Source organism: Pristis pectinata, chromosome 39 (assembly GCF_009764475.1).
Source record: "Pristis pectinata isolate sPriPec2 chromosome 39, sPriPec2.1.pri, whole genome shotgun sequence".
Classification (NCBI taxonomy): Eukaryota; Metazoa; Chordata; class Chondrichthyes; order Rhinopristiformes; family Pristidae; genus Pristis; species Pristis pectinata.
The window spans coordinates 2,596,126-2,853,999 of record NC_067442.1 but is presented as its reverse complement, the minus strand read 5'-3'; the positions used below and the strand labels follow the sequence as shown (position 1 = coordinate 2,853,999).

General features: G+C 47.9%; 6 protein-coding genes and 2 long non-coding RNA genes across 14 annotated transcripts; 4 read left to right on the top strand and 4 right to left on the bottom strand.

Annotated features, from left to right (window-relative positions):
• Positions 1–54,200: 54,200 nt before the first annotated feature.
• On the top strand, positions 54,201–72,491 carry LOC127587279 (uncharacterized). Its single transcript, XR_007958764.1, has 4 exons — positions 54,201–54,285; positions 66,803–66,984; positions 68,862–68,931; positions 72,356–72,491. It is a non-coding gene; the product is annotated as an uncharacterized LOC127587279 (long non-coding RNA).
• A 1,979-nt stretch (positions 72,492–74,470) lies between these two features.
• Positions 74,471–81,837, top strand: LOC127587163 (uncharacterized). Its single transcript, XM_052045357.1, has 5 exons — positions 74,471–74,663; positions 74,756–75,049; positions 77,551–77,665; positions 79,334–79,454; positions 81,088–81,837. The coding sequence occupies exons 1-5, from the start codon at positions 74,471–74,473 to the stop codon at positions 81,202–81,204; spliced, it is 840 nt and encodes a 279-aa protein (XP_051901317.1). The 3' UTR covers positions 81,205–81,837.
• A 1,395-nt stretch (positions 81,838–83,232) lies between these two features.
• LOC127587241 (myelin-associated glycoprotein-like) lies at positions 83,233–116,889 on the bottom strand. The gene is made up of 10 exons (XM_052045508.1): positions 116,758–116,889; positions 113,313–113,392; positions 110,539–110,907; positions 108,301–108,594; positions 106,128–106,421; positions 99,977–100,073; positions 95,779–95,860; positions 93,895–94,688; positions 84,985–85,076; positions 83,233–83,400 (listed from the first exon to the last, which is right to left on the bottom strand). Exons 2-8 carry the CDS (start codon positions 113,350–113,352, stop codon positions 94,509–94,511), a joined length of 1,356 nt encoding a protein of 451 aa, XP_051901468.1. The 5' UTR covers positions 113,353–113,392; positions 116,758–116,889; the 3' UTR covers positions 83,233–83,400; positions 84,985–85,076; positions 93,895–94,508.
• On the top strand, positions 107,484–154,531 carry LOC127587261 (uncharacterized). 7 transcript variants are annotated; one of them, XM_052045550.1, is made up of 9 exons: positions 107,484–107,625; positions 112,361–112,508; positions 128,012–128,159; positions 132,059–132,265; positions 140,441–140,522; positions 143,025–143,387; positions 151,263–151,383; positions 152,728–152,848; positions 153,888–154,531. In XM_052045550.1, the coding sequence occupies exons 5-9, from the start codon at positions 140,483–140,485 to the stop codon at positions 154,002–154,004; spliced, it is 762 nt and encodes a 253-aa protein (XP_051901510.1). In that variant the 5' UTR covers positions 107,484–107,625; positions 112,361–112,508; positions 128,012–128,159; positions 132,059–132,265; positions 140,441–140,482; the 3' UTR covers positions 154,005–154,531. The 7 variants fall into 7 exon arrangements, with proteins under 7 accessions (XP_051901510.1, XP_051901508.1, XP_051901515.1 ...); XM_052045549.1 differs by lacking the exon at positions 107,484–107,625 and adding an exon at positions 108,324–108,359; XM_052045548.1 differs by lacking the exon at positions 112,361–112,508.
• Positions 154,532–159,246: 4,715 nt separating this feature from the next.
• On the top strand, positions 159,247–175,518 carry LOC127587162 (myelin-associated glycoprotein-like). The gene is made up of 8 exons (XM_052045356.1): positions 159,247–159,374; positions 160,284–160,363; positions 162,741–163,109; positions 165,057–165,350; positions 167,215–167,508; positions 172,729–172,851; positions 173,716–173,786; positions 175,169–175,518. Exons 2-8 carry the CDS (start codon positions 160,324–160,326, stop codon positions 175,223–175,225), a joined length of 1,248 nt encoding a protein of 415 aa, XP_051901316.1. The 5' UTR covers positions 159,247–159,374; positions 160,284–160,323; the 3' UTR covers positions 175,226–175,518.
• A 14,313-nt stretch (positions 175,519–189,831) lies between these two features.
• Positions 189,832–201,586, bottom strand: LOC127587161 (myeloid cell surface antigen CD33-like). The gene is made up of 6 exons (XM_052045355.1): positions 201,557–201,586; positions 201,332–201,500; positions 197,509–197,802; positions 193,287–193,409; positions 192,164–192,234; positions 189,832–191,362 (listed from the first exon to the last, which is right to left on the bottom strand). Exons 1-6 carry the CDS (start codon positions 201,584–201,586, stop codon positions 191,306–191,308), a joined length of 744 nt encoding a protein of 247 aa, XP_051901315.1. The 3' UTR covers positions 189,832–191,305.
• Positions 201,587–201,617: 31 nt separating this feature from the next.
• Positions 201,618–205,363, bottom strand: LOC127587281 (uncharacterized). Its single transcript, XR_007958766.1, has 3 exons — positions 205,311–205,363; positions 202,582–202,759; positions 201,618–201,694 (listed from the first exon to the last, which is right to left on the bottom strand). It is a non-coding gene; the product is annotated as an uncharacterized LOC127587281 (long non-coding RNA).
• Positions 205,364–226,284: 20,921 nt separating this feature from the next.
• On the bottom strand, positions 226,285–239,132 carry LOC127587256 (myeloid cell surface antigen CD33-like). Its single transcript, XM_052045542.1, has 5 exons — positions 239,019–239,132; positions 235,088–235,169; positions 230,742–231,104; positions 228,619–228,912; positions 226,285–226,875 (listed from the first exon to the last, which is right to left on the bottom strand). Exons 2-5 carry the CDS (start codon positions 235,125–235,127, stop codon positions 226,760–226,762), a joined length of 813 nt encoding a protein of 270 aa, XP_051901502.1. The 5' UTR covers positions 235,128–235,169; positions 239,019–239,132; the 3' UTR covers positions 226,285–226,759.
• Between the last annotated feature and the right edge of the window lie 18,742 nt (positions 239,133–257,874).

Below are 257,874 nucleotides of genomic sequence, written 5' to 3'. Positions count from 1 at the left end.
AGGGGACTCTGGCAGGGATGACGGTAGAGCAGCAATGGCAGGAGTTTCAGAGAGTAATCTGGAACATGCAGGATCAGTTCATCCCAAAGAAGCAGCTTTCTAACGGGAGGATGAGACAACCGTGGCTGACAAGGGAAGTCAAAGACAGCATAAAGGCCAAAGAGAGGGCATAAAATAGTGCAAAAATTAATGGGAAACTCGAGCATTGGGAAGCTTTTAAAAACCAAACAGAAGGCAACTCAAAAGGGAGAAAGGATGAATTGAAAGTAAACTAGCCAATAAAGTAAAAGACGAGACCAAAAGTTTTTTCAGATATATTAAGAGTAAAAGAGAGGCAAGAGTGCACATCAGACAGCTGGAAAATGATGCTGGAGAGGCAGTAATGGGGAACAAAGACATGGCAGATGAACTGAATAAGTATTTGTGTCAGTCTTCACTGTGGAAGACACCAGCAACATGCCAGAAATTCGAGAGGGTCAGGGGGGCAGAAGTGTAGTCGCTAGTACTGAGGAGAGAGTGCTCGGGAAGCTGAAAGGTCCTGAAGGTGGATTTGTCACCTGGACCGGATGGACTAGACACACCCAGGGTTCTGAAAGAGGTGGCTGAAGAGATTGTGGAGGCATTTAGTAGTGAACCCTTCAAGATCACTGGAGTCAGGAATGGTTCCGAAGAACCGGAAAATCACAAATGTCACTCCGCTCTTTAAGAAGGAAAGGAGGCAAAAGACAGGATATTATAGGCCAGTTAGCCTGACCTCAGTGGTTGGTAAGATGTCAGAGTCCAATATTAAGGATGAGGTTTCAGGGTACTTGGAAGCACGTGATAAAATAGGCTGAAGTCAGCATGGTCTCCTTAAGGGGAGATCTTGCCTGACAAACCTGTTGGAATTCTTTGAGGAAGTAACAGGCAAGGATAGGCAAAGGGGAGTCCAGTGGATGGTTTTACTTGGATTTTCAGAAGGCCTTTTCACAAGGGTGCCACAAATGAGTCTGCTAAAGAAGATAGGAGCCCCTGGTATTACAGGAAAGGTACCAGCACGGATAGAAAGATGGGCCGGACTGGCAGAAGGCAAAGAGTGGGAATAAAGGGGGCCTTTTCTGGTTGGCTGCCGGTGACGGGTGGTGTTCCGCGGGTCGGTGTTCTATGTTCTATCCCTGCCTGATCAATTTGAGAGGTAACAGAATGTATTGATGAGGGCAGTGTGGTTGTAATAGTCCACGTGGACTTCAGTAAGGCCTTCGATCAGGTCTAATTGGAGACTGGTCCAAGAGGTTGGAGCCCATAGTGATCCAGGACAAGTTGGATCCAAAATGGTGTGGTATTGGAGACAGAGGGGTGACTGTGGAGGGTTAATTCTGTGCCTTGGGACCAGTAACGTACCAGCAGAGATCAGTTACTGGTTGTACATACGTTAGTGATTTAGACATGAATATAGGAAGTACTGTTGGTAAATTTACAGATGACATGAAAATTGGTAGTGTTGTCGAAAGTGAGCAGAATAGTTGTAGGCTACAGTATTGACCAGCTGGTAAAATAAGCAGAGCAATGGAATTTAATCCCGATAAGTGTAAGGAAAGCTTTTTAAGAGTCAAACATACACAATGAATGGTAGGGCCTTAAGGGCTATTGAGGAACTGAGGAACTTGGTGCACAAGTGTTCCTGAAGGTAGCAGCACGTGGTGAAGTAGCGATATGGGATGCTTGCCTTCATTAATCAGGGCATTACATATAAGAGCAAGGAGTTAATGATATAACTTGATGCAATGTTGATCTGAGGAAGGATATTTCCACCCAGGGGGTGGCTGGAATCTGGAACATGCCGTCTGAGTGGGTGCTGGAGGGAGGTACTCTCATAACATTTAAATAGTAAGTATCCTACCATTTGAATTGCCAGCACATAGGAGACTACGAACCAAATGCTGGTAAATAGGATTAGTACAGATAAGCACTTGATGGTCCGCAGGAACATAATGGGCCAAAGGGTTCGTTTCTGTGCTGTATCTGCCTATGACGATGATTATTTTAACAAACAGCGGCCTGTTCAATCTTCCCTGACTTGAACCCTCCCTGATCATCCCTGTAAACATAGAAAGTAGAACAGCACAGCACAATACAGGCCATTTGGCCCACAATGTTGTGCTGATCTTTAAACCTCACCTAAGACTATCTAACCCCTTCCTCCCACATATCCCTCTATTTTAAATTCCTCCATATGCTTGTCTAGTAAACGAATTTGACCAATGTACCTGCCTCCACCACCACCCCAGGCAGCGCATTCCATGCCCCAACCACTCTCTGGGTAAAAAACCTCCCTCTGATATCTCCCTTGAACTTCCCACCCATTACTTTAAAGCCATGCCCTCTTGTATTGAGCATTGGTGCCCTGGCAAAGAGGCGCTGGCTGTCCACTCTATCTATTCCTCTTAATATTTTGTGCACCTCTATCATGTCTCCTCTCGTCCTCCTTCTCTCCAAAGAGTAAAGCCCCAGCTCCCTTAGTCTCTCCTCATAATGCGTCCTCTCTAAACCAGCAGCCATTCTGGTAAATCTCCTCTGCACCCTTTCCAATGCTTCTACATCCTTCCTATAATGAGGCGACCAGAACTGGACACAGTACTCCAAGTGCGGTCTAACCAGAGTTTTATAGAGCTTTATAAACATCTTTTCTCTTGTGGGACTGGGATTTCTATTTGAATGGATGTGTCTGGTGATAGTTATCTAAAAGGGATCCATTTCCCTGTGTGTTAGATTTCACAGATATTCCCTCGATATCCCCTACTGAAATGGTTGCAGGAAAGTCTGTGAACGTATGCTGCACCTTCAACACTGTGTGTAGAGGAACGGGACCCAGCATAACCTGGGTCACCACAGCCAATGTAACACTGTCAGGCTCAAGCAACGTAACTCAGCAGGGAGACACTTGGTCATATACTTCTGTTCTGACCCTGATCCCAGAGCTCAAACATCACAGGGAAAATCTCACCTGCAGAGTCACATACCCATCCGTTACTCTGGAGAAGACCATCACACTGACCGTGCACTGTAAGTATGGAGATGATTCATTGTATGTCAGCAGCAAGACTCCATTAACAGTGGTGATAGGCTGACAAGATCATCTGTCTTTTACCGGTGAGCGTTGGCCAGGATGCTGGGGAGAAACAGCCTTTGAATACAGTCCTATCGTCTTGTATTTCAGCCTAAAGAGGACAGCACAGCCTCAGCTTAACGTCACATCTCCAAATTAACCAGCAATACAGATCATCCAGATGCTGCTCATCCCCCAAAGCAGCCCTGTATCAGTACTGTCCTTCCTACAGTGTAGCACTCCCTCCTCACCTCCCCTCCCACAGTGCGGCGCTCCCTCCTCACCGCCCCTCCCGCAGCGCGGCGCTCCCTCCTCACCGCCCCTCCCGCAGCGCGGCGCTCCCTCCTCACCGCCCCTCCCGCAGCGCGGCGCTCCCTCCTCACCGCCCCTCCCGCAGCGCGGCGCTCCCTCCTCACCGCCCCTCCCGCAGCGCGGTGCTCCCTCCTCACCACCCCTCCCGCAGCATGGCGCTCCCTCCTCACTGCCCCTCCCGCAGTGTGGCGCTCCCTCCTCATTGACCACCCCCCCACAGCGAGGCGATCCTACCACACCCCCCCCCCCACACTGCCGTGCTCCTCCTCACCGCCCCTCCCACAGCGCGGTGCTCCCTCCTCTATGCCCTCCGGCAGCGTGGCGCTCCATCCTCACCGCTCCTCCCGCAGCTCCGTGCTCCCTCCTCTCTGCCCCTCCCCAATACTGCCCCTGACAGTGCAGCGCTCCCCTAGTACCGGAGAGGAGTTATTTTTACATCAGCGTGGTTGTATTTATGTACTGCGGGATCCCACAGTCATGCTCTGATAATAAGTTAGTGTAAGTGGTGTCCTTTCAAGGATAACTATTGGCTCTAGGGCACTCAGGGTGGCGATTGGGTGAGAGGGAGATCTCCCCACAAGCTTCCTCAAAATTGTGTCCCAAGGGATCGTTTCTGACCATTCTGACTGGACTTGACAGCTCTGGGTTGTTTGCCTGTGTCGTCCCAGGGTGCTCCTTGCACTGACGGAGCCCTCGTGTCACCCAGTGATCCAAGAGCTGGGCCTTTCTCAAGGTTGAGTCTAAGCATTAAGGAGCAGAGGACACTGTCACCAATAACTGTCTCTTCAACCCCACTTTCTCCCACAGTGCTGGAGTGGAAACATCTCATCCTGTTCGCTGCAACGGGAGCCACATTCTTCAACGCATTGTTGGCGGTGACTTGCATGATTCTCAAGATCCGACGGAGAACCGATCGGTGGGTGTCTGAACGATATTCCCATCCCCGGGGCCACATCCAGCCCCTGGGACAAATTCCTCACATTCATTCCTCGGTTTCCGTCCCTCTGCCAGTGGTAGCCAGGCCTGAAGCTGACTGGGCCTCATGATCTGGAATTACCTCCAGAATCCTCCGTTCCCTCTAAAAATGCTGCTTAGGGCATACTGGGTAGTGTGGAGGACCAGAGGGATCTGGGGGTCCATATCCACAGATCCCTGAAAGTTGCCTCACAGGTGGAGAGGGTAGTTAAGAAAGCTTATGGGGTTTTAGCTTTCATAAGTCATGGGATCGAGTTTAAGACCTGCGAGGTAATGATGCAGCTCTATAAAACTCTGGTTAGACCACACTTACAGTACAGTGTCCAGTTCTGGTCGCCTCATTATAGGAAGGATGTGGAGGTGTTGGAAAGGGTGCAGAGGAGATTTACCAGGATGCTGCCTGGTTTAGAGAGGATGCATTATGAGGAGACTCTGAGGGAGCTAGCACTTTACTCTTTGGAGAGAGGGAGGATGAGGGGAGACATGATAGAGGTGTACAAAATATTAAGAGGAATAGATAGAGTGGACAGGCAGCGCCTCTTTCCCAGGGCACCAATGCTCAATACAAGAGGGCATGGCTTTAAAGTAATAGGTGGGAAGTTCAAGGGAGATATCAGAGGGAGGTGTTTTACCCAGAAAGTGGTTGGTGCATGGAATGCGCTGCCTGGGGCGGTGGTGAAGGCAGGTACATCGGTCAAATTCAAGAGATTACTAGATAAGTACATGGAGGAATCTAAAATAGAGGGATATGTGGGAGGAAGGTGTGAGATAGTCTAAGGCGAGGTTTAAAGGTCAGTACAACATTGTGGGCTGAAGGGCCTGTATTGTGCTGTACTGTTCTATGATACCATTTGACCAAGTTCCTGTGGTTAAGTGACAGGACTGAAAGGCAGGTTTCTGGACCATGGATCCAGAAACACGGAGTATGGATCCTGCCACAGGAGCTGAGGAATTATCTGTACTTCCTTATGTTATCAGAGGGGGCCAGTTGGCTTTGGAGTCTTGGACCAATCCCATCATAGAAACATAGAAAACCTACAGCACAATACAGGCCCTTCGGCCCACAAAGCTGTGCCGAACATGTCCCTACCTTAGAAATTACTAGGCTTACCCATAGCCCTCTATTTTTCTCAGCTCCATGTACCTATCCAAAAGTCTCTTATCGTATCCGCCTCCACCACCGTTGCCGGCAGCCCATTCCACACACTCACCACTCTCTGAGTAAAAAACTTACCCCTGACGTCTCCTCTGTACCTAGTCCCCAGCACCTTAAGCCTGTGTCCTCTTGTGGCAACCATTTCAGCCCTGGGGAAAAGCCTCTGACTATCCACATGATCAATGCCTCTCATCATCGTATACACCTCTATAGGGTCCCCCCTCATCCTCAGTCGCTCCAAGTAGAAAAAGCCGAGTTCACTCAACCTGTTTTCATAAGTCATGCTCCCCAAACCAGGCAGCATCCTTGTAAATCTCCTCTGCACCCTTTCTATGGCTTCCACATCCTTCCTGTAGTGAGGTGACCAGAACTGAGCACAGTACTCCAAGTGGGGTCTGACCAGGGTCCTATATAGCTGCAACATTACCTCTTCACAACATCAATTACATTCTCCCACTTATTTCCCTGTAACCTGTTCGCTCTCACTTTCCAATCAACTCGCCCTGATCCTCCTACCGTTCGCCTACACTCCAGGGGCAATTTACAGCAACTGATTAACCAGCCAAACCACGTGCCTTTGGGAGGAAACCAGAGCACCTGGGGGTAAACTAGGTGGTGCAAACCCCACACAGCACTGAAACTCAAGATCGAAAATGGATTGCTGGAACTGTGAGGCAGCATTGAAATTAACAAAATAAATTTGGAATTGGGAAAAAAAATCAAATATAATAACTTAGTGGATTGCTTTAGAAACCCATCTGGCTCATGACAGCTCTTCATGGAAGAAAAATCTGCCTGGGCTGGGACTGTTTGCAAGTCCTGACCCAGAGTTTAGTTGTTGCTGCGTTTCCTCCTCAGTTCAGGGGCAATTAGAGGTGGGCAAAGACTTCTGGCACCACCAGTAACATCCAGATCCCTGATCAATAAATATTAAAAAAACCCTCGTTGGCTCAGGATCAAAGTTCGGTTTTATGTACACTCGTATGAAGCTCGGGGGACATTTCACTGCAAGAAAGGTGAGATAGAAATTCAAGTTCCAGTCGAAGCATCAACCTAGACAACAAAGAATGCATCGGGACACCGAGACTTTGAGGCACAGCTCAGGGCTTGCACTCTCTTATGCTTTATGAAAACAGGTTGAGTGAACTCGGTCTTTTCTCCTTGGAGCGATGGAGGATGAGGGGGGACCCGATAGAGGTGTATAAGATGATGAGAGGCATTGATCGTGTGGATAGTCAGAGGCTTTTCCCCAGGGCTGAAATGGTGGCTGCAAGAGGACACAGGTTTAAGGTGCTGGGGAGTGGGTACAGAGGAGATGTCAGGGGTAAGTTTTTTACTCAGAGAGTGGTGAGTGCGGGGAATGGGCTGCCGGCAACGGTGCTGGAGGCGGATACGATAGGGTCTTTTAAGAGACTTTTGGATAGGTACATGGAGCTTAGAAAAATAGAGGGCTATGGGTAAGCCTTGTAATTTCTAAGGTAGGGAGATGTTCGGCACAACTTTGTGGGCCGAAGGGCCTGTATGTGTTGTAGGTTTTCTATGTTTCCATGTTTCTCTCTTTCCTTGATGCCTAAAATCAGACACAGGAATTTCCCAAATGACAGCAAACATTTCTGTAACTGTGGGTAATAACTCTGCCTTCACCTCTGCTCTTAGATCACCGGGGGTCACCCCAAGACCTGCTCTTAGATCACCGGGGGTCACCCCAAGACCCGCTCTTAGATCACCGGGGGTCACCTCAAGACCTGCTGCAGAGGAGGAATCTGGAATGATGCCAATGAGAGAGAGACGGAAGCAGGTGAATGTGATAAAATGCACCACACACGGTCTGGAGACGGCCCAGGTACCAACCGCCTGAGTGAAGTCTGAGTCACTGGACAAACAAGCAGAACCCGCTAAGATTGAAGCAAGGTGGACAATGACGGCAGCCCTCTGCTCTGCTCGATACAGCTCCAGTGACCACACATTAAACCATCATAATCAACCTAATACAGTTTGGGATTAACTGCCCCTCCAAGCAGTGTGGCACCCCCTCAGCAATGCCCCTACCACACAGCAGCAGTCCCTCAGTACTGCCTTGGGAATATTATTGGTATTGGTTTATTATTGTCACTTGTACCGACGTACAGTGAAAAACTTGAATACCGATCGTACAGGTCAATTCATTACACAGTGCAGTTAGAACCATAGAACCATAGAACACTACAGCACAGAAAACAGGCCATTCAGCCCTTCTAGTCTGTATCAAAACTTTATTCCACTAGTCCCATTGACCTGCACCCAGTCCATAACCCTCCAGACCTCTCCCATCCATGTATCCATCCAATTTATTCTTAAGATTTAAGAGTGAGCCCGCATTTACTACATCAGATGGCAGCCCGTTCCACACTCCCACCACTCTCTGAGTGAAGAAGTTCCCCCTAAACCTTTCCCCTTTCACCCTAAAGCCATGTCCTCTCGTACTTATCTCTCCTAATCTGTGGAAAGAGCCTACTTGCATTAACTCTGTCTATACCCCTCATAATTTTGTAAACCTCTATCAAATCTCCCCTCATCCTTCTACGCTCCAAGGAATAAAGTTCTAACCTGTTCAGTCTTTCCCTGTAACTCAACTCCTGAAGACCTGGCAACATTCTAGTAAATCTCCTCTGCACTCTTTCAATATCACTGATATCCTTCCTATAGTTAGGTGACCAGATCTGCACTCAGTTACCTTGGGTTAGTACAGAGTGCATTGATGTAGTACGGGTAAAAACAATAACAGTACAGAGTAAAGTGAAACAGCTACAAAGAAAATGCAGTGCAGGTAGACAATAAGATGCAAGGTCACAACAAGGTAGATCGTGAGGTCTGAGTCCATTTCATCGTATAAGGGTCTTATCACGGTGGGGTAGAAGCTGTCCTTAAGCCTGGTGGTGTGTGCCCTCAGGCACCTGTATCTCCTACTTGATGGAAGAGAGAATGACCGGGTGGGTGGGGTCTTTGATTACGCTGGCCGCTTAAGACAAGACGGTAAAGACAAGAATCCAAGGAGGGGAGGCTGGTTTCTGTGGTTACCTTGGTTTTCGTGTTTAAGATACGGTGGGTGGGTCTTGAACCCAGAACACCCTCTCTAAGGGGCGGGAGTGATAATCAACGGCATTGATTGTGCGTGGAACACTCTGTTGGGACCCAAGCAAACCAAATCCAAATCCTGTTAACATCACTGCTCATTTCCATTCCCGTCACAGGAGAAAACACACGGCGATCCAGAAACCACACAGAACTATCTTGTGAATGCGTATCAAGATGATGATATTTACAAAAACTGCCAGATTGGAGAGAGCCCCATTTATGCAAATGTATAATCAGATCAGGAATGGAAAACACACGCTCTTGGAACAACACAGGAGAAGAGCGTTTGAAATTCCACTTCTGTGGCGGAAAGAGATTACTTGGACCCAGAGGGCGTCTGCTTCAGAAAGTCTATATTGTAGTATGATAGCGTGGGGAGTTCAGACTCCTAGAAGTGGAGTTCCTAAACTCTGCTGAGCAAAGGATTACACTCATTTTTATAGTTAAAATATACTTGACAAAAAACATTTACACAAATACAAAAGTTTCACAGCATGTTCTAGGCGATAACTTGAACCACCTATCAGTTTAAAAGTTACTCTGCCTGCAGCGTTAGGGTAGATTATGAAACAATGATTACAAAGAAAGACAATTTCCCATGTCCTTCTTTGAGAACAAGTAAGCAAGCTAGATAAGGTTGGTTAGTTGGCAGTAAACCAAGGACAGGAAGCTGTCAGCAGAAATGATTTGACCCTTTTAATAATGCCTTAAATTTTCTTCCACAACTTCCCAGAAACCACAGGAACTCCTCTCCCCTCCTTGGCAGAATGTGAGGCCATTTCGTGCAGCTTCCATTTTGAGATTCATGCTCTGGTTCATGAATGCTTACAGATTGGACGTTCCTCAGTCCAGACCTTGGCGAAAGGAGGGGGCCAGAGGGCAATTGGACTAGAGGAGATTGAGATAGAAGCACGGAACAATACAGCACAATACAGGCCCTTCGGTCCACAATGTTGTGCCGACCTTCAAACTACTCCTAAAACTATCTAACCCCTTCCTCCCACATATCCCTCTATCTTAAGTTCCTCCATATGCTGATCTAACAATCTCTTGAACTTGACCAACATATCAGCCTCCACCACCGCCCCAGGCAGCACATTCCACGCCCCAACCACTCTCTGGGTGAAAAACTTCCCTCTGATATCTCCCTTGAACTTCCCACCCATTACTTTAAAGCCATGCCCTCTTGTATTGAGCATTGGTGCCCTGGGAAAGAGGCGCTGGCTGTCCACTCTATCTATTCCTCTTAATATTTTGTACACCTCTATCATGTCACCTCTCATCCTCCTTCTCCCCAAAGAGTAAAGCCCTCGCTCCCTTAGTCTCTCCTCATAATCCATCCTCTCTAATCCAGGCAGCGTCCTGGTAAATCTCCTCTGCACCCTTTCCAACGCCTCCACATCCTTCCTATAATGAGGCGACCAGAACTGGACACGGTATAAGTGTGGCCTAACCAGATAAATCATTTGCTCTTTTAATGCCTGCTTATTTCCGTATAGTACTGGATGGCACTGGACCCGGCTGGTGCTTCACGTTCACCTCTTGCGGGATGCCCGTGTTTGCCCAAAGTCTGTGGCTGTGTGATTCCCAATGTCCTGCCGGCCTTGCTGCTCCAGCCATTGCATGAGGAACTGGCCACGAGTGGGAGGGAGGCCGCAAGCAGGCAAAGAGACAAGGTGGGCATGGATTACCCTGAGGGCCTTCTGATAGCTTGTGCAGACAAACGTCTTTTCACTATTTCCTCATCGGAACTTCAGAAACTGCTGAAATACATGTAAGTAAACGCAACAAAACGTAGGAAATACTAAATTAATTTAAGTCGGTAAAAGACAAGGGGAAAGGAGCTCTGGTGAACAAATGGTTACTCTGTCTCTCTACTGGTGAGCAGCTTGAGTCACCTGCTCGTGAAGTTCAACAACTCCTAATCAGCTAAGCTGAGCTTCAAGGCCACAAGAACAGGGTTGTTTGTGCACACAGTAGCCCTCAGCTTGACCAATGGCAACGTGAGCTGGTCAAGCATACCCAAATATGGGTGTGCCTGTGTAGTAGGTGGACACCCACCGGAGAACAATGTATTTAAGTTTGTTAGCACCCTGTATTCTTTGAGTCGGGCCACGTGCAGGGAAGAGCAGCACTGACTGTTTGCTCCTCCATGTACCCCCACTCCCACTAGTGTTAAACTAATAAAGCATTGATCGTAAGTTCTTTGGTTCTGCTGTTGTCTGATTTATTACAGAGCGCGGGTCGACTTTTACATGTCATTCTAGTCTGATAGATTCATTAAAGAAACTAAACCACTTTCCTTCACGTACCTTTTTAATGACAGCCGATGATCCCAAGCAAGTGAGTAGGGCCACTCAAGATGGGTATAGCAGAGGGGACAGATATGAAGTGCATCTGCCCCTCAGCTTGGCAGGTTATACGAGGGGATTGGAATGAGGTGGGGCTGAATGAGAAAGGGACTGGTATTGGTTTATTATTGTCACTTGTACCGAGGTCCAGTGAAAAACTTGTTTTGCATACCGATCGTACAGGTCAATTCATTACACAGTGCAGTTACATTGGGTTAGTACAGAGTGCATTGAGGTAGTACAGGTAAAAACAATAACAGTACAGAGTAAAGTGTCCCAGCTACAGAGAAAGTGCAGTGCAATAAGGCGCAAGGTCACAACAAGGTAGATCGTGAGGTCAGAGTCCATCTCATTGTATAAGGGAACCGTTCAATAGTCTTATCACAGTGGGGTAGAAGCTGTCCTTAAGTCTGGGGGTACGTGCCCTCAGGCTCCTGTATCTTCTACCCGATGGAAGAGGAGAGAAGAGAGAATGTCCTGGGTGGGTGGGGTCTTTGATTATGCCGGCTGCTTCGCCAAGGCAGCAAGAGGTAAAGACAAGGAGTCCAAGGAGGGGAGGCTGGTTTCCATGACGCGCTGGGCTGTGTCCACAGCTCTCTGCAGATAGTGCAGCATGGTGCAAGTGGTCGGGAGGGGCTTTGAATAGATGGGATTGTGGAACGTGTGAATGGATGGTGTATTGTGAAGGGTCATGGCTGTCACGTGACACCATTGACCACCTGGTCGAAAGTCGCATCACTGTCAATGAAGGTCTGGCTCCACCCACCCATTAGCACACACCCTTGACCATTGGCTCCTGTACACACCTTTGTACCTGGCCGTGAACCATTGGCTTGTTTGAATTACCTGGGCTGGACCACCCAGCCCTCCAGCACTATAAAGAGTGCCACATATGGGTGGTTCTGTCTCTTTTGATTGCTCCAGGAATCGTGAGACAACGCTGAATAGACCGTTGGTAAGAGTGTGCACTTCCACAACGGTCAGAAGTGTCCTAAGTAGATTCCTGGTAGCGTAGAGCTGATGCTTGCACTGAGTTGAGGGGTCAGGCATCGTATTGTTTTTTCCTTGATCATTTGTAACCAGTTTGTTGTGTGTGTGCCTCTCACCCTTGTTGCGATTTTGCCCACGTTCGTGATCACCTGTGTGCGTGTGTGTAAGTGTGCGTCCGTTCCTATTCATCCTGTCCTGCGTTTGTCTTTGTGAATAAATCATCTTTAACTCCTAAGGCTGTGTCCAGAGTCCTTGCCCTTTGAGACCTTGCGAACTTGTCTTACAACAGATGAGAATGGATTGAGTCCATAAGGATTGAATGTGTCCTGGGGCAGAGAAGCGAATCAAATATACTCCTATCTCAACTCCAATTTTTTCTATAGTTCTACAGAGCACAGACACGGAAGTCCAAATGACAAGTGCACTGTAGCTGGCTGGGGATACCCTACAGAACTGCCTGCTAGCCACCTGTGCACAGAACCATAGAACACTGCAGCACAGAAAACAGGCCATTCAGCCCTTCTAGTCTGTGCCAAAACTTTATTCTGCTACTCCCATTGACCTGCACCCAGTTCATAACCCTCCAGACCTCTCCCGTCCATGTATTGATCCAATTTATTCTTAAAACTTAACAGTGAGCCTGCATTTATCACGTCAGATGGCAGCCCGTTCTGCACTCCCACCACTCTCTGAGTGAAGAAGTTCCCCCTAAACTTTTCCCCCTTCACCCTAAAGCCATGTCCTCTCGTACTTATCTCTCCTAATCTAGGTGGAAAGAGCCTGCTCGCATTTACTCTGTCTATGCCCCTCATTATTTTGTAAACCTCTATCAAATCTCTGTTCATTCTTTTATGCTCCAAGGAATAAAATCCTAACCTGCCTCCACCACCGCCCCAGGCAGCGCATTCCACACCCCAACCACTCTCTGGGTAAAAAACCTTCCTCTGATATCTCCCTTGAACTTCCCACCCATTACTTTAAAGCCATGCCCTCTTGTGTTGAGCATTGGTGCCTTGGGTACATTGGTCAAATTCAAGAGATTGTTAGATAAGCATATGGAGGAATTTAAATAGAGGGATATGTGGGAGGAAGGAGTTAGATAGTCTTAGGTGAGGTTTAAAGGTTGGCACAACATTGTGGGCCGAAGGGCCTGTATTGTGCTGTACTGTTCTATGATTTAATAGAAACTGGATCACCATTCCTTCACCGTTACCAGACCTGAATCTCGGAATTCTGTCCCCGACGGTACCGTGAGTGTACCTTCCCACACGGCCTGCAGCGGTTCAAGGAGGCGGCTCACCCCCAGCTTCTCGAGGGGTGAATAGGAATGGGTGACAAGTGCAGGTCTTGCCAGTGATGCCCAGAAGCCAAAAGAAATAAAACCATCTGAACAAACTGTGAGACCCTCTGAATCACCACCTACCACGGAGGAACCTCCCTCCTTCCCTCTACCCTCGTAGTCTCATTCCTCAGATCCACAACTATCAGACCACCCTCCCTCTCCTCAGGCCCTCTCCTGCCCCTCAAATTCTCCAGTCAGACCATCCTCCCTCCCTAGAACCCCCCCTTCCTCCATCAGACCCTCCATATCCTCCCTCTATATCATCCTCCTCCTCAGAGCCTGGTTCTCCTCCCATTCAGGTCCTCCTCCATAGAACATAGAACAGTTCAGCACAACACAGGCCCTTCGGCCCACAATGTTGTGCTGACCTTTAAACCTCGCCTAAGACTATCTAACCCCTTCCTCCCATATATCCCTCTATTTAAATTCCTCCATATGCTTATCCAGTAATCTCTTGAATCTGACCAATGTACCTGCCTCCACCACCGTCCCAGGCAGCGCATTCCATGCACCAACCACTCTCTGGGTAAAAAACCTCCCTCTGATATCCCCCTTGAACTTCCCACCCATTACTTTAAAGCCATGCCCTCTTGTATTGAGCATTGGTGCCCTGGGAAAGAGGCGCTGGCTGTCCACTCTATCTATTCCTCTTAATATTTTGTACACCTCTATCATGTCTCCCCTCATCCTCCTCCTCTCCAAAGAGTAAAGCCCCAGCTCCCTTAGTCCCTCCTCATAATGCATCCTCTCTAAACCAGGCAGCATCCTGGTAAATCTCCTCTGCACCCTTTCCAACACCTCCACATCCTTCCTATAATGAGGCGACCAGAACTGGACACAGTACTCCCAAGTGTGGTCTAACCAGAGTACTCCCCCTCCTAATTCTCTCAGGCCCTGGTCCTCCCTCCACTACCTTCCCCTCAGACTATCCTCATCCTCCACCCGACTATTCTCCTCCTCCTCCCAGACTGTCTTTCGCTCCCCAAGAACGTCGTCCTCCTCAAATCGTGGTTCTCCCCCCCAGACCCTCCTCCTCCTCCTCCCCCCCACAGACCCTCCTCCTCCTCCTCCCCCCCACAGACCCTCCTCCTCCTCCTCCCCCCCACAGACCCTCCTCCTCCTCCTCCCCCCCACAGACCCTCCTCCTCCTCCTTCCCCTCCCCCCAGACCCCCCTCCTCCCCCCCACAGACCCTCCTCCTCCTCCTCCCCCCCACAGACCCTCCTCCTCCTCCTTCCCCTCCCCCCCGACCACCCCTCCTCCCCCCCACAGACCCTCCTCCTCCTCCTCCCCCCCACAGACCCTCCTCCTCCTCCTTCCCCTCCCCCCAGACCCCCCTCCTCCCCCCCACAGACTCTCCTCCTCCTCCTCCCCCCCATAGACCCTCCTCCTCCTCCTCCTCCTCCCCCCCACAGACCTCCTCCTCCTCCTCCCCCCAGACCCTCTTCCTTCCCCTTCCCCCAGAACCCCCTCCTCCCCCCCACAGACCCTCGTCCTCCTCCTCCTCCTCCCCACAGACCCTCGTCCTTCCCCTCCCCCCAGAACCCCCTCCTCCTCCTCCTCCTCCTCCCCACAGACTCTCCTCCTCCTCCTCCCCCCCATAGACCCTCCTCCTCCTCCTCCTCCTCCCCCCCCCACAGACCTCCTCCTCCTCCCCCCCCACAGACCCTCTTCCTTCCCCCCCAGAACCCCCTCATCCTTCCCCCCCAGAACCCCCTCCTCCTTCCCCCCCAGAACCCCCTCCTCCTTCCCCCCCAGAGACCCTCCTCCTCCTCCTCCTCCCCCCCCACAGACCCTCCTCCTCCTCCTCCTCCCCCCACAGACCATTATCCTCCAACCCCCTCAGACCACCCACCTCCTCCCCCGCCCTCCCCAGACCAGATGAGCTGAACCGTCCACACTGCCAACCACCCACGCACGCGCTCCCCTGCACTTGAAGCCAGTCGTCAAACAACCCGCCTGCGCACTGTCCCGTCAGCAGAGAGAATCGCCGGTTGCGGTTGGGTGGGCACTTCACTCGCACTGAGCTCCCGTTGGGCTGGAGATGTCCTGGCCCACTCTCCAGGGGACATCCCGGATCCTCTAGGACACCTCCTGGATCCTACTTCATTGTTGTCTTCTGAAGATCGGAAGATCCTAATTCATCTTCATCTTCAATGTTTCAACTTTCGTTTTCTTCGTTGCAGCATCGTTTCACTGTTCCAACTTTCTGTGGAAAGTTACAAAGGGACGTTTAAAGGGTAGGATGCCACAAATCTACAGAGGTAACCCAAGAAAGAGAGATTCTTTAATAGTAAGCAGTTGAACAGGGTTATTTCAGGAATGTGCGGAAAACGTACAACTGAAAATTCATTGTCAAACGCAAACAAATAATTGAAAAGTTGAAAAATCATCATTTTCAGTTGCTGGAAATCTAAAATCTGCAGATCAGCAAGCATCTGTTTTCAGCATTTTCATCGCCATTAAGCAGATTATTGCAAAACATCCTATCTGGATGCATCACGGCTTGGTACGGCAACTGTTCTACCCAGGACCGCAAGAAACTGCAGAGAGTTGTGGACACAGCCCAGCGCATCACGGACACCAGCCTCTCCTCCTTGGACTCTGTCTTTACCTCTCATTGTCTTGGTGAAGCAGCCAGCATAATCAACGACCCCACCCACCCGGGACATTCTCTCTTCTCTCCTCTTCCATCGGGTAGAAGATACAGGAGCCTGAGGGCACGTACCACCAGACTTAAGGACAGCTTCTACCCCACTGTGATAAGACTATTGATATGTCCATCTTATAGGATAAGATGGACTCTGACCTCACGATCTACCTTGTTGTGACCTTGCGCCTTATTGCACTGCACTTTCTCTGTAGCTGTGACACTTTACTCTGTACTGTTATTGTTTTTACCTGTACTACCTCAATGCACTCTGTACTAACCCAATGTAACTGCACTGTGTAATGAATTGACCTGTACGATCGGTTTGCAAGACAAGTTTTTCACTGTACCTCGGTACAAGTGACAATAATAAACGAATACCAATATCAAAGCTGTGACTGGGGTCCACACAGGAGTAACACAACCACACAAGTTCTTCAGACTGTCCGCCCGATGACTGTGTACAGTATGATGACTCCAGAGGAGAGTCACCATCTGAATGCCTGCCTGTCCTACGCCTCTCTGGGCTGACCCAAGAGACTGCAGATACAGGAACCTCGATCAAGAAACAAACTGCAGGAGGAACTTAGTAGTTCAGACAGCATATGTGGAGGCAAAGGGATGGTTAATGGTTTAGAGGGAAGATAGCGGGATGAGAGATGGGGCTGGTAGGTGGAACCAGGTGATGTGGGGGATGATTATCTGGATGGGGAGAAAATTCAAAATTCGGAGGTGCAAGGGGACTTGGGGGTCCTCGTGCAGGATACCCTAAAGGTTAACCACCAGGTCGGATCGGCGGTAAAGAAAGCAAATGCTATGTTGGCATTCATTTCGAGAGGAATAGCGTTTGAAAGTAAGGAAGTGTTGATGAGGCTCTACGGGGCACTAGTGACGCCTCATTTGGAGTACTGTGCGCAGCTTTAGGCCCCTTATCTTAGGAAGGATGTACTCATGTTGGGGAGGGTTCAGAGAAGATCTACGAAGATGATTCCCGGAATGAAAGGGCTGACGTACGATAAGCGATTGTCGGCTCTTGGACTGTACTCACTGGAGTACGGAAGAATGAGAGGGGACCTCAAAGAAACATTTCGAATGTTGAAAGGACTGGACAGAATAGATGTGGCCAAGCTGTTTCCCTTGGTGAATGAGTCCAGGACTAGAGGGCACAGTCTTAGAATTAGAGGGTACCCACTTAGAACAGAAATGAGGAGAAATTTCTATAGCCAGTGTGTCATGGATTTAAGGAATTCGTTGCCACATACAGCTGTGGAGGCCCGATCATTGAGAGTGTTTAAGGAGGAGATTGATAGGTATCTAATTAGTCAGGGTATCAAGGGATACGGGGAAAAGGCCGGGAACTGGGGCTAGATGGGAGAATAGTTCAGCTCATGGTGAGGTGGCGGAGCAGACTCGATGGGCCGAATGGCCTACTTCTGCTCCTTGTGATAAGCAGCGGGGGCCAGTTGCGGGGAGGGAAGGGGGGGGTGTACGGACGGAGGCTGGTCGACGATAGGTTTTTACCGTGACAGATAAAGGCAGGGAGCCAGTAGGGTGGTGGTGTGGGGGGGAAGAGTGGGGGAGTGAGGAGGGGAGGGGGAAGGGAGGGGGAAGGCAAGGGGCAGTGGGGTGGGTCGAGGTGAGGAGAAAGGAAGACACAAAGGGCTCGGATAATCCCCATTTCCGGCAGTGTGTGAGAGTGGGGAGAGAGTCCATCAATCCAGGCAACCTTCCAACCTGAATGAAGGAAGCCAAAATATCTGCCTGCATCTCCCACTTGTCTGCCCTCTGATGAACGTCCTCCAGAGCTCTCAGTCTTCTCCCTGATTGGCAGCAGCACCGCACCCCTCGTTCTCCTCCTGAAATCTGATTTCCGCACATTCGTCGGCCTTGGCCCCGTGGACATTCTTGTCTTTGCGGGGCAGCTTCTGCAGCGTAGCGTGCACAGGGTTGCTGGACTCCGTGAGTTCTCCCTGTTCAACATCCAGTCCTGCGGCATCTTCAGGTAGGTCCTGTGGAGCTGGGATCTCCATCTGACTCTCCTGGTCCTGCAGACAGTGACAGCACAGGATTAAAACGCTTCAGAGGCTAGTGCCCCTCTCATAACGGAACATAGTACAGCCCTTCAGCCCACAATGTTGTGCTGACCTTTAAACCTCGCCTATCTAACCCCTTCCTCCCACATGTCCCTCTATTTTAAATTCCTTCATATGCTTATCTAGCAATCTCTTGAATTTGACCAATGTACCTGCCTCCACCACCACCCCGGGCAGCGCATTCCATGCACCAACCACTCTCTGGGTAAGAAACCTTCCTCTGATATCTCCCTTGAACTTCCCACCCATTACCTTAAAGCCATGCCCTCTTGTATTGAGCATTGGTGCCCTGGGAAAGAGATGCTGGCTGTCCACTCTATCTATTCCTCTTAATATTTTTGTACACCTCTATCATGTCTCCTCTCATCCTCCTTCTCCCCAAAGAGTAAAGTCCCAGCTCCCTTAGTCTCTCCTCATAATGCATCCTCTCTAAACCAGACAGCATCCTGGCAAATCTCCTCTACACCCTTTCCAACACCTCCACATCCTTCCTATAATGAGGTGACCAGAACTGGACCCAGTACTCTAAGTGGGGTCTAACCAGAGTTTTGTAGAGCTGCATCATTACCTCACGGCTCTTAAACTTGATCCCACGATTTATGAAAGCTAACATCCCATAAGCTTTCTTAACTACCCAATCCAGCTGTGAGGCAACTTTCAGGGATCTGTGGATATGGACCCCCAGATCCCTCGGCTCCTCCACACTATCCAGAATCCTGCCATTAACTTTGTACTCTGCCTTGGAGCTTGTCCTTCCAAAGTGTACCGCTAATGAGGTGCTTCCACAGCCCTGCTCCTCCAACAGTGTGACACCCCCTCAGCACTGCCCCTCAGACAGTGTGGCACTCCCTCAGCACTGACAGTGCAGGGCTCCCTCAGCACGGCCCCTCAGACACAGCACTGGGAATGTCAGCTTGCCTCAATCCCAAGGATCTCTGACTTCCATGAGAGGGAAAGGGAGGGGGAGTGGAGGATTGGGTTTGGGTCGTGGGAGAGAGAAAGAGAGCAAAAGTTACGGAATGCACCAAAGATTGACGCATTGTGGGCTGTGAGGAGGATGCAAAGAGAATTCGGGTTGGGGGTGGGGGATAAGTACAGTGTATATAAATGGCCAGGCATTTTGCATATGGAGATATAATGTGTAAAAATGTGAGCTCATCCAGGGTGAAAAAGTAGAAGAACTGAATATTTTTTAAATGGTCAGGCACTGACCTTGGGACGGCATGGTAGCGTAGAGGTTAGCGCGATGCTATTACAGCGCCAGCGATCAGGGTTCGATTCCCGTCGCTGTCTGTAAGGAGTTTGTACGTTCTCCCCGTGTGTCTGCGTGGGTTTCCTCCGGGTGCTCTGGTTTCCTCCCACATTGCAAAGACGTACGGGTAGGTTAATTTGGGTTTAAAATGGGCGGTGCGGACTCGTTGGGCCAGAAGGGCCTGTTACCACGCTGTAAATAAAACTTTTTAAAAATGAGAGGTGTTGGTTTTCAGAGGGACCTGGTGCCCTTGGGCACCAATCACTGAAAGTTTACATTGCAGGTACCACAAGTAATTTGGAAGCAAAGCAGTGTGTTGGCCTTTATTACAAGAGGATTTGGGTAGAGATATCTTGCTCCAGATATACAGGGAGAGACTACACCTGGAATTTTGAGTACAGGTCTGGTCTCCTTACCCACATAAGGACACACTTGGGATAGAGGGAGCGCAGTAAAGGCTCACAGTGGCACCTCCAGTGCTGTCTGTGTGGAGTTTGCACGTTCTCACTGTGACTGTGTGGGTTTCCCCCAGGTGCTGTGATTGAAATAGCTGGTTTCAAAAGTTCAGCACAGAGCCCTTGGGCTCCTCCTGAGCTGGAAACTTTCATCAATTTTAGGTCTGTGATTGATTCCTTGAGAAGAGTTGCATGTGCTTGAAACTTAATAAAGTCGTCATCCCTGAACCAGTGTGTCACAGAGTCATACAGCACGGAAATAGACCCTTCAGCCCAACGCATCGATGCCAGCCATCAAACACCCATACACACGAATCCCCAAATCTCCATCAACTCACCTACAAACCAGGGGCAATTTACAGCAGAAAATTCATCTACCAAGCCACATGTCTTTGGGAGGGAGGGGAAACTAAAGCACCTTGGGGGAAAAACATGTGGTCACAAACTGCACACACAGACAGCACCAGGGGTCAGGATGGAACCAGGTCTCTGGCGCTGTGAGGCAGCAGCTTCACGAGCTGTGCCACCCACAGTGCTGCTGCTCTACAGTTCTGGCAGCCCGGGTTCGATCCTGACCTCTGGTACTGTCTGTGTGGAGTTTGCACGCTCTCCCTGAGACCACGTGGGTTTCCCCCGGGTGCTCTGGTTTGCTCCCACATCCCTGAGACATGCAGTGGGGACGTGGGAGGAGATTAGCTGCTGTAAATTTCCCCTGTTGTAGGTAGGTGTGTGAAAGTCAACTCGTGCTGTAATAAAGCAAACAACAGCAGAACCAAGGGGCGTACAAAAAGTTCGTTATTAGTTTAACGCTAGCGGGAGTGGGGGTACATGGAGGAGCAAACAGTCAGTGCTGCTCTTTCCTGCACGTGGCCCGACTCAGGGAATACAGGGTGCTAACGAACGTAAATACATTGTTCTCTGGTGGGTGTCCACCTACTGCACAGGCACACCCATATTTGGGTATGCTTGACCAGCTCACGCTACCACTGGTCAAGCCGAGGCTGCTGTGTGCAGCCAGACAGGTTAAGATATCTTGCACAGTCAGTCAAAAACAACCCTGTTTCTTCGTGGCCTTGAAGCTCAGCAACGCCTTGTCAGCCAAGCTCAGCAACTCCTGCCACGAGCAGGTGGCTCAAGCTGTTTACCAGTAGAGAGAGAGAGAGAGAGAGTAACCCTTTGTTCACCACAGCACCCTTCCCACGTAGATGCCACGGCCATAAAAGCTCACCAGCACCTCTACTTCCTCAGGAAGCTAAAGAAATTTGGTTTGTCCTCTTTGACTCTCACCAACTTTTACTGATGCACCATAGAAAGCATCCTAGCTGGATGCATCACGGCTTGGTACGGCAACTGCTCTGCCCAGAACCACAGGAAACTGCAGAGAGTTGTGGACACAGCCCAGTGCGTCACGGAAACCAGCCTCCTCTCCTTGGGCTCTGTCTTTACCTCTCACTGTCTTGGTGAAGCAGCCGGCATAATCAAAGACCCCACCCACCCGGGTCATTCTCTCTTCTCTCCTCTTCCATCGAGTAGAAGATACAGGAGCCTGAGGGTACGTACCACCAGACTTAAGGACAGCTTCTACCCCACTGTGATAAGACCACTGAACGGTTCCCTTATACAATGAGATGGACTCTGACCTCACGATCTACCTTGTTGTGACCTTGCACCTTATTGCACTGCACTTTCTCTGTAGCTGTGACACTTTACTCTGTACTGTTACTGTTTTTACCTGTACTACCTCAATGCACTCTGTACTAACCCAATGTAACTGCACTGTGTAATGAATTGACCTGTACGATCGGTGTGCAAGACAAGTTTTTCACTGTACCTCAGTACAAATGACAACAAAAACCAATTCCAATACCTTTGTCTTCTACAGGTGAGGGGTAGAATCTGGGGAGATTTGATGGGAAAACAGGGATTAACGTCAGATTAGTGTAAACGGGTGGTTGATACTTGGTGTGGACTCAGTGGGGTGAAGGACCTGTGTCCGTGCTGTACCTCTCCATGACTCTATGACTACCTGCAGCCTCATTGTTCGGCCCCATTTCACGTGTGGTCATGAATACAACTAAGTACAAGAGATCCTGTACCTGATGGGTCACAGAGTGTGGACTGTGGCTGTCTGTTGCGTCCTTGATCTCTGAGGTCCCCTTCCCAGTCGCTGCTTCTCTCCTGGAAGAGCTGAATATCGCACCAGGTTTATTGCACGGGCCTGACACACACCCTGCACATCTTTCATGCCTTTATTCGTCACATGTAAATCAAAACACACAGTGAAATGCATCTTTTACGGAGAGTGTTCTGGGGGACAGCCCGCAAGTGTCGCCACGCTTCCGGCGCCAACATAGCACGCCCGCAACTTCCTAACCCGTACGTCTTTGGAATGCAGGAGGAAACCGGAGCACCCGGAGGAGACCCACGCAGACACGGGGAGAACGTACAAACTCCTTACAGACAGTGGCCAGAATTGAACCCGGGTCGCTGGCGCTGTAAAGCGTTATGCTAACCGCTACACTACCGTGCCTCCAGTGTAGCGTCAATCCAATGCAGCCTTTCTGGCCGGGAATTATATAATGTCATGGCACAGAATAAGACTACTCAGCCCGTCATACCTCTCCCACCCATATTATCCCCTGTCTATTTATCTTGCCCTCTCTGGCCCAATTTCCATCTTGTCTGTTATCCAGCTTCCCCTTGCACTCAGCCAGTTTTTTTTACCTCAACCACCGGGATGGACTTTCCTGTTATGCTCCGGGTGAAGAAGCTTCTCCTCAATTTCCGATTGTATTTATCAATGATCGTCTTATATTAGCAGTCTCTGGTCCTCACCTCCCCATGGGGAATTGTCTTCTGCTCCGTCAAACCCCATCCTTGATCTTAAATGCCTCAATCAGGTGAAACCTGAGCTTTCTCCACTCTGATAAGTCCCAGAGAGAAAGATGTCCAAATATTCAGTTATTAACTAATTCCTCTGGGCATCCCAGTGTTTTCCTGCCAACATGTTTCTTATTGCCAAGGTGTAGTGGGATCTCAAGTGGACCTGATATAAATGAGTCAGTAAACGTTGGTGTTGTGAAACAGATTCGGAGTCTCAGAAGGCGAGGACTCTGAACACAGTCTGGAGAGGAATGATTTATTTACAAAAGACGAACGTGGGAAAACGGTAACAGGAATAAGACACATGCGCACAGTTTATAGCAAGTGTGGGAAAATCACCCCAGGGATAAAATACACACACACACACACACAGAGACAACACAAACTAGGTACATATAATCAAGGAAAAACAATACGATACCCGCCACCCCTTGATTCAGTGCAGTCACGGCTCTGTGCTACCAGGGACACTAACTAAAACGCTCCCAACCCTTAAACAATGCACACCTCACCAGTCATTTCTCCAGCGCTGTTTCATGGTGCTCGGCCTGGAGCGAAGCAGGGTGAATCCCTCGGAGCAGACAATGACGAAAAGCCGAGCACATGTGGCACTCTTTATAGTACTGGAGGGATGGGGTGGGGGGGGGGGGTGAGGGGGTGGCCCAGCCCAGGTAATTTATAAAGGCCAATGGACAGGTGTGCGCTGATGGGTGGGGCGGGGCCAAACCTTGATTGGCAGTGGTGTGTCTTCCGACCAGGTAGGGGCAGTGCTGTCGCATGACAGTCACAACCCTCCACAATACAGTAGTTAAGAAAGCTTATGGGATGTTAGCTTTCATAAGTCGAGGGATCGAGTGTAAGAGCCGCGAGGTAATGATGTAGCTCTACAAAACTCTTGTTAGACCACACTTGGAGTACTGTGTCCAGTTCTGGTCGCCTCATTATAGGAAGGATGTGGAGGCGTTGGAAAGGGTGCAGAGGAGATTTACCAGGATGCTGCCTGGTTTAGAGAGGATGCATTATGAGGAGAGACTAAGGGAGCTGGGGCTTTACTCTTTGGAGAGGAGGAGGATGAGAGGAGACATGATAGAGGTGTACAAAATATTAAGAGGAATAGATAGAGTGGACAGCCAGCACCTCTTTCCCAGGGCACCAATGCTCAATACAAGAGGACATGGCTTTAAAGTAATAGGTGGGAAGTTCAAGGGAGATATCAGAGGGAGGTTTTCTACCCAGAGAGTGGTTGGGGCGTGGAATGTGCTGCCTGGGGCGGTGCTGGAGGCAGGTACATTGGTCAAATTCAAGAGATTGCTAGATAAGCATATGGAGGAATTTAAAATAGAGGGATATGTGGGAGGAAGAGGTTAGATAGTCTTAGGCGAGGTTTAAAGGTCGGCACAACATTGTGGGCTGAAGGGCCTGTATTGTGCTGTATGTTATTGCCAAGGTGTAATGGGACCTCAAGTGGACGTGATATAAATGAGTCAGTGAACTTGGGTCAAAACACACTGGATCTCCCTGGATGCTGGACAATGAAAGACACACTTTACTTAGCAAGGAACACGGGGACCACTTACGGCAATAGGCATTGGTGAAAGCAATCACTGCCTTTGAGGAGCTGACTGGGGTAAGGATTTTACAAAAAGACTAATCTGCACTTACTTTTGTATGCATATGTAGGTGAAGAATCCAGCCAGTGTAACACTGAAGAGGATCCCAGCTACGAGAAACCACGTTTTACAATCAAAGGAGCTCCCGTCACTGGGGTCCCAATCACTTGCGTTCTTACCTATAAAACAACCAATACGGCTGTCAGAACCCACAAACCTCCCAAAACAAAACCTGTGCTTGTATTTTTAATAATAGAAGGCATCAAGGGCAGGGCTGGGAAATATTACCCATCCTTCATTTCGCTTGAGGTGACTTGTGAGGCCATATGACAGAGCAATTCAGAGTTAACAAGGTTGGTGTTGAAGTCACACATCAGCCAGACTAGGAAGGGACAAGAGACCTTCTTCGCCAATAGCATATCAGTAAATTATTTGGGTGTTTTGCACATTTGATGATTTTTTTTTAAATCGCCGCCGCTAATGGTATCATCCCAGAATTTATTCCATTAATTGAACTGAAAATACTGTGTGAGGTTTGAACTAATGTCGTGAGATCATTAACCCAAGCCTCTGGGTAGTTTAGCCCAATAACATCACCTCAATGCTTAAAAAAAAAACAAAGCAAATGCTGGAAAACCTCAGCAGATCATATTCTGCATGGAGGTCGGTGACCAGTGGTGCACCTCAGGGATCTGTTCTGGGACCCTTACTCTTCGTGATTTTTATAAATGACCTGGATGAGGAAGTGGAGATAAGATAAGATAAGATTTCTTTATTAGTCACATGTACATCGAAACACACAGTGAAATGCATCTTTTTGCGTAATGTTCTGAGGGCAGACCGCAAGTGTCGGCACACTTCCGGCGACAACATAGCATACCCACAGCTTCCTAACCTGTACGTCTTTGAAATGTGGGAGGTGTTGTGGATAGCACGGAGGGCTGTCAGAGGTTACAGAGGGACATAGATAGGATGCAAAACTGGGCTGAGAAGTGGCAGATGCAGTTCAACCCAGATAAGTATGAAGTGGTTTATTTTGGTACGTCAAATATGATGGCAGAATATGGTAAGACTCTTGGCAGTGTGGAGGATCAGAGGGATCTTGGGGTCAGAGTCCATAGGACACTCAAAGCAGCTGCACAGGTTAACTCTGTGGTTAAGAAGGCATACGGTGTAGTGTCCTTCATCAATCGTGGAATTGAATTTAGGAGCCGAGAGGTAATGTTGCAGCTATATAGGACCCTGGTCAGACCCCACTTGAAGTACTGTGCTCAGTTCTGGTCGCCTCACTACAGGAAGGATGTGGAAGCCATAGAAAGGGTGCAGAGGAGATTTACAAGGATGTTGCCTGGATTGGGGAGCATGACTTATGAAAACAGGTTGAGTGAACTCGGCCTTTTCTCCTTGGAGCGACGGAGGATGAGGGGGGACCTGATAGAGGTGTATAAGATGATGAGAGGCATTGATCGTGTGGATAGTCAGAGGCTTTTTCCCAGGGCTGAAATGGATGCCACAAGAGGACACAGGTTTAAGGTGCTGGGGAGTAGGTATAGAGGAGATGTCAGGGGTAAGTTTTTTACTCAGAGAGTGGTGAGTGTGTGGAATGGGCTGCCGGCAACAGTGGTGGAGGCGGATACGATAGGGTCTTTCAAGAGACTTTTGGATAGGTACATGGAGCTTAGAAAAATAGAGGGCTATGGGTAAGCCTAGTAATTTCTAAGGTAGGGACTTGTGGGCCGAAGGGCCTGTATGTGCTGTAGGTTTAAAAAAAGATCACGCAGCATCAGTGGAGAGAGAAACAGAGTCTATGTACTCCAAGTGGGATCTGACCAGGGTCCTATATACCTGCAACATTACCTCTCGGCTCCAAAATTCAATTCCACGAATGATTCGTCAGAATTGGAAAAGTGAGAAAACAAACTTTTTTTTTGAGGGGAGGAGAGGCATAGATAGGGTAGACAGTCAGAATCTTTTCCCCCAGGGTAGACATGTCAAATATTAGTGACATACATTTAAGGTGAGAGGGGGAAAGTTTAAAGGAAACATGTGGGGTAAATTCTTTTGCACAGAGAATGGAACGGGCTGCCAGGGGTAGTGGGGAAGCAGACACTATAGTGGTGTTTAAGAGACTGTTAGACGGACACATGAATATGCAGGGATGGAGGGATATGGATTATACACAGGCAGAAAAGATTCCATTTAATTTGGCATTGTGTTCGACACAGACATTGTGGGCTGAAGGACCTTTTCCTCCGCTGTATTATGTTCCCAAGTTCAATTTCTGTCTCCACAGATGCTGACTGACTGCTGAGTATCTCCAGCATTTCTAGTTTTACTTCATACTTAAAACTTCTACAGTTTTTGCATTTTGATAACCAAAGTGCTGCAGACTTTAAGACTTACTGGTTTTGTGTCACCTTTGCAAAGAACCTGTTGGTCTTCATATTCAGCATTAAAGATGCTAGGCTTCTACTCCAGAATTTATTTCAGACACTATAGTGTAGCGGTTAGCGTAACACTATTACAGCGCCAGCGACCTGGGTTCAATTCCGGCCGCTGTCTGTAAGGAGTTTGTACGTTCTCCCCGTGTCGGCGTGGGTTTCCTCCGGGTGCTCCGGTTTCCTCCCACATTCCAAAGACATACAGGTTAGGAAGTTGTGGGCGTGCTATGTTGGCGCCGGAAGCGTGGCGACACTTGTGGGCTGCCCCCCAGAACACTCTACACAATAGATGCATTTCACTGTGTGTTTCGATGTACGTGTGACTAATAAAGATATCTTATCCTATCCTAAATGGATTGAAAGTGCCATGTGGGATTTGAATTTGTGTCTCAGAACCATTAGCACAAGCCCACAGATTGTTAGCCCAGTAACGTCACTAGAGTGCTACGATGTTGTAACTTTTAAACCTGTTAGTTTGGTAACACCTTTTTTTAGATGGAGTTCCAGATCCTCACCACTCTCTAGAACCATTAAGAATGGCAAATCAGTGGCAAGCAGAGATTGATCCACAGATACGTGAGCAAAATGCATTTGGGAAGATACAACAAGGCAAAGGAGTGCCCAAGAGAGAATATTGAGTGCACAGCTAGTAGAGTTATCTTACAGTTCGAGTGACTCAGGGTCGATCCTGACTTCTGGTACTGTCTGTGTGGAGTTTGCATGTTCTCCTTCTGATCGCGTACGTTTCCCCAGGGAGATCCGGTTTCCTCTCTCAGCACAAATACATTGCAGGTCGGTAGGTTAACTGACCACTGTAAATTCACCCTGGTTTGTGGGTGAGTGGTTGAATCTGGGAGGAGTTGGTGGGAATGTGGGGCAACTCACATGGGATATGTGTAAAAGGATGCTTGACGGTTGGCGTGGGCGTAGGAGTCTGTTTTTAGTGCTTTGTGATTGTGACAATGATTCTGAACACAGGAACCTTCAAATGTTTCTACATAGATCCTTAAAGGAACAGGCTAGCTGGGTAAAGAGGTCAGCAAGGTTCACAGGATGCTTTCCTTTAGTACCTGAGGTAGAGCAGGGAGATGATGCTGGAACTGAGTACCTCACCAGTGAGTATCGCGCACGGTTCCGCTCCCACACTGCAGGAAGGGTGTGGTTGCACTGGAGAGGGGGCCAAGGAGATTTAGGACTATTAAACTGTAGCTATGAGGAAATGTTGGCAAGACTGAGACACAAGAGGTTGAAGATGCTGGAATCTGGAGCAAAACACAAACTGCTGGAGAAACTTAGCGGATCGGTCAGCATCTCACAAGATCACGAGACGAAGGGGGCAGAAGTAGGCTATTCAGCCCATCGAGTCTGCACCGCTACCTCACCATAAGCTGAACTATTCTCCCATCTAGCCCCACTTCCCGGCCTTTTCCCCATATCCCTTGATCTCCTGACTAATTAGATACCTATCAATCTCCTCCTTAAACACCCTCAATGATCGGGCCTCCACAGCTGTATGCGGCAACGAATTCCATAAATCCACGACCCTCTGGCTAAAGAAATTTCTCATTTCTGTTCTAAATGGGTACCATCTAATTCTAAGACTGTGCCCTCTAGTCCTGTACTCACCCACCAAGAGAAACAACTTGGCCACATCTACTATGTCTAGTCCTTTCAACATTCAAAATGTTTCTATGAGGTCCCCTCTCGTTCTTCTGTACTCCAGTGAGCACAGTCCAAGAGCCAACAATCACTCATCGTACATAAGCCCTTTCATTCCGGGAATCATCTTCGTAAATCTTCTCTGAACCCTCTCCAACATCAGCACATCCTTCCTAAGATACGGGGCCCAAAACTGCGCACAGTATTCCAGATGAGGCCTCACCAGTGCCCCGTAGAGCCTCATCAAAACATCCTTACTGGTTTTGTGGAAGGAAATGAACAGTCAACGTTTCAGGTCCAGACTGTGCACCAGCCCTAATACTGGATCTCAATCTGAAACGTCTACTGTCTCTTTGCCTGCCCAAATAATGCTTGACCTGATGAATTCCTTATTTTTTTTGCTCTTAGCAAGGCTGAGATTTTTTTTTGGAACATGGGCTGAGAGGAGGCAGAGACCCTAAATACGAGCAGCCAAAGTGATGCAAGTACACTGCACACACGAAGGGACGGGAATGATGTCATGTTTAAAATCAGGAGAGACTAATTCAGAATGACGAGGAGTGAAATGAGGGTGAGCAAACAATTGGGAAAAATTCTAATGAAGAAGCAGTGAAGTGAGAGCCCACCTGCCCTCTCAGTTACTGTAAAAGGTCGCATGGATCTTTTCAAAAAAAGAGTTCTCCCGGACAATCTGGGCAATATTTATCAGTAAATGAGGTCTGGTTACCAATATAGCATGACTTGTGGGATCTTACTGTGTACAGTGTACAGTCTGCACATGTACAATAAATGCAGAGACGCAGTAGTGCAGCGGTTAGCACAATGCTATTACAGCGCCAACGACCCAGGTTCAATTCCCGCCGATGTCTGTAAGGAGATTGTACGTTCTCCCTGTGTCTGCGTGGGTTTCCTCCGGGTGCTCCGGTTTCCTCCCACATTCCAAAGACGTACGGGTTAGGAAGTTGTGGGCGTGCTATGTTGGCGCTGGAAGCGTGGCGACACTTGCGGGCTGCCCCCAGAACACTCTGCGCAAAAGATGCATTTCACTGTGTGTTTCGATGTACATGTGACTAATAAAGATATCTTATCTAAGTTGTCTCCGTACTTACACTGCACAGTCAGTGTGAGAGACTGCTCTGATGAAACAGATGGGTATCTGACTCTGCAGGTGAGATTTTGCCCGTGATGCTTGAGCTCTGGGGTCAGGGTCAGAACAGAGGTATATGTCAGAGTGTCTCCCCACTGAGTTACGCTGCTCGAGACTGACGGTGGTACATCAGTGGGGGTGACCCAGGTTAAGTCGGGTGCCATTCCATTACACGTGGTGTTGAAGGTGCAGCGTACGTTCACAGGTTTTCCTGCAACCATTTCAGCAGGCGATATCGAGGGTTTATCTGTAAAATCTAACAGAGACATGGATCCTTTTAGATAAACATCACCAATGCATCAGTTCAGAGAGAAATCCCACACGAAAGAGCTGGTCATTGACTTCAGGAAAGGGGGCAGTGTACATGCACCTGTCCACATCAATGGTGCTGGGATCGAGAGGGTTGAGAGCTTCAAGTTCCTAGGAGTGAACATCACCGAAAGCCTGTCCTGGTCAAATCACGTAGATGCCACGGTCAAGAAAGCTCACCGGAGCCTCTACTTCCTCAGGAGGCTAAAGAAATACGGTTTGTCCCCTTTGACTCTCACCAACTTCTATCCCTTCACTAAGAGAAACATCCCTCCTATTTACTCTGTCGAATCCCCTCCTAATTTTATACACCTCAATTAATTCTGCCCTCAGACTCCCCTCTGACATGCCCAGCTTACTGTTCATCCCTCATTGCTACAATCTTCCAGTCTTGTCAATGTCCTTGTGACTCCCCTCTCAAACAGCGCCCAGAACCATACATAGTAGTCAAGTTGTAGCCTTAAGTGTTGTGCACAGTTTCAGACTAACCTCCCTGATGATTCTGTGCCTTGGTAATTAAAGGAAGGCATCCCGTGTGCTCATTGTATCTCAGTAAAAGTCTGTGGACAAATGCTCCAAGCTTCGTCCACACCTCTGAGTATCCTCCGGAGTACTCCCCTGCCTTGTTGCACCTTCCCAAGGGCATTACCTCACACTTGTCTGGGCAGAATTCCATTTGCCACCTCCCTGCCCATCTGACCAGCCCACCGATATCCCCCTGCAGTCTGAAGCTTTCCTCAGTGGACGTCGGCTTCTGTCAGTCATGAAAAGCACGATGATGCTGGAGGAACTCAGCAGGCCAAGGCAGCATCCGTGGAGAAAAGCAGGAGGTCAACGTTTCGGGTCAGGACCCTTCTTCAGGACTGAAGATAGGAAAAGGGGAAGCCCGATATATAGGGGGGAAAAACAGAGCAGTGATAGGTGGACAAAAGAGGGGAGGTGGGGTGGGCACAGGGTGGTGATAGGGAGGTGCAGGTAAGAGACAGTGATGGGCAGGTGCGGGGAAGGAGGGGAGAGCAGATCCACCGGGGGACGGGTCAAAAGGTAAGGAGAGAGAGAGGGCTAGGAAAGGGAAGAAGAAAAGCATGGTGGGGGGGGGGGGGGTTGTGGGGAAGGGGTGTGGGGATTACCTAAAGTGGGAGAATTCAATGTTCATGCCGTAAGGCTGCAAGGTTCCAAGACGGAAAATGAGGTGCTGTTCCTCCAGTTTGCGCTTGGAATTCTCCCGGCAGTGGGGGAGGCTGAGGACTGACGTATCAGTGATAGCGTGGGAGGGGGAGCTGAAGTGACCGGCAACGGGGAGACGCGAATCGCGGTTATGGACGGAACGCAGGTGTTCTGTGAAACGGTCACCTAGTCTGCGCTTGGTCTGTCAGTCACTCCCCTTTGCTTTGTCCACTGAGATAATTCTGGATCCAATCTGCCTCTATGGTTTGCGTTAACAGTGAACTAGTTCAGCTCATGTTATTTTTCCCCACTGACAGCTGAATGTCTATTGTTGAGTGATTATACAGAGCACTTGCCGGAAACATGGAGCTGTGTCACAGGGACGAAGCTGTAACGATTCTTGTTGTCGAATTCAACCCTGAAAAAATAAGGACCTTTGTCTTGCTGCGTGATGTTGTCTATAACCAGGGAACAGTCACTATCTTTCAGGTTTCCAGACAGCCAGGTCCGATGGTGAAACCTCGGTGACTCCTGACTGTGATCACTGGAGTGAAAGGCTATATGATTATTGTCCATTTTTTTACTGTTATACCAGATTCCAGTCCGTGTTTCATTGGCCAGATGTGATGGATAGGTGTAGCAGCACGGGATCCGGGCACACAGACCCCTCTGTGCCGTCACATTTCGTGGAGTGTCTGCTTTCCACTTTTCTGACACTGCAGCTGAGGAGAAACAAAAACAATGTTTGGCACTGGACGGCTTGTGGATCCACCAGAATCTATTGTGTAAGAATTGGACCTTGGACATTTGTGGGTGTTGTATACAGCACTAACGCACGAATGGAAGTCATGACTAAAAACAAGTGAGAAATCGGAATGACCTTAGTTAGAGAAAGCATTATTTCACTTTGCTCCCCTTTAAGAGTGTTAAAACCCAACCTGAACATTTCACCGACAGGCAGTTCTGTTGTGGGACAAGATTCTTTCGGGTCTCAAAGGCGGAGGACTCCGGACACAGTCTTTGGATTATAAAAAGAATTTATTTACAAAGACAAACGTGGGAACAGAATGAATGGAACGGATGCGCGCTTGCACTCGGGTAACCGCGAAACGTGAGGGGAGTTGCAAGGGGGGTGAAGTACACACACACACACACACACACACACACACACACACACACACACACACACACACACACACACACACACAGAGTAAGCTAGTTACAAATGGTCAGGGAAAAACAATACGATGCCTGAACCCCCCTGCCTCCGGGACAAGCAACGGCTCTACGCTACTGGGAATCTACTTGAAAACGCCCCTGAACCCCTGTGGAAGTGCACACTCTTACCAGTGGTCCCTTGACGTGGTTTCAACCCCGGCAGCAATCAAAAGAGGAAGAGCCACACACGTGGCATCCTTTCTTGTGCTGGAGAGCTGGGTGGAGCTAGCTCAGGTGATTCAACGAGTCCAATGGGTCGCGGCCAGGTATGAGAGGTGAGCACGGGGACCAGTGGTCAGGAGTGTGCTGCTAAATGGCTGGGTGGGGCTAGACCCTGATTGACAGTGGTGTCACTTTCGACTAGTACTCGATAGTGTCACATGACAGCCATGACCTTTCACATTACGTTCCCATGTCACTTGTACACAAACTCAGAGCAAGTTGGTCAATCTTGCACTAGTGTTATGTTTATATTATATTGCACATGACAGCAATCAACCTGAACTTGAGTCTGTGGGAGCGGGGTCAGGATTAGAGCGAGTCCCACCTCTGACCATGAAGTGGACCTGATGGTGGCATCCAAACCCCAGTACAAGCATCAGCTGCTGGACTGGCACATCAGGGCATCTGAACAACACCCAGTTCACGAGATGTCCGTAGGGGAATGCTGCCGGCTGGCACATTCCAGGCTGCAGGACTACGTGCTGAGGGACGCACTGAAGCTGGACGCAGCCAACGCAAAGGCTCAGTGGGGAAGGACTACAGTTTCGGGTTCTTCTGCCACTGGAGAGGGAGGGGCAGGAACAGGGAGAAAGCCCCTAAATATTGTAAATACGGGAACAGGGAGCCACACGTGTGGCATCAGTGCTGTTTTCTATATAAAAAGGTAACACTAATGAATGATCTGTACAAGAATGTAAAGGTTTGCACTGTTTTGTAATTGTATATAGTTTGTCTTTTATTATGCATAAAGTTTATTTTATTAGAAAAGGTTCACAGACCCCTCAGTCTTTACTGTCGGCACTGTTTTTACTGATCAATGTTTTATTGGAGAGCTTGGAGCATAGAATAATTTTCTTAAAAACTTATGAGCAAAACATTGGCTCAGTCATAGATCACAGGGAGTAGCAGAGAAAGGTTGTTGTTCAGACTGGAGAGGAGGGCACAGTGCAGTTCGCTAAAAACCTGTACCAGGACCTCAACTTTCCTCTGTCTAACTTGGATGTACAGGGCACAATCTCCAAATATGCAGGTGAAACAAAAACTGGCAGCTTAGGAAATGGTTAGGAGGATGATAGCACACTCCAAGGAGAGAAGGACAAGCTGGTGCGATGGGCAGAGATGCAACAGATAAAATTTAATGCTGAGGAACGGAACATGTTACATTTTGTTAGAAAGAGAAGAGACGATGTAAACTATGGTAGTCTTCTAAAAGGAGTCAAGTACAGAAGGATCTGGTGTTGGTATTGGTTTATCATTGTCACTTGTACTGAGGTATAGTGAAAAACTTGTCTTGCATACCGATCGTACAGGTCAATTCATTACACAGTGCAGTTACATTGAGCTAATACAGAGTGCATTGAGCTAGTACAAGTAAAAACAGTAACAGTACAGAGTAAAGTATCACAGCTACAGAAAAAGTGTAGTGCAATAAGGTACAAGGTCACAACAAGGATCTGGAGATATATATGCACAGTTTGTTGAAAATGGCATTGAGGAAGTGATTGGAAAGCATACGAGTCCCTTGGATTTATGAATAGAGGCAGACAGTAAAAGAACGAGAGGCGGATGGTACAAGAATAAAGAAGTCTTGATGAACACTGCTTTGGCCACTGCTGGTGTGCAGCGGCCATTTCAGGAAATTCAGGAAAGACATGATAGCTTTGGAGGGCATACAGAGGAGATTTATTGGATGAATCAAGGACATGGGGATAGAGAGAAAATTTGGGGTTGTCCCTGGAACAGCTGATGTTGTGAGGGGATCAGAGATCAAGACAGACTGAGCCCATTGGTGGAGGGCAACAGAAGTGAAGGTGATGGGCAGAAGAACCAAAACTGACAGGAGGAAAAATGCTTTTACGCAGCGATCGGTCAGGGTCGGGAATGCACTGTGTTTTGTAAAGTCAACTTCGGTGTGCGAAAGGGTAGCTGGATACAGACCTTAAAAAGAGTTTTCAGGATTGTTGGGAGACTCGCTGGATTGCTCTTCCATAGTACAGGTACAGTCTGGATGGGCCAAATGGCTTCCTTCCATGCTGTAACCACTCTCTGATCCAGTGAACACAAAATCCTGGTGAAGGAGGGTGCCAATTAATTGACACTGCTTCACTCATGTTTAAAGAAGGGAAATGGTATGTTTGTCATTATAGCAAGAGGATTTGCAGGGATGTTTTGCAGCAGTGTATCTTAGAACCATAGAACAGTACAGCACAATACAGGCCCTTCGGCCCACAATGTTGTGTTGACCTTTAAACCTCGCCTAAGACTATCTAACCCCTTCCTCCCACATATTCCTCTATCTTACATTCCTCCATATGCTTATCTAACAATCTCTTGAACTTGACCAACGTATCAGCCTCCACCACCACCCCCAGGCAGTGCATTCCATGCACCAACCACTCTCTGGGTGAAAAACCTCCCTCTGATGTCTCCCTTGAACTCCCCACCCATTACCTTAAAGCCATGCCCTCTTGTATTGAACATCGGTGCCCTGGGAAAGAGGCGCTGGCTGTCCACTTTATCTATTCCTCTTAATATTTTGTATACTATTAAGAGGAATTAAGATCTTGCTGAGATCATCTCTAGAGTACTGTGTGCAGTTTGGATTCCTAATCCGAGGATGTCCTTGCTGTCAAGGGAGCACGGTGGAGGTTCACCAGACCGATTTCTGTGATAGTGGGACTGATGTATGGTGAGTGATTGGGAGAATTGGGCTTGTACTGGAAGAACGAGAGGACCTCATTAAAATGCATCACATTTTAACAGTACTGGGCTGACTAGATGCAGGAAAGACGTTCCTGATGGCGGAGAAGTCCAGCCTGAGGAAAGGGGTAGTCCATTTAGTACCGAGATGAGGAGAAGTTTCTTATCCCAGAGAGCAGTGAACCTGTGGAATTCTCCACCACAGAAAGCAATTGAGAGCAAATCACTAGAGTCAGATACAGTAGTAACAGCTAAAGAGATCAAGGAATAATAGAAGAAAGCAGGAATAAGGTTCTGAGTGTGGATGATCAGCCATGATGACGATGAATGGTGTAGAAAGCTTGAAGAGACAAATGACCCACTCTGCTTCTAGTTTCTATTTCTTTACGCACTCCGACTTAATCACAAGGGTCACACCTCCCTTTCCCCAATTCTTGCTGTTGAATAATTAACAGAAGCCACACAAAGTGAGGTCATCATCACGTGTGGGATGTAAGAGCCTCATCAAAGGGAGCGATGCTTGGAAGTGCCTAGTTTACAACACCCGATGCACACGCAAGGTCTGCAGAATCATAGATGACCCGTCATCCCTCCCACGACCTATTTGTCCTACTGCTGTCTGGCAAGTGGTACCGGAGCATCTGGGCCAGAACTACTAGACTGTACAACAGTTCTTCCCCCCACGGGCTGTCAGGCTCCTGAATACCCTGGAGGCAGTTTCAGACAAATGCCGCATCAGAAGTCCTGGTTTGCACAACGGCGTATAAGAACTTTGGCTGCTGCTGAACATGTTTATACAATTAGTGTAACACACTGAGTTAGGTATCTTATAACCATAGAAAGCATCCTATCTGGATGTATCACGGCTTGGTACAGCAACTGCTCTGCCCAGGACTGCAAGAAGCTGCAGAGAGTTGTGGACACAGCCCAGCGCATCACGGACACCAGCCTCCCCTCCTTGGACTCTGTCTTTACCTCTCGTTGCCTTGGTGAAGCAGCCGGCATAATCAAAGATCCCACTCACCCGGGTCATTCTCTCTTCTTCCATCGGGTAGAAGATACAGGAGCCTGAGGGCACGTACCACCAGACTTAAGGACAGCTTCTACCCCACTGTGATAAGACTATTGAACGGTTCCTTTATACGATGAGACAGACTCTGACCTCATGATCTACCTTGTTGTGACCTTGCACCTTATTGCCCTGCACTTTCTCTGTAGCTGTGACACTTTACTCTGTACTGTTATTGTTTTTACCTGTACTACATCAATGCACTCTGTACTAACTCAATGTAACTGCACTGTGTAATGAATTGACCTGTACGATCGGTTTGCAAGACAAGTTTTTCACTGTACCTCGGTACAAGTGATGATAAAGCAATACCAATAGTTTCTTCATCCAACTCGGTTTTGCACTAATTGCACTAAATCTGTTTTCTGTATATACAGTTTTTTTGCACTGTTTGTACTTGCACAACTTTTGTCTGCGTTTATTGTATGTCCTCTGTTGTGAGAGTCTGGGGGGTAACGACATTTTGTTCCTCCATATGTTTTTATAGCACATGGGTCAATGACAATAAAGTAACTTGAACTTGATTTCCAGATGGACGGGACTTCTGCTGGGAAACACCACCCTAGATGAGTTTACCGTCCTGTGCATGAGGGAAAAAAAAATCGATGTAATGCTGTTGAATTTCCAGGCAGATGTTTTCGACATCCCAGACTCAAAATCGCCCCTTGATTTTGCTGGTGCGGGGTCTTTCACTGGTCTTCCTACCCACAGGTAATACACTAGAGGTACAATAAGGCATGATGATATATAGTAAATGGGAGGATACTGAGAAGTGTACAGGAACAGAGGGAGTGTATCATAGAAACATAGAAAACCGACAGCACAATTCAGGCCCTTCAGCCCACAAAGCTGTGCCGAACATGTCCCTACCTTAGAAATTATTAGGCTTACTCATAGCCCTCTATTTTTCTCAGCTCCATGTACCTATCCAACAGTTTCTTAAAAGACCCTATCGTATCTGCCTCCACCACCGTTGCCGGCAGCCCGTTCCACACACTCACCACTCTCTGAGTAAAAAACTTACCCCTGACATCTCCTCTGTACCTACTCCCCAGTACCTTAAACCTGCGTTCTCTTGTGGCCGCCATATCAGCCCTGGGGAAAAGCCTCTGACTATCCACACGATCAATGCCTCTCATCATCTTATACACCTCTATCAGGTCCCCCCTCATCCTCCGTCGCTCCAAGGAGAAAAGGCCGAGTTCCCTCAACCTGCTTTTATAAGGCACGCTCCGCATTCCAGGCAGCAGCCTTAGAGGTAGGAGGACAGGCAACAGGATACTTCCCTGAGGCATAGAATATACGAGTAAGGTGGTCATGCCAGAATTGTATACAGCACCAGCAAGGCCACAGCTTGGGTAATGCACACAGTTCTGCAGAAGACAATGGGAAGGGAGCACTGGTGAACAAAGGGTTACTCTTTCTCTCTACTGGTTACATAGCCACTGTAAACAGCATGAGCCTCCTACTAGTGTAGTCAGCTTGGTGTGATAAGGAGTTACTAAGCTTTGAAACTTCAAGGCCACAAGGAAACAATAAGGTTCAAGTTAAGATGCAAGGCTGCACATAGCAGCCTCAGTTTGACCAGTGGTAACGTAGGCTGGTCAAGCATACCCAAATATGGGTATGCCTGTGCAGTAGGTGTGTGGCCTAGGGTGTGGGTGGAGTTTCAAGAGAAACCCCACCCACTCTCCAGAGAACCATGTATTTAAGCTAAGTTAACACCCTGTATTTTTTTTGAGTCAGGTCACGTGCAGGTAAGAGCAGAATTGACTGTTTGCTCCTCCATGTACCCCCCCCCCCCCCACTCCCACTAACATTAAACAATAAAGAACTTTTGTACGCTCCTTGGTTCTGCTGTGGTCTCTTTTATTACAGCGCAGGTTGACTTTCACAGTTCCATTAAAGAAAGAATGTGGGTGGTCTGAAAAGGAGGCCGGGGACATTTGCGACTCAGAAATTGGAGCTCGAAGGAAAGGTTGGAAAGTCTGCAGTTATTTTTGAAACAGGAGGCTGAGAGGTGGCAGGGAGCCTCCCAACACTGAAGCAGTGCTTGGATGTGTACTTTTACCAAGTGTGAATTGCAGGGCTAGGGCCATTTTGGGAAGGCAGGTTCAGGCTGGGTCACTTATTTCTGATTATCATGGATACGATGGGCTGAATGGCCTTGTGTCATAATTTTCCATTATGGCCAAAGTCATCGCTTTGGAGATCCAATCGTGGAGGAATCACTTTAAGGTTCAATGATGATTTTCAAAGGGAATGTGGATAATTATTTCAGGATAAATTCCTGGGCTGTGGCAGCGTGGAGGCAAGTAGACAGATCCGTAAAGAGCTGGCAGAGACAGGATGGAGTGAATGGCCTCGTGCTCAAGTTCAAGTTCCTTTATTGTCATTCACCCACATGCTATAAAAACACTTAGAGGAACGAAATGTCATTTCCCCCAGACTCACAACAGAAGACACATGGAACAGAAGACATACAATAAACAGACAAAAAAATCATCCAAGTACAAATAATGCAAGAAAAAGTATATACAGGATACAAAATGAGTGCAGGGTTAGTGCAAAACCAAGTTGGATGAAGAAAATACAGAACTGTGTTGCACTAATTGTATAAACATGTTCAGCGGCAGCCAAAGTTCTTATACGCTGTTGTGCAAACCAGGACTTTTGACGCGGCATTTGTCTGAGACTGTCTCCAGGGTATTCAGGAGCCTGACAGACTGGGGGGGAAACAAACTGTTGTACAGTCTAGTAGTTCTGGCCCAGATGCTCCGGTACCGCTTGCCAGACGGCAGTGGGACAAATAGGTCGTGAGAGGGATTGAGAGGGGTCAATTTATAACAATGGTGCTATTGATGCACAGGGGTGTGTGGTCACCCTGGGCCTCTCTAAATTTCTGCATTGGTGTTTTATGCTCCAATAGTGAACTTCACAGCATATCACACATTGCTTTGACACTTGGGCAGAACCCTCACTTAGTTTCATTTCCTTTTGGTTATTTTGGTCCTGATCATACTGCCAAGATGGGAATGAGCAGAAGATACTGTGTTGTGGTGAAAGTAATTTGTTGCTGAACTTCACATCTCTTGGGAGGGGTGTATCGGCTGCAGAGGGTGATAGTAACAGGGTGGTGTTACAGAGAGGGAAGTGTGGAGGGGCTGTAGGGGGTTACAGTGATAGGAAGGGTTGTAGGGGCTGGAGGGGGTTACAGAGAAGGAGGGAGGAAGCCAGGATGAGAATTGTATCAATGAGGCATCATTGACCTGGGAGCTGGTACAGGTCAGCAAGAGGAGGAGACTATGGTGAAGGGGCCTTCATGTGTGTTAGTTCATTAGGTCTCTGCTAAAATCAGTGCCATCACATGGGAGGGTGAGAGGAGACATGATAGAGGTGTACAAAATATGAAGAGGAATAGATAGAGTGGACAGCCAGCGCCTCTTTCCCAGGGCACCAATGCTCAATACAAGAGGGCATGGCTTTAAAGTAATGGGTGGGAAGTTCAAGGGAGATATCAGAGGAAGGTTTTTTACCCAGAGAGTGGTTGGGGCGTGGAATGTGCTGCCTGGGGCGGTGCTGGAGGCAGGTACATTGGTCAAATTCAAGAGATTACTAGATATGGAGGCGTGCAAAATAGAGGGATATGTGGGAGGAAGGGGGTTAGATAGTCTTAGGCGAGGTTCAAAGGTCAGCACAACACTGTGGGCTGAAGGGCCTGTTGTGCTGTGCTGTTCTATGATTCTATGATCACAGCTCACTGAGAATGATCTTGAATGCAGACTGTCAGATTTAGTAAATATGTCTAACCTGCTGCTGATGTTACTTGGAGAAGTGCCAGGAGGAAGTACGATTTCCTGATCATTGTCCGATCCCAGATATTCCCTACGTTTCCTTCCTTTCCGGGTCTGAAAGAGAAGAGTTAATGAGACCTCTCCTCCTGTCTGGCAGCTCTCGAGAGATTCAAACTGCTATTAGACAGTGGGGCTAATCTCCCACTTGACCGAGTGCCAGAAATCTCCTCTTAGACCCCACTGCTCACAAGTACAGTGGTCTCAGGTACAGTAAAACTCCGATAATCCAGCACAGTCAGGAGTTGGAAGGAACGGCCAATTTTCCGCATTATTCAATGTCTTTCTATTGATATCTTAACACTCTACCTTCTTATATGATGTTACATAGCACGAGCAAAACTGGTTCCAGAGTACAGATTGAAAATTCCGAGTGGAAAAGAGTGTGAGAACTGAGGTTCCAGTTCGTTAAAGGGTTTGACCCCAGGGAGTGCAAAGGAGCACAGAAACCAGGGCCCCAGTAAGCTCACCAGCACCTCTACTTCCTCAGGAGGTTAAAGAAATTCAGTTTGTCCCCTTTGACTCTCACAACTTTTACCGATGCAGCATAGAAAGCATCCTATTTGGATATATCACTGCTTGGTTCCGCAACTGCTCTGCCCGGGACCACAAGAAACTGCAGAGAGTTGTGGACACAGCCCAGCCCATCATGGAAACCAGCCTCCCCTCCGTGGACTCTGTCTTTACCTCTCGTTGTCTCGGTGAAGCAGCCAGCATAATCAACGACCCCACCCACCCGGGTCATTCTCTCTTATCTCCTCTTCCATCAGGTAGAAGATACAGGACCCTGAGGGCACGTACCACTGGACTTAAGGACAGCTTCTTCTCCACTGTGATAAGACTATTGAATGGTTCCCTCATAGGATGAGGGGGACTCTGACCTCACGATCTACCTTGTTGTGACCTACTCTCTGTAGCTGTGACACTTTACTCTGTACTGTTATTGTTTTTACCTGTACTACCTCAATGCACTCTGTACTAACTCAATGTAACTGCACTGTGTAACAAATTGATCTGTAGGATCAGTATGCAAGTTTTTCACTGTACCTCAGTACAAGCGACAATAATAAACCAATTCCAATACCTTGGAGTTACTTCCTTTGAATACTGTGTCTGAATTGCTTACTGCATGTTGACTTTCAGTAATTTCAGTACAAGGACACCCATGTCCCTCTGAACACTTATCACTCTCTCAACATTGAAAATTAATATTTTTAGTATTTATCTGCCAGGGTTCAAGTCGGGCCGTTCAGGGGTATCATCAGGAAGCACTTCCTCACCCCAAGGGCAGGGCGGGAGCTGATCAGAAGTTCATCCCCAACAGAGGGCTGTTGGACATGGGGTACCTGGAGCTTCCAAGACTGAGATGGACAGAGTTTAGTTAGGTGTGAGGCATGCGGAACAACGACGGGTCGGTGGTTAAATCCCCAACCTTTAATTTCCCTGATGCTTGTTCTTCAGAATCTTTCACTCTCATCCTCAAACACCCACAAGCACTGCCATTCACTCCAACTTACAAACGCTGGCTTAAAGCTCACATTCTCAGCCACACAAACCTCAAAATAGTTTCTCCAACGTTCCTGGAAATGGACACACCAAGTGTCCTGTGCATTCAAAGATGGGTGCACAAGGGAAAGCATCACCCTCTCACTCATCTTTGCCCTCTTTCTCATGGCCCATCATATTACAGACAAGACATTGTAGAGAATGCAACCGTCTTTCTACTTACTGGAGAATTGCCTGGGTTTGCAGCTTGAATCCTGTTGTTTGAGCAGTTAGTTTGCTCCCCTTCAGAGTTCAGTGGTCAACTGGGAACTGTTTAGCCAAACAGGATCGCAGGTGACCAGCTTTCCCTGTAGTCCAGGTGTCCAGAAGAACACTGCTGATCAGAGTTTGAGGGGCTGAATGTCTTGGGGAGAGTCGTTTGGCTACTGAAGTGACCTTATTTAGAAACGTGAGTGCCTGGGTGTTGTACAATTGGAAAACCACAGTGTTAGTTGCAGACTATTTTTAACCAACCAGGACACAGAAACACACAACAATGCCTCCATCACCCCCTGAGTGGAAATTGTTCAACAAACCCTGTCCTTCTGGTTATTTCTTCCTCGGTTTTCCACTGTTGGCAAGGGCCTGGCATTTGTTATCCATCCTCAATTGCTAACCTGTCAGAGGGATAATACCGACTGAGGGAGAGCCACACTATTGGAGAGAATACCAAGGCATCACCACACTAAGAGGGGCTCGACCGATAAATGGTCAGAAGGAACAGTTGAGTTACATCAGGAAAGGGGAACTATGCCCAATGATTCCATTTCTCCTGCAGCATTGGAAAGCCTAAGGACCTGCCACTTGGTATTGGGATTGGTTTATTATTGTCACTTGTACCGAGGTACAGTGAAAAACTTGTCTTGCATACCGATCGTACAGGTCAATTCATTACACAGTGCAGTTACATTGGGTTAGTACAGAGTGCATTGAGGTAGTACAGGTAAAAACAGTAACAGTACAGAGTAAAGTGTCACAGCTACAGAGAAAGTGCAGTGCAATAAGCTGCAAGGTCACAACAAGGTAGATTGTGAGGTCAGAGTCCATCTCATTGTATAAGGGAACCATTCAATAGTCTTATCACAGTGGGGTAGAAGCTGTCCTTGAGCCTGGTGGTCGCTGCCCTCAGGCTCCTGTATCTTCTACCCGATGGGAGAGGAGAGAAGAGAGAATGACCCGGGTGGGTGGGGTCTTTGATTATGCCGGCTGCTACACCAAAACAATGAGAGGTAAAGACAGAGTCCATGGAGGGGAGGCTGGTGTCTGTGATGCGCTGGGCTGTGTCTACAACTCTCTGCAGTTTCTTGCGGTCCTGGGCAGAGCAGTTGCTGTACCAAGCCGTGATGCATCCAGATAGGATGCTTTCTATGGTGCATCGGTAAAAGTTGTGAGAGTCAAATGGGACAAACAAAATTTCTTTAGCCTCCTGAGGAAATAGAGGTGCTGGTGAGCTTTCTTGGCCGTGGCATCTACGTGATTTGACCAGGACAGGCTGCTGGTGATGTTCACTCCCAGGAACTTGAAGCTCTACTCCTGACAGCTCTCAGAACGAAACTGAGGGTTCAACAATTTCAGACCACAAACCTTTCCATTTGCATAATTTTCCAGTTCTAAAGAAAGCTCGTCAACCAAATGTTAACCCCATTTTCCTCTCTCTACAGTTGTTGGTTAAGCTGTTGAATACTCCTTGCATTTCGGATTTCCAGCAAACGTTTTGCGCCTCACATTCCAGCATGTTTCCCTGCCTTGTCAGTTCTCATATACCCCCTTCTACTGTGTCTTCTCCAGATTGATCAGCCTTCACCACCCTCTCAGCCAGCACCACCCCCACTTGTGTCACTGTCTTGCTCTCCACATACATTCGCTTTATCTCCCCACCTTCCCTTTCTTGCAACACAAAACAAGTTTGATTTCTAACTCTTCCCAGTTCTGATGAAAGCCAATTGATCTGAAGCAATAATCATCTCTACTGCTTCATGGATGCTGCCTGACCTGCTGAGCATTCCCGGTATTTTCTGTTCACTCATTTTCCCTCATACCTGTTAATCATAAGTAAGGCAGGAATTTCCCCTTGATCTCGGTGTATCAGCAAGGTATTAAACACCATCAGGCATGGTTAAAGCACGGAAGGAGGCCTTTTGACTTGCAGATTCTGTTCAAGAGCAGTCCAACTATCCCACTCCTGCCTCTCCCCACCGCTGTGCAAATTCTTTCCTTTCAGGTAGTCATCCAGCTCCCTTTACGATGCTACAATTGAATTTACCTCCTCTCATTCCCCAAAAGTACAGTCTGTATCCTATTCTCCACGCAAAACAAAATTCTTGTGTCGATTTTGGTTCTTTTGGCAACACATTCTCCATCCTCTAGTTGATCCTTCTATCAATGTTTACTCTGTCTACTTTATACATTAAATACCCTGATCCTAGCAACTCCTACGTTCCAAGGAGAACAGCCCCAGCTTCCCCAGTCTATCCACACAGGTAAAAAACCAAGGTACTTGGCATCCTTTAATGTAAATCTCCTCTGCACTCTCTCCAAAGTCCTTACATCTTTCCTCAAGCGTGACACCCAGAACTGGACACAACAGTCCAATTGAGGCCAAAAAATGCTTTATGACTTTTGGAAGCCAATGTATTCAGTTTTAGGAACATTTTTAACATGAAAGCCATGCTATTTTTACTGGGTCTGCAGCTGGAAACGTGTTTCTTTCCCCATCGTTTTTCCACTTGGAAAATTTATTGCGAGGTTTCTTAATCTTTAAGGTAGTACACCTGTGGTTTGTTCTCCCCCCCCCCCCCACACACACCTCCTCCAAACCCCTCCACCCACCTCCTACCCTCCCCTACCTGAAATAGTGTCCCTTCCTGAGATCCGTGTCTGCGCGCCCCCACTGCGCCAAAAGTTATCCGGAGCACTACTGGTGACACGCAAGGGCTGAGAGATTCCTCGCTCCCAGGGCCGGTGTCCGGGTGGCTGGGAGGTGTTGTAAGACAAGTTCTTTAAGTTCTCAAAGGGCAAGGACTCTGGACGCAGTCTTTGGAGTAAAAAAATGATTTATTCACAAAGACAAACACAGGGCAGAATGAACGGGAACGGATGCACACATACACACAGGTGATTATGAACGTGGGGGAAATCACAACAAGGGTGAGATGTGCATGCACGCAGACACACATACAACAAGCTGGTTACAAATGATCAAGGAAGAAACAGTACGATGCCTGACCCCTCGGCTCTATGCTCACGGGAATCTACTTAGGACACTCCCAAACCTTGTGGAAGTACACACTCTAACCAATGGTCTCTTCAACATTGTTTCAAATTTCCTGGAGCAATCAGCAAGCACATGCGGCTCTCTTTATAGTGCTGGAGGGCTGGGTGGAGCCAGCCCAGGTAATTCAAATAAGCCAATGGCTCAGGGCCAGGTACAAAGGTGTTTTACAAAGGCCAATGGTCAAGGGTGTGCACTAATGGGTGGGTGGAGCCAGACCTTGATTGACAGTGGTGTGGCTTTCGACCATGTGCTCAATGGTGTCACGTGACATCCATGACGCTGCACGATACAGAAGGTCCTCAGCTCAGTAAGCAGAAGTAACTCCACTAATCCAGTCATTTTAGAACCATAGAACAATACAACACAATACAGGCCCTTCGGCCCACCGTGTTGTGCTGACCTTCAAACCACTCCTTAGAAATTCTAACCCCTTCCTCCCACATATCCCTCTATCTTAAATTCCTCCACATGCTTATCTAACAGTCTCCTGAACTTGACCAACGTGTCAGCCTCCACCACCGTCCCAGGCAGCGCATTCCACGCTCCAACCACTCTCTGGGTGAAAAGCCTTCCTCTGACGGCTCCCTTGAACTTTCCACCCATTACTTTAAAGCCATGCCCTCTTGTATTGAGCACTGGTGCCCTGGGAAAGAGGCGCTGGCTGTCCACTCTATCTATTCCTCTTAATATTTTGTATACCTCTATCATGTCTCCCCTCATCCTCCTCCTCTCCAAAGAGTAAAGCCCCAGCTCCCTTAGTCTCTTCTCATAATCCATACTGTCTAATCCAGGTAGCATCCTGGTAAATCTCCTCTGCGCCCTTTCCAACGCTTCCACATCCTTCCTATATTGAGCTGACCAGAACTGGACATAGTACTCTAAGTGTGGTCTAACCAGAGTTTTGTAAAGCTGCATCATTACTTGGCGGCTCTTAAACTCGATCCCACGACTTATGAAAGCTAACATCCCATAAGCTTTCTTAACTACCCTATCCACCTGTGTGGCAACTTTCAGTGATCTGTGGATATGAACCCCCAGATCCCTCTGCTCCTCTACACTGCCCAGAATCCTGCCATTCATATTGGAGCTTATCTTCTGAAGCCAAACACATCTCCATATTAAACTGCATCTGCCACCTGTCAGCCCATGCTGCCACTAGATGCTGCCTAGACCTGTTGCTCCTCTTCGTGAAAGGCAGGGGTGTGCAACACTCGTCCTGTCACCAACGTTCCTCACCGCCTCATCACCACACCCCCCCCCCACCCATTTCACTGAGATCGGATTTCCACATATTCAATGGCCTTGCCCCGTCTTTGCTGAACTCTTCCCATAGGTTTGAGTGAAGAGTGCTTTCATGTGGTCTCTGTCCCATATCTAGTTTTGCCAGGACTTTAGGGGTGTCACAGGGAGTTGGGATCTCCACTTTGTTCTCCGTGTCGCATGAAGAAGTAGAAGCAGAAGACAATCCCAAACTGTCCGTGGGGACAATAGGCGATGTTTTAGAACATAGAACAGTACAGCACAATACAGGCCCTTTGGCCCACAATGTTGTGCCGACCTTTAAACCTCGCCTAAGACTATCTAACCCCTTCCTCCCACATATCCCTCTATTTTAAGTTCCTCCATATGCTTATCTAGTAATCTCTTGAATTTGACCAATGTACCTGCCTCCAGCACCGCCCCAGGCAGCGCATTCCATGCCCCAACCACTCTCTGAGTAAAAAACCTCCCTCTGACATCTCCCTTGAACTTCCCACCCTTTGCTTTAAAGCCATGCCCTCTTGTATTGAGCATTGGTGCCCTGGGAAAGAGGCGCTGGCTGTCCACTCTATTCCTCTTAATATTTTGTACACCTCTATCATGTCTCCTCTCATCCTCCTCCTCTCCAAAGAGTAAAGCCCGAGCTCCCTTAGTCTCTCCTCATAATGCATCCTCTCTAAACCAGGCAGCATCTTGGTAAATCTCCTCTGCGCCCTTTCCAACGCCTCCACATCCTTCCTATAATGAGGCGACCAGAACTGGACACAGTACTCCAAGTGTGGTCTAACCAGAGTTTTAATCCTCCTCTCTGACTCTTCACTTTCTCTGTGCCTCCTCTTCCCTCCCTCTTGCTCTGATATGCACCTTCTCTTAGTTTCTATTGGTTGTCTCCCACTGTTGTTCACCCCCTCACTCTTTCACAAATGTCTCTGTAACTCTCTTGATCCCTCTCTGTCTCCAATGCACTCTCTCTCTCTATTTTGTTCTTTCACAATCCTGCTGCTCACTCTCAGCTGTTTTTTCCTTCCTCCTCTATCTCTCTCTCTCCCTCTCTCCCATACTTTTCCCCTCTCCCTCTCTCTCCTGTCACTTGAGTCAGAAGGCTGTGGGTTCCTCAGGATGCGCTTGTCTGTCACTCTGCTGCTAATTTTAAGTATCACAGCTGGAGCCAATTTGCGCACAGCAAGCTCCCACAAGAACACATGATAATGTTTGCATCGTCTGTTTGTGAGTAAGGCTGGTTGAGGTATAAAGATTGGCCGGACCCCAGGCTCTTTCTTCAGAAGGGAGGCAGGTTAGTGTCTAATTCTACAGAAGCCACCTCCGATTGTGCAGGACTGTATTGTGGAGGTCGTGGCTGTCACGTGACAGCACTGTCCCCTACCTGTCGAAAGGTACGTCACTGTCAATCGAGGTTTGGCTCCACCTCCACACATTAGTGCACACCTAAGTATTGGACATTTGAGCACCTTTGTCCTTGGCCTGGAGCCATTGGTCTGTTTGAATTACCAGGGCTGGCTCTACCCAGCCCTCCAGTACTAGAAAGAGTGCCGCATGTGCTTGGCTCTCTCTCTTTTGAATGGTCCAGGAATCGTGAAACAACCATTGGTTAGAGTGTGCACCTCCACAAGGGTTAGGAGCGTCCTAAGGTGATTCCCGGGAGTCGGGGGGGGGGGGGGGTCAGGCATTGTATTGTTTCTTCCTTGATCATTTGTAACCAGTTTGTTTTGTGTGTGTGGGTGTGTGTGTGTTTGCATCTCACCCTTGTTGGGATTCCCCTCATGTTCTCGATCACCTGTGTGTGTGCGCGTAAGTGCGCATCCGTTCCCATTTATTCTGTCCCACATTTGTCTTCGTGAAAAAGTCATTTTTTCACTCCAAAGACTGTGTCCAGAGTCCTTGCCCTTTGAGACCTTAAAGGACTTGTCTTACAACAAACACTCACTCGTCACTGCCCCTTCAACAGTGCAGCACTCAATCAGCACTGCCCCATCCACAGTACGACGCTTCTACAACACTGCCTGTCCAACAGTGTGGCACTCCCTCAGCACTGCCCAGCCCAAAGCAGGCTGCTTCTTCAGCACTGCCTCTCCAACAGTGCAGCTCTACCTCAGTATTGCCCACACTTGTCACTGAGAATGACAGCCTCGGTTATAAGGCTCCAGCCTGTCAAATGGGGATTGAACCCCAGGAAACTCTGACTTAAAAGAGAAAGTTCTGATACTGGGCTCGGTTCTGGTCGCCTCACTACAGGAAGGATGTGGAAGCCATAGAGAGGTGCAGAGGAGATTTACAAGGATGTTGCCTGGATTGGGGAGCATGCTTTATGAAAACAGGTTGAGGGAACTCAGCCTTTTCTCCTTGGAGTGACGGAGGATGAGGGGGGACCTGATAGAGGTGTATAAGATGATGAGAAGCATTGATCATGTGGATGGTCAGAGGCTTTTCCCCAGGGCTGAAATGGTGGCCACAAGAGGACACAGGTTTAAGATGCTGGGGGGTAGGTACAGAGGAGATGTCAGGGGTAAGTTTTTTACTCAGAGAGTGGTGAGTGTGTGGAATGGGCTGCCGGCAACGGTGGTGGAGGTGGACATGATAGGGTCTTTTAAGAGACTTTTGGATGGGTACATAGAGCTGAGTAAAATAGAGGGCGATGGGTCTCTAAGGTAGGGACGTGTTCGGCACAGCTTTGTGGGCCGAAGGGCCTGAATTGTGCTGTAGGTTTTCTATGTTCTTTGTTCTATCATTCTGGTAAATCCACACTGCTCTCCCCTCCTAGGGCAGTTTCTGCTCCCTCAGGAGTCAGGCCCAGAACTGCTCACATTTTCAACACATCCCCAGCCTCAGAGATGTTTTGAGATGGGGGAGCGCTCTGGATGTTCTCTCCCCTTTAGCCAGCATCACTCCTGAAGCACCCGGCTCGAGTTTTATCTGGACTTTTGTCCTCAGCACATCAGAGGATGCCCTTGGACAAAGAGCTCACTTGCAAGTGGTGGCTTAAGAAGAGATGGAGACAAAACAAAGAGAGACTACCATTTCAACAGCCCCTTTCGCAATCATGTGCTTCCCAACCAGTGATATCCATTTGCCGTCTGGTCGTAGTTGTAATGGGGAGAACATGGCAGCCAAGTTATGCACAGCGAGTTCCCATCAATGGTCACCTTTCACCCACAGATACACCTTAAATGTGACCTCCACAGGGCCGGTTTCAGATTGTACACCAGGCCGTCACTTCCTCCCCTCCCTCGCCCCCTCTCAGGGTCAGTGAGCCAGCCGCCAGTTGCCTTTCTGCCACCTGCCACGCCTGGAAACGACCATGCGAGTGCATCCAGATTCCCAAGAAATTCCCCACTTATCTGGGAAGGGAAGAAACGCAGGCGAGAGATGTTCTAGCATCGAAAGTAAGGTATCACCGTAACCCTGAATCCTTCAGACATGCTTGTTCTCTCCGGTCCTGACTGTTCCACTCTCAGTAAACCTGAGGCCATCCAACACCCTGCTGCTTTGGATCTGAGCTGCCCCTGTTCCCGATTAACCATCATCCCGGTGGTCAATGGCCAGATCCCAGTCTGGAAACCCCTTATTATAAAATTCCAGGCTCCCTTCTCTTTAACAGAGAAAACATGGGCGGTAATGTGTCGGATTACCAGGCAGATATTTTTGACATCCCAGGTTCGAAATTGTATTTGATGTCACTGATAAGGTAAGAGATATTTATTAGTCACATGTACATCGAAACACACAGTGAAATGCATCTTTTTGCGTGACTGGGAATGTGCTGGGGGGCAGCCCGCAAGTGTCGCCACTCATCCTGCGCCAACATAGCCAGCCCACAACTTCCTAACCCGTACGTCTTTGGAATGTGGGAGGAAACCGGAGCACCCGGAGGAAACCCACGCAGACACATGGGGAAGACGTACAAACTTCTTACAGAGAGCGGCGGGAATTGAACCCGGGTCGCTGACACTGTACTTGTGTTACGCTGACCGCTACACTACCGAGCCGTGCCAATATTTTAATCGGAGGGCTCATCCGCAGGGCTTTTCACAGGTTCTTAAAGCCACAGATGGCAAGACGGCACCGGAGCGTGGCGACTTGTTACAAGCTGCTCTCTGCAGATCTACTCATTACTTTTACTATAATCGTTCTACTCTTTTAAATCTAAATTCTATGTCACTAAGTATTACTAATAATACTCTTTTAAGTCTTCTTACAGGGCTGGCGATCTTCTGACCTCCAGGAACGACTATGAAAGTGACCCGACTCCCGGACCCAGGCAGAAACAACCAGCGAGACCTAGGACGGGCCTGTCAATGTTGAAGCCTTTGCAGGGTGAAGAGCCGACCCCACGGAGTCCCCACCACCGAGACCCGACTCCCGAACCCCACTGTAGCTCCTGACGCTGAGACCCGAGGACCCGGAGTGAAGAACCGACTAACAGGAATGCCCGACATCCAGCCCCGTGTACCAACCTATCCAGAGGCCCAAGCAGCGAAGGCCCGAGTCCCCAAGGCCCAGTCCGAAGCGGGGCCCGAACAATGGAGGCCGGGTCCCGAGGCCCTGCCTGACTTGCAAGGATGCCCGATGCTGGGGTCCGACACCAGGGCCCCTCCGGATTGGAAGCATGACCCGATGGAGCACCCGGGGCTGAGTCCCAATGCTTGAGTCCCCCCCTCGATGCCCCCACTTACCTGCTGGCACAATCCGTTCCTCTTCAGGACCTTCAGACCTGTATGGGAACAACAACTTACCACCCAGGCCAGCTGAATCCATTCCAGGTCTGTTCACAGGCAAGTCACTTACCTTTCAGTCCAGGTGAATATGCTCCAGGTCTTCCAAGTCTGCCTAGAAGAAATCACTTACCTTCCAGTTCAGGTGAATCCGTTCAAGGCCCTCCAGGTCTGTCCTTAATCAATCACTTACCAGGTTGCTGTACTCCAGGACCAACGAGTCGTAGCCACTTACCTCGGAGGAATGTTAAGGGGCTGGGCTGCAGGTGAGTCTGAAACAGCATGGGGTACAGGAGCACCCCCCTCCCCACCATACTACTAGATAATGTAATGACCGGGCCATTGAGAACAAAGTTGATGAACTAAGGGCAAAACTGATCTCCCAGAGAGAACTGAGGGACTGCTGTGTGCTATGTCTCACCGAAACGTGACTTACACCTGCTTCACCTGACTGTGCCATTCAACCTGAGGGCTTCTCAATCCACTGAATGGACCGTAGGGGGTCCTCTGGCAAAGTTAGAGGCAGAGGGGTCTGTTTCTTAATCAATAACTTGTGGTGCTCAGATGTGACGGTGCTTGCAAGCTCCTGCTCACCCAGCCTGGAATACCTAATGGTGAAGTGTTGACCATACTACCTGCCACAGGAGTTCCCTTCAGCTATCCTGACGGCAGTTGACATCCCACCATAGATGGACATGAGCCCGCACTCACTGAACTATACTCTGGTCAACAACCTTGCGATAGGATACCCTGAGGCCCTCTTCATTATTGCAAGTGACTTCAACCAGCCAACCTCAAGAGTGTGTTACCAAAGTACTACCAGCACATCTCCTGTCCGACCAGCGGCCCTAACACCCTTGACCATTGCTACACAACCATCATAGATGCCTTCCGAGCCACCCCTCACCCTCACTTTGGGAAATTGGATCACCAGGCTGTGCGCCTTCTCCCTGCATACAAACAGAAACTGAAACGGGAGAATCCGGTACAGAGAGTCGTGCAGTGCTGGTCTGTGGAAATAGATGAGCTTCTGTGCGACTGCTTTGAGACAGTGGACTGGTCCATGTTCAAAGACTGAGCTGCCAGCCTCGATGAGTATGCCACCACCATCACAGACTTTATCAGCAAGTGTGTTGAGGACTGTGTACCAAAGAGGATCCCAAATCGGAAACCACGGATGAACCGGGAGATCCACTCCTTCCTGAAGTCGAGGACTGCAGCATTCCCATCAGGTGACCCTGACCTGACAAGAAAGTGAGATACGACCTCCGTAAAGCTACCAGGAATGCCAAGAGACAATACCCAGACCAGCCGTCAGTAATACACTTCAATATTTCTATTTACTCCCAAGGGTAATATTTAATTTGTTTTTCGAGAGGTGTGCTGGGCCATGTCCACTTACGTTCCACTGTGGGGTTATGGTCTTCTCTGCTGCTCTATGTTTGATTTCCGCCACATACTGGTAGACTCCGACGAGCTGGGGCGTCACCTGAGGCAACTCCCATCAAAGATGATCGACTGTCTCATAAGAAAGCAAGGAATAGGAGCAGGACTAGGTCACCTGGCCCCTCGAGCCTGCTCTACCATTCATCAACTCTGCGGCTGATCTATATATTATTTTCCCTGCACTTACCCCAAATCACTTGATTTCCTTAATATTCAATCATCTATTCTTCTTTGTTTTAAATGAATTCATCGACTGAGTCCTTCTGCCCTCCAGGGTAGAGAATCCCAAAGATCCACCGGCCTCTGCATGAAGAAATTTCTCAACATCTCAGTCCTAAATGGCCTATCCCCTATTCTGAGATTGTGATGCCTGGTTCTAGCTTCTTCAGCCAGGAGAAACATTCCAAGCCATCTATTTGACGGGGTTTTTGCTGTTTACTGAAGGGTGGGTGAAAATACTCTCTTTTGTTGATGGTTATTGTCTGACAACTTTATTGACACGCCAACAGATTGCAATCGGTGAGGATAGGCAGCAATACCTCCTGCACGATTATGCTCAACGCTGGTGCCCCACAAGGCTGCGTCCTCAGCCCTTTACTCCCTATACACTCATGACTGCGTGGCCAGATTCTGCTCTAATTCCATCTACAAGTTTGCAGATGATACCACCATTGTAGGCCTTATCTCAAACAGCGATGACTCAGGGTACAGGAAGGTGTTAGAGAGCTTAGTGACATGGTGTCATGACAACAACCTTTCCCTCAATGTCAGCAAAACAAAAGAGCTGGTCATTGACTTCAGGAAAGGGGGTGGTGTACATGCTCCCATCTACATCAATGGTGCTGAGGTCGAGAGGGTTGAGAGCTTCAGCTTCAAAGACCCCACCCACCCGGGTCATTCTCTCTTCTCTCCTCTTCCATCGGGTAGAAGATACAGGAGCCTGAGGGCACGTCCCACCAGGCTCAAGGACAGCTTCTACCCCACTGTGATAAGACTACTGAACGGTTCCCTTATATGATGAGATGGACTCTGACCTCACGATCTACCTTGTTGTGATCTTGCACCTTATTGCACTGCACTTTCTCTGTAGCTGTGACACTTTACTCTGTACTGTTACTGTTTTTACCTGTACTACCTCAATGGACTCTGTACTAACCCAATGTAACTGCACTGTGTAATGAATTGACCTGTACAATCGCTATGTAAGACAAGTTTTTCACTGTACTTTGGTACAAGTGACAATAATAAACCAATACCAATACCAACAAATGCAACTCGTCATCTATCAGCCCTTTCCTGAAGGTCCACAGAGAGGAGCACTGATTTTTCAGCTGAGGGAAATTGGTCAACAGTCATCAGTTAGAGGTTTCCTTGCCCATATCTAACAATACCATGATATTTCATGACGTCTGAAGCCAATATTGAGGACTCTGAGGGCTACTCCCTTTCACATGTACACCATGCGTCACTTCCTCAGGATTGGAGATCTTGGGGAAAGGTTTTCTCACAGAGGATGGTTAGTATCTAGAATGAACTGTCAGAAAAATGGTGGAGGCAGCTACAATTAAATAATTTGGAGAGGTAGTTGGATAGGAAAGGCGCAGAGGAATATTGGGCCTAATGTCGGCAAAAGGGATTAGCAATGATAGCCATCATGGCTGGCATGGACAATTAGGCTGAAAGAGCCCAGATGTGCTGTTAAATCGTATGATTATGACTCTATGAAAACAGTGAGAGGGAAGGTACCCAGGGATTGTGCTGGAGGAAACTGGTACATTGTCTGGAAGGAATGATCCTCTGAGGATGATTATAACAGGCTGCCGCTTCACAGAAGTGACACTTCCTTATCTTACTTCCCCTTTCTGTTAAAATCTGAGTACCGTTAAGAAACCTTTTCATTATCCACAGCTGCAGAGGAAGAGGACACTTGGCCCTGAAAATAGTCATCGACATCCACTCGACAGGCAAAAACAGCCCCAGGTAAGTCATACCATGATAGTAATTCATTCCCTCACTCAACTGTCTGACTGGTGATGTTGTGACACTATAACGGTTCTGATTGTTGTTACACTACATGGTACCTCGCTTGGTACTCAGGTTGTGTTTTCAGGAACAAGTGTGAGCGGAACAAGCAGTAAGAGGGTCTAAAACATTTTATGTAAGCACAGAGAAAAAAATGTCATCAGTGGTATGTTGGGAATCTGGTGCCAACCCCTGCTCTCCATACTGCCGAGCCAGGAAACTGTTTGAACGCTCAGCTCTCAGTGTGTGCGACCAGAACAATGAAAGGATTAATGTAGTTGTCTCCACATGTCTCAGATCACAATACTTTTTCAAAGTAGTGCCTAGGATCTTTTATCTGGCTGAGAGCGGAGGAGGCCTTTGGTGACTGCCGCAATGAAAGGGTTAGAGATCTCATCGCCATGCAGCTGTGCTGTTTAGGGCCCCATATCTTAGGAAGGATGTGCTGATGTTGGAGAGGATTCAGAGGAGATTTACGAGGATGATTCCCGGAATGAAAGGGCTTACATACGATAGGCGTTTGTCGGCTCTTGGACTGCACTCACTGGAGTGCAGAAGAATGAGAGGGGACCTCATAGAAACATTTCGAATGTTGCAAGGACTGGACAGAGTAGATGTGGCCAAGCTGTTTCCCTTGGTGGGTGAGTCCAGGACCAGAGGGCACAATCTTAGAATTAGGGGGTACCGGTTTAAAACAGAGATGAGGAGAAATTTCTTTAGCCAGAGGAGAGTGAATTTATGGAATTCTTTGCCATGTACAGCAGTGGAGGCCCGATCACTGGAGGCGTTTAAGGAGGAGATTGATAGGTATCTAATTAGTCAAGGTATCAAGGGATATGGGGATAAGGCCGGAAATTGGGGCTAGGAAGGAATAGTGTTTTGTTTTTTTCCCTTTAGCTCATGGTGCAGACTTTCCCCCCCCCCATTTCTCATTTCTTTTTTCTGTTTCTTTTTCCCTTTCTCTTCTTTGGAGCAGACTCGATGGTCCGAACGGCCTACTTCTGCTCCCTTGTCTTGTGAACTTGTGAGCTTGGACCAGTCTGGGAAGGATACGGCAGCAATGAAAGGGTCAGAGATCTCATTGCCACATGGCTCGGTTCACAGCCTGCGAAGGCGACTTGAAAGAGGTCGTGACGCCTGTTCCATGTGGCTCGGTCTGGAGCGAGCCATTTGGCAACGTGTAGGCATTATCTGTAGGACTGGTGCCAGGCAGGGAGCAGTGAGTGGTATGGCCTCTCAGCGACGAGATGTGTGGCTCAGGGTTCACGCTGGCTGACACTGGGAGTGTGGGCCATTACTGGGGACAGGTAGCATCTTATCCATGTGTTGACAGGTTGCCCTGATCCTACAGTCTCACTCATATTTCTGGATTTCCTTTCAACACAGGAAGAGGCCATTTGGTCCACTGAATCTATATCAGCTCTACAGCAATACCATTTCCTCACTAACTTCCCATCTAACCTAATCTTCCCCACATCCCCATCATCTGCCCCCAGATTCTACCCTTCCTCTGCTTACTGGGGCCAATTAATTCACAAACTTATATCTTTGAGACACTTTCTCTCTCTCTGATTCTCTCTCATCTTTCTAGTTGACTCTTTCTCACTCTATCGCGCTGACTCCCTTTTTCATTAACTCACTCTCGCTGACTTTCTCATTAACAGACCCTCTTTCTCATTAACTCTCCGACTCTCGCTGATTCTGCTCCTCCTTGACACTCTCTCTCTCGCTCGTAGACTCTACTCAATACCACCTTGTCTGAACTTCTACTTCAACCCCACTTTCCTGCATGAACCCCATATCCCTCGGTTTCCTTGATATCCAAATATCCAGCAATTCTGGTGTTGATTATACTCAATGACTTTGAGCCTCTTAGGTAGAGAGTTCCAAGGCTTCACCACCTTTTAGATGAAGAAATTTCTTGTCATCTCTATCCTGGATGACCAGCTGTAGTATGAAAGGCCAGGGGTCAGATAACAGTGACAACACTACTGACCCCCATGGTCAGATGATAGCATTGCCTATCAGGTCGGAAGCTACACCACTGTCAATCAGGGGTCTGGATCCGCCCCATTAGGTAAACACCTTTGTCTTGCTGGACCACTCGAACTGGTCTGTGTGAGCATCTTTGTTCCTGGGCACATCTACCACTGGCCTGTTTAAAACACCTTTGTCCTTGCTGGGCTACCCAGCCCCCCAGCAGCATAAAAGATGTTGAGGTAAGATGTGCACTACTTCAGGGCAGTTAGTTAAGGACTCCCGAGACCAAAGAGCCAATGTTTGTCCAGAATCAGTGTGTCCAAACATTGTACTGTTTATTCCTTGATCACTTGTACCCAGTTATTCTGTGTGTGTGTGCGTGCGTGCGTGCGTGCGTGCATGCGTGCGTGTGTGTGTGTGTGTGTGCGCACCTCACCCTCTGTCGGGATTTCCCTCCACATTCGTGATCTCCTGCTTGAGAGTGTGTGAGTGCATCTGTTCCCATTCATTCTGTCCTCGCGTTTGTCTTTGTTAATAAACCATTTTTAAATTACAAAGACCGTGTGTCCAGACCTTTATCTTTAAGATACCAAAAGAACCTTTCTCACAACACCAACCCCTGATTCTGAGACTGGTTCGAGCCATCCTAGCCAGGAGAAATGTCAACTCTCCGCTTACCCAGTCAAGTCCCTTGAGAGTTTCTTTTCTTTTACAATATTTTTATTGATTCCACTTGAAAATACAGTGAATCAGAAAAAAATATTCAACAAAATACATTGTGTTAGATCATACTTGATATCACGATGCCCCATATTGATAAACAAAAATGACAGTTAATTTATAACAATTAAACTGGAATAATTTTATTATTAAAAAAATCTAACCAAGACCGACGCTGTTTGGTAAAAAAAAGGACAGAGAAAAACCCTTAACACATAATAATATTAGCCAATATCTGTACTTTAGCCACCAAATCAAAAGTTTTGAAAATAGTTCAGAAAAGGTCCCCACAATGTTTGAAAGTCTAAGTTAGATTCAGAAATTGAACAGCGAATCTTCTCTAAATTTAGGTATGACATAACATCTCGTAACCATTGAACATGAGTAGGCAGAGTGACTTCCTCCCATTTAGGCAACACAGCCCTCCTGGCCGTAAGAGAAATAAAGGCCAATACGTGTAAAGCAGAAGTCTCCAAAGTTATATCTTCTCCAACAATCCCAAGTAATGCAGTCAAAGGATTAGGCTTAAAATTTATTTTAAAAAGCACAGAAAAAGTTTGGAATACCTCTATCCAGTACTTTTTAAGACTCGAACATGTCCAAAACATGTGGATTAAAGAAGCCTCTCCACTACTGCATTTATCACAATCAGGAGATATATCTAAATAGAAGCGAGATAGCTTGTCTTTGGATGAGTGAGCTCTATGGACCACGTTAAATTGAAGGAAGGAATGGCGCATGCATAAAGATGAAGTATTGACCAGTTTAAAAATTTCTTTCCAAGTTTCCTCAGAAATTGAAATATGCAAATCTTGTCCCCAAGCATTTTTAATTTTGTCTAAGGGAGCCTTACTCGTTCTTAATAACCTACCATAAATATTAGATATTCTCAAGTCCCCTGAGAATTTAAAATAAAAAAAATGCTGGAAACAACCGTCTAAAGTCTAAATTGTATGGGTCCTGTCTGATTAAACTCTCCCTATATTGCAAAACCCTGTTCCAATAGTAAAATTTGTTTTGATCTCTCTATTAAATTCTTCTTAGGTTGGGAGGGATAAATCTATGCACAATATTGATCTCACTGGGGTTCCATGTAACTGCAGTAAGACATCTTCACTTTTGTGTCAGTTCCTGTCCCAACAAATAGCCAACTTTTCCAATTGCTTGCTGCACCTACAGACTAATTTTCAGCCACTGGATACAAGCACCTATGCCCCTTTCAATATTGTTACGTACCTATTGTTGGTGGCATCCGTTAGTCTCGTGAGACCCATGGATCTGCGCATGGAGAGTCTTGCTTCAGTCGGTAGTGGTAGAGCAGCATCTGTTGTGACTGTAGAGGCCTACACGGGACTGACAGTCTCGGCTGCAGCGACTGCACTTGGCGGCACTGTCCTCCTGTGTTGCTTTGGTGCTGTTTTTACGCAGAGTGCGCTTGTCTTCAGCAGCTAGCCTCAGCTTCTCTTCTCGTTTCAGACCTCTGTGTAGTTCCAGCCTCCAGCAGCAATAGAAACACAATGAACCATGTTTATCTGTTAGAATCTTTAATAACTACTTGTAATAATGAGAAATAAACCCGTTAGATATTCGACATTGATCCCAAAATAAACTCAAAGTGTGTGTGTGTGGCAAGTTCCCAAACCACAAGTCTAGGAATAGTTCTCAAAGTTCAGTTCAGCAAGTCAAGTAGAACCATGAGCAAAGGCTTCTGAAAACCACAGCACATTGTAGAGAAAAGGAGTTTATGAAATCCACAAGTTCCACAATGGAACCAATACGACGCCTCAATCACTGAAGATCTCCGTTGCTTTGTTCTGAAGTACCTGCCACACCGAGGGCACTCGATATGCGGCTGCCCACAGATATACCTGCTTTCCAGTACAGGTTAATGACAAAGTGGACTCCACAGATGCTCCAATAATCCATACATGGATTGTATAGTGACAATCACAGCTATTGTTCTTCATCCATGGATACAGAGACTGACAGTCTCTCTCTCTCTATCCCTCTCTCCCTCTCTCTCTCTCTCCCTCTCTCTATCCCTTCCTCTCTCCCTCTCTCCCTCTCTCTCTCCCTCTCCCTCTCTCCCTCTCTCTCTCTCCCTTCATCTCTGTGCAACTGCCAATACGCTGCAGTAATAATCCTTTTATTTCACTCACAGTAGTCAGATAAAACCACACACACACACACCGACACACACACACACACACACACACACACACACACACACACACACACACACACACACACACACACACACACACACACACACTACTACTCTACTGTCCAGGTGCCTTAAAGGGACACTCACCAAGTAGCAACCTGGCTTGTAACAAATCAACGTTACCCAGTCTCTCCCCATTTCTATGATTCCTGTGTGTCAGTTTTGCGCATAAGATGGACAAGCAGGTCCCTTAGGAAACCAACATCTTTCAATCCCTCGCCATTTAAAAAGTACTATGTTTTTCTATTTCTCTCCCAAAGTTCAATCCTGGTTATATAAGGATCAGGAAGCTCTCCCTCCCGCAATATTATGACTCTCACTCTCACTCTCAAACACGCTCATTCATTTGCTGACACATAAACACTGACTCAAAGTCTCTCTTCTCTCCTCTTCCATTGGGTAGAAGATACAGGAGCCTGAGGTCACGTACCACCAGACTTAAGGACAGTTTCTACTTCACTGTGATAAGATAATGCTGAACGGTTCCTTTATAGGATGAGATTGACTCTGACCTCACGATCTACCTTGTTGTGACCTTGCACCTTATTGCACTGCACTTTCTCTGTTGCTGTGACACTTTACTCTGTACTGTTATTGTTTTTACCTGTACTACCTCAATGCACTCTGTACTAACCCAATGTAACTTCACTGTGTAATGAATTGACCTGTACGATCGGTATGCAAGGCAAGTTTTTCACTGTACCTCGGTACGTGACAATAATAAACCAATACCAATAGCAATAGATTGAAGGGTCACTGACACCTGGACATGTGTACAAATACACTCACTGACCCAGGAATGGGAAGTATTCCTGAACAGAGAACATTTATGGAGAATGAAACCATCCCTCTGCTACTTAGTGAAGAAGCTCCCTAGTTTGCAGCTTGAAACCTGTTGGACGGCAGTTAGTTTGTTCCCCTTCAAAGTGCAGTTGTCATTTGGGAGGTGTTGACTTAAACAGGATCACAAATGACCAGTAGTCAGGAGGGCATATGGGATTGGACCGGGTGTTTGGAGGAACACTGCTGATCTGTCTTTGAGGGGTTGTGAATCTTGATGTGGGTGAGGTGGATCCTGCTCTGATCTTCCTTTGTCCTTATTTGGAGGAGCAGTTGCACATTATTTTAAAAAAAAAGTTGTAAAAGCTTTTTTTAAAATTATAAACTATTTTCTTTTGTCCATAGTACAAAAACATTTGACAAATGGTACAAGAGTTACTGACTGGGAGAGTCAATCAGCCACTGTCAAGCAAACTCTTCCCCACATCTCATTGTGCTCTCAGTGCTGACTCTGAAAGTCACTGGCGATGTCTCACACACACTCACCTGGACAGTGATGCATGCTCACAATATACATACAAGCTTGCACACACACACATGCATATTAAGTGATACACGCACACTCTCACAGTAACAGATATCACTACAGAAAGGATTTGCCTCACTACAGGAGGACGTGGAAGCCATAGAGATGGTGCAGAGGAGATTTACAAGGATGCTGCCTGGATTGGGGAGCATGCCTTATGAGAACAGGTGGAGGGAACTCGGCCTTTTCTCCTTGGAGCGACGGAGGATGAGGGGGGACCTGATAGGGGTGTGTAAGATGATGAGAGGCATTGATCGTGTGGATAGTCAGAGGCTTTTCCCCAGGGCTGAAATGGTGGCCACAAGAGGACACAGGTTTAAGGTGCTGGGGAGCAGGTACAGAGGAGATGTCAGGGGTAAGTTTTTCACTCAGAGAGTGGTGAGTGTGTGGAACGGGCTGCCGGCAACGGTGGTGGAGGCGGATACAATAGGGTCTTTTAGGAGATTTTTGGATAGGTACATGGAGCTGAGAAAAATAGAGGGCTATGGGTAAACCTAGTAATTTCTAAGGTAGGGACATGTTCAGCACAGCTTTGTGGGCCGAAGGGCCTGTATTGTGCTGTAGGTTTTCTATGTTTCTATATGCATACTTGAACATACAGAATGACCTTAACAGTTATACTTGTACACGTTCACACCTTTATACACACTCCAATATACTCCTCACCCATCAAGATAGTAGATTAACTGCCTCAGTAGACAATAAGTGCTACCAGCACCATCCAGGCCAGAGAATGAATAAATAATTTTAAAGATTTTCAGCTGTAGTCTGTATCAGCAGCACCTTAGAGTTAGAGCCCAGGAGTGAACCAATCTCTTCCCACAACAGCCTGCAGCCCTGGTAATAATGAATGTGCTGACGATGGACTAGCTGGACAGAGCCTGCAGCTCAGACTGGGCCTGAACTCACTGCTCAAGCAACTTCTGCAGCCAAATCTCCCTACACCACCACTTCATACCCTTAAAATCCTGACTCGAACCACTTTTGCTGTTACTGCGCTAAATATAGAGATGACATGTAAGTTAACCCTCCCAGATCTATAAATTGTAAAGGCACAATGCAACTTTCCCTTCCGTTTTAGTTGAAGGAACAGTACTGTGGGAGGGACAGTGCTGAGGGACCGCCACACTGTCGGAGGGGCAGTACTGAGGGACCGCCACACTGTCGGAGGGGCAGTACTGAGGGACCGCCACACTGTGGAAGGGGCAGTGCTGAGGGACCGCCACACTGTGGAAGGGGCAGTGCTGAGGGAGTGCCGCACTGTGGAAGGGGCAGTGCTGAGGGACCGCCACACTGTGGAAGGGGCAGTGCTGAGGGACTGCCACACTGTGGAAGGGGCAGTGCTGAGGGACCGCCACACTGTCGGAGGGGCAGTACTGAGGGACCGCCACACTGTGGAAGGGGCAGTGCTGAGGGACCGCCACACTGTGGAAGGGGCAGTGCTGAGGGACCGCCACACTGTCGGAGGGGCAGTACTGAGGGACCGCCACACTGTGGAAGGGGCAGTGCTGAGGGAGTGCTGCACTGTCGGAGGGGCAGTGCTGAGGGAGTGCCGCACTGTCGGAGGGGCAGTGCTGAGGGAGTGCTGTAATGTTGCACTGTCAGAGGGGCAATACTGAGCATGTGATGTACTTTGGAGGGATGGATCTAAGGAAGTGCTGTCAGATGGTAAACCGTGCACAGCAAGCTCCCACAGACAAAAATGTAACAAGTGAGTCTGATCAAATGTTTTATGACAGATGTTATGGCAGCGACTCTTAGGCACATGGATGATACAACAATGGAGGGGTATGTGGGAGGGAATGGTGAGATTGATCTTAGACTAGGTTAAACGTCAGCACAACATTGTTGGCTGACTGTTGGAGGGCCTGTAATGTGCTGCAATGTTCTATGTTAGTTGAAAAGAAAGTATCGGTCCCAGAATGCTCAGAGAATTCCCTGCTGTTCTTTGAAGGACATTTCATGTTCGCCTGGGAAGGCAGATTGGAGCTTTGGTTTAATGTCTCATCCGAAAGATCACCCCTCCAACAACACAGTGCTCCCATTCCCTTACTACAGACTCCTGACTCCCTCTGTATAGCTCTGCCAACACTGCAGCACTCAGTCAGCACTGCCGTTGTAACACTCCCTCAGCACATTCTCTCAACAACATAGGACCCGCTGTGCTACATTCCCCACAGTGTGGCACTTGCTTGATGGTGCTGTTCTAACAGTGAGGCTCCACCTTTGGTGTTGGGATTGGTTTATTATTGTCACTTGTACCGAGGTACACTGAAAAACTTGTCTTGCAAACCGATCGTACAGGTCAATTCATTACACAGAGCAGTTACATTGAGTCAGTACAGAGTGCATTGAGGTAGTACAGGTAAAAACAATAACAGTACAAAGTGTCACAGCTACAGAGAAAGTGCAGTGCAATGAGGTGCAAGGTCACAACAACTAGATCGTGAGCTCACAGTCCATCTCATTGTATAAGGGAACCGTTCAATAGTCTTATCACAGTGGGGTAGAAGCTGTCCTTAAGTCTGGTGGTACGTGCCCTCAGGCTCCTGTATCTTCTACCCGATGGAAGAGGAGAGAAGAGAGAATGACCCGGGTGGGTGGGGTCTTTGACTATGCTGGCTGCTTCACCAAGACAACGAGAGGTAAAGGAGGGGAGGCTGGTGTCCGTGACGCACTGGGCTGTGTCCACAACTCTCTGCAGTTTCTTGCGGTCCTGGGCAGAGCAGTTGCCGTACCAAGCCGTGATGCATCCAGATAGGATGCTTTCCATGGTGCATCGATAATAATTGGTGAGAGTCAAAGGGGCCATGCAGAATTTCTAGAGCTTCCTGAGGAAGTAGAGGCGCTGGTGAGCTTTCTTGGCCGTGGCATCTACGTGATTTGACCAGAACAGGCTGTTGGTGATGTTCACTGCCAGGAACTTGAAGCTCTCAACCCTCTTGACCTCAGCACCATTGATGTAGACAGGTGCATGTACACCATCCCCTTCCCTGAAGTCAATGACCAGCTCTTTTGTTTTGTTGACCTTTGCGCTACATCTGGAGTGTCAGCCTGAATTAAGTGCAAGTACTGAAACACTGCGTCTTCAGCCAAACCGTTCCAGTGCAGTTACACTGGGATCCACACAACATTGTGGAAAATTACACAGATATGTCCTGTTCCTCAGAGCAGGACAGTTCAATCCAGCTAACCACCATCCAGTCAGTCTGCTCTCAATCATCAGCAGAATGACAGAAGTTGTCTCAACTGTGCTGTCAAGCAGCACTTACTCACCAATAACCTGCTCACCAGTGCCCAGCCTGGGTTTCACATTGATCACGTAGCTGCAGAGCTCACCATGGTGAATTCCAAAGACAAGATAAGTGCTTGTGGTTGTTGGTCAGTCATCCCAGTCTCAGGTTGGCACTGAGGCAGTTCCGAACGTCAGTGTCCCAGGTTGCCATTTACAAAATGCAGTTACTTGCTGTATTGTGGAGGGTCGTGGCTGTCACGTGACATGACTATCGCATGATAGCACTGCCTCCTAACTGGTCGGATGACAGTGCCGTCCCTCCCTGGTCGGAAGACACACCACTGCCGATCAAGGTTTGGCCCCGCCCCACCCATCAGCACACACCTGACCATTGGCCTTTGTAATCGATTAGTCCTTGTTGGCACCGGGCCACTGGCCTTTGTAAATTACCTGGGCTGGACCCCCACCCCCCCCCAGCCCTCCAGCACTATAAAGAGTGACACATGTGCTTGGCTCGGTCTCTTTGTCTGCTCCGAGGGATTACCCTGCTTCTCTCAAAGACCGAGCACTGTGAAATGGTGCTGGAGAGATCATTGGTGAGGTGTGCATTGTTTAAAGGGTTGGGAGCATCTTAGTTAGTGTCCCAGGTAGCACAGAGCCGTGCCTGCACTGAGTCAAGGGGTGGCAGGTATCGTATTATTTTTCCTTGGTTGTATGTATCTAGTTCGTTGCATGTGTGTATTTTACCCTGTTGTGATTTTCCCACACTCTTTATAAACTGTGCGCGTGTGTGTGTCTTATCCCATTACTATTTTCCCACGTTTGTCTTCTGTAAATAAATCATTTATTTCCAAGACTGTGTTCAGAGTCCTTGCCTTCTGAGACCCCGAATCTATTTCACAACACTTTCCCAGGCTAGTCCGACAACACCACCCAAGCCCATGTCTTCACCAAGAACCAGGATGTAGGTCCCCTCCAAGACACACCTCACCCCTTCTTGGAAATAGATTGTCATTCCTTCATCAATGTTGCATCTAAATCCTGGAACTCATTCCCCGACAGCACAGTGGACGCACCTTCAATACGTGGACTGGAGCCTTTCAAAAAGGCAGATCACCACCATCTTCTCAAGGGAAGATGCCCAACCCCTGGAAAATTGAGTCAGTACAATTCGGAATGACATAGACGGGGTTTATTCAATCAACTGAAACCACAATTCCAGAGGCTCATAATATGTTTTGTAGTTGAACAGAATTAACTCACAACTTAGTTGTACCAGAATTCTACCCACTGTTCCATATAAGTATAAGGAAAGTCACACTGAAGCCACTGGATTCTTTCCAAGCCTCATAGCCCCTTCAAACGCAGATTAGCAGTGTTCCTGCACAATCGATAGGGAAAGCTGGTTAACAGTTATCCTATTCATAGAAAACATAGAAACATAGAAAACCTACAGCACAATTCAGGCCCTTTGGCCCACAAAGCTGTGCCAAATATGTCCCTACCTTAGAAATTACTAAGCTTACCCATAGCCCTCTATTTTACTCAGCTCCATGTACCTATCTAACAGTCTCTTGAAAGACCCTATCGTATCCGCCTCCACCACCATTGCCGGCAGCCCGTTCCATGCACTCACCACTCTCTGAGTAAAAAACTTACCCCTGACATCTCCTCTGTACCTACTCCCCAGCACCTTAAAACTGTGTCTTCTTGTGGCCACCATTTCAGCCCTGGGGAAAAGCCTCTGACTATCCACACGATCAATGCCTCTCATCATCTTATACACCTCTATCAGGTCCCCCCTCATCCTCCGTCTCTCCAAGGAGAAAAGGCCGAGTTCCCTCAAACTGCTTTCATAAGGCATGCTCCCCGATCCAGGCAGCATCCTTGTAAATCTCCTCTGCACCCTCTCTATGGCTTCCACATCTTTCCTGTAGTGAGGCGACCAGAACTGAGCACAGTACTCCAAGTGGGGTCTGACCAGGGACCTATATAGCTGCAACAATACCTCACGGCTCCTAAATTCAATTCCCCGATTGCTGAAGGACAATACACCATATGCCTTCTTAACCACACAGTCAACCTGCGCAGCTGCTTTGAGTGTCCTATGGACTTGGACTCCCAAGATCCCTCTGATCCTCCACACTGCCAAGAGCTCTACCATTAATAATATATCCTGCCAACATATTTGACCTTCCAAAATGAATCACCACACTTATCTGGGTTGAACTGCATCTGCCACTTCTCAGCCCAACTCTGCATCCTATCTACGTCCCTCTGTAACCTCTGACAGCCCTCCAAACTATCCACAACACCCCCAACCTTCGTGTCATATTCAACTGAACATCTTCTGACTGTCAACCGCATCAGTAACTAGAACAAAGGTGGTTTTATTTTCTGCGAATGCCCCATTAGGGGTATGTGTGTGTGTTGTGTGTTGGAGAAAATGAGAGTGAGGTAGAGAGAGCGAGATGACAGCTCTTGTGCACTCACCTTTGAGTGTGTAGAAGAATCATTTACACAAGTTCGTGGGAGACTGAGGATATTTTGGGGTTGATGTGAATAAGAGTGTGTGCTTGAGTCAGTGTGTGATTAAACGAGAATGTTTAAGTTCGAGGCAGCACGGTGGTACAACGGATAAAGCTGCATCTCCAGTGGCCAAGGGTATGTCGGAAACTGTTAAAAACTGTTTTAAGTAGTTTTTTTAACATGTTTAGTGTTTAATACACCTCAAGTGGCAGCACAAGGACTGGCTGTCGTCAGCTTATTGGTTCGTCCATCAGGTGAATGTGTTTTTTCATTGGTTGGTTCGGCCACAGGGATCTAATAGATTTCCTGATTGGACTATTGTTAGTTGAGGATCATCTCTTATCTCAGGTACAAAAGGTGTCATTTTTTGTTAATCTCTCTCTTGTTCTCTCCCCCCACACCCCCCCCCCCCCCCACCCAGCTCATCTTTAGTTCCTTTTGTCTCGGCTCATCTCCCAGTAGTAAAGCTAGTGCCGTGTGCTCTGTGACTGTTTCTTTGTTTTAAACTTTTCCGACAAAACTTCGTGAAGCACCAAGTCATTTTCAACGCATTGCTGGACTCCTGAAAGAACCTGTGGATTGGAAAATAACCGGATCTGACAGGTACAATCCCAATCTCTGGCACAGTCTGTGTGGAGTTTGCACGTTCTCCCTGTAACAGCGCAGGTTTCCTCTCAGTTCTCCTGTTTCCTCCTACATTGCAAAGATGTGTGGGCTGGTCAGTTAATTTAGCTGCTATGAATTGCCCCTACTACGTCCTCGGAGACTGGTGGAATCTGAGGGGAGCCGACGGGAATGTGGGGAGAATAAAAAGGTGGGATTTGAGTAGGGTTAGATGGACGATGGTTAACGCAAACATACTTTGGTTAAAGACCCTCTCGGAGGTAGTGACCGCTACGTGATTCAATTCCATATGCAGTTTGAGGGTGAACACCACATGGCCAAAACCAGTGCCTTCAACTTAAATAAAGGCAGTTTTAACCACGTCAAGGTGGAGTTGTCTAAGGTGGATTGGGAAAATGAACTAAGAGGAGGGTGAGTAGATGAATGTAGAACAGTATAGCACGAGACAGGCCATTCGGTCCACGATGTTGTGCCGGTCTTGATGCCAATTTATACTAAGTGTCCTCCTCCTGTGGATCATCCACATCCCTCCACTCCCTTCATATTCATGTGTCTGTCTAAAAGCCTCTTAAACGCTACTAAACTGCCTGCTCCCGCTACTACCCCTGGTAACCCATTCCAGGCACCCACCACTCTGCGTAAAAACCGTGCCCCTCACATCGCCTTTAAACGTCCCCCCTCTAACCTTAAAAGCATGTCCTCTGGTGTTTGACATTTCTAGCTTGGGGAACAGATTCTGACTGTCTACCCTACCCTGTGCCTTTCATAATTTTAGAAACCTCTGTCAGATCTCCCCTCAGCCTCTGACACTCTAGGGAGAACAACCCAAGTTTGTCCAACCTTTCCTTAGAGCTCATACCCTCTTAATCCGGGCAGCATCCTGGTGAAGCTCTTCTGCACCCTCCCCACAGTCTCCACATCCTTCCTATAATGGGGCGACCAGAACTGCAAGCTATACTCCCAAGTGCTGTCCGACTAAAGTTTCATACAGCTGCAGCATGACTTCCTTACTCTTGTACTCAGCACCCCTACCAATGAAGGCAAGCACCTCATACACCTTCTTTAATACCTTATCCACTTGCCTAGATATTAAATGGCCGGTCATTACTGTTCAGCAGGCATTTATCCCAATGGAAAAGGGGGGATTCAATGAGAAAGAGGGGCCCACCGAGCGCGTAACCCAACCAGGGTGGCCCCGGTGACCGCGTGCTCCCTCTCCAAGGACACCTGCGCGCGAATGTAAGCACGGAAGACGGGCAGGCAGGCGGACCGGCTGGAACCCTCGGCCGCCCACCGCCACGTCCCATAGATGGCCAGCTTGGCCAGGCCCAGCAGAAGACCCACTAGGAGATCCTCCACGCCACCCACCCCGCGCCACACCGGGTGACCGTAGATCAGCAGCATCGGGCTGAAGTGCAGCCAGAACTTGAGCAGCAGCCCTTCAGATACGCAAAGAGGGGCTGCAGCCTCTCGCACTCTGCGTACACGTGGTACACTGTCTCCTCCTGGCTGCAGAAGTGACAGGGAGCCACCAAATCGTCTCCTTCTGTACTGTGACAACTGTAAGTCTATGATAAATTTTAAAATATTCTTATTTGTTAGTAGTTCTTAAGTATTTTGAACAAATATGAATGTGAAAGACAGTCCAGAAACAGGCCCCAATCCAGCTGTCAGATCTATCCTGCGAGCACAGGGGACCACTGAACACTGGGCAATGGCCTGTCCCAGGATACTGAACTGGGAAGTTCAGGCATGGACTGCTTGCAGTCTCGGGTTCAGGGGATATCGGCCCCACTGACCAACAACAGTTTGATTCTCTTCTTAGCTGAGATCTCATTAACTATTCTCTCTTTCAGACCCTGAGCGCTACTATCTGGGATCAGACAATGATCGGGACGTTGTACTTCCTCCTGGTACTTCTACAAGGTACATCAGCAGCAGCTTGGCTGACAGTCTGTGCACAGGATCATTCTCAGTGATGGGGATTGACTTCAGCAGAGACTCAGTGAACTAACTCACATTGAGGTCCCTTCACCATTGATTCTTGCTCCTCGCTGACCCGCACTGGCTCCTGCTTCAACAAGAAGTTATCAAATTTCAAATTCTATCTCTCTATCTCTGCACCCACTTCTAGTTTTCTAGTTTCAACACTCTTTGTCTCTCTCTCTAACCCCCTGCAGACCCTAGACCTCTCTCCCTGTAATGCTCTGCAACCTCTACACCCTTCCCGATCTGTAGCATCCTCCAGCCTTTATATCCCTCTTCCTATAACCCCTTCCAGCCCTCTGTAACCCCCTCCCTATCTCTGTAACTTCCTCTAGCCCTACATCCCTCCCTATCCCTGTAAACCACCCCCACCCCCCCACACATCCCTCCCTTTCTCTGTAAACCCTTGCAAATCCTACACTCCCTTCCTATATTAGGGCAGGCACGGTAGTGTAGCAGTTAGCGTAACGTTATTACAGTGCCAGCGACCCGGGTTCAATTCCGGCCGTGGTCTGTAAGGAGTTTGTACATCCTCCTCATGTGTCTGCGTGGGTTTCCTCTGGGTGCTCCGGTTTCCTCCCACATTCCAAAGACGTACGGGTTAGGAGGTTGTGGGCGTGCTATGCTGGTGCAGGAAGCGTGGCGACACTTGCGGGCTGCCCCCAGAACACCCTACGCAAAAGATGCATTTCACTGTGTGTTTGATAGAAACATAGAAACCCTACAGCACCAATTCAGGCCCTTCGGCCCACAAAGCTGTGCCGAACATGTCCCTACCTTAGAAATTACTAGTCGACGTACATGTGACTAATTAAAGGTATCTTATCTTATCTCTTAACCCCTTCCGTCCTCTACATCCCTTTTTCTCTAGCCTCCTCCGGCCCTTCCCCCAAACCCTGCACATCCAACTTCCATCACACCACCAATTGGCGAGCTGTGGATCTCCCTCCCTGAAGCTTTCCTCTTCTTTGAAGATGTCCCCTGATATCTGACCTCTTTGACCAAGATCTTTCCGGCCCCCTGCCAGATCATTCTCCTGATATGGCTCAAAGTCAGATGAGAGGCTGAAACTGAAGGAAACACAGAGATCTGAATTTCCATTAAAAGTCACCAGGATCACAGCACAGTGTATAGCATAGACATGTCGTTCAGCCCTCACCCTTCCTGTCATCCTCAACATGGAACCGTGGTAAGAGTCAAATCCCAAAAGGAAAAGAAAGTAAATAAAAGCTGTAACAAAATGTCAAAGCAGCCTATGATCTGCTGTGCAGTTATATTTCGGAACATCAGAGGACAATCTTTTGTGCACTTACTCTTTCGAGAGTAGACCCATAAGTCCTACTCTGCCTCAGCTGTCATCATTTATTGGAAATAATGATCCACATTCCTTTTGAAAATCATTATTATGAAGATCCAAAGAGTTTACTTAAACAATCAGAAAATAAAAATCACACAGGCCATGTACCACATCATAGAACATAGAAAACCTACAGCACAATTCAGGCCCTTCGGCCCACAAAGCTGTGCCGAACATGTCCCTACCTTAGAAATTACTAGGCTTACTCATAGCCCTCTATTTTTCTCAGCTCCATGTACCTATCCAAAAGCATCTTAAGAGACCCTATCGTATCCGCCTCCACCACCGTTGCCGGCAGCCCATTCCCCACACTCACCACTCTCTGAGTAAAAAACTTACCCCTGACATCCCCTCTGTACCTGCTCCCCAGCACCTTAAACCTGTGTCCTCTTGTGGCCACCATTTCAGCCCTGGGGAAAAGCCTCTGACTATCCACACGATCAATGCCTCTCATCATCTTATACACCTCTATCAGGTCCCCCCTCATCCTCCGTCTCTCCAAGGAGAAAAGGCCGAGTTCCCTCAACCTGCTTTCATAAGGCACGCTCCCCAATCCAGGCAACGTCCTTGTAAATCTCCTCTGAACCCTCTCTGTGGCTTCCACATCCTTCCTGTAGTGAGGCGACCAGAACTGAGCACAGTACTCCAAGTGGGGTCTGACCCACTCATGTTGGTGCCAGTCATAAGATCTCGCTTAGCCTAATCTCTTTTCCAGCATTCAGCCCTTAACCCTATAGGTCACTGCTCTTCAAGTACTCATCCAAGTATTCAATGTGGGGAGGGTTTCTGTCCTCATTGCTCTTTGGGCAGGGAGCTCTAGACCCCCCACTACCCTCTCTCTGAAACACTTTTTTCTCTTTATTCCTCTAATCCTTTTACCGTTCACTTAAAATCTACACCCCTTGGTTTTTGAACGTTTCTTGAGGGAATTAGGCCCTTCCTTAGCTTTGTACACTCCAATTAAGGCTAAACTCAGCTCCTCTCTTCCAAAGATAACATCCTTTGTTAATCAGATCTCTCTTCTGAGATTAGAATTATTCAGTCCTTGAGGGATATTGGGATGCAAAACGGTGCCAAGGTGAAAGATCATCCATGATCTCACTGAAAGGGGGACCAGGCACGAGGGGTCGAATGGCCTGCACATTCTATTTCGTATATTCCGTGAAGGAGGCCATTCAGACCCTTGCGCCCACAACAGCTCTATCAGAGGGAAATCTAATTACTCTCACTCCCTGACCCATTCCCCAAAGCTCTGCAATTTATTTTTACTGCAAATGCCTCAGTGAAGTAGTGTGAGGTTGAGGATCATTCACAAACTTTTCTATCTCCAAACTCAAGGGCAGCCACTTATTCCAGGAGTTTGGGGCCTTTAACAGCCACAGATTCCCGTGGGGCTCACTCATTGATCCTGGGTATGGGTCCCTGGAAGACAAACTGCCATCACCACATCGCATTCCACTCCTGCTTTACCCCCCAGCTCCACCCCCACCCCCCCAGATCCCATGTTGCCATGAAGAGCCCCAGAGCTGTGTGCATGTCATGCAGGAGCTACAGGTTGAGCTTTAACACTCTTAGAGGGAAGCAAACCATGATTGCAATGCCATTACAGCGCCAGCGACGCGGGTTCAATTCCCGCCGCTGTCTGTAAGGAGTTTGTACGTTCTCCCCGTGTCTGCGTGGGTTTCCTACGGGTGCTTCGGTTTCCTCCCACATTCCAAAGACGTACGGGTTAGGAAGTTGTGGGCGTGCTATGTGGCGACACTTGCGGGCTGCCCCCCAGAACACTCTACGCAAAAGATGTGTTTCGCTGTACGTGTGACTAATAAAGATACCTTATCTTAAAGCAAGGTCGGTTCAATTTCTGAACTTTATCTGTTGTCACTTCCAATCTGGCATCAGTGCTATATGCAACATCCAGTCAGCACACCAGCAATGCCCAAGGTCCAATTCAAACACAATCGAGCCTGATGGATCCACAGTGTCAAACATTGTTCCTTCTCTCCTCAGCTGTAGTGTCAGAAGAGTGGAGAGGTGACACTCCACGAGATGTGACAGCGCAGAAGGGTTTGTGCGCCCGGATCCCCTGCCACTACAGTTACCCCTCACATCTGGCCGATGAACCGCGAGCTGGAGTCTGGTTTAACACGGAGGCAGTGATACCGTGGGCACCCTTAGCCTTTCACTCCAAGGATTCCAAGCACACCTTGCCAAAGTTTCGCCACCGAACCTGGCTGTCTGGAGACCTGAAAGGCGGCGACTGTTCTCTGGTCATAAACAACATCACGCAGGAAGATGAAGGTCCTTATTTTTTCAGAATTGAATTCGACAATGGGGTTTCTCACAGCTACCATCCTGTAACACTGCTCCTTGTTTCTGGTAAGTGCTCTGTGTAATCACTAAAGTGACACTCCGGAGTCGGTGGGAAAGAGATTCACTATGTCCGTATCCTATCCACACAAATCATAGTTTAGAAACATAGAAACATAGAAAACCTACAGCACAATTCAGGCCCTTCAGCCCACAAAGCTGTGCTGAACATGTCCCTAACTTAGAAATTATGAGGCTTACCCATAGCCCTCTATTTTACTCAGCTCCATGTACCTATCCAACAGTCTCTTAAAAGACCCTATCGTATCCGCCTCCACCACCGTTGCCGGCAGCCCATTCCACACACTCACCACTCTCTGAGTAAAAAACTTACCCCTGACATCTCCTCTGTACCTACTCCCCAGCACCTTAAACCTGTGTCCTCTTGTGGCCACCATTTCAGCCCTGGGGAAAAGCCTCTGACTATCCACACGATCAATGCCTCTCATCATCTTATACACCTCTATCAGGTCACCTCTCATCCTCCGTCACTCTAAGGAGAAAAGGCTGAGTTCACTCATCCTGTTCTCATAAGGCATGCTCCCCAATCCAGGCAGCATCCTTGTAAATCTCCTCTGCACCCTTTCTATGGTTTCCACATCCTTCCTGTAGTGAGGTGACCAAAACTGAGCACAGTACTCCAAGTGGGGTCTGACCAGGGTCCTATATAGCTGCAGCATTACCTCTCGGCTCCTAAATTCAATTCCACGATTGATGAAGGACAATACATTATATGCCTTCTTAACCACCGAGTCAACCTGTGCAGCTGCTTTGAGTGTCCTATGGACTCAGACCCCAAGAGTGTAATAGTGCATCAGATTTTCAAAGCTTGGCTTTTGTTTCCAGGTCATCACAACCTCTGATACTCAAATCATCAGCCCGATACATCTCACCAATCACATTTAAACATCTTACATGCAATTAAAAGAGAGAGTCACAATTCTAAAGCACTTTTGACAAGATCAGGATATTATTTTGTGCTTCACAGCCCATGAAGAGTTGTCTCAGTTGTACTGTAGGAAAGCTTGGAGTGTGATGGAATTAGATAAGATATCTTTATGAGTCACATGTACATCGAAACACACAGTGAAATACATCTTTTGCGTAGAGTGGCAGTGTCGCCACGCTTCCGGCGCCAACATAGCACGCCCACAACTTCCTAACCCGTACGTCTCTGGAATGTGGGAGGAAACCGGAGCACCCGGAGGAAACCCACGCAGACACGGGGAGAACATACAAACTCCTTACAGACAGCGGCGGGAATTGATCCCGGGTTGCTGGTGCTGTAAAAGCATTACGCTAACTGCTACACTACCACGCCTGTCTGCACTTGCCTGGATGAATGCGATTCCATCAATTTTCAAGAAACACAACAACATCCAGCACAAAACAGTCCACTCTACTGGCACCCACCCACCACCCTAAACACTCCCCCTCTCCACCATTAGTGGCTGCAATGTGTACAGTCTACAAAGTTACATGCCCTAGCTACTTCAACAGCACCTTCCGAAGGTTGCAAAGAAAGGGGTGCAAGGGAACACCACAACCTGCAGTTTCCCCACCAAACTGCACATCATCTGGCTTGGATTATATTACAGTTACTTTATAGTCACTGGGTCTAAATCCTGGATCTCTCTTCCTAATTGTACTATAGGAGAACTTTTATAATGTGTAAAGCAGAGGTTCAGGAAGACTTGAACGCCGGCCTCAGTCGCTCCGGTTAGTCGGGTTCTCACTCCGGGTTCTCAGGTCTCAATGTCGGGAGCTCCAGCGGGGTCTGGGAGTCAGGTCTCGGCGACGGGGGCTCCATGGGGTCGGCTCTTCACCCTGCGAAAGCTTCCACGTGGACGGGCCCGTCCTAGGCCTCGCTGGTTGTTTCCATCTGGGTCCGTTTCACAGTCGTTCCTGGAGGTCGGAAGATCTCCCTGTTGTACCCTCACTGATCTTCGTAAACATCCTTTCTCTTGTGGGACTGGGATTTCCACTTGAACTGATGCATCTGGTGATATTTATTGAAAAGGATCCCTTTCTCTGTGTTAGATTTCACAGATCAACCCTCGATATTCCCTGCTGAAACGGTTGCAGGAAAGCCTATGAACATAAGCTGCACCTTCAACACCACGTGTAATGGAACGGCACCCAACCTAACCTGGGTCACCCCTACTGATGTACCACCGCCAGTCTCAAGCAGTGTAACTCACTGGGGAGACACTCTGACATACACTTCTGTTCTGACCTTGACCCCAGAGCTCAAACATCACGGGGAGAATATCACCTGCAGAGTCAGGTACCCATCTGTTTCATCGGAGCAGACTCTCACACTGACTGTGCAACGTAAGTATGGCCACTGTTTATGCTTACGTGTAGACAGTATAAACACTGTTTTTATACGAACTGCAATGCATATTTTGCACAGCAAGACCCCACAAGCTGCACTAAATCACCTGTGGTTTAAAGGTTGGCACAACACGGTGGGCCGAAGGGCCTATACTGTGCTGTATTTTTCTATGGTTCCAACATTAAAGAGCACAGCCTTTCAACACAGTGACTACAGCGACTAACTCAACCCAAGATGGCAACTCAACCTCAGATTAATGTCTCAGTTTAAAATAAGAATATTGTCAGTGCTGTGCACCCAGAGTGCTACCTTTCTTACAGGATGCTCCCTCAGTATATAGAAAAATATGGCAGGGACAGGTCCTTTGGCACGTGATATCTGTGCCAAATACGATGCCAAATTAAACTAGATCTCTTCGGCCTGCACATGGTCTCTATCCGTCCATTCCCTGTATATTCATGTGTCTATCTAAAAGTCTCTTAAATGCCACTATTGTAACTGCTACCACCACCCCTGGCAGCGCATTCCAGGCACCCGACACTGTGTAAAAAAACTTGTCCTGCACATCTCCCTTAAACTGTCCCCCTCTCGCCTTAAATGCATGTTCTCGAGTATTTGACCTTTCTACCCTGGGGAAAGGATTCTATTTATCCTATCTATGCCTCTCGTTAATTTTAAATACTTCTGTCAGGTCTCCCCTCACCCTCCGATGCTCTAGAGAAAACACCCAAGCTTGTCCAACCTCTCCTTATAGCTCATGCCCTCTAATCCAGGCAGCATCCTGGTGAACCTCTTCTGTACCTTTGCCAAAGCTTCCACATTCTTCCAGTAATGGGGCAACCAGAATTGCACACGATACTCCAAGTGCGGCCTAACCAAAGTTTTATACAGCTGCAACGTGACTTACTCTTATATTCAATGCCCCAACCAACAAAGGAAAGCACGCCATATACCTTCTTTACCATACTATCTACTTTCAGGGAGCTGTGGATTTGGACACCAAGATCCCTTTGTACATCAATGCTGTTAAGGGTCCTGCCATCAACTGTATACTTTCCCCTTACATTTGACCTTCCAAAATGCAACACCTCACACTTGCTCGGATTAAACTTCATCTGCCATTTCCCTGCCCATATCTGCAACTGATCTACATTCTGCTCTATCCTTTGACAAACCTCTTTAATGTCCACAACCCCATTGATCTTTTTGTCGCCTGCAAACTTACTAACCCACCCATCTACATTTTCACCCAACTCACAAACAACAGAGGTCCCAGCACTGACCCCTGTGGAACACCACTGGTCATGGACCTCCGGCCAAAATAACTTCCTACCACCACTGTCTCCTACAGGTAAGCCGATTCTGAATCTAAACTACCAAGTCACATTGGATTCCATGCATTTTAATCTTCTGGATCAGCCTACTATGAAGGACCTTGTTAAATGCCCTCCTGAATTCCATGAAAACAACATCCACTGCCCTGCCCTCATCAATCACCCTCGTCACTGCCTTAAAAAACTCAATTAAGTTTGTAAGACATAAGATATTTATTAGTCACATGTACATCGAAATCCACAGTGAAATGCACCTTTTGTGTAGAGTGTTCTGGGTGGCAGCCCGCAAGTGTTGCCACGCATCCGGCGCCAACATAGCGCGCCCACAACTTCCTAACCCGTACGTCTTTTGGAATGTGGGAGGAAACCGGACCACCTGGAGGAAACCCACGCAGACATGGGGAGAACGCACGAACCCCTTACAGACAGCGGCCGGAATTGAACCCCGGTTGCTGGCGCTGTAATAGCGTTTGCTAGCCGCTACACTACCGTGACCTGCTATGCACAAAGCCATGCTGACTGTCCCTAGTCAGGCATGCCTTTCCAAATGCATGTAAGCCCTATCCCTAAAATTCCTGTCCAGTAGCTTCCCGACCACTGATGAGAGGCTCACCGGCCTCTCAGTACCCTGGGATATAACCCATGAGGCCCCCAGCATTGGTCCACAGCAGTGCGGTGTTCCTTCAGCACTGCGGTGTTCTCTCAGTACTAGTCATCCAAAAGTGCAGAACTCCATTCACATTCTTGCTCTGACAGTGTCGTCCTTCCTCAGCGTTGCCCCAAAATTAGCTGAATTGGAGTTATTGATGCACCACTGTAGCTGTACTGTGCACTACAGGATGCCATGAAAAGCAATGCTCAGATTTAATTTTGCATTTGTGATGTGTTCAGAAAACTATTGGGTACTTAGGATAATTGTTGGCTCCTTGTGCATTGGGGTACATCTCCTCTCAATGTCCCATGGGATCTTTTACAATCAATCTGAGTGGGTTGGAGGGCACTGGCTTCTTTGCCTGTGTCCTCTCATGTTGGAAGGCCAGCCACAAGCGCACGATCCCGCTGCCCTGTGATCCAAGGGGTGGGTCTTTCTGAGAACAAGCCTGATTTATGGAGCAGAGAACATTGTCACCAATAATTGTCTCTTCAATCTCGCCTTCCTACAGCAGTGGATCAGTCGATACCAGTCATCCCATTGGCTGCTGCAGCAGGGGCCGTATTCCTGATCATCTCATCGGCCGTGATTTGCTTCATTCTCCAGACCCGACAGAGGACCGACAGGTGGGTGTCCCCATCCCCAAGACCACCTCTGGTCCCTGCAACTCTTCTCTCCTCCAGGTCTGGTCTCACCATCATCTCTCAGTTTGCACTGGTCAGCCATTGACCTTCAGATGCCTTGGGTCCCGAACTCTGGAATTCCTTCTCGAATTCTCTCTGTCTGTCTCCTTTAAAATGCTCTGCAAAGACCAAGCTTCTGGGACATTTTAGCAGAGTCATTACAGAAATGGACACAGCCAGATTTCAGGACCATGGATCTAAAGACATGAGCTTGAAGCCCCTCACAGCAGCTGAGGAATTAAATTCAAATCATTAAATAAAACAGGAGCTTACAAAATCTTGTTTCAGTTACAGTAACTCACGATCATTGTCAAAATTTATAGGATTCATTAATATCCGTTAGGGAAGAAAATTTTCAACCTTACCTGGTCTGGGACTGTATGGACTCTAGATCCACTGTGTATTCTGAGTTGCCTCCTCACTTCAGAGACAATAAATGCTGGCACTGCCAGCAACATTCACATCTGGTGAGCATGTAAATTTTAAAATATCTGCCTGTAACATCTCTTTATAGAAACATAGAAAACCTACAACACATACAGGCCCTTCGGCCCGCAAAGTTGTGTCGAACATGTTCCTACCTTAGAAATTACTAGGCTTACCCATAGCCCTCTATTTTTCTCAGCTCCATGTACCTATCCAAAAGTCTCTTGAAAGACCCTATCGTATCCACCTCCACCACTGTTGCCGGCAGCCCATTCCCCGCACTCACCACTCTCTGAGTAAAAAACTTACCCCTGACATCTCCTCTGTACCTACTCCCCAGCACCTTAAACCTGTGTCCTCTTGTGGCAACCATTTCAGCCCTGGGGAAAAGCCTCTGACTATCCACACGATCAATGCCTCTCATCATCTTATACACCTCTATCGGGTCCCCCCTCATCCTCCGTCGCTCCAAGGAGAAAAGGCCGAGTTCACAACCTGTTTTCATAAGGCACGCTCCCCAATCCTTGTAAATCTCCTCTGCACCCTCTCTATGGCTTCCACATCCTTCCAGTAGTGAGGTGACCAGAACTGAGCACAGTACTCCAAGTGGGGTCTGACCAGGGTCCTATATAGCTGCAACATTACCTCTCAGCTCCTAAAGAGTTACCTAAAGTTGCAAAATTTGATAAGAGTCCAGAAAGTTATAACGTGCCCAGACAAAAGATGGGGCATTATTCCCCAAGCTTGCATTGAGCCTCATCGTAACAATGCAGGAGACTAAAAATACAAAGTTCAGAGTGGGATGGTGAACTAAAGTGACAGGCAACTAGAAGTTCAGAGTGTTCTGCAAAGTAATCATCTAGTCTGTATTTGATTTCTCCAATGTAGAGAGGGCCACATTGTAAGCACTGAATGCATGTGGTTCAGAACCAAAGTGCTGTTTTATTTAAGCTCCTGGGGACATTTTACTGCATGAAATGTGTGGCATATGTTGAGGTTGTAGTTGAAACACGAGCCCAGACAACAAAGAATGATTTAGGACATTGAGACTGTGAAAGGAGGTCAGGGTTTGGACTCCCTCCTCTCTCTTTCCTTTATGCTGAAAATCAGACTGGGAATTTCCTCAACAATGACGGACGTTTCTGTAATTGTGTATGGTGATGTTGCCTTTATCTCTACTTTTAGACAACTAAGAGGTGCATTAAGACAGGTGTCAGAGGGAAAATCCGGAACGATGCCAATTAGAGAGCGACTCAAGCAGGAAGAATTTAATAAAATGTACTATGCACGGTCTCGAACAGCAAAGGTAACAACTGGCCCAAGTGATGTCTGTGCCACAATTATTCTTACTCAATGGACAAACAAGCACAAAGTGCTAAAGTTAAAGCAAGACAATCAACCATATGGAACCACTGCACTTTTCCCCTTAAAGGGTCACAATCAACCCCAATACAGAGAGTGAACTGCCCCTTTTTTTTGTATAAAATATTTATTAGTTAAAAGCACTACAAAAGACTACAAATATCAAATGTATACATCTAATACAGAAAGGATCATCTAATCAACTACATAACTTCAGAGATTATTGTAAAATGACACTGTAAAAGCACACATACGTCACTACGCCCGGTACTGTAACACCCAATATTTCATATCAAAATTGTACTGGTATCGTCCACGACACACGCGATCTCTTGAGGAGCCCACCGAGCGCGAAACTCGGCCAGGGTGCCCGCGGAGACTGCGTGCTCCCTCTCCAAAGACACCCGCGCGTGCACGTAAGCACGGAAGACGGGCAGGCAGGCAGACCGGCCAGTACCCTCGGCCGCCCGCTGCAGCGTCCCGTGGATGGCCCGTTTGGCCAATGAACTGCCCCTTCAGCAGTGTGGCGTTCCCTCAGCAATGCAACACCACACAGCTGCAGTGCTAAAGTACAGCTCTGGGAGTGTGTCCCTTGTGTTACGTGCCAGCAACAGTAGAAACACACTGAGTCATGTATAAGTCTTAAAACTATTTCACACCGAGTCATGTATAAGTGTTAAAACTATTTTTGTTAATAACTACTTGTAATAATAAGAAGTAAAAACATTAGCTATCAAACATAATCCCCAAAACTAAACTCGAAGTGCGTGTGTGGCAAATTCCCAAACCCCCAAGTCCAGGAATAGTTCTCAAAGTTCAGTTCAGCAAATCATCAGGTGAAACATGAGCAAAGGCTTTTGCAAAACCACCGTTGACTTAAGAGAGAATGTAGAGAGAAATTACAAGATCCACATGTTCCACGATGGAACCCATACGACACCTCAATCTCCGATGATCTCCACTGCTTTGTTCCGAAGTATCTGCCACCCCGAAAGGCATTCGAGACGTGGCCGCCCACAGAGACACCTGTTTCCCACTACATGTTAAAAACAAAGTGGACTCCACTTGTTTGCTCCAAAAATCCACACGTGGATTGTGGTGACAGACACAGCTATTGTGCTTCATCCGTCAATACAGAGACCGGCAATATCTCTCTCTCTCTCTCTTTCTCTCTCTCCCTTCTCCGACTCACTGACTCACTGAGCAAAACCGTCAGCACGTTGCTATAATCTTGCTGTCTGATGACACCACACACACACACGCACGCACGCACGCACGCACGCACGCACGCGCACACACACACACACACACTACTACTACTCTACTGTCCAGGTGCCTTAAAGGGAGCTTCACCAAATAGCAACCTGGTTCGTAACACCTTTTTTTTATATATCAATACATAGCAAGTGGGCCTTGAGCCCTAAACCTCCTTCCTGAGGGGGTGTTCCCCAGTCATCCCAGCTGTGACCCACGGTCTGAAGTCATGTAATCAAACCCAAACCTGCACAATGATGAACAGCATGTCAGGACTAGAACAAATCAAACTGTCACTCTGCTCATTTCCGTCCTTGTCACAGGAGAAAGCGCCAAAGGATCGAGCAACTACACTGAACCATCATGTGAATCAACGTCAAGGTGCTGCCATTTATGAAAACTGCCAGTTTGATAACAGTCCTATATATGCGAATGTTTAATCAGATCAGAAATGGAAACTGCATGCTCGGGGAATAGCACAAGAATTCCACTTTAAAATTCCACTTTAGCTTCTGAGGAATTCACCCCCAAAAACAGTTTCAAACTCACTGATAGAAAAAACGCCATTATGGAGTGATGAGCTCACTCAGTTTACTTCTGTGTGTCCTGCTTCAGTCCAGTCCCTCAATTGTGGACACAATCTCCTCTCCTCTCCATCATCACTGTTTGTAGGTATCGTTAGATTGTCCAGCAGGAGAGGCATCCACCTTCAGTCCCATGTGTGCGAGGGCTTCATTTTCAATTTGTGAGTCACATTCTGGTCTGTGAATTCTTACACTTTGGTCTTTTCTGAGTCCAGACGCCCGGGAGGAAGAAGGGTTAAAGGGTGATTGGACCAGGTGAGATGGAGATAATTTGCCCGCTGTATTATTGTTCTGCAATTCTCTATTTGTTTCTGTGTCATACTCTGTTTTTTGTTTTAATTAGTCAAATAGTGCTGGGCCCAGCCCGGGACCCATGCTCACCCCTCACGTAATGCCTGTGGCTGCACCAACCGTCTGTGGCTGTGAGGCTCCCAACTTCTAGCCGGCCTTGCTACTGTAGCCATTCCTTGAGGCAGAATGGATGAGTCTCACTGCACCACAGGTGGGAAATAAGGTCCTACCTATGGACCATCGTGATGGCCTTTTGATATTTTTAATTTCTTCAACATTATTAATAAAAATATCTACAGAAAATACAAAACTATATAGCTTTCTTTATATTCATGTCCTCCAGACCATACAGTTATACTGTTGTCAAGTCGATGCATTTGCAGTTTCATTAATTTAATACATTCTATGTACAAGGTACCAATGTCATAGAACCATAGAACCATAGAACAGTACAGCACGATATTGGCCCTTCGGCCCGCAATGTTGTGCCGTCCTTTAAACCTCACTTAAGACTATCTAACCCCTTCCTCCCACATATCCCTCTATTTTAAATTCCTCCATATGCTTATCTGGCAATCTCTTGAATTTGGCCGATGTACCTGCCTCCACCACGCCCCAGGCAGCGCATTCCATGCCCCAACCACTCTCTGGGTAAAAAACCTTCCTCTGGTATCTCCCTTGAACTTCCCACCCATTACTTTAAAGCCATGCCCTCTTGTATTGAGCATTGGTGCCCTGGGAAAGAGGCGCTGGCTGTCCACTCTATCTATTCCTCTTAATATTTTGTACACCTCTATCATGTCTCCCCTCATCCTCCTTCTCTCCAAAGAGTAAAACCCTAGCTCCCTTAGTCTCTCCTCATAATGCATCCTCTCTAAACCAGGCAGCATCCTGGTAAATCTCCTCTGCACCCTTTCCAACGCCTCCACATCCTTCCTATAATGAGGCGACCAGAACTGGACACAGTGCTCCAAGTGTGGTCTGACCAGAGCTTTGTAGAGCGGCATCATTTCCTTGCGGCTCTACGTGACTGGAACAATACACCTTCAAGTGTTTGGGGAGCTGTAACACCCTAACCCAGCCCCTCAGTGTCTTGTGGCAGCAGGACCCTAGACTGCAATCCTTCCTGACAAGCATCAAGCTTCAATGCATCTCTGAGCACATACTCCTGCATCCAGGCAGCACCATTCACTTATACACATCTCATTGCATTGAAAGACCAACAAGGGCAGGCATGGTAGCATAGCGGTTAGCATAACGCTATTACAGCGCCAGCGACCAGCCGCTGTCTGTAAGGAGTTTGTATGTTTTCCCTGTGCCTGCGGGGGTTTCCTCCCGGTGCTCCGGTTTCCTCCCACATTCCAAAGATGTGCGGGTTAGGAAGCTGTGGGCATGTTAGGTTGGCGCCAGAAGTGTGGCAACACCTGAGGGCTGCCCTCAGAACATTCTACTCAAGGATGCATTTCACTGTGTGTTTCGATATACGTGACTAATAAAGACACCTTAAAAGTTTCAGACAGACCAAAGTGCGTCTTTCACCGAGTTGATGACCTTCCAGCAGCACTCGATGTTTGGCTGGGAACTGCCTGTAGATCAGCTGTCCAGAGGGCAGCATGCATTGGGAGTGACGCTCTGACCACTCAGGAAGTATCTCACGGGGAGGTCTTGGTGCTTGTTGGTGAGTTCTGGTGATAAGGCATCCTGCAAAATGGTCTTGACGATCTTTGCAGGAAACTATCCCACAGGATCCATCACGTCCTCCTGCAGGGATCACAGGATGTTCGGTGGTAAAAAGTGTTACTTGCAGAAACTTTTCTACTAAGGACAGGTAGTACAGCAAAGTCTAATTGAATTGAATTGAATGTGACAAAGAGGCCAGGCCCATCCTTCGTAACAGTGGGGTCAAGTAAAACCTCAGCATGTAGGGACACCTCATGTTTGCATACCTTGGATTCGTTTTCTTGTCCAGTCATTAATTTGTCATCCATTTGTTTCTGGATGATTGGAATTAAAAGCAGGGAACAAAACTGTTTTGAACCTTCATTAAATAACTTTGGGATTACTGGGCACAGTTCTGATTTACAAATCTTTTGGTTAGACCACACTGTGTACAGTGCTGGCCTAGTTATCCCTTGGTTAGACAACACTGGGAGAGGTTCTGGTCTTTCTAATATACAAGGACAGAGAAACAACTGACAAAAGTGTCAGAAGTATTTCCTGGAATGAACCAGCACTGGTTATGCTCATTAAGAATCCTTCCTACCAGTTACACCTTTCTAAAATGCTGGTAGATTGTCAAATGTAACTTACAAAACCACGTTGACTCTGCTTACTTGTATTAATAAACAACCATGGGCTCTTCCTTAAAAAAGGCTGAAGCTGCCAGGACAGAGATCTTTAAAATTATCAAGCAGTTCAACAAAGGTGGAGCTAGAGAAGATGTCTCCACTTCTGGGAAGACGAGAACCAGCAGCCATCAACATGTGGCTGATAAATCCAATCAGGAATTCTGAGTGGAGAGAATATGCAATTCACTCCCTCGAGGAACTCCTTCTCCACCTTATCAGTTACATTCTCCTAAAATGTCATTAGATTTGTCAAATTTATGCTCAGTTCTGGTCACCTCACTACAGGAAGGATGTGGAAGCCATAGAGAGGGTGCAGGAGAGACTTACAAGGATGCTGCCTTATGAAAGCAGGTTGAGTGAACTCGGCCTTTTCTCCTTGGAGCGACGGAGGATGAGGGGGGACCTGATAGAGGTGTATAAGATGATGAGAGGCATTGATCGTGTGGATAGTCAGAGGCTTTTCCCCAGGGCTGAAATGGTGGCCACAAGAGGACACAGGTTTAAGGTGCTGGGGAGTAGGTACAGAGGAGATGTCAGGGGTAAGTTTTTTACTCAGAGAGTGGTGAGTGCGGGGAATGGGCTGCCGGCAACGGTGGTGGAGGCGGATACGATAGGGTCTTTTAAGAGACTGTTGGATAGGTACATGGAGCTTAGAAAAATAGAGGGCTATGGGTAAGCCTAGTAATTTCTAAAGTAGGGACATGTTCGGCATAGCTTTGTGTGCCGAAGGGCCTGAATTGCGCTGTAGGTTTTCTATGTTCTATGTTCTAAATATGATTTTCTCTTTCACAAAACCACAGTGACTCTGGTTACTCATGTTACACTGAGGTGAGCATCAGCTGCTGTGCATTATATCCTGCAGCTATTCGCCCGCATCTGCAGCACCTCCATGGAAATGTAGCCCCTGAACCATCCCAACATTGGACTGCAACCAATGCAGAACAAAACGTTGGATCTCAAAGGATAGGGGACCAGGAAACACTCCTCTGGTGCTCACCTGTTGGGGTAGGGCGGTAGTTCACTGTGTGTTCACTCTTTGCCTACGGCCAGTGCAGTGGTGGGCAGCTTCTTGGTGTTACTGATACCAAGCTGTAACAGAGGAGAGCAACATGACAGAAGTAAGTGTAGTTTCTATGCGGCAACTGACTATTCCAAGTTCAACATGCATCGAATTGTGATTCCTTTTGGTTTTAGTATCTAGCAACAGAAAGTGATTCTGAAATTTACAGGAATATAAAAGACTTCTGGGCAGTACAGCCTGTCCCACACAATTGTGTCACCCTGCGCACAATGCAGAAGGTCACTTGACCCATCACGTCTGCAGCGGTCAAAAACAAGCTACCCAGACTCATGCCACCTTCCAGCAGGGTCCATAACTCGCTCTTCAAGTACGCATCTAAGTATTATCTAAACAAGGAGGAAGAAAGTCTCAATCACCATTTCGAGTTCCAAATCCCTCCCGCCCACTGGGAGAAAAACCTCTGCTTTAATCTCCCCTTTAAGATTTTTATCAATGATCTCAAAGTTGATATTTGACCCTTCTGCGAAGAGGAATAGGTCTTTCCTATTCACCATCCCTTTTCTCTATTTATCTAGGTCGCCCATAATTTACACCACCATTTAATTCTCTCCTCAGCCCCTTCCATTCCAAAGAAAAAACCTGGAATGGAACAGGCTGAGGGGAGGATTAAATGGTGTTGTAAATTACTCTTTCCTCGAAGCTATAACTTTACAGTCCCAAAAAAAATCATCCAGTTTCTCTGCATCCTCTCTAGTGCAGCCACGTCTTCTTAAATTGCTGTGACGATAACTGTACATAGTACTCAAGCCTCACTGGTGTTGTATACAGTTCCAGCATAACCTTTCCGCTCTTATATTCGCTGCCTTGTCTGATAAAGACACTCACTTGTCTTGTCAGTCACTTTGTACACTTATCATGCTACCTTTAAGGATCTGAATGGACAACCACTTCCTCTACACCTCCCATTCACCGGGTATTCCCTATCCTTGTTGCACATCCCCAAATACATCAACGGACAATTCCCCAGACAGAATTTCATTTGCTGCCTTTCGACCCAAGTGACCAGCCCATCAATATCTACCTGTGGTCTAAAGCTTTCCCCATTGTAAACCACATGGCCAACTACTGTATCATCTGCATTTGTCCCTCACGTTTAAGCCTAAATCATTAATACATGTTACATAAACCAAGGCACCGCACTGAATACTGGAACCCCATAACCTTTTGCTTCCCTCTACTGGGAGTTTAGGATCCCATTTTCCACTCTTCCTTTGTTTTTACTTTTGCTTGACCACCCTGCCATGTGGGGCCTTGACACAAGCCTTGCTAAAAGCCATGTAGACTACATCAAACCCACTCCTCCCCATTTCCCCCTCCCCACAACCATCCCCTCATTGGCCCTCTTGGTGCCTTCCCAAAAATTTCAATCAAGCAGGTCAAACATGACCTTCCCTGAACAAGTACGTGGTGACTGTCACCGATTAACATGAACCTTTACAAATGAAGGATTATACTGTTGCTCTGAATCAATGCCAATGATTTATCCACCACTGAAGTTACACCAACTGGCCTGCACTTACCGGTTTTCCTTTCCTCCCTTTTTAAACAAGGATACAATGCAAGTGTAGAAAACAATGGGAAGGGAGCTCTGGTGAACAAAAGGTTACACTCTCTCTCTCTACTGGTAAACAGCTTGAACCATCTGCTCGTGAAGCTCAGCAATTTATCAGCCAAGCTGACTTCAAGGCCACAAGGAACAGGGTTGCTTGTGCACACAGCAGCCTCGGCTTGACCAATGGTAGCGTGAGCTGGTCAAGCATACCCAACTATGGGTGTGCCTGTGCAGTAGGTGGACACCCATCAGAAAACAATGTATTTAAGTTCCTTAGCACCCTGTATTCCTTGAGTCGGGTCACGTGCAGGGAAGAGCAGCACTGACTGTATGCTCCTCCATGTACCCCCACTCCCGCTAGCATCAAACTAATAAAGCATTAATCGTAAGTTCATTGGTTCTGCTGTTGTCTGATTTATTACAGGGCGCGGGTCGACTTTCACGCAAGCTGTCCTCCAATGCTTTGATACTGTTTTTGTAGCCGGAGCAGACTGTAGAACGGTCAGAACTTCCACCAGTTTCATCTTTGCCTCTTTTAATGGCTCGGGATAAACTTCATCTGGGCCTGGACGTTTATCTACTTCCACAAATGATAAAAGCCCTCCTGTCTTTCCAAACCAATTTTTCCATTGGTCTTTCTTAACAACTTGAGCAACATCCACTTTCTGTCAGGACAACTGTGAAGTCATTCCAAGCATCAGTTACCTTTTAGGTTCATGTAGTCCATACTTTCTTTCAGCGTCCTCTTGCTTTCAGGTAGTTATAAAACATCAAAGCATGTCCTTTGATTTTACTTGCCAGTGTCTTTTTCATGGCCTCTCTATGCTTTCCTAATTCCCATTTTAAATTTACACATTCTATATTCCCCAAATCTTTCTGCAGTGTCGAGCTGTGTGTCTGACAGATGCTTCCCTTTTTTTAAGATGTCTTTATTAGTCACATGTACATTGAAACACGCAGTGAAATACATTTCTTTTTGCGTAGAGTGTCCTGGGGGCAGCCTGCAAGTGTCACCACACTTCTGGCGCCAACACAGCACGCCCGCAACTTCCTAACCCGTACGTCTTTGGAATGTGGGAGGAAACCGGAGCACCCGGAGGAAACCCAGGCAGACACACGGGGAAAGTGTACAAACTCCTTACAGACAGCGGCCGGAATTGAACCCGGGTCGCTGGTGCTGTAATAGCGTTACGCTAACTGCTACACTACTGTGCCACACCAGATAAGATTCTTTTGTCTAATCTCACCATCTCTGTATCTTGTCATTGATTTTCTCACCCTTTTTCTCTATGGGACCATGTTTACACTTGAACCTCTCCCTCAACTGTCTCCCACTGATGTAGCCTTTATTGAATGTTTCTGCTCCATTTCTGGTGAATCACCTCAGATAATTTGTCTCGCTTCTGGATTCAGACCCCTTTTCCCCAGCCTGTCTCTACTCAAGAACTCCTTCCAACTCTCCATCCCTCAGACCCTCCCGTTTTCTTCCCCCAGAATCTCCCATGTCCAGAATCCTACCTTCAACTACACCCCACCGGGACCCTCCAACCCACACCCTCCCCTTTACCCCCACCCCTCAGTTCTCCTCCCTCCTAATTCCATTCCCCAACGGCCTCATCTCAAAATCGCCTCAGACGATGCCCCAATCCTCCTCTCCCCTTCCTTACTCAAGCCCTCCACATAAAGACCTCCTGCTTTTACACACTCACCCCTCAAACCTTCCCTCAAGAGTCCCCACCCCGGGACCATCCATACCCCGTCAAATCCTTCTATCCTTCTCAGTCAGACCTTCAGAGTCCCCTCACACCCGTCCTCCTCCACTCCAGTCCTCCACTCCTCAAACTCCCCTCTGAGGCATCCACCCCTGGGCCCAACCAACAAATCCTCCTACTTCCTCCCCAGACCTCCAGAATCCCCTTACACTCACCACCACCTCCACTCTGATCTTCCTTCCGTCAAGGGTCCCCACCCTTGCAGCCATCCATACCCCCTCTGATCCTACTACCCTCGGACAATCCCTCCTCGCACCTTCCCTCCCTCCCCGTCCCTACTCACACCCTTCCTCCCAGTCCCTCCTCACACCCTCCCCCTGCCTCCCTCCCCGGCCCTCCCTCCTTGTCCCTCCCCTCTCCGTCCCTCCCTCCCCACCCCTCCTCATCTCTCCTCCCTCCCCTCCCTCCCTCCCCATCCCTCCTCCCACTCTCCCTCCCTCCTCCCACCCTCCTCCGTCCCCCCTCTCCCTGTCCCTCCCTCCCGTCCCTCCTCACTCCCTCCCTCCCCCCCCCTGTCCCTCCCCCTCCCTCCCCGTCCCTCCCCCTCCCCCCCACCCTCACCCACCTCCCACCTACCCTCCCCTTCCCCCCCCTCACCCCCACCTCCCTCCCCTCCCTCCCCCGTCCCTCCCCGGGTTCAAATCCGGCCGCTGTCTGTAAGGAGTTTGTACGTTCTCCCCGTGTCTGCGTGGGTTTCCTCCGGGTGCTCCGGCTTCCTCCCACATTCCAAAGACGTACGGGTTAGGAAGTTGTGGGCATGCTATGTCGGCGCCGGAAGCGTGGCGACACTTGCGGGCTGCCCCCAGAACACTCTACGCAAAAGACACATTTCAATGTGTGTTTCGATGTACATGTGACTAATAAAGAGATATTATCTTAAAAGATCTTAAATATCTTTAAAATTTAAAAAAAACTGCAGATACTGGAAATCTGAAATAAAACTAATGCTCAACATGTTGGGCAGCATCTGAGGAGGGAGAATCCGAGTTAAGGTTCTTTTGGCGCCCAGGCGGTGTAATATAGGAGATATGGGAGAGACGGTGAGCTCCCACAAACAGGAGGCTCAGAAAAGCCCATCAGTTGGTTCAGTGATAAACCTTTTGCATAGTAAGGAATTAAGGGATATGTGATTTGTGCAGGAAGGTAATCTTACTTAATAGCCACACAGGCCTGAGGTGCTAAATGGCTTATTTCAGCTTCTAGTTCTCAAAAATGTCATACTGGGAGGATCCTGTGCCATTGAGGAGGTTGTAGCAAACTTTGGACAGACCTGCACAGCTCCCTGATATCTGCCTTGCCAATTCCCTGTGACTCACACTGTGTCCAATTTTTTCCATGATCCCCTCTACGTCCCCCTTCCCCTCCCACAGTAAAGCTTTTCCTCTGGTAATGTGTGCAGCTCCGGGGATAACACTCCTGTTACAGAGAGGTGATACCCCAATAGTTCGTTCTTCCTGTGCCTTCCATGTTGGATCTCTTGAACAGACAACTTCGGCCCAACTCGTCCATGCTGACCATGTGCCAACCTAAACTAATGAGGTAAACTGGGAGTAGTTCCCCTGATTTCAGATAAATGGGGGGCTGTGTGGTAGGGAAGGGTTAGATAGATCTTAGAGCAGGATAAAATGTCGGCACAACATTGTGGGCCGAAGAGCCTGTACTGTGCTGTAGTGTTCTGTGTTATCTGTGTTATCTATGTAATATTTCCTTTCATCCTTGCGGTTAATTACATGCAAATGCTAAAGGAAGAAATTGGCTGACTACTTTGTGGTTAATACAGGGGTTTCTGTGTATTATCTGCATCGTTAGAAGAGCTGGGTGATTTCCCCCACTGCTAGCATGTTCATGAGATCGTAAATACAGATGCGTTTTGCTGCACTGTGTTCCTGCTTTGTGTAGGAGCTCATCGTGGCTCTGGGCTAGATTGGGGTTAGAGTTTCCTGCATGAGAAATCAGACTGAAAGTAAGTCTTTGTAGCCTCTTCTTGAGTGAAGGTAGAAACGGACGTTGTTGATTTCCAGAGACTCTTGTGCACCCATCATTATTTTGTGAACAAATACGTTTTGTTTTTGAGCTGTAACTGATTCTGTGGAGCCCACCCCTCCATCCCTCCCTGAGAGACCCCATTCCTTCCTGGACGTCACTCAGCTGAAGGCTTCCTAACTCTGACCTTCCATCATATTGGCAGATATCACCCCCAATGATTGGACAGACCTGCACAGCTCCCTGATATCTGCCTTGCCAATTCCCCATGACTCCCACTGTGTCCAATTTTTTCCATGACCCCCTCTACGTCCCCCTTCCCCTCCCACAGTAAAGCTTTTCCTCTGGTAATGTGTGCAGCTCCTGGGATAACACTCCTGTTACAGAGAGGTGATACCCCAATAGTTAGTTCTTCCTGTGCCTTCCATGTTGGATCTCCTGAATGGACAGCCTTCATCTCATGCAAAGTTATTTTTGCTTAGAAGTTTGCTACAACCTCCTCAATGGCACAGGATCCTCCCAGTATGACATTCATGAGAACTAGAAGCTGAAATAAGCCATTTAGCACCTCAGGCCTGTGTGGCCATTAAGTAAAATTACCTTCCTGCACAAATCACATATCCCTTCATTCCTTACTATGCAAAAGGTTTATGGACCATAGATCTATTGATCTTCCAGTTGGTGAAACAGCAAAGCAGCCTTTCACCAAAGTGAAGCTGCGTGTGAGGTGGCCGGTCCATGCAGTGGATTGCAGCCACAGCCCAATGATCTGCCTGCCTATGAAGTGGTGGTGTAAACATACTAAAGCTTTTTGGAGGCTAACTTGTAGGTTTAGGGAGATTTAATTCTGTTTAAAACATCTATGAAAGTAAAACTTCTCTTTGCCTTGGAAAGTGATTGTGTTGGTCAGAAGAGAGCAAAGACATATCTGAAAGATATTCAGCAACATAGAAAACAAATAGAAACAACTTTTTTAATTTAAAATTTTATTCTTTAATTTTAAAAACTATTATTGTGAGATTTTGTATCCTGTAATTTAATACACTGGACTTGTGTATAGGTACCCATCTACCCTAGAGAGAGAGGTGGAACGACTTGTTAGGGAGAAGAAGGTAACATACGTGAGGTATAAGCAGCAAGGTTCAGACAGGGCCCATGAGGAATATAGGGTAGCGAGGAAGGAACTTAAGAAAGGGCTGAGGAGAGCTAGAAGGGGACATGAAAAGGCTTTGGCTAGTAGGGTTAAGGAAAATCCCAAGGTCTTTTTCAAGTACGTGAAGGGTAGGAGGATGGCTAGGGTGAAGGTAGGTCCGATTAAGGACAAAGGTGGGAGAATTTGCCTGGAGGCGGCGGAAGTGGGAGAAGTTCTCAATGAGTACTTCTCCGGTATTCACCAGGGAGAGGGGTCTTGATGATGCGGAAGGGAGTGCTGGTAGGGGTAATGTTCTCGAGGTTGTTGATATCAAGAGAGAGGATGTGTTGAAGTTGTTAAATAATATTAAGACGGATAAATCTCCGGGCCCTGACGGGATTTTCCCCAGGTTGCTTCGAGAGGCTAGGGAGGAGATTGCTGAACTGCTGGTAAGGATCTTTGAGTCCTCGTTGTCTACGGGGGTGGTGCCGGAGGATTGGAGGGTTGCGAATGTGGTCCCCTTGTTCAAAAAAGGTAATAGGGATAGGCCAGGGAATTATAGACCGGTGAGTCTCACGTCTGTGGTGGGTAAGCTGTTAGAAAGGATTCTAAGGGATAGGATTTATGAACACCTAGAGAATCATGGACTGATTAGGGACAGCCAGCATGGCTTTGTGAAGGGAAGATCTTGCCTCACAAGCCTGATAGAGTTCTTTGAAGAGGTGACCAGGAAGATTGATGAGGGCAGTGTGGTGGATGTGGTTTACATGGATTTTAGTAAGGCGTTTGATAAGGTTCCTCATGGTAGGCTTCTTCAGAAGGTCAGAGGCCGAGGGATCCAAGGAAGCTTGGCTGTGTGGATTAGGAATTGGCTTGCCTGTAGAAAGCAGAGGGTTGTGGTAGAAGGAGTGCCCTCAGATTGGAAGGCAGTGACTAGTGGTGTCCCGCAGGGATCGGTTCTGGGACCTCTACTTTTTGTGATATTTATAGATGACTTAGATGAGGGGGTGGAGGGCTGGGTTAGTAAGTTTGCAGACGACACTAAGATAGGCGGTGTTGTGGATAGTGTGGAGGGCTGTCGAAGCTTACAGAGGGATATTGATAGGATGCAGAGCTGGGCTGACAAGTGGCAGATGGAGTTCAATCCGGAGAAGTGTAGGTTGGTACACTTTGGAAGGACAAACTCCAGGGCAGAGTACAGGGTAAACGGCAAGGTACTTGGCAGTGTGGAGGAGCAGAGGGATCTGGGGGTTCATATTCACAGTTCGTTGAAAGTTGCCTCACAGGTGGAAAGAGCAGTTAAGAAGGCCAATGGGATGTTGGCTTTCATAAATCATGGGATTGAGTTTAAGAGCCGCGAGGTTATGATGCAGCTTTACAAAACTCTAGTTAGGCCACATTTAGAGTACTGTGTTCAGTTCTGGTCGCCTCATTATAGGAAGGATGTGGAGGCATTGGAGAGGGTGCAGAGGAGATTTACCAGGATGCTGCCTGGATTGGAGAGTATTGAATATGAGGAGAGGCTTAAGGTGCTAGGGCTTTATTCACTGGAAAGGAGGAGGATGAGAGGAGACATGATAGAGGTATATAAAATATTGAGAGGAATAGATAGAGTAGACAGTCAGCGCCTCCTTCCCAGGGCACCAATGCTCAAGACGAGAGGTCATGGCAAGGTTATGGGTGGGAGGTTCAGGGGAGATGTCAGAGGGAGGCTTTTCACCCAAAGAGTGGTTGGTGCATGGAATGCACTGCCTGGGGTGGTGGTGGAGGCAGATACATTGAACAGGTTCAAGAGCTTGTTGGATAGACATATGGAGGAACGTGAGATAGAGGGATATGCGGGAGGAAGGGGTTAGGTAGTGTGAGAGTGGTCTGATGGACGGCACGACACGGTGGGCCGAAGGGCCTGTTTTGTGCTGTATGGTTCTATGGTTCTATAGTACCCCCAATCAATTCCTCCCCATTCGTCTCTCCCTCTTCCCTTCCCTACTGGTCTCAGACTGCCCCAGAGAACTTTTTTCTTCATGGGGTCTGTTGTAAGAAAAGGTTCCTTGAGGACTCTGGACACAGTCTTTGGAGTTGAAAAATGATTTATTCACAAAGACAAATGAGGGGACAGAATGAACGGGAACGGATGCACACTTGCGTGCACGCGCGGGTGTGCGCGCACACACACACATACACAATTACACACACACACAGGTGATCGTGAACGTGAGGAAATCGCAACGAGGGTGAGATGCGCACACACACACCAAACTGGCTACAAATGGTCACGGAAAAGCAATAAAATGCCTGAACCCCCTGACTCAGTGCAAGCATCGGCTCTACGCTGCCGGGAATCTACTTAGGACGCTCCTTACCCCTGTGGAAGTACACACTCTTACCAATGGTCCCTTCAGCGTTGTTTGATTCCTGGAGCAATCAAGAGAGAGTGAACCACACATGTGACATTCTTTATAGTGCTGGGGGGGCTGGGTGGAGCCAGCCCAGGTATTTCAAACGATCCAATGATTCATGGCCAGGTACAAAGGTGTGTACAGGAGCCAATGGTCAAGGGTGTGTGCTAATGGCTGGGTGGAGCCAGACCTTGATTGACAGTGGTTTCGCTTTCGACCATGTGCTCAATGGTGTCCCGTGACAGCCATGACCTTCCACACTACAGGGTCTCACTCAGTGATCCAGGTATTGCCACAAAGCTATTGCAGAGTCCAGACACTGCCCATGTAAGCATTCTGCTGATGCGAGGGCCAAGAAATTCCTTACGCCTAGAGGCGCGGTAAGGGACTTGCGCACAAGCAGTCGGAAGACGCAACTTCACTGATGCAGCCACCTTCCAACTTGAAAATAGCTCAACGCTGCTGTCTGTTCAACTGTATCTGCTACTTGCCCATTTGCCAAGCAACCTATGTGTCTTATAACTTGTAGGTTTTGGTTCCTCTTCATTGACGACACACATGCAACACACATCTGCTCTCCAACGTCCTCACCCCCTTAGATTTTAGTGAAATCTAATCTCTGCGTATTCTGTGGCCTCGCCTGCATCTCTGATGAACACTTTCTGCATGTTGCAGTAAAGAGGATCCTTGGGTTTGGTGGGTGGTCTCCGTCCAAGATCCGCTCCTGCCTGAATTTTGGAGACATCACGTGGAGCTGGGGTCATAGCCCCTCCATCAACGTCCTGCAAAGGAAATGGAAACATGGGACAATCCCAAAGCATTCACCGGGGCTGAAAGGGTTACAAAGTTGAATAAACTGCTTGGTGTTAATGTGCAACAGACATCTGCTCTCCAATGTCCTCACCCCCTTGCATTTTAGTGAAATCTAATCTCTGTTAGTGGACACCACTCCTTCTCTGTCACTGTGTATGCCTCATCATTCTTCTATCGGTCTCTCTCTCTCTCTCTCTCTCTCTCTCTCTCTCTCTGTCTCTCTTTCTCTCTGTCTCTCCCTCTTTCTCTCTCTCTCTCTGTCTATCTCTCTTTCTCCCTGTCTATCTCTCTTTCTCCCTCTCTTCTCTCTGTCTTTCTCTCTCTGTCTGTCTCTGTCTCTCTCTCTCTCTATGATCCCTCACAACGTCTCTATCTTTCATTCACACTCTGCCTCCCCCCCACCCCCACCCCTCACACCCACCCCCTCCACTCTATTGTTGCTGAATCGAAGGTCTGTCTGTTCTACTATGCCAGAGATCAGCACACAGCCTCAGGATGGATGTCTTGCCAGTCCGGTGCTGTTATTGAAATGAGATCACTATTGTTTTATAGCAACCAGTTTGAACACCACAAGCTCCCGCATGCAGCACATAATGAGTTCTTTAGGACTGAGCAAAGATTGGCCCCAGGACATGCGAGAACTGCCCCGCTCATCCATGGGGTTGGTGAAACTCAGCAGAGGGCAGATGCAGAAATCTCATCTGATTTTACATCAGTACTGTACCCTGGACAATGTGGCACCCCCAGAGAACTGCCCCTCCAGTGATTCAGTTACTCCTCTTACCAACAACATTGTACTTCTTGTTTCCTGCCTCTCCTACACTACAAGGATCTCCCTCATTCAGAACTGGGAAGTCGGCTTGAGTTATTTGTCTTCTGTATCTTGAGCGGAGACTCGAGCCCACAATCCTGTGACTCAGATGTGAGGAAGGGAGACAGAGAACAGTTGCGCTAAGTCATGACGAACCCCACACTGGAAACTGGTGGTATCCCCACTGTGAAAGTGAAAAGTTTGTTGACCACTCTTAAGTCTCCCACTAAATATATGATTTTCTGTACCTGATCCATCGCCATACATTGACTGCAGCCGACTGTAGTGTCCTGAGTTGCAGAGGTCCTCTTCTCAGTCACCACTTCTCTCCTGGAATAGCAGAATATCACACCAAGTGTGTTGCACATCAGAGTGTCAGCACAGTCCAGCTATAGACTCTAATGTAATACCTTGACAATTTCCAGACTGTCTGTTTAAAAGTCTTCTGTCCACTAATAGAATCACAGAGCGCAGCACGAGATCATCCCGTTCTCCATGCCTTTCTCCTCTTGTCTTACGTTTATCCAGCTTCCCCAACACAGCCCTGTTTTTAATCCCGACCACTTTGTGGAATGAGTTCCACTGTCCTGCCGCCCTCTAGGTGGTGCAGTTTTTCCTGAAATTCTGATTGGATTTATCAGTAACTATTTTCAGATCAGATTTCTTTATTGGTCGCATGTACATCGAAACACACAGTGAAATGCATCTTTTGCGTAGAGTGTTCTGGGGGCAGCCCGCAAGTGTCGCCACGCTTCCGGCGCCGACATAGCACGCCCACAACTTCCTAACCCGCACGTCTTTGGAATGTGGGAGGAACCCGGAGCATCCGGAGGAAACCCACGCAGACACAGGGAGAACGTACAAACTCCTTACAGACAGCGGCTGGAATTGAACCCGGGTCGCTGGCACTGTAAGGCGTTACGCTAACTGCTACACTGCCGTGCCTGCCTTCTTGATGACTTTTTGTATTCTCCCCACAAGTGCAACATCATTTCAACGTCTGCACTATGGAACCTGTTTCATTATCTTAAACACATCACTCTGGTCATCACTCATGTTTCTAACATTTAAGTATGGGTAAGAGCTCAGTGTACTCGCAGAACAGATTATTTTAGATCAACTGTTGTATAACGGAAAAAGGGTCATTCGATGATCTTGTTTCGAGCCCTTTAGGGAGCAGAGATCAAGTTTTAAATTAAAGCTGAAAACATATTACTCCAAACTGAAGCTAGGCTCCTAAATCTGAACAAAGCAAACCATGGAGGCGTGAGGCACGAGTTGGCTAGAGTGGATTAAAATCTCCATTAATCCACTGACCGTGAACAAGCGATGATTGACATTTAAAGAATTAATGCATAGTATTCAAACCCAATTTAAAAAAATGTCCAATTATAGCTATCAATAAGTAATATTAGATCAAAGTGAAGACTGTGTAATGTTGCCAATCAAAAATGTTAGTCTGAGGGTGGGAAAAATTTCTGAATTCAGCCAAGGAGGATCAAGGCATTGATGAGGAAAGGGACAGTGGAATAAGAGAGTCAGCTAGAAGCAGAAACAAATATGTAGGAGCTTCAGTAGATACATCAAAATTACAATATTGTCTGGTTAAGGCTGAGACACAAGAAATTATACTTCCACATAGAAATGTCGGAGAAATTCAGCAGATATTTTTGTGTCCGTCTTCATAGAAGTCGGAAAACCTCTCAAAAAAAAAGTGGACGGCTGCAGGTCAAGAGGGAAGAAGGAACTTAAGAGGAATTATAAATGAAAAGAATTGATATTGGAGAAATTATTGGGTCCCACAAGTGATTGAACCCCCAGGACCTAATGACCTGCAGCTTAGAATTTTGAAGGGGACTGCTTTTGAGAAAATAGATGCATGGTTGTATTCTTCCAAAATTCAAGTAATTCTAGAATTCTGAAATCTTCTAATGCAGAAAATGGTAACAGGACAGTTAGAAAATGATGATAGGATTTAGTAGGTAAGAATCTACAAAAGGGAAATTAATCAGCTTACAACTAGTAAAATACATAAGGACAAAAAGGTTGATGTGGCATATTTGGACTTTCAGAAGCCTTTGATAAGATGCTGTACAAGGAATTATAAAGCCACATTAAGGTGCATGGTATTAGGATGAATGTGCTGCCACATATCAAGGATTGTCTAATGGACAGAAACATGAGAACAGGAATAAATGGGTCATTTTTGAGTTGGGAGGCAGTGACTATGAGATGCTGCAAGGATTGGGACCTGTGCTGTTCACAATCTAAATAAATAAGATTCCTTTATTAGTCACATATACATCGAAACACACAGTGAAATGCATCTTTGCATAGACTGTTCTGGGGGCAGCCCGCAAGTGTCGCCACGCTTCCGGTGCCAACATAGCACGCCCACAACTTCCTAACCCGTACGTCTTTGGAATGTGGGAGGAAACCGGAGCACCCGGAGGAAACCCACGCAGACACACCGGGAGAACGTACAACCTCCTTACAGACAGCGGCGGGAATTGAACCCGGGTCGCTGGCGCTGTAATAGCGTTACCCAATGATATTGAACAGATGCGATGCAGGAAGGACGTTCCTGATGGTGAGTAGTTCATCACCAAGATTCACGGTCCAAGGATATGGCGTAGGCTGTTTAGGACTGAAACGTGGAGAAATTTCATCACCCACAGAGCGCTGAGCCCATGACAGGAGGCAGTTGAACCCAACTCATTACACATACTCAAGAAGGAGTTAGATTTTGTAATGATGGCTGAAGAAATCAAGGGATCATGGGGAGAAAACGGGACCATGGTGCTGAACTGGGATGATCAGTCATTGTCATATTGAATGGTGTAGCAGACGTGAAGAGCTGCTGCTAATTTTGGTTTAATTATTCATTGAGGTGTAACTGCCAGGCTCTGTGGGACCACAAGGTAACCTGATGTGTTCCTGCAGCTATTGTGCATAATGATAGCTGTTGGATTACATCAAGTCGCCTTGTTTTCCTTCCGCTGGTCTACTTTTCCATTCCCACTCACCACCCTCCCAACCATCTTCTGGCACTTTCCCTTGCAAATGCAGGCAATGCGACACCAGTTCTTTCAGCTCTCCCTTCCCACCATCCCAGAATCCAAACAATATTTCCCGGTGAAGCAACGATTCACCTACACTTCTTCCAATCTTGCTGCTGCATTTGGTGCTCAGCATGTGGTCTCCTCTACATTTGGAGAAACCAAACGCAGATCGGGTGATCGCTTTGTGGAAAACCCGCGTTCGGCGTGCAGTTGCAACCCTGAGGTTCTCGTTGCCTGCCACTTTAATCCCCCATCCCACCCCCACTCTGACTCAATGGTCTGTGGCCTCCTGAACGGTCACAGTGATGCCCAACGTAAGCTCATCTTCCTTCTGGACTCAGTATTAGATTCAACACTTAAGGTAACTTGATACTGAGGTCTGTATCAGTCTGTTCTCTTTTTCCCTCTCGGAGTGGAGAACATTCCCAGCCTGACTTGTCAGGCATGTCCTCCTGCACTGCATTTTGCAACACTCACATTCTTTTGTTCATTTCCTTTTTTGTCTACGTTCTCGCTCTCTAACTGCTCCCATTCACTGATTGACAACATAACCTTGTTTACAGCTTATTGTTACCCCAGTTTCACCTGATCACAGACATCCCACTCCCAGCAGCTTCACAAGCTCATTTTGTCTCCTTGTCGGTTGTGATGAAGGATCTCTGACCTGAAACATCAGCTCTCTCTTCCAATGGACCTGCTGAGTATTTCCAGCATTTCCTTTCTTCATTTTAACTACCATGCAACGCCAGAGAACTCCAGGTGTCCCTACACTGAGCAATGAGGAGTGTATCCTAATCAGAAGGGACACCAGACTAACTTTATGAGGATAGGTTGAGCGAGCTAGGGCTTTTGTCTTTGGAGAGGAGGAGGATGAGAGGTGACTTGATAGAGGTGTACAAGATGATAAGAGGCATAGATCGAGTGGACTTTTTCCCAGGGCTTTTGTCTTTGGAGAGGAGAGGATGAGAGGTGACTTGATAGAGGTGTACAAGATGATAAGAGGCACAGATCGAGTGGACTTTTTCCCAGGGCAACAATGGTTAACACGAGGGGAATTTTAAGGTGATTGGAGGAAGGTATAAGGGGGATGTCAGGGGTAAGTTTTATATGCAGAGAGTGGTGGGTGTGTGGAACGCACTGCCGGCAGAGGTGGTGGGGGCAGATACATTAGGGACATTTAAGAGACTCTTAGATAGACACATGAATGATAGAGAAATGGAGGGCTATGTGGGAGGGAAGGGTTAGATAGATCTTAGAGCAGGATAAAATGTCGGCACAACATTGTGGGCCGAAGGGCCTGTACTGTGCTGTAGTGCCCTATGTTCTATGTTCTAACTTGGCGGAGGAGAAAAACGAAGTAGTGATTTAAAAAATTTGCACTTACTTTTGGATGCACTTGTAGATCAAGAACCCAGCCAGTACAGCATTGAAAATGATCCCTGACGTAAACAACCATGTCTTCCAATCACCGGAGCCTCCACCTGTAAAATCAATCAGGTGCCACAGATTCATAGCGGTGTCCCCAATGTCCACCCAGAAGTGATGTAAATGCTTGCTTGGACTTCTACTGGGATGGAATAACAGGAACTGAGATGATGATTGTTATCCATCCTCCGCTTCCCCTGAGCTAAGAAACTTGCAAGGCTATTTTACTGTAATCGGTAGAAAGGATTATAGAGAAGGCATGGAAAAACAGGTTCCTCCAGCGGCTGAAGCATCACAGGATCACGAGACAAAGGGGCAGAAGTAGGCCATCCGGCCCATCGACTCTGCTCCGCTACCTCACCATGAGCTAAACTATTCTCCCATCTAGCCCCAATTCCCGGCCATTTCCCCATATCTCTTGATACCCTGACTAATTAGATACCTATCAATCTCCTCCTTAAACACCCCCAATGATCGGGCTTCCACAGCTGTACGTGGCAACGAATCCCATAAATCCACGGCCTTCCAGCGGAAGAAGTTTCTCCGCATCTCTGTTCTAAGTGGGTACCCTCTAATTCTAAGTGTGCCCTCTTGTCCTGGACTCACCCACCAAGGGAAACAACTTTGCCACATCTACTCTGTCCAGTCCTTTCAACATTCGAAATGTTTCTATGAGGTCCCCTCTCGTTCTTCTGCACTCCAGTGAGTACAGTCCAAGAGCTGACAATTGCTCGTCATATGTAAGCCCTTTCATTCCGGGAATCATCCTCGTAAATCTCCTCTGGACCCTCTCCAACATCAGCACATCCTTCCTAAGATAAGGGCCCCAAAACTGCAAAAAGGGGCCCAAAACTGCAAACTTGTGAACTGAAAGGGTGGAGCAAGCAGAATCCCTCACCACGTTCAAACAGCACTCGGATGTGAAATCTGGGTCATCACCTTCTGGTGCTGAATGGTGCTTTTGGTTGGGCATTGCTTTCTCAACCAGCGTGAATATAATGGGTTGAATGGCCTCCCGTGTCACAAGTGTTCCGTGATTCTTTCATTCTCTGGTTATTGAATATTTGGGACTGGAGACACAATGGGCCCAGAAGTGACAAAGGACAATAAGAGGATATTAGTAAGCCAGGTATTTGTGCTCCCGCATCATCAAAGATTACCAGAGTAACAGATGATCCAGATATTATCATATTTGTGGGATCTTGCTGTGTGCAAATCGACCAACTCATTTCCAATGTCATTATAGAACCTCTTGCACTTTAGATACACAAGATAAGATAAGATCCTTATTTATTAGTCACATGTACATCGAAACACACAGTGAAATGCGTCTTTTTGCATTGCTGAGAGTGTGCTGGGGGGCAGCCCGCAAGTGTCGCCACGCTTCCGGCACCAACATAGCCAGCCCACAGCTCCTAAGCTTTGTTGATTGAAAAGTGCTTTGATTCCACAGAATGTGATACAAGTCTTCCTTTTAAAAATTATTAGATGACATTTAGAATCTCCCACTCTAATCTCTCAAACCCCCTTGACCTCGTCCACACCAATTTACAGATGCATGTGTCCAAGGCACCTTTGGTAGGAGGGCTTATGGAGATGAATTCTCCTCTTCACAGTGAGGACACCTTCCACTGTGTTGTATGGAACTACCTTTGTGCTGAATGGAATAGCTGGAACAGACCTGGCACCTCAAAACTAGGCATCCATGAGGTGGTGGGGATTAGCAGCACCACCAATGTAATCACCCCACACTGTAAATTTATCACCTCATTCTGCCATTATAATCAATCCTGGTTCAATGTGCAGATGGGCATGCCAGGAGGAGCATCAGGCATATCTAAAAATGAGGTGCTAACTTGGTGAAGCTGAAACACAGGATGACATTCATGTTACACAACAAAAGCTGTCTGCCATGGACAGAGCTATGTGACCCTGCAAGCAACAGATTGAATCAGAGCTCTGCCATATCCAGTTATGAATGATGTTCATAACCGTCATTCGGCCAAGAAAGCTCACCAGCGCCTCTACTTCCTCAGGTGGCTAAAGAAATTTGGTTTGTCCCCTTTGACTCTCACCAACTTTTACTGATGCACCATAGAAAGCATCCTAACTGGATGCATCACGGTTTGGTACGGCAACTGCTCTGCCTGGGACCGCAAGAAACTGCAGAGAGTTGTGGACACAGCCCAGCGCATCACGGACACCAGCCTCCCCTCCTTGGACTCTGTCTTTACCCCTCACTGTCTTGGTGAAGCAGCCGGCATAATCAAAGCCCCCACCCACCCGGGTCATTCTCTCTTCTCTCCTCTTCCATCGGGTAGAAGATACAGGAGCCTGAGGGCACGTACCACCAGGCTTAAGGACAGCTTCTACCCCACTGTGATAAGACTATTGAATGGTTCCAGTCATTGAATGTTACAATGAGATGGACTCTGACCTCACAATCTACCTTGTTGTGACCTTGCACCTTATTGCACTGCACTTTCTCTGACACTGTGACACTTTACTCTGTACTGTTATTGTTTTTACCTGTACTACATCAATGCACTCTGTACTAACCCAATGTAACTGCACTGTGTAATGTATTGACCTGTACGATCTGTATGCAAGACAAGTTTTTCACTGTACCTCAGTACAAGTGACAATAATAAACCAATCCCAATACCAAATACTGGGCATTTAAAGCCTCCACCTCCAATGATGATGAGACTCTGGGACTCGCAACAACCTGAGATTCCCACAGAAACCAGTCTTCCGCCAATTTGATCCACCCTACATTTTTTTCAAGAGGCAGCTGAGGGGCAAAGGGACGAGACCACCATGCAGTTCATTCAGGAGCACGGTCGGGTGAGCAATGGAATGTTCTGTACTTGCCACGATGAGTGAAACTCCACAATGCCATTCTGAATAAAGCAGCAAGCTTGATTATCATGCCATGCCCTATCCTAAACATTCACTTCTTCCACTATTGGTGTTCTGTAGCTGCACTACAACTACTCATCGACTCTCTCAAACCTGCAACCTCCTATCATCAAAAGGGACAAGGCCAGAAAGTAGAGGGCAATATTGTCCCCGGCAGGTCCCCTTCCATGTTGCAACCATCCCAACTTGAAAGCGTACCATTGTACCTTCACGTTACTGGGTCTAAATCCCAGAACTCCTTCCCCACGTCCCATAAACAAATAAATAGACCCTTTGTGTTTTCGGATGCTGGGATTCGATGTTCCCTTGGCCAGTTCTCCAAGAAAACCGAAAGCAGTTGCTCTGAAGAATAGGTCTCTCAATCCTGGAATCACTCTGAGAAACATGGCAACTCAGCGACCCAACAACCACTTGCATTAAAAAAGCATGTTTGATGTGGAAAACCCAAAAGTGATTCACGGGAATGTTATTGGGGCAAAATTTGATTCCACTTGGGACAAAGGGAGTAAGATGATGTTCAGTCCCTCAAGACTGTTCTGCCATCCACTGAGATTATGGCTAATTCATTAGTGGACTTTACATTCCCCGACTACTCATAACCATGATTGCCTTCAATTAATAGAAGTCTCTCTATCCCTGCTTTAAGATTAACAGCTGACTTGGTATCGACTGCCGATTAGAGGAGAGTTTTCCAAACTTCCCCTCCTCTTTCATAAACAAGTATTTCTCAGTTTCATTCTGTATTGTGGAGGGTCGTGGCTGTCACGTGACAGCACTACCCCTACCTGGTCAGAAGACACACCACTGCCAATCAAGGTTTGGCCCCGCCCCACCCATCGGTGCACACCTGACCAATGTAATTGATTAGTCCTTTGCTGGCAACCCTCCCAGCCCTATAAAGCACTATAAAGAGAGCCGCATGTGCTTGGCTCGGCCTCTTTCAACTGGTCCAAGGGATTCACCCTGCTTCATCCCAGGCTGAGGAACCATGGAATGGTACTGGAGAAATCGTTGGTAAGGCGTGGACTCTTAATAGGGTCAGGAGCGTTCTAGTTAGTATCCTCGGAAGCATAGAGCTGTACCTGCACTGATTCAAGGGGTGGTGGGTATCGTATTGTTTTTCCTTGATTGTCTGTACCTAGTTCGTGTGTGTGTGTGTGTGTGTGTGTGTGTGTGTGTGTGTGTGTGTGTGTGTGTGTGTGTGTGTGTGTATGTGTGTGTGTGTGTGTGTGTGTGTTGTTCCCGTTACCCTTTCTCCATGTTTGTCTTTTGTAAATAAATCACTTATCTCCAAGACTGTGTTCAGAGTCCTTGCCTCTGAGACCTCGGATCTGTTTCACAACACACTCCTGGATCTCAGATGCTTATTTTTGGATTCTGACCCTGTTTCCTGACTCTGCCCCTGATCCCAGATTGCCTGGAAATATTTCTCCCCTATCTGATCAACTCCCTCTTAAAAAAAAATCCTGAAAACTGACAAATCCACATCAATTCCCAGGGATGAACTCAGTTTGTGGAAACTCGCTTTTAGTTTCACTCTTGGAATCCAGCGATCATTGTGCTGCCCTCCCTCAGGACAGTCTCTCCTCTTCAGCTGTTATCTTCCAGATATGCTCACATTTTCAACCCCCATCCGCCCCCCATCCCCACTGGCTTCAGTGTTTTGAGGTGGGGCAGAGCTCCAGATGTTCACCCCTCTTTGTGAAGAAGTGTTTCTATAAGTCACCTTTGTACGTAAATCTTTGTGATTTTTATAAATGACTTGGATGAGGATGTGGAAGGGTGGGTTAGTAAGTTTGCTGATGATACAAAGGTTGGTGGTGTTGTGGATAGTGTAGAAGGTTGCTGTAGATTACAACAGGATATTGATAGGATGCAGAACTGGGCTGAGAAGTGGCAGATGGAGTTCAATCCCAATAAGTGTGAAGTGATACACTTCGGGAGATCGAATTGGAAGGCAGAATACAGGACTTAGCAGTGTGGAGGAACAGAGGGATCTTGGGATCCACGTCCATAGATCCCTCAAGGTTGCCACGCAGGTCGATAGGGTTGTTAAGAAGGCGTATGGAGTGTTGGCCTTCATTAGTCGGGGTATTGAGTTCAAGAGCCGTGAGGTGACGTTGCAGCTCTATAGAACTCTGGTAAGACCACACTTGGAGTATTGTGTTCAGTTCTGGTCACCTCGTTATAGAAAGGATGTGGAAGCTTTAGAGAGGGTGCAGAGGAGATTTACCAGGATGCTTCCTGGATTGGAGAACATGACTTATGAGGATAGGTTGAGCGAGCTAGGGCTTTTCTCTTTGGAGAGGAGGAGGATGAGAGGTGACTTGAAGAGGTGTACAAGATGATAAGAGGCATAGATCGAGCGGACAGTCAGAGACTTTTTCCCAGGGTGAAAATGGCAAACACGAGGGGACATAATTTTAAGGTGATTGGAGGAAGGTATAAGGGGGAGGTCAGGGGTAAGTTTTTTACACAGAGAGTGGTGGGTGCGTGGAATGCACTGCCGGCAGAGGTGGTGGGGGCTGTGACATTAGGGACATTTAAGAGGCTCTTAGATAGTCACATGAATGATAGAAAAATAGGGGGCTATGTGGGAGGGAAGGGTTAGATAGATCTTAGAGAAGGATAAAATGTCGGCACAACATCATGGGCCTGTATTGTGCTGTAGTGTTCCACGTTCTTTGTCACCCCCGAAGGGCCCAGCTCTATTTTTATCTGGGCTTTGCCCTCAGCACATCAGAGCAGGTGGCAAAAGCTTGGACAAGAAGCTCAGTTGTAAGTGGCGCCTGAATGGAGGTTTGGGATGGAAAAAAGAGAGACTTCCGTTTCAACAGCACCTTTCACCATTTCTCAGTTCTACCCAACCACTGATGTCTATTGTAGCCTGGTCAAAGAAGTAGTGAGGAAAGCATGGCAGCTAGTTTGTGGAAAGCAAGTTCCCACAAACAATAATGACCCAGGATATGTGTAAAGTCATCTTGGCTGAAGGATATACATTGGCCCTGGGACACTGGGACACCAGGACAAACTTCCCTACTCTCCCAGTTGCTGCCTTATAGATCTTTAACCCAGGAGAGGGAAGAGGGACCTTCTTCAGATGGTGGGGGACAGGCTGAGGGTGCGAATTCCCAAACTTGAGGCTTCACACAGCCGAACAGGGAGTTGTTCCCCAGAAACGTTCTCACCTCTCACCCACAGATACATCTTGAACGTGACCTCCCCGTGCCGGTTTCGGACTGTACAAGAGGCCGTCGTTTCATCCTCTCCCTCGCCTCCTCTCAGGGTCAGTGAGCCAGTCACCAGTTGCCCGTCTGCCACCTGCCACGCCTGGAAACGGCCGTGCGTCTGGTTCCCGCTGAGGTTGGCGAGGGGCAGGTGCCAGGTGAGTTCTGCAGGTGGGTTGGATCTGGCCGCGCAGACACAGGTGATGACCTCGGGCATCTGAGTGCATCCAGATTCGGGAGAAATCTCCGGCTTATCTGGGGCAGGAGGAACAAATACAAGAGATGTTGTAACACCAGTACACCATGAGGTAACTCCGTAACCCTTCATCGGTGCCTGACTCTCCCAACACTCCCCTGGCATCCTTTGCCCTCCTGAGTCTGCCACTGTGGATCAGAACCCACCCCAGTCATTTCTTCCAACTTACACATTTGATGTCAGAGTTTGCAGCCTTTTTTTTCAACTTGACGATGGTCTAATCTTATTCAGTCCTCTTGGGTTTTTGCGATCGATTATTCCTTGCCTCCTGACATTGCCACGTTCCCGCTGCTCCACTGTAGGTGGCCGTGCATTCAGCTGCTCGGACCTTGAACTCTGGAATTGCTTCCCTAAAACCTCTCTGTCTCACTCCCTTCCTTAAAAGCACTCCAATAAAGTTCGCCGATGAGCAACAAGAAGATACGTTAGGATGGGTGATCATAACCCTGAACATTTAGAGACAGGGAGAGAGAGGCGATGAATGAGTGCGGTGTTTTCCTGCCTGTGTCTTTCTCTGTTTTAATGAGTGTAAGTCACTTTATAAACTCCGGTGTATCCTGTGGGCAACATTTGTATTTGTACCAAATCAAAGAAACTTTCAGAACACAGAAGGCCAATTTCCCCCAATCCTATGACTATCACTGTAACACCTGATTATTTAATCACTGAAATTAAATTCCGCAGGTGCAGTGGTGAAAATTGGAGTCAGCAATTACATCCTGGCTTCAGGATTACAGGTAATTTAATTAATTTGTTGCCTAGCCCACTCTGAGGGATCACTTCTCAGTGCAAATGATTGTACAACCCTGCACTATATAGTCGTAGGATTGTTCAGCTACTGGAGTAGCAGTACTGAGGGTACTGTACTGTCAAAGAGGCAAATCTGAAGTGTCACACCATCAGAAGGGTAATGTTCCAAGAGCAAGATACTGCTGGAGCAGCAGTAAGTCCAGAAATGACGCACTGTGGGAGGGGCAGTGTTGAGGGAGAGCCGCACTGTGTGAGGCTGTAGTAGAATAAGTGGGGTCCTTTGACTATACAGGACCTGATGGGATGCTTGACGTTGTATTCGAATACGATGCTTGCAGTCAACAGTAAATCTTGGCTTGGAGCCAGCAGGTCTGCTGAAGACTGCAGAGACCAGACTTGGAAATAAAACGGTGCGAGGTCAGCCTTGGGCGCATTGATAAGGGGAACTGATCGGTATTGTTTTTTCTCTTATCTTGATCTATGTGATACATTGATTAAGTTCTTAAGTGTGTAACAACCGTAACTGAACGAGTCATGTGATATAGCTGTTGTTTTAACATATAACATAAGCTTGTAACCTTCTGTCTGCTGGAGACTGGGTGGCAGTGGAGATCGCTGCCCACTCTCCATGGTACCATGTAAAATAAAGCCTTGGAATGAAACAGAGTTATTGTCCCTTATTGTAGATTAAATTAGAGTGTCCACGACAGAGGGGGATTGAGAGGGAGCTCCACTTTGCGAGGGCACAGTGCTTAGGGAGTGCCTCTTTGCTTAGGGTAGGCTGTACCACAAAAGCGGTGATACTAAGCAAGTAAGACGCTGTGGAATGAGCAACAGTGAGAAGTGCCGTGTGGTTTGAGATGGCACAGGGTCAGAGGGGCATTACTGAGGCAGGTTTACATTGAAACTCCTGCCTTTCAGATGAGGTGGTAAATTGAGACACTGACCGCCCTCTCACTTGCAATGAACGGCCACGTGGGTCTCCTCAATGAAGATTTCTCCTGGATATTCAGGACAATATTTATCGACAAGGTGGTCTGGTCATGGTCACTGCACCACTTGTGGGATTTTGTTGTGTAAAATGTTGAGTATTGTTGTTCCTCTACAACGAATGATGTTCACACTTACATTGCACAGTCAATGTGAGGGTCCGCTCCGATGAAACAGATGGGTATCTGACTCTGCAGGTGAGATTCTCCCCGTGATGTTTGAGCTCTGGGGTCAGGGTCAGAACAGAAGTGTATATCAGAGTGTCTCCCCGCTGAGTTGTACTGTCTGAGACTGACGGTGGTACATCAGTGGGGGTGACCCAGGATAAGGTGGGCACCGTCCCATCACACGTGGTGTTGAAGGTGCAGTGTATGTTCACTGGCTTTCCTGCAACCATTTCAGCAGGGAATATCGAGGGTTTATCTGTGAAATCTAACACACAGAGAAATGGATCCTATTAGATAAATATCAGATGCATCAGTTCAGATAGAAATCTCAGTCCCACAAGAGAAAGCAGTTATGAGGATGATTCCTGAACAGGGAGGGTGCAACAGTCTACAAAGGTTGAACAGGCTGGGACTTGTTAGGAAAAGGAAGGACAAGTGGGAATCTACAGAGGGCTTCAATGTTATGAAGCATTGATCGGGTAAATGTAAAGAAGATGAATTAAGGCAGGCACAGCAGTGTAGCGGTCAGCGTGACGCTATTACAGCGCCAGTGACCCGGGTTCAGTTCCCGCCTGTCTGTCAGGAGTTTGTACGTTCTCCCCGTGTGTCCGAGTGGGTTTCCTCCAGATGCTCCAGTTTCCTCCCACATTCCAAAGATGTACATGTTAGGAAGTTGTGGACGTGCTATGTTGGCGCCGGAAGCGTGGCGACACTTGCGGGCTGTCCCCAGAACACTCTATGCAAAAGATGCATTTCACTGTGTGTTTCGATGTACCTGTGACCCATAAAGAATCCTGATCTTATCTTATCTTAATTCTAGGGAAGTCCCTAGCCCTGGTTTTTGAACCCTTTTGTTAAGGGAAACAGGTCCTTCCTACTTACCCAATATAGATCCCTTCTGGTTTTATTAAGCTCCATTAATCGTCCCCTCTGTTAGAGTTCTCTGTTCCAAGGAAAACAACCTCAGTTTGTGGGTCATGCCGGTAATTTTCCAAGCCAGACAACATCCTCCTTAATCTCCCCTATGGTGAAGTCATGTCTTTCCTGTAATGTGGTGAGCAGAACTGCAAATAATCCTGAAGCTGTAGCTTCTCCTGTGTTGTGCACAGTTCCAGCTTAACACCTCCCTGCTCTTATAGTCTGTGCCTTGGGGAACAAAGGAAAGCATCTCGCATGTATTCTTAACTACCTTATCGACTTGTTCTGCTACCGTTAAGGACTAGTGAGCAAACACTCCATAATCCTTCCGTTCCTCAACACCTCTCTGTATCCTCCCATTTGTTGAGTATTCCGCTGCCTTATTGCACTTTCCAAGGGCATTACCTCACACTTGTCTGGACTGAACTCCATTTGCCACCTCTCTGCCCAACTGTTCAGCCCATCGATATCCTCCTGCAGTCTAAATCTTTCCTTCCTGCTACCGCAGCGCCAGTTGATGCATCATCTGCAAACTTCACTGTCTCCGACATTTCAGTCCGATTCAGTATCACACAACTGTATGGGGCCACACTGAGCCCTGCGGAACCCCAGTGGGCACAGGCTTCTGTCAGTCATTCTCCTTTGCTTCTGCCCACTGACATAATTCTAGATCCAAATCAGAAAAAAAACGCAGATGCTGGAAACCTAATACAAAAATAGAAATAACAGGTCAGGCCGTAAGTGGGAAGAGAAAGAGATTCAATGCCCCTCTTCCATCAGGGAGAAGATACAGCATCCTGAGGGCACATACCACCAGACAAGGACATCATCTACCCCACTGTGACAGAACTATTGAACAGTTCCCTTATACAATGAGATGGACTCTGACCTCACAATCTACCTTGTTGTGACCTTGCACCTTATTGCACTGCACTTTCTCTGTAGCTGTGACACTTTACTCTGGACTGTTATTGTTTTTACCTGTACTACCTCAATGCACTCTATACTAACCCAATGTAACTGCACTGTGTAAGGAATTGACCTGCACAATTGGTGTGCAAGACAAGTTTTTCACTGCACCTTGGTACAAGTGACAATAATAAAACCAATACCAATACCAATGTTTCAGGTCAAAGACCCTTCATCAGAACTCAATTTATCAGATGAATTTTAGATTCAGTTCATCTCGTTCCCTTTCTCTGGTTTGTGTTAAAAGTGAAGCAGCAGAGTTAATGTCATTTCCCACCGACTGCTGAATGTCAATAGTTCAGTGATTATACAAAACACTTACCAGAAACATGAAGTTGTGTTACAGGGAAGAAACTGTAAGACTGCTGGTGGTTAAATTCAATTCTGAAAAAGTAAGGCCCTTCATCCTCCTGTGTGACGTCGTTCATAACCAGGGAACAGTCACCATCTTTCAGGTTTCCAGAGAGCCGAGTTCGGTGGCGAAACCTTGGCAAGGTGTGCTTGGAATCCTTGGAGTGAAAGGCTAAGGGTGCCCACGGTTTCACTTTCTCCGAGTTAAACCAGACCCCATCCCGTGATTCATTGGCCAGACTTGATGGATAACTGTAGTGGCACGGAATCCGGGCGCACAGACCCTTCTGCGCCGTCACATCTCGTGGAGTGTCACCTCTCCACTCTCCTGACACTACAGCTGAGGAGAGAAGGAACAATGTTTGTCACTGGATGGCTGTAGATCCACCAGACTCAAATTGTGTTAGAATTGGATCTTGAGCATTGTGGATGTGCTGACTGAGTGCTCCACACAGCTCTAATATCAGATCGGAAGTCAAAGAGAAAAATCCAGAAACTGGGATGACCTTGCTTTAAGACATCGTCAGCAGGATTTGCGTCCCTCAGAGTGTTAAAACCTGACCTGCACTTTTCACTGGGCAGCAGCTGCTGGACTCACAGATCAAAGGACTTACGACCAAAACTCACCCAGTTCACAGACCCATCGGTTTTACTCCGGGCTCCCAGCACCGATTTCACTGTTACGTGAGGGCTTGGAGCATAAAATAGATGGAAATAATTATGACTCAGTAACAGGACACAGAAGGTGACAGAGACAGGTTGTTCAGACTGGAGGGAAGTGCAGAGTGCAGTTCCCCGGGGATCGGTACCAGGATCACGCCTTTTCTCCATGTATATCCCTGAGCTGGACTTGGGTGCACACAACAGTCTCCAGATCTGCAGGTGAGATGACACTTGGAGGCGCATAAACAGTGAGCAGGATGGTAATAGACTTCAAGCAGCTATGGGCAGGCTGCTGGAACGGACGGAGGGATGGCAGACGTGAAGTTTTATGTTTTTATGGGAAGAATGTGAAGTGAAATAAATGAGAGGGGACAGAGCTATTCGAAAAGGGGTACAGCGGTGGGGAGATCTGGGGGAATGTGTGTACAATTTATTGAAAGCAGCACCCCTCGTTGAGGAAGTGGTTAAAGGCTGACAGGACCCCAGTAAAGTTAGAGGCAGAGAGTACAAGAGCAAGGAAGTCAAAGTGACCTCTATAAAACACTGTTTTGGCAGAAGTTGAGCATTGTGTATATTGGGATTGGTTTATTATTGTCACTTGTACCGAGGTCCAGTGAAAAACTTGTCTTGCAAACCGATCGTATAGGTCAATTCATTACACAGTGCAGTTACATTGGGTTAGTACAAAGTGCATTGAGGTAGTACAGGTAAAAACAATAACAGTACAGAGTAAAGTGTCACAGCTACAGAGAAAGTGCAGTGCAATAAGGTGCAAGGTCACAAGGTAGATCGTGAGGTCAGAGTCTATCTCATCGTATAATGGAACTGTTCAATATCTGGACGTTAGGAAAGATGTTTGAGAAGATGCAGAAAAGATTTACTGAAATGATTCAAGGAATGAGGGAGTTACATGGTGAGATGAAAAAGCTGGGGTTCTCTTTGGAACAGATGGTGTTGAAAGGGGATCAGATGGAGATGTTTAAAATCATGAAGGATACAGACAAATTCAAAAGTGAGAAACTTGTCCTATTAGAGGAGGGGTCAAGAACCAAGAGACATGGAAGGAGGGTGGTTGGCAAAGGAACCAAAACTGACAGGGCGAAAAATGTTTTTGTACACTGATTGGTCAGGGTCTGGAATTCGCTGCCAGGGGAGTTGGACGGCTGGAGAAACAAAGGACTGCAGATGCTGGAATCTGGATGAAAAACACGACGATGCTGGAGGAACTCAGCAGGCCAGGCAGCGTCCGTGGAGAAAAGCAGGCGGTCGACGTTTCGGGTCAGGACCCTTCTTCAGGACTGAAGATAGGAAAAAGGGAAGCCCGATATATAGGAGGGAAAAGCAGAGCAGTGATAGGTGGACAAAAGAGGGGAGGCGGGGCGGGCACAGGGTGGTGATAGGTAGATGCAGGTAAGAGACAGTGATGGGCAGATGTGGGGGAGGAGGGGAGAGCAGATCCACCGGGGGACGGGTCAAAGGTAAGGAGAGAAGGGAAAAGGGGCTAGGAAAGGGAGGAAGAGAAGAAACATGGTGGGGGGGGGGGGCAGTGGTTGTGGGGAAGGGGGGTGAGGTCACCTAAAGTGGGAGAATTCAATGTTCATGCTGTTAGGCTGTGAGGTTCCAAGACAGAAAATGAGGTGCTGTTCCTCCAGTCTGTGCTTGGAGTTCTCCCGGCAGTGGAGGAGGCCAAGGACTGACGTATCAGTGATAATGTGGGAGGGGGAGGTGAAGTGACCGGCAACGGGGAGATGCAGGTCGCGGTTACGGACGGAGCGCAGGTGTTCTGTGAAACGGTCACCTGGTCTGCGTTTGGTCTGTCAGTCACTCCCCTTTGCTTTGTCCACTGAGATCATTCTGGCCGGAGGAAGTTACAGTGACGGGGAGGGGACAAGGGCCATGAGAAATTTGCAAATCGCGCTGACCCGGGAGCCGGTGCAGGTCCGCTAGGAGCAGGGGTGATGGTCGCAGTGTGAGTTAGTTCACTGAATCTCTGCTGAAATTAGTACCCATCACCGATCACTGAGAACGATCTTGCACACCGACTGTCAGTCGTAGATGTGTCTGAGCTGCTGCTGACAATACCTTGGAGAAGTGCCAGGAGGAAGTATGATTTCCCGATCATCGTCTGATCCCAGATATTCCCTACGTTTCCTGCTGTGGGTCTGAAAGAGAGAAGAGTTAATGAGACCCCTCCTCCTGCCGGGCAGCTCTTGAGAGATTCAAGCCGCTGTTGGACAGTGGGGCCGATCTCCCACTGACGCTGAGACTGCAGCTGTCTGAGGTTGGACCCCACTGTCCCTTCAAGATTGTTCCCGGGTACACTATCCATCCAGGAGGCTGGATCCCAGCTCCGTGTCCTGGGACAACCCAGAGCCTCTGCAGTGTTCAGTGCCTGGCTGTGCTCACAAAGTGGTGTGACAACTGATGAGGCCAGTCACCGTCCCAGCTCCTTCTGACGTTTACAAATGTCCAAAATTCCTCAGGAACTAATAAATAAAAATATTTCATAATTTATCACAGAATTACTAAACCACAGAAGGAAGACATTCAGCCCGATTGAATCTGTGCCAGTTCTCTGTAGACACCATCAGTCCCATTCCCTGTACACCTGCAAGTTACTCCTGGGTCCTGGTGCCTGCCTCGTGTGATGAAACTGACAGTCTGGGTTCTTTAGAGACAACGGCCTGATTACTGGGTTGGGGGGAGTTACAGGGTCATAGAGAAATACAGCACAGAAACAGGCCCTTCAGCCCATCTCGCCCGCACTGACCATCAACCACCCATTTGCACCCTAATCGTCCACTGGTCCCATTTCCCCACATTATTTACAACTCCATCCAGATCCTACCACTTTCCTACACCAGGGGCATTTTCAGTGGTCAATTAACCTGGCAACCTGCATGTCTTCAGAATATGGAAAACCGGAGCATCCCCAAGGAAATCCCCAGGGTAACAGGGAGGACGTGCAAAACCTCCAGACAGCACCCCGAGGTCAGGATTGAGGCTGCATCTCTGGCTCCGGGAGAAAGTGGCCATACCAGCTGCCCGTCTGGGAAACAATGTTCCATATCAACAGGTTTTTTTTCCAAGACTAGTTCTTGTTTGAATCTAATATTGTTCTTCATCAATCAGGGAATTGAATTTAGGAGCTGAGAGGTAATGTTGCAGCTATATAGGACCCTGGTCAGACCCCACTTGGAGTACTGTGCTCAGTTCTGGTGGCCTCACTACAGGAAGGATGTGGAAGCCATAGAAAGGGTGCAGAAGAGATTTACGAGGATGTTGCCTGGATTGGGGAGCTTGTCTTATGAGAACAGGTTGAGTGAACTTGGAGAGACGGAGGATGAGGGGGGACCTGATAGAGGTGTATAAGATGATGAGAGGCATTGATCGTGTGGATAGTCAGAGGCCTTTTTCCCAGGGCTGAAATTGTTGCCACAAGAGGACACAGGTTTAAGGTGCTGGGGAGTAGGTACAGAGGTGATGTCAGGGGTAAGTTTTTTACTCAGAGAGTGGTGAGTGTGTGGAACGGGCTGCCGGCAACGGTGGTGGAGGCGGATACGATAGGGTCTTTTAAGAGACTGTTGGATGGGTACATGGAGCTGAGAAAAATAGAGGGCTATGGGTAAGCCTAGTAGTTTCTAAGGTAGGGACATGTTCGGCACAGCTTTATGGGCTGAAGGGCCTGAATTGTGCTGTAGATTTTCTATGTTTCTATGTTCTATTATCACGTTTTTTTTCCAAGACTAGTTCGTTTGAATCTAATAATGTTTATGGGAACTCGTTCGTATGTATGGCGTATAAGTCGGGCTTTTGTAACCCTGGAATGGCCTGCATCTTTTCTCTGACGATAAAGTCCAACAATTTGCCATCTGATTGCTGCACCCGGATATTAGCTTCCAGTAATTTGAGTACAAGGACACCCAGGTCGCTCAGAACACCACCACCTTTCAATCCCTTATCATTGAAAATGACTTTGTTTTTCTATTTTGCTGCCAAGGTTCAAGTGGGGCACAAGGGCTAACGTCAGGAAGCACTTCCTCACACGGAGGGTGGATGGGTAATGGGAAACTCACCCCCCCAAAAGAGAGCAGTTGGACTTGGAGTAAGTGGAGCTTCCAAGACTTGAGATCGAGCTGGGTGTGGAGGGTGTGGAGGGTGTGGAGGGTGTGGAGGAGTGACAGGTCATTTGCTGAAGCCCAACCTTTAATTTCTCGGACCCTCACTCTCAGATACTTTCATCTTAATCTTCACACACATTCAAACAAACACTGAACTCAAGCTCACCCTTCCACCGTCAGTCACACAAACACTCCCCAATGTTCATGGAGCACACTCCAAGCAGGTGCTCAAAGAAAACCATCCCTCTCTCCCTCCCACTCACTCACTTGCCCTCTGTCTCCGTCTCTCGCTCTCTCTCACACTCGCCCCCCCGTCTCTCCCACGCCCCCACTCGCCCCCCCCTCTCTCCCACTCGCCCCCCTCTCTCTCCCACACCCCCCTCTCTCTCCCTCTCTCGCCTCTCTCCCTCGCCCCCCTCTCACACAGCCCCCCCCACTCCTCTCACACAGCCCCCCCCACTCCTCTCACAGCCCCCCGCCTCTCTCACACAGCCCCCCCTCACTGCCCCCCCCCACACTGCCCCCCTCTCTCTCACTCCCCCCCTCTCTCAATCGCCCCCCCCCCACCCACTCGCGCCACTCTGTCACACTGGCCCCCCCTCTCCCTCTCTCACACTGGCCCCCCCCTCACACACTGGCCCCCCCCTCACACACCCCCCCCTCACACTTGCCCCCTCTCTCTCTCACGCTCATCCCCCTCACTCGCCCCCCCCACACTCGCCCCCCCTCCCTCTCTCACACTCGCCCCCCCCTCTCTCTCCCACACCCCCCTCTCTCTCCCTCTCTCGCCTCCATCTCTCGCCTCTCTCACTCGCCCCCCTCTCTCACTCGCCCCCCCCACTCGCCTATCACACAGCCCCCCGCCTCTCTCACACAGCCCCCCGCCTCTCTCACACAGCCCCCCCCCACACTGCCCCCCCCACACTGCCCCCCTCTCTCTCACTCCCCCCCCTCTCACTCGCCCCCCCCACTCGCCTCTCACACAGCCCCCCGCCTCTCTCACACAGCCCCCCCTCACACTGCCCCCCCCACAATGCCCCCCTCTCTCTCACTCCCCCCCTCTCTCAATCGCCCCCCCCCACCCACGCGCCGCTCTCTCACACTGGCCCCCCCTCTCCCTCTCTCACACTGGCCCCCCCTCTCCCACACTGGCCCCCCCCCCCCACACTCGCCCCCTCTCTCTCTCACGTTCATCCCCCCTCACTTGCCCCCCCCTCCCCTCTCTCACACTCGCCCCCCCCTCCCTCTCTCACACTCGCCCTCCCTCTTCCTCTTCACACTCACCCCCCCCTCACACTCGCCCCCCCCTCACTCGCTCTGTGTCTCTCTTCCTCTCCCACCACCCACACAAAGCCATAGTACAGATGAAGAACTTCAGCTGGGAGTGAAACGATCATTCGACTTACTGAAGGATCTCCCTGGTCTGCAGCTTGAATCGTGCTGAACAAGCAGTTCGTTTGCACTGTCGTTGTTGGGGAAGTGTTGAGTTGAACAGGGTCACAGGGTCTATGCGAGTGGACCGAGTACTTGGAGGAACACTGCTGATCTGAGAGACTGCAAGGCTAAGAAAACATCAAGTGGTTTCCAAGTTGATATTCTTTCTTATTTGGAAGGGTGAGTGTTCAATTGTTGGAATAGCTGTGAAAACCACAATCCATGCATTTACAGTTAGTTGCAAACTTATTTCTGACTGACCAGAGCACAGATAAATATAGCAATGCCCACCCTCATGTGGAAATTATGGTTTCAGTGGGTCCGTGTCACAAGTTATTGATTCAATACTTCAGATGTAGACATTGCTGGGCAGGGCTTGACATATATTGTCTACCCATAACTACCCTTGGGAAGGTGGGGATGAGCTGCCTCCTTGAACTGCTGAAGTTGTGTGGTGAAGAGGAGATGTCAGGGGTAAGTTTTTTACTCAGAGTGGTGAGTGTGTGGAACGGGCTGCCGGCAACTGTGGTGGAGGCGGATACGATAGGGTCTTTGAAGAGACTGTTGGATAGGTACATGGAGCTGAGAAAAATAGAGGGCTATGGGTAAGCCTAGTAATTTCTAAGGTAGGGACATGTTCGGTACAGCTTTGTGGGCCGAAGGGCCTGAATTGTGCTGTAGGTTTTCTATGTTCTATCATTCTGGTAAATCCACACTGCTCTCCCCTCCCAGGAGAGTCTCTGCTCCCTCAGGAGTCAGGCCCGGTAAGCCTAGTAACTTCTAAGGTAGGGACATGTTCGGCACAGCTTTGTGGGCCGAAGGGCCTGTATGTGCTGTGGGTTTTTGATGTTTCTAAGATGCTCCCACAGTGCTATCGGGGAGGGAGTTCCAGGATTTAGACCCAGCAGTGATGAAGGAGCACTAATATATTTTACGTCAGGATGCAGTGTGACCTGCAGAGGGAACCAGTGTGGGGTGGTGTTCCCTGTGTCTGCTGCCTTGTCCTTTGAGGCCACAGGTGCTGTCAGAGAGGATGAGGTGAGTGAAGTTAGTGAAATTTGTGGAGGGATGTTTCGGACACCTGCAGGGATCTCCTGGGCCTGGGATGAAACCACTGCACCTGTCCGTGGGTGTCAGAGGGAGAGCACGAGGAACAGTTCTCCCTAGCGAGCGGGTAAAGTTGAAGTCGGCCCCTACAGGAGCAAGGAATTGAAAGCTGTGTTGATGGGGAAGAAGGAGTTGGGAGGAGTCTGTAGTTCTGAAAGCACCAGTACTTCCGTCATGACTGGCAGAATGACAGTCACTGTGTTTTAACTCTGACATCTTGAATTTACCAAGTTACTCACAGAATCATAAAATGCCAGAAACTTTACAATAAACAAGGTCATTTAGTCCATCGTGTTTGTGCTGGTCAGAAAAGACCTCGGCGGGTAAACCCCACCATCCACCGAGTCACTGAGTGATACAGCCCATCACTTTTAAGAGGGGCTTGGATGGGCACATGAATGAGAGGAAAATAGAAGAATAGGAGCATTCTGTAGGCAGGAGGCAATAGATCTGTCAGTACAACATTGTGGGCCGAAGGGCCTGTTCTGTACTGTGCTGTTCTGTTCTACGTTCTATCACATCTATACCGGCCATCACGTCTATCTACACTAACCCCACTTGCCTGCATTAATTCCATATCCCTCTGTGCCCTGCTCATTCAATTATCTGTCCAAATGTCTCTCAAATGTTGTGGTTATTGTTCCGGCCACCACCACCTCCTCTGGCAGCTCTTTCCAGACACCGACTATTCTCTCTGCCAAAAATTTACCCTCCAGATCCCTTTTAAACCTCCTCCCTCTCACCTTAAAGCTATGTGCTCTAGTTTCAGTCACCCCACACCATGGGAAACATACTGGCAGTCTACCCTATCTATGCCTCTCATAATTTTATATATGTCACTTCTCAGCCTCCTTCTCTCCAGGGAAAATAGAACTAACTTATCCAATCTCTCCCAATAACCCACGCCCTCCAATCCAGGCAACATCCTGGTGAATCTTTCCTGCACCTCTCTGGCAGAATTATGTCCTTCATTTAGTGTGGTGACCAGAAATCCACATAATGCTTGTAATGTACAGTGATGCTCCTGCTGCAAAAAAAGCTAGTTTTCATGGCATTTGTACCTTGGGTACATATGCCTATGACAATAAACATGGACTCTTACTACTCTAAGTGTGGGCAAGCCAGCATTTTGTCCAACTATAACAAGACATCCCAAATCTTACACTCAATGCCTTGGCCAATGAAGACAAGCATGACATACACCCTCCTCAGCACCCTGTCTTGGTGTGTCCTCATGTTCAAGAATCGATGTACTTTGTAGCCAAGGTCTCTCTCTCTTCAACAACACTCCCCAGGGCCCTCCCATTCACTGTGTCGTAGTTAACCCCAACATTGGATGAGTAGCCCTGCAGGTCATAGTTTTGGAAGTTCTGTGTAAACGTGGTGAGAATTCCTGCCCGCACCAGGTTTTCAAGCAGCGAGTTTCAGACCTCCATCTCTCTCCACGTGAAAGTATCTTTACTCAACTCACCTCTAGTCCCTCAACTAATTGGTTTAATTCTGTGCCAACTGGACTTTATCTGCTTAGCTAAGGGAGTTAGCTCCATTTGATGTACTCTGTCTTAGAACCATAGAACAGTACAGCACAACACAGGCCCTTCGGCCCACAATGTTGTGCCGACCTTCAAACCACTCCTAAGACTATCTAACCCCTTCCTCCCACATGTCCCTCCATCTTAAGTTCCTCCCTATGCTTATCTAACAATCTCTTGAACTTGATCAATGTATCAGCCTCCATCACCACCCCAGGCAGCGCATTCCATGCCCCAACCACTCTCTGGGTGAAAAACCTCCCTCTGACATCTCCCTTGAACTTCCCACCCATTACCTTAAAGCCATGCCCTCTTGTATTGAGCATTGGTGCCCTGGGAAAGAGGCGCTGGCTGTCCACTCTATCTATTCCTCTTAGTATTTTGTACACCTCTATCATGTCTCCTCTCATCCTCCTCCTCTCCAGAGAGTAAAGCCCCAGCTCCTTTAGTCTTCACCCTCAAACTTCATGCGCCTCAACTAAATCTCCCCTCACCCCCACTGTTTCAAAGAAAACGACTCCAGCCTATCATAGAAAGTAGGAGCAAGAGTAAGCCTTTGGGTCTTTCGAGCTTGCTGCACCATTCAATGTGACCAAGGCTGTTAATCCAAATTCATATTCTGCCTGGACTATCTCCACATTTCCCTTGATCCCTCTTGTCTGACTCTTCCTTGAATATTTTTCATGATTTGGCTTTGATTTCTTCCTGTAGGGAATTCCATAAATTCACATCTCCTCATCTCAATTCTAAATGGCTTACCCCTTTATCCCTACGCTGTGACTCCTTGTCCCAAATCCCCTTGTCATTGGGAACGTCTTCCTGCATTTTGTCTATCTAGTCCTATTAGAATTTTCTCAGTTTCCATGAGGTTCTCTTATTCTAAACTCCAGTGAACATAAGCCTAATTGATGCAAAGTCTCTTCACAAATCAGTCCTGCCATCCCAGGAGTCAGTCTGATGAAGCCTCGCTCCACTCCTCCCATGGCAAGAACATCGTTCCTTGGATAAGGAGACCAAAACTGCATTGAATACTCAAGGCTGCGTACAATTAGAGCAAGCTATCCCTATTTCTGTACTCAAATCCTCTTGCTGCAAAGGTCAACGTATCAATTCCTGCCTTATTCCCTGCTACACCGTGTTTATTCACAGCAAATGGTACACGAGGACAACCAGTCACTCCTCATAGCTAAAGTCTTCCAGTCCTGCCAACCTCTTCCTTGATCTCCTCTGCTTCATCTCCAGCGCAATCACATCTTTGTGGTGACCAGAACTGGACACAGTACCCCACCTCTGGCCTAACTCGTACTGTATGCAGTTCTGGCGTAACTTCTATGTTCCTTTATTCTGTGCCTCAGCTAATAAAGGAGAACATCCTGTTAGCCTTTTTAACCATCTGATTAACTTACCCTGCACCCTTTAAAGATCTGTGGACAATCAAAAGCCCTCTGTTCCTCTACACCAATTTAGCATGCACTCCCTTGCCTTGATGCACCTTTCTAAATGCATTACCTTTCTGGATTATATCGTATTTGCCACTTTTCTGACCCGCTCAGTCAGAGTGGAGAAATGAGTCACAGCTCAGAACTCAGTTGCTTACCATCGAGCAGAGATTGTGCCAAATCCTAAATTAATCCCTGGCACTGGCAGAACAGAGAGGATTTGCGTCAGTCTCAGCCCGCACATGCAACAAATGTCTAATGTTTGCTGGAACCTTACTATGAACCATCATTTTTTTTAAAGCTTCTTGTATTCATGAACTGCTCCAACCCATGTAGGAAAAGTTCCCACAGTGCTGTTAGGGAGAGTTCCAGGATTTGGACCCAGTGATGAAGATATAATGGCAGATTATTTCCAAGGTCAGAAAAGTGTGCAGTTTGGAGATGATCCTTCAGGTGGCAGTGTCGCTCCACACCTGCTGTCATTGTCCACCTTGGTGGTTGAGAGTGTGGATTTGGGAGGAGCTGTTGGAGTAGCCCAGGTGAGTAACTGCGGTGCATTCTATGGATGGTGACGGTGGGCAGGTACTGAGTGATTAGGGCGAGATGGTAGACAGCCTCCCGAGAGTTGCTGGAGCTGTAGTTTACCCCAGCAAGTGGAAAGTATCCCTACTGTACAGCAGAGTCATCTTATGAGCTGTTAAGCACTTTGTAACATCCAGAGCTTGTGCTCAGTATTTTAGACTCAAGTCTTCCTTATATCTATGTGTAATTAGTGAGATTTATAGGGGCTGATAACCTGAAACATTGCTGGATGTTGTTAAGACGTTATCAATGATGATGAAAGAAACATCAGAGTTGTAGTGTGACTGGATTGGAAGCTTTGCCAGGGTTTGGAAAGCCAGGGACGGATAGAATATGGAACATAGAACATAGAAAACCTACAGCACAATTCAGGCCCTTCGGCCCACAAAGCTGTGCCGACCTTAGAAATTACTAGGCTTACCCATAGCCCTCTATTTTACTCAGCTCCATGTACCTATCCAACAGTCTCTTAAAAGACCCTGTTGTATCCGCCTCCACCACCGTTGCCGGCAGCCCGTTCCACACACTCACCACTCTCACCCCTGACATCTCCTCTGTACCTACTCCCCAGCACCTTAAACCTGTGTCCTCTTGTGGCAACCATTTCAGCCCTGGGGAAAAGCCTCTGACTATCCACACCATCAATGCCTCTCATCATCTTATACACCTCTATCAGGTCACCTCTCATCCTCCGTCGCTCCAAGGAGAAAAGGCCGAGTTCCCTCAACCTGTTTTCATAAGTCATGCTCCCCAATCCAGGCAGCATCCTTGTAAATCTCCTCTGCACCCTTTCTATGGCTTCCACATCCTTCCTGTAGTGAGGCGACCAGAACTGAGCACAGTGCTCCAAGTGGGGTCTGGCCAGGGTCCTATGTAGCTGCAATATAATCGGACACTGTGTGGTTTGTGCTGACAGATCACCAGCACAGTTTACCTTGTGTTCCCTGCTGAGCCTTAGTAGTCACACAGAGCACTGACCAGAAACATGGAGCTTGTTGCAGGGAAGTAACTGTAACTGTATTTGTTGAATTAAATTCTGAAATGATAATGACCGTCATCTTCCCTTGTGACGTCGTTTACTATCAGGGAACAATCGCCATCTTTCAGGTCTCCAGACAGCCGGGTCCGATGGTGAAATCTCGGGATCTCTCGTAGTGATCCCTGGAGTGAAGGACTACAACCGGCTGGCCCCATTTTTCATCTTGAAACCAGAGGGCTTTCCGCTGTTCATTTTCCAGACGTGATGGATAACTGTAGTGGCAGGGGATCCGGGCGCACAGACCTCTCTGCACTGTCACGTCTCGTGGAGTGTTACCTCTGCACTCTTCCGACACTACAGCTGAGGAGAGAAGGAACAATATTTGATACTGGATGACTTTTAGGTCTCCTGGACCCAGTTGTGTAGAAACTAGACCTTGGGCATTTTTGGAGCTGCATATTGCGATATTGGAAGTCACAGCGAAAACAAAATTGTGAAATTAGGCTGACACTCAGTTTTTGTATATCCGTATCATAGTTTATTGCCCTTTAATTGTCGAAGATTGCAGATGGACATTGATAGAGGGACTGGTTTAGAGAGTATGCATTATGAGGATAGACTAAGGGAGCTAGGGCTTTACTCTTTGGAGAGGAGGAGGATGAGAGGAGACATGATAGAGGTGTACAAAATATTAAGAGGAATAGATAGAGTGGACAGCCAGTGCCTCTTTCCCAGGGCACCAATGCTCAATACAAGAGGGCATGCCTTTTACGTAATGGGTGGGAAGTTCAAGGGAGATATCAGAGGGAGGTTTTTTACCCAGAGAGTGTTTGGGGCGTGGAATGCGCTGCCTGGGGTGGTGGTGGAGGTAGGTACATTGGTCAAATTCAAGAGATTACTAGATAAGCATATGGAGGGATTTAAAATAGAGGGATATGTAGGAGGAAGGGGTTAGATAGTCTTAGGCGAGGTTTAAATGTTGGCACAACATTGTGGGCCGAAGGGCCTGTACTGTACTGTATGCTCTATGTTCTATTAATCATGTTGGGACCCAACCTGCACATTTCACTGAGCAGCCAATCCCATGACTCAGGCCCTGACCCAGGGCTTTTAAAAAAAAGTTTCTCCATGGCACCCTGTGGAAATGAGGGAAGGGTTAAAACAAAACATCCTCTCCCAGAGGATGTGGTAATGATGATGGGGGACCTCGCCTTCCACCCCCCACCTGACAATGGAGTGGGTTCAATGAGATGGGAAAGAACTGCTTTTCCTGGAGAGTAGTGAATCTGTGGAATTCTCTGCCCGGGGAAGCAGTAGAGGCTACCTCATTAACTATATTTCGGATACAGTTAGACAGATTTTTGCACGGTAGGGGAACGGAGGCTGATGGGGCAAAGGCAGGTAGGTGGAGCTGAGTCCACGGCCAGATCAGCCATGGACAGCGGAGCAGGCTCGATGGGCCAGATGGCCTCAGCCTGCTCCTGTTTCTTATGTCATGTTCTTATTGATGATGGACGTTTGAGACAGAGCTCACGCTAGGACCTGGTCTGTCATTTGCCTCACTGTTCGAGAAGCTTCTGTGGGTTAATCTGGCTGCTCCATCTGACACCTCCAACACCCTGACACTAGGTGTTGTAGCAAGTGTCTGTGCTCAATATACAGCAGGACTATGTTAACCCTCCCAGATCTGTAAGTCATGAGGCGGCAACAAATTTTTACCTCTACATTGTTGCAGGGTCAGTACTGAAGGGAGCATTACTCTGTGGGTGGGGCAACACAGCATTGCACCGGAAGGGGCAGAGCTGAGGGTACGATGCGCTGTGGGAGACAGTTCTGCATGTGTGCTGCATTGTTGTATGGTCAATACTGAGGGACCACCGCACTAGTGGAGGGTCTGCACCCTCAGATGACAAACACTAAAGGAATGCTGCACTGTTGGAGATGGGAAATATGGAGGGAGTGCTACCAGCACTGTTGAAGAGCAAGTATTGACAGAATGGGGCAGGCACGGTAGTGTAGCAGTTAGCATAACGCCTCACAGCGCCAGCGACCTGGGTTCAAATCCGGCCACCGTCTGTAAGGAGCTTGTACGTTCTCCCCGTGTCTGCGTGGGTTTCCTCCGGGTGCTCCGGTTTCCTCCCACATTCCAAAGACATACGGGTTAGGAAGTTGTGGGCACGCTATGTTGGCGCCGGATGCATGGCGACACTTGCGGGCTGCCCCCAGAACACTCGACACAAAAGATGCATTTCACTGTGTGTTTCGATGTACTTGTGACTAATAAATATATCTTTATCATGGCGCTGTTGTGTGGGTAGTATTCAGCTGGAGAGAGACTTTCACTCGATGTCTGATTACTGCTGCAACGTTTATGGTTTGCAGGGGTTAACCATTTGCTTCCAGTGCAGCTCAAAGTGTTGTCCCTTCACGTGCCTTGTGATCCAGGTCACAGGGTCACATCAGCCCTTTGTGAAAGGGCAGACGTTGCATCTCTCGCAAGTGCAAGAGGGAAAATGAAGAGGGGAATGGTTAATGGAGATAGAACAGACGAGGAAGTTTCAGGGAACAGTCCGTTCGAAATGACAGGAGTGGAAGGGAAGTAAAAGTGTGTCTATTGGTGGAATCTCGTTGTAGATGACAGAAATTATTGAAATGGGTGCTGGGGAGGTGGAAGGTGAGGACAAAGATCCTTCTCTTGGAGACACACGAGACTACAGATGATAGAATCTGGAGTAAAAAAATAACAAACTGCTGGAGGAACTCAGTGGGTCAGGCGACCCTCAACATCAGCCGTCCATTTCCCACCGCAGATGCTGCCTGACCCGCTGAGTTCCTTCTCTTTGCTGGTTGATGGAAGCTCTGGTTAAAGGTAAAAGGAAGGCACTGGTGTTGAAAGTTTTGTCATTGGAGAAGATACCACGGAGAATCTGGGAGAATGGAGATTTGCAAGGATGTTGCCAACACTGGGGTTGTTTCGTTAGAACAGAGACAGCTGAGGGAGGTAATCTCGCGATACTGCTTCAGTCTGTTAAATAACCTTACAAGCGTCATTTGTTCTTTCAGTGTCCATGTGCAATAGAGAGATCAGAACTGTGTACAGTGTTCTAACTGGTCTGACCAATGGCTGGAAATCAGAGTCATGCACAGTTCACCAGTGTGGTCTAACCAAGTGATGTAGTCAGCAGAACCATGCACGGTATTCCCAGTGTAATCTAACCAAAGCATACAGAGACCAGAATTGTGCACATTTGTGGTTGCACCAAGATATGGAGACCCCCACAACAGTTCCCACCCCCCCCCCCCAAAGGGGCTGCAGAATCTAGAGCAACAAACAGTCTGCTGGAGGAACTCAGGGGGGTTGAGCAGCATCTGTGTGGGGTGGGGGGGGGGGGAAAGAGGACTTGTCCTGATGCAGGGTTTTGACCAGTGATGTCAACAATTCCTTTCCTCCCCACAGCTGCTGCTTGACTCAGAGTTCCTCCAGCAGACCATTCATTGTATTTTACCCCAAACGTGGTCCAACCGAGATTGCTGTCCAGGTTTGGGTTGTGCTCAGTCCGACTGGAAGGGGTTTAAGAGGGAAACAGCACTGAAACTCGTGTAATGAGCCCAAGGAGCAGTGGGAAGAGGGCAGGGGAGCTCTCTGGAACTGTGCTGGTCCTGGGGGATGCAATGAACAGGCAGCACACACCCTGGTTCCTGTGTTGCCCTGAGCTCTGTAAAGCATTGCATTGATGACCAGCATTGGACCACCCTGTGGGGTTTATGCATCACACAGGCCTTCCTGCACCTTCCTTTTCCTTATACTGTCAGCAGATCCTTCACACCCCTCCTTACATTTAATCAGATTCTCTGAAAGTACATCCACAGCTGTGGCCTCAGCCTGTCAGAATGAGATCCTGTCCTCACCACTCTGTCACAGCATCAAACGAAGAGCAAGATCACAGAGAACCCAAATGCAGAACACCAGTACGAGACTGGAGTCAGGATGCTCCCTCAGAACCAAACACAGGCAGCAACCAGGAGGAATCTTGCCTCAGGGCTCTGAGGTAACAGTCCCAACACAGAAACAGGATATCCTAGGAGAAAACAGCAAAACCATGACTGGTCTAGAGTTGCCAGCTCTAAGCAGCCAGGAAACACAGGATACCCTAAGATTAACCAATACTCTGGCAACTAGTGTGAGGGAAACCAGGGTTCTTATGCTTGTCTCCTGATGGGGCTCAGGTGTGTGTCATTGTCTGATTAGTAGTGCATGGAAACCATGTGCTGCACAACGAGGCACCATCAATGGAGCCGAATCGAGGGCCAGAACTCGGAACCAGGACAGTCTCTGGTCAAAAGGGTTTTGCCTGAAACCTGTAAATGGATCCATGATGTCTATCTGAAGTCAATGGCTCCTATTTACCATTGGAATTGGTTTAATATCATCACTTGTACCAAGGTACAGTGAAAAACTTGTCTTGCATACCGTTCATACAGATCAATTCATTACACAGTGTAGATACATTGAGTTAGTATAGAGTGCTTTGAGGTAGTACAGGTAAAAACAATAACAGAATACAGAGTAAAGTGTCACAGCCACAGGGAAGTGTATTGCAGGTAGGCAATGAGGTGCAAGGTCACAACAAGGTAGATCGTGAGGTCATAGTCCATCTCATCGTATAAGGGAACCATTCGATAGTCTTATCACCGTGGGATAGAAGCTGTCCTTGAGGCTGGTGGTACGTGCCCTCAGCTCCTGTATCGTCTGCCTGATGGGAGAGGAGAGAAGAGAGAATGATCTGGGGGTGGGGTGGGGTCTTTGATTATGTGGCTGCTTCGCCAAGGCAGCGAGGGGTAAAGACAAGAGTCCATGGAGGGGAGGCTGGTTTCCGTGATGTGCTGTGCACTATCATTGCACACTATTGTGCACTATCTTTCCGTTTACCCTTTTGAAATGTCCCATAACTTTAAAGACATTTAACAGGTCACTTCTCAGACTTCTCTTCTATGGAGAGCATTTACTGATTGTTCCCGACTCTGCTGATTGTTACAAGTTTCCCTTCAGTCCCGAAGATGATCACTGCTAGTGTGATACAGTGTGATCTCTCAGCGGGTCAAGAGTCCGTTCATCTCCTTCTCAAGGACTGCGCTGTCAATACTCGGCACACCAGCCTGGTGCACCACATCCCAGAGTCTTCCCATTCTCTCCATGAGGAATGGCTTTCTGCCTGGGGATTCCCAAGTACCTGGGATGTCCTGAAGAGTCCAGAACCTGCATTGTGAGCAAAGAGGCTCTCTGGACATGTGAGGTGGTCACCCCTCATTCCCTCTTGGGAATGTCAACCATCCAGGACATGGAGAGTTAATATCCTTAGCCCTGCTTCCAAAAGTGATGATTGGGAATACCATCGAGGTATTGAGTGCACAAACCTGTGGCAGCTCAGCAGCACGTCAGCCACTTTTGACCCAAAATAAAGAACTGATGGTGTAAGGTTTAGACCTGCAGAGAGGCAGATCAATTTAGTGATTTGAGTGAAGTCATTGCTGGGAACTAACGACTAATTGGAAAAGTTAATATAAAGTCGTCCTTGATTTTTTTTAGGGGAAGTAATGCAAAGTGGTGGAGGCAGTGAAAGAGTAACTGTGTTCAGTTCTGGGCACCACCATCAGGAAGGACCAAGTGCTCTCAGACGGAGTGCAGAGCAGATTAACATGCTACCATGCCTGAAGAGAGAAGTTTACGAGGGCAGGTGAGTGGATGGGAAGTTGGCTGCACTACCGTGGGTGCTCTCTACATTTGGTTCTTGAACGCGACCTGGAATCTGTGCACAAAAACCCCCCTGCACTGTCTAATCTTTCAGAGTGCTAACTCTACTCTTCAGGCACCATGGCTGGGGTGAGAAGTATCAGTGGTTCCCACATCCAACAGACGAGATATCCACCCCCTCTGTCACTGGCACACTGTGGTTATAGTGTGTACAATATCCAGGAGAAACAATGAACTCACGGACTGAGGGGACTCCTGCATACAGCGGCAGATAGTTGGCTTCGTATTCATTCATGCACCTTGGGACCCCTTTTAGTGAAGTGAGTGAGTCTTCTAAATAACTGTGCTGGCAAAACTCATCAATTGAGTTACATTCTGCATTCCTTACCTCCATGCATTGGTATTGGTATTGGTTTATTATTGTCACTTGTACCAAGGTCCAGTGAAAAACTTGTCTTACATACCGATGGTACAGGTCAATTCATTACACAGTGCAGTTACATTGGGTTAGTACAGAGCGCATTGAGGTAGTACTGGCAAAATGTGCCAGTGTGTGTTCCATTTTCTACCTTTACCCCTTATAACTTACAGGGCAGAACCTTTCATCACTCAAGAGTCAAAGTAATCTGCAAAGACCAAACAGCAGTTTGAATCTCTCAAGAGCTGCTGGGCAGGAGGAGAGGTCTCACTAGCTATTATTTCTTTTTGACTCTGAGAGTAGGAAACTGACAGAGTACCTGGGATCCGATGATGGTACTTCCTCCTCTCACTTCCCCAAGCTACGTCAGCAGTGTGCCCGCTTCTCGTTACTACCACCGGGGAGGAGGTACAGGAGCCTGAAGCCCCGCACTCAACGATTCAGGAACAGCTTCTTCCCCTCCGCCATCAGATTTCTGAATGGTCCGTGAACACTACCTCGTAATTCCTTTTTTTTTTGCACTATTTATTTATTGTATTTGTCTTTGCACTGTACTGCATCACAAAACAACAAATTTCACATCATATAAGACACCAACAATGTGCTTACAGCTGACAGTCTGTGCACAGGATCATTCTCAGGGAGCTGTGATGGGGACTGACGTCAGCAGAGACCCAGTGATCTAACCCACACCAAGGTCCCTTCACCGTCACCTCCTGCTGCTCAGCGATCCACAAATGGCTCTAACCCCCTTCGCTTCCTTTTTGCCCTTCTACACTAGCTCCTGGTCTCAGAACAGATCAAACCCATCCAATCTCCACACTCATCTCTGAAACTTCTCTGAGCCTCTGCACCCCTCCGTACTTCTGAAAGCTCATCACCCCTATATGCCTGCAGCCTGCAGGCCTTACATCCTTCCATACCTCTGCAACCTCCTCCAATCTCAACAACCCTCTGATATCTCGATGCTCCTCCAATTCCGCCTCGTGTATCCCCTGATTTCCGTCGGTCCAACGTTGCCAGACAACCCTTCACTGCCTGGGTCCTGAGCACTGGATTTTTCCCTCTGCTTCCATCTCATCAATTAAGATGTTTCTCATGGTGTAACCTGCTGCCACACTTGGTCTTCTACCTGATCATAGAGTCATACCGTGAGACCTTGACACTACACCATGGCAGAGCTTAGAATAGACAGGCCATTCAACCACACACTTCCTGCTCATTCTTTCATGAAGAGAAACCACAATAAGGGTCGATAAAACATAAAGTAAAACAAGAACTGTATAAAATGTCAGAAGGGCCTCGAACCCGATGTGTGCTTACACTTCAGAAGCTCAGGGAATCAGAAGCAATGCAGCACAGAGGGAGGCCATTCAGCCTCTGCCAGCTCTTTGACTCAGTCCACACCTTCACTTCTACCCTTCACCCAGCAGACTTATCCCAAACATGCATCCACTCTCGTCTGGAACTTAATTTTGAATCCTGATGAATGATTACATGGACAATGAGGATCCAAGTGAGTTTACAAACAGTGAGATGCCAAATTGTCCAAAGTGAATCAGTTCACTTAGACAGCTAAAGGGGGCGGTGTACATGCACCTGTCTACATCAATGGTGCTGAGGTCGACAGGGTTGAGAGCTTCAAGTTCCTGGGTGTGAACGTCACCAACAGCTTGTCCTGGTCAAATCACGTAGATGCTACTGTCAAGGAAGCTCACCAGCGCCTCTACTTCCTCAGGAGGCTAACGAAATTCAGTTTGTCCCTTTGACTCTCACCAACTTTTATTGATGCACCATAGAAAGCATCCTATCTGGATGTATCATGGCTTGGTACGGCAACTGCTCTGCCCGGGACCGCAAGAAACTGCAGAGAGTTGTGGGGACAGCCCAGCACATCACAGACACCAGCCTCCCCTCCTTGGACTCTGTCTTTACCCCTCGCTGCCTTGGTGAAGCAGCCGGCATAATCAAAGACCCCACCCACCCAGGACATTCTCTCTTCTCTCCTCTTCCATCAGGTAGAAGATACAGGAGCCTGAGGGCACGTACCACCAGACTTAAGGACAGCTTCTACCCCACTGTGATAAGACTATTGAATGGTTCCCTTATAGAATGAGATGGACTCTGACCTCATGATCTACCTTGTTGTGACCTTGCACCTTATTGCACTGCACTTTCTCTGTAGCTGTGACACTTTACTCTGCACTGTTATTGTTTTTACCTGTACTACATCAATGCACTCTGTACTAACCCAATGTAACTGCACTGTGTAATGAATTGACTTGTACGATCGGTACGCAAGACAGGTTTTTCACTGTACCTTGGTACAAGTGACAATAATAAACCAATACCAATACCAATACATGGAGGTAAGGAATGCAGAATGTAACTCAATTGATGAGTTTTGCCAGCACAGTTATTTAGAAGACTCACTCACTTCACTAAAAGGGGTCCCAAGGTGCATGAATGAATACGAAGCCAACTATCTGCCGCTGTATGCAAGAGTTCCCTCAGTCCGTGAGTTCATTGTTTCTCCTGGATATTGTACACACTATAACCACAGTGTGCCAGTGACAGAGGGGGTGGATATCTCGTCTGTTGGATGTGGTAACTATTGATACTTCTCACCCCAGCCACGGCACCTGAAGAGTAGAGTTAGCACTCTAATAGATTAGACAACAATTTACAACAATGCAGCACACATGCAGAACTGTCTGTCCCACAGTGTGTAGCTCCCTCATCTCTGCCCCTTCCAGCGCAATGCTGTGTTGCCCCACCCATAGAGTAGTGCTCCTCTCAGTATTGACCCTGCAACAATGTAGAGGTAAAAATTTGTTGCCGCCTCATGACTTACAGATCTGGGAGGGTTAACTCATAGTCCTGCTGTATATTGAGCACAGACACTTGCTACAACAGAGTCAGGGTGTTGGGAGTGTCAGATGGAGCAGCCAGGTTAACCCGCAGAAGCTTCTCGAGCAGTGAGACAAGTGACAGACCAGGTCCTAGCGTGAGCTCTGTCTCGCATGTCCATCATCAGCACCTTCAATAAGAACATAACATAAGAAACAAGAGCAGGTTGAGGCCATCTGTCACATCGAGCCTGCTCCGCCATTCAATAAGATCATGGCTGATCTGGCCGTGGACTCAGCTCCACCTACCTGCCTTTGCCCCATCAGCCTCCGTTCCCCTACCGTGCAAAAATCCGTCTAACTGTATCTGAAATATAGTTAATGAGGTAGCGTCCACTGCTTCCCTGGGCAGAGAATTCTCCAGGAAAAGCAGTTCCTTCCCATCTCCGTCCTAAACCTACTTCCTTGAATATTGAGGCAGTATCCCATTATCAGCTGAGCTGCAAACTTGTGGTAACGGACTGTGGTTTACTTCTGGGCTCTAACTATAAGATGCTAACTATAAGTGTTACAGATAACAGCTGAAAATATTTAAAATTATTTATTAATTTCCAGGTCTGGATGGTGCAGGCAATGCTGACGCCTTCTGTCCATCCCATTCCCACTGGAGAACCTTGGGCCGCTGATGTCAGGAAGAATTCGACAGGAAGAGCTGACTGATTCTCCCAATCTGTAACCTTTGGACGAAAAACACGACGATGCTGGAGGAACTCAGCAGGCCCGGCAGCATCCGTGGAGAAAAGCAGGCGGTCGACGTCTCGGGTCAGGACCCCTCTTCAGGACTGAAGATAGGAAAAGGGGAAGCCCGATATATAGGACGGAGAAGCAGAGCAGAGATAGGTGGACAACAGAGGGGAGGCGGGATGGGCACAGGGTGGTGATAGGGAGGTGCAGGTAAGAGATAGTGATGGGCAGGTGCGGGGGAGGAGGGGAGAGCGGATCCACCGGGGGACGGGCCAAAGGCAAAAAAGGGGGTAGAAAAAAAAGAGAGAGGCTAGGAGTGGGAAGAAAAGAAGAGGCGTGGTTGGGGGTGTGCGTGGGGGAGCTGTGGGGATTACTTAAAGTGGGAGAATTCAATGTTCATGCCGTTAGGCTGCAAGGTTCCAAGACGGAAAATGATAAGACAAGATAAGATAAGATATCTTTTTAGTCACATGTACATCGAAACACACAGTGAAATGCATCTTTTGCGTGGAGTGTCCCGTGGGCAACCCGCAAGTGTCCCCACACTTCCAGGCGCCAACACAGCACGCCCACAACTTCCTAACCCGTACGTCTTTGGAATGTGGGAGGAAACCGGAGCACCCGGAGGAAACCCACGCAGACACGGGGGAGAACGTACAAACTCCTTACAGACAGCGGTGGGAATTGATCCCGGGTCGCTGGCGCTGTAATAGCGTTACGCTAACCGCTACACTACCGTGCCTGCCTAAATGAGGTGCTGTTCCTCCAGTTTGCGCTTGGAATTCTCCTGTAACCCTTGGACCACTTACAAAGTATCTGTGCTCTGATCAGAAGGAAGTGGTCTGTGATTAAACAAAAAAAATCTACAGCTTTACAACAAATTGACTACTGCTGTTCCAAATAAGGGAAAAGGAACCTCAAGTCAGAAGCCACGCCGTCTGTTCTCCACATCGCACCAAGATTCACGCCCACAAACACAGACCAGTGGTTTCTCCTCCGTACACTCAGCCCCCTCCCAGATCGCATCCTGACCAGCAACAATCAGAAAGCTGGTCGTCTGCGATCCTCTTCAACTCACCAGTTCCTGAGTAACAACTGCACTCTGAAGGGGAGCAAACTTGCCGCTTGTTTGACAGTTTTCAAGTTACAACCCTCCCAGGATCCTCCTGTAAGTATAACATTATCCGCCAGTGTCTTGATCGCAGTATATGCACACGTGGGCGAGATTGTGTGCATCCGTATCTCTGAGTTACTTAGTGTCTAGGAGGCAGATGCTGGGATCTGGAGCAGCTCAAAAAACACCAGAGGAGCTCAGCGAGACGGGCAGCATGAGTGGACGGAAGTGGACAGTCGGCGTTTTGGGTCTGTCCAGATGAAGAGTCTCGACCCGAAATCTTGACTATCCATTTCCCTCCAGAGATGCTGCCTGTGTATGTGGGGGCGTGGATCAGCATTTGCACGAATTGGAAGGAGTGAAAGAGAGAATCAATCAGGATGAGAGTGAGAGCTGGCGAGGGAGGTGGGTTTCCCTCAACGACCCCTCTTTCCTCCATATTTAGTTTCCCTTGGTAGGACAACCGTCTCGTCTCAGGAATTAGCCTGGTGAATCTCATTTTACAATACCTTATTTTAGTTAAGGGAACCAAAACTGTGCAGAGTATTCCATGAGACGCCTCACCAACACCCTATACAACTTCAACAAAACCTCCCTATTTTTAAACTCCAATGCCTTTGCAATGAAGACCAAAATGCCGTTTGTCTTCTTAACGACTTGTTGACTGAAAATTTAAAATATTTTCAGCTGCCTGCTAGTTTTTTGTGACTCATGCACTTGAACACCTAAGCAAGCAACAACGAGTTGAATTTAGGAGCCGAGAGGTATTGTTGCAGCTATATAGGGCCCTGGTCAGACCCCACTTGGAGCACTGTGCTCAGTTCTGGTCACCTCACTACAGGAAGGGTGTGGAAGCCATAGAAAGCGTGCAGAAGAGATTTCCAAGAATGCTGCCTGGATTGGGGAGCATGCCTTATGAAAGCAGGTTGAGGAAACTCAGCCTTTTCTCCTTGGAGTGACGGAGGATGAGGGGGGACCTGATAGAGGTGTATACGATGATGAGAGCCATTGACTGGGTAGATATTCAGAGGCTTTTCCCCAGGGCTGAAATGGCTGTCACAAGAGGACACAGGTTTAAGGTGCTGGGGAGTAGGTACAGAGGAGATGTCAGGGGTAAGTTTTTTACTCAGAGAGTGGTGAGTGTGTGGAATGGGCTGCCGGCAACGGCGGTGGAGGCAGATACGATAGGGTCCCTTAAGAGGCTTTTGGATAGGTACATGGAGCTGAGAAAAATAAGAGGGCTATGGGTAAACCTAGTAATTTCTAAGGTAGGGACATGTTCGGCACAGCTTTGTGGGCCAAAGGGCCTGAATTGTGCTGTAGGTTTTCTATGTTTCTATGAGTATTGGTGGGAGCGGCAGCTCTTGGTTCTGACAGTCTGAGGCCTGGAAGATCAACTTCGCCCAGATCAAAAGTCGTCTCCCTGCTGACTTCCCCGCCGCTGTTCCCAACAGCCAGGGCCCGGTATCAGTTCCCCAGAAACCGTCAGGTACTTTGGGGTCGATAGAGGTTGTGCAAGTCTTCCATTTTCTTCCCTCCCGTTGAGGTCTCACTGCTCACAGCAGAGAACTTCCCATTGCCAGCAAACCAAATTAATCCATGCAGACAGGGGGCGGGGGGGGGGGGGGGGGGGGGAGGTGGATGTGAACCGCTCTCACTTCCCTGCGTTTCTCCGTGGGTGCTGGGTCCTTCTGCCTGTGCTGCCGGCTCCCCCCCGTGTGCGGCTCCATCAGACACCCCATGGAATCAACAAGGAAGCACGACCTTCCCTAGACTTCCCAGAACTCCGGTCGCAGGGAGAATGAGAAGTTGACCCCCCTGTTGCACAATTCAATTGTTTTTAAGAATGTGTGGCTTTTCATTTTCAACCCCGTTTATTTTTTAACCAAGTAAATCTAATTGTATTACGTTTTCACGAATTCCACTGCCCCTGGACACAGGGGAGGTGCCTGAGGACTGGAAAATGATCAAAGCACCTCCCCTGTTCAAAAGGAACTGAGGGATTTGTCAGTCGGTTTAACCCCAGTTCTGGCAAAGCTTTTACAAAGAACAGAGGGAGAGGCTGGGTTAACCCGGGAACACCAGCACAGATTTGTTAGAGGCAAACTGTGCTTGACTAACCTGACTTAATTTTTGGTGAGAAGTTTGGCAAAGGAAACGTAGTAGATGTCAGCTTCCTAGATATTCAGAAGGCGATTGATGAAGTTCCGCACAAATGGTGCGTTGGAAAAGTGAGGTGCTGGAAGGGTCAGGGATGTGATCACCAGCAAATTGGCTGAAAGCAGAGACAGATGGTAAACAGTAGTTTCTCAGTCTGGAGGGTGGCAGATGAACGTAATGTTATCAGTTCACAGTTTCTAAGGGTTTTTGAATGTCAGAAACAACTTACCTTCGACAGATCTATTACTTTAATTTTCCATCCCACTCTGACCTATGATTGTGTGACTAACTTGTCACAGAGTACTGTTTTCAGTTCTGGTCACCTCATTATAGGAAGGATGTGGAGGTGTTGGAAAGGGCGCAGAGGAGATTTACCAGGATGCTGCCTGGTTTAGAGAGGATGCATTATGAGGAGAGACTAAGGGAGCTGGGGCTTTACTCTTTGGGGAGAAGGAGGATGAGAGGAGACATGATAGAGGTGTACAAAATATTAAGAGGAATAGATAGAGTGGACAGCCAGCGCCTCTTTCCCAGGGCACCAATGCTCAATACAAGAGGGCATGGCTTTAAAGTAATGGGTGGGAAGTTCAAGGGAGATATCAGAGGAAGGTTTTTTACCCAGAGAGTGGTTGGGGCATGGAATGTGCTGCCTGGGGTGGTGGTGGAGGCAGGTACATTGGTCAAGTTCAAGAGATTGTTAGATAGGCATATGCAGGAATTTAAAATGGATATGTGGGAGGAAGGGGTCAGATAGCCTTAGGCAAGGTTTAAAGGTCGGTACAACATTGTGGGCCGAAGGGCCTGTATTGTGCTGCACTGTTCTATGTTACTAACAAGGACCAACATAAGCTTGAGGAATAGCACTATGTTGGCGCCGGGAGCGTGGCGACACTTGCGGGCTGCCCCCAGAACACTCGACGCAAAAGATGCATCTCACTGTGTGTTTCAACGTACATGTGACTAATAAAGAAATCTTATCTTGTCTTCAGCTTCCATCTGGACCCATCGTAGCCTTCCAGATTCTGTATCAAAGTCTACTTCAGGCAGTTTGCTTTTTCTGGATGTGTGGGAGCTGGTCAGTTCTGCTGTGGGTCACTCATCTGTAATATTGGCTGGGTTTTTCTCTCATTGGTAAATTAGTTTATGATTGTCACATGTAATGAGCTGTAGCGAAAAGCTTTGTTTTGCCCGCCATCCATACAGATCATTCATTAGAACAGTGCACTGAGGTAGTACAAGGGAAAACGATAACAGAATGCAGAATAAGGTGTCACAGCCACAGAGGAAGTGTAGTGTAGGCAGACAATAAGGTGTAAGGTCACAGCGAGGTAGACTGTGAAGTCAAGAGTCTGTCTTATTGTACTAGGGCACTGTTCAATAGTCTTATAACAGCAGGATAGAAGTTGTCCTTGAGCCTGGTGGGACGTGTTTTCAGGCTTTTGAATCTTCTGCCCGATGGGAGGGGAGAGAGGAGAAAATGTCCGGGGTGGGAGGCATCCTTGATTATGTTGGCTGCTTTACCGAGGCAGTGAGAAGTGTAGGCAGACTCCAAGGAGGGGAGGCTGGTGTCTGTGATGGGCAGAGCTGTGTCCACAACTCTCTGCAGTCTCTTGCGGTCCTGGGCAGAGCAGTTGCCGTACCGAGCCGTGATGCATCTGGATAGGATGCTTTCTGTGGTGCATCTGTAAAACTTGGTGAGGGTCAAAGGGGACATGCCAAATTTCTTTAGCCTCCTGAGGAGGTAGAGGTACTGGTGAGCTTTCTTGGCCGTGACGTCTATATGGTTGGACCAGGACAGGCTATTGGTGATATTTACTCCTAGGAACTTGAAGCTCTCAACCCTCTCGACCTCAGCACAGTTGACGTAAACAGCAGCATGTGCACCTCTCCCCCCACTTCCTGAAGTCAATGACCTGCTCTTTTGTTTTTCTGACATTGAGGGAAAGGTTGTTGACATGACACCATGCCACTAAGCTCTCTATCTCCTTCCTGTACTCCAGCATTGTTATTTGAGATCAAGCCCACTACGGTGCTGTCATCTGCAAACCTGTAGATGGAGTTAAGAGCAGAATCTGGCTATGCAGATGTAACTGTACAGGGAGTAGGTGGCTGGGACACAGCCTTGTTGGGCACCAGTGTTGAGAATAATGGTGCTGGAGGTGTTGCTGCCTATCCTTATTAATTGTGGTCTGGTTTAGAGAGGAGGTGTTGCAAAGGGAGGTGCTGGGTCTCAGTTCTAGGAGTTTAGAGATGAGTTTGCTTGGAATTAAAGCATTGAAGGCGGAGCTGCCAGTCAATAAACAATAGTCAAACGTAGGTGTCTTTACTGTCCAGATGCTTCAGAGCTGAGTGTAGGGCCAGGGAGATGGCGTCCACTGTTGACCTGTTTCAGCAGTAGGCAAATTGCAGTGGGTCAAGGTTGTCTGGGAGGCTGGAGCTGATGCGTCCCATGACCAGCCTTCTCTAAGCACTTCATGATGGTCGATGTCAGAGCCACCAGGCAGAAGTCATTAAAGCATGTTACCTTATTTTCCTTAGGTACTGGGACGGTAGGTGGTCTTCTTAAAGCAGGTGGGAACCTCAGATTAAAGTAGGGAGAAGTTAAAAATGTCTATAAGTACCCATGCCAGCTGATCTGCACAGAATCTGAGAACCTGGGCTCAAAAACTGTCTGGGCGAGATGGTTTCTGCGGGTTCACTCTCCAGAAGACTGTGCTGATATCTGCAATGGTGACTGTTGGTTCAAGTGTATTGTAGGCTGTTGGGGTGGGTGGTGACTTTCCATTCCCCTTCTGTTCAAAATGTGCATAGGTTGCGTTCAGCTCATGAGGAAGGATGCAATGTTTCGTTGTGTAGCCCATTATAGCATGTAAACCCTGCCACAGCTGATGGCTGGTCTGGGACTCGATTTTGGACTGGTATTGTCCCTTGGCACCCCTGATCGGTTTACGGAGGTCGTATTTCAATTTCTTGTATAGGTCAGGGTGACCTGATTTGAATGCCATGGTCCTGGACTTCGGTAGGGAGTGGACCTCCCAGTTCATCCATGGTTTCCACAAAGAGGTCTTTGGTGCACATTTCCTATTGAAATTCATTTTGCAGCTTTTTACGTTCCTTTAAGTTCTCACTGTCTGACCATTTCATATATCGACTGGATAACCTTGTCTGCAGCTTATCCCCATGGCAACCCTGGCCCCACCCTGCAGGGATTTTGCCTTTTGTTTTATCAATCCTTCCCCAATCCACTTTGCAATTTATGTAGAAGACAATGGGAAGGGAGGTCTGGTGAACAAAGGGTTACTCTCTACCTGTCTCTCTCTACCTCTGTCTCTCTGTCTCTCTGTCTCTCTACTGGTAAACAGCTTGAGCCACCTGCTCGTGGCAGGAGTTGCTGAGCTTGGCTGACAAGGTGTTGCTGAGCTTCAGGGTTGTTTTTGACTCACTGTGAAAGATGTGTTAACCTGTCTGGCTGTACACAGCAGCCCTCGGCTTGACCAGTGGTAGTGTGAGCTGGTCAAGCCTACCCAAATATGGGTGTGCCTGTGCAGTAGGTGGACACCCACCAGAGAACAATGTATTTACGTTCGTTAGCACCCTGTATTCCTTGAGTCGGGCCACGTGCAGGAAAGAGCAGCACTGACTGTTTGCTCCTCCATGTACCCCCACTCCCGCTAGCGTTAAATAATAAAGAACTTTTTGTACACTCCTTGGTTCTGCTGTTGTTTGCTTTATTACAGCGCGGGTCGACTTTCACACACCTACCTGTTTCCCAGTTCTGACAAGTTGTGTTAGACCTGAGACAATAATTCTGTTTCTCTTTCTACAGTCATGGCAGGGAGTTTCAAGCATTTTCCGTTTTTCAGATTTTCAGCATCTGCAACTTTTTGATTTTCATTTGAGTTGGGAGATGGTTCCACGAAAGTGCTGCGCTGTAGCCGTGCTGAGGGAGCCCTGCACCATGCAGAGGCACGAACGAGTAAATACCACACTTTCCAGAAGGGCAGTGCTGAGGGAGTGCAGCACTGCCGGTGGCACTGCCTGCAGCATTCCCAGATGAATCTGATTGGGGGCACACCATCAGAGAACAGAAGAGAGTTCTCCCTGGTGAACTAGGACCAACATCGTTGCCTCAAGCAACATCACTCACAAAACTGATGACCTGGCTCGTTGGCACACTGCTGTCCGCGGGGGCTTGCTGTGCGCAAGTTAGCTGCCACATTTTCACATCTTACAAAAGTGACCACACCTCACACTGGGTGCAGTGTTATGGGACATCTAGAAAGGAAACGAAAGACACACAGTCAGAACGAAAATCTGTGATTGTTTTAAAAAAGTTGAAAGGCCTCATTGGAGGATGAGACGTTGGCCTGGAGAGCATTGGGGAGAGTGGAGGTTTCAAAGGCAGGTTTAAATAGCTGATGCAGGGCCAGGGTGGGGCCACGTAACAAGGACGCAGGCAGGCTTGGTAGAGGGGCTCAGGGCTCAGGATCTGATAGGACACCAAATGGCAACAAAGCAGAGCGAGTAACCTATTGGCCTTTACAAGCTACAAACCTGGGAGGGTTAACATAGAGACCTGCTGCACATTTAGCTCTGTGCTGGCAACTGTGCTAAATATACAGCAGCCCAGAGTCAGTGTTGAAGTGCAAGATGGTGCAGTGAGATTAACCTGCTCAAGCAGCAGGACAACAGATTGAGCAGGGTATGGTATGAACTGCAGAGCTCCATCTAGCCAGTCCATTATCAGTACCACCGTGGTCGGCTGTCTCTTGCGGGAACAGACACAGTTAGTGTATTTATGAACGAGAGTGTGTGATTGTGCATGAGTGCGATTCTTTGTGATTATGTGCATCACTGTGGGAGTATGTGTGAGGATGTTTCTGCTGATAACTGTTTGTGTTCATCACGATTAATGTGTCTGAACCTTTGAGAGTTGTCAGGCAGGAGGAGAGGTCTCCCTAAACTATCCTCTCTTCCAGACCCCGACAGCGGGAAACCGACAGAATATCTGGGATCGGACAATGATCAGGAGATTGTGTTTCTGCGTGTCACTTCTCCAAGGTACTGTCGACAGCAGCTCGGACATGTTTAGGGCTGACGGTCTTTGCACAAGGTCATTCTCATTCTCAGTGAGCTGTGATGGGCACTTGACTTCAGCAAAGACCCAGTGAACTAACTTGCATCGAGCGTGCTGCACTGCTTGCTGCTCAGTTCTCCAGTTCAGCAACCTTCATTTTTTCATCCCGGTTTTCACAACCCTTGAACCGTCCCGATCTCTGTAACTCCCTCCAGTCCCCACATCCCCTGATCTCCATCACTCTGCCATTGCTGTAGAACATGGAACATAGAAAAGTACAGCGCAATACAGGCCCTTCGGCCCACAATGTTGTGCCGACCTTTAAACCTCACCTAAGACTATCTAACCCCTTCCTCCCACATATCCCTCTATCTTAAATTCCTCCATATGCTTATCCAGTAATCTCTCGAATTTGACCAATGTACCTGCCTCCACCCCCACCCCAGGCAGCGCATTCCACGCCCCAACCACTCTCTGGGTAAAAAACCTTCCTCTGATATCTCCCTTGAACTTCCCACACATTACTTTAAAGCCATGCCCTCTTGTATTGAGCATTGGTGCCCTGGGAAAGAGGCGCTGGCTGTCCACTCTATCTATTCCTCTTAATATTTCATACACCTCTATCATGTCTCCTCTCATCCTCCAACTCTCCAAAGAGTAAAGCCCTAGCTCCTTTAGTCTCTCCTCATAATGCATACTCTCGAAACCAGGTAGCATCCTGGTAAATCTGCTCTGCACCCTTTCTAACACCTCCACATCCTTCCTATAATGAGGCGACCAGAACTGGACACAGTACTCTAAGTGTGGTCTAACCAGAGTTTTGTAGAGCTGCATCATTACCTCACGGCTCTTAAACTCGATCCCTCGACTTATGAAAGCTAACACCCCATAAGCTTACTTAACCACCCTATCCACCTGTGAGGCAACTTTCAGGGATCTGTGGATATGGACCCCCAGATCCCTCTGGTCCTCCACACTACCAAGAATCCTGCCATTAACTGTCTGGTCCAGAAGCTTTGGATTTTCCTCCCTGAACCATTCTGCCTCTCTCTTGTTGAAGGTCCCTTTCAAAACCGACCATTGTACCCTCAACTGAAACATCTCCTTAGGTACTTGAAACCTGGAGGGGGAAAGAGGCCAGGACTGGAAGTGCGTAGAGGTCTGAATTTCACAGACAAGTCCCCACGACTGCAACAGGGTAGAGTTTGGAACAGACAGGTCATTCAGCCCTCATTCTTACCTTGGAACCATAACCAGCAGCAAAAATAACCAAAAGAACTTGAAACTAACGGAAGCTGTACCCAAGTGTCAAAGCAGCCTTTGATCTGCTGTGTGGTTCATTTTACAACATCAGACAATGTTACAACAAAGGAGGCCATTTACTCCCATCTTGCCTGCCAATATTTAAGGATCTGTCCCGTTTGCCCCTGGCCATGGAAGTTTATCCAAAAATAATTATCTATGTTCCCTTTGCAAGTCTTACATAAAACAGGACAGCACAGGACAGGGCTATTGGCCCACAATGTTGGTGCTGACCATGATGCCGAATTAAACTGAACCTATCTGCCTGCATATGATCCATATTCCTCCATTCCCTGCACATTCATATGCCTGTCTAAATGTGTCTTAAAAGCCATTAACATGTCTACTTCACCACCACCCCTGGCAGCACGTTCCAGGCACCTACAACTCTTTCTGCCCATCTCCTTTAAACTTTCCCCCTCTCACCTTTAGTAGTTGATACTTCTACCCTGGGAAAATGATTCTATCAGCCTTGTTGATGCCTCTCATAGATTTATGAACCTCTATCAGGTCACCCCTGCGACACTCCAGGTAAAACGATCTGTGTTTGTCCAACCTCTCCTTGTAGCTGATACTCTCCAGTCCGGGCAGCATCCTGGTGAACCTCTCCAAAGCCTCCATGCCCTTCCTGTCATGGGGTGACCAGAACTGCACCCAATACTCCAAATGCAGCCTAACAAGGCCACATCTCCTCAAACACATATCCAGGTTCTCTTTAATTCTGGTGAGGGTTCCTGCCACTACCACCCTTCCAGGCAGTGAGCCCCAGACCAGCCCACCCTCTGGATGAAAACATTTAATCTCATTTCACCTCTAATCTTCCCGTCAAATACTTTAAATTTACTCTGCTGGTTTTTTGACCCCTCAGCTAAAGGCACTTCCTGTTAATCTGGACCTCTCATAATTTTATATACATCAGTTAAGTCTCTGCTTAGCCTTCTCTGTTATAAAGAAAATACTCTTACTTTACCCCATCTTTCCTGGTAGCTATAATCTCCTGCCTGGGCAGCATCTTTGTGAATCTCCTTCACACTCCCTGCAGCGTAGTCACATCTTTCCTCTATGTAGTATCCAAATTGTGGATATATGCAGCTCCAAAAATGCTCAAAGTCCAGTTTCTACACAATTGGGTCTCAGAGACCTAAAAATCATCCAGTATCAAATAGTGTTCCTTCTCTCCTCAGCTGTAGTGTCGGAAGAGTGGAGAGCTAACACTCCACAAGATGTGACAGCGCAGAGGGGTTTGTGTGCCCAGATTTCGTGCCTCTACAGTTATCCATCACGTCTGGCAAATGAACCGCGGAAAGCCCTCTGGATCAAAGGTGAAAAGTGGGGCCATCCGGATATAGTCTTTCACTCCAGGGATCACTATCGAGAGATCCCGAGATTTCGCCATCGGACCTGGCTGTCTGGAGACCTGAAAGACGGCGATTGTTCCCTGATAATAAACGACGTCACAAGGGAAGATGACGGTCATTATCATTTCAGAATTGAATTCAACAAATATAATTACAGTTACTTCCCTGCAACACAGCTCCACGTTTCTGGTAAGTACTCTGTGTGACAGCTGAGGTTTAGCAGGGAACACAAGGTAAACTGTGCTGGTGATCTGTCAGCACAAACCACACAGTGTCCGATTATATTGCAGCTACATAGGACCCTGGTCAGACCCCACTTGGAGCACTGTGCTCAGTTCTGGTGGCCTCACTACAGGAAGGATGTGGAAACCATAGAAAGGGTGCAGAGGAGATTTACAAGGATGCTGCCTGGATTGGGGAACATGACTTATGAAAACAGGTTGAGTGAACTCATCCTTTTCTCCTTGGAGCGACAGAGGATGAGGGGGGACCTGATAGAGGTGTATAAGATGATGAGAGGCATTGATCGTGTGGATAGTCAGAGGCTTTTCCCCAGGGCTGAAATGGTTGCCACAAGAGGACACAGGTTTAAGGTGCTGGGGAGTAGGTACAGAGGAGATGTCAGGGGTATGTTTTTTACTCAGAGAGTGGTGAGTGAGGGGAATGGGCTGCCGGCAACGGTGGTGGAGGCGGATACGATAGGGTCTTTTAAGAGACTGTTGGATAGGTACATGGAGCTGAGAAAAATAGAGGGCTATGGGTAAGCCTAGTAATTTCTAAGGTCGGCACAGCTTTGTGGGCCGAAGGGCCTGAATTGTGCTGTAGGTTTTCTATGTTCTATGTTCCATATTCTATCCGTCCCTGGCTTTCCAAACCCTGGCAAAGCTTCCAATCCAGTCACACTACAACTCTGATGTTTCTTTCATCATCATTGATAACGTCTTAACAACATCCAGCAATGTTTCAGGTTATCAGCCCCTATAAATCTCACTAATTACACATAGATATAAGGAAGACTTGAGTCTAAAATACTGAGCACAAGCTCTGGATGTTACAAAGTGCTTAACAGCTCATAAGATGACTCTGCTGTACAGTAGGGATACTTTCCACTTGTTGGGGTAAACTACAGCTCCAGCAACTCTCGGGAGGCTGTCTACCATCTCGCCCTAATCACTCAGTACCTGCCCACCGTCACCATCCATAGAATGCACCGCAGTTACTCACCTGGGCTACTCCAACAGCTCCTCCCAAATCCACACTCTCAACCACCAAGGTGGACAATGACAGCAGGTGTGGAGCGACACTGCCACCTGAAGGATCATCTCCAAACTGCACACTTTTCTGACCTTGGAAATAATCTGCCATTATATCTTCATCACTGGGTCCAAATCCTGGAACTCTCCCTAACAGCACTGTGGGAACTTTTCCTACATGGGTTGGAGCAGTTCATGAATACAAGAAGCTTTAAAAAAAATGATGGTTCATAGTAAGGTTCCAGCAAACATTAGACATTTGTTGCATGTGCGGGCTGAGACTGACGCAAATCCTCTCTGTTCTGCCAGTGCCAGGGATTAATTTAGGATTCGGCACAATCTCTGATCGAGTGGTAAGCAACTGAGTTCTGAGCTGTGACTCATTTCTCCACTCTGACTGAGCGGGTCAGAAAAGTGGCAAATACGATATAATCCAGAAAGGTAATGCATTTAGAAAGGTGCATCAAGGCAAGGGAGTGCATGCTAAATTGGTGTAGAGGAACAGAGGGCTTTTGATTGTCCACAGATCTTTAAAGGGTGCAGGGTAAGTTAATCAGATGGTTAAGAAGGTTAGTAGGATGTTCTCCTTTATTAGCTGAGGCACAGAATAAAGGAACATAGAAGTTACGCCAGAACTGCATACAGTACGAGTTAGGCCAGAGGTGGGGTACTGTGTCCAGTTCTGGTCACCACAAAGATGTGATTGCGCTGGAGATGAAGCAGAGGAGATCAAGGAAGAGGTTGGCAGGACTGGAAGACTTTAGCTATGAGGAGTGACTGGTTGTCCTCGTGTACCATTTGCTGTGAATAAACACGGTGTAGCAGGGAATAAGGCAGGAATTGATACGTTGACCTTTGCAGCAAGAGGATTTGAGTACAGAAATAGGGATAGCTTGCTCTAATTGTACGCAGCCTTGAGTATTCAATGCAGTTTTGGTCTCCTTATCCAAGGAACGATGTTCTTGCCATGGGAGGAGTGGAGCGAGGCTTCATCAGACTGACTCCTGGGATGGCAGGACTGATTTGTGAAGAGACTTTGCATCAATTAGGCTTATGTTCACTGGAGTTTAGAATAAGAGAACCTCATGGAAACTGAGAAAATTCTAATAGGACTAGTTAGACAAAATGCAGGAAGGCGTTCCCAATGACAAGGGGATTTGGGACAAGGGGTCACAGTGTAGGGATAAAGGGGTAAGCCATTTAGAATTGAGATGAGGAGATGTGAACTTATGGAATGCCCTACAGGAAGAAATCAAAGCCAAATCATGAAAAATATTCAAGGAAGAGTCAGACAAGAGGGATCAAGGGAAATGTGGAGATAGTCCAGGCAGAATATGAATTTGGATTAACAGCCTTGGTCACATTGAATGGTGCAGCAAGCTCGAAAGACCCAAAGGCTTACTCTTGCTCCTACTTTCTATGATAGGCTGGAGTCGTTTTCTTTGAAACAGTGGGCGTGAGGGGAGATTTAGTTGAGGTGCATGAAGTTTGAGGGTGAAGACTAAAGGAGCTGGGGCTTTACTCTCTGGAGAGGAGGAGGATGAGGGAAGACATGATAGAGGTGTACAAAATATTAAGAGGAATAGATAGAGTGGACAGCCAGCGCCTCTTTCCCAGGGCACCAATGCTCAATACAAGAGGGCATGGCTTTAAGGTAATGGGTGGGAAGTTCAAGGGAGATGTCAGAGGGAGGTTTTTCACCCAGAGAGTGGTTGGGGCATGGAATGCGCTGCCTGGGGTGGTGATGGAGGCTGATACATTGATCAAGTTCAAGAGATTGTTAGATAAGCATAGGGAGGAACTTAAGATGGAGGGACATGTGGGAGGAAGGGGTTAGATAGTCTTAGGAGTGGTTTGAAGGTCGGCACAACATTGTGGGCCGAAGGGCCTGTGTTGTGCTGTACTGTTCTATGGTTCTAAGACAGAGTACATCAAATGGAGCTAACTCCCTTAGCTAAGCAGATAAAGACCAGTTGGCACAGAATTAAACCAATTAGTTAAGGGACTAGAGGTGAGTTGAGTAAAGATACTTTCACACGGAGAGAGATGGATGTCTGAAACTCGCTGCTTGAAAACCTGGTGCGGGCAGGAATTCTCACCACGTTTACACAGAACTTCCAAAACTATGACCTGCAGGGCTACTCATCCAATGTTGGGGTTAACTACGACACAGTGAATGGGAGGGCCCTGGGGAGTGTTGTTGAAGAGAGAGAGACCTTGGCTACAAAGTACATTGATTCTTGAACATGAGGACACACCAAGACAGGGTGCTGAGGAGGGTGTATGGCATGCTTGTCTTCATTGGCCAAGGCATTGAGTGTAAGATTTGGGATGTCTTGTTATAGTTGGACAAAATGCTGGCTTGCCCACACTTAGAGTAGTAAGAGTCCATGTTTATTGTCATAGGCATATGTACCCAAGGTACAAATGCCATGAAAATTAGCTTTTTTGCAGCAGGAGCATCACTGTACATTACAAGCATTATGTGGATTTCTGGTCACCACACTAAATGAAGGACATGATTCTGCCAGAGAGGGTGCAGGAAAGATTCACCAGGATGTTGCCTGGATTGGAGGGCGTGAGTTATTGGGAGAGATTGGATAAGTTAGTTCTATTTTCTCTGGAGAGAAGGAGGCTGAGAAGTGACATGATAGAGGTATATAAAATTATGAGAGGCATAGATAGGGTAGACTGCCAGTATCTGTTTCCCGTGGTGTGGGGTGTCTGAAACTAGAGCACATAGCTTTAAGGTGAGGGGGTGGAGGTTTAAAAGGGATCTGAAGGGTAAATTTTTCACAGAGAGAATAGTTGGTGTCTGGGAAGAGCTGCCAGAGGAGGTGGTGGTGGCCGGAACAATAACCACAACATTTGAGAGACATTTGGACAGATAATTGAATGAGCAGGGCACAGAGGGATATGGAATTAATGCAGGCAAGTGGTGTTCGTGTAGATAGATGTGATGGCCGGTATAGATGTGATAGAACGTAGAACAGAACAGCACAGTACAGAACAGGCCCTTCGGCCCACAATGTTGTGCTGACACAGCTATTGCCTCCTGCCTACTATTTTCCTCTCATTCATGTGCCCATCCAAGCCCCTCTTAAAAGCGATGGGCTGTATCACTCAGTGACTCTGTGGATGGTGGGGTTTACCCGCCAAGGTCTTTTCTGACCAGCACAGACACGATGGACTAAATGACCTTGTGTATTGTAAGGTTTCTGGCATTTTATGATTCTGTGAGTAACTTGGTAAATTCAAGATGCCAGAATTAAAACACAGTCACTGTCATTCTGCCAGTTATGAAGGAAGTATTGGTGCTTTCAGAACTACAGACTCCTTCCCCATCAACACAGCTTTCAATTCCTTGCTCCTGTAGGGGCCGACTTCAACTTTCCCTGCTTACTAGGGAAAACTGTTCCTCCTGAATTTTCAGTTAGATTTCTCAGAGACTCATTGTATTGATGGCCCTTAATTGGAGATATCTTCTCTGCATCTTCCCTACCGTGCCCCTTCATAATTGGTATTGGTTTATTATTGTCACTTGTACCGAGGTACAGTGAAAAACTTGTCTTTGCATACCGATCGTACAGGACATTTCATTACACAGTGCAGTTACATTGGGTTAATACAGAGTGCATTGAGGTAGTACAGGTAAAAACAATAACAGTACAGAGTAAAGTGTCACAGCTACAGAGAAAGTGCAGTGCAATAAGGTGCAACATCACAACAAGGTAGATCGTGAGGTCAGAGTCCATCTCATCGTATAAGGGAACCGTTCAATAGTCTTATCACAGTGGGGTAGAAGCTGTCCTTAAGCCTGATGGTACGTGCCCTCAGGCTCCTGTATCTTCTACCTAATTTTAAAGGTCTCAGTATGTTCATCCCTCAAACTTCTCCTTTCGAATGAACCCTGGCCCGTACAACCTGCCCTGATTGATATACCCGCCCTGTTCAGATATCGCCCTTGCATACGTCCTTTCTCTTGTGGGACTGGGATTTCTCTCTGAACTGATGCATTGGTGATGTTTATCTGAAAGGATCCATTTCTCTGTGTGTTAGATTTCACAGACAAACCACTCGATATTCCCCTGCTGAAATGGTTGAAGGAAAGCCTGGGGAATTAATCTGCACCTTCAACACCACGTGTAATGGAACGCACCTACCTTAACCTGGGGTCACTCCACTGATGTACCACCGCCAGTCTCAAGCAGCGTAACTCAGCGAGGAAACACTCTGACATACACTTCTGCTCTGACCCTGACCCCAGAGCTCAAACATCACGGGCAAAATCTTACCTGCAGAGTCAGATACCCATCTGTTTCATCGGAGCAGACCCTCACACTAACTGTGCAGTGTAAGTATGGAGATTGTTTATTGTACCTGAACAGCAATGTACCACATTGTACAAGAGCAGCAATGTTGTACACAACAAGATACCCCAACTACTCTGTAAGTTTGACAGAACCATCTGATCTTTACTGATGTATATTGGTCAGGACACTGGGGACGGAGGACTGTCCTACAATCTTCTATCTCAAGCTAAGATGATAGCACTGCCTCAGATTAATGTCATAGAATCAAGCAGCATAAAAATATTTCCTTTGACCCACCACGACTTTGCTGACCATCAAGTATCTATCTCGATTAAGACCATTCAATCATCTTGGTCCATAAGCCGATTGTGCCTTGGCAATTCAAGTGCTTATCCAGATGCTAACTGATCTGTTTTTGGAAACCTGCCTCCAACGCCCTCTCAGGCTGCACATTTCAGGCTTAATAATCACCCACTGGGTGAAAACAAATCTTCCTCAGGTCCCCTCGACATTTCTTACTCTTCACCTTAAATTTATGCCCTCACGTCCTAAACATCTCTGCCATGGGGAATAGTTTCTTACGATCTACTCCTCTCATAATTTGATATACCCCTTCAGCCTTCACTTCTCAAGAGAAACACACACAGCCCTGTCTAGTCTCATATCTAAAACACTCTATCCTAGTGAATCTCTTCTGCAGCCTCTCCAGTGTGGTGAGCATAACTGCACAAAATATTCCAGTTCTGGCCTAACCAATGTTTTATAATGTTGGACCAAGACGACCTTGACTTTTATTTTTATGGTTTGGCTAATGAAGACAAGGAACCCGTACACCTTGTCGATCTACCTCGTTGTGACCTTGCACCTTATTGCACTGCACTTTCTCTGTAGCTGTGACACTTTACTCTGTACTGTTATTGTTTTTACCTGTACTACCTCAATGCACTCCGTACTAACCCAATGTAACTGCACTGTGTAATGAATTGACCTGTACGATCGGTTTTCAAGACAAGTTTTTCACTGGACCTCGATAGAAGTGACAATAATAAACCAATCCCAATACCTCTTCACCATCTTACTTTACTGTGCTGCCAGCTTCATGGATCTTTGGACTTGTGCACCAAAGGGACATCTCAGCTTAAAACAGCAACACAGTGCATTGGGATTGCTGACTTTTTCACTACCCCCAGAGGCATACTCCCTGTCCCTTCCTCAGTTTTGTCATAAAGCTACTTCCTTAACTGTATGCTTAGTGACAAAGAAACTTGCACTGATATCAGACCTTCTCTGATCCCAGATTTCAGCCACACAACCAATGTACAGTTACCGATCTTTATTTGCCTTTAGATTATCCAAGGAACCTCTCAATCACTACCCAACAGTGTAGACAATTCTTCAGTCAGTATAAGGGAAGGGAATCTTCTGTACTTTCCAGAGTTTTCCAGCCTAATCTGACATGGTGACACTTTGGTGTTACACTGAACAGAACAGCTTCCAGCAAAGAGCGTCCTCATATGACACCCCAGCTTGCTGGAATTTATCAGTGTGTGGCGGAGAATCAATGTGAAACAGCAGAGAGGCCCATAACCCTCACTGTGGAATGCAAATGCACACAGCCAGCCATAGCTCTCTAAGTACAAATGCAGATTCCAGAAGTTGCTGAAAGCTTTGGACATTAATTTTGACTAACCCATGGACTCTGACCTCACGATCTACCTCTTTGTGACCTTGCACCTTATTGCACTGCATTTTCTCTGTAGCTGTGACACTTTACTCTGTACTGTTATTGTTTTTACCTGTACTACATCAATACACTCTGTACTAACCCAATGTAACTGCACTGTGTACTGAATTGACCTGTACGATCAGTATGCAAGACAAGTTTTTCACTGTACCATCGGAACCGAGTGACAATAATAAACCAATACTAAATACAATACAATCATGGCTACCTTTTACCTTGGAGACACTTTTTTACATTAATCTTATACCTCTTATTATTAAAATAATCTAATCCACCTGTGTATTGAAAAAAAGCTCAGCAATCTTCCTAAGATTCACATGCTCTGGGTGATGGAATTTCTTCTTAGTCCAGTATGGCCAACCCTGTATTCTAACTCTGATTTCTGGTTCCGGACACCACAGCCAAGGGAAACATCAACTTCATATCTACCCTGATGTCAAGCCCGATAAGAGTCATGACTGACATTGCACAAACCCCGAACGTTGGCGAACACTATCTTTCCACTGCAGCATCTCATGAACCATTCCCAAATAAGATTTTTGCATTTGCAGTGTCTACTGTGCTCTGTGATATACCTCTTCTCAATGTCTCATGGGATCTATTACAAACAATCCGACTGGGTTTGAGTGCACTGGGATCATTTGCCTGTGTCCTTCCACAGCTGAAGGGCCAGAAATGGATCTTACCGATGGTGAGCCTGAGTTTTATGGAGCAGAGCACTAATTAACACTAATAACTATCTCACCTCTAACAGCAACAGGGCGAAGGTTGCAGGAAAGTCTGGTCATTCTGTTGGCTGCTGCAGGGGTTGTCTTCCTGATCATCTCATCAGCTGTGATCTGCCTCATTCTCAAGGCCCGACAGAGAACGGACAGGTTGGTGTCTGAACCACATCCACGTCCCCGAGAGCTCTTCCAGTCCTGAAACCTGCTTCATTCTTGCATCGTGATTATCCCCAGTTTGCCTCATTCTCCCATTAGCCTTCATTTGCCTGGCCTCCAAAGCTCTGGAATTCCCTCCCTAATCCTCTTCGCCTTGCTCTGCAATGACTAAACTTCTGGGTCACTTTAGCACAGTGGCTACAGAACTGGACTTGCAGCCAGGTTTCTGGACCATGAATCCAGAGACATGTTTGAATCCCTCCCCTCCCCCGTCCCTCCTCCACCACACCCCTCCCTCCCCAACATGAATTTTAAAAAAACTTGTAATGCTTATGGTAACCAAGGGATTGTCATCAAAATCTACAGCATTCATATATGTCCTTCAGGGAAAGAAATCTGCCGACCTCAACTGCAGTGACTCCAGACTCCAACGTGGTTGGTTCCAAACTTCCTACTCAATTCTGGGACAAATAGGGATGATAATAAGTGCTGGTGTCAAGTAAATAAGTAAAAATATCCACCCCTAACATTTCTTTATGTGGTTCCAAATCATACTTCTTATTCATTTACATTCTTATGAAGCTCTCGGGATGGTTAGCTACATGAAAGATGTGGATTTAATTCTAGTTCTTGTTGAAATACAAGCCCAGACAACAAAGACATTGAGGCTGAGAAAGGTCCTCACAGTTTGCACTCCGTTTCCTTGACATCCTTGACAGGGCAGAATTACATGGTCAGACCCCACTTGGAGTACCGTGCTCAGTTCTGGTCGCCTCACTACAGGAAGGATGTGGAAGCCATAGAAAGGGTGCAGAGGAGATTTACAAGGATGTTGCCTGGATTGGGGAGCATGCCTTATGAAAACAGGTTGAGTGAACTCGGCCCTCTCTCCTTGGAGCGACAAAGGATGAGGGGTGACCTGATAGAGGTGTATAAGATGATGAGAGGCATTGATCGTGTGGATAGTCAGAGGCTTTTCCCCAGGGCTGAAATGGTGGCCACAAGAGGACACAGGTTTAAGGTCCTGGGGAGTAGGTACGGAGGAGATGTCAGGGGTAAGTTTTTTACTCAGAGAGTGGTGAATGTGTGGAATGGGCTGCCGGCAACGGTGGTGGAGGCGGATACGATAGGGTCTTTTAAGAGACTTTTGGATAGGTACATGGATCTTAGAAAAATAGAGGGCTATGGGTAAGCCTAGTAATTTCTTAGGTAGGGACAGCTTTGTGGGCCTGAATTGTGCTGTAGGTTTTCTATGTTCTATCTAAAATCAGATGCAGAAATTTCCCCATAAACAAACATTTCTGCAACTGATAAATTTGCCTTCATCTCTACCATTAGGCCACCAGGGGATGCGTCAAGACCTGCGTCAGAACACAACTCAGGAATCATGCCTATGAGAGAGAGACACAAGCCGGATGGACATTATGAAACACATCAGGCACGGTCTGAAATGGCCCAGGTAACAACCATCTCAAGTGATGCCTGTGTGGCAATTATTCCTTACACGATGGGCAAACAAACACAAGCCAGTCTAAACAGCTCCAGTTACCACATATTGAAAAATCACAATCAAACCCAAGACAGCTTGGGATCAACAACCCCTCCAGAAGTAGAGCAGTCCCTCAGCAATGCCCCACCACACATAAGAAATCTCTCAGTACTGCCCTGGAAGGATTTGCTTTGTTTTTTTTGGGCTTAATGCACAGTGGGTGTGTCTTAAACCGGAACCCCACTCTTGAGGGGCAGAACTGTGTTCCTCACTGAATGATGCAGCTCTACAAAACTCCTGTTAGACCACACTTAGAGTACAGAGTCCAGTTCTGGTTGCCTCATTATAGGAAGGATGTGGAAGCGTTAGAAAGGGTGCAGAGGAGATTTACCAGGATGCTGCCTGGTTTCGAGAGTATGCATTATGAGGAGAGACTAAGGGAGCGAGGGCTTTACTCTTTGGAGAGGAGGAGGATGAGGCGAGACGTGATAGAGGTGTACAAAATATTAAGAGGAATAGATAGAGTGGACAGCCAGCGCCTCTTTCCCAGGGCACCAATGCTCAATACAAGAGGGCATGGCTTTAAAGTAATGGGTGGGAAGTTCAAGGGAGATATCAGAGGGAGGTTTTTTACCCAGAGAGTGGTTGGGGCGTGGAATGCGCTGCCTGGGGCGGTGCTGGAGGCAGGTACATTGGTCAAATTCAAGAGATTACTAGCTAAGCATATGGAGGAATTTAAAATAGAGGGATATGTGGGAGGAAGGGGTTAGATCGTCTTAGGCGAGGTTTAAAGGTCAGCACAACATTGTGGGCCGAAGGGCCTGTATTGTGCTGTACTGTTCTATGTTCTATGAACCCAGCTGTCACCTGAAGACCAAAATCACAAAATCAAATCCATCCTGATCAATAATCAACGGCACCAATCGAGGGTGGAATATTCTTTTGGGACTTGAACAAACCAAATCCCGATTCTGCGATGTCACTGTGCTCATTTCCATTCCTGTTACAGGAGAAAGCACAGAAGAATCCGGAAACCACACTGAACCATCAGATGAATCAACATCAAGGTGATGATATTTACGAAAACTGCAAGTTTGATGCGAGTTCCATATATGCAAATTTATAATTGGATCAAGAATCAAAAATGCATTCTCTGGAAATGGCACAGAAGAGTACATTTGAAATTCCACCTTACCTTCCAACGAATTCACCCGGCCAGAAACAGTTTCAATCTCCTTGCAAAAAATGCCACCACTGCAGAGAGCTCACATCATCAAGCAAGATCTGCTCAGGATCTTCTTTGCTTAGTTTAACACCGTGTCCTGCTTCAGGACAGTCCCTCACTGTTGGGGGAATCCTCTTCTCCAATGATTAATGTCTGTAGATGTCATTGGATTGTCCAGCATGACAGACTGTCCATGTTCTGTCTGATGTGTCAGGGGTTTGAGTTAATTTTTACTTTGTGTCTCACGTTGCAGTCTGTGAATGTTTAGATATTGTCCTGATATTGAGAGGTGGATTGGAGGGCAACGGGATCGGGGAGATGGGGATAATTTGGTGAAAATCTTCTGTTTTTTTTTCTGTGCAGTTTAGTTTTATGGTTGGATTGTGCTAGACCCAGCCAGTGGCATTCACCTCTCATGGGATGGGCAGGCACAGCAGTGTAGCGGTTAGCATAATGCTTTACAGCACCAGCAACCCGGGTTCAATTCCGGCCGCTGTCTGTAAGGAGTTTGTACGTTCTCCCCGTGTGACTGCGTGGGTTTCCTCCGGGTGCTCCGGTTTCCTCCCACATTCCAAAAGATGTATGGGTTAGGAAGTTGCGGGCGTGCTGTATTGGCGCTGAAAACGTGGCGACACTTGCGGGCTGCCCCCAGTACACTCTACGCAAAAGATACATTTCACTGTGTGTTTCGATGTACATGTGACTAATAAAGATGTCTTATCTTATGTGATGCCATTGGTCGCACTACTACACGTGGCTGCACAGCTCCCAACATTCTGCCAGCCTCACTCCTGCAATTGCTTTCTGAGGCAGAACAGTCTGCAAATGGGTCTCGGCTATGGGTTGGAAATAAAGACCATCCACTGAGCACCCTGATGGCCTTCTGACAACTCACGCTGCCAAAGTCTTTTCCGCTTCCAAATGTCTCTGATCATTAGAACCTCAGAAACAGCTGAACCACACTTAAATAGACAAAATATATAATGAAAAAGCAAAAATCCAATCAATTAATTTAAAATCCAGTTATTAGTGATAGTGAATTGCAGCAGTGGTTGTGATGTGGCTGGTCTGGACGACAGTGTCAGGGTTTGATAATTAACAGCTGTGAGCTGTGGTTAGAAACATAGAAAACCTACAGCACAATACAGGCCCATTATGGCAGTAATCTGACAGGGGTTGCCAGATTACTGCTGATCAGGTCCTGCATTATGTCAAGATGTGTTCTGTTAGAACATAGAAAACCTACAGCACAATACAGGCCCTTTGGCCCACAAAGCTGTGCTGCACATGTCCCTACCTTACACATAGCCCTCTATTTTTCTCAGCTCCATGTACCTATCCAACAGTCTCTTAAAAGACCCTATCTTATCCGCCTCCACCACCGTTGCCGGCAGCCCATTCCCCGCACTCACCAATCTCTGAGTAAAAAACTTACCCAGACATCTCCTCTGTACCTACTCCCCAGCACCTTAAACCTGTGTCCTCTTGTGGCCACCATTTCAGCCCTGGGGAAAAGCCTCTGACTATCCACACGATCAATGCCTCTCATCATCTTATACACCTCTATCAGGCCCCCCCTCATCCTCTGTCGCTCCAAGGATAAAAGGCCGAGTTCACTCAACCTGCTTTCATAAGGCATGCTCCCCAATCCAGGAAGCATCCTTGTAAATCTCCTCTGCACCCTTTCTATGGGTTTATTGGGAATCATGATAGTTTGTGTTACTTCCCCACTGTCTGCTCAATGGCAACTGTCCAGTGATTATCCAGAGCACTTGCCAGAAACGTGGAGCTGAATTAGGGGGAGGAAGCTGTAATGATCCTTGTTATTGAATTCGACTCTTACTTTGATCTCCCGGCAAGATGTTGTCTATAACCTGGGAACAGTCGCCATCTTTCGGGTCTCCAGACAGCTGGGTCAGAAGGGAAAACATCGATGATTCTAGACTTGGATCACTGGCATAGAAGATGAGGGACTGAATTTACACTTCTTATCATTAATCCAGACACCATCCCTTGGCTCATTGTACAGTAGTGCAAGGAATCTGGGAACACAAACCGACCTGTGGTCACATCTCGTGGAGCGTTGACTCTCCACTCTTCTGACACTACAGCTGAGGAGAGAAGTCGAAATATTTTTTATTTTATTTATTAGTCACACGTACATCGAAACACACAGTGAAATGCATCTTTTGCGTAGAGTGATCTGGGGGCAGCCCGCAAGTGTCGCCATGCTTCCGGCGCCAACACAGCACGCCCACAACTTCCTAACCCGTACGTCTTTGGAATGTGGGAGGAAACCGGAGCACCCGGAGGAAACCCACGCAGACACACAGGGAGAACTTACAAACTCCTTACAGGCAGCAGCGGGAATTGAACCCGGGTCGCTGGTGCTGTAATAACGTTACGCTAACCGCTACGCTACCGTGGCAATACTTGGCACTGAACGGCTTGTAGATCCATCATTGAATGGAAAGTGGACCTTGGGCATCGTGGGGACACAACCTGGATGCTGCAAACAGCGCTAACGTCAGGTCAGAAGTCACAACAAATAAATCCCAAAATCAGGACAACCTGCTTTATCGTGGCTTGATCGTTTCCTTTGAGCATTAAAGTTCAACTTGCTCATTTCACTGATGGGTAACCCGTGTCACTGACGCAGGGAAGCAGGTCTGAGCCTTTAAAGGGGACTGTCCATAGCAGCCTGTGGAAGTAGAAGAGGGTGAAGACCGGAGGGGTGAGGTGGCTGGGAGGGGTCTGGTTTGGTAATTGATATTCGAGAGGAAGTATGCTTGATGGTACCCCATGGAACCAGGAGGCGTCAAACACCCAGGATAAGCAGCAGCCACTGGGCTCACAGATCAAGGGACCTGGGTACAACACTCACCCTCAGTTTTTAGGGAGGCTGCTGGCACCGCTTTTACTGATAAGTATTTCACGGGAGGATTTGGAACATAACAGACAGAAATAATTATGGACGAAAATGTGGCTCAGTAACAGGATCCAGGGACTAAGATAAGATAAGATCTCCTTATTAGTCACATGTACATGGAAACACACAGTGAAATGCATCTTTTGCGTAGAGTGTTCTGGGGGCAGCCCGCAAGTGTCGCCACGCTTCCAGCGCCAACATAGCACGCCCACAGCTTCCTAACCCGTACGTCTTTGGAATGTGGGAGGAAACCGGAGCACCCGGAGGAAACCCACGCAAACACACGGAGAGAACGTACAAACTTCTTACAGACAGCGGCGGGAATTGAACCCGGGTCGCTGGCGCTGTAAAACGTTACGCTAACTGTTACACTACCATGCCTGCCCATATTTCAAGTTGCCTCTGTTTTCATTTCAGACACAGACTACATGGCCCTTTGCTTTGCGCTCCACATGACTCCCAACCAATCCGTCTCCAATACTCACCATTTCTACATCCTTCAGTTCTGCTCTCCCTTGTGTGTTTATCCAGCTCCCCATGAACCCATCACTGCCATTTCCTGACTCGCTACAAACACAGCTTCTTCCCCACTGCCGTTGGGTTCTTGAACCAACCTTGAACCTCAGGCTATGTTCCTTTTTCTCTCCCAACCTGCACTAGTGTCGTCATGTTCATTTAGTTACGCAGGTTGTGTATAAGTTATGTTAGTTTCTGTGAACTTATATTCCTCTTGTTTGTAACGTACTGTGCTGCTGCTACAAAAACCTAATTTTCCTGGCATTTATACCCTGGGTGTGTATGCTTCTGACAATAGACTTGAACTCTGATAATGCATACTCCCTCGGACCGGCTCAGGGCTGTCCCTCTGACAGAGCCTCGTTCCCTCAGCATTGTCCCTGCTGTAAAAGATAACCGGGAATGCAAGGGTTAATTACTGGCAATGTAAGGGTTAATGGTATGCAGCTATTCTTCCCAATAGTATGAAATTACCTCAGCCTTGGGGTGACTGTAGTTATGGCTGGAACAAGGTCCAGGTGCGGGTGAGAAAGAAATACGTTTTTTTAGACATATGTTGTTTTGCCCAAAGCTTTCTGTGAGCAACTGCCTCAGTAAGTTCAACTTCCCATGAAGCTTTCCCACGTAAGTGGGTATAAAAGTTCACACTAACCGGGGCATCTTTGAGTGAGTCTAGTACAGAGCTCAGGTTACACTGTTCCCTCACTCCCGCTAGCGTTAAACTAATAAAGCATGAATTGTAAGTTCTTTGCTTCTGCTGCTGTCTGATTTATTACAGAGCGTGAGTCAACTTTCACACTGCGACAGGGCAGCATTTCCTCGTGCTCTCCCTCTGACACCCACGGACAGGTGCAGTGGTTTCATCCCAGGCCCAGGAGATCCCTGCAGGTGTCCGAAACATCCCTCCACAAATTTCACTAACTTCACTCACCTCAACCTCTCTGACAGCACCTGTGGCCTCAAAGGACAAGGCAGCAGACACATGCTGCTCCCCTCTGCAGGTCACACTGCATCCTGACATAAAATATATTAGTGCTCCTTCGCCACTGCTGGGTCTAAATCCTGGAACTCCCTCCCCGATAGCACTGTGGGAGCATCTTAGAAACATAGAAACATAGAAAACCCACAGCACATACAGGCCCTTCAGCCCACAAAGCTGTGCCGAACATGTCCCCACCTTAGAAATTACTAGGCTTACCCATAGCCCTCTATTTTTCTCAGCTCCATGTACCTATCCAACAGTCTCTTCAAAGACCCTATCGTATCCGCCTCCACCACCGTTGCCGGCAGCCCATTCCACACACTTGCCACTAAAAAACTTACCCCTGACATCTCGTCTTCACCACACAACTTCAGCAGTTCAAGGAGGCGGCTCATCCCCACCTTCCCAAGGGGAGTTAAGGATGGACAATATATGCCAAGCCCTGCCAGCAACGTCTACATCTGAAACATTGAATCAATAACCTGTGACAGGCACCCACTGGAACCTTAATTTCCACACGCAGGAGGGTGTTGCTGTATTTTTCTGTGCTCTGGTCAGTCAGAAATAGTTTGCAACTTACTGTAAATGCATGGACTGTGGTTTTCACAGCTATTCCAACACTTGAACACTCACCCTTCCAGATAAGAAGAAAGAATATCAACTTGGAAACCACTTGATGTTTTCTTAGCCTTGCAGTCTCTCAGATCAGCAGTGTTCCTCCAAGTACTCGGTCCACTCGCATAGACCCTGTGACCCTGTTCAACTCAACGCTTCCCCAACAACAACAGTGCAAACGAACTGCTCGTTCAGCACAATTCAAGCTGCAGACCAGGGAGATCCTTCAGTAAGTCGAATGATCGTTTCACTCCCAAATGAAGTTCTTCATCTGTACTATGCCTTTGTGTGGGTAGTGGGAGAGGAAGAGACGGAGGCCGAGTGTGAGTGAGAGAGAGGGCGAGTATGAGTGAGAGAGGGTGTGTGTGATTGACGGAGAGAGAGAGAGAGAGACAGGGAGAATGTGAGTGAGAGAGAGAGAGGCAGAGAGCGAGCGTGAGAGACAGACAGACAGACGTGTGGGGGGAGAGACAGATGGAGAGTGTGTGCGTGACAGAGAGACAGAGAAGGCGAGAGTGAGTGACAAGAGAGAGAGAGACAGAGGGTGAGTGTGAGTGAGAGGGAGACAGAGGGTGAGTGTGAGTGAGAGAGGTAGATAGACAGAGGGCAAGTGTACCAAGAGGGCGAGAGTAATCAGGCCGTTGTCTCTAAAGAACACAGACTGTCAGTTTCATCACATGAGGCAGGCACCAGGACCCAGGAGTAACTTGCAGGTGTACAGGGAATGGGACTGATGGTGTCTACAGAGAACTGGCACAGATTCAACGGCTGAATGTCTTCCTTCTATGGTTTAGTAATTCTGTGATAAATTATGAAATATTTTTATTTTGGACATTTGTAAACGTCAGAAGGAGCTGGGACGGTGACTGGCCTCATCAGTTGTCACACCACTTTGTGAGCACATCCAGGTACTGAACACTGCAGAGGCTCTGGGTTGTCCCAGGACACTGAGCTGGGATCCAGCCTCCTGGATGGATAGTGTACCCGGGAACAATCTTGAAGGGACAGTGGGGTCCAACCTCAGACAGCTGCAGTCTCAGCGTCAGTGGGAGATCGGCCCCACTGTCCAACAGCAGTTTGAATCTCACAAGAGCTGCCCGGCAGGAGGAGGGGTCTCATTAACTCTTCTCTCTTTCAGACCCAGAGCAGGAAACGTAGGGAATATCTGGGATCAGACGATGATCGGGAAATCATACTTCCTCCTGGCACTTCTCCAAGGTATTGTCAGCAGCAGCTCAGACACATCTACGGCTGACAGTCGGTGTGCAAGATCGTTCTCAGTGATCGGTGATGGGTACTAATTTCAGCAGAGATTCAGTGAACTAACTCACACTGCGACCATCACCCCTGCTCCTAGCGGACCTGCACCGGCTCCCGGGTCAGCGCGATTTGCAAATTTCTCATGGCCCTTGTCCCCTCCCCGTCACTGTAACTTCCTCCGGCCAGAATTATCTCAGTGGACAAAGCGAAGGGGAGTGACTGACAGACCAAACGCAGACCAGGTGACCGTTTCACAGAACACCTGCGCTCCGTCCGTAACCGCGACCTGCATCTCCCCGTTGCCAGTCACTTCACCTCCCCCTCCCACATTATCACTGATACGTCAGTCCTCGGCCTCCCCCACTGCCGGGAGAACTCCAAGCACAGACTGAAGGAACAGCACCTCATTTTCTGTCTTGGAACCTCACAGCCTAACAGCATGAAAATTGAATTCTCCCACTTTAGGTAATCCCCACCCCCCTTCCCCACAACCCCCCCCCCCCCCACCATGTTTCTTCTACTCCTCCCTTTCCCAGACCCGTCCCCCAGTGGATCTGCTCTCCCCTCCTCCCCCGCACCTGCCCATCACCATCTCTTACCTGCATCTACCTATCGCCACCCTGTGCCCACCCCACCTCCCCTCTGTTGCCCACCTATCACTGCTCTGCTTTTCCCTCCTATATATCAGGCTTCCCCTTTTCCTATCTTCAGTCCTGAAGAAGGGTCCTGACCCGAAACGTCGACCACCTGCTTTTCTCCGTGGATGCTGCCTGGCCTGCTGAGTTCCTCCAGCATCGTCGTGTTTTTCATCCAGATTCCAGCATCTGCAGTCCTTTGTTTCTCCAGCCGTCCAACTCCCCTGGCAGCGAATTCCAGACCCTGACCGATCAGTGTACAAAAACATTTTTCGCCCTGTCAGTTTTGGTTCCTTTGCCAACCACCCTCCTTCCATGTCTCTTGGTTCTTGACCCCTCCTCTAATGGGACAAGTTTCTCACTTTTGAATTTGTCTGTATCCTTCATGATTTTAAACATCTCCATCTGATCCCCTTTCAACACCTTCTGTTCCAAAGAGAACCCCAGCTTTTTCATCTCACCATGTAACTCCCTCATTCCTTGAATCATTTCAGTAAATCTTTTCTGCATCTTCTCAAACATCTTTCCTAACGTCCAGATATTAAACAGTTCCATTATACGATGAGATGGACTCTGACCTCACGATCTACCTTGTGACCTTGCACCTTATTGCACTGCACTCTCTCTGTAGCTGTGACACTTTACTCTGTACTGTTATTGTTTTTACCTGTACTACCTCAATGCACTCTGTACTAACCCAACGTAACTGCACTGTGTAATGAATTGACCTGTAAGATCGGTTTGCAAGACAAGTTTTTCACTGGACCTCGGTACAAGTGACAATAATAAACCAATCCCAATATACACAATGCTCAACTTCTGCCAAAACAGTGATTTATAAAGGTCACTTTGACTTCCTTGCTCTTGTACTCTCTGCCTCTAACCTTACTGGGGTCCTGTCAGCGTTTAACCACTTCCTCAACGAGGGGTGCTGCTTTCAATAAATTGTACACACATTCCCCCAGATCTCCCCACCGCTGTACCCCTTTTCAAATAGCTCCGTCCCCTCTCATTTATTTCACTTCACATTCTTCCCATAAAAACATAAAACTTCACGTCTGCCATCCCTCCGTCCGTTCCAGCAGCCTGCCCATAGCTGCTTGAAGTCTATTACCATCCTGCTCACTGTTTATGTGCCTCCGAGTGTCGTCTCACCTGCAGATCTGGAGACTGTTGTGTGCACCCAAGTCCAGGTCAGGGATATACATGGAGAAAAGGCATGATCCTGGTACCGATCCCCGGGGAATTCCACTCTGCACTTCCCTCCAGTCTGAACAACAACCTGTCTCAGTCACTCTCTGTGTCCTGTTACTGAGTCATAATTATTTCCATCTATTTTATCCTCCAAGCCCTCATGTAACAGTGAAATCGGTGCTGGGAGCCCGGAGTAAAACCGATGGGTCTGTGAACTGGGTGAGTTTTGGTCGTAAGTCCTTTGATCTGTGAGTCCAGCAGCTGCTGCCCAGTGAAAAGTGCAGGTCAGGTTTTAACACTCTGAGGGACGCAAATCCTGCTGACGATGTCTTAAAGCAAGGTCATCCCAGTTTCTGGATTTTTCTCTTTGACTTCCGATCTGACATTAGAGCTGTGTGGAGCACTCAGTCAGCACATCCACGATGCTCAAGATCCAATTCTAACACAATTTGAGTCTGGTGGATCTACAGCCATCCAGTGACAAACATTGTTCCTTCTCTCCTCAGCTGTAGTGTCAGGAGAGTGGAGAGGTGACACTCCACGAGATGTGACGGCGCAGAAGGGTCTGTGCGCCCGGATTCCGTGCCACTACAGTTATCCATCAAGTCTGGCCAATGAATCACGGGATGGGGTCTGGTTTAACTCGGAGAAAGTGAAACCGTGGGCACCCTTAGCCTTTCACTCCAAGGATTCCAAGCACACCTTGCCAAGGTTTCGCCACCGAACTCGGCTCTCTGGAAACCTGAAAGATGGTGACTGTTCCCTGGTTATGAACGACGTCACACAGGAGGATGAAGGGCCTTACTTTTTCAGAATTGAATTTAACCACCAGCAGATTTACAGTTTCTTCCCTGTAACACAAATTCATGTTTCTGGTAAGTGTTTTGTATAATCACTGAACTATTGACATTCAGCAGTCGGTGGGAAATGACATTAACTCTGCTGCTTCACTTTTAACACAAACCAGAGAAAGGGAGTGAGATGAACTGAATCTAAAATTCATCTGATGAACCGAGTTCTGATGAAGGGTCTTCGACCTGAAACATTGGTATTGGTATTGGTTTATTATTGTCACTTGTACTGAGGTACAGTGAAAAACTTGTCTTGCATACCGATCGTACAGGTCAATTCATTACACAGTGCAGTTACATTGGGTTAGTACAGAGTGCATTGAGGTAGTACAGGTAAAAACAATAACAGTACAGAGCAAAGTGTCACAGCTACAGAGAAAGTGCAGTGCAATAAGGTGCAAGGTCACAACAAGGTAGATCGTGAGGTCAGAGTCAATTTCATCGTATAAGGGAACTGTTCAATAGTCCTGTCACAGTGGGGTAGAAGCTGTCCTTAAGTCTGGTGGTACGTGCCCTCAGGCTCCTGTATCTTCTCCCTGATGGAAGAGGAGCATTGAATCTCTTTCTCTTCCCACTTACGGCCTGACCTGTTATTTCTATTTTTGTATTAGGTTTCCAGCATCTGCGTTTTTTTTCTGATTTGGATCTAGAATTATGTCAGTGGGCAGAAGCAAAGGAGAATGACTGACAGAAGCCTGTGCCCACTGGGGTTCCGCAGGGCTCAGTGTGGCCCCATACAGTTGTGTGATACTGAATCGGACTGAAATGTCAGAGACAGTGAAGTTTGCAGATGATGCATCAACTGGCGCTGCGGTAGCAGGAAGGAAAGATTTAGACTGCAGGAGGATATCGATGGGCTGAACAGTTGGGCAGAGAGGTGGCAAATGGAGTTCAGTCCAGACAAGTGTGAGGTAATGCCCTTGGAAAGTGCAATAAGGCAGCGGAATACTCAACAAATGGGAGGATACAGAGAGGTGTTGAGGAACGGAAGGATTATGGAGTGTTTGCTCACTAATCCTTAACGGTAGCAGAACAAGTCGATAAGGTAGTTAAGAATACATGCGAGATGCTTTCCTTTGTTCCCCAAGGCACAGACTATAAGAGCAGGGAGGTGTTAAGCTGGAACTGTGTACAACACAGGAGAAGCTACAGCTTCAGGATTATTTGCAGTTCTGCTCACCACATTACAGGAAAGACATGACTTCACCATAGGGGAGATTAAGGAGGATGTTGTCTGGCTTGGAAAATTACCGGCATGACCCACAAACTGAGGTTGTTTTCCTTGGAACAGAGAACTCTAACAGAGGGGACGATTAATGGAGCTTAATAAAACTAGAAGGGATCTATATTGGGTAAGTTGGAAGGACCGGTTTCCCTTAGCAAAAAGGTTCAAAAACCAGGGTTAGGGACTTCCTTAGAATTAAGATAAGGTAAGATCAGGATTCTTTATGGGTCACAGGTACATCGAAACACACAGTGAAATGCATCTTTTGCGTATTGTGTTCTGGGGGCAGCCCGCAAGTGTCGCCACGCTTCCGGCGCCAACATAGCATGTCCACAACTTCCTGAGCCGTACGTCTTTGGAATGTGGGATGAGACTGGAGCATCTGGAGGGAACCCACGCAGACACACGGGGAGAACGTACAAACTCCTGACAGACAGCAGCGGGAACTGAACCCGGGTCACTGGTGCTGTAATAGCGTCACGCTGACCGCTACACTGCTGTGCCTGCCCTTATTCATCTTCTTTACCTTTACCTGATCAATGCTTCATAACATTGAAGCCCTCTGTAGATTCCCACTTGTCCTTCCTTTTCCTAACAAGTCCCAGCCTGTTCAACCTTTGTAGACTGTTGCACCCTCCCTGTTCAGGAATCATCCTCATAACTGCTTTCTCTTGTGGGACTGAGATTTCTATCTGAACTGATGCATCTGATATTTATCTAATAGGATCCATTTCTCTGTGTGTTAGATTTCACAGATAAACCCTCGATATTCCCTGCTGAAATGGTTGCAGGAAAGCCAGTGAATGTACACTGCACCTTCAACACCACGTGTGATGGGACGGTGCCCACCTTAACCTGGGTCACCCCCACTGATGTACCATCGTCAGTCTCAGACAGTACAACTCAGCGGGGAGACACTCTGATATACACTTCTGTTCTGACCCTGACCCCAGAGCTCAAACATCACGGGGAGAATCTCACCTGCAGAGTCAGATACCCATCTGTTTCATCGGAGCGGACCCTCACATTGACTGTGCAATGTAAGTGTGAACATCATTCGTTGTAGAGGAACAACAATACTCAACATTTTACACAACAAAATCCCACAAATGGTGCAGCGACCATGACCAGGCCACTTTGCCAATAAATATCATCCTGAATATCCAGGAGAAATCTTCGTTGAGGAAGTGAGAGGGCGGGCAGTGTCTCAATTTACCACCTCATCTGAAAGGCAGGAGTTTCAATGTAAACTTTCCTCAGTAATTGATATTGGTTACCCCTCTGACCTTGAACCACCTCTCACCACATGGCGCTTCTCACTATTGCTCATTCCACAGCGTCTTACTTGCTTAGTATCACCGCTTTTGTGGTACAGCCTACCCTAAGCAAAGAGGCACTCCCTAACCACTATGCCCTCCACAGTGCAGCTCCCTCTCAATCCCCCTCTGTCGTGGACACTCTAATTTAATCTACAATAAGGGACTATAACTCTGTTTCGTTCCAAGGCTTTATTTTACATGGTACCATGGAGAGTGGGCAGCGATCTCCACTGTCACCCAGTCTCCAATATACAGAAGGTTACGAGCTTATTTTATAAGTTAAAACAACAGCTAGTTCATGTGACTCATTCAGTTACGGTTGTTACAGACATAAGAACTTAATCAATGTATCATATAGATCAAGATAAGACAAAAAACAATACCAATCAGTTCCCCTTATCAATGCGCCCAAGGCTGACCTCGCACCGTTTTATTTCCAAGTCTGGTCTCTGCAGTCTTCAGCAGACCTGCTGGCTCCAAGCCAAGATTTACTGTTGACTGCAAGCATCGTACTCGAATACAACGTCAAGCATCCCATCAGGTCCTGTATAGTCAAAGGACCCCACTTATTCTACTACAGCCTCACACAGTGTGGCTCTCCCTCAACACTGCCCTTCCCACAGTGCGTCATTTCTGGACTTACTGCTGCTCCAGCAGTATCTTGCTCTTGGAACATTACCCTTCTGATGGTGTGACACTTCAGATTTGCCTCTTTGACAGTACAGTACCCTCAGTACTGCTACTCCAGTAGCTGAACAATCCTACGACTATGTAGTGCAGGGTTGTACAATTATTTGCACTGAGAAGTGATCCCTCAGAGTGGGCTAGGCAACAAATTAACTAAATTACCTGTAATCCTGAAGCCAGGGTGTAATCGCTGACTCCAATTTTCACCACTGCACCTGTGGAATTTAATTTCAGTGATTAAATAATCAGGTGTTACAGTGATAGTCATAGGATTGGGGGAAATTGGCCTTCTGTGTTCTGAAAGTTTCTGTGATTTGGTACAAATACAAATGTTGCCCACAGGAGACGCCGGAGTTTATAAAGTGATTTACACCCATTAAAACACAGAGAAAGATACAGGCAGGAAAACACCGCACTCATTCATCGCCTCTCTCTCCCTGTCTCTAAATGTTCAGGGTTATGATCACCCATCCTAACGTATCTTCTTGTTGCTCAGTGGTGAACTTTGTTGGGGTGTTTTTAAGGAAGGGAGTGAGACAGAGAGGTTTTAGGGAAGCAATTCCAGAGTTCAAGGTCCAAGCAGCTGAATGCACAGCCACCTACAGTGGAGCAGCGGGAACGTGGCAATGTCAGGAGGCAAGGAATAATCGATCGCAAAAACCCAAGAGGACTGAATAAGATTAAACCATCGTCAAGTTGAAAAAAAAGGCTGCAAACTCTTAAATCAAGTGTGTAAATTGGAAGAAATGACTGGGGTGGGTTCTGATCCACAGTGGCAGACTCAGGAGGGCAAAGGATGCTAGGGGAGTGTTGGGAGAGTCAGGCACCGATGAAGGGTTACGGAGTTACCTCATGGTGTACTGGTGTTACAACATCTCTTGTATTTGTTCCTCCCCAGATAAGCCGGAGATTTCTCCCAAATCTGGATGCACTCAGATGCCCGAGGGCATCACCTGTGTCTGCACGGCCAGATCCAACCCACCCGCAGAACTCACCTGGCACCTGCCCCTCGCCAACCTCAGCGGGAACCAGACGCACGGCCGTTTCCAGGCGTGGCAGGTGGCAGACGGGCAACTGGTGACTGGCTCACTGACCCTGAGAGGGGGCGAGGGAGAGGAGGAAACGACGGCCTCGTGTACAGTCCGAAACCAGCACGGGGAGGTCACGTTCAAGATGTATCTGTGGGTGAGAGGTGAGAACGTTTCTGGGGAACAACTCCCTGTTCGGCTGTGTGAAGCCTCAAGTTTGGGAATTCACGCCCTCAGCCTGTCCCGCACCATCTGAAGAAGGTCCCTCTTCCCTCTCCTGGGTTGAAGATCTAAAAGACAGCAACTGGGAGAGTAGGGAAGTTTGTCCCGGTGTCCCAGTGTCCCGGGGCCAATGTATATCCTTCAGCCAAGACGACTTTACACATCACTGTTGTGAGAAAAGGTTCTTTGAGGTCTTGAAAGTAGAGGACTCTGGGCACAGTCTTTGGAATTTTAAAAATAATTTATTCACAAAGACAAACACAGGAACAGAACGAACGGGAACAGATGCACACTCACGCATGCACATGGGTGATCGCGAAACGTGGGTGAAATCACAACGGGGTGAGATGCGCACGCGCAGACACACACACACACACACACACACACACACACACACACACACACACACACACACACACACACACACACCAAACTGGGTACAAACAAATCAAAGACGAAACAATACAACCCCTGACACTCTCCTTGACTCAGTGCAAGCATCGGCTCTTTGGTCCCAGGAATCCTTAACTAGTTACCCTTAAGTAGTGCACAGCTTACCTCGACATCCTCGGAGACAAAGAGGCAGCAAGCCAACATGCGGTACTTTTTATTACTGCTGGAGGGCTGGGGGTGGAGCCAGCCCAGGTGATTCGCAAGCCAGTCGCTCGGGGCCAGGTGCAAAGGTGGTTTACAAAAGGCAATTGTTGGGTGTGCCCAGAGGGGCAGGGGTGGAGCCAAACCCGGATTGACAGTGGTGTCACTTCCGACCCGATGAGCAATGCCGTCATCCGACCAGAGGGTTCAGTGCTGTTACTGTCACATGACAGCCATGACCTTTCACACTACAATCACCTGGGTCATTATTGCATTGCTGTTTGTGGGATCTTGCTATGCAAAAACTGGCTGCCATGCTTTCCTCACTACTTCTGTGACCAGGCTACAATAGACATCAGTGGTTGGGTAGAACTGAGAAATGGTGAAAGGTGCTGTTGAAATGGGAGTCTCTCTTTCTTCCATCCCAAACCTCCTTTGGGATGTCACTTACAACTGAGCTTCTTGTTCAAGCTTTTGCCTCCTGCTCTGATGTGCTGAGGGCAAAGCCCTCTTGGAGAACTTCTATCTGACTGAAGTCATGGGATACCTTACAGAAACTCTGAGGGCAGGTGGGCTCTCAATTCACCACCTCAATCCAGAGAAACACAAATTTCAGCAAAGTAGGCCAGCATCAGTACCGTCCACCACACCCCCACACTGCACCTCTCCCTCAGCACATTGAAGGGTCCCCTCAACACCACCCTTTCCACAGTGTGGTGCTCCCTCAGTACTGCCCCTCCCATAGTGTGATTCTCCATCAGCATTCACTGTCGAGGGCCGTGGCTGTCACGTGACAGCACTGCCCCTACCTGGTCGGAAGACACACCACTGTCAATCAAGGTTTAGCCCTGCCCCACCCATCAGCGCACACCTGACCATTGGCCCCTTTAAGTACCTTTGTACTTGGCCTTGGCCATTGGCCTTTGTAAATTACCTGGGCTGGACGCCCACAGCCCTCCAGCACTATAAAGGGCACCATGTGTGCTCGGCTCGCTCTCTTTGCTATCTTCGAGGGACCACCCTGCTTCGCTCCAGGCTGAGTACTGTGGAACGGCGCTGGAGGGACCGTAGGTGAGGTGTGCACTGTTAAAGGGTTGGGAACGTTTTAGTTAGTGTCCCTGGTAGCACAGAGCCGTGCCCTGCACTGAGTCAAGGGGCGGCGGGTATGGTTTTGTTTTTCCTTAAATGTACCTAGTTTGTTTTGTGTGCGTGTGCGCGCGTGTGTGTGTGTGTGTGTGTGTGTGTGTGTGTGTATTTTATCCCCGGTGCAATTTTTCCCACACTCGCTACAAACTGATCGTCCATGTGTGTGTGCTACTCCCGTTACAATTTTCCTGTGCTTCTCCCTTGTAAGTAAAATCCTTTCCTGTCAGACTGTGTTCAGAATACTTTGCTTTTGGGACCCTTTGAATCTCATAACAGGTGCTCCCTCAATACTGCCCCTCCCATAGTGTGATTCTCCCTCTGCATTGCTCCTCCCACGGTGCAAGGCTCCCTCAGCATTGCCCCACCACTGTATGGTGGTTCCTCCTGTATGTCACTCACCTGTTAATTGTTTAGTTTCTCAGTGGGGGGACTGGCCATCTTCGCAGTTCAGGCAGCATGGAGAGGATGTGGGTGGCCCCCTGGCTGGCCCACAGAAGCAGTCCCGGTGCTGGGTACAGGACGGTGAGAAGTCAAGGGTGGCACACTGGTTGGTAAGGGAGAGTCCACCTGGATTTGGAAAGAGATCACGGTGAGCTAACAGTGGAATGACTGGAGGTAATCAGTGTGCACTTGTCGAGTAAAATGTACTCTTTGACATTGCCACCTGATACAGCTGGCGCTCTTCTGAAGACCAGAGTTGGACACAGCCCAGCGCATCACGGACACCAGCGTCCCCTCCTTGGACTCTGTCTTTGCCTCTCATTGTCTTGGTGAAGCAGCGGGCATAATCAAAGACCCCACTCACCCGGGTCATTCTCTCTTCTCTCCTCTTCCATCAGGTAGAAGATACAGGAGCCTGAGGGCACGTACCACCAGGCTCAAGGACAGCTTCTACCCCACTGTGATAAGACTATTGAACGGTTCCCTTATACGATGAGATGGACTCTGACCTCACGATCTACCTTGTTGTGACCTTGCACCTTATTGCACTGCACTTTCTCTGTAGCTGCGACATTTTACTCTGTACTGTTATTGTTTTTACCTGTACTACCTCAATGCACTCTGTACTAACCCAACGTAACTGCACTGTGTAATGAATTGACCTGTACGAGCGGTATGCAAGACAAGTTTTTCACTGTACTTCAGTACAAGTGACAATAATAAACCAATACCAATTAAAGTGCTCCCAACAGTGCACAGTGACGGCAAAATGCACTGCAGTTACTCGCCCAGGCTACTCTTGAGAGCAACTTCCAAACCCGCCACCTCTCTCAACCAGAGGGCAATAGGAGAACACCACCACCTGCAGCTTCCCCTCTGACCCACATGAGTTAAAATCCTTGATCTCCCTCCCAGACAGCGCTGTGGGTGTGCATCCTCCACACACAGACTGCAGCCATTCAAGGTGGCTCAGCTCCACCTGGTATGGGCAGGAGATGAGGCAGCAAGGTCGGAGGGAAGTCTGTGGGAGAGAGGAATCTGTTGTGGCGGTGAAGTAACAATCTGCAAGTGAAAAGTAGGAACTTTCAGGAGGGAAATGCAGCGCGGGGAGGGGAGGGGAGAGTGGTGGAGTGGCGGGAGGACTTGTACGTACTTCCACAACCCCAGAGCCGACAGTCCAGGTTGCCAGCTGGAGGCTGCAACCTCCTCTCATTCAGGGACTGGCTGCTGCCTTGCCGAGCTGACTCATGTCCAACACTTTGCAAGAGGGCCTGGCTTTAAAGTAATGGGTGGGAAATTCAAGGGAGATATCAGAGGGAGGTTTTTTACCCAGAGAGTGGTTGGGGCGTGGAATGCGCTGCCTGGGGCGGTGCTGGAGGCAGGTACATTGGTCAAATTCAAGAGATTGCTAGATAAGCATATGGAGGAATTTAAAATAGAGGGATATGTGGGAGGAAGGGGTTAGATAGTCTTAGGCGAGGTTTAAAGGTCGGCACAACATTGTGGGCCAAAGGGCCTTTATTGTGCTGTACTGTTCTATGTATTTCCTGCTCATCTTACCCCAAGTTCCCCCCAGACAAAACACGGATAGGATTCTGGTTCTAACCTTTCACCCCCATCAGCCTCTGTATCCAACAAAATATCCTTTGCCATTTTTGCCGGCTCCATTGTGATCCCACCACCATCTAGAGGGACCATGACTCCCTGGTCCACTCATCCTTCCCCACCCACCCCTCCCTGTCCCCTGGCACTTTCCCCTGCAATTGTAAGGGTAACATCTCTCTCGCCACCATCCAGGGAGCTCAACAGCCCTTCCGGGTGAGTTGGGGATTCACCTACACCTCTTCCAACCTGATCTGCTGCATCTGGTGTTGGCAACGTGGCCTCCTCTACATCACTGAGACCAACTGTAGGCCAGGGGACCATTTTGCAGAGCACCTACATTCTGCTTCCAGTTTCACATCATTTCAACTCTCCTTCGCACTCCTGCACGACCTGCCTGTCCTGAGCCTTTTCCATTGCTACCGATGAGCTAAATGCAAATTGAAAGAAAAACATCTCTCATTCCATTTGGCAACTTACAGCCTAATGGCATGAACAGTGAATTTCCCAATTTGAGGCAATCCCCGTGTGTTGTGAAAGGTCATGGCTGTCACGTGACACCATTGATTACATGGTCGAAAGCCACGCACTGTCAATCAAGGTCTGGCTCCACCCACCTATTAGCGTACATACTTGACCATTGGCCTTTGTAAAGCACCTTTGTACCTGGCCCTGAGCGATTGGCTTGTTTGAATTACCTGGGCTGGCTCCACCCAGCCCTCCAGCACTATAAAGAGTGCCACTAGTTTAGTTCTGTCTCTTTGTTGTCTCCGAGGGATGTCAAGGTAAGCTGTGCACTCCTTAAGATTAATTAGTTAAGGATCTCTGGAACCATAGAACCGATGCTTGTACTGAGGCAGGGGTTGGCAGGTGGGCTGTTTCTTCCTTGATTTGTTTGTACCCAGTTTGTTGTGTGTGTGCGTGCACGTGCATCGCACCCTTGTTCTGATCCCCCACCACGTTCGCGATCACCTGTGCATGTGTGTATAACCCCCGTTATCCTGTCCTGCGTTTGTCTCTGTGAATAAATCATTTTTAAACTCCAGAGTCTGTGTCCGGAGTCCTTGCCCTTTGAGACCTCAGCGGACTTGTCTTACAACACCCCACCACCAGTGTCAAGGTTGCTTCGCCTTTCTCATCTGCCCACCCTCTCCCACCAAGCTCCACCCACCCGTCACCCCTCCCCAATTTGGTAACAATCCCTCGGTCAGTATAAAAGAAGGGAATCCTATAGCAATCCTCTGCTCTACACAGTGGCTGCATCCCCTCAGTTCTGGAGAATCTCTTTTGTTGCTCACTCTGGGCTGAAATGGGGTTAAGTTGTGGTGCTTGTTTCTAAGAGCTGGGCTCTCACCAACTCCTCCTCCATCCCTCAATAGGTGGCTGTGACCGGATTGAAAAACGTGTCATCGCTGGAATCACCATCGGAGCTCTGGTCATCGCTGGTATGGTCATCACTATCACCAGAACCCTCCGGGCAAAGTGCTGTCACAGCAAACGAGGTGTGAGGAAACCCAGAAACTGTTTGAATCTCTTTGTTGTCATTTAGTCACTCGAGAGAGGAGGTAATACGCTGAGTCACTGTGAACTCAAGGCCCCCTCCAGTGCATAAAAAAAACTGCTATTATGGTTTTGGAAGAGGGCAGGGGAGTCCCTCCAATGTTCTGGAACTGATGTTTATGACTCATCTGTATCAGTAACAATCTCAGTGCTGCACACAATCCCCTTCCCTCCCACTGCCAACGATCCCAATGGACCCAAACCTCTTGTTGAACAAAAATCAATGAGAATGGGAGAAAGACTGAACGAGAAAAGATATTGAAAGGAGAAGAGGGAAATTAAAAGGCTGCACCGGAGAATGAATGTTTGAGAGAGGGAAGGAGAGATTGAGGAATGATATCTTAAGTAAGATAAGAAATCTTTATTAGTCACATGTACATCCAAACATACAGTGAAATGCATTTTTGTGTAGGGTATTCTGGGGGCAGCCCGCAAGTGTCACCACGCTTCCAGTGCCAACATAGCACGCCCACAACTTACTAACCAGTATGTCTTTGGAATGTGGGAGGAAACCGGAGCACCCGGAGGAAACCCACGCAGACACGGGGAGAACGTACAAACTCCTTACAGACAGCGGCCGGAATTGAACCCGGGTCACTGGCACTGTAATAGCGTTACGCTAACCGCTACGCTACCGTGCCTGAATTGAATGGGAAAGATAGGTACAGAAAAAGAATGATAAAACAAATGAGAAACAGGGTAAAAGTGACAGAGAAGGGTGTATGGAGGAATGACTAAAGTAAGAGAGATGAACAGAGACAGCTAGACAAGGAAAAGAGAGATCTAATTGGAAATTTGCCTTCCAGAAAATGCCTTGGCCCAGCCGAAGGTGCAGAAAGCTGAAGGTGAGGTGGTGGATGTGGAGTCTCTCTATCAGGTTTGTACTGTTGTGGGAAACAGCCACCTCAACGTTGCCCTCCTGCTGTTCCTTGTTATCCCTTGACTGACACCCAGCCCAACTCTGCCCTCCGGATACTAACTACAGCAACCCCGGGTCAACTCAGCTCCTACTTCCCAGGCTTCAACTCTGTGCCCACCCACCGCCCCCCCCCCCCCCCCAAACTCCTGGACACTGAATCCGACCCTCACTAGACCCTGACTCCAACCTTCTGTCACCAACTCTGCCCCAAGCTACTGAGCTCCCCCCTCCCCACAAGACTGACTCCACCTCTGAGATACAACTCCATCCATTGAGACTGACGGGAGATGTGACTCAGGTTCCTCTTCTGTTCTGTCATGGTGACCTCCTAGAACCATAGAACATTAAAGCACAGAAAACAGGCCATTCGGCCCTTCTAGTCTGTGCTGAAACTTTATTCTGCTAGTCCCATTGACCTGCACCCAGTCCATAACCCTCCAGACCTCTCCTGTCCAAGTATCTATCCAATTTATTCTTAAAAATTAAGAGTGAGCCCGCATTTACCACGTCAGATGGCAGTCCATTCCACACTCCCACCACTCTGAGTGAAGAAGCTCCCCCTAATGTTCCCCCTAAACCTTTCCCCTTTCACCCTAAAGCCATGTCCTCTCATACTTCTCTCCTAATCTAGGTGGAAAGAGCATGCTTGCATTTACCCTGTTTGTACCCCTCATAATTTTATAAACCTCTATCAAATCTCCCCTCATTCTTCTACGCTCCAAGGAATAAAGTCCTAACCTGTTCAATCTTCACCTGTAACTCAACTCCTGAAGACCCGGCAACATTCTAGTAAATCTCCTCTGCACTCTTTCAATCTTACTGATATCCTTCCTATAGTTAGGTGGCCAGAACAGCACATCTGGAACGTCACTCATCTGTCCCCGCCCCAACTCACCCATGGTTGGCACCTGATCCTGTGTCTGTGCTCCCTCAAAATCAATAACCAACCTTCTTTTCTACACTGAAAATCCCTCCACCTCCTCATACCAATCCCACTCTCTGTAACCCCCTCTGACCCCGACACCACTTCCTCTCTTTGTCACCCCGTCCAGCCCCCACACCCCTCCCTGTCTCTGTAACCCCATCTGGCCCATACCCGCCCTCCCTGTCTCTGGGTCCCACACCCCTCCCTGTCTCTGTAACCCCGTCTCCGGCCCCTACACCCCTGCCCGTCTCCGGCCCCTACACCCCTCCCCGTCTCCGGATGTAAGGGTGGGGTAGGGTTGGTGGGGAGGCAAGGTGCAAGGGAGATGGTTTTGGCAGGAGCTGGGGGGAGGGGAGGTGCAGGGGGACCTGCAGGGTTGGGTGTTTATACTATTCTGGTGTCCTTTCCCTTCCAGGAACTGCGTGCTGGCAATCGGGATCTGTACAGCGAGCTCAAGCCCAGCTACAATTAAACCCATGTCAAAGCCTCTCTGTGTGCACTCCCCCGTGCCCTCGTTCTCTGACGTTTCTCTCTGATCTCTCTTCTTACTCTGTATTCTCCCTCTCTCCGTGCCGCACGTCTCTGCTTTTCCCTCCCCCTCCCTGCGCACGCTCAATCCTGCTCCCTGGATGCTCTGTCCCCTGCTCCACACTCTTCCCCCACCCTGCACGTGCTCTCTCTCCTCCGTCCCTCTGCTGATGAAGCCAAACATACCATCTGCCCTCTTTAACATATTAGCCTTGTCATAAAGCGTGAGTGACAGAATAAAACAGATTTAAAAAGAACACTGCAGAACTTTTTTTAAAGCAAGCAAATTATCCCAATGTACCTGACCTGGAGTTTAAAATCAGACACACATATCAGAGTGTCCAGTCATGTTCCACGGCGAGGGTTATTGGTATTGGTTTATTATTGTCACTTGTACTGAGGTACAGTGGAAAAACTTGTCTTGCAAACCAATCGTACAGGTCAATTCATTACACAGTGCAGTTACATTGAGTTAGTACAGAGTGCATTGAGGTAGTACAGGGTAAAAACAATAACAGTACAGAGTAAAATGTCACAGCTACAGAGAAAGTGCAGTGCAATAAGGTGCAAGGTCACAACAAGGTAGATCGTGAGGTCAGAGTCCATCTCATCGTATAAGGGAACCATTCAATAGTCTTATCACAGTGGGGTAGAAGCTGTCCTTAAGTCTGGTGGTACGTGCCCTCAGGCTCCTGTATCTTCTACCTGATGGAAGAGGAGAGAAGAGAGAATGACCCGGGTGGGTGGGGTCTTTGATTATGCTGGCTGCTTCACCAAGACAACGAGAGGTAAAGACAGAGTCCAAGGAGGGGAGGCTGGTGTCCGTGATGCACTGGGCTGTGTCCACAACTCGCTGCAGTTTCTTGCGGTCCTGGGCAGAGCAGTTGCCGTACCAAGCCGTGATGCATCCAGATAGGATGCTTTCTATGGTGCATCGATAATAATTGGTGAGAGTCAGAGGCCATGCAGAATTTCTATAGCTTCCTGAGGAAGTAGAGGCGCTGGTGAGCTTTCTTGGCCGTGGCATCTATGTGATTTGACCAGGACAGGCTGTTGGTGACGTTCACATCCAGGAACTTGAAGCTCTCAACCCTGTCAACCTCAGCACCATTGATGTAGACAGGTGCATGTACACTGCCCCCTTTTGCTGTCTAAGTGAACTGAGTCACTTTGGACAATTTGGCATCTCACTTTGTAAACTCACTTGGATCCTCATTGTCCATGTAATCATTCATCAGGATTCAAAATTAAGTTCCAGACGAGAGTGGATGCATGTTTGGGATAAGTCTGCTAGGTGAAGGGTAGAAGTGAAGGTGTGGACTGAGTCAAAGAGCTGGCAGAGGCTGAATGGCCTCCCTCTGTGCTGCATTGCTTCTGATTCCCTGAGCTTCTGAAGTGTAAGCACACATCGGGTTCGAGGCCCTTCTGACATTTTATACAGTTCTTGTTTTACTTTACATTTTTTTGACCCTTATTGTGGTTTCTCTTCATGAAAGAATGAGCAGGAAGTGTGTGGTTGAACGGCCTGTCTATTCTAAGCTCTGCCGTGGTGTAGTGTCAAGGTCTCATGGTATGACTCTATGATCAGGCAGAAGACCAAGTGTGGCAGCAGGTTACACCATGAGAAACATCTTAATGGATGAGATGTAAGCAGAGGGAGAAATCCAGTGCTCAGGGCCCAGGCAGTGAAGGGTTGTCCGGCAACGTTGGAGCGACAGAAATCAGGGGATACACGAGGCGGAATTGGAGGAGCATCGAGATATCAGAGGGTTGTTGAGATTGGAGGAGGTTGCAGAGGTATGGAAGGATGTAAGGGCTGCAGGCTGCTGGCATATAGGGGTGATGAGCTTTCAGAAGTACGGAGGGGTGCAGAGGCTCGGAAGTTTCAGAGATGAGTGTGGAGATTGGATGGGTTTGATCTGTTCTGAGACCAGGAGCTAGTGTAGAAGGGCAAAAAGGAAGCGGAGGGGGTTAGAGCCTTTAACGGCATTGCCAGACAAAGAGCCGTTTGTGGATCGCTGAGCAGCAGGAGGTGACGGTGAAGGGACCTTGGTGTGAGTTAGATCACTGGGTCTCTGCTGACGTCAGTCCCCATCACAGCTCCCTGAGGATGATCCTGTGCACAGACTGTCAGCTGTAAGCACATTGTTGGTGCCTTATATGACGTGAAATTTGTTTTGTGATGCAGTACAGTGCAAAGACAAATACAATAAATAAATAGTGCAAAAAAAAAGGAATTACGAGGTAGTGTTCACGAACTGTTCAGAAATCTGATGGCGGAGGGGGAGAAGCTGTTCCTGAATCGTTGGGTGCGGGTCTTCAGGCTCCTGTACCTCCTCCCCGGTGGTAGTAACGAGAAGCGGGCACACTGCTGATGTAGCTTGGGGAAGTGAGAGGAGGAAGTACCATCAGCAGATCCCAGGTACTCTGTCAGTTTCCTGCTCTTAGGGTCGAAAAGAAAGGCTAATGAGACCTCTCCTCCTGCCCGGCAGCTCTCGAGAGATTCAAACTGCCGTTCAAAGTCTTACGTTGACTCTTGAGTGATGAAATGTTCTGCCCTATGACCTACAAGCGGTTAGAAAATGGAACAAACACCGGCACATTTTACCACCTCAGGACAACCCAAAGCCCCATAACTAACAGAGCACTTGCAAAACATGGACATCTCAGGGGACACAGCAGCCAAATTGTGCACAGCAAGCTCCCACAGACAGCATTGTGATGAAGACCCTGATCACTAGTTCTAAATATTAATCCCAGGGCACTGGAAGAACTGCCCATTACATACAAAAATTACTCCATTGAATGCTGAACGCATGGGACGTTTATTGTTCAATGGAGAGGATAGAAGAGGGTTAGTATTGACAGTTCTTCTCAAAGAAGGCCCTTCCATGTCCTTCCACTGACAGTGAGCACTCACTCAACGCTGCTTCTCCAGCAACACAGTGCTCCCTCAGCACTGCCTCTCCCACGGCGTTGCACTCTCTCAGCATTGCCCATCATGAGGGCATTTGAGCATGAGGGAGAGTCAGGTACCTTCTGACATGTCCTTTGTGTATCTGCGGAGCAGTGGTGTTCGGTGTTCATGAACAGCTGTGGGACAACAGTCTTTTTAGTTGGTCAAGAAAGCTCACCAGCGCCTCGACTTCCTCAGGAGGCTAAAGAAATTCGGTTTGTCCCCTTTGACTCTCACTAACTTTCACCAATGCACCATAGAAAGCATCCTATTGGGATGTATCACGGCTTGGTACTGAAACTGCTCTGCCCAGGACCGCAAGAAGCTGCAGACAGTTGTGGACACAGCCCAGCGCATCACGGACACCAGCCTCCCCTCCTTGGACTCTTGTCTTTACCTCTCGTTGCCTTGGTGAAGTGGCCAGCATAATCAAAGACCCCACCCACCCGGGACATTCTCTCTTCTCTCCTCTTCCATTGGGTAGAAGATACAGGAGTCTGAGGGCACGTACCACCAGATTCAAGGACAGCTTCTACCCCACTGTGATAAGACTATTGAACGTTTCCCTTATACGATGAGATGGACTCTGACCTCACGATCTACCTTGTTGTGACCTTGCACCTTATTGTACTGCACTTTCTCTGTAGCTGTGACACTTTACTCTGTACTGTTATTGTTTTTACCTGTACTACCTCAATGCACTCTGTACTAACTCAATGTAACTGCACTGTGTAATGAATTGACCTGTATGATCGGTATGCAAGACAAGTTTTTCACTGGACCTCAGTACAAGTGACAATAATAAACCAATACCAATACCAATAAACTGTTAGAAGCCTTCTGATGAAAGTGTTCTCAATGCTGTTTGCCAGGGAATTCCTAGACCAAGTGGCAATGAATGGACAGCTGATGTATTTTCAAGTCAGGATAGTTAGAACCTAGGAGAGGAACCTGCAAGTGATAATGTCCCCAAGTTCCTGCAACCCTTATTCTGCTTGATGGCAGAGGTTGTGAGCTTGACATGTGCTGCTGGAGGAGCCTGGGTGAGTATTTGCAGGGAGTTTTGCAGATGGTGGTCCAGGAGCACTGGCCTGAGGATCTCCATAGAACCATAGAACAATACAGCACAATACAGGCCCTTCGGCTCACCATGTTGTACAGACCTTCAAACCACACCTAAGACTATCTAACCCCTTCCTACCACATATCCCTCTATCTTAAATTCCTCCACATGCTTATCTAACAATCTCTTGAATTTGACCAACGTATCAGCCTCCACCACCGCCCCAGATAGCGCATTCCACGCCCCAACCACACTCTGGGTGAAAAACCTCCCTCTGACGTCTCCCTTGAACCTCCCACCCTTAAAACCATGCCCTCTTGTATTGAGCATTGGTGCCTGGGAAAGAGGCGCTGGCTGTCCACTCTATCTATTCCTCTTAATATCTTGCATACCTCTATCATGTCTCCCCTTCTCTCCAAAGAGTAAAGCCCTAGCTCCTTTAGTCTCTCCTCATAATGCATACTCTCTAATCCAGGCAGCATCCTGGTAAATCTCCTCTGCACCCTTTCCAACGCTTCCACATCCTATAATGAGGCGACCAGAACTGGACACAGTACTCCAAGTGTTGTCTAACCAGAGTTTTGTAAAGCTGCATCATTACTTCGTGGCTCTTAAACTCGATTCCTCGACTTATCCTGAAGCGATGTCCTGGGGCTAGGATGTCAAAAGCCACAACCACCTCCAACCAGTGATGCCCACCGACATCAGTCTCACCAGGGTTCCTTGATGCTGTACTCGTTAAATACTGCCTGACGTCACTCTTGCCTAATTTCTGGAATTCTGCTCTTTGGTCCATATTTAGACCAGTTGTGCAATGAGATCTGGAGTTGACGGTCCTGGCAAAACCCTCAGCACTGCCCTTCTGACAGTGCAGGGCTCCCTCCGTACTGCTCCTCCCACTGGCCAGCTGTAACTTGGAACTGACACTGTGATTCATGGTCTGAATTGTGGTCTCATCACCCGAACTGGGAGAGTGTTCTCTGTTATGTCAAGATCCCTGAGCCTAGACCTCGATGGTAAGTAGAAAACTTTAGAGTGTATTAGATAAGATCTCTCTATTAGTCACATGTACATCGAAACACACAGTGAAATTCATCTTTTGGGGGCAGTCCGCAAGTGTCGCAGCGCTTCCGACGCCAACATAGCATGCCCACAACTTTTTAACCCGTTACGTCTTTGGAATGTGGGAGGAAACCGGAGCACCCAGAGGAAACTAATGTCACAACCCCAGCAAAGCAGGGCGTGAATTACTGTCAGGCTATTACTTAACTCCGCCGGGCTTGTCTGCGGAATTATGGTAACAATCACTGCAGAGGCCAAATGCCCGCTTCTTCTGCAAGTGTCTCTTTATAGATAGTTAGAAGACCGCTGGACAATATTTGCATCAAAACAGAAAACAGAAATAAAATAAGGAAGTAATCGCTTCCCCAAACTGATGTCTAAATTGGGAACACTGACCCACTGATGATTCAGGCAACATTCTGATGTAGTCATCCTCACAGTGTCACTGCCTTCAGACAATATACCAGACTTCTTCAGCACAATCCTTCCATTGCAGCAGAGGTATAGCACACTGGTATACAGGGGAAAGGGAGTAACCCTCAAGAGCCCACACTGGATTGCCTATCATGCTGAAGGAAAACTCCTCCTGATCACCACCTGTTCCCCTTCATCATTGTAATCCTCTATGTTGAACGTACAGGGACGGGCTGATAAGATACTTATTTATTAGTCACATGTACATCAAAACACACAGTAAAATGTGTCTTTTTGCGTTGCTCAGAATGTGCTGGGGGCAGCCCGCAAGTGTCGCCACGCTCCCGGCGCCAACACAGCATGCCCACAACTTCCTAACCCGTACGTCTTTGGAATACGGGAGGAAACCGGAGCACCCGGAGGAAACCCGCGCAGACACAACCCACTATAGGAAGGATATCAGTAAAAGATCGAGAGAGTGCAGAGGAGATTTACTAGAACGTTGCCGGGTCTTCAGGAGTTGAGTTACAGGGAAAGATTGAATAGGTTAGGACTTTATTCCTTGGAGCATAGAAGAATGAGGGGAGGTTTACAAAATTATGAGGGGTATAGACAAAGTTAGTGCGAGTAGGCTCTTTCCACCTCGATTAGGAGAGATAAGTACGAGAGGATATGGCTTTAGGGTGAAAGGGGAAAGGTTTAGGGGGAACATCTTCACTCAGAGAGTGGTGGGAGTGTGGAACGGGCTGCCATCTGATGTAGTAAATGCGGGCTCACTCTTAAGTTTTAAGAATAAATTAGATGGATACATGGACGGGAGAGGTCTGGAGGGTTATGGACTGGGTGCAGGTCAATGGGACTAGCGGAATAAAGTTTCGGCACAGACTAGAAGGACCGAATGGCCTGTTTCCTGTGCTGTAGTGTTCTATGGTTCTATGTAGTTCTGAGAGCAGTTCACACCCACACAGATGTAGTGACTTCTGGTTGTTGGAATGCCCCGAGCAAGAACAGCTTCTTTTTGTGCTACCGGGGTATCCACTGCATGCAGTACACCACGATGGACCCATCGGATTCATGCATCCGAATGCCTTTCTGTGATGCCAATACCAGGAGAATTCAAGAAGGCAACACGCACCATGATACCTGCATGATTCAGGAGGTGCCATGTACCAGGCCTCCCTCCTTGGACTGCAGCTGCCTGTGAGAGAAGTTCAGGCCGCCATGTGGAGGCACTCACCAAACTGCCATGGACGACAGCAAGGTAAGTGAGATTCTTACGCACGACGGGTAGCACACTGAGGTTGTTGTAAAGAGCAGAGGCACTGCTCTTAATCTGAATACTCTTCTCCTCGTACATCCTGTCATGGTTCCAAGTGCTGGTTCTCGATTCTGCCCCTTATCCCCATTGATGGGGCCTTGTTGAGCAGCACATGGTTTCCATGCACTACTATTTGCCTAATCACACACACCTGAGTTCTATCAGGAGACTAGTATAAGAACCCTGGTTTCACAAACACTGGTTGCCAGATTATTGGTCTACCTTTGGGTATACTTTGTCTCCTGGCTGCTTAGAGCTGTTAACTCTAGAGCCGTTAACTCTAGAGCCATCCTGGTTTCTGTGTCGTGACTCTGTCTCAGAGTCCTGAGGTAAAATTCCTTCTGTTTGCCATTCTGAGTTTGGTACTGAGGAAGCATCCTGACTCCAGTCTTGTTCTGGTGTTCCACGTGTGGGTTCTCTGTGATCTTGCTCTTCATGTGACATTGTGACACATCCTGCTGCTGGACTCTGGCCTGCCACTGACCTGGGGCCTCACTCGCTGCCTGCCACTGGTTCCATGGTGACTGATGGCCACCTCCAACTGATAGGTTGCAGGTAACATTCATGCCACTGAAATGCTAGACAAAGACTATCATCAATTAGTGTCTTCACCAGCTACCCTTCAATAAACAGGAAAAACAGTCTCCCAACCAATGGATAAGATCAAAGCTGTGCAATCCTGCCACATCTGGTTGTGAACGGTGGCTGACAATTAAAGGAGGAGAAAGCTACAGGAACACTCCCATCCTTGATAGCTGGTCCAGCATTTTGAGTGCGAGATAAGGTTGAAGTTTCAGTAAGCACATTCAGCCAGACACACCAGTGAATGATCCACTCTGAACCTCATCTGCCACACCACTACTTTGGGTCCCACCCCACTGCCAGACTAGTTAAACCTGCCCAAGAAACACCAGCAAATCTCCCCGCCAGGGTACTGGTTCCCCCCTCCACCTGTCCATCTTGTACAAGTCACCTCGAACCCAGAAGAGATCCCAGTGGTCCAAGAACTTGAATCCTTCCCTGCTGCCCCAGCTCCTCAGCCACGCATTAATTTGCCCTGTCCTCCTATTCCTACCCTTGCTAACATGTGGCACTGGGAGCGATGCAGAGATTACATTGTTAGCGTAGCGTTTACAGCACCAGTGACCAGGGTTCAATTCCGGCCGCTGTCTGTAAGGAGCTTGTACATTCTCCCCGTGTGACTGCGTGGGTTTCCTCCGGGTGCTCCGGTTTCCTCCCACATTCCAAAGATGTACAGGTTAGGAAGTTGAGGGCGTGCTATGTTGGCGCCGGAAGCGCGGCGACACTTGCGGGCTTCCCCCAGAACACTCTGCGCAAAAGGTGCATTTCACTGTGTGTTTCGATGTACCTGTGACTAATAAAGAGATCTTGCCTTATCTTTACATCCTGCTTTTTAACTTTCTGCCTTGTATTCACTCTGCAGGAGCAGATCCCTTTCTCTACCTCTGTCGTTGATACCACTGTGTACAACAACCTCTGGCTGCTCTCCTTCCACATTGAGAGGTCTACGCCGTCGGTCCCTAACTGCTCCCATTGACTGATTGACCAGACAACATTGTCTACATCCTATCCCCATGGTTCCCCTGGTTCTATCCTGTCAGAGACCTCCTACCTCCCTCGCCCTCCATGCAGCATAACAAGCTGCTGCTGTCTCCTTCCCAGTTCTGACAAAGGGTCTTTGACCTGAAGCGTTCGCTGTTTCTCCTCCCACAGATGCAGCCCCACCTGCTCTGGCATCTTCCCGGAGACACCCGGGAGACCGCAGGTACCGTAAGTCTGTAGCAGCACGCAAAACCCGCTGGAGGAACTCAGCAGGTCAGGCAGCATCTACGGAGGGAAATGAACAGTCGACGTTTCGGGCCGAGACCCTTCATCAGGACTGGAAAGGAAGAGGGGAGAAGCCAGAATAAAAGGGTGGAGGAGGTCCACCTATCACCTCCCAGCTTCTCACACCATTCCCACTTCTTCCCCTCACCTGGATTCACCAATCACCCTCCAGCTTGTGATCCTCCCCCCCCAACCTTTTATTCCAGCTTCTACTCTCTCTCTTTCCAGTCCTGATGAAGTGTCTCATCCGGAAACGTCAACTGTTTATTTAAGATAAGATAAGATTTCTTTATTAATCACATGTACATCGAAACACACAGTGAAATACATCTTTTGCGTCATGTTCTGGGGGCAGCCCGCAAGTGTCGCCATGCTTCTGGCGCCAACGTAGCACGCCCGCAACTTCCTAACCCGTACGTCTTTTTGGAACGTGGGAGGAAACCGGAGCACCCAGAGGAAACCCACGCAGACGCACGGGGAGAACGTACAAACTCCTTACAGACAGCGGCCGGAATTGAACCCGGGTCGCTGGTGCTGTAAACACTACGCTAACCGCTACACTACCCACTACCGTGTCGGGTTCTGAAGCAAGGCACTCAGTGCCAGCCAGCACCAATGTACCCCATGCCCACAGGACATAATCTGTTTGCCCTGCTTCCAAAACATCCCTGTACAACACTACCACCGTTCCTTACGTCCTATGCCCTACCTCTGTCACACATGCCCCTCCTCTTTATGCCCTGTCCTCATCAACCCTCCCTCTTTGTGAAAGGTCCCAGTCAAGCCCTCCCTCCCACCTCTCCAACCTCACTGTGTGCCCCATCCCAGTCAAGCCCTCCCCTCTCCATTTCCCTCCATAGATGCTGCCTGACCTGCTGAGTTCCTCCAGCATTTTTGTGTGTGTTGTTCCAGCAATTTGTTTATACTTTAGATTTCCAGCATCCACGTTTTTTTTTATTTTCACTTCATATCTACATACTGCTTGGTTGTGACTCCCTATTCACCAACCCTCAGTGTGACTTTGAACCAGCATGTTCTCGACCTGCTTGCCCAGGTCCCAAAGTAGCCATTAATATTAACAGGGAAACGTAACATCGGCCTTGACCTTACCAAAGTGTTCCAAGGTTGCAACGCATCCCGCAGTGTTTTTCACACCGGGTGTTGATTGGTGCAATTTTCATGTCCATAGTTTATAGTTTTAAAGTTCAAGGTCCATTATCAGTTAATTGGTCCCTTGTCTGCATGCCTACAGCTTTTGAAAATTGCTGCACCATTTTTGGGCTTGATCTCACAGAGCTGGGGGGTGTCGGGCACTGTGCCGCTCCGGATCCCGCAGAGTCGGCGGGTGTTGGGCACGGCGCCGCTCCGGATCCGGCAGAGTCGGGGGTTAACGGGCTGATTGCTTCCCTGACTGATGGTTTTGTTCATTAGATTTTGACACTTCCTCTGCCTGCATCGTCGAAGGTGTTGAGGTGTCATGCTCGGGTGAGCGATGGTTGCTGGCGGTTGGCTGAGCCAACAATCTTCTCTTTCCACTTCCTTTATTGTCTGAGGCTGGTTGCCTCATACCATTTGCTCCTTTACTGCTCCCTTCTATAGACTCTGTGTCCTCCTAGTATTATCTGCTGGAGTCTTGGACTGTTTACATTCCTGTGGCAGAGTTGTTGCCCGTTCCTCCTCTCGCTGCCTGTGCGTAAGTACAGGCACGTTTGAGGCAGGCTCTGTGGAGATTACCCTCCTGAAACTTTGACCTAGCGTGCTCTTGACCTTCTTACCCAGACCTCAACCTAGTCATTGACTTGAATGCAGTTTCCTTACAGTCCTTGGTCTGGTGGCTTTCCTGCTTGCAGTTCTTGCACATAGGTGCATTGCACTGGGCCACCATGTGCCCAGGTTTGTTGTAGTTATGGCACACCCCGGCGGTCCTGCATTCTGCATGTACCCACGATGTCCTCCAATTGCAACATAGAGCGCGTGCGTGATGGCTCCCTATTCGTCGACCCTCCTGTAACCTTGACCTAGCGTGCTCTTGACCTTCTTACCCAGACCTCAATGTAGTCATTGACTTTAATGCAGTTTTTTTGCTCCCTTGAGGTATCAGGGCAGGAATGTTAGCCCATCCATGACAGGAATATTGTGGTTTAAGAAAGGATGTGCTGACGTTGGAGAGGGTTCAGAGAGGATTCACTGGAATGATTCCAGGAATCAGGGTTAACATATGAGGAACGTTTGATGGCTCTTGGGCTGTACTCCTTGGAGTTCAGAAGAATGAGGGGGGCCTCACAGAAACATTTCGAATGTTAAAAGCCCTGGACAGAGTAGATGTGGCAAAGTTGTTTCCCATGGTAGGGGAGTCTAGTACAAGAGGGCACGACTTCAGGATTGAAGGGCGCCCATTCAGAACAGAGATGCGGAGAAATTTCTTTAGCTAGAGAGCGGTGAATCTGTGGAATTTGTTGCCAGAGGCGGCTGTGGAGGAAAAGTCATTGGGTGTATTTAAGGCAGAGATTGATAGGTATCTGAGTCGCCAGGGCATCAAAGGTTATGGTGAGAAGGCGGGGGAGTGGGGCTCAATGGGAGAATGGATCAGCTCATGATAGAATGACGGAGCAGACTCGATGGGCCGAATGGCCGACTTCTGCTCCTTTGTCTTATGGTCTTATGGTTAAACGTGTGTGGTGATTGTACATCCTTCCTGTGAGGTGGCGGGAGGGTGGAGGGTGGAAATGGCTGTATCTTGAACAGTGACGTTTCACTTCACTTCTGCCATTAATCTTGCATCAGCTTCTGCCATCCCTCGGCGTACTTGACGGACCCCTTCACAAGCGCAGACCCGTTTCCCCTGTGCCAGTGCAGGAGCAGCACGGGGATTGCCCATCAGTGGGAAGCGTGGGTTGGATTTTAATGCAACCATGGTAATGAATTTTTAAAGCAAAGTCTTTAAAGCAATCATTGATTTCTGGATTTTTTTGGTTGTAACTCTGATCTGACACACAAGCGCTACACGGGTGAGCACGATGCTCAGGGTCCACTTTCCACACAACAGTGGATCTACAGGCCGGCTGGTACCAAGTATTGATGCTTCTCTCAAGTTCAAGATACTTTGTCATTCATGTCAGGAAAGGAATATTGTCAGGAAGGAAATGTCACTTCCCCCCAGACTCTTAGAGCAGAGGACATGCATAGAGCAGAGGACATGCAATAAACGCAGACACAAAAATTTTGCCAGTACAAATAGTGCAAAAAAAATGGTCTATACAGAATACAAAATGAGTGCAGGGTTAGCGCAAAACTGAGTTGGATGAAGAAAATACAGAACTCAAGTGTGTTGCACTAATTGTATAAACATGTTCAGAGGCAGCCAAAGTTCTTATATGTCGTTGTGCAAACCAGGGCTTTTGATGCGGTATTTGTCTGAGACTGTCTCCAGGGTATTCAGGAGCCTGACAGCCTGGGGGGATAAAACTGTTGTACAGTCTAGTAGTTCTGGCCCGGATGCTCTGGTACTGCTTGCCAGACGGCAGTGGGGCAAATAGATCGTGGGAAGGACAAGAGGGGTCATCTATGATTCTCCAGGCCTTGCATGTGCATCGTGTGTTGTAGATGTCCAGGATGGAGGGAAGAGGTACTCCAATGATCTTTCCAGCTGTACTCGCAATTCTCTGCAAAGACTTACGGTCAGAGACGTTATAGTTACTGTACCAGGCAGAGACGCAGCTGGTCAGGACACACTCAATGGTACCCCTGTAGAATGTGGCGAGGATGGGGGAGGGCAGGTTTGCTCTTTTCAGCCGCCGTAAAAAGTGGAGACACTGCTGTGCCTTCTTGGCGAGGGAGGGGGTGTTGGTTGACCAGGACAGGTCGTCTGCTATATGTATTCCCAAGAACTTATAACAGCTCTGCTGTAGTTGTGTATCAGATTCAAGGGTCTTGAGGGACAAGGACTCTGGACACAAGTCTTTGGAGATAAAATGATTTATTTAGAAAAACAAACACGGGACAGGATAATGGGAACAACACACACATACATGCGCACACACACACACACACAACAAACTGGGTACAAATGATCAAGGAAGAAACAAAACGGTTCCTGCCACCCCTCGACAGTGCAGGCACATCTCTACGCTATTGGGAATCTACTTGGGACGGTCCTAACCGTGTGGAAGTGCACACTCTTGCTAATGGTCTTGTCAGCGTTGTTTCATGATTCCTCTGAGCAGTGAAGAGAGAGAGAACCACACATGTGGCACTCTTTATCGTGCTGGAGGGCTGGGTAGTCCAGCCCAGGTCGTTCAAACAAGCCAATGGCCCAAGGCCAGGTACAAAGGTGTTTATGGGAGCCAATGGTCAAGTGTGTGGAGCCAGACCTTGAATGACAGTGGTGTGTCTTTCGACCAGGTGATCGGTGGTGTCAGGTGACAGCCATGACCCTTCACAATAACAGCTGTAATGTCAGAAAAGTGGAGAGTCAACACTCCAGAGCACAAAGGGGTTTCTTTGCCACTCGAGTTATCTGTCACGTCTGACAAATGAACTGTAGGGTGGTGCCTGGATTAATGATGAGAGGTAGAAACAGTCTATGGTCTTCCACTCCACCGATTCCTGCCATCAAAGTTATCGCAATTGGACCCGGCTGGCCGGAGACCTGAAGGTTGGTGACTCAGCCCTGGTTATACACGACATCGCAGGGGAAGATGAAGGTCCTTATCTTTTTCAGAGTTGAAATTCAACAGCAAGGATTGTTACGGCGTCCTCCCCATAACATGGCTCCATATTTCTGGCAAGTGCTCTGGATAATCACTCAACAGTTGATGTTGAGCAGACAGCGGGGAAATAACATAAACTGTGCTGGTTCCCTATAAACACAACTCTCAGATTTGTAATAATGCAGTGTTATCAAACCATAGAACACTACAGCACAGAAAACAGGCCATTCAACCCTTCTAGTCTGTGTCGAGACTTTATTCCTCGAGCCCCATTGACCAGCACTCAGTCGCTAACCCTCCAGACCTCTCCAGTCCATGTATCTATCCAATTTATTCTTAAAACTTAAGATTGAGCCCGCATTTACCACGTCAGATGGCAGCCCGTTCCACACTCCCACCACTCTGAGTGAAGGAGTTCACCCTAAACCCTGACAATGTCTTCCAGGCCAATCTCATCACAACCACTGATAACTGGATGTGGTGAAGACATGTTATTAGCTCCCATACACTCATATAGTATAGCTCATACAGCTCCCTCACTAATCCCACTGAAATCCTCAATCCTTTAGCACTTTTCTCAAGCTCAGGATGTTACAAAGTGCTTCACAGCCCCTCAAGAGTCACGTCTGTGGAGCATGATGAAGTTCAAAGTGTGATAGCGCACTTCCTGCTTTCTCTTTCAATCAACATCCACCCTAAACATTCATTGCCTTGACTGATGAAGTTTTCTTTCATCACCATGTCCACTGTGTTTCCACTTTCGGGGTACCACGTACCTGCACCCCGCGGTGTCTCTGATCTACACCACTCTCCAGGTCCACACCGTTCACTGTCCAAGTCCTACCCTGGTTTAACTTCTCAAAATGCAACACCTCACACTTGTCCAAGTTAAATTCCATCTACCGTCCTTTGGCTCGTTTCCCGCTTCATCTGGATCCTCTTGTAATCGTAGAAAACCTTTTTCACTGTCCACCGCACCACGAATTTTGGTGTCACCTGCAAATTTTTTAACATTGTCATCCAAATCTTTTGTGAAGTGGATATGTTCCAATACATCACTATTAGGCTCCATGATGTTTTGCACAGTAAATACAGATGGGAAATACTCATTTAACTGTCACCCATCTCCTGATTGACCATATTGATCCTTAAGGGGACATATTCACTCCCTAGTTTCCCTTTTGCTCTCAATGTACCTGTAGAATCTTAGGATTCTCCTTTACAGTATCTGCCAAAGTTAGCTTGTCCTCTCCTTGTGCTCCTCCATCTCTGTAGACAATTGGGATTGGTATATTATTGTCACTTGTACCGACGTGCAGTGAAAAACTTGCTTTGCATACCGATCGTACAGGTCAATTCATTACACAGTGCAGTTACATTGAGTTAGTACAGAGTGCATTGATGTAGTACAGGTAAAAACAATAACAGTGCAGAGTAAAGTGTCACAGCTACAGAGAAAGTGCAGTGCAATAAGGTGTAAGGTTACAACAAGGTAGATCGTGAGGTCAGAGTCCAGCTCATCGTATAAGGGAACCGTTCAATAGTCTTATCACAGTGGGGTAGAAGCTGTCCTTAAGTCTGTTGGTACGTGCCCTCAGACTCCTGTATCTTCTGCCTGATGGAAGAGGAGAGAAGAGAGAATGTCCTGGGTGAGCGGGGTCTTTGATTATGCTGGCTGCTTTGCCAAGGTAATGAGAGATATAGATGGACTCCAAGGAGGGGAGGCTGGTGTCCGTGATGCGCTGAGCTCTGTCCACAACTCTCCTCAGTTTTTGCGGTCCTGGGCAGAGCAGTTGCCGTCCCAAGCCGTGATACATTCAGATAGGATGCTTTCTGTGGTGCATCGATAAAAGTTAGTGAGAGTCAAAGGGGACAAACCAAATTTCTTTAGCCTCCTGAGGAAGTAGAGGCGCTGGTGAGCTTTCTTGGCCGTGGCATCTACGTGATTTGACCAGGACAGGCTGCTGGTGATGTTCACACCCCGGAACTTGGAGCTCTCAACCCTCTCGACCTCAGCACCGTAGATGTAGACAGGAGCATGTACACCGCCCCCTTTCCTGAAGTCAATGACCAGCGTCTAACCTGATTGGAATCACCTCGGTATCACAGTGAACCGAACAAGGCCCAGCAACAAGCTGTGTTTGGAGTTTCCTAAAGTGACAACCAGATCACTGGAATCCATCAGTGTGTGGCGGAGAATGAACATGAGGCAGCAGAGAGGACCATAACCCTCGTTGTGGAATGTGACTGGACACTCTGATATATGTCTCTGATTTTAAACTCCAGGTCAGGTACTTTGGGGTAATTTTCTTGCTTTAAAAAAAAGTTTTGCAGTGTTCTTTTTATATCTTTGTTTTATTCTGTCACTCACGCTTTATGACGAGGCCAATATGTTAAAGAGGGCAGATGGTATGTTTGGCTTCATCAGCAGAGGGACGGAGGAGAGAGAGCACGTGCAGGGTGGGGGAAGAGTGTGGAGCAGGGGACAGAGCATCCAGGGAGCAGGATTGAGCGTGCGCAGGGAGGGGGAGGGAAAAGCAGAGACGTGCGGCACGGAGAGAGGGAGAACACAGAGAGTGAGAAGAGAGTGAGGAGAGAAACGTCACAGAAAGAGGGCACGGGGGGAGTGCACACAGAGAGGCTTTGACATGGGTTCAGTTGTAGCTGGGCTTGATGTCGCTGTACAGTTTCTGATCGCTAGCACGCAGTTCCTGGAAGGAAAGAGACACCAGAATAGTATAAACACCCGACCCCACATGTCCAACTGCACCTCCCCTCCCCACCTCACCCCCCAGCTCCTGCCCTCCCCATCTCCCCTGCACCTTGCCTCCCCCATTCCCCTTGTCCTCCCTACCAACCTCACCCCACCCTTACATCTGGGGACAGGGAGGGGTGTTGGGGCCAGAGGGGGTCACAGAGACGGGGAGAGGTATAGGAGCCGGAGGGGTTTACAAAGATAGGAAGGGGTGTTGAGGCCATGGGGGTTACAGAGTTTGGGATTGATATGAGGAGGTGGAGGGATTTTCAGTGTGGAAAAGAGGATTGGTTATTGATTTTGAGGGAGCGCAGACACAGGATCAGGTGCCAGCCATGGGTCAGTTGGGGCAGGGACAGATTTGAGTGACGTTCCAGATGTGGGAACAGGAGGTCATCACGACGGAACCGGGAAGAGGAATCTGAGGCACATCTCCCGTCAGTGTCAGTGGATGGAGTCGTATCTCAGTCTTGTGGGGAGGGGGGAGCTCAGTATCTTGGGGCGGAGTTGGTGACAGAGGGTTGGAGTCGGGGTCTAGTGAGGGATGGATTCAGTGTCCAGGAGTTGGTGGGGGGTGGTGGGGGGCGCTGGGGGTGGGTGGACACAGAGTTGAAGCCTGGGAAGTAGGAGCTGAGTTGACCCGGGGTTGCTGTAGTTAGTATCCGGAGGGCAGAGTTGGGCTGGGTGTCAGTCAAGGGATAACGAGGAACAGCAGGAGGGCAACGTTGAGGTGGCTGTTTCCCACAACAGTACAAACCTGATAGAGAGACTCCACATCCACCACCTCACCTTCAGCTTTCTGCACCTTCGGCTGGGCCAAGGCATTTTCTGGAAGGCAAATTTCCAATTAGATCTCTCTTTTCCTTGTCTAGCTGTCTCTGTTCATCTCTCTTACTTTAGTCGTTCCTCCGTACACCCTTCTCTGTCACTTTTACCCTGTTTCTCATTTGTTTTATCATTCTCTCTCTTTACCTATCTTTCTCATTCAAATCGGGCACGGTAGCGTAGCGGTTAGCGTAACAGTGTATTACAGCGCCAGTGACCCAGGTTCAATTCCGGCCACTGTCTGCGAGGAGTTTGTACGCTCTCCCCGTGTCTGCGTGGGTTTCCTCCGGGTGCTCCGGTTTCCTCCCACATTCCAAAGACGTACGGGTTAGGAAGTTGTGGGTGTGCTGTGTTGGCGCCGGAATAGTGGCGACACTTGCAGGCTGCCCCCAGAACAGTCTACGCAAAAAGATCCTTTCACTGTGTGCTTGGATGTACATGTGACTAATAAAGAGATCTTATCTTACCTTTTAATCTATCATTCCTCAATCTCTCCTTCCCACTCTCAAGCATTCATTCTCCAGTGCAGCCTTTTAATTTCCCTCTTCTCCTTTCAGTATCTTTTCTCGTTCAGTCTTTCTCCCATTCTCATTGTTTTCTGTTCAACAAGAAGGGGTTTGGGTCCATTGGGGTTGTTGGCAGTGGTAGTGAATGGTAGGGGGTTTGGGTCCATTGGGGTTGTTGGCAGTGGGAGTGAATAGGAAGGGGTTTGGGTCCATTGGGGTTGTTGGCAGTGGGAGTGTATAGGAAGGGGTTTGGGTCCATTGGGGTTGTTGGCAGTGGGAGTGAATGGGAAGGGGTTTGGGTCCATTGGGGTTGTTGGCAGTGGGAGGGAAGGGGATTGTGTGCAGCACTGAGATTGTTACTGATACAGATGAGGTATAAACATCCGTTCCAGAACATTGGAGGGACGCCCCTGCCCTCTTCCAAAACCATAATAGCAGTTTTTTATGCACTGGAGGGGGCCTTGAGTTCACGGTGACTCAGCATATTACCTCTCTCGAGTGACTAAATGACAACAAAGAGATTCAAACAGTTTCTGGGTTTCCTCACACCTCGTTTGCTGTGACAGCACTTTGCCCAGAAGATTATGGTGATAGTGATGACCATACCAACGATGACCAGAGCTCCAATGGTGATTCCAGCGATGACACATTTTTCAATCCTGTCACAGCCACCTATTGAGGGATGGAGGAGGAGTTGGTGAGAGCCCAGCTCTTAGAAACAAGCACCACAACTTAACCCCATTTCAGCCCAGAGTGAGCAGCAAAAGAGATTCTCCAGAACTGAGGGGATGCAGCCACTGTGTAGAGCAGAGGATTGCTATAGGATTCCCTTCTTTTATACTGACCGAGAGATTGTTACCAAATTGGGGAGGGGTGACGGGTGGGTGGAGCTTGGTGGGAGAGGGCGGGCAGATGAGAAAGGTGAAGCAACCTTGACACTGGTGGTGGGGTGTTGTAAGACAAGTCCGCTGAGGTCTCAAAGGGCAAGGACTCTGGACACAGACTTTGGAGTTTAAAAATGATTTATTCACAGAGACAACCGCAGGACAGGATAACGGGGGTTATACACAAGCACACAGGTGATCGCAAACGTGGTGGGGGATCAGAACAAGGGTGAGATGCACGCGCGCACGCGCACACACACAACAAACTGGGTACAAACAAATCAAGGAAGAAATAGTATGCCTGCCAACCCCTGCCTCAGTACAAGCATCGGTTCTATGGTTCCAGAGATCCTTAACTAATTAATCTTAAGGAGTGCACAGCTTACCTTGACATCCCTCGGAGACGACAAAGAGACAGAACTAAACTAGTGGCACTCTTTATAGTGCTGGAGGGCTGGGTGGAGCCAGCCCAGGTAATTCAAACAAGCCAATCGCTCAGGGCCAGGTACAAAGGTGCTTTACAAAGGCCAATGGTCAAGTATGTACACTAATAGGTGGGTGGAGCCAGACCTTGATTGACAGTGCGTGGCTTTCGACCATGTAATCAATGGTGTCACGTGACAGCCATGACCTTTCACAACACACGGGGATTGCCTCAAATTGGGAAATTCACTGTTCATGCCATTAGGCTGTAAGTTGCCAAATGGAATGAGAGATGTTTTTCTTTCAATTTGCATTTAGCTCATCGGTAGCAATGGAAAAGGCTCAGGACAGGCAGGTCGTGCAGGAGTGCGAAGGAGAGTTGAAATGATGTGAAACTGGAAGCAGAATGTAGGTGCTCTGCAAAATGGTCCCCTGGCCTACAGTTGGTCTCAGTGATGTAGAGGAGGCCACGTTGCCAACACCAGATGCAGCAGATCAGGTTGGAAGAGGTGTAGGTGAATCCCCAACTCACCCGGAAGGGCTGTTGAGCTCCCTGGATGGTGGCGAGAGAGATGTTACCCTTACAATTGCAGGGGAAAGTGCCAGGGGACAGGGAGGGGTGGGTGGGGAAGGATGAGTGGACCAGGGAGTCATGGTCCCTCTAGATGGTGGTGGGATCACAATGGAGCCGGCAAAAATGGCAAAGGATATTTTGTTGGATACAGAGGCTGATGGGGGTGAAAGGTTAGAACCAGAATCCTATCCGTGTTTTGTCTGGGGGGAACTTGGGGTAAGATGAGCAGGAAATACATAGAACAGTACAGCACAATAAAGGCCCTTTGGCCCACAATGTTGTGCCGACCTTTAAACCTCGCCTAAGACTATCTAACCCCTTCCTCCCACATATCCCTCTATTTTAAATTCCTCCATATGCTTATCTAGCAATCTCTTGAATTTGACCAATGTACCTGCCTCCAGCACCGCCCCAGGCAGCGCATTCCATGCCCCAACCACTCTCTGGGTGAAAAACCTCCCTCTGATATCTCCCTTGAATTACCCACCCATTACTTTAAAGCCAGGCCCTCTTGCAAAGTGTTGGACATGAGTCAGCTCGGCAAGGCAGCAGCCAGTCCCTGAACGAGAGGAGGTTGTAGCCTCCAGCTGGCAACCTGCACTGTCGGCTCTGGGGTTGTGGAAGTACGTACAAGTCCTCCCGCCACTCCACCACTCTCCCCTCCCCTCCCCGCGCTGCATTTCCCTCCTGAAAGTCCCTACTTTTCACTTGCAGATTGTTACTTCACCGCCACAACAGATTCCTCTCTCCCCCAGACTTCCCTCCGACCTTGCTGCCTCATCTCCTGCCCATACCAGGTGGAGCTGAGCCACCTTGAATGGCTGCAGTCTGTGTATGGGGGATGCACACCCACAGCGCTGTCTGGGAGGGAGATCAAGGATTTTAACTCATGTGGGTCAGAGGGGAAGCTGCAGGTGGTGGTGTTCTCCTATTGCCCTCTGGTTGAGAGAGGTGGCGGGTTTGGAAGTTGCTCTCAAGAGTAGCCTGGGCGAGTAACTGCAGTGCATTTTGCCGTCACTGTGCACTGTTGGGAGCACTTTAATTGGTATTGGTTTATTATTGTCACTTGTACTGAAGTACAGTGGAAAACTTGTCTTGCATACCGCTCGTACAGGTCAATTCATTACACAGTGCAGTTACGTTGGGTTAGTACAGAGTGCATTGAGGTAGTACAGGTAAAAACAATAACAGTACAGAGTAAAGTGTCACAGCTACAGAGAAAGTGCTGTGCCATAAGGTGCAAGGTCACAACAAGGTAGATCGTGAGGTCAGAGTCCGTCTCATCATATAAGGGAACCACTCAATAGTCTTATCACAGTGGGGTGGAAGCTGTCTTTAAGCCTGGTGGTACGTGCCCTCAGGCTCCTGTATCTTCTACCTGATGGAAGAGGAGAGAAGAGAGAATGTCCCGGGTGGGTGGGGTCTTTGATTATGCTGGCTGCTTCACCAAGGCAGCGAGGGGTAAAGACAGAGTCCAAGGAGGGGAGGCTGGTGTCCGTGATGCGCTGGGCTGTGTCCAACCCCAGTCTTCAGAAGAGCGCCATCTGTATCAGGTGGCAATGTCAGAGTACATTTTACTCGACAAGTGCACACTGATTACCTCCAATCATTCCACTGTTAGTTCACCGTTATCCCTTTCCAAATCCAGGTGGACTCTCCCTTACCAACCAGTGTGCCACCCTTTACTTCTCAGTCCTTTCCCCAGCACCGGGACTGTTTCTGTGGGCCAGCCAGGGGGCCACCCACATCCTCTCCATGCTGCCTGAACTGCGAAGATGGCCAGTCCCCACACTGAGAAACCAAACACTTAACAGGTGAGTGACATACAGGAGGAACCACCATGCAGTGGTGGGGCAATGCTGAGGGAGCCTTGCACCGTGGGAGGAGCAATGCAGAGGGAGAATCACACTATGGGAGGGGCAGTATTGAGGGAGCACCTGTTATGAGATTCAAAGGGTCCCAAAAGCAAAGGACTCTGAACACAGTCTGACAGGAAAGGATTTTATTTACAAGGGAGAAGCACAGGAAAATTGTAATGGGAGTAGCACACACACATGCACGATCAGTTTGTAGTGAGCGTGGGAAAAATAGTACCGGAGATAAAGTACACACACACAACTGACTAGGTACATACAATTAAGGAAAAACAATATGATACCCGCCGCCCCTTGACTCAGTGCAGGCATGGCTCCGTGCTACCAAGGACACCAACTAAAACGCTCTCAACCCTTTAACAGTGCACACCTCACCAACAATTTCTTTAGCGCCGTTCCACGGTACTCGGCCTGGAGTGAAGCAGGGTGGTCCCTCGAAGATGGTAAAGAGAGAGCGAGCGGAACACACGTGGTGCCCTTTATAGTGCTGGAGGCCTGCGTCTGGCCCAGGTAATTTGCAAAGGCCAATGGTCAGGTGTGCGCTGATGGGTGGGGCAGGGCTAAATCTTAATGGGCAGTGGTGTGTCTTCCAACCAGGTAGGGGGCAGTGCTGTCGCATGACAGCCACAACCCTCCACAATCAATGCTGAGGGAGAATCACACTATGGGAGGGGCAGCACTGAGGGAGCACCACACTGTGGAAGGGGTGGTGTTGAGAGGACCTTGTCTGTTGCAAGAGCAGTGCTGAGGGAGAGGTGCAATGTGGGGGTGTGGTGGTCACACTGATGCAGGCCTACATTGCTGAAATTTGTGTTTTTCTGGATTGAGGTGGTGAATTTAGAGCCCACCTGCCCTTGGAGTTTCTGTAAAATATCCCATGACTCCAATCAGATGAGTTCTCCAAGATATTCAGGACAATACTTATCAGCAAAAGTGGACATCATGGTTTGTGATATCTGCTGTGTACAGTCTGGTACAGTGCTAATCATGTACAAGGAATGATCTCCAATACTTACGTTGCACAGTCAGTGTGATGGTCCGCTCTGATGAAACAGATGGGTATCTGACTTTGCAGGTGAGAGTTTCCCCGTGATGTTTGAGCTCTGGGGTCAGGGTCAGAACAGAAGTGTATGTCCGAGTGTCTCCCCGCTGAGTTACGTTGCCTATGACTGACGGTGGTACATCAGTGGGGGTGACCCAGGTTAAGGTGGGCGCCGTCTCGTCACACATGGTACTGAAGGTGCACATTATGTTCACTGGCTTTCCTGCAACCACTTCAGCAGGGAATATCGAGGGTTTATCCATGAAATCTAACACACAGAAACAGATCATTTTAGATAAATATCACTAGATGGATCAGTTCGGATAGAAATAGTCCCACAAGAGAAAGGATGTTTGCAAGGATGATCCCTGAACTGCAAGGGTACAATGGCCAGAAAGGTTGATTAGGCTTCAAAGGAATACAAGGCAGTCCTGGGTCACAGTGAATGATGGGGGTCTTCACTGTGACCCAGGACTGGATGGGAAGCTCGAAAAATATGAGAGACTGAGAGATCTAAGGATGTGGCAATGGGGGAGAGAGAGGGTAGGGAGAATACTGACATGGAGCAGGATTACTGGCACAGAGTTGAGGGGCTAAATGGGTAGTTTCTATATTTGTAGCGTGAAAGGTCATGGCTGTCATGTGACACCATCGAGTACTGGTCGAAAGCGACGCCACTGTCAAGGTCTGGCTCCACCCACTCTTGTCCATTGGTCCCTGTGCACACCTCTTGTACCTAGCCATGACCCATTGGACCTGTTGAATTACCTGAGCTAGCTGCACCCTGCTCTCCAGCACTTTAAAGAATGCCACATGTGCGTGGCTCTTTTTGATTGCTGCTGGGGTTGAAACCACGCCGAGGGACCACTGATAAGAGTGTGTGCTGTCACAGGGGTCTAGGAGCACCTTGTGGATTCCCAGTAGAGTAGACCCAATGCTTGTCTAGAGGCAGGGGGTTCAGGCACCGTGTTGCGTTTTCCCTGACCATTTGTAATTAGTTCCGTCTGTGTGTGCGCAATTCACCCTTTGTGACTCCCCTCATGTTTCGCGATCACCTGAGTGCGTGTGCGAGTGCGCATCCGTTCCTGTTCATTCTGTTCCCACGTTTGCCTTTGTAAATAAAAAATTCCTTTTTTAAAATACAAAGACTGTGTCCAGATTCCTCTGCCTTTGAGTCCCAAAAGAACCTTTTCTCACAATATTGCAGACTCTTAACTCTGTTAAAGGAAGTATTTTCCTGTGTTCAAGCTTGGCAGAGTGACTCTCACTGTGCTTCCCACTTAAACTCTGGCAACATTTTATAGAATCATAAGGTCATTGAAAATTTACAACACAAGACCATTGTATCTACCTGCAGTGAGTTCCAGGCTGGTGGTATCCTTCCTCATCTCTCCTCCAACTTTCTGCTAATGACTTTAAATTACTGCTGCCTGGTTTGTGACCCCTTTGCTAAGAGAAATAGGTCCTGCCTTGTCATCCTAATCTCCTTAGAATTCTCCGTACCTGAATGAATCCTCCTCCTAGCCTCCCCTTTTCCAAAGAAAACAACCTCAGCCTTCCCAATTTTTCCTCACAGCTACAGTTTTCTAATTCTGGCAACATCCTTGTAAATCTTTGCACCCTCTCCAGTTTCCCTGCAAGATGGTAGCTGGAACTGTGTGAGATACTCAAGTATAGCCTCACTGATGTTGTACAGAATTTCAGCATTACCTCCCTGCTCAGGTAGTCAGTGCCTCGGCTACTAGTGAAAAACATCCCTTGTGCCGTTCTACCAACCTTACTGACCTGTATTGTTGCCTTTGATTAGTGGGCATCGATCCAATCTCCCTCTGTTCCTTCATTTCATTCCTCCCACTTATCGTACATTTTCTTGATGTTGCAGTTTCCCAAGTGCAATACCTCACTCTTCTCTGGATTAGACTCCATTATCCCCTTTCTACCCCTCAGTGTGGGAGTGTTGAGGTAGATCACAACTCGAGACTCAGTGGCTCGTCATTCCCTCAGAGACTGTGCCCAATTTTAAATTAATCCCCACCAGCGGAATAAAAACAATTTGCATCAATCCCAACCAAAACCCAAAGCAAATTCCCTAAAGCATGCCTGATCGGCAGTAAAAAAAAAACAAAATGCTACGTTGGTGTTCATTTCGAGAGGTATAATGTATCAAAGTAAGGAAATGTTGATGATGCTCTATGGGGCACTGGTGAGACCTTATTTGGAATACTGTGTGCAGCTTAGGGCCCCATATCTTAGGAAGGATGTGCCGATGTTGGAGAGGGTTCAGAGGAGATTTACGAGGATGATTCCCGGAATGAAGGGGCTTACATACGATAAGCGTTTGTCGGCTCTTGGACTGTACTCACTGGAGTACAGAAGAACGAGAGGGGACCTCATAGAAACATTTTGAATGTTGAAAGGACTGGACAGAGTAGACGTGGCTAAGTTGTTTCCCTTGGTGGGTGAGTCCAGGACTAGAGGGCACAGTCTTAGAATTAGAGGGTACCCATTTAGAACAGAAATGAGAAATTTCTTTAGCCAGAGGGTCGTGGATTTGTGGAATTTGTTGCCACGTACAGCTGTGGAGGTCCAATCACCGAGGGCATTTGAGGAGGAGATTGATAGGTATCTAATTAGTCAGGGGATCAAGGGAGATGGGGAAAAGGCCGGGAATTGGGGCTAGATGGGAATAGTTTTAGTTCAGCTCATGGAGCATACTCGATGGGCCGAATGGCCTACTCCTTTGTCTTGTGAACCTTGCTGTGCTTTAAAAGTTCTCATTTCTAGTCAATGGTGAGGCCAACACTTATTGCCCTAAGTGCAAACAAATAAATGCTCTCACTCCTAATTGTCCTTTGGGAGGGGTGGAGTGAGCCTTGTGGTAAAGGTACTCTTGTTCTGCTATGGGGAAAGGGAGTCCTAACAATGAAAAAGGAACAATATATTTCCAAGTCAGGACTGTGTGCATTTGGAGTAGAACCCTGGTCGCCTCATTATAGGAAGGATGTGGAGGCGTTGGAAAGGGTGCAGAGGAGATTTACCAGGATGCTGCCTGGTTTAGAGAGGATGCATTATGAGGAGGGACTAAGGGAGCTGGGGCTTTACTCTTTGGAGAGGAGGAGGATGAGAGGAGACATGATAGAGGTGTACAAGATATTAAGAGGAATAGATAGAGTGGACAGCCAGCGCCTCTTTCCCAGGGCACCAATGCTTAATACAAGAGGACATGGCTTTAAAGTAATGGGTGGGAAGTTCAAGGGAGATATCAGAGAGTGGTTGGGGCATGGAATGCGCTGCCTGGGGTGGTGGTGGAGGCAGGTACATTGGTCAAATTCAAGAGATTACTAGATAAACATATGAAGGAATTTAAAATAGAGGGATATGTGGGAGGAAGGGGTTAGATAGTCTTAGGCGAGGTTTAAAGGTCGGCACAACATTGTGGGCCGAAGGGCCTGTATTGTGCTGTACTGTTCTATGATTCAATGTGGGTTCTCCTGCACCAAATACCCTCGGTAGTTGACACTGTGGGTTAGGAGATGCTTCTGGAGTTGCCTAGTTGAGTAACTGCAGTGCATTCTGTGGATGGTACACACTATAACATCCAGCCAAGTGCAGAGTATTCCAAACATTAGAACAGGTGCCACTCCAACACCCTGTACTAGACTGACAGGGGTTGTCAGATTACTGACAGTCAGGTCCTGCATTATATGAAGTTGTGCTGGTGTTTAACATTCACAGTTGACATTCCTTCCCATTGGCTATTTCAATGTGAATAGTTGCATAATCACAACAGCACTCACCAGAGACATAAAGCTGTATGACAGGGTATTCGTAATTGCGGTTGCTCTTAAATTCTACTCTGAAGTAGTAAGGACCTTGATCATTCTGCTTAACGTTATTTATAACCAGGGAGCAGTCACCATCATTCAGGTCTCCAGTCAGTTGAGCCCGGTGCCAAAATTTTGATGACTCAAACACATGATTCCCAGAGTGAAAGACTATCGAATCGGCAGCCCATTTCTTGCTGTTGAACCACACTCCAGTCCGCGGTTCATTTTTCAGATGCGATGGGTAACTGTAGTGGCACGGGATCCGGGCACACAAACCCCTCTGCGCCGTCACATTTGTTGGAATGTCGGCCCTCCACTCCTGAGACACCACAGCTGAGGTGAGAAATGTCAATGTTTAACAATGGATGACTCGAAGATCCAACAGACTTGACATCCACCCCTCTCTGTGGCCATGTACGAGTAAGAAGGCACTGCTTCAGGATGGAGGGGATTCCTGGATGTGGGAGTAGATGTCATCTATGGAGGGAAATGGACAGTTGACATTTCGGGTCAAGACCCTTCATCTGGGTAGGGCTGTCCAGATGAAGGGTCTCAACCCAAAACAATGACAGTCCATTTCCCTCCAATAGATGCTGCCTGACCCGCTGAGTTCCTCCAGCACTTTGTGTGTGTTGCTCCCGATCCCAGCATCTGCAGACTCTTGGTCTCCATGGGAGTCGATGTGTCTGTTCCACATTGATTCCTGGAGACCCTTATTTATTGTGAAGCTAAGAGGCCCACCTGATCCATACCAACTCCCATGTGCAATCCCGTCAGCTCCATTCATCCTCATTTCTCTGTAACCCTGCAACCTATTCTCCCTCACACGTCCATCAATTTCCCGTTTGATTCTTTTGAAAGTTACCAACACCAAAGGGTGATTTACAGTATGGGAGGAACAAAGACTTGGAGAAGGTGGGGAGGTATGGTGGGGGGTGGTACAGGGGCTGGAGGAGGTTATAGAGATAGAGAGGGGTGTGAGGGCAGGACATGGGAGGAATTTGAAACCAAGGCTGAGAGCATTAAAATGAGACATTGTCAGACCAGAAGCAGTGCACGTCACCAGCATTGGGATGGGGGACAGTGGAGGGGATGAGGAGGATCTCAGTGCAAATTAGTTCACTGAGTCTCTGCTGAAATCAGTTCCCAACACAACTCACTAAGAATGATCTCATGCAAAGATGTCAGCCATTCATATGTCTGATCTGCTGCTGACACACCTTGGAAAAGTGCCAGGAGGAAGTACGATTTCCCGAACATCGTCCGATCTCAGATATTCCCTCAGTTTCCTGCTCTCTGGGTCCGAAAGAGAGAATAGTTAATGAGACCTCCTGCCCAGCAGCTCTCGAGATTCAAACTGTTGTTGGGAGAATTCACAGTGTGATGACTGGTTCTGTTCTGAGAGACAGATTAAGTTAGAAAATTAGTTTTTCAAGCATCCTAAAACATCCCTCAGCACTGCCCCACCCCACAGTGGTGCAATCCCTGACCGCTGCCCCCCCCCCACCGCGGCACTCCCTGACCACCACCCACATCCTCCTCCCCCCCACGGTGCGGCACTCCCTGACCACCACCCACATCCTCCTCCCCCCCCACGGTGCTGCACTCCCTGACCTCTGCCTCCCCCCCCACCCCACAGTGGTGCACTCCCTGACCACTGCCTCCCCCGCCACACAGTGTGGCACTCCCTGACCACCACCCACATCCTCCGCGCCCCCCCCCCACAGTGCGGCACTCCCTGACCGCCGCCCCCCCCCAGGGCGGCACTCCGACCACTGCCCCTCCCATAGTGCGGCACTCCCTCAGCATTTTCCCAAGAATAGTATAGTGCTCACACACATTGTTGCTCCTCCCACAGCACAGCATTCCCCCAGTGTTGCCCCTGGACAGAGCAGCACTCTCCCTTGACATTGGGATTGGTTTATTATTGTCACTTGTACCGAGGTACAGTGAAAAACTTGTCTTGCAAACCGATCGTACAGGTCAATTCATTACACAGTGCAGTTACATTGAGTTAGTACAGAGTGCATTGAGGTAGTACAGGTAAAAACAATAACAGTACAGAGTAAAGTGTCACAGCTACAGAGAAAGTGCAGTGCAATAAGGTGTAAGGTTACAACAAGGTAGATCGTGAGGTCAGAGTCCAGCTCATCATATAAGGGAACCGTTCAATAGTCTTATCACAGTGGGGTAGAAGCTGTCCTTAAGCCTGGTGGGACGTGCCCTCAGGCTCCTGTATCTTCTACCCAATGGAAGAGGAGAGAAGAGAGAATGGCCCAGGTGGGTGGGGTCTTTGATCGTGCCGGCTGCTTCAGCATAAGACAACAAGAGGTAAAGACAGAGTCCAAGGAGGTGAGGCTGGATCAACTGGGAAAGTGGACAAAGAAATGGCAGATGGAATTTAACTCGGACAAGTGCAGAAGGCTGCATTTTGGGATGCAAATGGTAGGACCCTGGAGAGTTACAGAACGGAGACCCCCAGGGGTACAGGCACATAGTTCCCTGAAAGTGGCAACACAGGTAGACAAGGTGGTGAAGAAGCCGTACAGCATACTTGCCCTCATTGGACAGGGTGCCCAGTACAAGAGTTGGACGTCATGTTACAGTTGTACATGACATTGGTGACACTGCACCTGGAGTATTGTGTGCAGTTCTGGTTGCCATACCATAGAACAGACATGATTAATCTCAAGTGGGTTCAGAAAAGATTCACTAGGATACTGCCGGGACTGGAAGGCTTCAAGTCAAGTCAAGTTTGTCATATTCACAGGTACATGTGTGCACGGGTGCAATGAAAAACTTACTTGCAGCAGCATCACCGGCACAGAGCATCAGATAAGCAGCATTCACAAGAAAATTACAAATTAAACAAACTATACACAACTTTTACAGGAAAGAACACAATTAGAACAAAAAAAAAGCTATAAGGTGAGGCTGGACAGCCTGGAAATGTTTTCCCTGGAACAACAAAGCCTGAGGGGTGACCTTATTGAGATTTATAAAATCATGAGCAGCAGAAATAATGTGGATGGTCAGTCTTTTCCCCCAAGGTAGGACAGTGATGTCCTGAGAATGACTAACACCCACAACCATCTTCCTATGTGTGAGGTACAATGCCAACCACTAAAGTTTTCTCATTGATGCCCATTGACTTGTTTCTCCAGTGCCCCTTGATGCCACACTTGGTCAAAAGCTGCCTTGATGTCAAGGGCAGGGAGTCTCGCCCCACCTCCGGATTTCAGTTCTTTGATCTGGGAACGAAGGCTGTTGAGGACTACTTGACTGGAGTCAAGTAACCCTGGTGAAACCTAAACTGGGCACGAGCAGGAAGTTTATTGGTGAGTAAATAGCACCTGATAGGCTTTCACTGACACGTTCCATCATTTCACTGACAAATGAGAGAGTTGAGTGGAGGGTGAGCAACTGGATTTCATTTATCCTGCTTTTTGTGAACAGGACTGATCTGGCCCGCACTGCAGTGCTCTCTCAAGACTGTCGTTCCCACAATTTGGTGTTCCCTCAGCACTGCCCCCCCCCCCCCAATAGTGTAACATTCTCATTGCCCTGTCCATCTCACAGTGAGGTTCTCCCTCAATACTGTCCCTCCAATGGTATTGGCAACCCCTCAGTACTGCCCCTCCCACAGTGTAGTAGACCTTCAGTGCCCCTTCCAGTGTGGTGAGCCCTCACTACTGCCCCTTACATAGTATGATGCTCCCTTTGAACTGCCACTGATTACTGAATTTTGCCCATGTTCTACAAAAGCTCATGTCCCTTGATTGGGGAAAGTTGTTCTGTGTGACAGTCAGGACCCTGTGCCCAGGTCCCATGGTAAACCCCTCTAACTGATACATGCTTCCCGATCTCTTACTGTGCCAGTGGTTGAAATTGCAACATCAAACACAGGACATTGGCCATAGAAGCAACTTACAATCATGGCACCACTTACCCAGGCGAATCCACTTCTAGTCTCTGGAGTAAAGGTGGACAGTCTCTGCAGTGGACAAATGTCTTCTGTCTGCATCGGTCACTGTGTGAATTAGGTGTTGATGACAGCAGGAAATGAAAGGAGAAGTGGTCATAATTTCAGCTTTTACTAGGTTAACCCATGGTCACGGCACTGACATTTCTGGTCAACTGGAGGAGCAGTTTCGAGGGAGCATCGCAATATTGGAGGAACAGCACAGTACCATCAGAGGGGCTGTGCTGACAGAATGCTGCACCGTCAGAGGTGCAGGGATAAGGGAATGCTGTGCGGTTGGAGGGGTTTACAGGGAAAGGGAAAAATGTGAAAGTTGAAGAATCTTAGAGAGATGAGGAGGGATGCAGTGGCTGGAGGGTGTTACAGAGGTCTGTTGGGGGTTACGGAGATAGGGAGGAGCTGCAGGGAGTTAGAGATAAGGATATTGGGGATTACAGAGATAAGGATGTCTATAAGGAGGGGGTAGAGAGGGTATGCAGAAGAAACAGAAAACAAGGCTAAGGATTTTTAAAATGCTGACTGTCCCAGAGCCAAATGAGTCGGTAAAGAACAGATCTGATGTGTGAATGGAATGGTGGGTACTAAGATATCCCATCCAGGATGGGCCTTTGGCAGATGATCCCAGTGTCTGCTTCTCAGCAGGGAGATTCTCTCCAAACGCTGTGGACTCAGAACACAATAAGTGCAGCAGGAATATCCTGCTTCAGAGCAAAACACTGCAGATGCTGGATATCTGAAAACAAAGTCAACAAGGCTGAAAATACTCAGCGGGTTAGACAGCTTCTGAGGAGAGACAAGTGTTAATGTTTCATGCTGATGATCTTTCACCAGAAATCAGAGTGGTCAGAAATATAAGTACATAAGAAATAAGAGGATCATTTGTCCCTTGGAGGCTGCTCTACCACTGATCAAGGCCGTGGCTAATCTTCTAGCAACATCTTCCTGCACTACCTCCAAATCCCTTGATTAGCTTAATACCTCAAAATGTATTTATCCCTGCTTTAAATGGACACTGACTGAGGTTCCCCAGTTGTCAGGGCAGAGAATGCCAAAGATTCACCACACCCTGCATGGAGAAACTTCTAATCCCAGTCCTAAATGGCTGACCTCTTATTCAGAGGCAGGTACAGTAGTGTAGCAGTTAGCATAACGCTTTACAGGGCCAGCAACCCAGGTTCAAATCCTGCCACTGTCTGTAAGGAGTTTGTACATTCTCCCCGTGTCTGCGGGGGTTTCCTCCAGGTGGTCCGGTTTCCTCCCACATTCCAAAAGACGTATGGGTCAGGAAGTTGCTATGTTGGCACCGGAAGCGTGGCAACACTTGCAGACTGCCCCCCCAGAACACTATGCAAAAGGATGTATTTCACTGTGTGTTTCAATGTACATGTGACTCAAAGACAAAAGTGTTATGCTAACCACTACACTACCATGCCTGCCTCAGATTTCATCTCTTATCTTACCCTGGTTTTAGACCCACCCAGACATGACAAACATCCTCTCCACATCTAATCCGTGGCGAGTTTTAAATCTGTTTTAAGTGTGTGGGACAGAAAACAAAAGAAATATCTGTAAAAAGATGACAAGCAAGAAAAACTGATTGACACCAGCAGCGAAGCTTTTTGAGAGAGAGTGGTGAAAGCTTGGTAGTCACAGCCGATCTGCGTGGTGGAGCACGTTTATAGAAGCAAACTACTGAGAACAAGAGGAGAAAGAAAAATCATTGCCAGAACAGTGAGATACAAAAGAAACTGGCCTTGCTAAAAGTACCCAGCTGGTCAGGCAGCATTCATGGAGGGAGTTAAACTAGAGTAAATATTACCAGTTGATCTTAATCAGATCAGACCGTTTCTGAAATAAACTGGAAAGGTTAGTTATCTTGTGTAGTTGAATCAGTGTTCAGTCCAGAGGGCTGTTATTGTCACAGTGTCACACAAAGAGCAAGGTCGCAGAGAACCCAAATGCAGAACGCCAGAACAAGACTGGAGTCAGGATGCTTCCTCAGTGCCAAACGCAGAACAGCAAACAGAAGGAATCTTGTCTTGGGGCTCTGGAGTCCCCACACAGAAATAGGGTTTTCTAGCAGAAACTACAAAACCAGGATTACTCTAGAGTTAACAGCCAGGAGACCAAGTATACTCAGAGATGGACCAATAATCTGGCAACCAGTGTTTATGAAACCAGGGTTCTTATACTAGTCTCCTGATGGAACTCAGGTGTGTGTGATTAGGCAAATAGTAGTGCATGGAAACCATGTGCTGCTCAACAAGGCCTCATCAATGGGGATAAGGGGCAGAATCGAGAACCAGCACTCGGAACCATGACAGTTATGTGCTCACTGAAAGATGAGATGCTGTTCCTCGAGCTTATGTTGGAATGGTCAAAGGCAAGGGAGACCAGTTTTGGGAGTGGGAAGGACAATTAAATTGACAGGGGACTGGAGATTCGGAACCGCCCTTGCTAACTGAGCAGAGGTGTTCTATAAAGCAACTACATTTGGTTTCTCCCGTGTAGATCAATCAAATCCTAAGCACTGTGTGAGTATACAGAATTCGAATAAATACAAGTAAATCACTGCTTCCATTGGAAAGACCACTTGATTCCCTTGATGTTGAGAAGAAAAGAGATAAAAGGACAGGCATCTTACCTATGGTTTCAAGGGAAGGTGCTGTGTTGGCAAACTGATTTCAAAAATTGGCTTGGTGATGGAAGGAAGAGGGTTGTAGTCAAGGGTGTTTTTTTTGAATGGAAGTCTGTAACAAGTGGCATCCCACAGGGATCAGTGCTGGGACCTTTGTAGTTTGTCATCTATATACACTAAATGACTTGGATGAGAATGTAGGTAGACTGATTAGTAAGTCTGCTGACAACATAAAAATTGGTGGGGTTTTAGACAGCAATGAAGGTTCTCTAAGGATACAGAGCGACAGAGATCAGTTGGAAAGTTGGGCAGAGCCGTGGCAGATGGAATTTAATCCAGACAAGTGTGAGGCAATACATTTTGGGGCACTAAATACTAACAGAAAGTACACAGTAAATGGCAGTGACCTCAGGAGTGTTGCAGTAGAGAGGGACCTTGGGTTGCACATTCATAGCCCCCTGAAAATAGCAACACAGGTGAATAGGGTAGTAAAGAAGGCATTTGGTATGCTTCCCTTCATAGGCCATGGCAGTGAGTTGGGATGCCATATTACAGCCGTGTAAACCATTTGCACTTGGAGTATTGAGTAATTCTGGTCGCCACAGTACAGGAAGGATGTGGTAGCGTTAGAAAGAACACAGATGCACCAGGACTGTACTTAAAAGGAGAGATTGGATAGGCTGAGTTTATTCTCACTGGAAAGTAGGAAGCTGAGGGTGCGATGTGATCGAGGTTTATAACACTGTGAGGGGCATAGATAAGGTAGAGGGTCTTTTTCCTAGGGTGGAATGTCTAAAATTAGAGGGCATTTGTTTAATGTGAGGGGGGAGAAATTTATAGGAGATCTGAAGGGCAAGATTTTCCCACAGAGTTTAGTAGTTAAATGGAAGAATCGGTGGTGGGGGCAGATACGTTGTAATGTTTAAGAGGTATTTGGACAAGTGTTTGGATATGAAAAGCGTGGAGGGATATGGGCCTAACGCAGGCAAATGGGTTTTATGTAGACATGCATCATAGCATGGATGAGTTGGGCCTTTTTCTGTGCTGTACAGTTCCATGACTCTATAAAGAGAACCTTTCACTATGTCGAGAGGTGCAATGTTCTGGCACCAAATTTTCTTACTTCACTCTTTATTGGGCCTTCATCGAACAGTCTGTCAGGAGCTGGAAACAGAAGCTATCAGGGCCTTGGAAGGGGACTCAAACAAGCACTTGTGAGAGTAATTTCCAAGGCCATAGGGAAAGGTACTGATGGGTTCTAAAGAGATCCAGCATGGACTCAGCGGACCAAACGTCTTCCGACTATGCTGTGGAAACTCTGATAATTTATAAATTTGTTTTTTTTTATTTGTGAATAGTTCCTGAGGGGTGTTGGACATTTATGAATGCCAGAGACAGCTTTGAAAGACAGTGAGCTTGTTGTTAGGGTCTCACCAGCTGTCAAAGCCACCTGTAAGCACAGTGAGTCACTGAACACTGGGAGAGGCCCTGGGCTCCCCCAGGATACTGAGCAGGCAACCGGCCTCCTGGAGGAAAACGTACCTGGGACCACTCCGGAAGGGGCAGAAAGAATAAATTCTTCCTCATCTTAGTCTTAAATGGGCATCTCCTATTCTGAGACCTTGTCCTTTGCTTCTGAATTTTCCCTGGAGGAAGCATCTTTACAGCATTTACCCTGTTTGAAAGATGTATATGTTTCAATAAGATCCTTCACATTCTTCAGACCTCCAATCGATAGAGTCACAGCAAAGCTTTCCACCATCTTCAAGGCTCAACTCAGCACTGCGATGAAATACTCTCCATTTACCTGAATGAATGCAGCTCCAAAAAGCTCCGCACCATCTAGAACAAAGCAGCACGCCATCAATCACTGTGAATTTTCATTCTCTTCACCTCTGGCACACTGTTACTTTCCCACATTACTCTAACAGCACCCTCAAAACCCCAAACCTCTCCTGCCTAGAACAAGAAGTGCAGGGGAATACCACTCCCTGTTCAGTGTTCCCTCAATACTACATCTTTCTCAACCCAGTGGTCCCTAGGTACATCAGCTGACAGTTGCACACTCTGTTGCACTATTAAAGAAAATTCACAACACAGGAGGCCGTTCACCCATCATGTTTGTGCAGGGAAATAAAGTGCTACCACTTTTCCAACACTTGATCGATGTTCATGTGGGTCATGGCTCCTCAAGCATACATCCAAATACTGTATACATGTGGCGTGGTGAGTCCCCAGCTACCATCTGTCAGCATTGCCTTAGAGCAGAAGACGATGTACTCAACTCTCTGAAATGGGACTTGAACCCAAAATAAGCTGATTGAAAGGTCGCAGAGCTATGGCTGACACTGACAGACTGAAACTATCTAATCAATGGCATCATCTGTGGTTGGAGTACATATTTCTAAAAAACTGCCAGTTTTTAACCACGAAGCAGCCAGCATAATCAAAGGCCCCAACCACCCGGGACATTCTCTCTTCTCTCCTCTTCCATTGGGTAGAAGATACAGTAGCCTGAAGGCACGTACCACTAGACTTAATGACAGCTTCTACCCCACTGTGATAAGACTAATGAACGGTTCCCTTATACAATAAGATGGACTCTGACCTCACGATCTACCTTGTTGTGACCTTGCACCTTATTGCACTGCACTTTCTCTGTAGCTGTGACACTTTACTTTGTACTGTTATTGTTTTTACCTGTACTGACTCAATGTAACTGCACTGTAATGAATTGACAGTTTGTAAGACAAGTTTTTCACTGTACCTCAGTACAAGTGACAATAATAAACCAATACCAATAATGTGGAACTGGTCTGAGCGAATCCATAGTTGAATTAAGAACGTGAAATGTGCACACTAGAAACAACACAGGAGAGAAGCAATCAAAATTCCACTTTACCTTCTGAGAATCCACAAGAATTCAGCCCCAAAACATTTCAATTTCCTTGATAGAGGCCATTTCAATAAGCTCAAGATCATTCTCTTTGGGCTTAATTTCATGTGTCCTGCTTCCTGATGGTCCCTCACTGTTAGTGAAGATCTCCTCTCCTCCCTGATCCCTGATGTCCATAGCTACTGTTAGATTGTCCATAAGGACAGACTATCCAAGTTCAGTCCTGAGTGAGCAAAACTTCTGAGACAAATTTCGTTTTGTGATTCACATTCTGGTTAGTGAATGTTTCCACATTGGTCGTTCCCAGTCCAGACTTCAGGTAAAGTAGGATTAGAGAATAACTGGATGCAGACCGATCAGGACGATTTGCTCACTCTCCCACCCGGGGACTTTCCACTGCCCCCGCCATAGGTGCAACACCTGCCCCTACACCACCTCCATCCAGGGTCCCAAACAGTCCTTTCAGGTGAGACAGACATTCACCTGCACCTCCCTTAATATCGATTGCATCCTGTGCTCCAAGTGTGGCCTCCTCTACATCGGTGAGACCAAACGCAGACTAGGTGACTGTTCCGCAGAACACCTGCGCTCCGTCCGTAACCGCGACCTGCGTCTCCCTGTTGCCGGTCACTTCAACTCCCCCTCCCACACTATCACTGATACGTCAGTCCTCGGCCTCCTCCACTGCCGGGAGAATTCCAAGCACAAACTGGAGGAACAGCACCTCATTTTCCGTCTTGGAACCTCGCAGCCTTACGGAATGAACATTGAATTCTCCCACTTTAGGTAATCCTCACCCTCTCTCTCTTTCCCTTTGACCTGTCCCCCGGTGGATTTGCTCTCACCTCCTCCCCCGCACCTGCCCATCACTCTCTCTTACCTGCATCTACCAATCACCACCTTGTGCCCACCCCGCCTCCCCTCTTCTGTCCACCTATCACTGCTCTGCTTTTCCCTCCTATATATCGGGCTTCTCCTTTTTCTATTGTTACGAGCCCAGGCTGCTACTTGGTGAGCGTCCCTTTAAGGCACCTGAAGGGTAGCATGTGGCTTCCTCTAACTGCCGCCAGTGGGAGCGGAGGGCTTCTATAACCGGAATGCTGATTCATTGGAGTACTGGCGACTGCAGACGTGTCTGAGAGCTGATTCCCGAACTCGGCCACAGATAAAGAAAGAAAGAGAGAGAGAGAGAGACATGAGAGTTGGTAGCACTGACTGTCAGCCTCTGTATCTATGGGTGAAGACCATTAGTTGTGTGGCTGTCACTTTGCAATCCATACATGGATTTTTGGAGAAACTTGTGGAGTCCACTTTGACGGTGACCTGTACCAGGAATCAGTTATATCTGCGGGTGGCCACGTATCGAGTGCCCTCGGAGTGGCAGATACTTTGGAACCAAGCAATGGAGATCTTCGGCGATTGGGGCGTTGTATTGGTTCCAACGTGGAACTTCTGGAATTTGTAAACTCCTTCTCTCTACGTTCTAGCGTGGTTTTCGGAAGCCTTTGCTCATCGTTTTGCTTCATGACTTGCTGAACTGAACTAGGTTGCCATCATGAAACTTTGAGAACTGTTCCTAGACTTGGCTGGTTTGGGAACTAGCCACACACACTTTGGTTTATCTTGGTCAATGTCTGATATCTAACATTTCTTATTAAAGTGGTTATTAATAAATAGGTTTTAGCGTTGAAACCTTGCTCATTGCATTTCTAATGTTGCTGGAACATAAACACTATCTTCAGCCCTGAAGAAGAGTCCTAACCCCAAACGTTGACCGCCTGCTTTTCTCCACGGATGCTGCCTAGCCCCTGCTGAGTTCCTCCAGCATCATTGTATTCTTTAAATCTTCTGTGGGAAATTTCCACCAACATAATCAGCAACCCACAGAAATGGTACTTCCTTATTTTATTTTCCCTTATCAACTGGAAACTTGCTCAGAGGCCGCTACAGCGGAAGAGCTCTTGGTCAATATTACACAGATAAACAGTGACAGGTTCTGTGTGAGTATTTGGTATTGGTATTGGTTTGTTATTGTCACTTGTACCGAGGTACAGTGAAAAGCTTGTCTGACAAACCGATCGTACAGGTCAATTCATTACACAGTACAGTTACATTGAGTCAGTACAGAGTGCATTGATGTAGTACAGGTAAAAACAATAACAGTACAGAGCAAAGTGTCACAGCTACAGAGAAAGTGCAGTGCAATAAGGTGCAAGGTCACAACAAGGTAGATCGTGAGGTCAGAGTCCATCTCATCATATAAGGGAACTGTTCAATAGTCTTATCACAGTGGGGTAGAAGCTGTCCTTGAGCCTGGTGGTACGCGTCATCCGTCTCTTGTATCTTCTACCTGATGGAAGAGGAGAGAAGAGAGAATGTCCCGGGTGGTTGGGGTCTTTGATTATGCCGGCTGCTTCCCAAGACGAGAGGTAAAGACAGAGTCCAAGGAGGGGAGGCTGGTGTCCATAACGCGCTGGGCTGTGTCCACAACTCTCTGCAATTTCTTGTGGTCCTGGGCAGAGCAGTTGCCGTACCAAGCTGTGATACATCCGGATAGGATGCTTTCTATGGTGCATCTGTAAAAGTTGGTGAGAGTCAAAGGGGACAAACCAAATTTCTTTAGCCTCCTGAGGAAGTGAAGGCGCTGGTGAGCTTTCTTGGCCGTGGCATCTACGTGATTTGACCAGGACAGGCTGTTGGTGATGTTCACTCCCAGCTCTCAACCCTCTCGGCCTCAGCACCATTGATGTAGACAGGAGCATGTACACCGCCCCCTTTCCTGAAGTCAATGACCAGCTCTTTGTTTTGTTGACATTGAGGGAAAGGTTGTTGTCATGACACCATTCCACTAAGCTCTCTATCTCCTTCCTGTACTCCGACTCATCGTTGTTTGAGATACGGCCTACAACGGTGGTATCATCGCAAACTTGTAGATGGAGTTGGAGCAGAATCTGGCCACACAGTCATGAGTGTATAGGGGGTGGAGTAGAGGGCTGAGGACCCAGCCTTGTGGGGCACCAGTGTTGAGAATAATCGTGCCGGAGGTATTGCTGCCTATCCTCACCGATTGCGGTCTGTTTGTTAGAAAGTCAAGGATCCAGTTGCAGAGGGAGGTGTTGAGTCCCAGGTCTCGGAGTTTGGCGACAAGCTTGCTTAGGATTATTGTATTGAAGGCAGAGCTGTAGTCAATAAACAATAGTCTAACGTAGGTGTCTTTACTGTCCAGATGCTCCAGAGCTGAGTGTAGGGCCAGGGAGGTGGAGCCCACTGTAGACCATGATTGCTGTTTTCCCTTCCCCTTTCTTAAGACCATGACGTTATATAGATTGCAGTCATTCACTCTAAAGGTTTCCTTGAGTTCCAGACCCCACCAGCCTCAGGGGAAAATAATTTTTCCTTTAATCCTTCTTGCCAATTACTCGGCCTTGAGGTTTTGTCTCTCACCCTCAACCAAAATAGATAAAGGAAATGCAATAAAACTGATGATCCACTATCCCATTGTTTGGAAAATCCAGCAGTTTGGCATCTACTAACTAGGGCCAAATTCCCAAGCTCTCTGTGAATACGTAGTCCCTGTTCCCACACTTCCTTATAAACTTGCTGGGGCCCAGTTCCCATGCTCCCTCTAAACATACTGGGATCATGGTTCCTGTGCCCCCGTTAAATACACCAGGGTCTCGTTTTCATGCTCCCATTAAACTCACCATTCCCCCATTCTCACATCCCTATTAGTCATGAGGGACCTATTCTCACACCCCCTTTAAATTCACTGGGTACTTGTACTGTGGAGGGTTGAGGCTGTCACGTGACGATACTGCCCCTACCTGGTCGGATGACCGCACTGCCCATTACCTGGTCGAAAGACACACCACTATCAATCAAGGTTTGACCCCACCCCACCCATCAGTGCACACCTGACCATTGGTCCCTTTAAGCACCTTTGCACCTGGCCTCGGGCCATTGGCCTGTTTGAACTACCTGGGCTGGACCCCCCCCCCACCCCCCAGTCCTCCAGCACTATAAAGAGTGCCGCATGTGCTTGGCTCGGTATCTTTTGTCTCCGAGGGATGCCTTGTTGGTAAGCTGTGCACTGCTTAAGAGAAATTAGTTGGTATCCCTGGTAGCGTGGAGCCGTCTCTGCAGTGAGTCAAGGGGTGGCAGGTGTCGGATTGTTTTTCTTTGATTGTGTATACTTTCATAAATAGGGGGACAGAAACAGTGTCCAGTACTACAGGTGTAGCCTCAGCGATATTTCTGTTTCTAAAGGCCAATACGCCACACTTGCCCGATAACCTTTTCTGATTTGTACGCGAGACCACCAAGACCCCTCCAGAGAAGGTAAGGGACTTTGGATGCTGGAATCTGCAACAAAATGCAGAGTGCCAGAAGAACTCAGCCGGTTAAAGCAGCATCTGTGGAAGCAGAAGATGTATTTCGATGCTTTGGGTTGAGACCTTGCATCAGGACTGAGGAAGAAGAGGAAATGTAGGCGCTGTAGTGCAGTTTGAGGGAGGGGTTAACCAGGTGACAGTTGGAAGCGATGGAGAGGGGATGAGGGCAGACAGAATCAGGTGGGGAAGAAGGGAAGAAAAGATGAGCCAAGGCAAAAGCAAACTGGGTGATAGGCGAGCGTGTGAGGGAGAGCACCAGGGGCATGGATAATACCCAACACTCTGTGTTTTGTTCTCAATCCCTCCAGACTTCACTCATCTGCAAACCTTCTCCACTTAGGCAATAGGATTCCTCCACTATTTCTTCAGACATTTTCCACCTTCCACAAAGGTTGACACAAAATATTTGCTTAATTTCATTGACACCTCCCTATTGCCTTGAATAATTTCTCCTGTCTTCGAGGAACCCTCATTAACGCCAGCTAAACCTTTCTTTTTATTTACATAGCTATGCAAGCACTTAGTTTGTGTTTGTTTCAAGACTTGCCACATATTCTTATCAATGCCTCAGTCTTCTGCTGGATTCAGAAATCTTTCCAATCCCTTGGCAGACCTTGCTGCAGCCCTCCAAACTCAGACACTTCTCCCTCTCTCAGATGCCCCTTCCTCCCTCAGACCCTCCTCCTCAGACCCCTCTTAAACACTTCCTTCCCTCCCTTACACCCTCCTCCCCTCCCTCAAACACTTCTCCCTCCCCAACCCACCCCTCCCTAAAAACTCCTCCCCTCCCGCAGATCATCCATCCCCTCAGACTCTCCTCCCTCACTACAGACTCGACTCTCTCCCCTCATATACCTTCTTCAGCTCCTCTCCTCCCCTCCCTCAGACCCTCCCTTCAGAACCTCCTCCCCTCCCTCAGAACCTCCTCCCTTCCCTCCAAACCCTCCTTTCTTCAGAACCACCTCCCCTCCCTCAGACCCTCCAGAACCACATCCACTCCCTCAGACACCTTTCAGACCCTCCTTCCCTCCCTCCAAACCCTCCTTTCGTACCTCCTCCCCTCCCTCAGACCCTCCAGAACCTCCTCCCCCCTCCAAACCCCCCTCCAAGCCCTCCTCTCTTCAGAACCTCCTCCCCTCCTTCCAACCCTCTCCCCTCAGACACTCCTTCCTCTCCTCACACCCTCCTCCATCCCCTCAGATGCCCCCTCCCCCAGGATGACCTCCCAGTCCAGCCCCCGAGGACTCACCCCCTCCCCCAGCCCGGCGACCCTGGAGCCGGCAACTTCCCAACGCGCTTGCGTGCTACTCTGACAGCCGGGAGCATCGCCGTCGCTCGGCGGCAGTTTGGAAAGCACCGCATGCGCACTGTGTCCCCACTGCTGGCCGGTGACAAGGTGGCTGCACACCTTGGTGGAGGTGCTTCAGACTCCCACTGCTGACACTGCAAGGCTGTTCCCGAGCCAGCAGGACATTGCACATTAATCTGCTGGATCTTTCTGTGGATTTCAAAATAATTGTAGTTTTGGGAGGAAGGTGCAAGGAAGCTTTGAAGAATGGAGTGGACAAACCTGTGGCCATTGCAGTTTAGCAGGGGACGTCACTGGTCACTCAGTTTTGATCTCAGAAAAATAGACAGAGACACAAGAGATTCTGCAGATGCTGGCATCTGGAGCAATACACAAAAAGTGCTGGAGGAACTCAGCAGGCCAGGCAGCATCCGTGGAGGGAAATTAAGATAAGATCTCTTTATTAGTCACGTGTACATTGAAACACACAGTGAAATGCATCTTTTGCGTAGTGTTCTGGGGGCAGCCCGCAAGTGTCGCCACGCTTCCGGCGCCAGCATAGCACGCCCACAACTTCCTAACACGTACGTCTTTGGAATGTGGGAGGAAACCAGAGCACCCGGAGGAAACCCACGCAGACGCACGGGGAGAACGTACAAACTCCTTACAGACAGCGGCCAGATTTGAAGCCGGGTCGCTGGCGCTGTAAAGCATTACGCTAACCGCTACACTACCGTGCAGTCGACGTTTCGGGTCGAGACCCTTCATCAGGACTGGAAGGGAAGAGGGCAGAAGCCAGAGTAAGAAGTGGGGAGAGGAGGAGGACGAGCACACACAGGCAGGTGAGAGGTGAGTTCAGGATTGTGGGTCAACTGATAGGGTAGTGTTTTTGAGGGGACCTGGTCTCTCCTGAGGAACTACACTGAGAGGGTAGAGGAATTCTCAGAAACTGCTGATGCTAGGGGTGCAATGAGTGGGCAGCACACACTCAGTTTCCCATGTTGCTTTGTATTTTATGTTGGACCTTAAATGACTGTTAAATGCTTGGTATTTAATCCTGCTCTCCCCTACATGCACTTTCTCTCTGTTTACCCCTTTGAAATGTTTCATATAATTAAAGATATTCACCAGATAACCTCTCAAACTTCTCTGAAATAAAGACGAGCATGTTCTGTTTCTGCTGATTGATTGGTACAAACTCTCCCCAGACATTATCAGCTTTTCTTCAAAAATCCTCAGATGATCACAGGCTGTGAGCATTATTTCAGAAGACACCTGTCTGATATGTTGTGTTCCATGACCTAGTTAAGAGTTGGTCCATCTATTTCAAAGGCTAATGTAGAGTTAGCAACCACCAAACCAAATCAGCACTGCACCTCAGTCTCTTGCCTCCCTGGGTAAGAAATGGCATTCTTTCTGTGGATTCTCAACTCTCCCGATTGTGTGCAGATCTGGTCACCTAACTATAGGAAGGATATCAGTAAGATTGAGAGAGTGCAGAGGAGATTTACTAGAATGTTGCCAGGTCTTCAGGAGTTGAGTTACAGGGAAAGATTGAACAGGTTAGGACTTTATTCCTTGGAGCGTAGAAGAATGAGGGGAGATTTGATAGAGGTTTACAAAATTATGAGGGGTATAGACAGAGTAAATGCGAGTAGGCTCTTTCCACCTAGATTAGGAGAGATAAGTACGAGAGGACATGGTTTTAGGGTGAAAGGGGGAAGGTTTAGGGGGAACATCAGGGGGAACTTCTTCACTCAGAGAGTGGTGGAAGTGTGGAACAAGCTGCCATCTGACGTGGTGAATGCAGGCTCACTCTTAAGCTTTAAGAATAAATTGGATAGATACATGGGTGGGAGAGGTCTGGAGGGTTATGGACTGGGTACTGGTCAATGGGACTAGCGGAATAAAGTTTCGGCACAGACTAGAAGGGCCGAATGGCCTGTTTTCTGTGTTGTAGTGTTCTATGGTTCTGGATTCGTCACAGTCTTTACTATACGACAAGAGCTGGCTGGAGATTGTGACATGCACACATGGTGAAGATGCCTCTGTTTCTCATTGACACTTCATCCTGGGGCTGATGTTTATTCTTGGGATGTCACCTCTTCACCCCTAGAATCTCCAAGATGGTTAAGGTCAATATCTTTGATTCTGTTGCCAGCAGCACTGGCTGCAACTTACACATGGACATTGATATATTGTGTGGAAAACCTGTGGTAGATGCAGTTTAGCATGGGATGTGACCTAAGGAAGAGAAACTGGGGAGTTACTAAATGGTGAAAGGCTCAGAATTTCAGGGGAGCAGATTTAGTGATCAAGGTGAGAATGTCACTGGCATCCAAAGGACAAACTGAAAAGGTTACCGTAAATTTGTCCTGTTACGTACCAGCAACAATAGAAGCACAACGAGCTATGTATAAGTGTTAGAGTCTATTTATTAATAACTACTTGTAATAATAAGAGAAATAAAACCATTAGATATTAAACATTGACCCCAAAAATAAACTCGAAGTGTGTGTGTGGCAAATTCCCAAACCTCAAGTCTAGGAATAGTTCTCAAAGTTCAGTTCAGCAGGTCATAAGGGTAGGACGATGAGCAAAGGCTTCTGAAAACCACAGCAGATTGTAGAGAGAATTTACAAAATCCACATGTTCCACGATGGAACCAATACGACACCTCAATCTCTGAAGATCTCCACTGCTTTGTTCCGAAGTACCTGCCACACCGAGGGCACTCGATACGCGGCCACTCACAGATATACCTGCTTTCCAGTACAGGTTAACGACAAAGTGGACTGCACAGATTGCTCCAGTAATCCATACATGGATTGTATAGTGACAATCACAGCTATTGTTCTTCATCCACAGATACAGAGTCTCTCCCTCGCTCTCTCCCTCGCTCTCTCCCTCGCTCTCTCCCTCGCCCTCTCTCTCGCCCTCTCTCTCGCCCTCTCTCTCGCCCTCTCTCTCGCCCTCTCTCTCGCCCTCTCTCTCGCCCTCTCTCTCGCCCTCTCTCTCGCCCTCTCTCCCTCTCTCTCTCTCCAGCCAGCACGTTCCAGTTATAGTCTTGCAGTCCTTAGATAACACCACACACACACACACTACTACACTACTGTCCAGGTACCTTAAAGGGACATTCACCAAGTAGCAACCTGCCTCGTGACAATCCTCTGTCTTAATGGAGCAAAAATGCAAAGCAGTGGAGGTTTCATTGGTTATGTGGGGCCCTGGTCCCATCCCATCTGGAATAACTGCGTTTAGTCCTGAGTGCTCCTGGAGAAAGTGCAGAGCAGGTTTTATCAGAACGATGCCGGTCACAAGCATTAATTTACAAGGACAGGTGAGTGAATGGGGAAGCTGCTGCACTGTTCCAGAAGTGTTGTTTCTGTAGTTGCAAGAAAACATTAATCAGCAAGTGCTCTCCCTTCTGCTCTATTGGTAGAAGAAATAAATGGGCAGACTACTACTTAAATGGGGAGAAAATTCAATATTCAGAGATGCAAAGGGACTTGAGAGTCCTCGTGCAGGATACCCTAAAAGTTAACCTCCAGGTTGAGTCGGTGGTGAAGGCGGCGAATGCAATGTTGGCATTCATTTCGAGAGGAATAGAATACAAGAGCAGGGATGTGATGTTGAGGCTCTAGAAGGCATTGGTGAGACCTCACTTGGAGTACTGTGTGCAGTTTTGGACTCCTTAAGAAAGGATGTGCTGATGTTGGAGAGGGTTCAGAGAAGATTCACTGGAATGATTTCAGGAATGAGAGGGTTAACATGAGGAACGTTTGACGGCTCTTGGGCCATACTCCTTGGAGTTCAGAAGAATGAGGGAGGACCTCAGAAACATTTCAAATGTTAAAAGCCCTGGACAAAGTAGATGTGGCAAAGTTGTTTCCCATGGTCGGGGAGTCTAGTACAAGAGGACACGACTTCAGGATTGAAGGGCGCCTATTCAGAACAGAGAGGTGGAGAAATTTCTTTAGCCAGAGAGCGGTGAATCTGTGGAATTTGTTACCACAGGCGGCTGTGGAGGCAAAGTCATTGGGTGTATTTAAGGCAGAGATTGATAGGTATCTGGGTAGCCAGGGCATCAAAGGTTATGGTGAGAAGGTGGGGGAGTGGGGCTCAATGGGAGAATGGATCAGCTCATGATAGAATGACGGAGCAGACTCAATGGGCCGAATGGCCGACTTCTGCTCCTTTGTCTTATGGTCTATTCCAGATTGGATAGGGTGAGTATCCCTTCTGTTATGTACCAGCAATAAAAGAAACACACCGAGTCATGTACAAGTGTTAAAAACTATTTTATTAATAACTACTTGTAATAATAAGTAAAAACGTTAGATATCAACCATAACCCCCAAAATTGAACTCAAAGTGTGTGTGTGGCAAATTCCCAAACTCCAAGTTGAGGAATAATTCTCAAAGTTCAGTTCAGCAAGTCATCAGGTGAAACGTGAACAAAGGCTTTTCCAAAACCACTGTTGACTGAAGAGAAAATGTAGAGAGAATGTAGAGAGAATTTACAAAATCCACATGTTCCACGATGGAACCCATACGACACCTCAATCACTGATGATCTCCATTGCTTTGTTTCAAAGTATCTGCCACCCCAAAGGCATTGGATATGTGGCCGCCCACTGTAACAGAAATACCTGTTTCACACTACAGTTTAACAACAAAGTGGGCTTCACTTGTTTGCTCCAAAAATCCATACATGGATTGTGGTGACAGACAGAGCTATTGTTCTTCATCCATCGACACAGAGACCGGCAGTCAGTGTCTCTCCCTCTCTGGTTCTCTTCTTGACTCACTGAGCAAAACAGCCGGCACGTTGTATCTTCTTGCCGTCTTGATGACACCACACACACACACACACACACACACACACACACACACACACACACACACACACACACACACACACAAATACCCTACTTAAAGGGACATTAACCAAATAGCAACCTGATCCGTAACAATTCCTGTGGGCAGGCAGTGTCCCAATAATAAACCAATACCAATAAGTAGACAGAAAGAGCATGTTATCCGAAGTTAGAGAATTCAGTACTGAGTCTGGAAGGCTGCAATGTATCCAGTAATTCACTTTCACTTCTATCAGTCTACTGCATTCAGTGTACACAATGTGGCCTCCTCTACACTGGAGAAACCAAATACTAATTGGTATTGGGATTGGTTTATTATTGTCACTTGTACCGAGGTACAGTGAAAAACTTGTCTTGCATACCGATCGTACAGGTCAATTCATTACACAGTGCAGTTACATTGAGTTAGTACAGAGTGCATTGAGGTAGTACAGGTAAAAACAATAACAGTACAGAGTAAAGTGTCACAGCTACAGAGAAAGTGCAGTGCAATAAGGTGCAAGGTCACAACAAGGTAGATCGTGAGGTCAGAGTCCATCTCATTGTATAAAGGAACTGTTCAATAGTCTTATCACAGTGGTGTAGAAGCTGTCCTTGAGCCTGGTGGTACGTGCCCTCAGGCTCCTGTATCTACTACCCAATGGAAGAGAGAAGAGAAAATGACCCGGGGGGGTGGCGGATTTGATTATGCCGGCTGCTTCACCAAGACAACGAGAGGTAAAGACAGAGTCCAAGGAGGGGAGGCTGGTGTCCGTGATGCGCTGGGCTGTGTCCACAACTCTCTGCAGTTTCTTGCGGTCCTGTTGGGTGACCGGGTGATTGTTTTGTGGAGAACCTGCACTCAGCTCACAGGAATGACCCTGAGCTTTCGGTTGCTTGCCTCTTTAATTCACCCTCCTATTCCTACACTGATCTTTCTCTCTGTGGAGAGTTTTTCTCCCTTCGTCACCTGGATCCCTCAATCACCTACCAAGCTCCTGCCTCATCCCTCCCCCTCACCTCTTTATACTGGCTGTCTCCCCCTGTTGCTCCCAGTCCCGATGCAGGATCTCAGCCCAAAACATCAATTATCCCACTGCCTCCACAGACGCCGCGGGGCCCGCTGAGTCCGCCCAGCAGCTCGCTTTTGTTTGCTCCAGATCCCAGCATCTGCGGTTTCTTGTATCTCAGTTTCCTCATATAAGTCTAGCCCACCATTTGTTGTGAAACAGATTCGGGGTCTCAGAAGGCAAGGACTCTGAACACGGTCTTGGAAATAAGTGCTTTATTTACAGAAAAAGGTGGGAAAAAGGCAACGGGGATAGCACGTGCGCGCAGTTTATAGCAAGCGTGGGAAAATCACAATGGGGGTAAAATACACACACACACACACACACACACACACACACACACACACACACACACACACACACCCACCCACCAGACTGGGTACATACAAGCAAGGAAAAGCAATACGATACCCGCCACCCCTTGACTCAAGTGCAGGGCACGGCTCTGTGCTACCAGGGACACTAACTAAAATGCTCCCAACCCTTTAAACAGTGCACACCTCACCAATGATTTCTCCAGCGTCGTTTCACAGTGCTCGGCCTGGAGTGAAGCAGGGTGAATCCCTCGGAGACAAAAGACAGAGAGAGAGAGAGAGAGAGAGAGAGAGAGCCAAGCATATGTGGCACTCTTTATAGTGCTGGAGGGCTTGGGGTGGGGGGGTGGGGGTCCAGCCCAGGTAACTCACAAAGACCAATGGCCCGGTGCCAGCAAGGACTAATTGATTACAAAGGCCAATGGTCAGGTGTGCGCTGATGGGTGGAGCGGGGCCAAACCTTGATCGGCAGTGGTGTGTCTTCCGACCAGGTAAGGGCAGTGCTGTCACGTGACAGCCACGACCCTCTACAGTACACCATTCCACCCTGAACAACACATCAGGCAGATCAAGCAGTTAATGTACCGGTAGCTAACACCATTAAACCACTCGCCCTATTACAGACATTCGCTTTGTTCCGCACATCCCTTCCTCACCTCTCTCTGCTCCTGAAAGCTACCTTGCATCTCTTCTCTCTCTCCTCGTCCTGACAAAGGTTTGCAGACCCAAAACCTCGAACTGCTTTCCCTTTCTGCTGATGCTGCCTCACCTGCTGAGTTTTTCGAGCATTTTCGGTTTTCACTTTGCTGGGGTAAATTTGCAAGAAGGTAAAATGTAATTTCAAATTCTCCCCTCTTGCACTAGTCCATGAGTGTGCATTTCCAATTCCTGATCTCATTAGATATTTGCATATAGAGAGTCGTCATGACACTGAGAGTTTACGTAAATATGATCATTTTGTTGTTCATTCATGGGACACTTCAGTGTGGTTACTGGATTCTTCCTTGCATTCTCCTGTGAAAGGAATGCAAATGATAAGGGTGTTTATTAGTAAGATCAGAACATAGTTTGTTCAAATCCCAAAAGAATATTTCACCCACAACCATTGATTATTGATCAGGGTTGGGTTTAGTTGTGAATTCTATCCATGATTGACAGCTGCCTGTCAGAGAGGGAGTATTGGTATTGGTTTATTATTGTCACTTGTACCGAGGTACAGTGAAAAACTTGTCTTGCATACCGATCATACAGGTCAATTCATTACACAGTGCAGTTACATTGGGTTAGTACAGAGTGCATTGAGGTAGTACAGTTAAAAACAATAACAGTACAGAGTAAAGTGTCACAGCTACAGAGAAAGTGCAGTGCAATAAGGTGCAAGGTCACAACAAGGTAGATCGTGAGGTCAGAGTCCATCTCATCGTATAAGGGAACCGTTCAATAGTCTTATCACAGTGGGGTAGAAGCTGTCCTTAAGCCTGGTGGTACGTGCCCTCAGGCTCCTGTATCTTCTACCCGATGGAAGAGGAGAGAAGAGAGAATGTCCCGGGTGGGTGGGGTCTTTGATTATGCTGGCTGCTTCACCAAGACAGCGAGAGGTAAAGACAGAGTCCAAGGAGGGGAGGCTGGTGTCCGTGATGCGCTGGGCTGTGTCCACAAATCTCTGCAGTTTCTTGCGTTCTTGGGCAGAGCAGTTGCTGTACCAAGCCGTGATTCATCCAGATAGGATGTTTTCTATGGTGCATCGAGACGATACAAGACTGTTTCAGACTGTGTGTAGTACATTGTATAAAATTCATCTGCATCTGTCTCTCTCTCATCAGCACGGTTCCAACTTTGCCCTCCGACACAGGTCTTAATGCATCCCCTGGTGGTCTAAGACCAGAGATGAAAACAACGTGATCACAATGAGCTACAGAAATGTTTGTTCTTGGAGGGGAAATGCCTGTGACCGATTCTAGATACCAAGGAAATGGAGAGTGCAATTTCTTTCTTTCTTTATCAATCTTTTTATTAGTTTTCAAATTAATACAGATTAGTATATCAATGTTTATACATGTAATACAAAGAGATCAGGAGAACAATCATGACATGGATAATCATAAAGAACAATAGAGTATAAAAAAAATCTGTAGATCCAACGATTTGTTAGTGAATGAATATAATATAAAAGAAAAAGATTTATTATAAGATATAAAAAAAAGAAAAAAACCCAAAACAATAAGAAAATTTATAAACAATATATCAAACCAAACTAAGCTAAAGAAAAAAAAATTCAAAAAAAACCAAAACAAAACTGGACTAAAATTTCTCAATAGAAACAAAGCAATATTATGTCGTCAAATCCGTTCCTCTAAATTGAAAGGTTATTATAAGGGGATCTATATCATATGAAAATATTGAATAAATGGACTACAAACTTCCTCAAATTTAAGCGAAGGATCAACAGTACCACTCCTAATTTTTTCCAAGTTTAAACATGATATAGTTTGAGAGAACCATTGAAAAGTAGTAGGGGGGATTGGATCCTTCCATTTAAGCAAAATGGATCGTTTGGCCATTAATGTAACAAAGGTAATCATACGTTTAGCAGAAGGAGATAAATGGCCAGACTCTATCCTTGGTAAACCGAAAATTGCAGTGATAGGGTGAGGTTGTAAATCAATCTTCAATACATTTGAAATAATGTTAAAAATATCTTTCCAATATTTTTCCAAAAGAGGACAGGACCAAAACGTATGTGTCAAAGAAGCCACATTCGATTTACATCTGTCACATATAGGATTTATATGGTGATAAAAACGAGCTAACTTATCTTTTGATATATGGGTCCTGTGAACTACCTTAAACTGTATCAAAGAATGTCTGGCACACATTGAAGATGTATTAGAGTGCAATCTCAATCACAGTCTCAATGTCTCAAAGTGCTTTGGGTCACATTTTAACAAAAGATTGAATTTATACCACACCTTTTAAGCAGCGAAACCCTGAACTACAGAAGAAGACTCTTGGCAGTGTGCAGGATCAGAGGGATCTTGGGTCTGAGTCCATAGGACACTCAAAGCACAGGTTGACTCTGTGGTTAAGAAGGCATATGATGTATTGTCCTTCATCAATCATGGAATTGAATTTAGGAGCCGAGAGGTAATGCTGCAGCTATATAGGACCCTGGTCAGATCCCACTTGGAGTACTGTGCTCAGTTCTGGTTGCCTCACTACAGGAAGGATGCGGAAGCCATAGAAAGGGTGCAGAGGAGATTTACAAGGATGTTGCCTGGATTGAGGAGCATGCCTTATGAAAACAGGTTGAGTGAACTTGATCTTTTCTCCTTGGATTGACAGAGGATGAGGGGTGACCTGATAGAGGTGTACAAGATGATGAGAGGCATTGATCGTGTGGATAGTCAGAGGCTTTTCCCCAGGGCTGAAATGGTGGCCACAAGAGGACACAGGTTTAAGGTGCTGGGGAGTAGGTACAGAGGAGATGTCAGGGGTAAGTTTTTTACTCAGAGAGTGGTGAGTGTGTGGAATGGGCTGCCGGCAACGGTGGTGGAGGCGGATACGATAGGGTCTTTTAAGAGACTTTTGGATAGGTACATGGAGCTTAGAAAAATAGAGGGCTATGGGTAAGCCTAGTAATTTCTAAGGTAGGGACATGTTCGGCACAACTTTGTGGGCCAAAGGGCCTGAATTGTGCTGTAGGTTTTCTATGTTCTACATTGCAAAAGTACCCCGAAAACGTCGCCAAATTAGGTCCTAGGGAGGATCCTTTAAGTAACAAACGGAGAGGACAGAGAGGGTTCGGGTCGTAATTCCAGAGCCCAAGACCCAGGCAACTGAAGGCACATCAGTAGTGGTGGAGCAGTAGAAATTGGGGAATGATCACAAGGCTGGAATTGTAGCAGAGAAAAAAGTTGCAGGCACTGGAGAAGGACTTTGGAATGGGGGTGTTATCAACATTTATCTGTCAGTTCTCCGTCGGATCTTGAGAGTGAAGCAAACCACACCCAGCAAGATGATGACCACTGCGGCAATAGTCAACGAGATGACGAGCGTCTTCTGCAACCTCTCGCTCGCTGTTATAGGAAGTGAGATTGAAGAGATGATTAACGGTGACAACATTTTCTGCTCCACAAACAGCAACATCACCCTCAGAAAGACCCACCTCTCGGTGACAGGACAACAGTGGAAGAGTCAGACTGCAGCCAGAGGAAAACGCTGGCAGACTGCCCACTCAGATTGATCAGAACAGATCCCATAGAACAATACAGCACAATACAGGCCCTTCGGCCCACAATGTTGTGCCGACCTTTAAACCTCGCCTAAGACTATCTAACCCCTTCCTCCCACATATCCCTCTATTTTAAATTCCTCCATATGCTTATCCAGCAATCTCTCGAATTTGACCAATGTACCTGCCTCCAGCACCGTCCCAGGCAGCGCATTCCACGCCCCAACCACTCTCTGGGTAAAAAACCTCCCTCTGATATCTCCCACCCATTACTTTAAAGCCATGCCCTCTTGTATTGAGCGTTGGTGCCCTGGGAAAGAGGCGCTGTCTGTCCACTCTATCTATTCCTCTTAATATCTTGTACACCTCTACCATGTCTCCTCTCGTCCTCCTCCTCTCCAAAGAGTAAAGCCCTAGTCTCTCCTCAGAATGCATCCTCTCCAAACCAGGCAGCATCCTGGTAAATCTCCTCTGCGCCCTTTCCAACACCTCCACATTCTTCCTATAATGAGGTGACCGGAACTGGACACAGTACTCCAAGTGTGGTCTAATCAGAGTTTTGTAGAGCTGCATGGGATATGTTCGCAAAGATAATTGAGGGGAGACGTTCAGTGCCAATAATTATCCCTCAAAGTTCATCGTTGAGGTCAGCTATTAACCAGGCACTTGTGTGTGGGATCCTGCAATGCACAAATACAGCTACACTGGGTTGTCCCAGACTGATGAAAAAGGCTTTCTGTGAGGTCCAGGTCCAAAACAGAATTCAAAATAGGCCACACTGACACAACACCAGCGGGAAGTGGGTGCTGGGCTGTCTGAGGGCGCAAAGTGTCGAAGGAGCTGCGCTGTGCGCTGTTGCAGGAGCATTGCTGCAGGAATTGTGCACTGTTCAGCAAGTGAGGTGCTGCTTTTTGCAACACTGAGGGAGTGTTGCACTTAAGGGAATATTATTGAGGGAGCGCTACCTTTTTGATGGAGCAGTATTCGGGAGATACTGAGACAGGAATGCGATGTTAGACAGATAGAACTGAGAGTACCAACCACACTGTCACAGGGAACACTACACTGTTACACTGATTACACTACACATTATGTCAATCCTCAATGGCAGGCACGGTAGTGTAGCGGTTAGCGTAACGCCATTACAGCGCCAACGACCTGGGTTCAATTCCCGCCGCTATCTGTATGGAGTTTGTACGTTCTCCCCGTGTCTGCGTGGGTTTCCTCCGGGTGCTCCGGTCTCCTCCCGCATCCCAAAGACGTACAGGTTAGGAAGTTGTGGGCGTGCTATGTTGGCGCCAGAAGCGTGGCAACACTTGCGGGCTGCACCCCCCCCCCCCCACTCCCAGAACACTCGACGCAAAAAGACGCATTTTACTGTGTGTTTTGATGTACATGTGACTAATAAAAAGATATCTAGTCCTATTGATGCCTAGGTCATAGAAATCTCCAATTATGGGTGAGATATGTACTGTGAGGGAAGGCTGTATTGCCTAAGGGGGGTGTATTGAGAGATAACTACGTTAACAGAGGGGCAGTACAGAGGGAGTGCTGCACTATCTTAAGATATCACTGATTCCATACTTACAGTGCACACTTAGTATGAGGGTCCACTCCGATGAAACAAATGGGTATCTGACTCTGCAGGTGAGATTTTGCCCATGATCTTTCAGCTCTGGGGTCAGGGTCAGAACAGAGGTATAGGTCAGAGTGTCACCCTGCTGAGTTATGCTGCTTGAGACGGACGATGGTACATCAGTGGGGGTGACCCAGGTTAAGTTGGGCGCTGTTCTGTCACACGTGGTGTTGAAGGTGCAGATTACGTTCACTGGCTTTCCTACAACCATTTCCATGGTGACTATCGAAGGTTTTTCCATGAAATCTAATACAGAAATGGATATAAAACATCACCAGATACTTCAGTTCAAATGGAAATCCCATTCTCACTGCAGCCAGCATCCTGGGTGGCTGACGAGTCAGCTCTGGATCACTGTGAAACTCTTCAGTCAGAAGGCGGATGCTTCAAGGCCCACCACAGAGACCTGAGCACAAGAACAAGCTAAACCAATCCCAGCGCTGCACTAGGATGATTACCAAACAAGGAAGATACAGTGGTCAGGGAAGAAGGACTAGGCTGAAGCTCAAAGGGAAGACTGAGAAAGAACTTACAGAAAACTTTAATGTTATGAAGGATGCTGCCTGGATTGGGGAGCATGCCTTATGAAAACAGGTTGAGTGAACTCGGCCTTTTCTCCTTGGAGCGACGGAGGATGAGGGGGGACCTGATAGAGGTGTATAAGATGATAAGAGGCATTGATCATGTGGATCGTCAGAGGCTTTTTCCCAGGGATGAAATTGTGGCCACAAGAGGGCACAGGTTTAAGGCACTGGGGAGTAGGTACAGAGGAGATGTCAGGGGTAAGTTTTTTACTCAGAGAGTGGTGAGTGTGTGGAACGGGCTGCCGGCAACAGTGGTGGAGGCGGATACGATAGGGTCTATTTTTCTCTCTAGCCCTCTATTTTTCTCAGCTCCATGTACCTATCTAACAGTCTCTTTGATAGGTACATGGAGCTGAGAAAAATAGAGGGCTATGGGTAAGCCTAGTAATTTCTAAGGTAGGGACATGTTCGGCACAGCTTTGTGGGCCGAAGGGCCTGAATTGTGCTGTAGGTTTTCTATGTTTCTATGATACAACAGATACAATGGGTTTGTACTTGGGTTTGTGGATATAAGTCAGTCTCCAACAGGAAGTTCAACCAGTTCAGGAGAAAGGTTTCAGCTCAGGTGTGTTCGAGGATCTCCCAAGGTTCTGAATGGTACTGGAGAAATACAAGCCTTTTATTTGTCTTGAGGTAAACACGATCAGATATGTGGGGGTTGTTGATCTGAGACTAATGGCAGACAGAATCAACACATGTAAGGAGTGATCATCAGGTGAACATCAGGGTTTGTGTTGGATCTGGACTGACAGGGGTTGCCAGATTACTGCTGATCAGGTCCTGCATTATGTCAAGATGTGCTTTGTTAGAACATAGAACATAGAAAACCTACAGCACAATTCAGGCCCTTCAGCCCACAAAGCTGTGCCAAACATGTCCCTACCTTAGAAATTACTAGGCTTACCCATAGCCCTCTATTTTTCTAAGATCCATGTACCTATCTAACAGTCTCTTAAAAGACCCTATCGTATCCGCCTCCACCACCGTTGCCGGCAGCCCATTCCATGCACTCACCACTCTCTGAGTAAAAAACTTACCCCTGACATCTCCTCAGTACCTACTCCCCAGCACCTTAAACCTGTGTCCTCTTGTGGCAACCATTTCAGCCCTGGGGAAAAGCCTCTGATTATCCACACGATCAATACCTCTCATCATCTTATACACCTCTATCAGGTCCCCCCTCATCCTCCGTCTCTCCAAGGAGAAAAGGCCGAGTTCCCTCAGCCTGTTTTCATAAGGCACGCTCCCCAATCCAGGCAGCATCCTTGTAAATCTCCTCTGCACCCTTTCTATGGCTTCCACATCCTTCCTGTAGTGAGGCGACCAGAACTGAGCACAGTACTCCAAGTGGGGTCTGACCAGGGTCCTATATAGCTGCAACATTACCTCTCAGCTCCTAGATTCAATTCCACGGTTGATGGCGTTTAAACAGTCATGAATTGATGTTCATTCCCATTGCCGATAGTTGCATAATCACAAAACAGCACTCACCAGAGACATAAAGCTGTACGACAGGGTAGTCATAATTGCGGTTGCTCTTAAATTCTACTCTGAAGAAATAAGGACCTTGATCATTCTGCTTAACGTTATTTATAACCAGGGAGCAGTCACCATCATTCAGGTCTCCAGTCAGCTGAGTTCGGTGCCGAAATTTTGATGACTCAAACACATGATTCCTGGAGTGAAAGACTATCGAATCTGCAGCCCATTCCTCGCTGTTGAACCACACTCCAGTCCGCGATTCATTTTTCAGATGTGGTGGGTAACTGTAGTGGCACGGGATCCGGGCACACAAACCCCTCTGCGCCGTCACATTTGTTGGAATGTCGGCTCTCCACTCTTCAGACACCACAGCTGAGGTGAGAAATATCAATGTTTAGCAATGGATGACTTGAAGATCCAACAGACCTGATATCCACCCCTCTCTGTGGCCGTGTACGAGTAAGAAGGCACTGCTTAAGGATGGAAGAGATTCCTGGATGTGGGAGTAGATGTCACCTACGGAGGGAAATAGACAGTCGACATTTTGGACAGGGCAATCCAAACGAAGGGTCTCAACCCAAAACAATGACGGTCCATTTCCCTCCACGGACGCTGCCTGACCCGCTGAGTTGCTCCAGTCTTTTGTGTGCTGCTGCAGATTCCAACATCTGCGGTGTCTGCATGTGTTTGTTCTGCATTGATTCCTAGATCTCAAGACCCTTAACTTACTTATTATGAAGCTAAAAGAGGCCCATCTGATCCATTCCAACTCCCACCAATTCAATCCCATCTCCTTTTATTTCTCTGTAACCCTGCAATCTATTCTCTCTCACATGTCTATTAATTTCCTGTTTGATCCTTTTGAAAGTTACCAACACTATAAAGGGTGATTTACAGTAAAAGTTAACCTAGCAGCATATCCTTGGTTTATCAGAGGAAAGCAAAGACTTGGAAGAGGTGTGGTGGGGATCCGTTGCGGTCACATCCCACACAGATCGTACACGGTCAGGATCGAACCTGGGGCGCTGGAGTGGCGAGGTAGCACCACCACCCGCTGTGCCACCGTTGTGCTTCCCATGGAGCCAATCCTCTTCAGTGAGATGAGCTTTCTTCCTAACATAGTCCTCTACAAGCCTCATCAGTGGTTATATCCTGTAGAGCCTTGCAAGGCAGGAGCAGTGGATTACCAGCCCTTGAAACCTCTGAGAGTTGTTTTCCCTTAACCCCATCTGGTGTCTCAGCAGATAATTGGGATAATTTGGAACCTCACTTTGGATCTACATTGTCCAATGAATAGAACAGAGAACATAGAACAGCACAGCACAATACAGGCCCTTCGGCCCACAATTTGTGCCGACCTTTAAACCTCACCTAAGACTATCTAACCCCTTCCTCCCACATATCCCTCTATTTTAAATTCCTCCATATGCTTATCTAGTAATCTCCTGAATTTAACCAATGTACCTGCCTCCACCACCGCCCCAGGCAGCGCATTCCACGCCCCAACCACTCTCTGGGGTAAAAAACCTTCCTCTGATATCTCCCTTGAACTTCCCACCCATTACCTTAAAGCCATGCCCTCTTGTATTGAGCATTGGTGCCCTGGGAGTCATTCAATACTAAATTTCAAAGGGGGAACCAAATATATTTTTGGGATAATTTACTCGCTGAGGGTAAGGATTGAGGTGTTTGGACTAATTAAAGAGCTGAGTGAAAGAGCTGGCTGAGGGTGGATGGCTGAATGGCCTCCTCTTGTGTTCACATCGTGCTAAGATGAGATATCTTTATCAGTCACATGTACATCGAAACACACAGTGAAATTCATCTTTTTGCCTAGAGTGTTCTGGGGGCAGCCCGCAAGTGTCGCCACGCTTCCGGCGCCAACATAGCATGCCCACAGCTTCCTAACCCGTACGTCTTTGGAATGTGGGAGCACCCGGAGGAAATCCACGCAGACATACGGGGAGAACGTACAAACTCCTGACAGACAGTGGCCAGAATTGAACCCGGGTCGCTAGCACTGCAATAGCGTCATGCTAACTGCTACCCTACTGTGCCTGATTCACTGAGTTTGTAAAATAGAACCATAGAACACTACAGCACAGAAAACAGGCCATTCGGCCCTTCTAGTCTGTGCTGAAACTTTATTCCACTAGTCCCATTGATCTGCACCCAGTCCATAACCCTCCAGACCTCTCCCATCCATGTATCTATCCAATTTATTCTTAAAACTTAAGAGTGAGCCCACATTTACCAAGTCAGATGGCAGCCCGTTCCACACTCCCACCACTCTCTGAGTGAAGAAGTTCCCCCTAATTTCCCCCTGAACGTTTCCCCTTTCACCCTGAAGCCATGTCCTCTCGTACTTATCTCTCCTAATCTAGGTGGAAAGAGCCTACTCGCATTTACTCTGTCTATACCCCTCATAATTTTGTAACCCTAAAATGTTCGATCTTGACCTTGGGTACTACCTATGTGGAACTTTGCAGATCAGAGTCCCTTTATATACATTTCTTGTTTTGCTTTCCTTGGGGCTGCACACTTACACCCTCCAGCGCCAGCACACAGTGGTTGCAGTGTGCACAGTTTACAAAATGCACTGCCGTTATTTGCCAACATCACCTCCCAAACCAGTGATCTTTCCCACCAGAACACCAAGGGTAGCAGGTTAGGGGGAATACCCTCTCAGACTTGGATATGTGTTGCCATTTCTTCATTGTTGATGGGTCTAAAACCTGGAACTCATTGTCAACAACGCAGGGAAGGCATCTTCATCACACAGACTGCAGTGGTTCGAGAAGGCAGCTCACCCCTCATTAAGAGATGATGGGGTCCGAGTCCATAGGACGCTCAAAGCAGCTGCACAGGTTGACTCTGTGGTTAAGAAGGCATACGGTGTATTGTCCTTCATCAACCGTGGAATTGAATTTAGGAGCCGAGAGGTAACGTTGCAGCTATATAGGACCCTGGTCAGACCCCACTTGGAGTACTGTGCTCAGTTTTGGTCACCTCACTACAGGAAGGATGTGGAAGCCATAGAAAGGGTGCAGAGGAGATTTACAAGGATGTTGCCTGGATTGGGGAGCATGCCTTATGAAAACAGGTTGAGTGAACTTGGCCTTTTCTCCTTGGAGCGACAGAGGATGAGGGGGGACCCGATAGAGGTGTATAAGATGATGAGAGGCATTGATTGTGTGGATAGTCAGAGGCTTTTCCCCAGGGCTGAAATGGTTGCCACAAGAGGACATAGGTTTAAGGTGCTGGGGAGTAGGTACAGAGGAGATGTCAGGGGTAAGTTTTTTACTCAGAGAGTGGTGAGTGCATGGAACGGGCTGCCGGCAACGGTGGTGGAGGCGGATACGATATGGTCTTTTAAGAGACTTTTGCATAAGTACATGGAGCTGAGAAAAATAGAGGGCTATGGGTAAGCCTAGTAATTTCTAAAGTTGGGACGTTCGGCACAGCTTTGTGGGCTGAAGGGCCTGAATTGTGCTGTAGGTTTTCTATGTTTCTATGTTCTATGATGAGGGAAGGGAAATGACTATTGAAAGTTACTGAAATAGTAAGGATAGAGGGGCTGGGGGAGGTTACGGAGATGAAGAGGGGAGGTAGTTACAAAGCTAGGGAAGGGTGTAGGGGCTGAGGGGGTTGCTGAGAAATGGAGGGGTATCGGCTTAAGGAGGCTGCAGAGACAGTGAGTGGTATGGGGGCTGTAGGAGGTTACAGAGATAGGAAGATTCACGTTCTCCCCATGATCGCACAGTTCCCCCGGCACCTCACCACTTCCTCCAAATGTCTGTTTTCCTCCTGTTAACCAAGTACATGCTGGTGGCTTTTCCTTTTATGATACCCTCGCGTCCAAGTTCAAGTGGTAGATTTTGTACATTCCGTCATAAGAACGTACATTTCTCCTCTCCCAAGCTCTTTGGAGCAATTGCCTTGACTGGCCCAATGTATAATATAGACACACAAGCACAGAAGTCTAATAATTTAGTTCCTTTTTCCATACACAAAAACTGTACAGAAGTACAAAGCAAAGCAGAGGGTCCACAAAACGTCTTCATTCTAATTTGTCTTGTGAGGGCAGGAAGTTGGATTTGAAACCAGGGATGAGAGCATTATACATTGTCGGACCAGGAGCAGTGCATGCCACCAGCATTGGGGTGGTGGGGAGGGGGTGGGGAGGGGGTGGGGTGGGGTGGGGTGGGGTGGAGGGAATGATGAAAGGCCCTCAGTGCAAGTTTAGTTCACTGGGTCTCTCTGCTGAAATCAGTCCCCATCACAGCTCACTGAGAATGATATCATGCAAAGATCTGTCAGCTGTTGATACAGTACATCTGATCTGCTGCTGGTACCTTGGAGAAGTGCCAGGAGGAAGTACAATTTCCCGATCATTGTCCGATCCCGGATGTTCCCTCAGTTTCCTGCCGTCAGGGTCTGAAAGAGAGAATAGTGAATTAAACCTCTCCACCTGCCCAGCAGCTCTCGAGATTCAAACCGCTTTGAAGAATTTGAAGAATTTGAAGAATTCACAGTTTCATTTCACTCCGTGTGTTAATGGGCTCTGTCCAGTGATTTACAGGGATTAAGTTAGAAAGTGTGTTCCTCAGACATCCTGTTTCCACATTGCCGTTTTTTTAAAACTGGTGTGCATTCTGATTTATCATAGCTAAAACCGGCACACTGAACCTTTTATCTTCCTTAAATCTTCTGAAAATGCTATAACCAGTAATATTAGCCTGAAGTTTCTGCTAAAGGGGAAATAGTTTCATGCTTTTTATGCTGTGTAACTTTGAGAGGCCCATGCAAGCAGAAACTGAAGTTCAAATTCCCACACAGTTGTTTGCTGGGAATTTCTCCATGCATTTGCTGTTGAATTCTTCCTGAAGTTTTGTGGTGGAGCTCAAACATCCGCAAATTTGCACTTGCATTGAGAAGTACGCCCTCTATTACATGGACGGGTGCAGGTCAATGGGACTAGCGGAATAAAGTTTTGGCACAGACTAGAAGGGCCAAATGGTCTGTTTTCTGTGCTGTAGTGTTCTATGGTTCTGTGACATCCCAAAACATCTGACAGGCAATGGAAGCCTTGCAAGACTCTTCTTTGACCAGGGATCTTGACAGGCAAATTGTGCACAGCAGGATCCCACAGACAGAGGTGATGATGATGTCTGGATCATCGATTAAAGTGTGATGTTGGTCGAGGGGTTGAAACCAAGACCCTGTTCTACAGAATATATTATAATTAAAGAAATTAAAACCATGTTTGAATATTAAAAAAAACTAATAAATTGCAAGGACAATTTAATATTCAATTGGAAGAAGAAATGGGGTCTCCCAAAAGAAGCAGTGGGGCATTCCTTCAGTTATGTTCCTCTGAAATTGCAGCAGTCCCCCAGCACTGCCCATCTCACAGTGCAGCGCTCCCTGAGTACCGCTCCTCATCCAGTGTAGCACTCCCTCAGCACTGCCCCCACCATCCACCGCCCCACCACAGTGCAGCACTCCCTGAGTACCGCTCCTCATCCAGTGTAGCACTCCCTCAGCATTGTCCTGCCAATAGTATAGCGCTCACTCACAGTGCTGCCCCTTCCACAGTGCAGCACTCCCTCAGCATTGCCCCTGGACAGTGCAACACTCTCGACATTGTGACTCCAATTTTTGGGCTCCGGTCCCACAAGATCTCTATCCCTCAAACTGGGAAAGCGTTCTGTGTAACAGTCAGGAAGAGAAGGGTGGATTGGCAAGTTTTCAGATGACACAAAAGTTGGTGGTGTTCTGGATAGTGTGGAGGACTGTCGAAGATTGCAGAGGGACATTGATAGGATGCAGAGCTGGGCTGAGAAGTGGCAGATGGAGTTCAATCCGGAGAAGTGTGAGGTGGTACACTTTGGAAGGACAAACTCCAAGGCAGAGTACAAAGTTAATGGCAGGATTCTGGGTAGTATGGAGGAGTAGAGGGATCTTGGGGTTCATATTTACATATCCCTGAAAGTTACCTCACAGGTGGATAGGGTAGTTAAGAAAGCTTATGGGATGTTAGCTTTCATAAGTCGTGGGATCGAGTTTAAGGGCCATGAGGTAATGATGCAGCTCGACAAAATGCTGGTTAGACCACACTTGGAGTACTGTGTCTAGTTCTGGTTGCCTCATTATAGGAAGGATGTGGAGGTGTTGGAAAGGGTGCAGAGGAGATTTACCAGGATGCTGCCTGGTTTAGAGAGGATGCATTATGAGGAGAGACTAAGGGAGCTGGGGCTTTACTCTTTGGAGAGGAGGAGGACGAGAGGAGACATGATAGAGGTGTATAAAATATTAAGAGGAATAGATAGAGTGGACAGCCAGCACCTCTTTCCCAGGGCATCAATGCTCAATACAAGAGGGCATGGCTTTTAATTAATGGGTGGGAAGTTCAAGGGAGATATCAGAGGAAGGTTTTTTACCCAGAGAGTGGTTGGGGCATGGAATGCGCTGCCTGGGGCGGTGGTGCAGGCAGGTACATTGGTCAAATTCAAGAGATTACTAGATAAGCATATGGAGGAATTTAAAATAGAGGGATATGTGGGAGGAAGGGGTTAGATAGTCTTAGTTGAGGTTCAAAGGTCAGCACAACATTGTGGGCCGAAGGGCCTGTATTTGTGCTGTATTGTTCTATGAATCCTGAGCCCAGGACTCAGTAATAAGTAGAAACCTTAAGAGTACGTCAATGATTGGAATCTGTGCAATGTCACAGCATCAACAACACCGCACTTTGGTTGTGGGAGTGAATTATATTCATGGTATTAATAATTAACCAATGTCAAGAGTTATTGGAAAATAACAACCTTTAAAAGACAGTTGGACAGGTACACGGATTGGAAAGGTTTGGAAGGTTATGGGTCATACGCTGGCAAATGGGACTAGCTTGGATGGGGCGTCTTGGTCAGCATGGACCTGTTGAGCCAAAGGGCCTGTTTCCATGCTGTATAACTTCATGACACTAATTACCTGGGACTTGTCCACTGCTTGTCTGTGGAGTAATCGTTGACAAGTGTTACTTGAGTTCAGTGACCTCCTCTCTGCAGCTACCAGTGTAGGTCATTAGAAAGTGTTTACAGTGAAATACAGAGAAGGTGTTCACAGAAAAGGGAAACAAAATAAGGAAGTATCGCGTTGGTATATTTTACCAGCAAATGATTAACCCATTTAACCCAGGCACTGACATTATCACTGCTCAGGGCTGTACGAATAATAGTACCGAGGGAGAGTTGTGCTCAGTTGAAGGGGCGGTACTGAGCAAGGCTGCATTGTTGGAGAGTTGGTACTGAGGTATAGTGAGGATCAGTATTGAGGGAGAGGTGCATAGTCAGAGGTAGAGTACTAGGGGCAAGCTGCACAATTGGAGGGACAACACTGAGGGAGGATTGCTGTTGGAGAGATCGTACTGAGGGATTCAGTGATACACATGCAAGAGTGTCACACTATTGGAGGGACATGGAGTTAAGAAACAGCAAGGGTAAAAGGACCCTAATAGCAGTTATACATAGGCCCCCTAACAACAGCTGGGATGTGGACTACAAGTTACAGGGTGAAGCAGCCAGCATGATCAAAGACCCCACCCACCCGGGTCATTCTCTCTTCTCTCCTCTTCCATTGGGTAGAAGATACAGGAGCCTGAGGGCATGTACCACCAGGCTTAAGGACAGCTTCTACCCCACTGTGATAAGACTATTGAACGGTTCCCTTATACAATGAGATGGACTCTGACCTCAAGATCTACCTTGTTGTGACCTTGCACCTTATTGCACTGCACTTTCTCTGTAGCTGTGACACTTTGTATTGTTATTGTATTTACCTGTACTACCTCAATGCACTCTGTACTAACTCACTGTAACTGCACTGTGTAATGAATTGACCTGTACAATCGGTATGCAAGACAAGTTTTTCACTGCACCTCGGTACAAGTGACAATAATAAACCAACTCTGCTCCCAGAGAGCTGTTGGAACTTGGGATCATTGGAGCTTCCAAGACCGAGGTTATTAAAGTTTAGTGACATGAACCCTGAAATATACTCGCACTCTCACGCAGTCATTTAATAGACACAGATTTCCCCATGGAATCAAAGGTGCGTGAGACCACCATATCTGCAAAGCGCAGACACCCTCACACACACACTCACTCTCACACACGCGTGCATGCAGGGGCACACACACATTCAGACACACAGAGACGCTCAGACAAGGGCACATGCACGCACAACACACGGGACATTGGCGGAGAATGAAGCTATCCTTCTTGTACTCACTGGAGAATCCCGGGAGGGTCGCTACTTGAATCTTGTCCGACGAGCGGTTTTTTTGCTTCTCACTTTGCAAGAGCTAAGTCGAACAGGATCCCAGTTCACCAACTTCCCCTTTGACTGCCAGCAGGATCTTGGAGTCGGCCGAGCGCAGGGAGAAACACAGCTGATCTGTTGTTTGAGAGGCTGTGAACCCCAGTGCGGGGTGAGGTAGGAAACAGATGACTTCTGACGTGAAGTTCTGTTGGCCTCTGTTGAAAAGCTGCAAAATTTAGTCACCAACCACACCAGAGCTCAGGAACACTTTGAAACAGTCCAAGAGTTACTGACTTGGGAGTGTCAAACTCTTTCTAACATCGGGGGCCACAAGAGATTCTGTAGATGCTGGAATCTGGAACAACACACACACACAATGCTGGAGGAACTCAACGGGTCAGGGTGCATCTGTGGAGGGGAATAAACAGTCAACGTTTCAGGTCGAGACTGTTCATCGGGACTGGAAAGGAAGAGGGCAGAAGCCAGAATGAGAAGGTGGGGGGGGGGGGGGGGGGGGGGGGCGAGGAGTACACGCAGGCAGGTGACAGGCAAGTCCAGGCGAGAGGGGGAAGGTAGGTGGGTGGGGGACAGGGGGAGATGTAAGAAGCTGAGAGGTGATCCGTGCAAGAGGCAAAGGGCTGAAGAAGAAGGAGTCTGGTAGGAGAGGTCAGTGGACCATGGAATAAAGTGAAGGAGGCGGGGAATAGATGGGCAGGTCCTTCATCAATCACGGAATTGAATTTAGGAGCCGAGAGGTAATGTTGCAGTTATATAGGACCCTGGTCAGACCCCACTTGGAGTACTGTGCTCAGTTCTGGTCACCTCACTACAGCAAGGATGTGGAAGCCATAGGAAGGGTGCAGAGGAGATTTACAAGGATGTTGCCTGGACTGGGGAGCATGCCTTATGAAAGCAGGTTGAGGGAACTCTGCCTTTTCTCCTTGGAGCGACGGAGGATGAGGGGGGACCTGATAGAGGTGTATAAGATGATGAGGGGCATTGATCGTGTGGATAATCAGAGGCTTTTCCCCAGGGCTGAAATGGTGGCCACAAGAGGACACAGGTTTAAGGTGCTGGGGAGCAGGTACAGAGGAGATGTCAGGGGTAAGTTTTTTACTCAGAGAGTGGTGAGTGCGGGGAATGGGCTGCCGGCAACGGTGGTGGAGGCGGATACGATAGGGTCTTTTAAGAGACTGTTGGATAGGTACATGGAGCTGAGTAAAATAGAGGGCTATGGGTCAGCCTGGTAACTTCTAAGGTAGGGACATGTCCGGCACAGCTTTGTGGGCCGAAGGGCCTGTATTGTGCTGTAGGTTTTCTATGTTTCTCTGTTTCTTTCAGGGCGGTGGGGGGGGGGGGGGGAGGTGAGGGGGGGGTGGGGAAAGAGAAGTGGGAGGGGGCCACAGGAACAAGGGAAGACGAAGAAGTTGGGGGGGAGGAGGGAAAAAAGGGGGGGGGGGATCTCACCGGAATAAGCAGCGGGAATAAGATGGGGGAGGGGGAGGAGCACACGCAGGCAGATGATAGGTGTCCCCCCCCATTATTTTCCCCCTTTCCCCCCCCTTTCTCCCTCCACCCCCCCATTCTTTTGTCTCCCCTTATTCCTGTTTCTCTCTCCTCCCTTTCCCCTTTCTCCCTGTCCTCATGACCTGCCCATCCCTTCCCCAACCTCCTTCCCTTTATTCCATGGTCCACTGCCCTCTCCTACCGGATTCCTCCTCCTTCAGCCCTCTGCCTCTTGCACGGATCACCTCTCAGCTTCTGACACCTCCCGCTGTCCCCCACCCACCTACCTTCCCCCTCTCGCCTGGACTCGCCTGTCACCTGCCTGCGTGCGCTCCTCCCCCAACCCTCTCATTCCTGCTTCTCCCCTCTTACTTTCCATACCTGATGAAGGGCCTCGACCCGAAACGTCGACTGTTCATTTCCCTCCACGGATGCTGCCTGACCCGCTGAGTTCCTCCAGCACTTTGTGTGTGTACACAGACACAGATGCACACTGACACACATTGGCACACTCATTCAGAATAACCCTCACGCACTATAACTCACCCATACTGTGCGCCCAGCAAAATGGTAGAATCTTAACTGCCTCCATCCGGGAGCATGAGAAATGGATAGTACACGTCTCAGCTGGTGATGGACATTGGGTGGAGTACGGAAGCTCACACTAGGAGCCGGCCTCAAGTTGTCTCACGTCTCGAGCAGCCTCTCACAGCACAACTCAGACGGCAACTGCTCTGCCCGGGACCGCAAGAAACTGCAGAGAGTTGTGGACACAGCTCAGCACATCACAGACACCAGCCTCCCCTCCTTGGACTCTGTCTTTACCTCGCGTTGCCTTGGTGAAGCAGCCAGCATAATCAAAGACCCCACCCACCCGGGTCATTCTCTCTTCTCTCATCTTCCATCGGGTAGAAGATACAGGAGCCTGAGGGCACGTACCACCAGACTTAAAGACAGCTTCTACCCCACTGTGATAAGACTATTGAACGGTTCCCTTATACGATGAGCTGGACTCTGACCTCATGATCTACCTTGTTGTGACCTTGCACCTTATTGCACTGCACTTTCTCTGTAGCTGTGACACTTTACTCTGTACTGTTATTGTTTTTACCTGTACTACCTCAATGCACTCTGTACTAACTCAGTTACACACACTGTGTAATGAATTGACCTGTACGATCGGTTTGCAAGACAAGTTTTTCGCTGTACCTCAGTACAAGTGGCAATAATAAACCAACATCAATATCATCACCTTCCAGCCAGATCCATCAGGTCGGGAAGAGGCACACGGCTGGAACCCTGGAAGGGAGGGATATTGAGCCTGGAGATGGGCAGTGGTGCGAAGGACTGGAGGAGATGAGGAACTACGTAGAGGTCAACATCTTTAAGAGGTGAGTCTGGGTGTGGAGGCTCGGAGAGGTGGGGGTTATTTTTAAGGGGAAATTGCGGGTTTGATCTGCTGCCTCCACCCTGCATCCTGGACGTCTACAACACCCGATGCACACTCAAGGTCTGCAGAATCATAGATGACCCCTCTCATCCCTCCCACGACCTATTTGTCCCACTGCCGTCTGGCAAGCGGTACCGGAACATCCGGGCCAGAACTACTAGACTGTACAACAGTTTTATCCCCCCAGGCTGTCAGGCTCCCGAATACCCTGGAGACAGTCTCAGACAAATGCCGTGTCAAAAGTCCTGGTTTGCACAACGGTGTATAAGAACTTTGGTTGCTGCTGAACATGTTTATACAATTAGTGTAACACACTGAGTTCTGTATTTTCTTCGTCCAACTCAGTTTTGCACTAACTCTGCGCTAAATCTGTGTTCTGTATATACCATTTTTTTGCAATGTTTGTGCTTGCACAGTTTTTCTGTCTGCATTTATTGTATGTCCTCTGTTCTATGTGTGTCCTCTGTTGTGTAAGTCTGGGGGAAACGACATTTCGTTCCTCCATGTGTTTTTATGGCATATGGGTCAATGACAATAAAGGAACTTGAATTTGAACTTGGACCAAGTGTAGATGTAAGAGAAGGGCAAATGGGAAGTGGACCGGGTTGAGTAAAGCTGAGACATAGACAGACGGGGGAGACATTGGTGGCTCAGGAGGCAGCCAGTGGGGAGGGGGGTGGTGTGATGGGGAAGAGGCCTCAGTTTGAGTTAGTTCACTGGGTTTTTTGCTGAAATCTGTCCCCATCACAGCTCCCTGAGAACAAGCTCACGGACAGATTGTCAGTGGTAGGTACGTCCAAGCTGCTGCTCATGGTGTCTTGAGGTGACAGGTGTTGCAGAACAGATTCAGGGTCTCAGAAGGTGAGGACTCTGAACACAGTCTGGAGAGGAGTGAATTATTTACAAGAGACTAATGTGGGAAAATAGTAACAGGAACAACACACGCGCACGCACGGTTTATAACGAGCGTGAAAAAATCACAACGGGTAAAATACACACACACACACACACACACACACACACACACACACACACACACACACACACACACACACACACACACACACACAACGAACTAGGTACAGACAATCAAGGAAAAACAATCCGTTACCTGCCACCCCTTGACTCAGTGCAGGCATGGCTCCTTGCTACCAGGGACACTAACTAAAATGCTCCCAACCCCTTAACAGTGCACACCTCACCAACGATTTCTCCAGCTCCTTTCCACGGTCCTCGGCCTGGAGAGAAGTAGGGTGGTCCCTCAGGGCAGGCAAAAGAGAACAAGCCAAGCACATTTAGCGCCCTTTATAGTGCTGGAGGGCTGGGGGGTCCAGCCCAGGTAAGTTACAGGGGGCCAATGGCTCGGTGCCAGCAAGGACTAATCGATCACAAAGGCCAATGGCCCAAGGCCCAGTACAAAGGTGCTTAAAGGGACCAATGGTCAGGGGTGCGCTGATGGGTGGAGTGGAGCCAAACCTTGGTTGGCAGTGGTGTGTCTTCCGACCAGGTAGTGGGCAGTGCTGTCACATGACAGCCACGACCCCCCCCCCCAAGAATACAACAGGAGGAAGTACGATTTCCCGATCATTGAAGTCTTTGCAGATTAGTTTGACTCTGAGAGGTTCTGTCATAGAGTCACACAGCACGGAAACAGGCTCTTCGAACCAACTGGTCCACGCCGACCACAGCATCCTCCCTGCTGTTTCCACTAGCCCGCATTCGGCCCATGACCCTCCAAGCCCCTCCCCTCCATGTACCTCTCCAAATGCCTCTTAAATGTTGCAGCTGTACCCGCCTCAACCACTTCCTCTGACAGCTCGTTCCAGGTACTCCCCACCCTCTGTGTGAAGGAGTTACCTCTCAGGACTCTTAAAACTCCCCTCTTACTTTGCATCTTTGCCCTCTCGTCATGGACTTCCCAACCCTGGAGAAAAGACTGCGAACGTCCACGTTATCCATACCCCTCATTCTTCTATGAGGTCACCCCTCATTCTCCTACGCTCCAAGGAATAAAGATGCAACCTATCCCTATAACTCAGGCCCTCTAATCCAGGCAGCATCCTCGTAAATCTCTTCTGTACCCGCTCCAGTTTGCCGACGTCTTTCCTACAGCGGGGTGACCAAAACTGCACGCAATACTCGAAGTGCAGCCCCACCAACTTATATAACTGCAAGATTGTGTCCCTGTTTGTGAGCTCGACGCTTTGACTGATGAAGGCCAGCGTGCTAAATGCCTTCTTCACCACCCTGTCTACTTCAACGAGCTGTGCACTTGTACTCCCAGAGGGTGTCATCCTCAGAAGGTCGTTCCTTCCATATAATATGCCAACCTCTTCCTGCACAATCCCTTGGTAGCTCCTGTTGCTCTTGAAGGACAGACCAGAGGTGGTGGCACATTGATTATGTTGGAAGAGACAAGTAGCTTCTGACACAACTCCCTTTGTTTACAGATGGAGCGTTGGTGATCTGCATTCTTGATCGGCCTGTTGCATTTCAGTTGCAAACCACTGTGATCAACCAGAGCACAAGCACACAGCTACGCTCCCGAGAAGGAGGAAATTGTGGTTTCATTAGGTTCAGCGAAGTTAATGCCCTCTTCCCTGAGTTTCTATTGTATCACAGATACACACACAGGGGGTTAAACTGATGGCTTTGGTAGGTTGAGCAAACTCTGTTCATGTCACTCTTTCCAATTTACTAATTTCTGGGAACATAGAACAGTACAGCACAATAAAGGCCCTTTGGCCCACATTGTCATGCCAACCTTTAAACCACGCCTAAGACTATCTAACCCCTTCCTCCCACATATCCCTCTATTTTAAATTCCTCCACATGCTTATCTAGCAATCTCTTGAATTTGACCAATGTACCTGCCTCCAGCACCGCCCCAGGCAGCGCATTCCATGCCCCAACCACTCTCTGGGTAAGAAAACCTTCCTCTGATATCTCCCACCCATTACTTTAAAGCCATGCCCTCTTGTATTGAGCATTGGTGCTCTGGGAAAGAGGCGCTGGCTGTCCACTCTATCTATTCCTCTTAATATTTTGTACACCTCTATCATGTCTCCTCTCATCCTCCTCCTCTCCAAAGAATAAAGCCCCAGCTCCCTTAGTCTTCTCCTCATACTCTCTAAACCAGGCAGCATCCTGGTAAATCTCCTCTGCGCCCTTTCCAACGCTTCCACATCCTTCCTATAATGAGGCGACCAGAACTGGGAAGCCAGTGGGTTGGGGCTGAGATGGTATCCTGAGCCACTGCAGTCCTTCTGGTAATTACATGGGATGTTTTACTCTGTAAAAATACAAATACAAACTATGTGGACTTCAAGTTCAAGTTTATTGGCAGGCACAGCAGTGTAGCGGTTAGCATAATGCTTTACAGCGCCAGCAACCCAGGTTCAATTCCGGCCGCTGTCTGTAAGGAGTTTGTACGTTCTCCCCGTGTCTGCGTGGGTTTCCTCCGGGTGCTCCGGTTTCCTCCCACATTCCAAAGACGTACGGGTTAGGAAGTTGTGGGCGCGCTATGTTGGCGCCGGAAGCGTGGCGACACTTGCGGGCTGCCCCCAGAACAGTCTACACAAAAGATTCATTTCACTGTGTGTTTTGATGTACATGTGACGAATAAAGAGATCTTATCTTATGGTATGACCTAACGGAGGTCTGTTCTTTCCTTGTTTGAAGGAATAATGTTTAATGATGCAGCAAGACCAAATACATTCATCATTAGATGCATTTGTGTAGATGACTAGGTGACCACTTGCTAACCTTCGGGTGAAATGGAACCAAACTGAATAAGGAAGTATCACTTTTGCAAACCAGTGTCTAAATTGGGAGAGCTGTACCACAGTTTAACATTCTGATGCATTCCAATAGCTCATCAACTTCACACATAGGAAGATTGTTATTGGGTGTTGGAGATCAGACATTCGGGCCCCAGGACATTCTGCAGTAGATTCCCACCCAGTGTCCAAGGCTGCCTTCTATAAAATTCACTGCAGTTTTTCTCCTAGGCTATAGATAAGATTTCTTTATTGGTCACATGTACATCGAAACGCACAGTGGAATGCATCCTTTTGCGCAGAGTGCTCTGGGGGCAGCCCACAAGTGTCACCACGCTTCTGGCGCCAACATAGCACGCCCACAGCTTCCTAGCCCATACATCTTTGGAATGTGGGAAGAAACCAGAGCACCCGGAGGAAACCCACGCAGACACGGGGAGAAGGCACAAACTCCTTCCAGACAGCGGCCGGAATTGAACCCGGGTCGCTGGTGCTGTAATAGCGTCACGCTAACTGCTACACTACCATACTTGCCCCTACGTTCCTGCTATACCAAACCGACAATCTCTACCAACAGGAAGGACAAGAGCACAGAAGCGTAGAGCTGCAGGAGTTAGATCCAGTAACGGTGAAGGAATGGCCATTATGTTTCCGTATCGGCATGGTGCGTGACTCGGAGGGGAACCTGCAATGAGTAGTGTTACCGTACACCTGACTCCTTTGTCTTTCTTTGGTCGAGGTTGTTGGTTTGGGAGGTGGGAACAGCATGGGCAAGGAGCTACAGTGCGTTTGGCAGATGTGAATGTGTACCAGACCCTGACAATTACGTTTAAGGTCAGCACTGAGAGAACAGCCTGAAATCTTCCCGAATGTGCGTTGTTGGCTTGAGTGTTTGAACATATAGAACATAGAACATTACAGCACAGTACAGGCCCTTCAGCCCACAATGTTGTGCCGACATTTTATCCTGCTCTAAGATCTATCTAACCCTTCCCACCCACATAGCCCCCCATTTCTTTATCATTCATGTGTCTATCTAAGAGTCTCTTAAATGTCCCTAATGTATCTGTCCCCACAACCTCTGCCGGCAATGCGTTCCACACACCCACCACTCTCCGTGTGAAAAACATATGCCTGACATCCCCCTTATACTTTCCTCTAATCACCTTAAAATTATGTCCCCTCATGTTAGCCATTGTCGCCCTGGGAAAAAGTCTCTGACTGTCCACTCGATCTATGCCTCTTATCATCTTGTACACTTGTGTCAAGTCACCCCTCATCCTCCTCCTCTCCAAAGAGAAAAGCCCTAGCTCATTCAACCTATCCTCATAAGACATGCTCTCCAATCCAGGCAACTTCCTGGTAAATCTCCTCTGCACCCTCTCTAAAGCTTCCACATCCTTTCTATAATGAGGCGACCAGAGCTGAACACAAATACTCCAAGTGTGGTCTGACCAGAGTTCTATCGAGCTGCAACATCACCTCGCAGCTCTTGCACTCAGTACCCTGACTCATGAAGGCCAACACTCCATACGCCTTCTTAACAACCCAATCGACCTGTGTGGCAAACTTGAGGGATCTATGAATGTGGAACCCAAGCTCCCTCTGTTCCTCCACACTGCTAAGAGTCCTGCCATTAACCTTGTATTCTGCCCTCCAATTCAATCTCCCGAAGTGCATCACTTCACACTTAGCCGGGTTGAACTCCATCTGCCACTTCTCAGCCCAGTTCTGCATCCTATCAATGTCCTGTTGTAATCTACAGCAACCTTCTACACTAGCCACAACACCACCAACCTTTGTATCATCAGCAAACTTACTAACCCACCCTTCCGCATACGCATCCAAGTCATTTATAAAAATCACAAAGAGCAGGGGTCCCAGAACAGATCCCTGCGGAACACCACTGGTCACCGACCTCTAGGCAGAATATGCTCCATCTACCACCACCCTCTGTCTTCTGTGGGTGAGCCAATTCTGAATCCACACAGCCAAGTTTCCCTGGATCCCATGCCTCCTGACTTTCTGAATAAGCTTTCCATGAGGAACCTTATCTTGAGAGCCATGGACCCCAGATTTTGGGAAGAGTTTGACCTACGAGCGTGATTGACCCTCCCAATCGACAACCCTTGCACTGTTTGAGATGTGAAATGGTTAATCTCTCGACGAATTTTTTTAAAAAAAGGACTTTCGCGGCTTTCCAACAAATTGGCAGCTGCTGCTCGAAGAAATCTGAAGTCAGAAGTCATCTGAACACTTGGCTCTCTCCTGATGGCTGAAGGGAGAAGCTGTAGCTGAAACTGATCTTCTGCAACAGTGCTTCTCGTCTGGTAACCATGTTCTGAAGGGGTTCAAACTGCTTGTCCAACAAGATCCAAACAGCAACCCTCCCGGGCTCCTCCAGTGACTAGAAGGACGATTTCATTCTCTGACAATATCCACATGCCCAGAATGTGTTTCCGTGCACATGTCGGTGAACTTTGTCTGTGTATGTGTAGGTGGATTTGTTCGTGCTACCCATTCATTATGTTTGTCAGACTTTGTCATGCACCAGAAGCATGGCGACCCTTGCGGGCTGCCCCCAGAACACTCTACGCAAAAGATGCATTTCACTGGGTGTTTTGATTGTTACGTACAGCAACAATTGAAACACAACGAGCCATGTACAAGTGTTAGAAACTATTTTATTAATAACTCCTTGTAATAATAAGAAAAGTAAAAACGTTAGATGTTAAACATTGACCCCAAAACTAAACTCGAAGTGTGTGTGTGTGTGTGTGTGTGTGTGTGTGTGTGTGTGTGTGTGTGTGTGCGTGGCAAATTCCCAAATCCCAAGTCCAGGAATAGTTCTCAAAGTTCAGTTCAGCAACCCCTAAGGTAGGACGTGAGTAAAGGCTTTTGCAAACCCACTGTTGACTGAAAAGAAAATGTAGAGAGAATGTAGAGAGAATTTACAAAATCCACATGTTCCATGATGGAACCAATACGACACCTCAATCTCCGAAGCTCTCCACTGCTTTGTTCCAAAGTATCTGCTACCCCGAGGGCATTCAATACGTGGCCGCCCACAGAAATACCTGTTTCCCTCTACAGGTTAACGACAAATTGGACTCCACTGGATTGCTCCAAAAATCCATGCATGGATTGCAGTGACAGACACAACTATTGTTCTTCATCCATAGATACAGAGACTGGCAGTCAGTGTCTCTCTCTCTCTCTCTCCCCCTCTCTCTCCGACTCTGTGCGCAAACAGCCAGTACGCTCCAGTTATAGTCTTGCCGTCTTGTAGATGACACCACACACTCACTACTGGTCTATTGTCCAGGTGACTTAAAGGGACATTCACCAAGTAGCAACCTGGCTTGTAACATCAGGGTGTGTGTGCAAGGCATTGTGCGTCACCAAACACGTTCCTGACTCTGAGTGTGTGTGTGTGTGTGTGTGTGTGTGTGTGTGTGTGTGTGTGTGTGTGTGTGTGTGTGTGTGTGTGTGCACGCGCGCGCATGCGCGCGTGAATCGGTACAAGACTGGAGCCGATTTTCAGATGCTGCTGTTACAACTCATGCTTGAGATTTTTTTTGTTTCTTTTTTTATTCCTGAGATCTGGTGATGTTGGATTATTACCAATTCCTAACCGTCCCTGAACCGAGCCATGCACACATTTCCCTCCGTTACAACAGTGACTGGAGGCAAGGTGTTCAGGAAAGGATGTGAAATGTTGCTATATGAATGAAAGGCAGTGTTTGTGAGTTCTCGAATGGTACCCAGGAAGGATATCAGTAAGGTTGAAAGAGTGCAGAGAAGATTTACTAGAACGTTGCCGGGTCTTCAGGGGTTGAGTTACAGGGAAAGATTGAACAGGTTAGGACTTTATTCCTTGGAGCGTAGAAGGATGAGAGGAGATTTGATAGAGGTTTACAAAATTATGAGGGGTATAGACAGAGTTAATGCGAGTAGGTTCTTCCCACCTAGATTAGGAGAGATAAATACTAGAGGACATGGCTTTAGGGTGAAAGGGGAAAGGTTTAGGGGGAACATTAGGGGGAAATTTTTCACTCAGAGAGTGGTGGGAGTGTGGAACGAGCTGCCATCTGACGTGGTAAATGCGGGCTCGCTCTTAAGTTTTAAGAATAAATTGGATAGATACATGGGTGGGAGAGGTCTGGAGGCTTACGGACTGGGTGCAGGTCAATGGGACTAGCGGAATGTTTCGGCACAGTCTAGAAGGGCCAAATGGCCTGTTTTCTCTGCTGTAGTGTTCTATGGTTCTATGGTTCAGAAGCCTCAATGAAGGATGAGAGGCATGGACAGGAGATTGTTGGAATAGTCAGGTCAGGAGGCAGCAAAAGCAGGGACGAGAGTGTCTAGCTGCTGATGAGCTGACAGGGATGAGAGTGTATGTTGTAGAGAGAGGTGCAGACAGTCTGGCTAACTGAACAGCTTTGGGGCTTACAACACCAAACAGCAACAACATGGCGGAGGTAATTTGTTCGCCTGGACAGGTTACAGATCTAGAAGGGTTCATTTGCAATCCTGCCGTGTATTTAGCGCGGTATCTGCAACAGGGCCTGGGGTCAGGGCGTTGGCGGGTGTGAGGTGGTGCAGTGGGATTAATCTGCAGAAACTGCTTGCACAGTGAGACAATTAACAGCTCTGTCCAGCTAGTCCATCATCAGCACCGTCGTTACTAGCTCTGTGTGTGTCTGTGTGCGCGTGTGTGTGTGTTTGTTTGTGTGTGTCTGTATGTGTGTCTGTATGTGTGTGCCTGTGTGCGTGTCTGTGTGTGTATGTGTGTGTGTGTGTGTTTGTGTGTGTGTGTGTGTGTGTGTGTGTGTGTGTTTCACTGTCAGTGTGAGCATATGTGAGACACAGCCTTTGATATCCAGTGAGACACAGCCTATGAACACAGCCCAAAGCCTTCCCAGATGTGCAGTGCTGGGTTCAGCATTTGAGAGCCGGGGACCCCTGATGCCAGGTACGACACAAGGAGTGAGCCATCAATGCCCTCAAACCTGCCCCAACATTCAATATGATCATGGCTGATCTGCACTGGTTTTAGTTCCTCTTCTGTGTGATATGAGTTACAAAGTTGGAATCATGAGATCTGATTAACTCATCGACAATTTATGATTGGAACAGTTATAGTAACTCTTGTATTAAAATAAAACTTGCACAGTTTTTCAACCAATGTGCAGCTGCTGCTCTAAATAAGGACCAAATAAACCACACATCAGCAATCACCCATTTCCTACTTCGCCCCTCCCTCAGATTGACAGCCTTGCAAACATCAATTAGCAGTGTTCCTCTGGACACTCAGCCCAGTCCCGATTCCCCTCTTGACTGGCTGCGGGTGAAAAAGAAAGCTGGTTGCCTGTGATCCTGTCCATCTCGTCACTTCCTGAGTGACAACCGTGTTCTGAAGGGGAGCAAACTAACTGCTCGTCCAACAGGATTCAAACAGCGACCCTTGGGGGTTGTCCGTAAGTAGAAGGGTGATGGTTTCATTCTCTGGCAATACCCACGTTCCTAGAATGTGTTGTATGTGTGTGTGTCTGTGTGTCTGTGTGTCTGTGTCTGTGTCTGTGTGTGAGAGAGTGAGAGTGTGTGTGAGAGAGTGTGTGTGAGAGAGAGTGTGTGAGAGAGTGTGAGAGAGAGTGTGACAGTGTGAGAGAGAGTGTGTGAAAGAGAGTGTGAGAGAGAGTGTGAGAGAGAGTGTGAGAGTGTGTGAGAGAGTGTGTGTGTGAGAGTGTGAGAGAGAGTGTGAGAGAGTGTGAGAGAGTGTGTGTGTGAGAGTGTGAGAGAGAGTGTGAGAGAGTGTGAGAGAGAGTGTGTGAGTGTGAGAGAGTGTGAGAGAGAGCGTGTGAGAGTGTGAGAGAGAGAGTGTGTGAGAGAGTGTGAGAAAGAGTGAGAGTGTGAGAGAGTGTGAGAGAGAGAGTGTGTGAGAGAGTGTGAGAGAGAGTGTGTGAGAGTGTGTGAGAGTGTGTGAGAGAGTGTGAGAGTGAGAGAGAGTGTGTGTGAGTGTGTGTATGTGAGAGCATGTGTGTGAGAGTGAGTGTGAGAGAGAGTGTGTGAGGGAGTGTGTGTGTGAGTGTGTGTGTGTGAGAGTGTGAGTGTGTGAGAGAGTGTGTGAGTGTGTGAGTGTGTGTGAGTGTGAGTGTGAGAGAGAGTGTGTGATTGTGTGAGTGTGTGTGTGTGAGAGAGGAGTAAAAGGCTGAAGTGAATATTAAGATGCCACTATTACAGATAACGTATTTCTATTATTCATTCACTCCTGGGGTCTGAATGCTGCTGCGAATGCCGGCATTTATCACCCATTCCTCATTGGTCCTGAGCTAAAGTAGTTAAGGAACAACCACATGGTCAGTCTGGAGTCATGTATAGACCAGTCTCGGTACAGGAGACAAGATTTCCTCCCAGAAAGTCTGAATCACAGACCAGAGTGACGCAAACAGTGCCGAGAGCCAGGGTGTCGGGGGTGTGAGATGGAACCGTGAGATCGAGCAGTTGGACACCTGACAGATCAGGCCCTGGTGTGAGGTGCAAAACTCTGTCCAACTCGTTATCAGTTGGGACACAACGCCTAGAGCCAGGGTGTCGGGGGTGTGAGACGGTGCAGTGAGACTACTCTGCAGAAGCTGCTCGAGAGCCGAGAAACCTGATGGATCAGGTCCAGGCGTGAACTTCAGAGCCTCGTCCAGCCGTCTCAGCTCAGCAGCAGCTGAGAAACCCTCAGCCCTTCTCCCTGTCAGTCACAACTGAGGCTGGGCTCTCACCAGCATCAGCACCTTCACTGTAAGAAATAGAGATGGGAGTAGGCTATTGTGCTGTTGAAGGAGAGCCCAGCTATTCTTCATATCCCACTCTCTTGCATTAATACCATTTGCCATGTGTGTGAGAGAGAGAGAGAGAGAGACTCTCACACACACTCACACTCACACACTCTCTCACACACAATCTCTCAAACACACACACACTCTTTCTCTCACACACACTCTCACACACTCTCTCTCACACACACTCACAGTCATGCACATACACACCCTCACACACACTCTCTCTTACACACACTCTCTCTCTCTCACACACACACACACACACACACACACACACACACACACACACACACACATACACACACACACACACACACACACACACACACACACACACACACACACACACAATATCCAAATATAGACAGACTGTGGTTCATTGGAGTGTGAGTGTGTCTAACATGTCTAAGTGAGTTCATCTGAGTTTGTGTTGGAGTGTGTGTGACTGTTCAAGATGATTCTGCCTGACTGAATGGCTGTGAAGGAGTGAGCTTGTCTTTGTGTTACTGTGTGTGTATTGGTGACTGTGGGACTGTATCACTGTTCGTTTGTGTCTGTCAGAGAGAGACACACACACACACAGACACACACAGACACACACACACACACACACACTATATCCAAATATAGACAGACTGTGGTTCATTGGAGTGTGAGTGTGTCTAACATGTCTAAGTGAGTGCATCTGAGTTTGTGTTGGAGTGTGTGTGACTGTTCAAGATGATTCTGCCTGACTGAACGGCTGTGAAGGAGTGAGCTTGTCTTTGTGTTACTGTGCGTGTACTGGTGACTGTGGGACTGTATCACTGTTCATTTGTGTCTGCCAGAGAGAGAGAGACACACACAGACACAGAGAGAGAGAGACACACACAGACACACACAGACACACACACACACACATACACACACACACACACACACACACACACACACACACACACACAGCTAGTGAGTCTCAGGGTCAGCGGCGAGAACCTGTAAGCTCCATGAATGTGCGATGCTGGGTTTAGTGTTTGAGGACCACAGAGCTATGATGTGTGGCTTCCAAGGGCTGATGGACCCTTCCTGTCAGTAACCCTTGCACTGCTGTTGAATGGCTGCCTGTGATCTGGCCAGTGGCCTCTGTGATTTAAAAAAAGCACAACTTTCACAGCTTTTAGCAAATGAGCAGCCACTGGTCCACCAAAGGAACCATAATTGAAGCAACTTGTTTCCCACGGGATTGTGCGTGTGTGTGTGTGTCTGTGTATGTTTTCACTACAGGAAGGATGTGGAAACCATAGAGAGGGTGCAGAAGAGATTTACAAGGATGCTGCCTGGATTGGGGAGCATGCCTTATGAAAACAGGTTGAGGGAACTTGGCCTTTTCTCCTTGGAGCGACGGAGGATGAGGGGGGCCTAATAGAGGTGCATAAGATGATGAGAGGCATTGATCGTGTGGATAGTCAGAGGCTTTTCCCCAGGGCTGAAATGGTGGCCACAAGAGAACACAGGTTTAAGGTGCTGGGGAGTAGGTACAGAGGAGATGTCAGGGGTAAGTTTTTTACTCAGAGAGTGGTGAGTGTGGGGAACGGGCTGCCGGCAACGGTGGTGGAGGCGGATACGATAGGGTCTTTGAAGAGACTGTTGGATGGGTACATGGAGCTGAGAAAAATAGAGGGCTATGGGTAAGCCTAGTAATTTCTAAGGTAGGGACATGTCCGGCACAACTTTGTAGGCCGAAGGTCCTGTATTGTGCTGTAGGTTTTCTATGTTTCTATGTGACCCTGGGAGAGCCGGTGCTGGTACTACCGTTGTCAGTTCCAGCTCCCTGTCCCCCCTGATCTTCTCCACGGATGCTGCCTGGCCTGCTGAGTTCCTCCAGCATCATCGTGTTCTTCATCCAGAATCCAGCATCTGCAGTCCTTTGTTTCTCGAGTACAAGCAGGAGAGGATTCATAGAACATAGAACGTTACAGCACAGTATAGGCCCTTCGGCCCACGATGTTGTGCCGACATTTTATCCTGCTCTAAGATCTATCTAACCCTTCCCTCCCACATAGCCCCCCATTTTTCTATCATTCATGTGTCCATCTAAGAGTCTCTTAAATGCCCCTAATGTATCTGCCCCCACAACCTCTGCCGGCAGTGCGTTCCATGCACCCACCACTCTCTGTGTAAAAAACTTACCCCTGACATCCCCCTTATACCTTCCTCCAATCATCTTAAAATTATGTCCCCTCGTGTTAGCCATTGTCACCCTGGGAAAACGTCTCTGACTGTCCACTCGATCTATGCCTCTTATCATCTTGTACACTTGTGTCAAGTCACCCCTCATCCTCCTCCTCTCCAAAGAGAAAAGCCCTAGCTCGCTTAACCTATCCTCATCAGACATGCTCTCCAATCCGGGAAACGTCCTGGTGAATCTCCTCTGCACCCTCTCTAAAGCTTCCACATCCTTCCTATTGTGAGGTTTGATGGACGAGCAATGAATAGATCCTTCACCGTTTAGGAAGCCTGCACTGCAGGCAAATGCCTGTGCCCTCGCTGTCTGCTCCTGTGGGCTGAAGGAAAGGTAGGTGAAACCTACCCCTTTTCATGAGAACTCAAGAAAAAAAGGAACAGGAGTTGACCACTTTGCCCCTCAAACCAATCCTCTATTCAGTGTGAACATAGAACATAGAACAGTACAGCACAATACAGGCCCTTCGGCCCACAATGTTGTGCAAACCTTTAAACCTCACCTAAGGCTATCTAACCCCTTCCTCCCACATATCCCTCTATTTTATATCCCTCCATATGCTTATCTAGCAATCTCTTGAATTTGACCAATGTACCTGCCTCCAGCACCGCCCCAGGCAGCGCATTCCACGCCCCAACCACTCTCTGGGTAAAAAACCTCCCTCTGATATCTCCCTTGAACTTCCCACCCATTACTTTAAAGCCATGCCCTCTTGTATTGAGCATTGGTGCCCTGGGAAAGAGGCGCTGGCTGTCCACTCTATCTATTCCTCTTAATATTTTGTACACCTCTATCATGTCTCCTCTCATCCTCCTCTCCAAAGAGTAAAGCCCCAGCTCCCTTAGTCTCTCCTCATAATGCATCCTCTCTAAACCAGGCAGCATCCTGGTAAATCTCCTCTGCACCCTTTCCAATACCTCCACATCCTTCCTATAGTCGTTGGAAAGGGTGCAGAGGAGGTTTAATGAGGCGACCAGAACTGGACACAGTACTCCAAGTGTGGTCTAACCAGAGTTTTGTAGAGCTGCATCATTACCTCGCGGCTCTTAAACTCGATCCCTCGACTTATGAATGGTGATCAGCTTCTCTCTTGAGCCCTCAATTCTCTATGCTTTCGAAAATGCAGCTACCTTCTCTTTAACGCACAATGGTCCGAGGTAAAGAATTCCAAAGACTCACTGCCCTCTGTGAGAAGGAATTCCTATGCACCTTAGTTTTAAATATCTGCCTTGTATTTGAGACACACCCACTAACAGAAACAATTTAACATGCACCTGATCATGCCCACTTAGGATCTTAAGTATTTCAATAAAATCACCCCTCACAATGCAGGCTGCCCCCAGAACACTCGACGCAAAAAATGCATTTCACTGTGTGTATCGATGTACATGTGACTAATAAAGACATCTTTATTTCCAAAATCCAGAGAATATATCACTTTACTACTTACATTGTTCATAACTGGACAACTGTCTCATCCCAGGAATTAGCCAAGTGAATCTTATCCAAGCTGCCTTTGTTATTAACCTAACCTTCTCTAAGTAAGGGCACCGACAATATAAGATTTCTTTATTAGTCACACGTACATCGAAACACACAGTGAAATACATCTTTTGTGTCGAGTGTTCTGGGGGCAGCCCGCAAGTGTCGCCACGCTTCTGGCGCCAACACAGCACGCCCACAGCTTCCTAACCCGTACGTCTTTGGAATGTGGAAGGAAACCCGAGCACCCGGAGGAAACCCATGCCGACACGGGGAGAACGTACAAACTCCTTACAGACAGCGGCCGGAATCGAACCCTGGTCGCTGGCGCTGTAAAGCGTTACGCTAACCGCTACACTACTGTGCCTGCCCACAGTACTAACTAGTCCAATGTGTAAACGACGCATATATTGGGAATCACTGTCCTCGATATGTTGACCAGTCTTTAATCCATATACAGTACTTCACCCTGTATGAATGACCAAAAATTCTCTATTTAAACTTCAACCACTTTGCAGTGAAAGCCAACATGTCACTTACCTTCATAATTTCTGGCTTCATCTGCAGTCTAAGATTTTGTGTTCCATTCACCATAACACCCAGATCTCTCTGTAGTCCACCTTTTGTAATCGTTCTTCTTTCAGGTGATATTTTGCCTTTTCATTTCCTCCTACCCTATCATTGCGACGGGGGATGAGGGGGGGGACCTGATAGAGGTGTATAAGATGATGAGAGGCATTGACCGTGTGGATAGTCAGAGACTTTTCCCCAGGGATGAAATGGCTGCCACAGGAGGAGGCAGGTTTAAGGTGCTGGGGAGCAGGTACAGAGGAGATGTCAGGGGTAAGTTTTTTACTCGGAGAGTGGTGAGTGTGTGGAACGGGCTGCCGGCAACGGTGGTGGAGGCGGATACGATAGGGTCTTTTAAGAGACTTTTGGATAGGTACATGGAGCTTAGAAAGATAGGGGGCTATGGGTAAGCCTAGTAATTTCTAAGGTAGGGACATGTTTGGCACAGCTTTGTGGGCCGAAGGGCCTGAATTGTGCTGTAGGTTTTCTACGTTTCTATGTTTCTTTCTCTTAAGCACTTCTTTGCTTCTCACCAGCACCTGCACATCTTGCAGTCATAACTATAGTCACACCATGGTTGAAGAAACAATGGCTGCACACCATTAACCCTTACATTTCCAGTCATTAACCACTACATTTCCAGTTATCTTTTACGTTGCCTCCTTTTATTATTCCATGATGACCACTTACAGCGAAGGCAACATAAGAAAGAAATGTTGACCTTGGTTGGTCTACAGGTTGGCTGCAGAGTACGCGGTGTGAAAGTCCTTCATTGGCTGTGAACATCGCTGAGGGTCCTGAGGCTGTGAAAAGAGTTGGACAAATGCTCGTCCCTCTCAACGCCGTGCACCTCGCGGCAGAGAACCCCCCCCCCCCCCCACCCCCCCCATCACACAGCGAATCAAAGTAATCCGCAAGGACAAGTAGTTTTACTCTGGCCCGCCCCAGATCTGTCGGGCGGGAGGAGAGGTCCCATTAACTGTGT

Excerpts from the sequence above, each read along its gene's own strand:
- LOC127587163 (XM_052045357.1), top strand. The coding sequence starts at position 74,471 with ATGTCGGGAGCTCCAGCGGGGTCTGGGAGTCAGGTCTCGGCGACGGGG. Across the intron at positions 74,664-74,755 it reads TTGTACCCTCACTGATCTTC|ATTTCACAGATCAACCCTCG; the intron begins GTAAACATCCTT and ends TCTCTGTGTTAG. Across the intron at positions 77,666-79,333 it reads ACCCGACAGAGGACCGACAG|ACAACTAAGAGGTGCATTAA; the intron begins GTGGGTGTCCCC and ends CTCTACTTTTAG.
- LOC127587241 (XM_052045508.1), bottom strand. The coding sequence starts at position 113,352 with ATGATCGGGAAATCATACTTCCTCCTGGCACTTCTCCAAG. Across the intron at positions 108,595-110,538 it reads AACACAACTTCATGTTTCTG|ATTTCACAGATAAACCCTCG; the intron begins GTAAGTGTTTTG and ends TCTGTGTGTTAG. Across the intron at positions 106,422-108,300 it reads CCTCACATTGACTGTGCAAT|ATAAGCCGGAGATTTCTCCC; the intron begins GTAAGTGTGAAC and ends CTCCTGCCCCAG.
- LOC127587261 (XM_052045548.1), top strand. The coding sequence starts at position 140,483 with ATGATCAGGAGATTGTGTTTCTGCGTGTCACTTCTCCAAG. Across the intron at positions 140,523-143,024 it reads CTGCGTGTCACTTCTCCAAG|CTGTAGTGTCGGAAGAGTGG; the intron begins GTACTGTCGACA and ends TTCTCTCCTCAG. Across the intron at positions 143,388-151,262 it reads AACACAGCTCCACGTTTCTG|CAACAGGGCGAAGGTTGCAG; the intron begins GTAAGTACTCTG and ends CACCTCTAACAG.
- LOC127587162 (XM_052045356.1), top strand. The coding sequence starts at position 160,324 with ATGATCGGGAAATCATACTTCCTCCTGGCACTTCTCCAAG. Across the intron at positions 163,110-165,056 it reads AACACAAATTCATGTTTCTG|ATTTCACAGATAAACCCTCG; the intron begins GTAAGTGTTTTG and ends TCTGTGTGTTAG. Across the intron at positions 165,351-167,214 it reads CCTCACATTGACTGTGCAAT|ATAAGCCGGAGATTTCTCCC; the intron begins GTAAGTGTGAAC and ends GTTCCTCCCCAG.
- LOC127587161 (XM_052045355.1), bottom strand. The coding sequence starts at position 201,586 with ATGAACCGCGGACTGGAGTGTGGTTCAACA. Across the intron at positions 201,501-201,556 it reads GACTGGAGTGTGGTTCAACA|TCATCAAAATTTTGGCACCG; the intron begins GCAAGAAATGGG and ends CATGTGTTTGAG. Across the intron at positions 193,410-197,508 it reads CATCACACTGACTGTGCAAC|GTGGCTGTGACAGGATTGAA; the intron begins GTAAGTATTGGA and ends ATCCCTCAATAG.
- LOC127587256 (XM_052045542.1), bottom strand. The coding sequence starts at position 235,127 with ATGATCGGGAAATTGTACTTCCTCCTGGCACTTCTCCAAG. Across the intron at positions 231,105-235,087 it reads CCTCCTGGCACTTCTCCAAG|CTGTGGTGTCTGAAGAGTGG; the intron begins GTACCAGCAGCA and ends TTCTCACCTCAG. Across the intron at positions 228,913-230,741 it reads CGTACAGCTTTATGTCTCTG|ATTTCATGGAAAAACCTTCG; the intron begins GTGAGTGCTGTT and ends TTTCTGTATTAG.